The sequence below is a fragment of the Equus asinus genome, chromosome 21 (genome assembly GCF_041296235.1).
Source record: "Equus asinus isolate D_3611 breed Donkey chromosome 21, EquAss-T2T_v2, whole genome shotgun sequence".
NCBI lineage: Eukaryota > Metazoa > Chordata > Mammalia > Perissodactyla > Equidae > Equus > Equus asinus.
In genome coordinates this window covers 32,540,986-32,829,343 of record NC_091810.1, presented here as the reverse complement: position 1 = coordinate 32,829,343, position 288,358 = coordinate 32,540,986, and the positions used below count along the sequence as shown (strand labels likewise).

At 40.3% G+C, this 288,358-nt stretch overlaps 1 protein-coding gene across 3 annotated transcripts; it reads right to left on the bottom strand.

The window, feature by feature from the left end:
- Window positions 1-105,412: 105,412 nt before the first annotated feature.
- Window positions 105,413-253,702, bottom strand: TAFA4 (TAFA chemokine like family member 4). 3 transcript variants are annotated; one of them, XM_044755074.2, is made up of 6 exons: window positions 253,414-253,702; window positions 213,213-213,348; window positions 207,651-207,766; window positions 123,019-123,174; window positions 113,066-113,190; window positions 105,413-106,881 (listed from the first exon to the last, which is right to left on the bottom strand). In XM_044755074.2, exons 2-6 carry the CDS (start codon window positions 213,224-213,226, stop codon window positions 106,870-106,872), a joined length of 423 nt encoding a protein of 140 aa, XP_044611009.1. In that variant the 5' UTR covers window positions 213,227-213,348; window positions 253,414-253,702; the 3' UTR covers window positions 105,413-106,869. The 3 variants fall into 3 exon arrangements, with proteins under 3 accessions (XP_044611009.1, XP_070348670.1, XP_070348671.1); XM_070492569.1 differs by having other exon boundaries at window positions 105,506-106,881; window positions 253,405-253,685; XM_070492570.1 differs by lacking the exon at window positions 253,414-253,702 and adding an exon at window positions 219,125-219,308 and having other exon boundaries at window positions 105,506-106,881.
- Window positions 253,703-288,358: the final 34,656 nt, after the last annotated feature.

Below are 288,358 nucleotides of genomic sequence, written 5' to 3'. Positions count from 1 at the left end.
AGATCTGCTTTACCCAGTCTACCAATTTTAATGTTAATCTCATCCAAAAATGCCCTCACAGAAACACCCCGAAGTATGTTTGACAAAATATCTGGACACCCTATAGCCCAGTCAATTGACACATAAAATTAACTGTCACATTTTGCATGGGATGGAGAGCTATTGAAGGGTTTTGAGCAGTGAAATGACATCACCTTCTGTACATGTTAACTGTATCACTCGAGTTGGTGTGTCGGGGCAGACAGAGAGAGACCAGCTATGAGGCTATTTTGATATTCCAGGCGAGAGATAATGGTGGTTTGGACAAAGGAGGAAGCAGTGGAGGTGGTGAGAAATAATCAGATTGCGATTATTGTGAAAAATAATCAGACTGGTTTTTGACAGTAGCACTGTCTGAATTTTCTGATTATGTGATATCATTGTGGGAGAAAGATTATAGTAATGCAGACTCTAAGACTTTGTCCCGAGCAATTTAAAGGATCAAGTTGCCTCCAACTAACATAAGAAAGATGGTGAGAAGAGCTGGTTTGGGGGGGAAATTAGGAATTCAGTTTTGGATAGGTGATGTTAAATTGCTTATTAGATATCCAAGTGGCAAAGTAGATGCCATGGGCTGAATGTTTGCATCCCGCCTGCACCCCATGGCCCCCAAATTCCCACGTTGAAATTCTAACCGCTGAATGTGGTAGCATTAGGAGGTAGGGCCTCTGAGTGTTGCTTAGGTCATGAGGATGAGGCCCTCATGAATGGGTTTAGTGCTCTAATAAAAGGGACCCACAGAGACCCCTTGCCCCTTCCACCATGAGAGGACACAGCGAGAAGGCACCGGCTGTGACCCAGAAAGAGGGCTCTCACCAGAAAGCGACATTGCTGACACCTTGATCTTGGCCTTCCAGCCTCCAGAACTGTAAGAATTGCTGCTGTTTATAAGCAGCCCAGTCTCTAGTATTTTGTCACAGCAGCTGGAATGGGCTAAGACAATAGAGCAGGCGGTTGCCTATACTTGTTTAAAGTTCAAAGGGAGAGGTCCATCCTTTACCTAAATTCATATGACAATTCAAGAGACACAATTCAAAAATTCCAACATACAATATATCCCCTTTCCTCTTCTCTCCACACACTTGACACTCCTTGGAGCTCTCATTTGCCTACTGTCTACTTGACTCTCCACCCTCTGCAAATCCAGCCTTCCCTCTTCCCCATGGCTTCACTGTGGAGATTCACTGAAACTCTCACCGGGTCCCCCTCCTCCACCCATGCCCCTGTGGGTCTGCCCTTCTCTGCCCTTTGCCAGATCTGCATCCCCGGGTCTCCTGGCTGGGGAAGGAAAGAAGTGAATTACAAAGAGAGGGGATGAAGAGAGAATTTGCACTGGAAACTGTGATTGTCTTTGGGGGACTATGAGGATGGGTCAGATCTGTGGACAACCCTAAGACAAATAATAATAATGACAGTTTTGTGTGTTTGTAGGTATATCACTCATAAGTGACTAATTTTCTTTTTTTTTTTTTTTTTAAAGATTTTATTTTTTCCTTTTTCTCCCCAAAGCCCCCTGGTACATAGTTGTATATTCTTCGTTGTGGGTCCTTCTAGTTGTGGCATGTGGGACGCTGCCTCAGCGTGGTTTGATGAGCAGTGCCATGTCCGCGCCCAGGATTCGAACCAACGAAACACTGGGCCACCTACAGCGGAGCGCGCGAACTTAACCACTCAGCCACGGGGCCAGCCCCATAAGTGACTAATTTTCATTATTTCAATGCATATTTAAAAGAGTCATAGAATTTTAAGATTTTAGCAACTCTGGAAGTTTAAAGATCATATTGTCCCACCCTATCCTTTATTAACGAAGAAACCAAGACCAATAGCAGTGGACTGACTTTTCTGAGCTTTCACTTTTTCTCAGAAATGTATTCCTGTATTAATCACCATATCAGTATAATATGTTTACAGTGAAATTGATGGAACATCTACAACATTAGCATTATGAAAAGTGCTTTATATGCACTATTTCATTGAATTCTCATAACTCTATGAGGTAGCTAAAAGAGCCCCGTTTTACTAATGAGCTAAGAGAGATTAAGTGACTGGCCCTGGGTCACCCAGCTAGGCAGTGACCCAGCCAGGACTAGAAACTTATCCAAGTCCATTGCCTTTCCATGCACATTGTTGCCTTTCCATCATGAATCATCTTGTGTGTTGGGTTGCGGGTGAGGGGTAAGAATGACCACATTAGATGGTGATTTTTTCTCTCCCAATCTGCTTTAACCTGCTAAAGACACATTTGGTTGTGCCAGGATCATTGGCGTGCTTCATAAGCTCTAACCTTCTTTGAATGACCTGGCTTTGTCTTCAGCCGTAGTTTTGTCCTTTTATTCTTTTGTTTGCAGGAATTTGCATCTCTATAAGTGGGAATAGTGGGGGGACTATAGATGGATAAAGTAACCTTCCTATTCTAAAAAGAGAGAAAAAGAGCTCACATAAGGGGGAACATGCAAACTCTATCAGGCGAAAGTCTTATAACATGAAAGTCCATTACAAACATAAATTTGACGTGAACGACTGTTAGGAACTTGTGACACCCAAACACAAGGCAGTAATTGTTGCCCACTCTAAACTAACTATACTTAATCAAGATAAGGCACAAACAAGCCACCGATCTGCTCCTCTTACCACATACTGCCTTGTATTTTCCAGCCATATAATTTCTCCAGGGTGAATTCTAAAATATCCTCCTACAGAGGAGCATTGGAAAGGCATCTGATTTCCTCTTGCTACAGAGAATTTGCTAGAAGGGAAAAAGGAAAGGTAAGAGAGCTTTCTTCAGGGACACACACTTTTATTTTTAATTTAGCAGATGCTAAATTCATGTTCTCATTCATAGCTCCTTCTGTCTTATGTTCTCTACTTTAACAAGCTTTCCTCCTTTTGTCAAATATATCTCATTCTTCAAGGCACGCAGAAAAGCAAGAAAATTTGTGAAAATACAAAAGAATCTTTAATCAGAGTGACGTTTTCCTTTTGGTTGGAACAGTGTACATAGTGTCCATGGATTGTGTCTCCACCTTTCCTACATTTTACCTCAGGTGGTTTGGATAAAGAGTAGGCAGTAATTGTCAAGATGACACATTTTAACTTCTGGAAATAGACCAAGATTTCTCAACCTTGACATTGTTGACATTTTCAACCAGCTGATTCTTTGCTGTGGAGGGTATCCTGTACTTTGCAGGATGTTGAGCAGCATCCCTGGCCTCTACACACTAGATGCCAGTAGCACCCTCCCCCGACATGACAATCAAAAATGTTTCTGGAGAAATGGCTGATTCTACGACTGGGGATGGAATATGAGTCCGGATTGTATATACAAGACGAGCCTAGTGCATCTCGTAGTTTTTCATCAGAAAAAAAAGGGAAATTATCAAAACACACACATATAAAATCAATGATGGGGATATGTCAAAGGGACATAGGAGCCAAGCGAAGAGATCTCAGATGCCAAAGCTGGAACAATTTTGAGCAACAAAATAAAGTAGTATTGGATTATAATCCAAAGTATAAAATAAACATTCATGAGTACATATTGATATGAATAAATGATTGAATAGTTAAATAAATGAAGATAATATGCAGGTCTCCTCTGCAGACGAATTCCAAGTAATTTATGTAGTTGCTCCGCCCTCAAGGAGGTGCTGTGTAACTCCCCACTCCTTAAGTACAGGCTGCACATAGTGACTTCCTTCCAAAGAGGACAATATGGAAAGGGTGGATAAAGAGTAACTTTGCAGTAAAGAAACCTGAGAAACACTACTCAACCGGGTGATCAAGGTCAACATCAACGGTGCTAAGTCATGTTGACAGTGTGTACCCTTGATATCATGTGATGAGAATGACAGTTTACCTGTGTGGTCTTCTTTCCAAAACCCACAACCCCAGTCTAATCCTGAGAAAAAAATAGACAAATCTAAGTTGAGGGATGTTCTACAAAATATCTGACGAGTACTCCTCAAAACCATCAAGGTCATCAAAAACAAGAAAAGTCCAAGAAACTGTCACAGCCAAGAGGGGCCTATGGAGATGGCTGACCAAATGTAATGTGGTATCCTGGATGAGCTCCTGGAACAGAAATGGGACATCAGATAAAAGCAAATGAAATCTGAATAAAATATAGAATGTATTTAATAATAACATATTGATATTGGTTAATTAATTGTTACAAATGTACCATACTAATTATTAACATGAGAGATGTTATGAATGGGAGAAACTGGGTGTGAGGTGTATGGGAACTCTCTTACTATCTTCAAAATTTTTCTATAAATCTAAAATTATTCTAAAACAAAAATCAAATTTGAAAAAAAAATGTCTCCAGATATTGCCAAATGTCCCCTGGAAAGCAAAATCGTCCTCAGCTCAGAACCACTGCTGTAGAGTATCATATCTGGGTTGAAGTCCCACTTCTACCTCTTTCTAGTTGTGTGGTTTTGGGAAAATTCCTCTGAGCCTCTGGAAAATGGGGACAATGATAATACCTACCTCGGAAGTTTGGTGTGAGGATTAAGTGAGTCATGTAAAGGGCAGGCTGGTGCTTAATAAGCACTTGACAAATGTCAGCATTGACAACACTAACCACGATCATTATTATCATCAATTCACCTTGTATGAGCCATGCACTACTCACACACTCCTATTTGTTCCTAGCCCTTCAGGCTCCAGAAAAAAAAACTATTTTGAGGGCAATCTGGATTTAGACAAATCTCCCTTCTTGCCTTGAAGAACAGCATGTGCCTTTTAAAAATGACACACCCTCCCCTGAACCTGCAGCCTTTCTCAGGAAAAGCCCAAACAATGATAGACAGCAGTATTTCCTGCCCTGATACTGAGTCAGCCTGCTCAGATTCACTTTGGTTAGACTCATTTATTGAATCCCGGGGTGAGAAAGGCAGTGCGATGGCAGAAGTGGAAGATGCAGCCATCTGTCTGGCTGGGGAACAGGGAAGGGGAAGAGAGAAGAGCGCGGGCTCCATTTGCATGAGGAGCCAGCCCGCTACGCTGGATCTGTTTAGTGAATCACCCCTGGGGAACTTTTCAAACTGCCCAGACTATTCAATATTGGGGCCTTTCAGTCATCTAACCCCCCCCACCCCCCCACTTTATAGTGTCCTGGCCTCAAAACTAGTTAGATGGTATGACCTGTGCTGTTAGGAAGCTTAAGGCTAAAGCAAAAAGCAGAAAGCCAGGCAATTACATTTTTAAAAGGACACAGATTGAAGCAGGCTGAAGGCTACCCCTCCAGCCTCTCCTAACTGTGGCTAAAACGAAAAGTTCGGCACCAGACAGCCCTGCAGCTTTTCATTTGCATGTCGACGTGGAAAAATATGATCCTACAAGTCAGATTGACTGGGATTCAAATTCCTCCAGCCTCACTTTCCAGCTGGGTGACTTAGGGCCATGCCTCTGTGAACCTCTATTTCTTCCTCTATAAAATGAGAAGGATTGCGAGGAAGAAATGAAAGGATTTTTATAAAAGAAAACCGAAAGGACTAAAATGATAACCGTGGTCAGTGGGAAGATGATGATCCTGGATGAACTGATCCTGAAGAACGATACCTTCCTGGAGTTCAGGGACACAGGAACAACACGCTGTATCTCCTAAGGGATTCTCCCCACCCAAGGACCAGTGGGATACCTTATCCCATTTGAACTGATGTCAGAAGATGTTGATGTCGTAGAGTGGAATCTGTTCTACCGCTGAACCCCTGTGTTCAGTTACTGGGGAATAATTTGAAAGGCTAAGTGATGCGAATAGTTCAGTCCAAGCAGAGGATGTGCTAGAGAGCAGGCCAACTCCAAGAGTCGGGTGGGGATGGGGTGTAGGCCCCCCAACTCCAAGAGAGACAGATACATAGGGCTTCAGGAGTCAGCTCTATGCTGTTGCATTAATTAATCCTCAGCTTCTCACATGTGAAGTGATGGACTATAATTAGCTTTTGGGTGGTGAACATGATGTAATCTACACAGAATTTGAAATATATTATGATGTACATCTGAAAGCTATATAATGTTATAATCCAATGTTACTGCAATAAAATTAAAAAAAAAAAACTCCTCAGCTTCTTAGACCTTGACCCTTCTCTTGCACCTTGACCACTGAAATCCTGATTTGAGCCCATTTTCCAGGATTTGGCTTCATTCATTCAAGAAATTATTAAGTGCCTACTGCGTGCATAGGCACTGGAGATCCAGGAGTGAAAACAAGCAGGATGTCAGTTGGCATTCCTAAGGCGGGAAACAAATATTACACAAAGAAAGAAATGAACAAATGAAGGAATAATCAAGATAGCCTTGATGATGAGTTCCATAAAGAAAATAAATAGGTGTTGGGGGACAAAAAGTGACTAGATGTGAGGTAAACCCCAGTCAGGGCTGAGGAAAGCATCTCTGAGGAGGTGGCATTGGTGATGAGCATTAGAGGGAGAGAATGAGCCAAATACATGAAGATTTGTAGAGTTGTCCAGAAAGAGGTGATAACGTGAACTGAGGATATTCTTGATGGTTTCCTGCTTTTGCCTTTAGCATGCCTTACCCAGATCTGATCATCTAACTTCTTCCTACTTAGGAAAGTATTTTAGACTCTGCTCATAAGGGCCATTAGCTTATTTGTTCATTCACTCCCTTGTGCACCCAATTATTTATTAAGCACCTACTAGTCCCCGACACCAGGAACAAAACAGTGGAAAAAACAGACAAAAATTCCCAACCTCATGGAAATTAATTAAGAGTGTACACAGACGATCCTCAAAGTAGTTCAGTGCCTGAGACACCAAATAGCAGTATCTTGGGAGGATCCCTCAGAGCCCCTACCTCAGAAATATCTCATCTGTTTAGGGGGTCAGCCCATTGCTGGTGGATGGAACCTCAAAAGTCTATTGCAGATGAATGTTGGGAAAACATTAGACTTAAAGTCAGAAAGAACTTGGTTTCAAATCCTTGTGCTGCCACTGACCAGCTGTGAGATCTTGGTAAAGCCACTTAACCTCTCTGAGCCTTAGTCCTCTCATCTCTAAAACGACTAGATTTCATGAAACTTCGCTGTAATATGTAGCAGAGGGCCCAGCACATAGCAGACTCTCCATAAATGATTAAGGTGACATTTTGCCCCATTTTTGCACTCTTTTTGAATTAGTAAACTGTAGTTGTTTCCCTGAGAGAATAACACTTTGTAACCTACATCAGGAAGAAATGGAGGTGTTTGAATAAATCTAGTTTAATCTGATTTGTGTGAAGAGAATATCGTATCCCCATAAAATCCAAAGGAGGTATTTTGCCCAAAGTTACCCTTTTCACTTTCTAGATTAATACATTCATTCTCAACACGGTTCACCTAAGCAGCCCTTTTCCTGAGAGCTAGATTCTCCTGTTGTCTATGCGATAATGTTAGTTGAATAATTATCTAATATTTACTTGGCTGGCATGTAGAAAAAGGCTATTCTTCCCACACCTTGGATGGGGTCTGTAAAGGGTTATTGAAGAAGAATCCATGCAAATATCCTGAAAAATAACTGCCATGTCTTATCCTTTGCAGTAACCAGCTCATCTAGGAAAATGGAATTTATCAGTGTTGACTTATGCCTTACTCGCTATGCTTTACCAAATATGGAAACCAGAAACTACTGCATAATGTTACCCCACAGCATTAAACTACGCCTCAAAGCAGTTTAGCTCTGATTACAAAAGGAAACAGATGTTGCCACTTCCCATCTCTCACACAGCCTACACCTGCCCGGGCCCTCCATGGGCTGATGGGGGAGATCCTTGGGGGGTAATTAGCTAGCTGATGGGTTTCTTCATCACCTCCTGGAATTAGGATCAGCAGTAGAAATAGAGAGGTGTTATATGAAGGTCAATTTCTAGCCACACCATGCACCAGCCCGTAACTGGCAGCAGGGAGCAACACTGCTGATTTGTACCGAGGCCCTGGGAGTTACTCAGCTGTATTAAACTATTAGGAGGAAGAATGAAAATCGAAATAGATCGCATCCATTTGGGGCGGGCTGCTCAAAATGCGTTCACTGGGAGTGTTAAATTCAATATAGATGACAAGGTCGGATGAGATCCACTGCCCTGTTCCGAGCAGATTAACGTTCAGGTGCTCACCGCAGGATATTACTGCACACTTCATTAGATTATACTTCTAACCTGAAACAATAACTGTTCAATTCCAAACGACATGTGAGTCTTGAAGATCTTACCTCAGAGATACCTTAACCTTGGGACAGGGAGCTGAATGGGAATTGATTTGTCACCTTCTAAAACTTGCTAGAGCTAAGAGTGCACAAATTGACACTCAGATGACAAATTTTGAATTCTGCTGTGGTTGAAACTCAGCTAGAGACTTGAATAGTACTGTGTCTGGCCAAAATTGCTGCAGCCCCTTAAAATATTCCATTGGAATCACTCACAAATAGGACGCTGCCCTCGCTATGGAAAGTTGTTTACATTAAAATTATGTCTGCCTTGTAACCCTGCAGCCAAATTTGTCATCAACTAACTTTGGCCAAAATTCATTTTCACTGCGCCATTTTGGGGTCATGAAGTTTAACTTGACAAGTGAGACTATGACCACAAATTTTCAACCCTTTCAATTCTGTGTTTCAACGTCATCTTTTTGCTGCTTTGTTCTTACAGGCCGGGGGGTTATGTTCCTTGATCAATCTTGTGCTTTCATAAAGCGACAACATTTTACCCAGACATTATTTTTCACCTCCCTAACCCTCCAAGGTGTCACCTGTCTTCCAGACAAAAGGAATATTCTCATGATTACAAGCAGCACTCAATCTTGGCTTCAGACAGTGAATCCATTCATCCATTTAACAAATAGTAAATGGCTCCCTACCATGTGTCAGGCATTATTTTAGGCCCTGGGACTATAGTGATAACACTGAGGCAATCTTTGGAACCCACATATTACTGGGAGTGAGAGACAATAAAAAAGTAAACAAAAACACCTAATGTCAGATCGTAAATAAAGCAATAGGGTTAAAAAATAGGGCATATGATTAGACAGGGTGACTACTGAATGCCTTTCTAAGAGGTGGCATTTGTGCAGAGATCTGAAAAGATATGAGGGAAGAATATTTCAGACAGATGGAACAGCAAATTCAAGCCTCCAGGGGCAGGAACAAGCTTGGTTGGTTATAAAAACAAGAGGAGTCCAGTGTAAAAAAGATGAGGACTCAGGTAGGCAGGGGCCAGATCGTGTGGGATCTTCTCGGCCCAGGTCAGGAGTTTGGGTTTTATGTTCTGAGTAATGAAAAACCATCACAGGGCCTTAGTAAGAGAAGGACTCAATCATGTTCGAGCTTTTTAAAGGTTAAATTTTGGCTGATACGTAGTGAATAGATCCATAGCTTTTTGCTTAATAATAATAGCTTGATAAAATAGGTTTTGGTGATTAGATGGTTCTGAGTTCAAATCCCAGCTCTACTATTTACTAAGTTACCTTGGATAAGTTAATTAATTTCTTGCTTTAAACTTTTAATGGGCATAATAATACCTACCTTCTTAAGTAAGATCACATATACGTATGATACATAGTAAATCCACAATATATGATAAGGGTTATTTATTCACTGACTAATTCATTCATTTGTCTATTCAACAAATATGTGTTCAACCACCAATATTCTGTCTCTTTGAAGTCCAGCATGTAGCAATTTTTTATTAGCTTCATGTTATTCTTTATTATTTTTAGAGCTTTGATTTCCTGTCACCACTCCCCTCAACATTTTAATACAAGGAAGTTCCAAACTTGCCATTCCTCAGATATTTTTGTGCTTCCTCAAATCTCAGAGCCCTCCTGAGAATCTGGAACATCTCGCATATAAGCACATAGATCCTAGATTCCCATTCACTGGGTAAATTCTGAGCTTCTCTCCCTACAGCATTGGAAAAATAAGGTTTTGTGGTGCAAAGTTAGTGAATCTCAATCTTTAAAGTACCAGAAATTTTGGCCGCTTACATTAAAGCAATTAAGAGATTGAAAACAACAATAAATAAGTCTGTAATAACTACAGTACAATTCTGTTAAAGCAGGATAGTAGTTCATAGTGTTTACCAAAATGACCATCATTTTATCTTCTTTGTTGAGTGTCCTTCAACCCAACTCAGACTGTTTTAGAAGAACAGTTTACTTCCTTGACTAAGCTCCCTAACATACCCACATGGCAAAGTCCTTGAGTATTTTGAGAAACCCAAGCTTTTTTTCTTAATGCTGTCTTGATACCGTGATTAGCCTCTTCTTACTATCAGCAGGTTTTCTCTACTCTACTGGGCTGCCTAAGTCTCACTCAGCACAACCTCATATCTGATGGAAATCATTATAATAATAGGTACCCTCAGTTGTAACAAAAATTAATTGTACACATTGATCAAAATTTGAAGGCAAACATATGAAGGACTCATGGCACACTAGTAATTTTGTGACATTCCTTTTGAGAACCATTAAAACAAGGGCTGTCACTGGACTCCTGATTTTTATTTCAAACAGCAATAATTGCTCCTGGGATAATACCACATAGACTGTGATATTGGTACACAAACTCCCAGCCTAGCATTTGATCAAATTTCTGCAAACTCAAAGAGAGCTCTGATATTTCCTGAGAGCTGTCCATGTCCTAAGTCATTGTATCCAGACAGGTTTGTGACTTACGAACAGATTTCCCAGAATGATACTTCTTGCAAATTTCAGACTAATGAACACATTCCAAAGTTCTAATGCTTCGAGCATGAGAAAATAAAGTGTGAAGTTGAGAGGTTTCTGTGAACAGCGCTTCCAGCTGCTGCTTTGTTCTTCCAAGGAAAACTCTGACAGCATGTTCAACAAATGTTTCCTGAAGTGACCATAAACCAACATGTCAAATAATAATGCAAGGCAGAAATGCAGAGCTGCCGATTTTTAGCAGCCACATTGGTCACAATCCCTGTGTTTCGGTATCCATTTTGCTCTATTGTCAGACAATATCTCTTAAAAGTATCATTAAAGCATTCTTCCTTCTCCAGTCATCTTGAGAAGAACTTGATATAACGTGTTCTGTGGGTTATACTTCCTGAGAGTTGTTAGGAGTACTAGGAGCAAGGAAAAAACATTTACTGAGAAACTATTGTAACAAGTACTTCACCTGCATTATCTTATTATTTCTTCTCAATAATCCTATGAAGTAGACACCATTATTAGACTTGTTTTGTCAATGAAGACACTGAGGCATAGAGAGGTTAAGTAACTTGCTTCAGGTTATCAGTTATCTATCTTGTAGCTAGGAATTAGATCACAGAAACGAAGAAGGATTGGATTTTCCAGTTTGACTGGTGAAATTTTATTCCATGTTCACCTATGTGCCACATGTTACCTCTGGGCAAATCAACCATGGCCACTAAAGCTTGGATTTGGCAATGAAAGTAAAACTGAATAGAAAAAATCAACTCACTGCCTTGAGAAAAGGTGCTTACTTAATAGGCTGAAGGAGAACTTAACTCACCAAGCAGGGCTTGGTCCTTTTAGCCTACAAAACCCTTCCTCCCATGGTGTATCTGGACTTCTTCACCTGGAGTAGCATAAGTTACTGATCACAGTTCTTTAATCCTCTGTATTAGAATTATACATCCACACCTCTGCCATGGCCTCATGGTAGTCAGAATACATTTCCCAGCCTTTGACTTTGTACTTGGCCATGTGACCTGTTTTGACAATAGGAAGTTAGTGATGGTTATTCAAGCATAAACTTGAATTGTTCTTTCAGGTGGCTTGCCCTCTTGCATGAAAAGAGCATGCTCCACATAGCTCCTGACCTTTCAGCCTGGGCCGCAGAACAAACTGATCCCAACCCCAAGCCAGAGCCAAGCCCAGCTGACCCACAACTGAGGGCAGATATATCCAGATGGCCACACCCTAGATCCGCTACACAACTGACTGACCCAAGTGCATTAGAATAAATTATTGTTCTTTTTCAGTTTCTATGTGAATTCTTAGGCAGTGTCTCAGTATTCTCCTCCTGAACTTGCTGGGTCACCGAAGCACAGCATTAGCAAGAACTCCACTCCCAGTAAAGTTTTAAATCCTGTGCTGTTTACCCCAGTGATTCAAAGTGTACATCCATCAGTTGGCTCAAAGAGAAAGGCAAAGCATTAGTCAGTGTGTTAAGGTAGAAATTATGACTGATCAAAAATACCCTTGAAAAATGTCTATATTATCCCCAAAGTTCAGGTCCATGATTTTGTGTACACAACTCTGTAATTACATGCTTATCAAAATTTGAGAACCCCTGAAGGAAGAAACAAAAGAAAAGTCCTTATACGGACACTTGGACATTCAAACCCTTCAGCCTCTAACATAACTAGAAAATCCTTAGCAGTAAGTGAGACATGTGGAACCACTCCAAAATGCCCCTACTCATTCAGAATTTGTGCCATTTTCCATTGTCTCCCTAAGATGAGAAGATGATAGACGAGAACCTGGATGTGGGGAGCAGGTGGGACTGGGAAAGGTTAGGTCTAAATTCAGCTTGTAGATTAAATGCATGCATGCTCCATCTCCACCATAATTCCTATTTTACCTGTTAAACCCATAAAAACTTCAAACAATGAAGAAACAATTCTCTTTCATATTCCCCATGGCCCTGCATTATCTTCAGTGCTCCATCTCAGGTACTGTGCTGGGGGCTAGGAATATAGGCACAGTAAAAAGACACTTTGAGAGTCTTAGACTTCACCTCAACCTACAGAAGAATAGTACCTAGAAATCATATCCTCCTTCCCATGGAACAACCACCAAAATAAATTAATAAATAAAATATACTGTTCCTAAGGACATTTGAAATTGGGTCCCATGTGATCTGATGCTGTCAAAGTATGAGACTTTCATCTTTGGTATCAGAGGGACAATGCAGTGAATTTCTCATGAAGCCATACTTATTCTGTTTAAAGGACTGACATTTTACTGAGGTTATGTCTTCCCTACTTTTTAGGCATCCAAATGTCTTTCTTTAACAGAGGACTGGTGAGGACAGACAGTAGTGTGTGTCTGTGTCCATGTGTGCATGACTATGTGTGTTTTGTGTGCAAATGTGATGGATCTTTTTATGACCTACTTTGACGTGTAGAAAGTTGTGTTCAAAATTTATCTTGATCATTTATTCGTTTGAGAAATTCAAACACCTTGTGAGCTTCGCTTTAGATGATTAAATGGTCTGGGGCAAGTCATTTAGCCAAGGGAACCTGAGTGAACTTTCCAGTGGAAGCCACAATTCCCAGAAATAATCAGAATGAGGGAACAAATCTTCCAAAGAAAATGATAATTCCTCACGTTTGCAACCCTTTTATCTACTTTATCTCATCTGAACTTTCCAAAAGCTGGGAGGAAGGTAGGGCAGAAGTTATCACAGCTTTACTGATGAAGGAATGTAGGTCTCAGAGTGGTTAGGTCCTACTTCTGTGCCAGAATTAGAATTTGAAACCAGGCCTTCTCCTCCAAGTTCAAGGCTCTTTCTACTAGAGTGTAGTATTTACTCTAGCAAACTGCTGGGGCCAACCTTTTTTGTTGGCCAAGAAGGTGCTTCCCTTAATGATGTGAGTTTCTCCTACCTAAAATCATGTTGTTGTCTGGGATACAACTAATAAGAATTCCATTATTTGATTTTTTGAAATACACTCATCTCTGCCTGCCAGAATTCTGCCTTCCTTTCAAAGTACAGCTCAAATGCCACCTCCTCCAGGAGGCCTTTTAGGACTCCATCACTTCCATCCAAGCAGATAAAATTTATCTCTGCTTTAATGCAACCAGATAACCCCTGTTGAGCTGTGTGTTTTCCCTTTGGGCATGTATGCACCTGGTCTATATGCACCTGCTACTAGTCTGCAAACACTACCAGAACACTCTCTACCTTTAGTACCACTCCTCTTTCCTTTTGGCAACACCTCACGCTTCAGATTAGTTTTAGCTTTAAACTAGAAAAAAAAATCCACCCTCTCTCATTCACTTAGCAAAAAGGGGTCACTTTGTCAGCCCTGACTCCACTCCATCTTCACTCATATAAACCCTAGAAATCAAAGGAGCTAGAAAGATAAGGCCACCATTCAAAATTCATTGAGAGCCTTCTTGATACTCCATAGCATGATGGAATGGAAAGACCGTGGGCTATAGACTGAGATGGATTTGAATCCCAGTTCTCTATCAATCTAGTTATGTAACTTTAGGTAACTCACTTAACTCTCCATTTCCTCATCTGTGAAAATCTCACATGTTTTTCAGGGAAAAAGCCAGTCAATGTATATGGCAGACCTTGTATAGCACCTGACACACACTGGGCACTCAGTTAAGTGGTAGCTGCTTCGTTGTTATTGGTGTCGCTTCTATTTTTGCTGTTGCTCTTACTGAAAAAATATCTGGGACATATTACCCCCTAAGGAAACAGTAGCTCTTATCTACCATGCCCTTTTTAGTCACAGCCATCTTTGCCTTCTCTCCTTTCCAGCCCACTCCAGGAGGCCACCAGCAGGTTTCCTAGTGCAATATATAAATAGTAAATATTGGAACCAGAGTGTTAATTTAGCCTAGTCTTTGTTCCAGCCTTCCCACTGGCCTGCCTTCTAGATGGATGAACTGGACCAGAAATAAGAAGGCAATGTTCTTTCTTTATATCACATACCTAAGGGAATTTTTTCTTTAGTCTTTTGAGAACGTTGAACTCTACCTCAAGCTCAAAGTAATTCTCAATGAGAGAAATCGTTCATGGGAAACATGAGAAGTCTACTAAACATCAAAGCTAGACCAAACTGTAGCTGGTCCCCGCTACAACTCTTTCAAGAATGGGAAAGCAGCAGGTGAAAAGCTAGAGTGATGGGATAGGGGGTGGAGACCAGGGTACCAACCACCCTGGCATTTAAATAACATTGACAGGTCGAAATCAAACCAGCATTTCAAAGAAATTCCAACTAACACAAATACTCTGCAACAGAGGCAACTTTTCATACTTTAAACTACTTGTCATTCTCATATGAAACCTGCAGGTCCATATTAAGAGGCTGTTGCCTGGAAATTGGAAGTGTTAAAGATGATGAATAAAGGTACCTTACAGGGAAGGCTTTGAGCCAAAGCTGGCTTTTTTTTCCTGTTTAGTTTATCTTGTAGGCGTGTTAAGAATGCATTGCTGGCTCTTAAATGTAGCTTATTATTTGGCTGGTTATGCAGAAGGTGCTATTTTGGACTCCCTCTGAGTTCCTGGCTTTCTGATGGGAAGTTTAATAGCTCATTAAAAGACACGCCCACTCATTTGTTTCCCAGCCTGCTTTCTGCTGTTTTACTGTGTGCTGAGGAATTTGGAGATGTACCTTCATTTTAACAAATAATGCTAGATAAAGAGCCTTGCTCAGCCCACAACACAAGAAAGTTTTTTTTAATAATGTAAATTAAGTTCATAATGAATATATAAAATATGATTGAAACAGTGCTATACAGTTTCCAGGATTCTTTCACATGTCTGATTTCATTTAGTTTTTACAAGGTAGAAAAGTATTTGGCCATTGAAAAACAGCTTTTTATTTCCTACTAAGTGCTAGGCACTATGCTTAAATGCTGCAATTCTAGATAGCATCATTACTCTCTTCATTTTCAGATAAGGAACCTGGCTTCAGGAACATCAAATGACTTTACCAAGGTCACAAGCTAGTGAAGTATCAGGCCCTCTGATTCTAAATCCCATGTCGATTTACACAGAAGAAACTTATAGCTGAGTGGGGCCTTGGAGATTACACAATTTAACGTTTTTACTTTATACATTAGAAAAATAAGCATTCCACCCAAGGTTACAATTTACAAATAGTTGAATGGGAATGGGAACTCAAGTCCCGCAACACCTGGTACATTGTTCTTGCCCAAAACGATAATTTAAGATTTACTGGATATTTTTAGGTCATTTCTAAAACCCATGTTCTTTACTGGAGGACATGCTCTAAAATTCTTTCCCCAACTCAGAGCCCCTCAGAGGACCTGATCTGAGAATACAGAGGAAAACAAGGGAATTGATAATAATTAATAATATCAATGAACATTTATAGGAAGTACCATCTCATTATATCCCCATGTAGTTGTTAACGACCAGTGGATTTGATCCACCCAGGGGTGTGTGTAGTTAAACAACTTCTACGTGAAGAACTATTCACAAGGTCTTACCAGACTGCCTGGCACACAGAAGGCACTTCATCAACATTTTAGGGAGGAAGGTACAATGGATGGATGGAAGGAAAGAAAGAAGGGAGGAAAGAAGGAAGGAAAAAAAGGGAGGGAGGGAGGAGGAAAAGATGGAGGGAGGGGAGAGGCTAGGAATTTTTGTCTTTTTTATTCACTTTTGTTTCCCCAGTGCCCAGCATGTAAGAGATGCTTAGTAAATAATTATCAAATAAATTAATGAGATATTCTGACTGAACTAGTATCCAAATTGACTTCAGTTACTTTAGTCAGTATTGAAACTTCTTGAAGAAGATGATGAGCATGACCCAGCTGACAATTCATACTTATGCCTTTTGCCTTTCTTCTGTCTACAGTCATAGTCATCTTCTTAAAATGCACATTGGATTATGGAGTTTCCCACTGCATTTAGAAGAAAACGCAGATTCCACAAGAGTTTCTACAGTGTGCTGTAACATAAGCTCCCTCTGCCTATTTGTCCAGCCTCATCTTATTTTTCTCTTCCTCTCCCTCACAGCCATCTGACCACATGGGCCTCCTTTTAGTTCTGGAAAGTACCAAGTTCTTTCCTACCTCAGGGCCTCATAACATACTATTCTTTCTTCCTGGACTGGTCTTCTCATCTCCTTACCTAGCAAACCCCTCCTTATCCTTCAGAGTCTCAGGAGAAATGTCCCTTCCTCAGAGCAGCTCTCTCTGACCCCATTCTCAACGAGGTCCCTCTTTTTTCTTCTTTATAGCCCATCTAACCCTTCATCAATTTGCCATCGCATATTTATTTGTGTGATTGGCTATTTAATAAGCTTTATTGAAGGGGGGACTGTATTTATTATTTTCACCACTGTGGCCTGGCACCTGGTAGTGGCTTAATAAACATCTATTAGATGAAAACATTAATGGCCTACTAAATCCTTTAAAATCTCATGTTATTAATACATTAGTTCTGGCCTGCATTTAGATCTCTGGAAAGCAGGCACTTATCTCATTTATCTTTGTTACTCTGACAATACCTCACGTGGTCCCTGCCGTGAAGCAAATGTTCAGTAGTATTTATAGGAGAACCATCCCATAAAGGAAGAGAATTCAGTATTATTACTGATACCAAGAAACAGATATTCAACAGAGGCTGCTAACATCCTCAGTGCAATGAGAATAACTCTCTATCTTATCTCCCTGCCTGCCTTATTAAGCAGGCCAATGTGCCTCTGTAGCTTTGCTGAGTTTCCATTTGTGTTTAAAGTTGTGTTTGTGAATGTTATTTAATTCAAGTGTCATTAGTTTGAAAAAGCTCTTACTAGCCCCTCCACAGGAGTCTCCTAAAATATCGGCAACCTAACTGATGATGGCTTCCATGGAGACTAGAAGTCTTAAGAAACTTAAACAGAAATCATGGGAAGAAGAATAAAAGTGGCAGTGATACTCTTCTGGCCACCAGCCATCTTCCTCTGGATAGTAAGTACTTCATTACTGCAGTTTTAAAGCAAGAATTTCAAATGGAATAGTGGAATACAGGAACAGTGGTAACATCCTGAAGGTATCAGTGTAGTATTTGCACCAGGAGACTCTACCTACCTTCCCAATCATCCCTCCATACAAAAAGCTTGAGAGAGTTGTACACACAAGGGATAAAAGCAGAAGAAAGCAAAATACCAATTGACCGTTAGGTGGGTTGCTACCCTAACAGAGGACTGCACTCTCCGGCAAGCTGAGATGAAGCTTAGAGGTGTCCTTGTGTGTGGTCCACAGACCAACAGCATCTGCATCACCTGAAAACCTGTTAGAAATGCAGAATCTCTGTCCTTCCCCAAAAGCTACTGAATCAGCATCTATATTTTAACAAGATCCCTCCAATGATTGCAGGCACATTTATCTTGGAAGTTAGAAGAGAGGAAAGCAGCGACAGAGATGCATCCAACTGCTGTGTCCAATAAAATCCATGTGCCACCTTCCCCCCTCTAGTCAATGTCCCTGAGAGAGAGACCATTAGGCTGGCAGAACTTGAGATTTGCTCTTCCTGTGTGGCATATTCCATGTCATGGGAGTCAAGCAAAGTCCCAATCCCAGGCTGCCTCAGAAAGGCTTTCACAGGATTTTATAATCTCCAAAATGGTAACAAGTAACAAACTCGCTCCCGCCAAGTCCTTCAGCCAAAGACTGTAAATGCCCGTGTCTCTGTGACAGGATGAGGAGAGGTGGAGGCCTGTGAAAGTTCACCACTTAATATTCCAAAGATACAAGAATAAACTGCTTGGAACCCAATAACAAAACTCGAAAATAGAAATTCCTAGACAAGAAAACTTACCTGTATTCGCCTTTCACACCTATAACCTTGCTTACAGAGGGCTAACTGGTCTTCAGAACAGAAAGTATAATAAAGGAGAACATCAAACTCAGTTATCTGGGAGGGAAAGAAAAACAAGAAAACTCATTCGGCCATTGTCTGACCATTAAAAGAGATCTAGTTTTACAGACATGAGACAGATATTAGGGGAAGAATTCTAGATTTAGAATCTGCTTTAGTTCATTCAAAGTCTATTTTAAATTGACCTTTCTTAAAAGTTTTGATACTATACCTCAATACCATCTATATGACCTCTTAATTTGCGGTGATTCCATCCACTAGTAAATTTGCCCTAACGCATCCTAGAATCTGACCAATAAAATAAGTATTCTCTGGGCTGGCCTGGTGGTGTAGTGGTTGGGTTTGCATGCTCCGCTTTGGTGGCCGAGGGTTCGCAGGTTTGGATCCTGAGCGCGGATCTATATACCGCTTGACAAGGCACACTGTGACAGCATCCCACACAAAATAGAGAAAGATTGGCACAGATGTTAGCTCAGGGCCAATCTTCCTCACACACAAGAAAAGAATATTCCCTTTTCTTGAGAGGAGCAACAAAAAGGGTGATAAAGAAGGCTTATAAGCTCTGTATTAGATGCAGGGCTATCCTCATGCCAGTAGGCTTAAAGGGGAAAATGAGTTCCAAAGCCCATTGCGAAGCAGGGGATGTGTGTGTGTGGGGGGGGGGGGGGAGAAGAAAGAATTACACAAGAGACTGAGGGATAGGGAAATATCTCTTGATTTCAGACCCTTGAGAAATCCTTCAGAGTCCTCATCACAGCTTTAAATCTTCCCCAAGGAGAGGGCAAAATACTGCCTTTTAAATATATTTCCATAGAGTAGTAAACCTTCATCTCTTTCTCAGCGTATTTTTTTTCACTCCCACCTGAGCGAGGAGCTGCCCAGGGAAACATCTTCCCTCCTCCACAGGATCCTTACACTTAGATACATAAATTCCCATTATCCAAATTAGTATAGTTTCACTTTCTATTAAGGTTTTTGAGACAGGATCTTAAATGCTGACTTGAAACCATGAGGAGCAGTAACCACATTAAACGTGGAGTTGTTTTTCCTCTCAAATCACCTGTGAGATATTTAAACCCTAAAAAAACAAATTAATAGATAAGAAACTTTATGAATTTTAATCTCACAGTATTGTTAGTGCATAGGCAAATTCAGAATGACTTATTTAAAAGAAATCTGATTTGTGATAGATTTCAATATCCTCTGCCCACACAATCCCAGCGGCCTAATGGGCTGATTAGTCAGACGGTGCTGGGGCTTGCGGGATCAAGATCATCTTAATAAAAGCTATGGGTTCTTGTTACTTACCAGAAAAAAATTTAACTGTACTTATACAGTGATCAGACATAATATGTTCTTCTATGATTGCCAGAATCACCCTCCAAAGTAGGCAGAGAAAAACTGATTAATTTTGTTTACGAATGAGGAAATTGAGCTTAGTAAGATTAAGCGATTGCCCAGAGTGGCATATCGAGGATTATAACCCAGATCTCTTGACTCCTACGCCTTTGTTATTTCCATTCTACAAAGTTGCCTCATCCACTTCTAGAAGAAGAGCACTTCTCTGAATTCCATATCATGTGTGGATGTGAGCTGGACAGCCAAAACATTGCTCAGTTCATGTGAAGTTTTGCAATGGGTAAAGAATTCCAGCTTTGTAAAGTATCTTCTATATTTTGCCTGTACCCCCTTATTAGCAAGTGAGAGAGTTTTTAGAAGGGCATGCTCAGAGGTCAAAAGAGATGAGGCCAGTGGCCCACACGGCCAGGTTCTTAGTGGGCCTGGCTGCTCTCCAAGGTGCTGATCTAGGATGTTTGGCGATGTCTACAAAAGCAGCTCTGGCTCTTATTTCTTATGAAGCATGAGGTTGTAATCTATTTTCATGCAATAATTTTATAACCATGTTCTGGATGTCTACTATGCATTATAGCAATAAATCAGGAACAAACCTGGCTCCCAACGAAGTGTAAAAAGAGGCAAGTACCTAAGTTCCTGAGTAAATAGAGGATGGCTTCAAAGAAAGGAGGCATTTTATCTAGGTTCTGGAAAATAAGTAACATTTGGATTGAAAGCTGAAGCATCCTGTGTGAAAGAATAATGTCCATGAAGAGGCATGGAGATAAGAAATGTGAGAAATAGCCTTCAGCTGGAGAATTAAATAAAATATGATACATAGTCAAAGATACAGGTAAGAGTCGAATTTACCCAGGACACGTTTTGAAATTTTGAGCTTTCCAGTAATACCACTTTTGGTCAATGAGTTTTACAATGGGCTACTTTCTATGTAATGTTGTATTTCTTTAAGGTGCTATCAATTCAATCTTTTCATGCTGCCAGTGAAGTAGTGGGGTACAGAGACAAGGACTGGGGAAGAGAAAGACCCAGGTTCGCATCATGGCTCTGCTGCTTCTAACTTTTTAACTTTGGACAAGTTATCTAACTTCACTACAACTGTTTCCTAATTGGTAAAAAAAAAAAAAGATTACAATAATTTAATAAAGTTATATTAACCTTCTGATGCTTATCAATAAATTGGAACGATATTACCTTCATACTGAGAATTATGGTAGGTAATGTTCCTAATGCACCTTGCCACACATTGTCAATATTCAAAAAATGTAGGTATCTGAACTTCCTTGGATTCCAGAGCAACCTCCTATCTATGCCCCAGGATTTGATAGATTTGAATTTTCCCTTTGCATCCTATGTCCCTAATCATTTTATACACCATCATTTAATTATTTCAAAATTACTTTAGTTTACAGTGTACTTGAGTTCTGTTTAACCCATCAATTCGTTTTACCAGATTTATGCATTCTTTAATCCCAATATTCAAGAAAGCCTATACAAGGAATGTGTGGATGTGTATACAACAGGAAATGATAAACATGCAGCTGGTATCACAGCCCCTCCCTCTCTTCTCCTTCCCTGACCCCAAGATAGAAGACACTCCAGGTATATAAACCTCTGAGGTTCCTTCCTCTAGGGTTTGTTTGACTTAGGAAGAATGCTATGTTAATGGCACTTTCTGAACCAGTTACTTGGGGCCCCCATCTTTTCCATCCAGGGAGAACCAGAGAAGTAACATTGGTTCTTAGAGCCTTACTCTAGTGACTGGTTATAAAGGCAAAGATGCAGACACAATCTCTTCCAGAGCTCAGAAATTTTAGGGTGTCTCTCCCTACTTTCCATCAGAAAAGAATCCATTTTTCACAAGTCCCTCTCCCAAGGCAATTCTTCAGAATCTTGGGGGCTTATCTCTCGCTGAATTTCTTCTTCCTAAGATCAGGCAGCATACAGGGAAAATACTAATGCATCAACTATTTTATCTTAATTAGGGAGTTACATTTCATAAATCACAATACTCATCTGGCTGTTTCCTATTGACCAGTACAAAGTTGTAGACTGATTTGTAATATTGAGCTAAAATACACTTGTTATGTCTATACTGCATGTTAGCACCAAGTTGGTTTATTATTCCAGCTGTCAAGGTTAGATAATCACAACTTGAAGAATTATCTCCTACACATCTTCCACCTGTCTTAAGACTAGCATTCTTTTCAAGAGAGTTCTGCAAAGACAGTCCAGGTCCTAAGCTGGGGCAACAGTATTCACTGCCAAGGTGCATTTCTTTGTTCATGGAACCATTCAAGGTGTGGCACAAACTGCCACTCTATCATTCATTTAACAAATATGTATTGTGTGACTACTCTGTGTCAGGCACTGTTTTAGGATAGAGCAATAAAAAATATATGTATAAAAATCTTTTCATTCAGGGGAGCTTACAGCCACGCTGGAGAGAGAGATAAATATATCAATATCCATTATTATATTGGGTTAAGAATAAAGAAAAAATTAAATAAAGCAGTAAGTAGAAGTGGGAAGTGTTAAGGAGTGAGGCTGGGAGATGCAATTTTATATATGGTCATCGTGGAAGGTCAAATAGAGAGGGAAACATTTGAATAGGGACTTCAAGGAAGTGGAGATAAGCCATGCAGATATCCAGAGGAAAAACAGTACACGTAGAGGAGTTGGGAAATGCAAAATTCCTGAGGCAGGAGCAAGCTTGGTGAGTCTGAGAAACAGAGGAAGGACTGCTTGGCTGGGGAGGATGAGTGAATTGTAGAGTAAAAGAAGATAGATGAGGTTAGAGTGAGAGTTATGGATCAGATCATCTAGGGCTTGGGAAGTCATCACAGGGACTTTGAGTTCATCTCTGGGTGAGATGGATGCCACTGCAAAGTTTTGAGCAGAGGAGTGACACAATAGGTATTACATTTTAAGAGGTTCGCTCTGACTTCTGTATGTATATTTAGCACTTAGTTGAGGTCAGGTATTGGGGACACAAAGTTGAACAAAATCTGGTCCCTCCATTCAATTCACAGACTCTGCAGCAGCTGTTTTTATAGGTTGCTGTGAAAATGAGTAAACGTCTTGCTTAATTCAGTCCATGGGCAAGAACCATGGGTTGAAAGTGAGGCTTTAATTTTATTCCACTGCTGAGTCCCTCCACCGTTCCTATATATTGCCTTCTGTTTGCTTGGTGGCAAACACATTTTTCACAGTCTCATCCATTACTTCCCTAATCTGACTAATAACTCCTTTCTTATGGCTGAACCACGGCTGGTGTATATTCAGCTGAAAGTGTGTCATAGCTAGATACATTTAATCAGATTTCAAAAGCCAGTTTCTCTCTGTAGGGAAAAATGCAAATTATCCAAAGGAGCCCTATCACTATTTGCAACTGTGGCTTGCTTTGTTAAGAAGCAAGCATGTAAGAAGTGCTGAAATAATTTCCTCTCCTCACCCTCCAAATTGGCAGTTTATATATCATTGTACGTGAGTCCTGAGGCAGAATGAATGTTCCCAGACTAATCTTGGGGTAAATCATCTGGCACAAGAGCCCAAAACCAGCCTCCCTAATAACTTCCATGTCACAAAGTCACTCCTTACTCTTGCTGTGCCTGTGACATAGTTTACAATTCCCTCTTGCCAGGAGGGAAATAAATAGGTATGTTCGTCACACCTTGTGTATTAGTCAGCTTTTGCTGCATAACAAACTACCGCAAAGTCTCAGTGGCTCACAATATTCAGCAATTATCTCTTGTTCAAGTTTTGGCAGAGTGGCTGGTGTGCTCTGCTTCAAGCTGTGGGTTCAGTTCAAGTCTATTGAGACGCAGATTGGAGAACTGAGGCATGTTCTTCTCACTGTAGAAGTCAGAAGCTGCTAGAGTGTAATGACTTGAATGGTGGCCCCCAAATGACACGTCCATGTCCTAACCCCTTGAACCTGTGAATGTGACCTTTCTTGGAAACTCAGTCTTTGCTGATATAATTAAGGAAGTTGAGATAAGACCATTTGTAATTCAGATTTGGGCCCTAAATTCAAAGACCAAACATCCTTATAAGAGACAGAAAAGAAGAAGACACACATAGAGGAGAAGGCCATGTGAAGATGAGAGAAATTGGAGTGATGCAGCCACAAGTCAAGGAACACCTAGGGCCACAAGAAGTTGGAAGAGGCAAGGAAGGATTCTCCCGTAGAGACTTGAGAAAGAGTGCAGCTCTACTGCCACCATGATTTCAGACTTCTGGCCTCCAGAACAGTGAAAGAAAAAAATTCTTTTGTTTTAAGTCACTTGGTTTGTGGTAAGTTTTTACAGCAACCACAGAAAACTAGTACACAGAAAGATGAGGGGAAACATACAGAATCTTGTGGTATAGTCTTGGAATTCGCACTCCATAACATGTACCCACCTTCTGTTAGCCAACATAGTTCACCAGTTCAAACCCAACATCAAAAGGGCTGGAAATGTACTACTCCCATGGAGGTCAAGGAGGAGTGCAAGCAAGTGATTGTTTGCTGAATGATAATCTAAACTACCACACTTTGTTTCTTTGGTAGCATTTGCACACTAGATCTTCCTTCTAAACCCAGTGTTCCTGGAGACAACTCAGAACTTACTTGTGGATTGCTGGACAAAGCAAAAGGTGTTTCGGGATAAAAAAGACTGACAGAATCATAGAAAATGCAGTGGATCTGAGCTAGGTCCCCAAGGACCTAGGAAACAGTAAAGATCTCTGAGACTCAACTAGCCTCCCATCACTGCACAGGTTTCTAATACTGTAGATACAAAAGATACTCCACACAAATGCATATCCTTCTTATTACCTGTAGAGTTTGCCCTGAATCCTTATGGTCTCTGACCCTGATGCGTTGGACTCAGATATGCTAAGAGGCCTACTTTTTAACCTCTTTCCTTTCAACTCATCGTTTTTAGAGCAGGCCTTGGACCACCTGTATCAGAATTCCTTAATGTGCTTATTACCATGCAGGTTCTTGGATTTCACCTCTCACACACTGAATCAGATTCTCTGGGCATTTTAACACATATTGTAGAGAATTTTGATGTGCAGTAAAATGTAACCACTACTGTTTCTTTTCCCATTCTTACACTAAATTGCACTCATTAGCAGCCATGAGTGGTCCTCTATCCTCTGGGGACATGGGAGCCCCATCCTAAGCCTCCACGGTAGGAAATTTCTTTGAACTCTAGTGTTTTCTGTCTAAAGTTCATGAATATTTAGCCTTTTATTCCACAATATATTTGATCCATGAAGATGAATATTTTCCCCTAGTTTTTAGTTAAATTGACAATCATCTGCTATGTTGAGCCAGCAGCTTTGTGCATCCCTTACCAGGCCACCCCTTCTATTCCCCGATGTCTTCATCTTGATGCTGGATCTCTCTGGTGATGAGCAGAGGATGGGAGAGGGAAGGGGTTTATCGCACTCTCTTTTCTAAAGAAATCTAGATATGCTCATGCCAAAAGTATTTGGCATTCACAACCTCCTGTGAAGCCTTTTGCAGGCTCCCGTGTGAAGAAGCCTTCGTCCAACACTTACAGCAAAGTAGATAGATAATTCATTTCTATAATAAAAATAACAATAAGAGGGGCAACAACTAACGTTTTTCTGAGCACTTGCCGCATTCCAGGGATTGGGCTAAACTTCTTACCTGCCTTATCTCATCTTACTCTTGAACTGTGCTGAGGCTTATGTGGTATTATCGCCCCATTTTGCAGCTCAGAAACATGGACCTTTGAGATGCTGTGTAGAGATGCTGTGTGAGATGCAGTTCAATAACTCTATACCTCATTCTCACAGGCCACATGCTCGTTATGCTCAGAACTCCCAGAATTCTCCTAGCTGAGGACCAAGGTAAAATCCCCTGGCCTATTGTCAAACTGTGCAGGTCACCTGAATTTTCCCCCTGGCAGGAGGAGACTTTGGAGAAATAGACTCTTTGGCTTGGTCCTTGGGCATCCCATTTTTGTGTCTTACTTGTGCATTACTTACCTGTTCATTTTCCTTAAATTATTTACCCATTCATTATTTTCACACAAACTTGAGTCCCTGGAGTCCAGTGGGGAAGACCAACAGTATATAATATGGTGGTGGTGATAAAACAATGCGGAAAATTAGGCAGGATGAGGAAAGAGAGTGGTGGAGTTGGAGGTGCTATTTTAAATAATGTAGTCAGGGAAGTCCTTCTGATAAAGAGACATTTGAGCAGAGACTTGAAGAAAGTAAGGAAGGAGGCATGAGGATAATTAAGGGACATGGTTTCCAGCCATAAGGAAGAGCAAGTGCAAAGCAAGGACAAGGAGGTCGGTATGGAGATCTCAAGTGGAATGATTTGTGAGAGTGAGAGGCATAGCAGCTGGGATCTGAGAAGATGGGGAAGACGAGGAGTAGGACACAAGGGTCCTGTATAGACCATGGCAGGGATTCTAGATTTCACCTGTGAGGGGAAGCCCTTGGAGGGTAGAAGAAGGGGACAGACATGATATAGCTAACCTCTGACAAGAATCACTGAGATTGCAGCCTGGAGAATAGACCTCAGAGAGTGCAGGAGAAAACAGGGAAACCAGAACAGACAAGAGTTTAAACTTTCTGTGTCCCTTTGGCATCTGACCCCTCCTAGAAAAATGTTTTCAAATATTTGTAAAATACGTAGGCTTACAAAGGAAACAGTCCTACAAAATGAAACTAGAAAAATATTAAAAGAAAACGGCCATTGAGAAATATATATATCTCTTTATGAAGACATTAAATAACTGAATCTGGTGGTGAATCTACAACAATGTCAAAGACATGATAAATACAAAGACTATTTCAGGTATTTTCAACATCTTTAACATATGAAAATTTCTGTGATTTTTATCGGTAACAAGTCACAGATTCTACCCATAGTACTGTGATTTGCTATATAGAGACATAATTAAAGGAAATGCTCAATTTCAGATAAAGATTGGTGAAATGAAGATGTAGTTTTTTTCCATTGATGTTCAAGGACCTGAATTCTATGTATGGACCCAGGTTAAGAATTCATGAGTTAGGATGCTATTGTATTATAGCACGTAGGAGATGATGATGGCCTAGATTACAGTAGGCTTGGTGGGATTTGGGGAGCAATTAGGGAAACAAAGTCATCCTAATGTACAGTGGCTGCTTTTTTTAACCAAATTCCCATGGCATGGCCTGTCTGTCCAAATCCTATTCTTTCCTATTATTCATTGAGCATCTGTGGTTTTATGGTCACGAGCTAGGCACTTTGTTCTAAAAAAGGTAGGTGACTAGATAGATAGATAGATAGATAGATAGATAGATAGATAGAGTGGTGGTCCAGTGAGCTAACTGAGCACTGGGATAATATCTTCTTCTTCTCCCCATTATCTCCACAGTATCTAGAAAAGCTGTGAAACTGCTTTGAAGTAGGATTTAGACCTCACCTCCAGTCCTGGCTTTGTAACTTTTAAAAATTTATTTGCCCTTCCAATAAAACTGGAGCAGTGGAGTGCATCCTCAGTGAATACCTGTGCACAGACAACTAACAAAGTTTGATTATGTGTTGGCCAAGCCAGGTGCAGCAGCAAAGAGGGATGTAATAGTGCTGCCGTTGACTAGTGATGTTTGTCGTGGCCAGGAACACCACATTTCCCCCATCGTAATGATGGGCAGTTCAAGGTGTTCAGAAAAGGAGATGTTAGTAAATGTGTCCTTGAGAGAATTTAGGGGGTAGGTCTGACTGTGACAGAGGACAATGATCTCCATAAATGTGGAAAAGGTGGTGTGAGAGTGTGTTTGCCCAGAATTTTATTTGTATATTCACCTTGCCTTAAATCTTATATAAAAACATGTTGTATCATTCTCCTTGATAATAAACCATCTTGGTTTTATTTTTAGAAAAATATACACTTATTCCAACTCTTTTACTTCCAAACTTTGTGTGCCTAGGGATTTAAATGTGACTGGGGACAGGGCAATTTTCTTTGCTATCTATTGAGTCATTGGCAATTTTTGTTATAAAATGTCATTCTCTCCACCAAGTTTCCACTTGTTACAATTTAAAACGGGCAAGTGATCCCCAACCAGGGAGAGAAAAAAAGGCCAAGATCTATTGGAAAGGCTGACAAACCTTTAACAATACCATTGCTGCCAGACGTTAATACTGTATTTATGAATAATTCATCGATCACATGGCTTTGAATAGTTCTATCAAACTCCACTAGAAGAGGTGGCAAATTATTCTTCAAAACAATCATTTGTTTTCATCCATGAAAAATAGTATGCATTAATACCATGGCAAACAAGAATTGAGACTCCAGCCAGGCAACCTGTTAAAGAGTTTTTTAGATCAAAATCTGTAGTATACTCTGAAATTGCCTCTCTTGGGCCACCATTGCGTGGAGTCACTGTGCTTGTTAATTTTATTAATTCATAGGTTTGGCAATCAACTGCAGAAATGGTTCTGAAATTCTGCATCTGGCTCAATAAAATTTTTTCAAAAGTCTAGCAAAAACATAGCTGAATCAGGGTGTATAGAAAGTCAACCATTAACTCTATGAGACAAGCAGTTCTTTTATAGTACTTGATTTGGTGTATGAGTCTGATTTCTCATCTGACCATTACAGAAATAAAAATATAAGTACAGAAGTAAAAATATAAGCAATAAAAATATGAGAAAGAAAGACAGGAAGGAAGGAAAGAAGGAAGATAAATGTTGGATGCAGAAGAAGTGAAGGGAGAAAATGAACTATGTATCCTTGAAAAACTAGCATTAAGATTCAGCATGAAAAATATCTCAAAAGTTCATTTTAGTGACTCTATTGGTCTCACTTTCTAAACAAGCATGATGAGTGAAGTTAGAGCAAAGTCCTCAAAGATGAGATGAACAAAAAGATTTCCTCCTAGTCGTACCCAAACATCCACATAGTGAGACACCAAATCAGTGAGAGCACTCTATCGAGGCACCACTGAAGGATGCCAATTTAGCATCATGTGAATGAATTTAAAAAAGCTGAAAAGTAACTGGAACTAAACAGTCACTACTTTCTCTCCTGTGCACAACTCTACTAAAAATTCTAAGCCGGTTTTCTTTGAGTCAAAAGCCAGTGTCCCTTATTTCTCAGAATCCTAGTCATGTTGGAGCCAGTATCATATTGTACCTGGACCATCGGACTTAAATGAGAAAGACCCAGGCTATGATCTAGGCCAGCCACCATGTAACTTCAGATGAGTCACTGCCACTCTGGGCATCCATTTTGTTGTCCCAAAAATGAGGCAGCTGGAATACAGAATCTGCTGGGTGCATTTTAGGTTTGAGCACCAGCTAACGTGCAGAGGTTAAGAGCATGGGATTTGGCAGACAGGCCAAAGCTTCCACTTAAATAGCTTTGCCTGTGAAGTTCCTTAACTTTTTAAGTCTCAGTTTTCTTATCTGGAAAATGGGCTTAATAATAGTGTCCACTTAACAAGGAGAGAGTTTAGATAAAGCGCTCTGAAACATAATGTACAGTCAATAACTAATTGCTGATGCTCTTTGGGTTGTTTTGTAATAATGACTGGGGTTTTAACTTTTTAAACCAGAAGATTTTATGGGAGAGAAATAAAGTAGGAGGCAAGTCATGTGAAAGTGAGGCTGTGAAGTGGTGACCCCCGATCATGCTGTGTGGTGGTCCGTGTGGTGATCCATGTGATCTCAGGCCATCTTGGGCGATCATGGAATGAAGTTAAACCATATCATCAACTCCTATTTGTGATACTACTTTTTAAGTGTTTGGTAATGGCAGGCAGAGTGAAGTTGGGGGAAGAGCAGGAATGAAACAGAAAACGATATTATCACTTTTGATAGAAAGCTTTAAAAAAGTAGAGAATGGCTTAAAAGTTTTTCATTTGTTGAACTTTTTAAAATAAAACTTACTAATCAGGAGCAGGTCCACTCCACATGTTCCTTTCTCAGTTCTATATTCGTCTGTTTCTGAGGTCTTGACAAATTGTGAGGTGGCAGAATGAGGTGGCAGAATAGCCATAAATTCCACTGGAATGCGAATGCACTATGTGTGGGCTTCAGAGACCTGTGCTAAAGAGGAGGGCCCCCCCAGGCACTCTCATTACTGTTTCTTGACTTCACAAGACAACCTGAATGTCCTGGATGAGGAAACCAACCCCAGAAGAGAAGAGGACAGGCCAAGTTTCCTAATAGCAAGTTATAAAATATGAAATTGATTTCTTAGGCCCATGTGTTGTGGAATACTAAAGTCTGTGCCTTGAATTAAGGGTCTGTCATTTGTTCCATGAGGTGCTTCTGTTTTCAAGAGGAGCTTTATAGGGAAAATGAAATAGAGGTGAAACAGGAATGCAGGATTTTCTCAAAATGTGTTGCTTTGAAGAAAATTGGTTGTATTGTTTGAGCCTACATGGAATTGACTTCAGTGTACACAATAAGGTTTACTTCAAACACTGTGACAGATCTATCTGGTTTTTATGTAGGCTTAAATAACATATGTGCCTGAATATAAGGCAAGATATTTTCCTCAAAGTTCACCATTCAGGAAATAGGGAATCACCTTACATACAAGTCCTTACAAAGTTTCTCAATTACTTTATTTTGAACAACCAAGTATAATTTGGGGAAAACCTAGCCTGAAATACTGTCAATCAATTCTAATTTAAGATACTTGTAGAGGCCCCTGTACAGAATTCATTTCTTACATTTAATTTCTACTTGTCTTTATAAACAAGATTGAGTATTCATTTCTGGAGGTATGACCTTCACAATTGCAAAGCTTCAGTGTCAAAAACGGGCTTTTTAAAAATTTTCTTTAAAACAAAATAGAGTAGGTGGTGGCATTGGGGAGATCAAAACGTAATCACTGCAGAACCAGTGGGGAAAATAGTGTCCTAATGTTATGCAAAGAATGCTTGTAGCTTGGGGTAAAAAATCCAAAATTAGCAAAATGCCTGGATTCATAGTGGGCTGCACGTTAAACTAAGACATAAAGGTGATATGCTTTGGAAAATTGTTAGTTCACCAAAGTGATTCCAATGATGACAAAGACACTGAGTCAGAGATACACAACTCCAACTGTCAGTGCCTTCCTGATTTGTTCAGCAGTAGAGAGCTGCCTCATCCGACAGTACACCCTTCTGAGGGCAGCCCACATTCAGTGACTGATGAAGGAGGAGTATAAAGGCCTCACCCAATCTGGGACAACTCTAATGGCCCATATGCACTCCAGAGCTCTCCATGGGGTAAGCCAAGTCTTTGTTGGGACTGACTCCCAACAATACTTCTCCCTTTCCTCAATTCTGCTTCTCACCCTCTCTCTACCTTCCCATCAACAGATATTGATCCCTAATAAATATGCTCACCAAACTCCATCTCAACATTCACTTCCAGAGAACCCAACCTTCAACAGCAGATACGAGAGCACAGAGGGAGGAAAATTAAGAGTTCTGTTTTGGACGGGATATGTGCAAGGTATCTATTAGACAGCTAACGGGAGATGTCAAGGAAGCAGTTCTAAATATGAGCCTAGAGCTCAGGAGAAAGGTCAAGACTGGAGATACAAATTGAGAGGCAACAACTTATAGATGGTATTTAAAGCCATGGACAAGACAGGAGCTCTTAGCGAGCAAGTATAGATAGAGAAGAGAAGAGTTGCAAGGACTGAGCTCTAACATTCAGAGGTCAGAAAGAGGAGAATTGAACAAAGGAGAGTGAAAAGAAGAAGCCAGTGAAATAGAAGAGAAACCAGGTGAGTTTGGTGTACTGGAAACCCAGTAAAGAAAGAGTTTCAAAGAAGTGATTAGCCACATCAATGTGCTGAGAGGTCGAGTGAGATAAGCTCAGAGAGGCAATCATTAGATTTGGGAAGACAGAGTCATTGCCAACTTGACAAGAATGATTCGGTGGAATGGTCTGGATAAAAAGCCTGATTGGAGTGTTTTCAAGATATATTGGACATAAAGAAACGGAAAAAGGGAGTCTGAAGAATTCTTTAGTTTTGCTGTAAAGGAGAAGAGGAGAAATGGGGTTGTGGCTGGAGGGAGAAATAGGGTCGAGGGAAAGCATTTTAAGGAGGGAAATAATTTCAGTATGATTATAAGCTGATTAATATGTTCCTGTAGAGAGTGAAAACATAATGACACAAAAAGGAAAGAGGAAGATTACAGGAGGAAAGTCCTACAGTGGGTGAGAAGAAACGGCATCTAGTGCCTAGGTGGAGGGACCAGATATGAGAAGGGTCCGTTTATCCCATGTATCAGTAGGGAAAGAAAAGAAATGGGTACAGATACAGGTGGGTGGTAGATTCAGTGGTGGAAATATGAGGGAATTGTTTCCTGGGTGCTCCTATATTCTCAGTGAAATAAGAAGCAAGGTTGTCTTCTGGGAGCAGGAAAACAGATCTTGACTTTCCAACACCAAGAGCATAATCCTTTGGTCCTTTGTAGTCATCCCCCCACTCATTCCTCTCTGAACTTGTGGCTTTTGAAATGCTTGTGATTAGCCACTTCTCACTCTCCTTCCCTTTTCAAATAGCTGTATCCTCCTGATTCCATGTCAGCGTCTCCCTGATTCATTTTGTATTGTTCACTTTTTCAAATGAGCTCACCCTCACGGCAATGCAGCTTGACTCACAACTGGGCCATTTCTTCACACCTGAGTCAGTTTCCCTTCAATTCTCATGGCCCATTGATTTAGCTCCCTCTTCCATTCACTTGGGCAGGTTTTTGTCTTATAATTTTGTCAGGCTGCATTTGTCACTAACCAATGTGTGCTTCCCTGCTCAAATCCAAATCCTGCAGGTAAAAAAAGGAGTTGATTCCAAATGGGAATATTGAGAGATAGAAATAATTTGTTCAGCTCTTTGAATATGTCTGCTCCACTGAAGGTCATCGATAACCACTTCAGTTATCCTAAACTGCTTCAGTTCACTTCAGGGATCCTAAACTGCTTAAATTCTGAAATACTCTCAGCAGTAGAACGTGTATGCAATGACAAGTCCACAGTCATTTTCCATTGAACATTCATCCGGGGAATCCTCTGCGCAAGAAAAGATCCTGCCTTCACCATGGCAGACCTTAGGGCTACCCAGCGGCCTTCATGTACAAGGATAGCCCAGGCTCTGGGCTCAGACTTCCAGACTTTGAATCTTGGCTCCAACACTCCTCACCAGTTCTCTAAGTCATCTAACCCACTCTGTGCCTCAGTATCATCATCTCTCAAATGGGGAGAGAAATATTCCCTAATTTCATAGAGTTTTTCAGTCAATTAAATGAGTTATTGTGCCTAACGTTTTTGACACACCTGGAAAGAGAGCATTAAGTCAATAGGAGCTGCTAATTTTATGCCAAAAGCCCTGAGAAATGTTATAGAGATTAAGTCTTTAGCTTTGTTTAATTTCTTTTCTTGTTAAACTTCTTTGGCCATAAAACGCTTTTTTACCTAACACATATTTAAGTTTTATTCCACAGAATCCACTGTTGATGTGTGAATTTGTTTACTAGGGGTGTGGTAACAAAGTATCACAAACTGGGAGTGAAAACAACAGGAATTTATTCTCCTGTAGTTCGGGAAGCTAGAAGTCCAAATCTAGGTGTCATCATTTCTCTCTCTCCGAAGGCTCTGGAGGAGGAGGGTCCTTCCTTGTCTCTTCCTTTCCTCCAGTCATTGCCAGCAGTCCTGACGTTCCTCAGCTTGCAGCAGCATAACTCCATGCCCTGCGTCCATCTTCACACAGTCTTCTCCCCTGTGTCTCCTCTGGTCTTCAGATCTCTTTTTCTTATAAAGACACCAGTCGTTGGATTTAGGGCCGACCCTAATCCAGTATGACCTCATCTTAACGTGATTATGTCTGCAAAAACCTATTTCCAAATAAGATCATATTCACAGGCACCAGGGATTCAGGCTTAAATATATCTTTTGGGGGGGGACACAATTCAACATACAACAGTGTATATGAGACAAACACAGCCAATCATTCTTTACTTGGCACAAATCACCTCCCACCTACTGACTGTGATCTTACTCAACGTCTGACCGGTGACTGATGCCTCTCATGAACTGTCTGACTAGGTCTGGGGTGCAATAAGTATAGAAATGGAGCAGAAGCTTTTAGAAACTTCCATAGCAATTTGACATTGCCATGACATCCGAGCACATATTCACTGGACTTACCTTGTTTTAAAGGGAATAGTCTGGTTTGGATGTCGTCTAACTCACCTGGTGAGTCACAGATAGATTGGAACCTTTTAAAAACTTTGCTCACTACAGATCATTTGAGATGCACTGTGATGTTAACGACGGCCTGTGAACGGTCACAAATAGATCCCACTTTCCCTAATTATTTGCATAAGCCCCATTTACCTCTCCAACCTTTGGGTCCTAAACAAAGAACTACTATTATTTCTGCTAATTTTTCTAGTTAATTAAAAAACCTCCCTTTTCCTTTTGAAGAACACAACCTAAAATGAACTTCCAGGGAACAGAGTTTGTTCACTGTTTGCAAACACCTTTGTGATACTATGGACACGGCTGCTTTGTTTCAAGACACAAAATATATCAATTAGGAGCATTTTCAATGCCTTTGGTGACATGAAAGCAGTTGTTCTTCTAAATGTGAAATATGGAGTTCATTATGTTTCTTGGTTATTTCTGCCTACTGAACACATTTACTATGGAAAACACCATGTATTTTCCTGCACTTCCAATTTCAACTTCCAAATATTTGTGCATAACAGCAAAGATATTAACTCCTCAAGGAAACTGTCGCTTTGCAAAACGTCTTTTTACATAGAGAAAAACATACTGTTTAACTCATAGTGAGTTAGTCTGAGAAAAAAAGAAGGAGCAGCATCAAATTTTAGTGCTAGCTTGCCTTTTTAGGAATGGTTGTATGTTGAACTCAAGTTTGGATAACAATTTTTGTTTGCTTTGTTATTTTATTTCAGTTTTATTTGGCTTATTAATGAAAATAATGTTTTCATTACACATTGGCTACAACAAATATGCAGATCAAACTGTACAAAATGATATGTTATAAAAGATATACTCCACACCCCTAGCCACCGAACTCAAACTCCAGAGGCAGTCTGTTATCAGTTTTCTAGGAGTCCTTTCAGAGACAGCCTCTAGGCAAATATGCACGTATTCGTATGCAGATAACAGGCACGTATCCATAAAACCAAAACAAATGACAGCACACTGTGCCTACCATTCATTTCTACATGATCTGAGTTTGTCTTGGAGATAGTTTCATACCATGTGGTGGCACTCTTCTAAGACGACCCCCAGTGACCCCTTCTATTGTGTAGTCCCCTCCCACATTGAATAGGGCTAACCTATGTGCCAATAGGATACTGCGGAAATGAGGAAGTATCATTTCCAAGACTAGGTCATAAGAAGCATTGGAGTCTCCTCCTTACTCTTTCTCGGATCACTCTCTCTAGGGGAAGCCAACTGCCATATTGGGAGGGCACTCAAGTAGCCCTATGGAGAGGCAAGGAACTGAGGCCTCCTGCCAATAACTATGTGAGTGGGCCATTTTGGAAATAGATCTTCCAGTCCCAGTAAGGTTTTCAGATAATTGTAGCCCCAGTCAACATCTTATCCGCAAGTTCATAAGAGACTTTGGGTCAGAACCATCCAGCCAAGCTGCTCCCAAATTCCTGACCAACAGGTAATTTGAGATAATAAATGTTTGTTGCTTTAAGCCACCAAGTTTGGGGTAATTTTAGATAACCAGTGTGCACCATCCTGTGTCATTTTTGTTAATTATTGCAAAGACTAATAACAAAGAAATTATAATCCTAAAATACAATGACTTACATAAGAAGATTGTTTCTCTCCCATAAAATAGTTCAGAGAGTTCCCAGGCTGATAGGGAAGCTCTGCTCTATGCAGTCTTTGAGGAAGCCAGGCTCTTGCTGTCTTACTGTTCCACTATCCCCTAGGGTACTGTCATCATCTGTAAGATCAAAGCCAGGTTGCTTTCCCATCTATATCCCAGCTCACAGAAAGGAGAAAACAAGCAAGTGCAGAGCAAGCCATTTTTTTACAAAGAAAGTAAAATGAAAGATGCATCCATCTCATCTGGGGAACACTTCATCACATGGCCACTCCAGCTGCAAGGAAAGCTGGGAAATTCTTTACCTAACTAACCAGCCATATAGCCAGTAAAAAGTGGAAAATAGATTTTAGGAGGACCACCATTCTTCCCCAGCTTTGTAGTATGCCTTGTTTAGATGTACATAGTTTTATTTAGCCAATCACTGAATGAAGGCCACCAGATAACAGGGCTCCTTAGGCCATTGTAGCAAATTACTCTGAGAATGAAGAATCAAGGGGAGAAAAGTCGACATCACACTACAGCTGTGGGAAATCTATACAAAGTACTCGGGAAGTTCATAATTTGAATGCTTGTCGTCTTGGAGGTGAGAGAGAAAGTGACCTGCACCTGGGCACAAAAATGGGCTCGTATGCCTGGAGTGTAAAATGCATAAGTCGAAGCAACATGTGCCATAATTTCTTGATAAATATTCTTTTCACCCTAAATGTGTGAAGTGTGTAAATTCAGAGTCTGTCTATCTAAGATCATGGTTCTCAAAGTATGACCCTTAGAAAATACCATCAGCATCACCCACAAACTGAGAAATACATATTCTTAGCTCCCATTCCAGAACTACATGATCAGAGACTTTGCGGCTGGGGCCCAGCCATCTGTGTTTTAACAGACACTCCAGGGGAATTTGTTACTTGCTAAAATTTGAGAACCCCCATCTAAGACTGAAAGCAGCATGTGCCACTGACTAGCTATGGGACTTTTGGCAAGTAATCTAACTTCTTTACCTTCATTTCCGTATCTGGGAAATAAGGATAGTAATTGTATTCATCATTGTCATAATGAGTATTGAAAGAACTGAAATGTATAAAGTGCTTTAAAAATGCCTCATACATAGTGAGCACTCAAAAAAATACTAAATATTATTGTTGCTTTTGTTGTTATTTTTATTTTACTGACTTGTAATTTCACCAGTTTGTGGTCCAAAACGAGGTCATAACTTTTAATATGCAAATGAAATGACTCTGAGACACAATGCTTTCTACTGAATGTCTTCCTTTCCTCCTGGGGTTCTCCCCACTACAATCATGCCGAAGCCCCAAGATTGCTTTCTAAGGTCTGAAGGTCAGTGACCCCAGCAGTGGCCAAACAGGCTGCCTGAACACTTTATGTGTAGAAATGAATGAATAATAAGCCTGTAAGAATATCAGTCAGAAAGTCAAGTCCAGCAAAATGGCCAAACATCCCACAAAGTTTTTTTTTTTATTTTGAGCTCTCACTTTAATCAAGCAATGTGTTAGGTGCTGGAGAATCAGGGATGATGTCAAGAATTCCCAGTACTGGGCTGGGTCAGCCTAACAGACCTAGAAACTAGGTGAGTTAGGGGACAGGAGTGCTCTGACCTTCTGTGAGAGGGCACCAGGCTTGGCTGACAAAGCATCAAGCACCCACACCAGAAAAGCTGTGTATACATACACGCTTTCACATTACCTCCATCTACTCTCATTTCACTACACACGCGATGTTTAGTCTCAGCTGTTTGTTTCCTCGCCTGATGCCTTTTACAGTAAAGACGCCATCACCTGTTTAACTCAGGTGTCTCCTCAACAGAACTATAGGCCCTTGCTGGCCTGAGCTGTCCCCACCAGGGCCGCCCGCCTGCCGAAAGGCTGATCTCTGATACAATGAACAGAGAAGGCAGAATATAATCCTTCCTTCTGCCCAAAGGACTGTCTAAAGTAAAGCATTTTTCCTCCTTGCTCTGACAGTGGATTTGAGGTCTGTGGACCCTCTTGAACTGCATAAGCATGCCTATTGCCTAAATAATTACCTGGAATTGAGCAAGGGGTCCCCTTCATACCCGGTCATTGTCAGGACTGTGGCTACTGCTTCACGACTTTGAGATTTTTTTGTAGGCTTAAAGATTGGTCACGTTGCTGGTTTTTAAGGTCTCTTTCTTTTTCTTTTTTAAATTGAGATATAATATTGTATTAGTTTTAAGTATACAATATAATGATTTGATATATGTATATATTGCAAAATAATTATCACAATAAGTTTAATTAACATCCGTCATTGCACATAGTTACAATTTTTTTCTTTTTTCCTGTGATGAGAACTTTTAGGATATACTGTCTTAGCCACTTTCAAATATACAATGCAGTATATTATTTTTTTAAAGATTGGCACCTGAGCTAACATCTATTGTCAATCTTCTTTTTTTTTCCTTCTTCTTCTTCTCCCCAAAGCCCCCCGGGGACATAGTTGTATATTCTAGTTGTGGGTCCTTCTGGTTGTGCTATGTGGGATGCCACCTCAGCATGGCTTGATGAGTGGTGCTAGGTCCACACCCAGGATCTGAACTGGCAAAAGCCTGAGCCACCAAAGCGGAGCACATGAACTTAACCACTCGGCAACAGGGCCAGCCCCTATGATGCAGTTTTATTAACTATAGTCACCATGCTGTACATTACATCTTCTGGACTTACTTATATTATAACCAGAAGTTCATACCTTTGGATCATAAGGGCTCTTTCTTTCTTAGTGCTATGGAGCCTTGTAAGCAGGAAGAGATAAAATTTATTTTGAGCACATGATATCCACTTAATAAGTGAGAAGAATGGAGCAGACCCTCCCTGTAGCACAGCTATTACTCTGAGAGGAGTCAGCGTGTCACCTAAAAGAATTCGTATTCAAAATAACCTGTATGGAAAGGGCCAGCTCTGGCCTCAGCAGCACTGGCTTTATCAAAGGATCTCATCACGTTATAAAATTGAGAATATGTTGTTTCTCTCTCCAATATCTATCCCCGCTCCACTCTACCAAAAATCAGGTCCCGATTTTCCTTTGAAGAATTTATCCCTCAGCCTTTCTCAGCCGTATATTTCAGGTGGGGTTCACCTCACACCTTTATTTCCAATCAGAGTCTCTGATTGGCCTAAGTGAACCCTCCTCTCCAAGGGATTGTCTCAAGGATGAGCACATGACCAGATCAGAGCCGATAAGATACAGGAAACATTTTTGAGGAAGAGGGGGTATTTCCAGGGGAGAGCAACCCTTGCTTTCTCAGCCCCTATACAGTGAGGCATGGGGAAATGGAATTAGCATTGCTACAGAAATACTGCTGCCTTTAGAGAGAGGGAGGAGCTGCTAAAGGCAAGTGCAAAGCCCAAAGATGAAGGAAATCTGCAGATGGCAAACTAGAGGAGAGCCATTTGGGTGCTGGCAACATTGTGTGTACTTTTGAATGAAGCCTCACCTGAAATATACCACAGTCTCTAGACCTGTGGTTTCCAATGTGTGGTCCCTAGACTAACAGAATCAGCATTAGCTGGGAAGTTGTCAGAAATGCAAACTGTTGGGTGCCCACTCCAGACTTCCTGAATCAGAACTCTGTCTGTGGGGCCCAATAATCTACATTTTAAAAAGCCCTCTGGGGGATTCGAATGCACGCTGAAGTTTGAGAAGCACTCCTGTTGACTAAAACTGTGAGCTGATAGAAAATAAGCTGATATAAATCAAGTACAATTATTCTAGAGTTTCAATACCGCAAGCCAAGCTATACCTTTCTTAGTAAAGCTGGTCTGAATTTTGTTTTTACATTCCTCATCCCAGCTTTAATCTTTTTGTTCTAATACTTGGAAAAACAGATGAGTTGCCTTAGTTAGAATCCTTCCTTACATTTCTAAAACATATTGACTTATATAATGATATCTGTTCCTCAGGATGTCTCTATGAATGACAAAGAGACTGAGCAAGGATGTTTTGCACACAAACTGCTCATTGTAGGGATGAGAAAACAAAAGTGCCATCCCTTAAACCACCTGGCTGGCTGAAATTCTTCTGATCTGGTTCTTTCCACCATGCTTAGCTGCCTGTGTGTCTGAGTAATTAGACCAGCAAGTGATAGAGTCAGGCCAACCTGGGTTTGAATCCTGACTCTGTTACATGGGAGCATTCAAGCTTTTGTGTCTCCATTTCCTCATCTGTGAAATGGTGAAAACAGTTCTACTTTCTTTAGATAGCTGGTGGGAGGATTCCGTGAGAATTAGTATAGAGAGGGCCAAGCACGTGGTGAATGCTCAACAAATGACGTGCACTAAGAATAATGTTGTCAAATCCATCATTGCTACCCGCACTGGCTACCTGCAGTGGCTACCACGCAGGGGCTAGCATTGCAGACTGCACTAAATGGAGGAGTGTTATCTAGGAGAAGCAGCATCTCGGTTGTGCATTAAGTAATCCAGCCCACTGATTTCCAGGAACCCTCTGAATTCCCTCAGCCAATCCCCCTAACTAAAGTGGCTCCAATCAGCATTATGATGTAATCTCTCACTTCAGCTGCACCTCAGAAGAATGCATTCCTAAACCACATCTTCTCCTTTAAGGCCTTCTTTCTTCTTGAGGGAGTGAGGCTGCTGCTGATTAGAAGTTGTTTAAATTCCCATCAAAACAATTAAAAGGTTTAGTCATTCTTACTAAAGAACTAGTCAGCTTGCATCAGTGGGTGTCTCACTCATTTCCATGGATGCTTAATTCATGGCTGTTCCACACTGAGAGCGCCAGTTTATTAAGGATTTTCAACTTCCTACCTTCTCTGGGCCATCCAGATGGTGTGCTGCCCTGCAAGGGGAGGGACCACATTAAACCCAGTAATATTTTTATAATCTCATTTATCTTGCCTGGCTCTAGATAATTTCATTGACTTTTCAGCATGGCCATGACTTAAGTGACACACCAGGGACATTTTCATGACGAGATCTTAGATGGAGCAGAATCTTTTAGCCAAATGAATAAAACAGGTCTTTGTTTAATCCTGCCTGGGTTCAAATCCAAGTTTTGCCGCTTAATATCCATGTGCCTTTGAACAAGATATTTAGCCATTTGGTGCCCCAGTTTATCCATTTTTGAAATGGGAATAATGGAACCTACATATAGGATAATGATTAAGTAAGTTAACATTTATAAAACCCTTGGATAAGTAAAAGTGAATAATATTAATCAATAATAATATTTGCTGTTTACTAAGAACTTACTTTGTGCCAGATTTTATGCTAAGCACTATACCTTTAACAGCTAAATTTATCCCAACCATAGTCAAAGAAGTATAGTGGTATACAAATGATAGTAATATAAAAGATAGTAATAATAAATGATAATGATATTATTAATAATAATAATGGCAGCAATAATAATAATGTATGCACTAGGCATGATAGTACTATATCTAATCTCACAAAATGTTGACACAAAACATTGACACAAAACATTAGACTACATCTAATCTCACAAAATGTTGTTAGCGAGGTTCTATTATAGTCTCCATTCTGCAGTTGAGTAAACTGAGACACAGAAAGGGCAAGTATCTTGCCCAAAGCCACACAACTCATAAGTGGTAGAGTTGGAATTCAAATTCCATTCTCCCTGATTCCAGATCCCAAGCTCTCAATTGCCCACCAACTTGAAACCACATAAATATTGCATCATAAAATGAAGATGTCAATGTTCAAATTTCCTAGAAGCATGAGATGGATCCAAAATGTCAATACCATTTTTTTCTCTAGGCAAAATAATACCAAATGGGAGATGCATAAATGGAATGGAGAGTTGTAAAAGCTCCCAACTGGCTGTTTGGCCAGCCCTGTGTGCTCCATGAAAATGAGGGATTGTTTCCAAAGTGAAAAATGACTCCATTAGTAACACATTTTAAAAACTGTACAGTCAGCGCCTTCCAGAAGATACTCAGTTGGGTAATAATAATTTTTTTAAAAGTGAAGGCTTTTATAGCATCCAATTATGTGACAAGTGAGTTACATTTAAAGGTATTGAAAAAAGTTATTCCAAATGTGAACTGAGAAGTGTGAGCAATTGTAATTGGTCCACATATTAAGCTCTTTCCAGGCCCATAAGGGAGGTGAAGATGCCATAAAAGATAAGCAAGTGACCTCACTTGAACTTGGTAAGTCCTCATGTAAGCAGTGTGTCTAGTCAGGAGAGACAGAGTGAGGATTATAGCCTTCGCTCACCTACCACTGGAGATGTGCCTGCTCCTTTCTAAAGTCTTTCCCAACATTTTTTCTGGTCCTTACTAAAGTGTTTTAGTTGGGACCCTTATTTACTCCATTTTACAAGTGAGGAAACAGACTTGGAGTTCAAGGTCCTACTGCCTGATAAAGGGCCAAACTAGGGTTCATCCTGAGGCCTGTGTAGTTGAGAACCAGTGCGCTTTCCACCATGTCACTCTGCCTTTCTAAAAAGAGACTTCAAGAGAAATTCTAGGATTTGAAGGCTCAATTACAGGGGAAGTAACTTTTGATTTTTTTTTTTTTTTTGGACAATGTCACATTTAGGTAGAGATGTAATTTTTTTTTAAAGGTGGGGACAAATTGAAGCTTTTCTATTACGGAAATACCTAAGAAAAGACAGGGTAATGAGAAGGATTAGACAAATTCCTTCTGGGTGCTAAGTTCAAGAGAAGCATTTGTGTATTTATCTTTATATCCTAGTGTTTTGTACCAAGCTGATGTACAGTACATGTTCCATAAATGTTCACTCCATTGGCTTCAATTTTGTTCTTCAAGTTCCTAAACCCCTCAAGTGGAGCCAAATACATTTTAAGCTTCCTGAACCCTGGGAGATGTCTGGCATTTTTTTTTTAATGCCCACTTTTGCCCTCCAAAACACAATGATAATCATGTAGGTGTTCAAATCAGTGCAATTAATACAGACCCCACAGGGAAATCTATTTTGGTGATCTTCAAGTTCAGCATCTGCATTTTGGGAGCCATGAAGGACTGAGCTGGACCTTGATGCTAATGTAGACCAAAATAGTGGCTATATTCTTGGAAATTTTCATCAAGCAGGATTAAGAGAATAAAGACTACTAGAGATTCAAATTTTAAAAATAAGACTTTATTGCAAATCTATATACATAAAGAAAAAATGATGGAAGCCAAAAAAGTGGTTTGACATTTTCTTGGAATCTTGAAATTATAATTATTGTTGTATTTACTCTTATATGAAAATAGCTTAGTAGCTTGAGCAAGGGACCAGAAACTTAAGAGAATTGTCTTTTTTTGGGTTAGGGATGTTGTTTTGTTTTTCTACAACTGCTTTTTATTTTTCTGTGGTCAGAGTAACAGAGGGGAGTTTGGGCAGAGGTTTCTCAGACATCAGGGATAGACTATAGATTTTTCTAGTCAAGGAAGGGGATTATGGTAAGCAAAATAATGGTTCCCCAAAGATATCCATGTGCTAATCCCCAAAACCTGTGAATATGGTACCTTTATATGGCAAAAGGGATTTTACAGATGTGCTTAATTAAGGGTCTTGAGACGGGACCATTTTTCTGGATCATCCAGGTGGCTCATTGTAAGCACTAGGATCCTTCTAAGGCAGAGGCAGGGTGTTACAGAGAGTCAGAGAAGGAGATGTGACCTTGGAGCTGAGGTCAGAGTGATGGAATTGCTCACCTTGAAGATGGAAGAGAGCCACAAGCCAAAGCATGCAAGCGGTCTCTAGAAGTTGAGAAAAGCAAGGAACAGAGTCTCCCCTAGAGCCTGCAGAAGGGACAGAGTGAGACTTCCGACCTCCTGAAGTATAACGTGATACATTTATATTGTTTAAACCACCTAGTTCGTGGTAATTTATTACAGCGGCCGCAGGAAACTAATACGAGGACTAAGGTCCTCATCAGCAACCTCTGCCAAAGAAAGCGGCACTTCCTGTTGTGAGTTTAGGAAAACATTCTACCCGAATAAAAGCCCAAGTGTCATCTTTGGCTCCTTATGTTTTACCTTAGGGTTTCTCAACCTCAGCACTGTTAACAGTTTGGCCAGATAATTCCTTGTTGTGGGGCTGTCCTGTGCATTGTAGGATGCTTAGCAGCATCCCTGGCCTCTACCCAATAGATGCCAGTGGTACCCCTTCCCCTCAGTCATGACAATAAAAAATGTCTCCAGACATTGCCAAATGGTGGAGGAAGGGTGTCAAAATTGTCCCCAGACTGAGAACCACTGCTCTGGCTTGATCATATGCTCCTTGACTATAAAATTCCTGATGACAGTGAGCAAGCCATCTTTCTCCCATGATTCTAATTCATAAATTAGCCAAATCCTGAGACACACAAAATATGGGGCAGTCAGAGTCATTTTGCTGCTCAATTACAAGGCAAAAAATTTTGCCTCTAGACTAGATGGAATAATCTCATGACTTGTACCAAGAGATCAGACAGGATTTATTTATGGATGAGACTCAGCTGATAACCCAAGGCAAGTGATTAATCTACTCAGCCCAGCCAGCTAACACCTTTAGTCTATTACTCTCGGTAGATGCCAAATAATGTGTTTTTATTAAATTGAGTGGGGTGGCTTTGTGCTCCTCCTCTTTATCTGGAGAAGTTAATTGGGAATCCAACTCATGATTACCTCTCATTCAAAAATCCCAAAATGTACTGGGATGAAATGTGATAAAGCCTGAGTAAAGGAGAGGATGAGCTCTGTGCCTCCTCTGGCTCCAAGATGTGGGCATTACTGGACATGGAAGCAATAGCAACCTCTATAAAGCCAGTTCTCCCTTCTCTGAGTTAACATGCCTGCCGAAGGATGCCTGAATTCATACAAGAAAGAGAGACTGACTCCAGCTCATTTTCCAAGAGAAATTCCCATTGTGGCATAGATAGGTTTGACAAAGAGAGAGAAGGCAGGCAGGCATGGCTGGAAAAAGTATAAGGGAATAAATGACCCTGATTTAAGATCAGCAAGGATGGAAGGGTAGGATGATGTCATAGACTGAATGTTTGTCTATGTTCATATGGACCAAAATTCATATGTTGAAGCCCTAACTCCAAATGTGATGGTATTTGGCGATGGGGCCTTCGGGAGGGAATTAGGTTTAGGTGAGGTCATGAGAATGTGGGCCTCATGATGGGCTTAGGGTCCTTGGAAGTAGAAGAACAGACCAGAGCTGTCTTTCTCTGCTACATGCAAGGACACAGCAAGAAGGAGGCTGTCTGCAAGCCAGGAAAAGAGCCCTCACCAGGAGCCCAACCAGGCTGGCACCCTGATCTTGGACTCCCCAGCTTCCAGAACTGTAAGAAAAAAGTGTTCATTGTTTAAGCCATGCAGTCTGTGGTATTTTGTTATAGAAGTCTAAGCTAACTAATAGACCAGCAACCACACCACAGAAATTTTAGTAAGTGCAAGAGAGATATCAACACATTTGAGTCTCCAGAGTGACCCCCACCATAACCACCAAACATGAGACCGCTGGCCTATTAATTAGGTTCTTGAATTATGTAAACCTTAAAATAATGTGCTAGGCTGAAGACAAGAACTAGATTTTCACTAGCTGTATGATCATGGACAGGTCTCTCTGCTGCTTTACCTTTTTGGTTTCCATATTAAAGTGGGGAATAATAACACCTGCCTTGAAAGAGCATCATAAGAAGAGAATGAAATCAAATATATGAAAGGGCTAGGTGTGATAGGCATTTGGTAAAGGTATGTCAGCTCCCCTCCCATCCAGCCTCAACCTGGTCAATTTAAAACAGGTCAAACTTAAACGAGCCAAGTTTAGCTAACCTGTAATTGTGAATATGTGAGGATATCTGAACATTTATGCCTGATCTGGATAATTACCAACTCTCCTGCATTCAAGTATGAAGGGCAGTCCTTGTAGGCATCTCCTCATGGTAAATGTCTGAAAACACTGGTTTTGTAAATCCATCGTCTAGCCCCCATTCTTCTGGTAATTGCACCTTGGTTCTCCTTTGAGATGTCACCTCTTTTTCACTCTATGGGTTCCAATGGGCGTTGACAACACCCTGTCCCATACACACACACACAGACACACACACACACACAAAGTCTGACTCCCACACACATACAAAGTCTGACTCCAGGAAATAACCCTTCCTTGGTTCTGGCCAGTGAGTTTATTAACCATTATCCAAACCAGACCAGAGTAAACCAATCTCAGGAATACTGTTAGAACTATTAGAAAGGGGGAAGATCTGTTTCTGCTGGGATTGCTGGTTGTGAGTATAGTATAAGCCTGGAGTTGTCAGGGGCCACCAGGATGAGAGGACCTGTATGAAACTAAAAGTTATTACAGAAGAAAGCAGAGCTGAGAGACGGAGAGAGACTGATGACAACAGGTCCTATATCCAGCTGTTCCTGAAGTTAGTGGGTCCCTTGATTTCCCAGGGACTTGAGTCAGTTTATGTTTAAGCAGAATGAATTAGGCATCTCTTGCTCCCTACAGAAAGACTCCTGATGAGTATATCTTTACACAAGTATTTCAGGATTTCACCTTGGGATGAAATTACCTGTGTTTGTGAATTAGTTTTCCCAGCCAAACAGAGATTCTGTAGCTGCTGTGCAAACGCTGTTGGAACTGCCCCAGGGCTGATTTGTTGGGAATGTGTACTGATGGCCAAGCTGCCGCCACCACTTTTGTATGCCTAGGAGGCTGACTACAGCCACTGTCTCAGTAATAGTTGAAAAGAAGTTTCACTGTCAGCCAAGCAACACTCCAGTCCTCTTGAAACTATTAAAGCTAAGCCATCCCTTTCTCTTTTTTTAATTTTTGTTTTTATAGCAGTAACATTGGATTATAACATTATACAACTTTCAGATGTACGTCATACTATATTTCAAATGCTGTGTAGATTGCATCATGTTCACCACCCGAAGACTAATTACAATCTATTACCACACACACCTGCCTAACTGCTCCTTTCACCCTCCCCCCTCCCCCTTCCCCTATGGCAACCGTCAATCCAATCTCTGTTGCTATGTGTTTGTTTGTCATTGCTTTTATCTTCTACTTATGAGTGAGATCATATGGTATTTGACTTTCTCCCTCTGACTTATTTCACTTAGCATAGTACCCTCAAGGTCCATCCATGTTGTCACAAATGGCCAGATTTCATCCTAGGTGCCCATCAAGGGACGAATGGATAAAGAAGATGTGGTATATATATACACAATGGAATACTACTCAGCCATAAGAAAAGTCATCCCTTTCTAATAGACGAGGAGAATACTCTTTCCTTCCATGTGACACTGAGTAAGGGATATAGGGAAAACCTAATTTTATCCAGCTACGAAGCTTCCAATGTTACTTGCTGCCTAAAGTCTCCCAAATACAAAACATTAAGGGCTACTTTTCTCCCTTCAACCCCAACCATGTTCTCTTCCAGAAGGTCCAGCCAGCACGTTTATCAAAATAGCATGAGGTTTTTTTAATCACGGAGGTAAAAGAGAGAGGTAAGAATAGGTAAGTAAAGAAATCAAGGGAAGCTGAAGTCTAAGTGTAAGGTCCGAATAATGTGCTGTCACAATTTCTGGTAAATGTGACAACAGCACATTCAGAAAGGAGAGTTGCTAATGACAGTTTTCATTTCACTCACAGATTTTTCCAGATGTGAAAAATGTAAATTTCTCTTGTTACTTACCTGCCAAAAACTTTGAAAGACACGTTCATAGGAATAACGAATCACTTGGAAGCTAACCCAGTCCATGATGAGTGCAGATATTTAGGAAGTAGCAATATCTGGGTACGATTGACATGCCAAGCTAGGCTTTTTTGTCTGTAATCAATGTCCACTTTTCTGTGAGCAAGCATCCTTCTCTATGAATTACATACAGTGAATCCTACTGTGCCATTTTGGCAGTATTTCTTACTTATGCACAACTTTTGTTCATTTCTCTACATTTCAAGTCAAAAAGTATGTCCTGAGTGCCTATCATTTGAAAAGGTCTAGACTGGAAGAAGGAAAGAATTTAAAGATGGGTAAGGCTAAGATTCGTTAATAATTATCTGCTTAAATAAATCCATTAACATTATTATTGTCACTTTTATACCAGTAGGAACACAAAGAAAAGAGTTTTGAATGCTACTTTTTGAAATGAACATATAAAGTGGATTCAATAATTAGATATGCTCTTTTCCCTTAACACTGGCTAGTCTTGAAATCATTAACCTGGTAAGGAATCTGCTATGGGCCTAGAAACAAGAGACGATAGTTTCTAAGTGCGCTGGATCCCTCTCTCTCTAGATCCCTTTCTGCTTTTTCTAGAGCCTCCTCCAAAGGCTTCAAAGCTAACTCTGTTCCTTTCTCCAAGCTAAAAGGAAATGCAGAACTGAGGCCTCCATCAGTCTATGTCTCTTGAAATGTATATGTCCCAAGTTCAAAAAAGACAACCGTGAACAGACTAGAATACCTTTGTGTCTCATGTCCAAATCCCCAGAGAATCTGATGGCCCAAATTCAGCCAAGTGGCCACCTCCGGTCCGATCACCTCATCCTAAGGGGTGACACCATGAAATACAAATATTGTCATTAATAACTGCAGCGTTATTTTGGAAGTAACTCAGAATCACAGATGATAGCTTTTTAAAAACTATATCTGTCATTCCAAATTCAAACCAAGTCCCCTCTCCCTTCTCTGCTACATTCCCTTGCCCCATCATTAGCTAATTACAGCTTTGGAGCCTGCCCTTTGAATTCTAGCCTGGAGAAAGATTGTTTCCCTTTAAGTGGAGCTCAGCCAGGATTCGCTTTTTTCCAGTGCAAATTTCATACAAACAGGCCCTGAAACTTAAAAGGAATCTTTAAACCCCATTAAATAACACAGTTCCTTAGCAGGAATATCTCTTGGGAAGGGATGTCTTCTATTCAAATGCCGTGTTATGACAAGCATGACAGACTTGATGGGGATCTGTTCTGACTCATGACATCGCTTAAATTAGGTTAGGTGGAATGTGTGTAGGCATTCTGAGAAAAGCTCCTCGGGGCCCCAGCCCTATTATTTTTGTTAATAGCTCTGAATTATGACTGTCTTCTCCTAGGGACGATAAACCCTGTTTCCACACTGGGTACATCGTGGAATGTGTGTAATACATGATTCCTTACCGGCAAAGCCAGTTGGCCTGCACGCATTAGATACTAATTTATTACTGTTGTATTTCTTTTCTCTCTTCTTCTACTAGCCCAGAGTTGGCTTGCCTTACCACCCAAACTTTAATTTCTTGCAAATGTTACCAGGGCCCCTCCTGTTTCCAATTTAACCTTCACCAAAGAGAAGAGTCCTGGGATGTCTTCTAATCCCCACTGTATGCCTCAAACTTGATTTACAGTCCACATTTCTTTGAGGGTAAAGGCTCAACTTGCATGTGATCATTATTGGTTATTATCAGAGATATAAAAAATTGGCTCTTCAATCTGATTTAGTGTATCCTATCAATTTTCAGCTGTAAGATAAATCTACGTCCTTACTTTATATTCAAGGGAATTTGAGGCAGGACTTAACCAGTTGCAAATCATTAGGACTCAGTTTCTCTCTGTCTCTTGGTTCTGCTTTCCTATTAGGCAGTCTTGTATAGGCACAAGGCAGCTGCAGTATCAGATCTTCCCAGCTTCAAGCCAGCAGAAGGCAAGATCCAGTTTTCCAATAGATCCAACAAAAATCCCAGAATTTCTATCACCTAGTTTCAGTCACTGTAGTCAAGAAAATAAGATGCCCTGATTAGCCAAGCCCAGTTCATCAGTCTTCCCTTGGAACCAGGGTGTGGGGTGGACTCTATTTGAATTACAGGAAGCGATGTAAGAGTTGAGGTGGTTCTCCAAAGGAAAATAAAGATGCTGCCACGAGAAGAAAGGGGAGTGGACGCTAGGCAGCATAAACACAAAGTCCATTTTAGATCTATATTAGTCATCTTCGGCTGCCATAAGAGAATACCACAGACTGGGGTGGCTTAAACAACAGAAATTTCTTTTTATTTTCTCACCATTCTGAAGGCTGGAAGTCCAAGATCAAGGTGCTTCGCAGGGTTGGTTTCTGATGAGGCCTCTACTTCTGGCTTGCAGACGGCCATTTTCTCCCTGTGTCCTCACATGGCCTTTTCTCTGTGCATACACAGTCCTGAGGTCTCTTCCTTTTCTTATAAGGGCACCGGTCCTATTGGATTAGATCCCCACCCTTATAACCTCATTTAATCTTACTTACCTTCTTAAAGACCCTATCTTCAAATGCAGCCACAATGGGGGTTAGGGCATTGACATATGATATTTGAGGGGGACACAATTCAGCTTATAACGCAGTCCAAACAGAATGAATAGGTGAAATAATCAAGATCATACAATCAAAACAGGGCTGAGATGGAAGTCAGTATAATCAGTTCTAAAACAATGTTCTTTTTGCGTTATTACCTTTGGCTCCCTCTATTTATCTTTGCCAAGCTTCTTGTTTAGAGCTAGGGATCAGAAGTTGTCCAAGTGAAGAAGAGCCCAAGATACGGACCTAGCTTAGTCCAAGGTCAACCTCACCCCTATTTACATTTTGGCCCAGATAATTACTGATTCTTGGGAGCTGTCCTGTGCTCTGTAGCATATTTAGCAGCACCCCTGGCCTCTACTCACTAGATGCCAGTAGCACACCTTCCACCCTACTCCCCTGCCTCAGTTTCAGCAACTCAAAATGTCTCCAGACATTGCCAGATATGCCCTGGGCAGCAAAATCACCCCTGGTTCAGAATCATTGGCCTAGTCAAGTTGTTTTTGTGGCCTGCCTCTCCCTGGTTTACTACCAAATAGTCATTCAGAATTCTGTAGTTCTGGCTCCTTAACCTTCTTAGAAGCATCACTATAAGGAGTCACTCTGCATAGGAATCAACTAGATTCTCAGGGCCCACCTCCAGAGACTGGAATTAAGTAGTCATGTGAGAAGTGAAAGAATTTGTATTTTTTATAAGTACTTTGAGACCCAGTTCCACACAGTACTATTGGTCATGTTGCCACTAGTTCCTTCATTCAACATCTATTTACTGAGCATGTACTGTGCCAAGAATTGTTCTAAAAGCTGGAATACAAACATCACTGCCTCCAAGGAGCTTTCGTTCTAGTGGAGGAAACAGGCAATAAACATAATAAATAATTAAATTATACAGTATAATAAAATGTGGTAAGTGATATGGGAAAAAATCAAACCTAATTGGGGGGATGGTAGATGGGGAGTCCCAGGAGTGGAGATAAAGAACATTTGTAAATAGAGTGGACAGGGTGACCTCCATGAGAGGGTAACATTTGAGCAGGCACCTGGAGGAAGTGAAGGAGTATGCCAGCATGCCACTGAGGGAAGAGCATACCAGAGAGTGAACTGGCAGTTCAAAGGCCTAAGGTGGGTGTGTGCCTGACTTCTTCAAGGAATACCAAGGAGATGACATGGCTGGGCAGAGTGAGCAAGAGGAAGAGCAGGAGGGGATGAGGGGCAAGAGTTAATGGGGAAAGGGGACTATCACACAGAACCTTGTGTAACGTTATGAGGACGTCATACAATGAGAAGCCACGAACATGTTTCGAGCAGAGATGTGACATGATTTGGCTTATGTCCTGTTGCTGGGCTTAAAATAGTGCATGAGAGGCAAAGATGGGAAAGGGGAGACTAGTGAGGAGGTTATTAGAAGTGGCTACAAGGAATTCACTGGTGACATTACCGAGAGTGTTCTGGATGAAAGCCTGGAAATATTGGTTGAGTAAGTTCAGGAGAAAATGAAAACCGTTAGCAAAAACAATTCTTAGAGGAGGTTTGCTAAAGGACAGTAGAAAAATGAAGCTCTAGGAGGAAGGAGAAATGGACTCAAGGGAGACTATTTTAAGGTGGGAATGACGTCACTGGTTTTACACAGCTGGGAACAATCTAGCAGAGAGCAGAATTGATGATGTAAGAGGGAGAGAGGGATGAACTGCAGGAGCTGTGTTTTTGAGCAGGAGAGAGAGGGTGGGCTCTTGTGCACAAGGAAAGGTCTTGCTTTGGAGAGGAGCCTGGCTGCTTACCAATAGCGACAAGAAGGAAGGCTGAGCAAACGGAAAGGTGAGTCCATGTGGAGGTGGGGGTTTGTGGAAGTTCTCTTGTTATTGCTTTAATTTTCTCAAAGAAGGAAACTGCAAGGTCATCAGCTGAGAGTGAGGAGCAGAAGGCGATGTTAGCATTTTGACATGGGTGGAGGAGTCAGGAGGCAACTAGGAGAATAAACCAATGTGGTACTCATGCTAGGCAGCATGGCTTAACACTACAAGGTGGGTCAAGAAATGAGAAAATGATCATGTCACTGTCTTCTGTGTGTGTGCTGGGAAAAGGGGGAACAGGATAACATCTCCAGCACTGGACATTGTTTTAAGGAATGTGTTCAGGACAGACTAAGGAATTCACGGAGTCTTGGCAGCCTAAGAAAATGGTGGAGAGGGTAAATCCTGGAAGGCAGAATTGGAATTAGGAGGTACCTGAAAAAACAGTCTTGCTCTATTGTTTGGTCTAAGCGTGACATGGCCTTGGGCTAGTTGTTAATCCTCGGTAAATAAGATTTTCCTCCTCGCCTTCACACGACCAGGATTCTCTAGGGGGAAACTGTGAGAAGGTATTTGAAAGCCATTGAACCTCTTTGGAGAACAGCTGCTGTAAATCACCAAGTGCTGTTCTAGCGTTAATACCAACAGGATTGGGGAAAAGTGTCCTTGAAAGTGAGGATGCTTGTAATCTAGTGGTCAATATATGTTGAATAATAGATAGGTGACTATCCCTTCAGCAAATAAAATTAGATGGAGATGCATTTTTCCAAAGTTATAATTTTCAGAAGAAGATCAAGCCAGCAACTCCTCACTATCCTTGCATAATTGAAGGCCCAACAGGATCAATTAGGCTCATCTGTTGACTCATCCTATTAAAATGCCTCCAGGCCTCTAGGAAAAGATGAGCCCCAAATGCACCGTACTCAAAGACAAAACTGAAGGATGAAAATAGATCAGCAAATCAAATTGGGTCTGAAAGGCAAGACTGGAGAATGGAAGGACTTAATTTGAAAATCATATAAAACTTACGCTGGGGGGCGCTGTATCTCTCTATGCGTTCACTTATGTGTTTTTTTAAAAAAGTGGTTTTGTTACCTCACACTTTATAATGTAGGTGTCCAAATAAGCATTGCTTCCTTCAAAGTCGCCTTTGAACCTTAGCGCTTATTCTAGAGATGTTCTTACGAGCTGCTGTCAGATCATATGGGGCATCCTTTTGCACCTGCCAGCCTTAGTACATCTCCTTCGGGGGGATTTTGTCTTTAACAAGAAGCTACCAGTTGTTCAGAATCAAAGCTAACAAATAACATGGCTGATCAGATAGGAAATTTGGGTTTTTAAAAAGCGGTCTGGGGCCGGCCCCATGGCTGAGTGGTTAAGTTCACACACTCTGCTTCGGCGGCCCAGGGTTCAGATCCTGGGCACGGACCCTCATTAGGCCGTGTTGAGGCGGCATCCCACATGCCACAACTGGAAGGACCAACAACTAAAATGTACAACTATGTACTGGGGGGATTTGGGGAGAAAAAAGCAGAAAAAAAAATAAAGAGGTTCTATTTTTTAATATGGTATGTAAATTAAATCTATAAACAATTTGCAGAGTTGAGATGAGATGGAAAGTTGTCACTAGAATATAATTGTAGTCTCCTACATCCTGATTTTCCCCTACTTAGAAATAGCTTTATCATTTTTTCTGATTATTTAAAATTTATACAGACAAAAATAAAGATCAAGCTTAACCACACTGCCAAGAGGTACCTATGATTTATATTTTTGTGTATATCTTTTTAAAATTTTCCTTGTCCATATAGAGTTTGAAATGAGGAACTTTCTTTTGTAAATGCAATTATTATGATAATTTATCTTTTCCTTTATGTAAAATGAGCATCATTCTGTGTCAAGCGTGGAATGAGACGTCATTTTTAATGGCTGCAGCATATTGTGTTGTAGAGTTTTCATGATTTATTTAACCAGCCCTCTCCTGGTAAGTACTTAAGTGGTATCCAATTTTTTGCTATTATAAACAATGCTAGGGACATTTCTGTCATTTATAATTCTGTTATTTACAAAAAGGCCTAAACTTGTTCTTCTTAATTTCTAATCCTCCCTTAGGCTTTCTTCTTAAGGAAGCATGGTTTTGAAGGGTATCTAACTTAGGGGTCTCCCTAGTCATCAATTGTTTGAATCCCAAAGTTCATATATAAATGGTCTACTTTATGGCCAGCCTTGGTGAGGACCCTAGGAATCCTGATCTCAACATTGTCCTATTGGCCAGGAGAGGACAAATTCAGTTATCACCTGTTGGCTTGAGTCACGGCTCTAGCCAGCTGTCCCCATGGGAACCATTTGAACATTCAGTTATATGTCACCATGTAATGCCATGCTGCTCTGGGCTCACGTAACACGCTAATACCGTTAGTGTGAGAAGGAAGAGAGGGGAACAGCTTGTACATTATCTAACCCATCCTCTGCATTCTGTAAACAAGATGACCAAGTTCCAGGAAGGTGAAGTTATCTGGCCAGGAGATCCAGAGTCACACCTCGAGTGGACTGCGTGGGGCTGCATTCAGCGAGTGCACTAGTTCAACTCTAAGCCTCAATTTTGGAAAATGGAGTCATAATACCTATCTCATAGGATTGTCTGAAGTCCATGGAGTATGGTGAGTTCTCACTACAGTTATTTTCCAGCAGTAGTGGACAGTAATGGTAAGAGTAATAGAGCTGTTACTGTTGTCATCGTCCGTGTTTCTATTGCAGCTGCGCAGTAGTAATAGTGCTCGTTGGGATGGCATAGGAATAGCAGGAGAAGAGCAGAAGATTGCAGCGCTAATGGTCGTTCTTGAAGTAGAGGTGGTGTGATTTTGCGGCCTTGTGGCTGTTGTCAATGTTGCAGTTGCTGCTGACATCGTTGCGACAGCAGTAGCTGCTGTGGTGGTAGAATTTGGGCAGAACTCAGGCTAGATTCCCTACTGAGGACTTCTTTCATTTTACCTATCTTACTAAAGTTCCCAATTCGTTACTTTGTGCCCCAAGAAAAGGCAGAATTCTGTCTGAGATACATACCCATGTGTGCTTCTATGAGGATATTAATCCTCATTTTTTCCTCTGATACAGAAGAGCACAAAGTGACACCTACTTGTAGTTCAATCACAACCTCTGTTGTCAGTTGCCCCTGACCCCAGGGAAACCCAAATGTTTGTTTGGAGCTATAGGAGTGGCCATGTTTAAAGAATGAAGTAAAAATGATGTTTCTGACACTAATCTTTTTGATTTGCTTTCTTGACAAAGTGAGTTTCTTTTGTGAAGTGTGTGTGGCTTTAAATTTTCAAAGAGGAGGAGGGAGAAAAAAATGTGTCTATATACAGGCAGTCAATTATAATTCTCATTAATATAACAAGTGGATCACATCCGAGGTTACATTTTCAAGTCTTATGTATGGATTTATTCATTGACTCCCCACTGACTTAATAGGAATCACACTGATAAATTACAACACATAATATTTTTTAAATTAAGGGCCAGACGTCCGCTAGGGATGCTCAAAATCAAATCCATTTTTTTTCTTATGACATACTCAGATAACCATTCTGAAGGAGAAAATAATTATCTAATCTTACAAGGCTCGCAGAACTACCATCCAACCCTTTCGTTTGGAAAGGTCAAGTCTGAGCTTCCTCCAATTCATCTGCAGTGATTCAACATCCAAAATGGCTTTAGGCAATGGTACCAGTGTTTGTTTAATGCTTATTATGTGCCACTCATTGTGCTAGGGGTTTTCGCTGACGCTGTTGCATCCACCTAGGATGGTGGTTTTAAGCTGGACATGATTTGGCCCCCAGGAGATATATGGTAAGGTCTGGTGACATTTTTGGTTGTCACAACTGGAGGGAGTGCTGTTGGCATCTAGTGGGTAGAGGTCAGGGATGCTGCTAATCATCCTACCACACTCAGGATGGACCCCACAACAAAGAATTATCTGGCCCAAAATGTCAGTAGAACTAGGTTTAGGAAACTCCGATTTGGGTTAGCATTCCTCTTCATTCAACTGCTCATTCCTTCAGTCACTCATCAAATGTTTATTGAGCAGCTACTATGTGTCATGCTCTGTACTAGCCACTGAGGGTATCCTGAAGTAGTCTTCCCAATAAGAAATTTGGAGTATATACACTGTTTTTCAAAAAGTAGCTCAGGCACCATCTGTGTTATAAATACTTGGAGAACTTCCAAAAAGCAACTTCCTGAGGCCTACCCTGCAGCTCCTGAACTAGACTCTCTCAGGATAAGGTGCAAGAAAATGCATTCATTTTTTTCCCATTTTAAAATTGAAAAAAAAGATTTAACTATTGAAAATGCAACACACAGATTGCATGCCATATAAATATTTTTAATGATATAGTGAAATTTAAACCAATGATATGAGTTTTTTGAAATTTTTAAAACCAACTAAATAGACAAAATAAATCTAATTGATTTTCATTCCACCAAGCTTTCTAGATGTTAGATTATTTAACATGCACAACGCTTTTGAGTAAACCTTGCTCATATTAATACCAATTTCAGATAAGCAGTGCTGAGATCCAGTTATCTAAGGAACTGACATCCAGAAAAGCTGAGGAACTTGTACAGGGTCACATGGCTAGGATGTGGCAGAGTCAGGACTCGACCCCCACAGAGACTGCAGTATTCGAACTTCCCACCACAAATTTGTCCCACCAATTCCCCTGGTCCCTTCCCTTCTCTCCACGATCCAGCTGTCCACAGTGATGGCATCTCCTCTGGCTCTCAACAACAACCTGTCCAGAAACTCCTCCCCAGCCTGGTGCCCACTGCCCAAGATGAACATCCCAGAGTCAGGATCTTTATCCGGACAATAGATTCCCAATCCATTTGTCGTTAAGTGGAGATGAATTAATATTTCTAAATGATTATAAGAGGAGCAATTGTTCCTATTCACAATTCCTGACTATCTTCTAAAGAGAGTGTACCCAAGAAGGGCTCGCAGCCAGAGGAGGCACATAAGTAGCTGAGAGAGTGCCCCAAACTGTGCTTCTAATATATTTCCCGGACCATTCTCATACTCACAAAGTCTGCGGCTCACTTTTCCAGGAGGAGAGAGGAACACGTAACCAGGTAAATTATGGTGTAACCAGCCAAATGTTAAAATAAATAGATAAATAAAATGCCTATCTAAATCCTATTTAGCTTCAAAGCTCAGTTCCTTGCAGTCTATGACATATTTTTTGGCAGCCCCAGAACATAATGCTCTTCTAAAACATTCATAAAACATAATTGTTCTTAATTGTTTCTGAGTGTAAGGTTTTTCCTTTTCTATCCAAATGAAATCCCTTTGAGGATCATGATTTTGTATTCCCCGGAGTGACCAGTCTAGTCTTCTGAAGGCTCAGTCAGCCAGTAATTGTGAGCCAATTGACTGTTAATTGGAATAAGTTCTCTGCTTCTGTCAAGGTACAAAGGAGAAAAAAATCAAGGTAGAATCTAGTTGAAACAACAAAAAAATTATTTTACAAACACCAAGATAAATAGTGAGTTGGTGTCTATCTAAAACATGAGTCCATGTGGCCCAATCCCCTCCAGGCGATTAGCCCAATTCTAGTATTTAAGAAGTCCTTTCACTAGGGTGGATTTTTCTTCTTCTGAGGGTTTGCCAAAGCGAAAATAGCAGAATCAATCACCAATTTCTTCAATAGACTTATTACCAATTCACCCATCTTGTTCTCACCTGTCATAGTGAAGATCCCAGCTCCTCAGGGTCCCCCTCTCTGTCACTGTATCCTGTGGTCCAACAACGAATCTTCCTGAGAAGCGGAGGAGATCTGCCCTCTAGGGGACACATTAGTGCCTACCCGACGTAACTCCAGTCAGTTTCTTTGTGCAAGTCGATTTGAGAGAATTGGCTCTGGTGCTCAAAATGGCTCCTGATCGCCCAGAGCTACCTTCTCCCAACCTTCTACAATGGGTTGGTCTGGGAGCTGGCAATGCAGTCTCTTCTTCACTTACCTTTAAGTGAGGGAGTGGTGGTGAATTTAACTACAAGGGGAGCATTAGAGATGGGCAACCTCTAACGTTGACTGCAGCCCTTGCAGGTTTTGCTGACATGACAGTCAGTATAGAAACTAAGGAGGTGCCATGAGTTTGAGGTCAAAGAACAGAGACCACAGGGGAACACATGCATGACCTGAGACCCTGCTCCATCATCCCTTGGTATTTATCAGAGATATCATACTAATTACAGATCCAATTATTATTTGAGGCAAACACTCCATTCTGAGCCTTCAGGACAGCTAATGCCAAGGCTCATATTTCGATATAGGTGAGTTTATTATTTTAGCCATCTGCAAGGCCTATCTCATGTAGGAGATAGTGTAGATACCAAAATGATCGTCTGCCACCCTATAGAAAAATCTTTGCCAAGAAAAGAAAACACCTTGTGTTAAGAGAGAGTTGTGCAAGTCCTTGTGGCCTCTTCCTGTCTGGTCCTGCTCTGACACAGGAGAAAAGAATTGAGTTGTTTAGCGTTGCCACCGTGATTTGCACCAATCAATTTCACCTTAATAGATCAATTTCGGTTTTCCCACAAACACTTCAAATAGGCGATTAGGCAATGGTTCTATGATCTGATCCATACGGGGAGCTAATTCATTTAATGCAGCCCTAGAATGAATTTTGGAAGGTAGAATATAAATACTAGTCATATCAGAAGAGGACATATATCACAAGAAAAACAAAATTTTTGTAACTGTGTATGGTGACGGATGTTAACTAGACTCATTGTGGTGATCATTTGCAATCATTATGTTGTACACCTGAAGCTAATGTTATATGTCAATTATACTTCAGTAAAAAAGAGGACATGTAAGATATCATTTTAGAATAATTCAATATTTTGCGATATTTTAGTTTTTTATCTATTGCAATAAGCAACTCCAAATCAACTCTCAAACTATAATAAAACAGCTCCTTCCACCACCATCAACCAACCCCTCACCCCTTACCCCTGGCCCAGTGCACATATATAAGATTTGAGCACACAGTGTGCAGATTCAATGCAAATTAAACAATTATGTGTGTGGTACAGATGCAAATAAAGACTCTAACCAGTTACCAATTTCCATTTTATGAACTGCCTACAGCTACAGTTCTCAGACCTGATGAGAAATTCAGACACTAATATACTTTTTCTCATAGTAATGAGGCAAAAAATGAGAAGTGATTCAAAAGGCAAGCTTTTATTACAAATTTCTTTCCAACAGTTTGGTCAGATTTAGAAATGTTTTATTAAAGATATGCAGCCAGAGTCTTTGAAAGGGTGGATAATTTTCCAAACCAAATATATGCTACTATTTTGCCTACCTTGTCCACCGTGGTACCCAAATACCAATGCTTTTGTGGGTACATGGCTGGTGAATCCAATGGAAATGACAAACTGAGAAAATTATTCCGTTTGGTATTTCGTTATTGATAGTGATCTGTAGAATCAAATACGTGAGTGATGTTGGGAGTAATTCTTTAGGTGGCTAAAATAAATATTAACTCAGGTTAACAAGTTAGGAGGGGATATGACGTATGACCCATCAGGGCAAAGCCACAAAAGAGAAATTAACTTGGACCTTGTCTAGGGCCTCTAGACATGGTCACAAAGTAGAAGTTTTGCTAGAAATAAGATAATGCTTTTTTAAAAATATAGTCCTTTAAGGCAAACTTTGGGCTTTGTTGACACATTTATTTCCATTTTCCAAACACTGGCCAGATTGCTGTGTTGCTATAGTGGCTAAAACCTTGTTTGAAACTAACGGGGAGACATATGTACCTTCTTGAGCTTCCTTCTAGGCCACTAAGAGCTCAAGCTGAGGTAAGCAAGCCACAGGAGAAGGGCTTAGGACTGGCTCCTGGTCTTTCAACACAGCAAGGAGAATTGAACTAACCATTTCTCTCAAGCTTCTAACGAAAAAATCCCTCACTTCATCTTTGACCTCCTGATATTTCTCAATTTTAGAATATTTCCTTATTTGCTGTTTATCCTCATGAGGTTCCAAGCAATCACTGAGTAACTGTCACACGAGAGAAGATGAAACCTTGGAAATTACCATCGAGGGGCTAAAATATAAGAATGGTATTTCTGAGCAAAATGTGCAAAACTCGAGTACAGATGGAACATTACTTTTTATGCATTGAGATGTCAAGCAAATCAGGACCAAGTGAAAGGAGATGTCTTTGAAATAACAGTATTTGTGATTTATTCTCGTCGCCTATATTTCAAGCTAATTATCTTTGTTTGAGATGAAAAACTGAAAAGACTTAATCTGTTTTTGAAGTTCAGCCCTATCAAATTAGGCAGAATATATATGTCGCTTCATGCTCATGGAACTAGGATCCAGCAATTATTTAAAAATTAATAAAAACTGCCTTTGTAGTATTTCACTTTTTGACAAACTTCATTTACTGATTCCTTAGAGGCTTATAATTGTTCGAACTGTCTAAGGAACCAGCTTTGCGCACCGCCAAACTAGTCGCCTGAATTTAAGATCAGAAAAGGAAAATTGGGACTTTATTTTAAAGGCATCGTTTTTAGGTAAAATGTGTAATGTATGCAAAATGTCTTGCATATGTAGATAGTCATTAAGGCATTAAATGGTAGTGGCTAAAAGTTGAGCTCTGGAATAAGTTAGACATGAGATATAATTGAAGCTCTGTGCTTCTACTTACTGTTCGAGCAAGTTCCTTATCCTCTCCAGGCTGTTCTCTGATCAGTAAAATGGAAATAATAAAACCTCTCTCATGAGGTTGTTGTCGGTGATATTTAAGTGCCTGCCATACAAATAAGCGTTTATTAGCTTTGTTCTCTTATTTCAAGAATATTTTCTTTCTGATAAAGACGGAGAGGAAAACTAAATTACTGAACACCTAACTTTCAGACTATGTAATGTGTAATATAAATCTGTTTATTCCATATGTACCTGTAAAGTAGGAGTTATGGCCCTCTTTGCAGATGAGAACAATGAAAAGCAGAGTGATCAATTCCCTGACGGCCCAAGGTCTAACAGCTACCCTGTGGTCAAATTGGGATTTGAGCTAAATTTGTTGGCCACGAAACCCCCAGGACTGTGCATTGATGTGTGATCAGCGGCTCTTTCTGGGGTATCTGGAAAGTAGACAGTGACAGAGTTTGAGGAAACTAGAGCCCAGAAAGGCTATTTAACTTTCACAGGGCCACCCAGTGACATGACCGAGACTGAGGCCAGCCTTCTCATTCCCGCTGTGGGGGGTCTCAAGTCTCCTAGGCCAGGTCTGGAGCTTGCAATTCTCTTACTGCAGGATTTTTCAGGTCCAGATGCCTCAGAATAAGCACCTCTTCTCATTTATTTAAGCCTACTCATGCATTTAATTGACATTCTTAAAATTAGGATTGATCTTTACTCTTTAAATATAAACGCCACTTCTCTAAGTGATGCTTCCTTCTATATGAACTCAGTTTAGCAGCTCTCTGTATGTTTTTAAAATATCTGTCAGAAGTTTGCATCTATGGAGATTAAAACTCCTTCTATCAAAGAGTGATCTCCTTGAAAAGCACTAGAATTGGAAGCGGGGTTGTCTGAAGATCCGTCCCTGGATTTTTTACCTACCATCATTTCAGAAGCACCTTCTCTTTGGCCTCAAGAGTCTGAAAAAGGAAGCCCCATCCAGACATCCTCTTTGTTTATTGCCGTTTTTACAGATGTTTTAAATGTATAACTCTCTGTGTCAGTCTATTTTACAGTTATGCACTAGACACACCTTTAGGACACACTTGGAAGAAAAACCAGTGTCAGCTAACAAAATCCCTTAATCCTGGCTTCTACTGAATTTTTCCTATTGGACATTTTCACTGATAACGAACCATGAGTGAATGTTTAAGATCATTTCCATCATTCGTGATTGGTAAAAATCTCTATATGCTCAACTCAGTAAATCTGCTGGAAAAACAACAGTGCACGATACACAGTCTACTGTAACTACCAGTGGGAGGAGAAATGTAAATATTCATCTCTATGGTTGGATTAAATCTGTTGTGTAGTCACAGGTGTTTAGAAAACTTCTGGAAAATGACTGACATTTTCTTTATCTTAAGGCATAACGTGAATTCTTCTTTCTTCCTCCCTGCCCCCAAACTAATGGTTACTTTTAACATAAAAAATTTATTATTATGAATTTTCAATATTGAAAATGAAAAAATATCTGGCTCTATCTAGATGAGTCCTTAAGCTTACTTGTATATCTTCTCTTTACCTGCTGCCAAGTTTTAACAATATATCTTAGATCTTAAACACAATTCATTTTTAAAGTATTATAAATCTCTTTCAAGATCTATTTTTAGGGGCTGGCCCAGTGGCACAGTTTGCATGTTCCACTTTAGCGGCCCAGGGTTCGCCAATTCAGATCCCGGGTGTGGACATGGCACCCGCTTGGCAAGCCATGCTGTGGTAGGCGCCCCACAAATAAAGTGGTGGAAGATGGGCATGGATGTTAGCTTAGGGCCAGTCTTCCTCAGCAAAAAGAGGAGGATTGGCAGCAGATGTTAGCTCAGGGCTAATCTTCCTCAAAAAGAAAAAAGATCTATTTTTAATTTTGCATTATTTTGTGACCACATTAGCAATAGTTATGTAGAATTATTGTTTTATTTATTTCAGCGCTAACTGTTCTGATTCCATAACTATTTGATTTTGAAGTTTTACATATACGTAAATTTTATATACATAGCTAAATTTAAATGTGTCTATACATGTAAAATTTATGTATATGTGTAATTGTTTTCAGGAAGGATATATGTGGTATACTTTCTGAGCTGAAAAATGTCTAAGACCATCTTGCTGATGTCTTCAGGGATGAAAAATTGTTCAGCCAGAAGTAGATTTCTTGAATTAAGTGTTTTTCTCAAATATTGCTGGTGATTCTCTTATTTTCCAGGTTTAGTGTTATAGATTCTACGTGTGGCTGGAGTTTTGTTCCTTTGTAAGTCACATTATTTCTGGTTATTTATAAGATGTTTTTTAAAAATACATACAGTTCAAAAGATGTCACAGGATAAGTCTAGACATTTATCTCTTTTCATTAACTTTTCTTCAGGCCTTTCTTAAAGACAGAGGAATTGCCAGCTGGTGTCTTTGTTACTCATTCTGCTCCAACTATTCTGTTGTCCATCAGGGATTCCTCGTACCTATTTCTTCATGTTTCCAACCTTTTCTCCCATTACTTTTACCTGTTTGTTTTGCCTGAATTCTGTATGTATTTAACAAGATTACTGTATATTGCAGTAATTGATTTCCTAGGATATTTAATCATCTGTTCACTTTCTTCCTGTTTAATGCATTTTTATATAAAATAATCTTTATAAATGCTACTTATTTCATTAAATAATAATCAGAAAATACAAGAATAAAGGAAACACTCAAAACAGTGCGCGTAGAGATCATTGCTGTTATTGGTCTTTATTTTTCCCAACTCCAACTATTTCTTATGTTTGAGAACTGTCCCCTTTCAGACTGAGTATACATGTGTAATCAGGTGTGTAACATTCGTGTTCTTTCATGAGTGTGCTCATACTGCTTGTTTACCTACTTTTCTCACTTAACATGGAAAGGAAAAATTTCTCTGATAACGCATATGTGAAATTAGTTCATCATTGTTAATAGCTTCATATTAATCTAATTATATAAATGCTCCACAATTTAATTATCCATTGTCTAATTGATAGACGTTTATGACTTTTACAGATTTTTACTATTATTTACGTGTCGTAGTGTATATCATTTTACATATGGGTTTTATTGGAACACAGCCACACCCATTCATATACTTATTATCTATGAATGCCTTTGTGCTACATTGGCAGGGTTGAATACTTGCGACAGAAACTAGTTTTCCCATGAAGCCTAAAAGATTTGCTGGTTTTTTACAGAAAAAGTTTTCTGACTCCTGTTTTAGCCTATTCATATACATATTAGATTAATAAAATTACCAGTTCAACCCTTCTTACTTTAATGTAAACAGGACAATGACAGTGTCAAGTCTTTGAATACTTTGCTGAATTCCCTTGGTAATATTTTCTTTAGGCTGTTTAAGTCTTGAATGAGATTGGTCCATCAGTTGTTGGTACTATTGTCTGTCAGGTTTTGGAATCACTATTGTGTTACTTTGGTAAAAATAAATTGAGAAGGTTTCCATCTGTATTAGTCAGCTTGGGCTGCCGTAGCAAAACACCATCAACTGGGTGGCAAAAACAACAGAAATTTATGACTTACAGTTGTGGAGGCCAAGATCAAAGTGCAGACTGATGAGGATTCTGGTGAGAGATTCTTTCTGGCTTGTAGATGGCCAGCTTCTTGCTGTGTTTTCACATCTCTGGGAAAGAGAGCAAGAGAGAGCGCTCGGGTGTTTCTTCTTGTAAGACCACCAATCCTATCAGATTAGGGCCCAACTCTAATGGTTTCACTTAACCTTACTTAGCTCCCACAGGACCTATCCCCAAATACAGTCAGATTGGAGGTCAGGGTTTCAGCGTATGCATTTAGGATGGACAATATTTAGTCCATAGCACCATTTTTTTCTGTGTTCTGAAAAATATCAATAATTTTATAGACTCACCAACAAAATATTTTTCTCCTGCTTCCTTGCAGGACGTACCCTTTTCCACTTACTTTGTGGATGTGCTGATTTTGAGTCAATTTTGTTAAAGGATATTTCTTTAAATAATCATCCATTTAACCTAGATTTTTAAATAGACATGAATTTTACACTGCATTTTCTCATAATTTAAAAATCTCTTCCAGATATGGCTGTTAGCTCTTTCTCCTTCCAAAGTTGTCTTTTCTTTTTTTTTTAATTCAAACTAGTGAAAATCTGATATATTTTATTGGTCCTTTTACATATCCAGCTCTTACAGATTTCTCTCAAGTCCCCTGTTTTGCTTTCTAATTGATTAATTTCTGATTTATTTTAATTCTTTCAAACTTCCTGTTGGTTACTTTATTGTTCTTTTTATATTGAACTGAATGTTTATTTGATGCTGTTTTCTTCTTCTCGGTGGAACTATTGAAGACTAGGATTTTTTTTCTTTTGAGGTTTTTTTTTTTCCTGCATCCTGTATGCTTTAATAAGTATAAGTCTCACTGGTAATACCTTCCAAAGGTCTGTAATCACTGTTGATTTCCTCTTTGACCTAAGAATCAATGTAAGGTTTAGTTTCCAATTGGCTAAGTTTTTACTATGTTATAGAACTTAGGTGCACCTTGTACCACTTCTACTTCAGGAACATTTTTTAGATTTCCTATTGGCTTTTTTATTCCGGTACCCCTCTTTTTCTCTGGGCAGACTCAAGAGGCAGGTCTATACGGGGCACCAAGATGATGAGTTTCCCCATCCCTCAGTCCAAGTACCTTCCTGCAGTGCTGGCTATGAGTAGAGTCATGACATATTGGCTTTACGGCTACTTAATTTTTTGTCTCTACTTGTCACTGAGGGATACAGGTATATGAAATACCCAGAAATACTGAGGCATATAGTCTCAATAGAATCTGTCTATAATCTCAATTTCTTTCTCTGTATGCAGCCCAAAGGCCTCCCCAACTCATCCCAAGTGTGGCATTACATAAGTTACTTCACCTTTAATTACTGGCAACAATTATTGTAGGTAATAAGACTCTGATTTATGCTGATTTTGATTTCTTTTCTACCTAACTTGCCTATAACTTTTCTTATTATGGCATCATTATCATAAAATATGGGCCATTTCAAAGGCAACTGAGAATGGAATATGCACTCTTTAGTCTTTGGTGAAACTCTCTTGCTCTCTCTAGTTGGTCAAACGCCAGCTGTGCTCCTGGCTTCTCTCTCTTTCCCATCATTGAAAATATTTGGCAGTTCTCACAGTCTTATCTCCCTGTTTTCTCTCCTTCTCCATGAGGTCTCATCTTTTTTTTTAATTTGCCACTAATTTTAAATTAAGCTTTCTATTTTGGGATAATTATAGATTCACAAGCAGTTGTAAGAAATGATACAGACAGGTCCTGTATACCCTTTACTCAGTTTCTCTCAATGTTAACATCTTGCCAATTCATTTTTTTTCTACTAAGAATTATCCTTATTCCAAAAGAACAACAAACTTATTTTGATCAATATTTCACTCATAACATTATCTTTTCTATGTTTCTCAAATTTTATATTCCCTTAAGTCTGTTTTTACATTAATATTAGCTATTTTTTCTCTCAAAACTAGTGAAAAGTTACGTAATTTTAATTTAAAATTTTCATTGAGATAATTGTAGATTCACATGCAGGTGTAAAGATGAATACAGAGATCTCAGGTATCTCTCAGCCATTTTCTCCTAATTGTAATATTTTACAAAATTATAGTATAATATCACGACCAGAATATTGACCTTGATACAATCCACTGGTCTTATTCAGATTTCCCTAGTTTTGCATGTACATATTTGTGTGTGTGTGTGTATATTTCTATGCAATTTTATCAAATGCATAGGTTTGTGTATGCACCGTGGCAGTCCAGATAATGAACACTTCCAACATCACAAGGATCACTCAGGTTGCCCTTTTATGACAATATCTACCTCCGTCTCCACTCCATTCCCCACCATCCCTAACTCCAGGAAACCTCTAACCTGTTCTCCAATTCTAAAATTTGTCATTATACTATATTATATAAATGGCGTCATACAGTATATGACATTTGGGGATTGGCTTTTTTGCTCAACATAATTCAATCCAATTGTTGCATGTATCAACAGTTTGTTCCTTTTTATTGTTGATTTGTATTCCATTGTGTTTTTGTACCACAGCTCGTTGAAGTCACCTGGGCCGTTTCCAGTTTGGGGCTATTGTGAGAAAAGCGATATAATCATGTATATGTTTTTGTGTGAACCTAAGTTTTATTTCTCTGGGATAAATTTCCAAGTGTGCAATGGCTTGGTCATATGATAACTACACGTTTGGTTTTATAAGAAATTGCCTAAATGTTTCCATCTTACAATCTCACCAGCATGCATGACTGTTTCCTTTTCTCTGCATCCTCACCAACATTTGGTATGATTATTTTTGATTTTATCCATTCTCATAGGCATGTAGCAACAGCTCATTGTGGTTTTAATCTGCATTTCCCTGGTGGCTTATGGTGTTGAACACATCTTTTCATGTGCTTATTTGCCACCTGTATATCCTCTTTAGTGAAATGTCTCTTTATGTCTTTTGCCCATTTTCTAATTAGTGTCTTTGTTACTGTTGAGTTTTGAGAGGTGTTTTCATATTCTAAATTATACCTTTGTCATATATATGATTTGCAAATATTTTCTTCTGGTTCGTAGCTTGTCTTTTTTATCCTTTTCACATGAGCTTTCACACAGCAAAAGTTTTAAATTTTGATGAAGTCCGTCCAACTATCTGTTTTTCCTTTTATGAAACATACTTTGGGTTCAAGTCTAAGAACTCTGCATAGCCCTATATCCCAATATTTTTCTCCTATTTTGTTCCTAAAAGTTTTGTAGTTTTACATTTAAGTCTGTAATCCATCTTGAGTTAATTTTTACATAAGATGTGAGTTTTAAATTGAGGTTCATTTTTTGCCTATGGATGTCCCATTGCTCCAGCACTCTTTGGCCTTCCTCCCTTGAATTGTTTTTGCTCCTATTTCAAAAACCAGTTGGCTCTGTATGAGACTATTTTGAGCTTCTCTTTTCTGTTTCAGTGATCTATGTGTCCACCTCTCAGTGAAACCATGCTGCTTTCCTTATTGTCACTATATAGTGAGCCTTAATATCAGAGTGATTCCTCCTACTTTATGCTTCTTTTTCAGAATTATTTAACTCTGCTAGTTTCTTTACCTTTCTGGATAAATTTTAGAATAGTGTTATCTGTATCTACAAAAAACCTTGCGAGGATTTTGATTGGAATTGCATTAAACCTATAGATCAATTTGGAGAGAAGTGATATCTTTACTATGTTGAGTGTCCTGATCCGTTAATATGGTGTGTCTCTATGTTTATTTAGCTCTGCTTTAATTTCTTTTATCCACATTTTGTAATTTTCAGTATACAAATTCTGTGCATGTTTTATTAAATTTACACCTAAGTATTTCTTTTTTTCTTCTTTGCTTCTTTCTTTTTTGTGATTTTTAATGGTATCGTAGTTTTAATTTCATTTTCTGCATGTTCGTTTTTAGTATATAGAAATGCAACTGGTTTTTTTTTTTTGGAGGGGGGAGTGAGGAAAATTGGCTCTAAGCTAACATCTGTGCCAATCTTCCTCTCTTTTGTATGTGGGATGCTGCCACAGCATGGCTTGATGAGCAGTGTGCAGGTTCATGCCTGAGATCTGAACCCATGAATCCTGGGCCACTGAAGCAGAGCATGCAAACTTAACCACTACACCACCAGGCCAGCCCCTGCAACTGATTTTTGTATATTGATCTTGTATACTGTAGCCTTGCTGAACCCAGTTATTAATTATAGCAGAGGGGTGCGGTTTGGGGTAGGTTTTTGGGTTTTCTACATAGACAATCATATCTTCTATGATAGGGTTAATTTTACTTCTTCCTTTCCAATATGTATGCCTTTTCTTTCTTTTTCTTGCCTTATTGCAATGGCTGGAATTCCAGTACTATGTTGAATACGGGTGGTGATAGCAGATATCCTTGCTTTATTCCCGATATTAGAAAGACAAGGGGTACAGAATTGTGATGTTAGTTGTAGGATTTTTTGTTGTTGTTTTTGTAGATCTACTTTATCAAATTAAGGTAATTCCTTTCTATATCTTACTTGCTGAGAGTTTTTATCATGAATGGTGTTGGGTTTGTCAGATGTTTTTTTCTACATCAATTGATATGATTATATGAGTTTTCTTCTTTGGCTTGTCAATATGGTGGATTGTATCAATTGATTTTTAAATGTCAAACCGTCCTTACATACTTGAAGCAAATCTAATTTAGTTGTGATATATAATTATTTTTACAAGATGCTGAGTTCATTTTAATATTTTCTTGGGGATTTTTGCATCTAAGTTCTTGAGAAATATTGGTCTGTGTTTTTCTACCTTTGTACTGTCTTTGTCTGGATTTGCTATCAGGATAATACGGGCATTATGAGTGTTCTCTCCTCTTCTATTTTCTGGAGGAGACTGTAAAATTGTTAATTCCTTAAATCTCTGGATAAATTCTCTAGAGAAACAATCAATGTCTGGGAATTTTATTTGGGAGAGTTATTTAATTACAAATACAATTTGTTTAGTGGTTATACAGCTATTCAAAACATCTATTTCATCTTGGTTGAGCTTGGGAAGTTTGGTTTTTCAGAAATTGAGCAATTTCTTCTAAGTTGTCAAATTCATGAGCATAAAATGTTTCATAGTATTCCTTTATTATCTTTTAGACAACCACAGGATCTGCAGTGATATCTCCTATTTCATTTCAGATATTCTTCTTCTGTCATCTCTCCTTTTATCTTTGTTAGTCTCACTAGAGGCTTATCAATTATATTGATTGTTTTTCAGAGAGCCAGCTTTTTCTTACGTTGACTTATCTCTATTATTTTTCTATTTTCAATTTCATTCATTTCTTTTCTTCTGCTTGCTTTGAGTTTGACTCTTCTTTTTCTAGTTTTTTGAGGTACGAAGTTAGATTATTGCTGTGAGAACTTTCCTCACTTATTATATAAGCATTTAGTGTTATAAATTTCCCTCTTAGCACTGCTTTAGCTGTATCACACACATTTTCATATGTCATATTTTCATATTCATTCAGTTCTATGTAATTTTTGACTTCCTTTAAGACTTCCTCTTTGATCCACAGATTATTTAAGAAGCATGTTGATTAATTTCCACATGTTTAGAGATTTTACTCTTATCATTCTGTTAATGATTTCTGGTGTGATCCCATTATGATCAGAGAGCACACTCTGTACGATTTTAACTTTTTTAAATTGGTAAAGGTTTGTTTGTGGCTCAGGACATGGTCTATCTTAGTGAATGCTCCATGACACTTGAAAAAATATCTGTTCTGCTGATGTTTGGTGGAGTGTTCTATTTATGTGATCATCCTGTTGGTTGACTGTGTTGTCCAAATCTATATCCTTGCTGATTTTTTGTCTAGTTGCTGAGAAGGAAGTGTTGAAGTCTCTAACTATAATATGAATTTTTCCCTCTCCTTTAGCACTATCAGCTTTTGCTTCAGATATTTCGAGGCTCTGTTATCTGGTGTGTACACATTTAGGGTCATTATATCATCCCAGTGGGTTAATCTTTTTATCACTTTGCTATATCCTTCTTTCTCTCTAGTAATTTTCCTTACTCTAAGGTCTACACTGTCAGATATTAATAAAGCCACACTTTTTGTTACCTTTGCATGTTATATCTTTTTCCATCCCTTTACTTTGAACCTACCTATGTCACTTAATTTGAAGTGGGTTTCTTTTAAACAGCATAGACTTGAATCATGTATTTTTTAAATGCCCTCTGACTTTCTGGTTTTTTATTGGTATATTTAGACCATTTACATTTAAGGTAATTATTGATACGGTAGCACTTAAGTCTGCCATTCTGTTACTCATTTTATATTTGTCTCCTCTGACTTTTATTCCTGTGTTTCTCTTTTCTTGCCTTCCTATGCTTTACTTGAACTTGTGTTAGAATTTCATCTTGATTTACTTATTATGTTTTTTAGTGTGTAGTTTTGTGTATTTTTTGTAGTGGTTGTGCTTAGTATTACAATTTACACATATGAGTTATCAAAGTCTATTGGTATGAACGTTTTACCACTTCAAGTGAATTGTGGAAACCTTGCTTTCACTTAGGTCCTTTTACTGTCCTATTTTTAATTATCATTGTTGTGAGTATCAGAGAGTGTCATAATTTCTGTGTCAGCCTTCAAATGTGATTTATATAACTCATGAGGAAAACAATAGTCTAATGCATGCACCTTTATTTCTGCTTTTCCCTTTGTTACTCTTCCTTCCTAACTCTCTAAGATTCTTCTTTTAATTTCTTTTCTGTTTGAAGAATTTCCCTTAGCCAGTCTTTAAAGGCACTTATTGTGATAGAATCTTCCTTGCTTGTGGGGGATGGAGAGTGCTTCCCAAGTTGAATACTAGTCGTGGCTGAATTCCTCTTGCCAGCCTGCCTGATATCTCTTGCTGAGGAAGGGAGTCTCCAGCCCAGTGCAGAAGAAAAGCAATTCCCCTGGGCACTTATTGTTGATAGGGATCCCAAAACATCTACCTTACCAGTGGTGTTGGGATCTCCTATGTCGTCAGGGGGGACTCCCTCTTGATCCAGAGACAATGAGCCTACCTGGCTTCCTTCTGTTACTAGTATGGGAGTCACACAAAGATTCAGTGCTTCCAATGCCAGGAACAGACACCACAATTTGCACCACTGACCTAATTAGTGGCAGACTCTGGGAGCTACTAGGTCTATAGCCCTGCTGCCACCACCTCTCACATTAGAGTTTCTGCACTGTTTTGGCTTCATCATGTGACTAATTTCTAATTCAAGATGAGAAGGGTGTGGATAGGGAGTTCATATGCTAGGCCAAACCTGGGTCATATATCCATTCCCTAGCTGTGGGTGAGAATGTTCTATAGTGGGAAAGAAGCTCTGTTTTACCAGGTAAAGGAATTTCCCAAACTGAGGAAGGGGGTTCAGTCATTCATGGGCAAAATGATTAACAGTTGTCTGCTACAATTTGCTCTGAAATATACTACTTGGGTAAAAATCATTCTTTGAGTTGTCTTTAAACAACTGTGTTGAAGTAAATGCTTACATACAATACACTGTACACATTTTAAGTGTAACGTTGATAATATTTGACAACTGCATAATCCATGTAACCACTACCACAATAAAGATATAAACTATTAAGTATATTTACAGTGTTGTGTAACCATCACCACTATCTATATGCAGAACTTTCTCATCATCCCAAACAGAAACTCTGTACCTCTCAAACAATAACTCCCCATTCCCCCCCCACTAGACCCGCGTATCCTTTATTATAATTTGTCTCTTTGAATTTGCTTCTCCTAAGTACCTGACACAAATGGAATCATACAATATTTGTCCTTTTGTATCTAGTTTATCTCACTGAGCATAATGTTTTCAAGGCTCATCCAGGTTGTAATGTATATCACAATTTCATTCCTTTTTTAAGGTTAAATAATATTCCATAGAATGGATTTACCGCATCTTGTTTATCCACTTGTTCATTGATGGACGTTTGGGTCATTTTTTGGCTGTTTTAATAAAAAATGCTGCTGTGAACATGGATGTACAAACATCTGTTCAAGTCACTGGTTTCAGTTCTTTTGGGGATATACCTGAGAGTGGAATAGCTGGATTATAAGGTAATTTTATGTTAATAGAATAGAATGTTTAACTTTCTGCAGAACTACCAAACTATTTTCTGCAGCAGCTGCACCACTTTACCTTCCCACTAGCAATGCACAAGGGTTCCAATTTCTCTACATCTGCACCAACACCTATTTTCCAATTTTTTATTAATAGCCTAAATGGGTGTGAAGTGGTATCTCATCATGATTTTGACTTACACTTCCCTAATGATTAATGATGTTGAGCATATTAACATGTGCTTATTGGCTATTTGCATATCTTCTTTGGAGATATATCTACCAATGTCCTTTGCCAATTTTTAAATTGAGTTATTTGGTTGTTTTGTTGTTGAGTTGTAGGAGTTCTTTATATATTCTGGATATTAATCCCTTATCAGATATGATTTGTAAGTATTTTGTCCTATTCTTTGGGTTGCCTTTTCACTTTCTCAATAGTGTTCTTTGATACACAGAAGCGTTTAATTTTGGTGAAATCCAGTCTATCTATTTGTTCTTTTATTGTTATTTGTTTATCTACTTGTGCTTTTGATGTCATATCCCCAAAATCAGTGCCAAATGTGATGTCGTGAAGATTCTCCCCTATATTTTCTTCTAAGAGTTTCATAGTTCTAGCTGTTATGTTTAGGTCTTTTTTTCATTTTGAGTTAATTTTTGTATATGGTGTAAGGTAAGGGTCCAGCTTTATTCTTTGGCATGTGGATATCCAGCTTTCCCAGCAGCATTTGTTGAAAAGACTGTCCTTTCTCCACTGAATGGTATTGGCATCTTTGTCAAAAATTAATTGACCATACATATGAGGGTTTATTTATGGGCTTTCTATTCTCTTCCATTCGTTCCTATGTTTGTCCTTATGCCAGGACCATTCAGTTTTTGATTATATAGCTTTGTAGTAAGTTTTGAAATCAGGAAATGTGAGTCTTCCAACTCTGTGCTTAGCAAGATTATTTTGACTATTTGGAGTCTCTTGAGATTCTATATGAATTTTAGGATAGGTTTTTCCTTTTCTGCAAAAAAAATCTCCATTGTGGTTTTGATAGAGATTGCATTGAATTGATAGATTGCTTTGGATAGTTTTGTCATCTTAGCAATATTATGTCTTCCAAACCATGAACATAGGATGTCTTCCCATTTATTTATGTCTTCTTTAATTTCTTTCAGCAATGTTTTATAGTTTTCAGTGTACATCTTTCATCTTCTTGGTTAAATTTATTCCTAAGTATTTTATTCTTTTTGATGCTATTGTAAAGGAATTGTTTTCTTTACATCTTATTTGGACTGTTCATTTCTAGTGTATGGAAATGCACCTGATTTTGTTTTGATTTTTGTGTGTTTATTTTTGTATCCTGCAAATTTTCTGGATTCATTTATTGATTCCATCAGCTTTGGGATTTTCTATATATAAAATCATATCATCTGGGAGCAGAGATAATTCTACTTTTTCTTTTCTAATTTGGATGTTTTTTCTTTTCATATATTTTTTTTTTTTTTGGGCAAATTGCTCTGGCTAGAACTTGCTGTTCTATGTTGATTAGAAATGGCAAAATCGGGCATCGTTGTCTAGTTCCTGATGTTAGAGGAAAAGCTTTCAGTCTTTCACCATTGAATACGGTGTTAGCTGTGGGTTTTTCATATATGACCTTTATAATGTTGAGGAAGTTTTCTTTTAGTCCTAGTTTACTGAGTGTTTTTGTCATGAAAAGGTGTTAAATTTTGTCAAATGTTTTTTCTGCATCAATTGGGATCATGATGTGTTGGTTTTTTTCTTCATTCTGTTAATGTATATTACATTGATCAGTTTTTGTATGTTGAACTATCCTCATATTCCAGGAATAAATCCCACTTTTAATATGCTGCTGAACTCAGTTTGCCAGTATTTGTTTAAGAACTTTTACATTACTATTCATTAGGGATATTGCTCTGTAGTTGTTTGGATTTTTTTCTTGTAGTGTCTTTGTCTGTTATTGGTATCAGGGTAGTGATGGCCTCATAGAATAAGTCAGGAAGTGTTTCCTTCTCTTCAGTTTTTTGGAAGAGTTTGAGAAGGATTGGTGTTAATTCTTTTTAATTGTTTGTAGAATTCAACAGTGAAGCCATTTGGTCCTGGGCTTTTCTTTTTGGGGAAGTTTTTGATTACTGATTCAATCTCATTACTAGATATAGTTATATTCGGATTTTCTATTTCTTCATGAGTCGATTTTAGCAGACTGTGTCTTTCTAGGAATTGATCCATTTCAGCTAGGTTATCCAATTTGCTGGTACACAATTGTTCATAGTATTCTCTTATAATCCTTTGTATTTCTATAAAATCAGTAGTAATATCCCCACTTTAATTTCTGATTTTGGTAATTAGAGTATTCTCTCTTTTTCTCTTAGTCCATCTAGGTAAAGATTTGTCAATTTTGTTGATCTTTTCAAAGAATCAACTCTTAGTTTCTTTGATTTGTCTCCATTGTTTTTATTTTCTCTATTTTGTTTATTTCTGTTCCTATCTTTAGTATTTCCTTCCTTCTACTAGCTTCAGGTTTAGCTTGCTTTTCTTTTTCTAGTTCCTTAAGGTGTAAAGTTAGGTTATTGATTTGAGATCTTCTTTTTTAAAGTATGCATTTACAGCTATAAATTCCCCTCTCAGCACTGCTTTGCTGCATTCCATTAGTTTTGGTATGTGTTTTCATTTTCACTTAATCTTCAGAGTTAAAGGGCATAGTTTACATGCTCTGCCTAATTCTATGACTTGTCAATTTTCCTTTCAATTTTGGCCTGTTAATTTCTTACTATTCAGTTTCTCTTTGTTGTTTTTAAAAGGATTATTTTCTGATTTATTCAACATTTTTTATTGTTTTTCATAGAAGAATTTGTCTGGAAAAGCTGGCCTTTTATTACCAGAAATTGGAGTTCCTAGTAGTTTTTCCATTTTGGAGGGCCAAAATATCTCAAAGATTGTCTCAGAGGAATCTGTGGCTCTTTTATTTCCTTCTCATACTCCATCAGAACCTTGATTGTGCTAGTTTCAGGACATTTATGTTGGATTCACTGTTTCATATGTTCATTTTACTCCTTTTTATATTTGCATTTCCTGAGAAATTATAAGTGAAGACTATAATTGTTTTCTTGATTCTGAGCATAATAACTCTTGAAATTTTTTTAAAAGAATGAAGAAAAAGTGCCTATATCTCTTCAGCCTAAAGATAACTGCAGTGAATGTATTCATGCATTCCCTGCCAACAGTTTTCTTACGCAAATAGAGGGATGGGATGACCAAATTGACTATGTGTATTCTGCACGGTTTGGTATGGTAGCCACTGGCCACCCATGGCTGTTGGGCTTTGAAATGTGGGTACTCTTTTATGAGATGTGCTTTAAGTGGAAGATATACTCCAGATTCAGAAGATTTATTATTTTAAAAACTGTTAAATATCTCATAATTTTCATGTTGATTACATGTTGAAATGATATTTTGGCTATATTGGATTAAATTTTTAAAATTATTAAAATTAACTTCACTCATTTCACTTTTTTAATTAAACATGGCTTCTAGCACATTTAAAATTACTTATGCGACTCTCATCTGTGTCTCTCATAATATGTCTGATAGAGCTGATATGTACTGCTTTATATTCTTTTTCCACTTAACATTACAGCATAGGCACTTTTGCCTGAGTATCATTTTTAATAGCAATTCAATATCTCATCATTTAGGAATGTTATATTTATACTGTAGCATACAGAAACTTTTTTTTTTTTTTTACATTTTGTGATACTTAGTTTTTCTTGCTCTGGCAATTATATTGTACTCTTCAGTTACTCAGCAAACATTTAATAACTACCTGTTCCTTATTCATTTGCTCCTTTCTTCATTCCTTCCATTTTTTCTTCCTTTTTTCTTCTTATATTCATTTGCCAAATATTGTTGACGTCCCTGATAGGCAGTATAACGTAATGATTAAGAGTAATTGCCCCTGGGGCCAGACTACATGGGTTGTAATCCTAGTCCTGTCACTTAGCAGCTGAATTACTTTAGGAGATTTACTTAACTTCTCTGGTATCAGGTTTCTCAATTATAACAAGATTATAGTTGTAGTTACTTCATATATTGTTGTGAGTATTAAATAAGATATAATTAATTTTATGATCACATTTTGAACAATACCTAGCACATTTTAAGTTCCATGTAAGTATAAGTTATTATTATCAATGTCTGTCATCTCATAACAGCCTAGCAGGGAAGACAGGCACTAGAAAATTACTATAATCACGCTAAGTGTTACAAAAGGACAATCTCGGAGAGATGCACCAATGAATTCATTGCCCTCAAGCAGTTCGTAGTCCGTTAGGGGAGAAAGACATGAAAATAAGTAACCCTAATACCATGGGATAGATGCCAATAGAAGTTATATTCAAAATGGCACAGCACAGATGAAGAATGGACTCAGTGCCCCTGGTGGTTTATAGAGGCAGTATCTTCTGAGCTGAGTCTGGAGGGATCACTTCTGTTTTTATCCCCAGTCGTTTAATCATGGGTATAGATTCGTGGAAGTCATTAACATCAGTCAGCAAAATAAAACGCCTTACAGTTTCACAAGTTTATTAGCAGTTGATTTGGACTAACTGGCTGCATTTTAAAAAGAGCAAACTCCATCAGCATTTTCATATACTGATACTTGGAATGGAGGCAACACAGATATTTCAGGAAATAGGGGATTATCTTTCACAATAGACGTATAAAGAGAGTGCCAATTTAGTGTAGGGATTATTTTCTTCTATTGTAGATGCTTAACTATCAAGCAAAATACCAAATATTTTAACAATAAGACAGTCCACAATTTTATCAAGTAAAGTAACAAAGCTTTCCCTTACCATGAAAAAGAACTAATGACTTCAACTGTGAGCACAAGAGAGCTGTTAGGAGTTTGAGAATAAATTTAACTTGGGTAGAAAATGTTCTTGCTTTTAGAATGGGAAAGAACAATGTAATGATTGAATTTGATAGAATTACTACTTTCTCAGTTGAATTATCCAGTCTAAGTATAATGTGCAGGTGACTTTGTGTGTTTCTAGCTCTTTTTCAGTGATAAGTATACTTTAAAACAACCTTTATTCGAGCCTTGGATATGCTAAATTAACAGTCAATTTACCTGGCAAAAACAGCTTGACTAAATGCTTGTCTTTGTACTGGAGAAAATACATCAGTGAACTGGAGAGCTTCCTTAAAGTCATTCGCCCATCTTTGTCCTCTTTTCACACCATGTCTTTCTAATTAGTAGCCAACTCTTAAACAAATAAAAGGAATGCCTAATAATGAAAGGTATAAAGATTTTGATTGGAAGCTTGTAGTACAGTGTATCTTTAACGTTGTTTTGTCATTCACTTAATGCTGATGAGAATTTCATTTATTTTTCTTCACCTTTTCATTGGAAAGTCAAGATGTTTGTAAATCCAGATTAATGACGACAGCAGTTAACTACACCTGCTCATAAATCTATTTGTGTTAGTATATTTTGACAGGTGGAATGTATTGTAATCTAACTCCCACTGTACACATTTCTCCTTCCTTTCCAATTTATAACAATCCCAAAAAGGATGCAGTAAAGGACATACTTATGCTGTAATATGTTTTTGTGTTTTCACTTATTTTGTAGATTCATTTCCAATTGAGTTATACCGTCAGCTTTGCCATGATGTATCATTATAACTTCTTTGTGTTTGGATATGTATTTCTAACTGCATGAAAATGTTCTGATTAATGTAGGCTGATGTTTCAAAATTAAAATCCTATGTTCTTTGTGAGTATTTAATACACTAAAGACATTTTTAACACAATTGCTGCTTGGGATAGATACAAATTTAACGCAGTGCTGAGTGATGAAATACAATTTACATGTATATAATTTACGAAACTATCCCCAAGGGATCTTGTGTCAATTTGATGTCTCTCTCATCCTCAGGTAACTGAAACAGAAAGGTCTGGTCCAGTTGTTCTCAACAGGGGTGACTTTTTTCCCGAGGGGACATTTGGTAATATTCGGAGATACCGAAGTGATCACAACTAAAGGGTGGGAATGACTGGCATCCAGTGGGTAGAGAGGCCAGGGATGCTGCTAAAAATTCTAGAACGCCCAGGACAGCCCCTACACTCTAACAAAGAATTGTTTGTCCCAAACTATCAATAGTGCCAAGGATGAGAAACCCTAGTCTAGTCTGAAGAATTTAAAATCTTTTCATTTACTTTAAATATGGACATCCTTATTCCTCTAGCTATTAACCTTTGTCAGAGCTACCCAAGCAACATCTCAGCTACATATCTGATGTTGTATACCTCTCTGGCTTGATCTAAATTAGCAAGAGTCCTGAGAAATTGAGGTGGCCATCTGTACCTTCACTGGTACACACACGCTGGCACACACTCCCTCCCTCTCGCTCGCTCGCTCTCTCTCTTTCTCTCTTTCTCTCTCTCTCTCTCACTCACTCACTCACTTTGTGAACCCCAACATAGAACCCGTCTCTCTCACCTACATCCAGGCAGCCCAAAAGTTGCTGTAATTATTCTGACTTACTGGCAGCACGCCCCTGCCATGTTGGTTCATTGTGGCTGTTGAATGAACTCAATGAGAGAAGCGATGGGGACTAGGAGACGTTAAATGGCACCACTGTGAGTAGTCCCCTGCCTTCCAAGCTGGCTGTGATTCTTGCCAAGCCTAAGCTCTTGCGTGCTCTGGCTTTGCACACCCTTTTCAATGTGGTTCCTGTGGAGATGAGTGGACATACATTTCCTTTCAAGAGGTCTGCTTTTTTCTGGCCTGCCATTCTCAATGGCTTATAGGACAGAGAAAATAATACTGAACCCTACAGATTCAGTTAATTCTGTGTTTCAGAGACTGTCTGCACACTGGCAGACACGTCTTCCTTTACATATATGAGTATCTTTTTGTGAAAAGTACCAAGGGACCTGGTGAGGTTTTACATTCTGGGTGTCTAGAGAGAAAAATTTCTAGAAGAAAGGAGGAGATATCATATGGCTGCCTTTACTCACTCAAACACTTTAATTTCTGCTCCTGGGTGTCAATCACTCAACATGTAACTACCAAGTATTTACAGCATGCAAAACATTCACGTGGAACTGTTAATAGAAGGGCGAAAAAAACTCTCGTTCTCTGAATTCCTCAAAAAAATTGGGGGATAGGTGAAATGATCTTACACAAGAGTAAACTCAAGGAAGGGTGGGATTCATAACCAACTGAAGTAATGACATGGATGGTAAAGGTCAAGAGGGACAGTAATACATGACAATCTTGCGTTCACTCCCCACTCCCGTGTTCAAGGCAGACATAACGTGAGTCATGTCCCTCTTCGCTGCTGTACCCTGATGTGGACTCAAATATTTTCAACATAGCAATGCAGGCGGCCATAACCACTCAGTGGGAGATGGTATCTCAGATGAACTCCATTTACCATCCTTGGACTGTGGACTTGAAGAAGTCACAGTAGTTTGATTTCAATGGCGAGAAGGGTCTTTCAGTCCTGGCAGTGACACCGCTAAAATCACAGTGATAGGAAAGTGTTTGGAGAAGATTTCATAAGCATGTGAGCAGGAATCTGGGGCCTCATTAAAATAAAGGGAGCAGTCAGAGAAGCTGCTGGTTTGTGGGAAAAGATAAGAATGTGCTTTTAGAATTATGTGCCTCCACTTCTTTTTCTCTATATTCTGGAATTCCCTCTCCATTTCATCTTCTCACTTATTCACCTTTTCCACCTTTCCTTTTCTCCTATTTTTCTTGCCTTCTCTTTCTGACATCACCCATCCCTAATACTAAGACTGCTGAAAAGAGGAGTATAAGAAGAAAAAGGCCTCTCTTTGTCTTACTGAAGTAGTTTCATAAGTTATTACCAATTTCAGCATTCTGCAAACATAATTTTTTACTAGCTTGAATGATTTCAGGTCTCAGATCATTGATAATAATTTTAATGATGGTAAATATTCATAGCTAACATGTACTGGGTACATCCCATATCCTAGATATACACGCGTAGCTTCATTTCATCTTTAGAACAACTCTTTGAGGCTAGATACCATTAATACCACCTTATGCAAAAGAAACTTAGTTATGTAACTTGACCCAAAATCACCCAGCTAGGAAACCGTGGAGCTGCTTGGATCCAAAGTCCATGCTATTAATAATAATGCTATTCATCCTAGTAGAGAAAGGTAATTAAAATAAATGATTTGGAGGATGAGAAATACAGATGTATTTAAGGAATACAGTGAGAAAGTAAAATTTGCTGTGTTTGTGTATGGTGTTATGTGGAAACATAAGTCTGCAGTTTCTTATTTTTGTCCTCCTCAGAGTTCAAAAAGAAAAAAAAAACTATAAATCTGCTGGAAGAAGGAAACACTCAGGTTCCTGAACAGATCGGTGTGGGAAAGACCTGACTGACAATTAGGAGATGAACGATCATTTGGGGAGAAGCGAGCTTACTTAGCTGCAGAGTCTATTATGTATTTGGGTACATTATTGTTTCTGAGTAACTCTTTGTTCCAGACTGATCCACTTGGCATGGGTACCCCGCCGCCCATTTGTTTTCTTCCAAAGGCTTTGAAAAACATGTTCGTCTGCTGTTGCATCATAGTTGCAGCTCATTAAATGCCTCCTGCAGGAGACAAGCGCATACCTTGGTTTCCCTCTGTGCAAGAATGAGCATGTAGATAAAGCAAAGTCATTCGACACCTTCCCCAGCAATCATGGAGTCTTTAGTAGATATTACTTGGCGAGCTTTTCTTAGTCACTGCTGATGCACACACTGTCACAGTCTGAATTACTCTGTGAGTCCTTCTGATGTCTGAAAGCCGGCCAGCCTTACTGTTAGGGTTTACTCTGTCAACTGGACAGCTACGTTACCAAGTCTAATTACACACATTGAAAAAAAAACGAAAATGTCCTCATATCAAGCTGGAAATAGAAGTCAAGGTATAACAGAAAAGAGAGGCTTTTAATTAAATCATGTCAGTTACCTTTGCCGCCAGCTCATAGTTTAATTCAAGTACTCTCATTGTGAGAGCATTGGGTCAAGAATCCTTCCTCAGGAGTCCTGGGGAATATGATCATTCTTGTCCAGCCCCAGCCAGATTCTGTTTGGAGGCCATTCCCATTGCTTTAATTAGGGGGAAAAAATTAATGTTGTAAATTCATAGCCTGTCACTCTTAATTTCTGCACAATCCATCACACTCTGAGCCTGTGTGTGGCAGCTCTTTTTAATAAAGGATTTTGCAGAGCACCTGCTGTGACTGAAACACTTTATCATCTTTGCCAGCTCCAGGAGTTCTAGCATTATGTCATGTTTGACTCCAAAAAATATTATTATAAGCCCTGGAATTAGAAACCCAACAACGGAACTGGCTGATTTCAATTGACCATGAAGCTATCGTATTTTGAGAAATAAAACTTTGTAAGTTTTCATTTTAATCAAAAACTGTAACAGGACCAGAGGTGCTTGTCTGAAACGAATAGTTTCCACATTTCTGGATCCTGTCGGATAATGGCTCTCTCATCCATGAATTAATTATAAAACTAGAAATACTCGAAGAATATCAAATTGTATCCCCACACTTTCTTTTAATGACAACTTTATGTTTCATCAACTCGGAGCTTAAAGGATGGAAGTGAAGAGCATTCAAGAGCCAATTTTTAAAGCATCTCACCAGCTGCAGCACCGGGAAGATCATCAAGGGTTTGTTAGGTGCCAGCATCGTCCTAGTGTAAACCGGCTTATTGAAGAGTCTCAAGTTATGGGGATAACTTTTAGGGAAAAACTTTTTCCTAATAATAGGCTTCAAGGAGCATATGTAAAACCTCCTCCACTCTTTCCCAGCTGACTAACAGCTCCCTTAATAACTCAGCCCAGCTCCACAAGTTTTAGGTGTTTTCTACTTAGTTGAATGGTTTCTTTGGGATTTGTGTTGAGAATCAGTCCTGGCTGTTTTTAAACGTCATTCTGATCCTTTTTCCTCTTTGCCCCATTAGTGTTCAGTCCTGAGTCTTACCAACATTAAGAGAGAGTCTCCTGTCTCCAACCTTTTCCAGACCTATAGGAGGAGGAGTTCTGTCACTCACTAGCTTTAAAAGCGACTTTCCTGGAGGACTGTCTCTCGACTCCAAGGAGAGGAAGGACGTGCCCCCACACACCCCTGGCGAGGAGTAGAGACAATAGCTCATCTTGTTGGATTTCTCTTATAAATGGGCGATAAAGTTGAGTGGAGGAGGAGGGGCTCGTTCTTCTGCAATGGCGCCCCTAAGCAAGTACTGCAGGGAGTTAGCTGCCCTCTTCACTCTGACTTTAATGCACAGTCAACTTCCAGATTCTTCTTCAGCTGCAGGCCTTAGCCACAATTCTGGGATAATAAGGACAGCCTCCTGAGTACCAAGCATCATCCACATTCTTTACATATGCTCTTCTCGGCAGATGAATAATAACGTTCTGAAGTAGGCTTGGTATCTCCATTTGGAAGATGAGGTGGTTTAGGAAGGTAGCATACTATAGTATCTGTCCTATGGTGGTTAAAGGGGCAAAGCAGTGTCACACATGGATTCAAATTGTAGGCTCTGTAAATTATAACTTCTCAATAGATCTAGGAGCCAGATGTGGGTTGGGGGTCTACCATTAACCCTCTCCTCACTTTCTAGGCACCAATTCTTAGCCTTGGCTTCTTTACTTCTCTGTGGACCTCTCTCTTATCTGAAGTGTCCTCATATAAACCCTACAGCTCTCGGAGATCTTCTTAATTTCCCAGATCCAAGCCTTTGGTTATGTGGCTCACTTCCCTTGAAAGTTCTTCCTTCCCCCTTCTTCATCAATCCCCCAGAAGAAATTCAATTATTAAAGGATTAATCATATGTTTATTTAATGACTACATTTATCAGTTAGGATAGGCTGGATTTTGCTGCAGTAACAAACAAATCTGCAATATAAGTGGCTGATAACAACACAGACTATTTCATACTCATACAATATGTTTATTAGAGTCAGCTGGTGGTTTTGCTCCATGGCATTCTCACTCAGAAACAGAGTCTCCAGCATCTATAGCAGCTCTGTAACAGATCTTTCTGTGAAGAAGGAAATGGTTTATATCCGCACTGCCCAAAATAGGATCTAATAGTCACAGGTGGCAATTGAGTACTTGAAATGTGGCCAATGTGACTGAGGAACTGAATTTTCACTTTTTCTTTCCTTTTTTTTTTTTTGGTGAGGAAGATTTGCCATGAGTTAACATCCATTGCCATTCCTCCTCTTTGTTTGGCTTGAGGAAGATTAGCCCTGAGCTAACATCTGTGTCAATCTTCTTCTATTTTTGTATGCTCTGTTTTTTGTATGTGGCATGCCTCCACAGCTGGCTGATGAGTGGAGTAGGTCCATACGCAGGATCTGAACCTGCAAACCCGGGCCACTGAAGCAGAGCACATGCAACTTTAACCACTTGGCTGTGGGGTTGGCCCCGAACTTTTATTTAATTTTAATTAATTTAAATTTCAATGGCCAGAATTGGCCAGTAGCTACTGTATTGTAGAGTATACGTCCAGATCATCACGTGCAGCTAGAGGAAAATGAAACTTGGACACTTATACACTGGTCCTTAAAAACTTCTACAGAGGAGTAATAATAGCCATGCTGTCTCACATTTAATACGCCAAAGTAAATCCTATGTCCACATCTAGATTCTAGGGGTCAGACACAACTGTCCCATCTTGTCCTTGAAGGAGGAGAAATGAAAGCATCAGCGAGTAGCACTAATGAATTACGCACCACCACTGCTTGGTGTTCTGGATATCCAGTGATAAATGAAATAGACGTGTGTCTGGCCCTCATGGAGCTTAGAATCTAATGAGGAGGGAGGATGGACTATTAAAAACACACACCCTCCTAAGCCAAGCTTTAAATATGATTAAGAGACTGGGCGTTTGAGGGAGACTGGCTTGGGTTCAAATCCTGGCTCTGCCTTGAGTAAGTTTCTGACATTTCTCTGCTTATGTTTCCTCATCTGTAAAACAGGGATGATTACTTTGAATGAAATTATACTATATTTACAAAGTATTTTATCACATTTCCAACAATAAATTGTAATTATTATTAATTTAGACTATATGATTCTGTGTTCTTAGAACACAGTTTACTTTATATAATAATCTTTTTCTTCATGCAAAAGAAATAAAAATAAATAAAAATGAAAACCCACAAATATACAGGTTATCTAGGGTAAATATTCTGTACCGTTGGGGACAGAATAACTGACATAAAGGCTTGTAATTTAGATAGAGAAGTAGAAAAGACTTCTATTAAAAAGTAGCCTGAATGATGAGTATGAAGCGGTGCGGAGGTGGGTAAGAGTATTTCAGACAAAGGGAAGAGCATGTGTGAAGGCCTTGGATTTGCAAAGTGCTTGATGATATCTTGTAGGAAGTGAGGAAAGGCCTGGGAGGTTGGAGTGTAGGCCCAAGGAGGAGAATGCACAGTGAATGCAGGCAGAGCAGGGCCATGTCATACACAGATTTGTGGGAGGAGTTTACAGTAGACTCTGGTCAAAAGGAGCCTTTAAAGAGCTTTGTGCAGGAAACACATAATCTGTGTAGTTTGGAAAGGTCACTCTGGCTGTGGTTTGGGGAATGGGCTTGGAGAGGGACAAGAGAGAAGCAGGAAAGCTCCTTCTGATGGTTAATGTTGTGTGTCAAGCTGACTAGGGTAAGTGATGCCCAGATAGCTGGTAAAACACTATTTCTGGGTGTGCCTGTGAGGGTGTTTCCAGGAGAGATTAGCACTCGAATTGGGAGTCTGAATAAAGATCGCCCTCACCAAAGTGGGTGGGCATCGCCCAATCTGATGAGGACCTGAATAGAACAAAAAAGTGGAGGAAGGGTAGATTTGCTCTCTGTTTGAGCTGAGACATCCATCTTCTCCTGCCCTGGGACATCAGTAACCTGGTTCTCAGGCTTTCATACTTGGACTGAATTGTACCACCAGCTTTCCTGGTTCTCTAGCTTGCAGACAGCAAATTGTGGGACTTCTTGGCCTTCATTGTCATGTGAGTCAATTCTTATAATAAATATACATGTATACACACATATATGGAGATATACATATCCCATCAGTTCTGTTTCTCTAGAGAACCCTGATTAAGACACTCCTTCTCCAGGAAGAATTCTGTATTAGTTATCGGTTGCTGCATAACAAAAAATGTGCAAAGTTAGTGGCTTTAATCATCATTCACTTATGATCTCACAGTTTCAGTGGTTCAGGAGTCTCAGTAGGGTTTAGCTGGGTCTTCTACTCAGGGTTCATAGGGCTGCAATCCAAGTGTTGTCCAAGCTGCATTCTTTTCTGGATTTCAGGATCCTCTGCCAAACTCATGTGGTTGTTGCCAGAATTCAGTTCCTTGTGGTTGTAGGACTAAAGTCCCTGTTTTCTTAAAAGATGTCAGCTGGGGGTTATTCTCATTGTTTGCAGATCCTTACTACATGATCCTCTCACAACATTCCAGCTCACTTCTTCAAGGCCAGCAGGAGAATCAGTCACAGTTGAGTCACTTACCTGATTAAGTCAGGCTCACCCAGGAAATCTCTCTTTTGATTAACTCAAAACCAATTGAATTAGGGTCTTAATCTGAAAAATCCCTTCACCTTTGACATATAACCTGATCACAGGAGTGATATCCCATTATATTCACAGATGCTGTCCGCACCCAGAGAGGGCATTATATAAGGTGTGTGCACCGGGGTCAGGAATCTCAGGCGGGCCATCTTAGAATTCTGCCCACCACAACTTTATTCATTTTCCAAGCTCACATAGCATTTGGCCTTCCAGAACCTCCCACAGCAGTTACTGTCTATACTCCAGGGAAAAAAGGGCAAGAAGTAGGCAGCTATTGCCCCCCAAGAACCAATTCATTCATATGGATCATAAGAAGCCATAGTCTACCTTTCTGTTTTTTTTTTTTTTTTTTGGAGGAAGATTAGATCTGAGCTAACATCTGCTGCCAATCCTCCTCTTTTTGCTGAGGAAGACTGGCCCTGAGCTAACATCCATGCCCATCTTCCTCTACTTTATATGTGGGACGCCTGCCACAGCATGGCTTGACAAGTGGTGCGTATGTCCACACCTGGGATCCGAACCAGCGAACCCCGGGCCACCAAAGTGGAACATGCAAACTTAACTGCTGCACCACTGGGCTGGCCCCATAGTCTACAATTTTTGGCAACTTAATTTGATGATCTATTCAGCTCTAAGAGCCTAATTAAGGCTGTCCAGATTCACAAGAGACTGGTCAGTAAGCCAGAATGACATCACTATTGTTTGGCACAAAATATAACTGCCAGACAGAGTGGAAGAGTTGTGTTGGCTGAGGAAACTGCAGAAAGTATTTAAAGAAAGTTTGGAATCGGAGAAAGAAGGTTCAGTATGGTCAAGTCACTTAACTGCTTAGAGCCTCAGTTTCTTCATCTTTAAAATGAGGATCATTTAAATCACTCTACAGCGTTATTTGTGAGGAATAAATGAGATAATATATGTCAAACTCTCATCATGGGGCCTGGTACCAGTTAAGCTTGCAACAACCAGTAGCTGCTATTATCCTCCTTATCCTCCTCACCAGGCTCAACCAAAGCCAGGTAAATATTTGTTGCTGTAATACAGTTGAAGGCAGGCAGCTTGGGAAGCTGGCCAGGTTTTATCCCAGGAGGGGCTCCAGAGCTGAAGCAAACAAGCTCACCAGTGTGTCACTAAGCCACTCTGGGCCATCATTTCCAAGTCTGTTAAACTGAGATAACCTCCCCCTCCGTGTCCTCTCACTGAGGAAGTTTGTGGCAGCAATTCAAGATTCTTAAAAGAAATGTGCCCTGGGATAATCATATAGCAATAAATACCTTACATCCATGTCTCTTTTTTCCTCCCATAGCTTATAGGTATTCTTGCTGCTCTGACTAACATGTCTTGATAACAGAACCTTCCTGAGCAGTCTATCATTCCATTACTTTATAGCTGGGATTTGATTGTTTATTCATTTGGACTCTGCTACAGATTTCTTCATACCACTGAACAGCAAGCAATCAATTAGCACTCAATTTTCCTGTTGTCAAACCTGTGTGTTGGAATGGGCACAGTTTCCCTGCCCTGAACCTCTGAAACCTCAGGAGCGTTCCTGGAATCTTGAAGACTCAATACTTGCCAAATATTTTCTAACACATAGTTTCATGCATTCTCAACTAAATACGATACATCTTAGGATGCTCTTTTGTAATTGATTTGCAAGGATTTACTCTGAACAGAGATGCGACTCATTCGAACCCACACATGAGAATGTTTGGGTTTGAAATGAGAATATTATGTTGTCTCAGATTCGCTTTATGTCAAATGTCAATATTCAAGCTTCCAATAACATAGACATGGCTGGTAAAGAAAATGGAAATTATTTTCATATCCATGTTTCAGAACTGAAGACAGTAAAGAAGGAAGAATTGTTTCCTGCAAATAAATTCATCACAAGTTGTTAGATTAGAATCTCTGTAACACGAGTAAAGTTCACTAAATCAAATTACTTGCTGGAATTATGCAAAGGAAATAGCCCAAAAGGACACGGAGAATAATATTGATAAAAGAACCCTGTTAATAAATCACACTACCAAAAAACATTTATCTAGACCGGAGGTTGGTAAATATGGTCTGGCCCACTGTCTGTTTTTGTAAATAAACTTTTCCTGGAATACAGTCACACTCATTTTCTATCAGGTTGTCTATGGCTGTTTTCTCACTACAACTGCAGGGCTGAGTAGTTGTAACAGAGACAATATGGCCTGCAGGAACCTAAAATATCATTTGGCCCTTTACTGAAAAAGTTTTCTGGCCCCTGATCTAGAATATTAGTTATTAAATTACCTTTTTAAGGACAGTTATATATAAAATACACTTGGAATAGTTCTATACCTACATTTAAGTTACAACAGAGTCAACTAAGATAGTGTGTCAAGAGGAGACGGGTGCACCTAAAAACAGAGTCCAAAAATACATGAAGCAAAAGCTAACAAAACTGAAGGAAGAAATATACAACTTAACAATAATACTTGGAGACTTCATTACTCTACTTTCAATGATGGATAGAACAACTAGACAGAAGATGAACAAGAAAACAGACTGGAACAACACTATGAACCAACTAAGATAAGACACATCCATAGAACACTTCGTCCAATAAGAGCAGAATATTCGTTCTTCTCAAGTGCGTGTGAAACCTTCTCCAGTATAGACCATACGTTAGGCAATAAAATAAGTCTTAAAAATTTTAAAGGAATTGAAACAATACAAAATATGTTCTCCAATCACAATGGAATGAAATTAGAAGTCATTAACAGAAGGAAATTTGGGGAATTCACAAATGTGCGGATATTAAGCAGCATACTCCTAAATAACCAAGAGGCCAAAAAGGAAATCACAAGGAAAATTAGAAAATACATTGAGATGAATGGAAACGAAAATAGAGCATACCAAAACTTGTGGGATGCAACTAACACAGTGCTAAGAGGGAAATTTATAGCTGTAAACACCTATATTAAAAAAGAAAGATCTCAATTTAATAACCTAATCTTACACTTAAGATGCTGGGGGGGGGGTGGGGGAAGAGCAAAGTAAGCTCAACACAATCAGAAGGAAGGAAATAATAAAGATTATAGCCAAAATAAGTGAAATAGAGAGTAGAAGAAAATATAGACAAAATCAATCAAACCAAAAGTAGATTCTTTGATAAGGTCAACAAAATGGACAAATCTTTAGCTAGTCTGGCCAAGGAAAAAAAAGACTCAAGTTATTAAAGTCACAAATAAAAGAAGGGCCATTATTATGAACTTTACAGAAATAAAATATTACTATAACAGAATACTATAAACAATTATATGCTAATATATTTATCTACATGAAATGGAAAAAGTCCTAGAAAGAAACACACTCCTGGAACTAACTCAAGAAGAAATAGAAAATAGACTTGAATAGACCTATAACAAGTAAGGAGATTGAATTAGTATTCAAAAACATTCCACAATAAAAAGCCAAGGAGAAAATGACTTCACTGGTGAATTCTATCAAATGTTTAAAGAATAATTCACACTGAAACTTCTCAAACTCTTCCCCAAAGAAGAAAAGACAGGAACACTTCCCAGTTCATTCTGTGAGATCGGAATTACCCTGATACCAAAGCTAGATAAAGACAACAAAAGAAATTAAAACTGCAGACCAAAATCTATTATAAATATAGATGTAAAAGTCCTTTACAAAACATTAGCAAAGCATATCCAGCAATATATTAAAAAGACTGTATACCATGACCAAGCGGGATCTATGCCAGGAAGGCAAGGTTGGTTTAACATACAGGAAGCAATGTAATTCACCATATTAATAGAATGAAGGCAAAAAACACATGATCATCTCAATCAACATAGCAAAACCATTTGATAAACTCCAACATCCTTTCATGGAGGAAAAAAAATAAACTAGAAACAGAATAAAACTTCCTCAACCAGGCTAAGAATATGTATGAAAATCCACAGCTAATCTCATACTCAATGGTGAAACACTGAAAGCTTTTTCCCTAAGATCAGGAACAAGATATAGATTCTACTCTTGCTACTTCTATTGAACACTGTCCTGGCTGTTCTAGCCAGAGCAATTAGGCAAGAAAATAAAATAAAAGCCATCCATATTGGAAAGAAAGAAGTAAAACTATCTCTGTTTGCAGGTAACATGATCTTGAATAATGAAAATCCTAAGGAATCCACAAGAAAAGTATTATAGCTAATAAACAAATTCAACAAGTTTGGAGGATGCAAAATAAATATTCAAAAATAAATTGTATTTCTGTCCTTTGCCATGAACAATCAAAAAAATGAAATTAAGATAATTCCACTTACAACAGCATCAAAATGAATAAACGCTTAGGAATAAATTTAACGAAAAAGTGTAAGATTTTTACACTGAAAACTACAAAAAATTACCGTAAAAAATTCTAAAAGACCTAAATAAGTAAAAAATTATTCCATGTTCATGCTTTAGGAGACTTAGTATTGTTAAAATGGTAAAGTTCCCCAAATTGATAGAGATTGTATTGAATCTATATATCAAAATCCCAGCTGAATATTTTACAGAAATTTATAAGCTGATCCAAAAATTCATAAGGAAATGTAAGAGACCTAGAATAACCAAAACAATCTTGAAAAAGAAGAACAAAATTGTAAGACACATTCGTAAATTTCACAACTTACTACAAATCAAGACAATGTAGTACTGGCATATGGATAGACAAAAAGATCAATGAAGTAAAATTGAGGGACCAGAAAAAAACATATTTATAGTCAACTGATTTTCAACAAGTGTGACTGAACAGTTCAATGGGGGAAATAACTTTTTCAAAAAACAGTGCTGAGACAACTGGATATCTATATGCAAAAACAATGAAGTTGGACCTCTACTCTGGTAGGCTGAATAATGTGCCCCAAAGGTATCAGGTCCTATTCTCTGGAATCTGTAAATGTTACCTTTTTTGGAAAAAGGGTCTTTGCAGATGTGACTAGATTAAGCATTTTGAGATATGCAGATTATTCTGGATTATAGGGTGCTCCCAAAATGCAATCACAAGGATCCTTATCAAATAAAGGCAGAGGGAGACTTGACATAGTCAGAAGGGTAGAAGTGTGTGACTGTGGTGGTAGATATTGGAGTGATACAGTCACAAACCAAGAAATACTAGAAGGTGAAAGAGGTGAGAAACGGATTTTCTCATTGAGCCTCTAGCAGGAGCACAACCCAGCTGACCCAGCTTAATTCTGGCCCAGTAAAACTGATTGCAGACATCTGGGTTCAAGAACGATTAGAGAATAAATTTCTGTTGTGGTAAGCCACCAGCAACACAACAAGTTGTGATAACTTGTTACAGTAGTCATAAGAAACTAATATGCCTACCTCGTATCATATACAAAAATCAACTCAAAACGGATTAAAGGCCAAAATGCAAGAATGAAAATTATATAAAACATAAATTTTGGTGACTTTTGATTAGGTAATGCTTTCTTAGATATGACATCTAAAGCACAAGTGGCAAAAAAAAAATTGAACTTCATCAAAATTAAAAATGTTGTGCATCAAAGGACACTGTGACGACAATGACAACCCACAAAAAGAGAGGAAATACTTGCAAATCATATATCTGATAAAAATCTAATATCCAGAATATATAAAGAGCTCTTACATCAACAATAAAATGACAACCAAATTTAAAAATGGGCAAAGTATTCAAATGTTTCTCCAAAGAAAACATACAAATGGCAAATAAGTACATAAAAAGATACTCACATCATTAGTCATTAGGGAAGTGCAAATAAAACCGCTAGATGATAGTGAGTGTTACACTCACTAGGATGGCTATAACCAAAAACATGGAAAGTGAGAATGTAGAGAAATTGGAACCCTCATACATTACTGGTGAAAAAATAATGCAGCCACTTTGGAAAACACTTTGGCAATGCCTCAAAGTTAAAAATAGAGTTACCATATGACCTAGCAGCTCCACTGCTAGATATGTACCCAAGAGAATTGAAAACATATGTCCACACAAAAGCTTGCACACAAATGTTCAAAGAAGCGTTATTCATAATAGTTGAAAACTAGAAACAATCCAAATATCCATCAACTGAATTTTAAAAAGCTTGTATATCCATACAATGGAATATTAATCAGCCATCAAAAAGAACGAAGTGTTAACATATGCTACAACATGGATGAACCTTGAAAATTACACTAATTGAAAGAACCCCAAGACAAAGGACCACATATTGTATGATTCCATATATATGAAATGTTCCGAATAGACAAAGCTACAGGGACAGAAATTATATTAGTGAGGGGTTGTGGGGAGGAAGGAATATGGAGTGACTGTTAATGGGTGTAGGGTTTCATTCTGGCATAACAAAAATGTTTTGGAATTAGATAGTGGTGGTGGTTATAGAACTTTGTAATATACTAAAACCCTCCTGAATTGTACACTTTAAAAGGGTAAAATTTGTGCTATATGAAATATATCTCAATAGAAAAGAAAACAAGCAAATAAAATAGCTGGAGTAGGTTGTTCATCATTGGACTCAAAGCCTCACTAACCATTTAGTCCAAGACAGAACAATTCTCTAGAATTTACCATCTTCTCCCCTTTCTCCTAAACATTTTTCTTCTTGGCAACCCACCAGGTTAAAATCCTGTGGGAGACTTCCACTTTTGGGAAGATGGAATATACATACCTTTCCCTATTCCTCCCAATAAATACAGATAAAAACTCTGGAAAAAATAGAAGTCTGAAAGGTAGAAAGAAGAAGGCAGACTAGCTAGGGAGGTTGGGATCCAGGGAACAACACAGTGGTGCGTTCCCTGGGTTTTCTCTCTGCCTCGTACATATCTCAGACTAGGTGCTGGAGAAACCAGTAACCTGGAAACACCAAGAGGTGTGGAGAAGGACATCTCAAAGCCCACGTGGCTTCACTAGAGAAGTCTACCAAACATTGAAAGAAGAATTAACACCAACTCTAAACAATCTCTCCCAGGAAACGGAAGAGGAGGGAGCACTTCTCAATTCACTTTATGAACCTAGTATTATTCTAATACCGAACCAGACACAGGCAATACAAAAAAGGGAAGGCACTCACGGCAGCCCTCATGAATGTAAACACAGGAATTCTTAACAAAACATTTACAAGTAGAATTCAGTAATATATGAAAAGAAATATACACCATGGCCAAGTGGGGTGTATTCTAAGGATAGAAGGTTATCACAATATTTAAATATCAATTGATATAATTCACCCTCTTAAAGGATTAAAGAAGAAACATGACAAGATCATATCGGTCAATACAAAAAAGCATTTGATAACACTCAACACCTATTTGTGATTTAAAAAAAATCTCAGAAAAATAGGAATAGAGGTAAACTCCCTCAAATAGGGCACCTACAAAAATACCCACAGCTAGTACAGTGAAGGACTAAATGCTTGCTCCCTGAGATCTGGAACAAAGCAAGGATGACCACTCTCACCACTCTTATTCAACGTGGTACTGGAAGTTTTAACCAGTACAATAAGGAAAAAAAAGAAATGGCACACATATCAGAAAAGGAAGAAATAAAACTGCCCCTTTTTGCAGATGGCATGATGTTCTACATAGACAATCCCAAAGAATCTGCCAAAAAAAAAAAATCTGCCCAGAACTTAGAAGTGAGTTCAGTAAAGTCTCAGGATACATGATCAACATAGGAAAATCAACTGTATTTCTATATACTACCAATGAACATTTGGAAAACAAAATGAAAAATACAATACTATTTACAACTTCTCCGAAAACATAAAATACTGGTTAGGACTTATATGCTGAAAACCAAACAGTGCTAACAAAAGAAATCAAAGAAGATGTAAATAAATGGAGAGATATTCCATGCTCATGGATTGGAAGACTCCAATTAGTAAAGACCAATTCTCCTAAAATTAATATACAGGTTTAACACAATCGTATTTTTGTAGACGTAGGCAAGACTACTCTAGAATTTATATGGAAAAGCAACAGAACTAGAATAGCTAAAAATAAGAATAAAATAGAAGAAATCACTCTGTCAATTTCAATATTTACCATATAGTAATCATGACTGTGTCTATCCCTCCACCCAATATACGTAGATAAATGGAACAGTATAGAGTCCAGAAATAGACTCACCCAAGTATGGCCAACTGATTATTGACAATGGTGCAAAAGCAGTTCAACAGAGGAAGGGTAGCCTTTTCAACAGATGGTGCTGGAGAAATTGGACATCCATAAGCAAAAATGAACCTTGACTTAAACTTCATGTATTATAGAAAAATTAACTCAAAATGGATCATAGATTTAAATGTAAACTGTAAAACTATAAAACAGAAGACAACATGGGAGAAAATCTTCAGGATGTAGGGCTCAATGAAATATCATTAGACATGACATAAAAAGTGTGATCTATCAAAGAAAAAAATTAATAAATTGGATCCCATGAAAGTTTAAAACTTTTATTCTGTGAAAGATCCAGGTAAGACAAGCAAGGGGCCAGCCTGGTTGGCACAGCAGTTAAGTTCGCATGCTCCGCTTCTGCAGCCCAGGGTTCACCAGTTCAGATTGTGGGCACTGACCTACGCACTGCTTATCAAGCCATGCTGTGGCAGGCATCCCACATATGAAGCAGAGGAAGAAGGGAACAGATGTTAGCTCAGGGCCAATCTTCCTCAAAAAAAAGAAAGAAAGAAAGAAAATAACCAAGAGACTGAGAGAAAATATTTGAAAACCACGTCTGTCAAAGGATTCATATCTAGAATATATAAAGAACTCTCACAACTCAACGTTAAAAACAAGCACTAGTAAAGTCCTGGTAAGGATGTGAGTGATAGATCACATACATTGCTAGTAGAATGTAAAATGGTGTAGCCACTCTCAAAAAAATGTTTGCAATTTCTCAAAAGAAAAAAATACACATTCACTTACCATATGACCCAGTGACTGAACTCCTGGGCATTTGTCCCAGAGAAATGAAAACCTAATGTTTGCACAAAAGTTATATATGACTGTTCATAGCAACTTTATTTGTAATAGCCAAAAACTGGAAACAATCAAATTATGCCTTAATAGGTGAATGGCTAAACAAACTGTGGTCCATCCATACCATGGAATACTACTCAGCAATAAAAAAGAACAAACTCTTGGCACATGCAATTTGGAGTGGTCTCAAGGGCATTATGCTGAATTTTTATAGAGATGAAAGATCAGCGGTTGTCAAGGGTTAGGAATGGGGGATGGCAGGGGTGGTGGTGTGACTAAAAAGGATAATATGAGGGAGATCTTTGTGGTGATGGAGCAGTTTTACATCTAAAACTATACACACACAATGTACCAATGTCAAATTTCTGATTTTGATATTGTGCTATAATTACATAGGATGGAATCAGTGGGTAATCTGAGTGAAATGTACAAGGGACCCATCTCTGCTCTCTTTGCAACTCCTATAATTAGTTCGAAATAAAAAGTTAAAAAATAAACCCAAGGGGAATCTGTTTACCCTGATGGGGCTTGATTGTCAACATGCCATTTTACTAACAACTTTCAGCATTATTTGAAGAGTCAAGTTTCCTGCGAATGACCTGTCTACCCTTCAAGATATCTCAGATTCTAATGGACAAATTAGCTACTCGTCTCCTTCAGTGTCTTGGGGCTGTCTGGACAACTAAATTTCAGATACAATTGGAGGAGGAAAACTGCAGGGAAATTGAAGCTGATATGCTGTAGTATCTTAACCTCCCATTAGGTGAGCACAGAATTATTCTGAATGACTGAATCAATGTACCTGTTGAATTCGTCAGATGTATAAAGGCATCTCTAGCAACTGATCTGTACCACGCCACAGATATTCCAAAGATCAGAAGAAAACAAAGGTAAAGGAAATATTTTTTGTTTCTTTATCCTTCCTGTTTTTTTTAACTGTGAACCAAAGAGTTACTACGGCTTTTACATGTCAGTTGAAAAACTAAAACAGGGCTCAAGCAGTTCATATGATCAAATGTCTAACTGTATCATTAGGCACTTTCATGAACAAATGCTTTGCTCTGATTTAGTAAATCAACAACCACTAGGGTCTCTCCATGGGGATGCCATAAAACAGAGCTTGGTTTTATAATTTGTCCTTCTGCCGTCTATATTTTATTCCAAACACAGTCATTAGAACTGATTTGATATTTCTCCTGATAAGACAATACTTACTATCTTTCTGACAAGGAGAAATTTTCAGATGGAAACTTAAGATAAAGGGAATTTTCCTTCATTAGAGAAAGATTGTGAGAAAGTAGAATGAGGATATTAATTGAAAAATATAAATGGCTTTAAGGCGCCATTAGAGATGCAATGAAGATATGCCTCTTTGTCTCTCCTGCCTTGATTTCGTCATTGCTTCTCTGGCCCATTGCATGAAGTAGTGGCCCAGCTCTAAGGGATACCTTTCTTTCACCCAAAGAAACCTTGGTCAAACCAAGGAAATCCTGTGTTGGGCAGTGAGATCAGAAGGCAATCGGTCATCATTGGCATAGCAGCAACACAGAAGAGATTTCCCCCAGGCCCTGCCCACTCCTGCTTTAGCCGTGAAAAACAACCTCCTTCTATCTAATAGCATCCTGTTGGCTCCTGTTTTCTGCTGAGACAGCATCTTGGCAATTGGGATGATGTTCCATTAAACTCCAAGACATGTACTTCCTCATTCGAGCAGTCTTGCTGACTATACTTAACATAATGTCTTTTTACTAAAATCAATTAGTGTCTTATCAAATTTTTAGTTAAGTAATTCCCATTTAAATTTATTTACTTTCTAAGAACTCAAATTCCCAGTTCTGGACAGTCTTATGCAATTACAAAATTAATTATAGCATTAGGCTCCAAATCTTTCTCCTTTTGATTTCAATTATCGCCACCCTGATATGGCTTTATTTTTACAGTGTCTTCTCTGGGGGTTTTTGCTGAAACTTTAAAGCCTTGAGAATGAGTTGTGTTTCCTGACCTTACTATGTACTAACATTTACTCTCAAACTACAAGCCTCTGAGAAAGACTAGGGAGCTACATGACAAGAGGTGTGAATCTCAGCTCTGACACTTATTATTTGTGAGTCTTCGGGGTAACTTTTCAATTTTCCTAAGACTGTCTTTCATCAGGAAAATACTGGCAAACTACTACACTGTGCCTTCCACATAGTGGGTGCTCAATAAATATCAGTTGCCTTTCTGTCTCTAGCGATTTCTGCACCATGGAGCCAAAGATGCCTCCAGCTTGCATAAAAACCTAGAGTGTAGGGGATCAGGCAGAAAGGTAATAGATGAATTCTGATGGCTACACCAATCTCTTTCGAAAATTCTGATACACGACATCTCTAGGTTGGCGAGACTTATATTTGAGAGATCAAGTTGAAGAGTGATCATCTCACAGTCTTGACAGTCAAACAGAATGTCATTTCTAGATATGTGGATTGTCTTCCCTGCCTTTAAATAATAACTCAGTTTAAGTTAGAACTAGTTAAGGGAATATGTGAAGGGAGCTCAGGTAGAGATTAAATATATTACTGAACCTGTCTCAAAAAAGCACAGAGTAAAAACGGAAGTTAAAACCACACATTGTCCTCCCTTTTAACAATGTATATATGAGAGCTATATGTGTGTTTTAATAAAATTGGATTATATTACTTCCAATATAAATCAATACCATTATAATGAGATACCATAACATTTTTAGCCACCTCCCCCTTTTTAATAACTTTTTATTTTGAAATAGTTTAAGGCTCATGGGAAATTATAAAAATAGGAAAGTTTGTGTACCTTTTACCCAGATTCTTCCAACAATAATATCTTACGTAACTGTGATACGTTGTCAAAGCCAGAAAATCTGTATTGGTACAGTAAGTCCTGATTAATCATGGGTTCTGTATTTGTGGATTTGTCTACTTACTAAAGTTTGTTAGTAACCTCAAAATCAATTCTCAAAGTGCTTTCCCGGTCATTTGGACGTGTCCTGCACAGCCTTGTGAAAAATCTGAGTCACCGAGCACAAATGTGCCCAGCTGAGGTTGAACACAGGGACGCCCTCTGCCTTCTTCTTTCAGCTCTCATACTGTAAGCAAGTGTCCTTTATGTGGTCTATTTAGAACCACATTTCCTTGCATTTTTGTGCTTTTTCTTGGTCATTCCACTCTTTAAGATGACCCCTAAGCATAGTGCTGAAGTGCTGGCTAGTGCTTCTAAGCACAAAAAAGCTGTGATATGCCTTCTGGAGAAAATACACGTGTTAAATAAGCTTTGTTCCAGCATGAGTTATAGTGCTATTGGCCATGAGTTCAATGTTAATCAGTCAACATTAATATATTAAATAATATGTTTTTAAACAGAAACATACATAAAAAAAGGTAACGTACTGATCAGTTAATGAAAATATTGTGACCAAAGGCTCACAGGATCATATCCCTGTATTTCCCATAGGAGCAGTGATTTGATATTCATTCATTCAGTGTTCGTGGTGTCTTTATAGATCGTCACTGCCGTGAATAACGAGAATGACCCGTACAATGCTGGTGAGGATGTGAAGTCACTGGATCTCTCATACATTGCTAGTGGGAATGTAGAATAGTACCACGACTCTGAAAAAGTTCTGCAACTTTCTATCATACAACCCAGTAATTGTACTCCTGGGTTTTCATCCAAGAGAAGTAAAAAACTTATGTTCTCACATGTACCCTTGAATTTGTAGGTTTGTCTTTTGCCAAATTTGGGAAGTTCTCAGCCATTTTTCTTTGAGTATTTTTTTGAGCTCCATATTCTTTCTCACCCCCTTCTCAGACTCTGAGGACAGGAACGTTAGATCTCTTGTTATTGTATCACAAGTCCCTGAGGCTCAGTTTATTTTATTTCAGTCTATTTCCTCTCTGTTGTTCAGATTGATGATTTCTCTTCGTCTGTCTTGAAGTTCACTGATTCTCTCCTATCCCATTTCAATTCTGCTATGAAACCCATCCAGTGAGGGTTTTCTTTATTTTTGTTAACGTGTTTTTCAGTTCTAAAATTTCTATTTGATTCTTCTCTATGTCTTCTATTTCATTGTGGAGAGAGTCTATTTTTTAATTTGTTTCAAGAGTGTTCATAATTGCCTGTTGGAGCATTTTTATGACAGTTACTTGGAAATCCTTGTCTAAAAATTGCAACATCTGTGTCATCTTAGTGTTGGCAGCTGTTAATCACATTTTCTCATTTGAGTTGAAATTTTCCTGTTTCTTGATACGATGAGTCATTCTGGACTGTATCCTGGATATTTTGAATATTATGTAATCAGACTCTGGTTCTTATTTAAATTTTATATTTTGGCAGCTAGTCAACCTATTAGGTTCAAAATGCATGTCCTGGCTCACTCTTGTGGGTCGTGGTTCAAATGTCAATTTATAAAGCCTCTGCAGTGCTATTCTCTTCCACTCCACTCGTGTGTTAGCTAGATGATAGGAGTCTACACTACAGTATCCTCAGTGGAAGCTGGGAGATGGGAAGGAGGAAGACATGGATCATTACAGCAGGGTGGAGACAGAAGACAGGGTTTTACACACTAACACACCTGGCGGAGGGTCACCTTGTTCTTGCAGAGGAGATGGCATCAAAATTCTGCCCACAGGCTCCACAGGGCAGGGGTTCCTGCTTGTTACTGTTGTGGTGGGGTGGGGGCAGAACTCAGAGTTCTGCTCACAGGGGAGGAGCCTTGCCTCATTACTTTGGGTGGGAAACATGGAACTCAGAGTTCTGCCCACAGGCTCTGAGGAAGGGGTGCTGCCTCATTACTGTAGGGGATATGGATGACAGGGCTCTGCCCATAAGCTACACAGGGGAGGAGCACACCTCCTTGCTATTGCAAGAGGGTGGTAGAAGTCCAAGTTCATCCACTGGCCCTGCAGGGGAAGGACAGAGTCCACACTGTGAGAGAGGGGGCTGGATGACAGAGTGCCACCTGCAGACTCCCCTGCTGGAGCACCCACTGGGTAACACGTGACTGCAGATGGGTTTCATGGTGTTCACTCAAGGACAGGCAGAAATGGTTAAAGGCTTTACACTGTTGGGTTGCCCTTTTCCCAGTCCTTTGCATGAAAGAAAGGACTGTTTCTTGTCTGCACCCTTTGGCATTTCTGAGTTGCAGGCTTCTCCAACACCTCAGCTGGGGTACACAGGACACAAGAAAAAAACCTAGGACCTCACTGCTGGGTTGTTCCTTGAGTCCCAAAGGCCCTAGCCGTCCTCCTTTCCTCCATCTTTGAGTCCTGTGCTAGGTGACTTATGTGTTTAATCCAGGGATTTTTGTTGTGATTAGCAGGAGTAAAATGAAATGCACCTTGCCCAGAACCAGAAGTACAGCCCCTTTCGATGGTTATTTAGGATTTCTGACTTTTTGCTCTTATGAATAATTCTGTGAATCGTATTCTTGTTCATGCCACTTGGCCTCTTAATTCATTAAATTCCTATAAGTAGAAATCTTGAGTCAAGAAGTATTACACTGCTAAGGATCTTGATATGCAATATGTACACTGTAACACCACATCCCTGTAACTGTTAAATATTCTTTTTTTTCTTTTGGTGAGGAAGATTGTCCCTAACATCTGTGCCAATCCTCCTCTATTTTGTATGTGGGACACCACCACACTATGGCTTGATGAGTGGTGTGTAGGTTCACACCCAGGATCCAACCCCTAGAAACCCCAGCTGCCAAAGCGGAGCATGTGAACTTAACCACAATGCCACCAGGCTGGCCCCTCTTTTTTTTTTTTTTTAATATTGGCCAAAGTGATACATAAAAGACTGTTCAGTCTCAACTATTCATGAAAAACTGCAAACCACTGGTCTTTTTGTATTTCTTCTTTTATGAATTATTATACCTTTCATTTACTTTTCTATAGAGGTGTTCATCTTTTGTTTGCTGGTTTGTAAAATCTTTGTATATATGGATATTAATATTTTTTCCACTGTATAAGCTGTAAATAGGATTCCCAGTTGGACCGTTAGTTTGCTTTATGTGCTTTTGCCATGCACAGGTTTTGCTTTTTATGTCGTCAAATCCATCAATTTTTACAAATACTTTCCCGTTGAGTAGATCTGCCTTGCAGGCCCTACTCTGAGGAGGCACAGACCTCTCCCACCTTTGGACTTCTTTTTGCATTTGAGATGTCAGGAGGGATATATCTCTAAGCCATAAGAAGATGAATGGAAAAAAAAATGGGGAAGAGCTTCTACACTAGTCTTTTGTCTAATCGGAAATGAAATGAGTCCTCCAAACACACACTCAAATCTCTTTCTACTTGGCTCGCTGTACCACAGCCCAAGTGCCTCCATCACCAAATCAGAGCCATCTGCACTGATTTACCACAGGCAAAGTGCCTTTCCCTGGAGAATGTCAAACACAGCATCTTTGAAACATCTCCCCTATTCCACTCCTCGTCTGCGCTCTAGTAGCGAATCAGGAAAGACAGTGATTGAAATAGCATATGGCATCATCAAATACCAATTTTTCTGACTTTGACAGTTTCAAGAGCTGTCGCTAACTTTTTCTCAAGCTGAGACTTCGTGGTTTTATTCCACTTCCTTTACTGTGCCATTAAGAATCAGTCTCAGTCCTCTGTCAGATATATAGCGCTCATAAATATTTAAATATTCCAAAGGATTGTCCTGATTCCTATTTCAACCCACGCCCCCACAGAGCTGACCTAAGCATTCCGCTCTATTGATTTGTGCGTGAGGGAGTGTTTAAGGGAGAAACTATGGATTATTTTTTATGTTTTCTTTTCAGTTATTGCAATGCTAAAATAGCAAGGGCATGATTTTATTTTCTGTGATGTCTGTGAATGGTCTATAAAACAGTGAATGTTGAATTTAATAGGTGTAACAGAGCAAGGGTGGAGATGCAATTCAAAAAGAGGGCAGGGAAGTTCAGAGGCCCAAACTGAACTACAGAGAGTAGATTTCGGATTGGAAATAGAGAACCCAAGTTCATTTGCTTGCTTCCATTCCTTGATCATTAGTTATAGTTATTCAATTAACAATTCAGTGTCATGAACTATCTTGATAACTCCTCATTAAGAGAATCAAAGCTGATAATTAAAGGATGGGTCAGAGACCTATCCATAGAGAGAGCAAAGGCCCAATTGGACAACATAAAAGAAGCATCATTTCACATTCCCGACATGTCAGCAGGCTCTGAATACTGATAGCTTCCAACGGGAGAGAAAAGGGCTAAACTATGAGGCTGAAGAGCCTGGCTTTGTTCACAGCCCCAAATCAATACCACGGAGACTGTCCAACATGCTTCAGTAACTGTTCATCAATTATTTACGGGGCTTTTTTGTTCAAAGTTTCTGTTTACAAGATTACGTCGTAACTTGAAATGATTGTTTCCTTTCACATGGCTGCTGGATGGGGCTTGAGTTTTTTGCAAGATGAAGTTGAAAGAACAGGTGTGGGGATATGTGTGTCGGGGTGGGGGGAGGGTGTGCGCACGCGCTGCCATCTGTCATCGCAGGCTGCAGATTCAAATCAGGATTCCTGTGTATACATCTTTCTTCCCAATGGTGCTCCAACTTCTACCAGATAGGTATTAGAGGCCCAAGATATTTACTTGTCCATGAAGACAGCACAGGCATTTTCAACATTCTGCCAAACTGACAGCCAAGGTCACGGGCAAGCAATGCTCCTTGAGTTGTTTTCCGAGTTTGTCCTTGCTCTGCTTTCTCAAAGTTCTTAGTGAGACTTGGAAACAAGGAATTAAACACTTTAAGGTCTGGTCTATCTGGTCCCAATTTTCTGTCAGCAGTGTCCACTTAAACCTCACGCCCCAGCTTTGAGGCGAGGGCCTGCTGTTTGGTTCTCCTTTTGCACAAGGTGAGATGACTTGGATCACTAAGTGCTCATACAAGAGGTGTAACTTTATCAAGAGCTTAGTATTTCCTAACCACCATGCTAAGAGTTTTTTGATATAAAATTCTTCCCAAAAAACTCCTGTGGGGTGTCTATATCATTATCCCTATTTTATAGATAAACTGAAACTTAGAGCATAGAAAGCTTTGAAAGATAAGAGGCAGAGCCGATATTCAAACTCCGATTTGTGCGCCTCCAGCACCTGAACTCTTTGCCACTATCTTACAGTATTCCAATGAACTCATAAAAACATCATCCTCTTCCATTGTGTACAACAGGAATTGGCAAACTTTTCTGTAAAGGATCAAAGAGTAAATATTCTAGGCTTTGTGGGCCATGTGGGCTCTGGCAACTAATCTACTTCGCTGTTGTAGTGCAAAGCCAGAGACGTTACATAAACAAATGACATGGCTGTGTTCCAACACACTTTATTTACAAAACCAGGCAGGCTGGCTTTGACCTACAGGCCACAGTTTGCCAACCCCTAGTGTAGAAGAATCCATGTTTTAGGTAAAACTCTCAATAATTCTTTGCCTATTTCAGGGAGACCCTAAATGGTGAAATTAGGCATCAGACTAGCAATGGATTCGTCCTTGGTCAGTGGGTCCCTAAAAGCCCCAAATAAAGACTTCTGTAAAAAAGCATTTTCCAATCCTGGGGAAATTATCTGTGAAATAGGCATTTTGGTGAGGTGGTTTCCACTGACGTTTGCAGGAGTCAATTCCTAACCTTGTGCATCAACAAATTCTTTCCTCCCAAAATTCCATAGTATGGGCAAAAACTCCAATGAGGGAGCTGACCAAGGACTCATGGTGTTGGGCTGGAGAGCGCCCACCCACCGAAGCGGATGCTACCTCCTCTCTATCCAATAGTGTTGATGTGGGAGAATACGGGCTCAGTTGCTGCATCATTTTCTTCAAGAAACCTTGGAAATCCATGTAATACATGCTGGGACTACAGCTGCCCTCAGGTAGCCTCTGACCAAAGATGACGTGGAGAAGGGCTGGTGCTCTGCCAATGCTCACTGTGGGATATATAACCTTATAGTTGCTTATAGTCTCAGTCCAACCATTGAGCACTTCATTATTTTTTCATATTATCCTAGAACTTTTAAATAAAGAATACAGTTACTCTTTTAAACTCAAGTAGAAATTCAATTGTGAATATTTTACCAACTCTAAAATATTAGCAGTATGATGTTTTTCATCAGTGTATTGGCACATTATGAGATAGTGGCAAAGAGTGCAGGCGCTGGACATGAACAAATATGATTTTTTTTTAAAGATTTTATTTTTTTCCTTTTTCTCCCCAAAGCCCCCTGGTATATAGTTGTATGTTCTTCGTTGTGGGTCCTTCTAGTTGTGGCATGTGGGACACTGCCTCAGCATGGTCTGATGAGCAGTGCCATGTCTGCGCCCAGGATTCGAATCAATGAAAGACTGGGACGCCTGCAGCGGAGCGCATGAACTTAACCACTCGGCCACGGGGCCAGCCCCTGAACAAATATGATCTTGATAAAGCAGGTAATAACAGACGTTACTTAAAATATACTCAAAGAAAAATAAATCTACAGTTTCTTATCTCTTTTCATGACTTCTCATTGTATAATTTCCAGTAGTAACTAGCTGTGAGTTTAGGCAAGTTTAATTTTATTGCGTCCTAAATTCTCCTCTATAAAATGGGAATATTCATAACTACTTCCCAGGTTGAGTAGAAAAATGGATTTTTGTGTATAGGGATGGAGAATTTCCCCCAACAACTCATGGGCGGTCTTGGGAAGGTTCCCTCAGTGTTTGTTGAATTTAATGTATGAACAGAGTTCCAAAGGCAGGTGCTAAAAAGGTGTGTGTATGGTTTGAAGCAGCAAATAGGGACCCAAGGAAGAGCTCTAAAATCTAGGGGGTGGCTGGTTTCTTTGGAGAGACTCGGGCTGAGCCACAGCCCCACCTGAGCAGCTCCATGTTCTAAGACATAAGAACTGAAGGTCTCGGGTGTTGAGACAGCACGTGTCACAATTAGAGGGCCTAATGCTGAGATGACTGATATCTTCTCTTGATAGCTTTGCTTTAAATTCTGTAAAAATAGAGAAAAGTCTCCTATCTACTTTCCTACAGGAAACGAAAGGAATGATAACATTAAAATGCTTCTCAAAGAAAGCCCCATTTCAGGGCTAACTTTTGAACTAGGTAAAAAGTACACTTTGAAGCAATAATGGATGAAATGGCAGTGTTGATACCTGCCATTTTCCCAAATGGACTATTTATTCCCTGGAAGTAGTTTACACCCTAGAAATATACACCAAGGTGAAGCAGTGTCATTTTAACTTGATCTTACTTGGGGTATAAGATCAGATGTGTGGCTAAAAAACTAAGACATTGTTTCATGTACCATAAAATCTTATTTTTTTTAACTCTCTCTTCTTACAACGTAAGGTCTTACACTAAAGGCAGCAGAGTATGCGTAAATCATCATCAGTGTGCCTAAACTTAACTAAATCTCCCTAGATTTTAAATTCTCTTTAATGCTACATAGATTTCGGAGAGGAAATAAAGTGGCGATCTAGCTACAGGCACCAAGTTTGCCGTACGGTAAACATCTGCAAAGTTAGATGTTATTTTTAAAAAAGTTATTTTGCACAGTTCACATTTAAAATTTGCAAGCTTAGGATGTTAACACAAAGTCTTAAGGTAGAAAATAATCACAAAGACTTATGCTATCAGCAGAATCAATTTTTTACTTAATATGAGAGTAACAACTCTGGTAAGTATGTAATCAGTCAAACGAAAACTAAATTTAGCAAACAAATGAATATTGCCAATTTCCATTCCTTCTGCAAGAATAAAATCAAATAGATGTAACTGTTACTGCTATAAACAATGTTATAGTATTATTTTCCCCTATAATTGCAAAAAGACAGGGATAATTTAACAATGCAGAAAGTATGTTTTTGGTATTTCTTAATATATAAAATCTATCCCATAATATTACAGTAGTATGTTTTTTAATCAGATTATGCATTTAAAATCTGGGTCAGTTGCTTTTCATCTGTAATACGTTTCTGCATGACAGCATCCGAGAATATGTGGAGACATGTCTGCTGCAAAATCATTAAACCAAGAAAAAAGTGACTCAGGTTTTACTTATATTTAAAGAAATAAGATGACTAACACGTAAGTAGGGAAAGAGCTAAGAATAAGTCATTTACAGTTTAAAAATTCTACATTTAAAGACTCCTGTCTAGGAGTTAACAAAATATTTTAACTGACATAAACTGGATCTAAGTAATCATTCTCGATCTAAACAGAGACTGTTTTATATTTTAAATGATTTACCTCTATGACTACACATAAGCCATAAAAATCCCAACAGGTTTTGTTTCTTTTGTGAATATGTCATGATAGAGCTTTGGTTATAAAATACTGCGGTTGATACGCTTCCTTAGCACTCAGTAAAATGGTGCCCCAACGTTAAAAATGCTCCCATTTTCATGAACTTGACAATGGAACTTAAAATGCAAAAATTCTAAATGAAAAGCAAAAATACAAATGCACACATAAGAAGTCCTTCTCTTCCAGGTTTATAAAATAAATTTTCATCACCAGTTAATCAGAGTTCATTGATCTACATCTGCAAAAACATTTTGTTATTCAGACCCCTTTCAAACCACTTTAACGCAAGGGCTAAAGAAACAGTTCAAAAGAGGAACAGAATGAGGAGCCTGTGAAATATGTCTTTGTTCAGGCAGAAAAAAGCTGAAGAGCAAATATTTCTTCAGTGGCGACCTATTTGGAAGTCTCTGGTTTTGTCTTCCGGGGTTTCTTGGAGGTACGTTCCTTGGGAATCCACATAGTGTGTCAACTGTGTGGCAGGTGAATGGTTATAATTCAATGTAATGAAATCATAAAGCAGAGACGGCTGGCACAGTTAACTGAGTGCCACTCCTCACAGCACACACACGCAAATGGGATGTTGCTGAAATCCAGGACAATTTCGCACAACCTGGCCAGGACTGTCATTCAATCAAGAGAGCTCTGCATCCTGTCGCTTCTCCAGGTTGAAGTGCATCTCTCTCTTTGCTACCGTGTTACCTAAAACAAATTAAACAAGTGAGCATTCAACATCCCATATCTACCAAACCCAATCTTTCCTGCTACTGGACCCGTACATCCCTCTCTGTGTCATCTGTACAGCGTTTAGCATTTTGCACCTTTATCTGTACCCAGCCTCACCAAATCAGCTGTTCAAATCAACTTCTTTACATTTCTTGCTTTTAGGCTGCAAAGAAAACATGCACAAAGGCTTCCACAACACAGTATTCTGCACCCTAGCTTTATAATTTGTGGGGTTATAAAAATCACATCAGATTAGGCACATTCATTGCCCATCAAGTTAACTCATGCATGCTGAGCATGCTTTGTTAATGGCTCTAAAATTTTTCAAATGAATGCTGATTAAAATCAGTGTATGTCAAGATCAAAATGTTGCCTTTGTTACTTTCTTCATGTGGTTAACTTTCACTTTAAAAACTAGGTTATTTTATAAAACTGCCATATTTAGTAAAAACATACATCTATTAAGAAGTGCGGTTGTTTTTTCCATTTTTAAACACCCAGGCTCATTATTTATGATCTAAGAAAACATCTGCAATTTTTATCGTTTGATTTAGTCGTGTAAGAAATTTTACAGTTTAATTAACATACAGCTAGAAAAAGAAAAGCGTGGGGGCTGGCCCCGTGGCCGAGTGGTTAAGTTCGCGTGCTCCGCTGCAGGCGGCCCAGTGTTTCGTCAGTTCGAATCCTGGGCGCAGACATGGCACTGCTCATCAAACCACGCTGAGGCAGCGTCCCACATGCCACAACTAGAAGGACCCACAACTAAGAATACGCAACTATGTACCTGGGGGCTTTGGGGAGAAAAAGGAAAAAAATAAAATCTTTAAAAAAAAAAAAAAAAAAGAGGAGGATTGGCAGTAGTTAGCTCAGGGCTAATCTTCCTCAAAAGAAAAAAGATTTAAAAAAAAAAAAAAAAGAAAAAGAAAAGCGTAAGACTTTAACATGTCTACACCACGAAAATATTTTCAAAGTGAATTATATTATTTGACAGCATAACCATCATGGCTGAGCTTCTGACCCAATCAGGTATTTATTCAAACCTCAGATTTGCTCTTAACTGACCTGTGGCCTTTATTTATGCATTCTACAATTACTCTTTGGTTTGCTAGGATATCTCCAGCATAAACAAAAGAAAAACTCTGGCCTCGTGGAGTTTCGCTAGAGTAGAGATTGACACACTTTTTCCGTAAAACACCAAACAGTAAATATTTTCCATTTTGCAGGCCATACAGCCATGGTCCCAACTCCTCAACTCTGCCTTCATACCATGCAAGCAGCCAACGACAAGACAGTACGTAAACTAATGAGCATTGCTGTGTTCTTTAATAGAGGATTGTTGGGGAAGGAGATATCTGAGGAGAAACCTGAAGGAAAGGAGGGAACCCTGACTATCTAGGGGAAGAATTGTCCAGAGAGGCGTCAACGCGAGGGGCCCTTTCTCTCACTGAGGCACAAAGATGAGATGAGGCATGCATGGCCACTCCGAGGTCTTTGGCTTGAGTAACCAAACAATGGAGTTGGTCATTTTCTGAGATGGAGAGGACTGTCTCTCTCTGCCTTAGTTTCTTTATCTGTTAAACGGAAATAATAGCACATGGCTCCTTCAGTTAGAGTGAATGAAATATGTGAAATGAAGTACGTGGCCTGGTGCCTGCCATGGGGTTAGTGCTCAGGAAATAGTGGCTATTGTCATGTTAGCTCTCTCTGGACCTATCATGCATGCATCCTATAGAAGCTAACAGTGTTTACAGCCAACTATCAACCTACATGTAGGATGTAATTCTCAAAAGCATCTCATTTGAGGAAGTTCCTTGTCCATGCCCAGCTCGTTTTGCACTGAAAGTTGAATGATAAGATGCTTTCAGATTTACTTTCCCTTAAAATGTTTATTTTGCTGATTGATATGGAAAGCTCATTGTTATTTGGAAATTTTTGTGGATAAAAGGTTGCTAACAGGTCAATATTAGCTCCACTCTCATGTGACAGGGTACCCTGAATATTTCAAGCTCCAGCTGTAGGGATCAGGAAAGGCCAGACATCAGGGTAAAGAGCAATCTCAGCTAGATCTTGAAAGACAAGTGGAATTGTAGAAGAGAGAGGAGATGAAGAGGAAGGCAATGAGGGATGGAGATACATGGCCCTTCCCAAGATGCTTATACTGTGTATTTTCTATCAGTTACCAGTGAGGACCCACTGATGGTCTCTCACCAGGGCAGAATCTGGGCAAGCAGTTTGCCCTGGTGGCAGAGAAAGCAGAGTATAAGCCAGTTAAAGGCAAGAACAGAGAGCAGGTGGGGAGCTAAGTTAAACCAGTGGTTCCTGCATCCTGCTTGTCTTCAGAATTACCCTAAGAACAACATTCTAAAAGTATGGTTTTCTAATCCCCATCGCAGACTGACTTTACCAGAATATCCTAGAAGTGAGGCTCAAAACAGTGTGTTTTTAACAAGTTCCCATGATGATTTTTCTGTAGCCACTGACACCATTAAATTACTATAGCATTGAGTCGCAAGAGGATGAGGATGACCCATGGCAGTAGCCCAACAGACAGAGAGCCATTTGAGGAAGATACTGGAAGGACCTGGTCATCTTAGATCTTAAGGATGAGGGAGGTAGTGAAAAGAAAGCCTGTTATTTAAATTCTCAACTCTTACCTTTAGCTTTGCAATATGAAATATCATAAACATTTAGACACTTAATAGAAACTTTGAAGAACAAAATGAAGACAGACAATCAGGTAGGATGCTTGCAAAGAGCTACTGAAAAAAATACTCTATTCAACCTCAGCACTATGGACATTTGGGGCCAGATAACTCTTTGTTGTGGGGGCTGTCCTGTGCATTTTAGGATGGTTAGCAGCATCCCTGGCCTCTACCCACTAGATGCGTGTACAACCCTCCTCCCTAATGTGTGACAACTAAAAATGTCCCCAGATATTGCCAAATATCCCCTGCAGAGCAAAACTGCCTCTGGTTGAGAACTACCGCTCTAAAGACATAGCTCTTCACCCTTAGTAGATGTTTTAAAAATAAGAACATCAAAAAATCTAAAAGTTCACAAAATTCAATGTTATTTACTTCTATCTGCAAACAACAAAAAGCCCTAGCAAATGGCTGGCTTTGGTGCTAAGAAGACACTGTACGCTTGTTAGGAGCCTTAATACTGAAAACTCAGAGAAGAATTATCTAGCACAGAGTATGCAGTAAGACTCAGAATTAAATTAAGAAAAAGAAAGTTGAGGCAAGATGACAAAGTTATATTTTCCCACAAAAAGTAGTAGCTGCACCCTCTCTGGGGATACTGAACATTATGCAGGCAGAAAAAACTCCATGCCAACCTTTTCTCCTCGGGAAAGACAAAATGACTGGTTAGGGAACTGTCCCCGCTCATTTTCATATCTTCATCTAGGACTATTAATATCTCAAATTGACTGCTAGCTCTTTTCATATTTGCATTTAAATGGAAAATAAAATTCTGACATAGGTGGCGTACTGCAGACACTCTTACTCCCCAGTCTTTCTGTGTTTTGATGCTGCTCTGTGTGAACTGTCAAGGAAAATGGAATCTGTTTTGTTATATAGTTAACACCCCTCTAGGGAAGCATATAGGCCCTCCATCTCACCTGTGGGGTAAGGTCAGTGTCGATTTTGAGAAAAAGATAGAGCTCCCGTGGGCACCAAGCCCTTCATGGAAGCCAGTCACAGCTCCACAAATGAATTTACTCTATGTGCATAAGATCCATAAAAGATATAAAATGTTTTATGCAGTTCAAGTCACACGGCCTTGGATTAAGAAAGGAAACAAAGTTTTATGACTTTGAGATTATTCTCAAGTGGCGTATCATTTTTAAAAAAGCAGCTAAGTATCATGATGGCTTAGGGACCTGTATTATGTTTCTACAACTTTTCAAAGTGCTAAATGAAATGTCACTACCGTTGAGGATTTTGCTAGAGCAAACTTCTATTCCCAGCACACAGAGCAAAAATGCCCCTGAAGGTTTGCTTCCTGCAAATGCCCTCTCTAACTGCACATAAATAGAGAAGCAGCAGCTCCAGCAAGAGATTACTTAGACACATTCTTTTCTGGAACACAGTTGGCTGGTGCTCATGGTCTTGTTTTATATTTATATGTAAGAATCAATAAAAATATAATCTTCCAAAAAGTTATTTCTTAGTCTGCAAGAAATACGATGAAAGAAAAATCTGCTCATTGATGGATGTAAGACCCTAGTTCACTGGCGACTATGAGATTTGTATTTAGGAAGGGAATGGTGGCTGAAAGGGGCCATGGAGAAAGGATAGTGGAACTATCTTAAGGCAGGGTTTGCTTGGCAAGCACACTTGAGTTTATACAGATTGGAAGTTTATTGGGAGCGGCTTAGAAGAGGAGCTGGTAGAAATGATGAGAGTGTGAACTTCCTCCCTCCACCACTAAATGACCCCAGGAACTTCTACTGCCCTGGATCTAAAAGCATGTCTCAGGTCATTAAGCCTCATCATCTCGAGATCACTCATAAGAACAAGTTAGTTGATAATTGTAATTAATGTTGAAAATAGTCTTGATTGTGAACTTATGATTTTTAACAAGATAATAAGGAACGAATCAACTGTCTTACTATACTATTGATAATTTGGGGTATGATAATGTCAGCTGAAATTTACATTTAATTTAAAATTTATTATAAAATTTTACTTTATAGTATTTTATGTTTTAGATTTAATATCTTTCATTATATTAATGGCATTATATTTAAATATATATTTTATAAAGTCTTGTTTATTATAATAGCTCATACACACACACAGGAGGAGAACTCACTTGCTTTTGACCTCAGTGGCTGAAGATGAATGAGAACTCTAAGTGTCAGCAATTCAAAATACTCATAAAGGGGGAAATGTAAGCAAGATGAGAAGCCATTCAAGAACTGTTATACCTCCTAAGGGGGCAAGGCTCAGATAACAACCAGAACTAAAGAGTCATTCCATTCCGGTGTGTCTAACACTAACAATCCCAGAACGACCTGTTTTATTGATTTCCATTCAAGAAATAGTTACTGAGACAATAGCTGGCTCTGGGACTATCAGGGTAAGCAAAACAGACAAGGGCCCTGACTTCACAGCTCTCCACCAAGACAGAAAGCACTAGGTATTAAGCCAATAGTATACCACTCCAGGTAAAATGTAACCACAGTACACACTCAGAGATACAGGGGACATGAAGCCAATCAGTGAAGGATTCCCTGAAGAAATAATGGTTAAATAGAAAAGAAAGGAGGGAAGCACAGTCCTTTGCAACTGCAAAGGCACCACAGTAAGAGGTACAATGGAAGCCGGAGCAGAAAGAAAGAATGAAAGGGGGCTGGCTTGCGAGGTTATTGATTAAGGGCCAGAGGCAGGGGCTAGTGGACCACAGAGCCAGGAGAAGCCATTGAAAGATATGGGGGTGGACTAGCTTAGAAGATTTGCATTTCACAAAAATTACTGTAGTCATCGTGTGGAGAACAGACTAGAAGGAAGCAAGAGAGGATGTGAGGCAGCAACTCAGGAGTCCAGATGAGACACAATGTGGACGTGACGGGGGTTGTAAGTATGGTGATGCAGATTCACGGAGGGATCTGGGAGAAACAATCCCAAGGACAAAATAATAGATTGGACATGGGGAGATAAGGAAGAAGTTAGATTTCTGGCTCAAGAATGGGGTAGACAATGGTGCCCTTCGGAGACAGGGAGAACTGGAAAGAAGACCATCTGGGGAGGAAACTGTTGACTTGTAAGACTTGTATTAGAGTCTTCAACCATTAAATCTCCTTACAGGCAGTAGGTATTTCTACTTCAGCAAATCATGTGTGTGTGGATCCTTGCCACGCTTTTTTGATACACTGGCCTGTCAGCTCTGAAACCTTTACTTTAGAAGGCGCTGCAATGAATTTAGCAGCCCTGCCTAAAATAAGGAATTCACCCACCAAATCACTGCTCTGTGAAATATGACATAAAGGGTGACATTGGGAAAAGGGCTTTTCAAAGACCAAAGTCACAGGGTGGCACTGTCCAAGCAGGTTCATCAACATAAAACCATGTTGTCCTCTTGATGGCAGTAGGGAACGCCATAGCTAACAATGTGCTGAAGTTGTAAATGATAGTAGTGTTTTGTCTATACTTGCCTTTGTCGTTTTGACTTTATTGCCACTGCTACAGGACCACCCTGAGTAATCTGGCAGCACTTTACAATCCTCTCCTTCCAAACAAGGATTCATGTGACACCACCATTTCTGAATCACGATGGAAGCTGGAAAAGAAAGGCCAAAAAATGTTTGTTACACTGTTTCTTCCTCCAAATATGGACAACATAAAGCTCAATACAGATTAGGACACTGACTGCAAAGACTGCTAATAAGAATTATTTCACCACAAGTAAATTTAAAGAATGCAACCAGCCACATGCTCTGTAACACATTCTTTGGCTGTTGGGTAACTAATTGTAATACAGTTAGTGAGACTGCTTACTTTGCAGTGGGCCTGCCTGGATTTGAATGTGGCTGTGATACTTTCTTTTTCAGTGACCTTGGACTGAGTATTTAACACCTCTCAGCCTCAGCTTCTTCATCTGTAGAATGGGGATAAAAACAGAACCTCACCCCAGGATGTCACGAGGATAAGCTAACCCATGTGAAAGTCCTGGCTGACTTTGGGCCAGTCACTATGTTGTCAGAAAATGTTAGCTATTATTGTGGTCATTACCTTTAGTTCTTGGTTACAATGGTGGATATTGATATTGCAAAGTTGTTATATTTGACACTCTTTGTCATCAGTAGCAAAGACTAAAAGCAGTAAACATTTCCATCATACACAGTGCTCATCCTGCCATTCCAGTCAATTACTAGGTGTGAAGTGAAGACGGTGGGGGGGGGGACGACTTGGTATTCCCTCAAATGCTGACACCCTACACTAGTTCAGTCACCTGTGAATTCACTTTCCCCCTTACCTTACCATCCCTGCCAATAAAATGATTCATGTTTCAAGCCTGTGAAGCAGCAACTAGCACCCCAGTTCTCTGGGTTCGGAGGCAGATGAAGAGAAGTGAAGGAAACACCATCAACTTGGCTGTTTATTCCCACAGATTCCAAGAACAAAAAGGACTGTGACTGATTTTTAAAGGTGAGCCCAGCCAACGGGCTGGCCCAGGGTAAAGCTCTGGGGTCAGAGGAAGTGTGTGTGTATGGCAGGGGGTGGGGGGGCGCGTAGTTTAGCCCTGTTTTTCTTGTTGAAACAGCAACACTTTGATAGAAAACATCCCCCAGTGGAGGTGACAAACTACTACCACCTGACTCAATAGTTCAAACAAATCTTTCTAAATGCTAATAGCTACTTTTTCTTGAGGGCCGGGTACCCTACTAATTGTCTTCCCTGCATTTTCTAATTTCCATCTCACTGCAACTTTGAGGTTAAAAATTGTTATCTTCCTGTATTTTACAGAGAAGAGAAAGCTGAGGCCCAGAGGTACTGAGTGACTTGCTCAAAATTCCAGTTTGCAAGCAGTCGAGCAGCATCATGAATGGAGGCAGCCTGACACGCTGGAGCCCACCTCCAACCCTTAAATACGAACCCCTCCCTCACACCAGAGATCTCCACTAGAAACAACTCCTTGTATAGAAGCAGCGACCAAAGTAGGTAACACAGCAAGCCAGTACGTTCAAAACTCTGCCAGGAGAAAATACGATGTGGCATGATGAGGGCACAAGACGGGTTCATTATCGGCTAAAGTGGCCAGACATTGTGTCTTCTCGACATGCAGCCACCATTCCTGATTCTAGCCAATACTGATCGAGGATAACCATTTGCTATTCAAATCAGAAGGTGACAACACTGAGGAAGGGATATAGCTAAACGGGTTATTTATTTTGTCAGAGACTGCCACTGAACTGGAGTGGAGAGACTCACTGGGGAAAAGACTGAGATGGTTATATTCTTCTCAGCCCCAAATATCACAACAATCTCACCTTAAAACTGTATGGAGTTTTGTCATTTTCAAAGCACCCACTGTTCCTCTTTTAATTGTCCCAACAACGTTCAGAAGCAGCTAGGGGAGCCAGATGGTTCCAGAAACAAAAACCAGAGCTTTCCACAAAGTTAGTAAAAGCGAAGGAGGAGGTACTGCAATTTACATCTCTGTACTCTCTATCCAGCAGCCTTTCTACTACACAATTTACAATAATAGTTTAGATGAATAAGTGCTACATCGAGTATGACCATATTCATACCGCTGGCCAGTCCTTCATTACTTTCTGAATATCTTAGGTTGTTCCCAAGTGGATTTAAAGATAAATAAGAGATGGTTCCCAAACCTCAATTTAAAATACCATCTGCAGGACTGGAAAAGTTATATAAATGTTGACAGAGCTTAGATATATTTACACAGAGTTAAAGCTGAATTTAAAATACTTTTTTTATCTTTAAAAGTCTTCCTTAGACACACTTTCTTCCACTCAGCAGTGGGAGCCTATGTCCTCTTGAGAGGTGTCAGAGCTACATGGAAGATTCAAAAGAAGCCTTGAGAGATGCCTAGTGATCCATCCAAGTGAAGGTAGGAGGGGCAGTGGGACAGTGAATGGTCCATCTAGAAGCCAGTACACCCGTGTGGCTGAAGTGAGGGGTCAGCAAGGAAGCACTGGATGCTCAGCTGAGGAGGATGGTTTGGGAGGCAACCTTTAAGGGCTCTCAAGGTCAACTCAAGATTAGACTTGATTCTCTTGGCAGTGGGGAGCCATGGAAGGTTTGTGAACAAGGCAGTGCAATCAGCCAGGGAAAGCTGTGGGCCTAGAAGAGTTAGCTTGGCAGAGGATGATGAAAGAATTTGGGACAGAGAGGAGTCTGAAAGAGAAGGCAAATTCAAGTGTGACTGAGAAATCTGAGAACAAATTCCCTGCAGAGGAAATCGACTGAACCAGATTATCTCAACATCACAGCAGAGAAATGTTGGTACTTCCTTACTGGACTCATGGGGGACCCAAGATAATTCTGATGCCAAAATCTAGAAAAGGACCTGGAGGGAAAAAAAATGGATGGATTCAGGCATATGTCACAGGAAAATATGCAAATTCCTAACTACAGAAAAAAATTAAATATTATTTGCCTAGTATTTTATTTAAGTATTGAAATAAATTTAAATAAATAAAAGAAGGAAGAATATCTGATCAAGTGCTTGTAAAATTATTTACCAGTCTTCTTTCATTTAATTAGACAATACAGGGATTGTAATTACTCTTTGGGAGGTGAACATGATGTAATCTACACAGAATTCGAAATATATTATGACGTACACCTCAAAGTTATATAATGTTATCTGTTACTGCAATAAAAAAATTAAAGAAAAATAAAATATGGAGTGATACCTCTAAAGATGGATTCAAAATAGACTCCTTAAAATAGCAAGTTTTTACATTACAAATATCTGAAATATTCCTATCTGCAAAAAAAAAAATCATTTTTATATCTTCTAGAAGAATACATTGAGTGAGGCGCCTCAATAAGTAGATACACTATCCATGATGGAGTTTCTTTGTGAGAGATTTAACAGCAAAAACAAGAGACATAATAACAGCCATGACAGTAGCCAAAATAAGTCTCAAAGTTCAAGATTGACGAAGGAACTTACAGCTAAGATGAGAACCAAGCCCGGGTTTGACCTGACAGTGAACGCGGTGATTAAACAGCCAGGAAGTTTAAGCTTTGTGTATGCTGAGCCAGGCTGAGTGGGACAAAGGACTCAGAAGGAGGATTCTATTAAAACAACTCTTGAGAACATCTGCCCACTTAACTGAGCCTCATCTCCACAGGAAAATACATTTGTAGGAGGCATATATATTTTTTTCTGTTACAAAATACCATAATACACTTTAAATGAGAAAGTGTCTTACCACTTCTATTTTTAAAATAAAATTCTTTAAAAAGCCCCACGCCTTCCTGACTTACAAAAACACAAAATATGCCTATCTTCAGGCTGCCATCTTATAATGAATTCTTAGTTTTACGCAGAAATGAAGAAAAAAAAGAGATCATGAAGCCATAGTTTTCTGGTAGCGACTAGTACTTTCTATAATGTTTTCTAGGTGAAAATAGATGACTAATTAGCTATTTTGGTGCATTTTCTTTACTCTCTGTTGTACAAAATAAATGGAGGTTTTTTGCTATCCCTGTCCCACATAAATATCACCCCACTAAATAAAACACAATATGTATTTATATAGCTATTTAGATAAACCCACTTTCAAATAAGACTAACAAAGGACAAGCTCACTTCTCAAGAGCTGGTCTCTCATTTGTTGACTGACTTTAGTGGTGTTTACACAGAGTGAAAGCTTTTCTAAAGAAAAGTGTGTTTTTATACCAAAAATATGGACAGTAAGATGAAGAATATATCTTCCCAGAATATATATCATCTAGAAAATGGGAACGGTCACAAGAATATGCTGTGAGATATTAATATATTTTAGCTTTAGCTATTTTGCTCTTACCACCATTATTTCAAGGCACTCACTGTGTTCTGTAAAAATTAAGCCATTTATTAACTTTTAAGATAGATGGTGGAAAGCCCTGCCAATTTGTATTTCTTGTTATTTTAAGAAAAGAGTCCATTCTGACCTGACCCAGGTAACAAGCACAAAGGCAGGAGTTGGAGCACTCTGATTTTTTGTTTTTAAGGGAGGCTTTTACTTGTTCACACATTTCACAAATAACACAGTGTTGCTATTTCCACAAAGTACACGGAGGTACTGAGTGCAGCAGTGGACGGATTTATATAGACTGATCTTTTGTGATCTGAGTTTTTCCTCTCAGCGAAATACTACCTCACACAAGTACATCTGCGTATGTGGGGACCTCTGAGGCAGCGTTTCTCGATCTTGACACTAGTGACATTTCGGGCTGGATAATTCTTTACTGTAGGAGTCTATCTAGTGCCTTGTAAGATATTTTGCAGCATCCTTGGCCTCTAGCTGCTAGATGACAGCAGCACTCTCTGCCCCAGTGTAACGACCAAAAGTGTCTCCAGACATTATCCAGTGTCCCCATGGGGGCAAAATCAACCTGGTTGAGAAACACTGATTTATGGTTCTACAGACATACTCAGCCCAGAATAAGAGGCTGTGGTAATCCATCAGACCTCATCAAAGCTGTGCTTTGTAAAAATAATCCTAATCCATGGTAAACCCCATGCCAGCACTATCCCATGTCTTCCTTCCTGGCCCCTGTGTGGGCAATTCCACAAGTCTAAAATTTGCACACATGCACGGGCTCTCTCTCTCTCTCTCTCATACGCACACACACAAATCCTGGCTAATCCTGGACCAGCCATGAAACCTGTGCTGACAAGGCGACCTATCAAATTCAGGGGTCACATTTTTCCTTCTCAGAAATCTTAGCGTATTTTATATGAACTTTGTTCAGAGCACTTCATATCCTTTCTTATTGGCACACTCGGCTTCATCCACTCTCCTAGAATACAAATTCCCAGAAGGCAGGAATTAAATCCTAAAATTTGATTTCACCTGAGGCCTCTACTATCAAGGGCTCTGTTTACATCTCCAGCCTTGTCTTCTACCATTTCCGAGCCAGACTCAGCAGACTCAGCTACTCCCAGGTCCCAGGCTTGTCCCACTCATGCTTATATGCTTTACGCTGCTCCACTCCCTAGTTCCGTCCTACCTGGTAAAGTCAGACCCATTGCTTCTCAGGGGCACCATCCCTGATGGCTTTCTCCACTGTCTCCTGGAGTCCTTCATTTACTAGAGTTTAACTGTCTATCTTTCCTAGTAAACTGTGGGCTCCTTGAAAGCAGGACCTGAGCCTAATCATCCTCCTCCCTCCCAGCATCTAGGACATGCCAAGCATAAAAGTGCTAAATTAAAGCTTGATGAATGAAACAACAAAAGCAAGGTGCATGTCCTTCCAACTCAAGTGCTTTTGTAAAGCACACTCGCTGTCATTCACCTGACTGCCACCGAGAAGAGTCAGAAAGCTGCTGCATCTTTTTGGTGGCACAGAGAACAGAGCCAGTAAGACAACCTTGTGAAAGCACATCTTAAAGACAGACCTGTGTCTCATCACATAGTCCACAAAGCCACGAAAGTTGTCTGCAGCGCAAACAGCAACTCTCTTCTGACATCTCAGAAAAACAGAAGAAATTCGGGCATCACCAAAAGAAAAAAAAAGAATAGCTTTACAAAGTAACCGCCTCCCATGCCCGAGATTTTGTCTTATTAATCTTTGGTAAAGAGGATGTTTAGAAAGCATTGGCTTTGACAAAATAAATTAAGCTTTATTGTATTACACATTTATCTCATTTTATCATAAAACCATTCAGCATTATCTCTATAGAGCTGTATTGTGATAAATGTGTAGAATACAGTTCCCACCACCAAACAGCCTTGTATGTGCCAGAACAATATTCAAAAGGAAGAATTCTTACCAGCTAAACAGTTGTTTGTTTTAGGACTCAAGTAACCATAGCCTATCCTATCTACCAAATCCCAAATGTGTATGAAAGATACATTTCAATAATCCAGGGGGATTTCATAAGTTAATTATAACAAAAAAAAGCTTGTTGAGGGGGGGAACAGCTAATTTTTCTTCCTGTTTAACTAATGAAAGCTATGATTCTATGGAAAAGCAGTGAAAACACCAGATAATCATCTGTGGTGTGAATTAACAAAATGCATAAGGATATTCCAATTTCTAGGCCAACATTAATTACTGCCCCACTCCAACATCTTCTTGTCTTTGTTTTAATTTAAATGTAAATTCCAGTGAATTTTATATTTTAGATCTTCTCTATTCTTATTGACAAATAAGATAAGAGGAACAGAAGAGCAGAGACTAGGCCTTCCCATGTGCCAATTAGCAGCATGCTACTGCATAATTATTACGGGATAAAGATTAAGCAGGTAAACCTAAAAAGCCCTAATGGAGACATATTCAGATAAGGAATAAAAGAACATCGGGATATGAAAACAGACATAAATCCTAACCAGAGCCTAAACTACAACTTTCTAGACCTTCCTCAGTGACTTTGATCCAATAAACAGTCATTGAACACTGACTGTTTGCCAGGCAATGCTAGGTGCAGGGGACACAAATATGAAAACACAGTCACAATTGCATCTTTCAGAGGGTTAGCATTCTCTGCACACAAATGTTGTACCAAAGTTATATATTTACATAAAGTTTATCCTGCGCTGTCCAATAGAGAAGGTTCTAGTTACAAGTTCCCATTTAAATTTAAATTCACCGTCGTCACATGTCAAATGCTCAACTGCCACTGGTGGCTAGTGGCTATCGACCATATTGGACCCATACACATCATCACATACAGCGACAGACATATATAGAAAGAATATTTGCATCATCACAGAACATTCTACTGCACAGACTCTGCTCAGACACCAAATCATTCATCACCATCACTTGCTGATCCAATGACACGAGGGAAATCATTTAGTTAGACTGCAAGTCTGTTTGCTTTGCCATAGACACAATCAAAATGTCCTTCAGTAGAGGAATGGCTAAATAAATTATGACCCATCCATACAATGGAATGCTGTGGAGCAATTAAAAAACAACCTAATATTGATAGGAGTAAAGCAGGTGGGATTAAGAAATATCCAATGTGATACCATTTGTGTATAACACACATTCTACCACATTTTCTACAGATTTAAATACACAAATATACAGAAAAATATATTGACCAAAGAGAAAATGTAGTTATTACCCCCAGGGTGGTAACCAAAGGGGATTCTGCCTGTATACAAAACAAGCTAATTTAGGGTAAGGTATTAATACTTCCTTTACTAAGAGAAAGATGCTAATAGTAATCTCTACCCTATTCATACTTGCCAAGTACCAATAAAAGTGCTCTGAGTATTGTAAAACATTATTTAGATATATAAGATTTTTTATAGCCAAAGATTCTGGGCTAGACAAAGCATAAATATAGTTTATATTATGATTTCTAAGTTCCTGCAGAAGTCTGAAGTCTACAGAGACAAGCAAACACAGTGGTTACCTTTAGAAAACAATCGGCGATTAGTGAAGGTGAATTAATTCTCCACTGTGCTAAAACTCACTAATCCTCCAGTCAGTGAGAGGAGGTGTAAAAAGAGACCCAATTCCTGTCCTCAAGCAACTTGCGGACTAAAAAGAAGGCACATATTCCACAAGTTTTTACAACAAAATAGGGATGCATGTCATGAACTGGAAGTACGGGGAGATACAAGAACATACAAAAGATGTGAAAGGAAAGTAGGAATTAAGTAGACAAAATGTGTGTTGCGAGGAAGAGGGCAATTCAGGCAAAGGGTATAGACAAGTGAAGCACAAAGATGAAAGGGAAGGGAAGGACCCCAGGTTGGATGGAGTGGAGTAGATGAAAGAGAGAAGTGAGACAGTCATATTACGCAGGGCTTCATAAGCCATGGTGAAGAATTTAGATTTTATTTTACAGACAGTGGGAAGTCATTAAAGTGTGGTTTTAAGAATGAGAGTGACATGATCAGTTCTGTTTTTGTAGGAGGATCATTCTGGCTACGGGGTGGAAAACGGAAGACTAGGAGTAGTAGTAAGCTCAGCCAGATGTAATGTCTGCTCCTAGAAGTGGAGGTAACAGTGGGGTAGAGATAAGTGGACTGATTTGAGAGACAGTAAGGGAGCAGAATGGCTATGATTAGGATTCAGTTGATGGAGAAAATAATATACTAAACTGCCCAAGAGGAGGAGGAGAGGAACTTAGCAAATTTCTTTTAAATGCCATTTTTTTTCATGTTAAAGATCTTCATATTCTTTTATAGGTCCATGATCCTTTATCTATAACCCCCAAATCTACAAAGCTCTGAAAATAGAAAGGATTTCTGTAAGATGGCAGCCAAACCTAGCTTAGTTAACATGAGGTTCTTCTTGCTTTATCTCATTCTGCATGAATATTCACTTATTTCACTATAGAAATATTAATATCTGTGATTATGGGTACCACTGGAGAAGACATGGAGAAGACTGGAGAAGGTTTGTTAGGTAACAGATGGTATGTACACTATGTTACCTTTGTAAAATCTGATAAAATCTGAATTCCGCAACACATCTGGCCCCCACGGTTTCTGATAAGGAATTGTAAATGGGCAATTTTCCCCTTTCACTTCCTGGCTTTAAAGGTGGCTGAGATCAGCCTGTGACAACACCATTCGTAATCGTACAACCCACCAATCAGTGTCTGTGTTTGGTAGGGTAGGTGGGATGTGGGTAAGTCAGCTATCATTTTTGATTCTGCAATAAGATCTGGAGTTAAGAATGTGTGTGTGTGTTCTAACTGTTGACCTTTAGACATGCATCAGATAAGACTGGAAGTGCTCAATTTCAGGGAGGTTTCACACCACTGTAGAGACACTGCTACAAGGCTTAACCTCATGTATCTGTTCCCCTGGGGACTAATACTGGTTTCTAACAAGGTGTCTGCTAGAAGGAGCCGGGCATCAAAAGGAATCAATCCCAGTCCTCCATCCACAACCATCAACAGTCATTCATTTTTTTTTTTTTTTTTAACTATTGGCATAGTACTCTGCTGGAAGATTGGGAAACAACAAATGAATGATACATGATCCCAAACTATTCTCAGAGAAGTTGCTCCAAAGAAGATGTTTTATAAATGTTTGTTAAAATAATAAACTAGGAAAGAAGAGATTTTTAATCTATAACATTAAACATGAAGTGAGACAACCAGGCTGCTGTTTTTGGAGTATAGAATTTGAGAGCAGGAATAAGAGCATCTCTAGGGAGGAAACTGCTTTGATGGGGGAGATCTGGAGATACAGCGGGGCCAAAAGAAATCAAAGCACATCTTCCTGATTTTCTGGGAATGGAACTCCCCACTGCTACTTCTTGGGAGACATCACTAATAACTCACCTTACTCATTAAGAAATTTGTGGAGTTATATTTATGTTCACTTTTGGAATGACGCTGCCCTAGAAGGAAACTACTTTTCTTTGCATTGCAAAGATAGTAAAGTAGGGAAGTTCTTGGTAGTTCTATGTCCTTTTGCAATATTGGAGGAACTGATCAGAAAGGTCTTACCTTCAACACAAGACGGCTGAGCCCGAGTTGTGCCAGCAACCTGTCCAGGGAAGCAAGAACACTTGACGGTTTGTGATCGCTCTTCTATGCGGTTCTTGTTACAGCACCGGTGCACAGCGACTACCTCACAGGTCCCTTGCTTGATTTGGTGGTGACCTGGTAAGTAATGGGGGAGAAAAAGAGATGCAGTGCTGTTAGGAGAAAATGAAACCACGAAGAATGTGAAGGACCATGACTACATTTTCCAACTTCCTGTGCTATGCTTGTGAATCTATGTCATTTTTTATTTTGATGTAGTTTCAAATTTACATAAAGGTGGCAAGAATAAGGGAAAAAACTCCTATGAACCAATAGTAGAAAGAAATTTGGTCCTCAAGATCTTCATGGTTATGTTACATTACCTACATGGCAAAAGAGATTTTGCAGATGTAATTAAGATTACTAATTGGTTGATTTTTAAAAAGGGAGATTATCCTGGGTCATCCAAGTGAGGCTAATGTGATGCATGAGCCCTTAGAAGGAGAAGTAAGAGATTCAAAGCTTGAGAAGGACTCAAAGCACCATTGCTGGCTTGAAGACGGAGGGAGCCAAAAGACAAGGAAATGGAGACCTTAGTCCTTCAACCACAAGGAACTGATTTCTCCCATTAACCTGAAAGCACGTGGAAGCAGATTCTTCCCCAGAGTCTCCATAAAGGAATGCAATCTTGCTGATACCTTGATTTAATCCAGCCACACTGGGCCAGACTTATGACCTACAGAAACATGCTGCTGAATTTATGGAAATTTGTCGCAGCAGCAATAGCAACCTAATACAAGACCTTTTCCAGATTCAGTAACTGTTAGCATGTGACCCCATCTGCCTTATCGTTCATTGTCTTTCATATCTTTTTCTGAGCCATTTTACAGGAAGTTGCAGACATGATACCCTTCTAGCCCTAAATACTTCAGTGTGTATTTCCTAAACAAAGATTCTCTTACAAATCAGAAAATTTGACATTGATACAATACTATTACATAACCTGCAGACTATTGTCAAATTTTGCCAATTGTCCCAATAATGTCCTTTATAGCCATTTATTCCCCTGTTCAGGATCCAACTGAGGGGCCTACATTACATTCAGTTGTCCCATTTCTTTAGCCTTCTTTAAGCAGAAACTATTCTTCAGTCCTTATCTTTCCTAACCTTGACATTTTTAAGGAATCCATACCAGTTATTTTCTAGAATGTCCCTCAATTTGATTTTGCCTGACGTTTCCTCTTGATTAGATTCAGGTAATACATTTTTAGTAGAATACCCCAGAGTGACACTATGTTCTTCTCAGTGCATCATATCAGGAGGGACATGATGTCATTTGTCCCATTATTGGTGCTATTACCTTTAATCACATGGTTAAGGTGGTGTCTGCCAGCTTTCGGGATTTGTAAAGGTACTATTTTTCCCTTTGTAATTAACAAGCATTTTAAGGGGAGATATGGTGAGACTATGTAAATATCCTATTCTTCACCAAACTTTTACCCACTAGTTTTAGCATCCATTGATGATTTCCACCAGAATCAATTATTACGATGGTTGCAAAACTGATTCTATATTAATGTTCAAATTCTCTCAAATAGAGACTGCAGGAGATCTTTCAAACTGACAGCTGTGTCATTTTGACATATCCCCGTTATTCTCTGAGATCTTGCTAATTTTCTGGCTCAGAAGATGTGCTAGTCTCACCTCATATTTTCTCTGCCCTCATCATTTTTCTCCAAGGAGCCCAGATTGTTTTTAGTGGGGCATCAGATTTAGAAACCAAGATCCTGGCACATAGGCTTACTCATTGCTGCTAGGGAGTGATTTGGGCTGAAAGGGTAGACAGATCTAGGAAGTGTGTGTCTATGTACAGCATATAACTTCACATTGCTATCTCCAATTCCAACTTAGTACCATAGGTTCTTGCTACTTTTTCCACAATTCTTTTTTTTTTTTTTGAGGAAGATTAGCACTGAGCTAACATCTGCTGCCTATCCTCCTCTTTTTGCTGAGGAAGACTGGCCCTGAGCTAACATCCGTGCCCATCTTCCTCTACTTTATATGTGGGACGCCTACCACAGCATGGCTTGCCAAGTGGTGCCATGTCCCGCACCCAGGATCCGAACCAGTGAACCCCAGGCCACCGAAGTGGAACATGCACACTTAACCGCTGAGCCACTGGGCCGCCCCTCTCCACAATTCTATATTGTTATCTCCCATCACCAATAACGAGAAATCTAACTTCCATAGTCCTGTAACAAACAGACAGTAGTTGAAGTTTAATTTGCATTGGAATCCATTTTATCAGTTAGGAGTCTTTCGTTATAACAACAAAAACTCATCTGAGCTAACTTAATCCAAGGAGAACTTATTGGAAGATTATCAGGAGATTGCAGATCCAAGAGAGAATTCAGGTTAATGGTAAGTGGAGCCATTCTCATGGCTGGCCCTGAGTGAATAATTTTACTCTATGAGTCTGTTATTCTGCTCAACATTATATCAGTTGTGGCAGGCACCCTCTAAGATGGTCCCCAATCATCCCTGCCTTCTAGTATCCACACCTTTGTGCACATGGTACCAGGGTTGGTCTTTATGACCAATAGCATGCAGCTGAAATGACAGTATGTCACTCCTAGGATTAGGTGGCCACTCTCTCTGTGCCTCTCAGATCACTCACCTGGGGAAGCCATGGAATGAGTGGCCCTTTCGAGAGGCCCATGTGGTGAGGAACTGAAGTTTCCTGCCAACAGAACGATAAATGAGCTGATAAGCAGAATCCCTCCCACACTGGACCAGAGTTGGACTGTGTGCCAATAGCATACAGCAGCAGAAGTGATGGTTTGTCACTCCCACAGTTAGGTTATAAAAGACAGTGGTGCACTCGCTTGCTCAGCACTCACTCTGGGGGAAACTAGGTTGGGTACAGCTCCTATGGAGAGGGCCCTGTGGCCAGGAACTAAGTCTACTGCCATCAGTCACATGAGTGAGTTTAGAAGTAGATCTTACAGCCCTAGTCAAATCTTCAGAGACTACAACCTCAGCCAACAGCTTAACTGCAATCTAATAACCCTGAGGCAGGACCACCCTGATGCTCAGAGACTGTGTGAAATAATGTATGTTGATTGTTTTAAGCTTCTAAGATTTGGGCTGATTTGTTACACAGCAATAGATAACTAATACACCAACTCTGGCTATACCAGGATGGAGAGACTTACATTTGCTCTGATAAAAAACAACGTAAACAAGATTGCAGAGGCAATGTTTAGAAATTATTAATGAGAGACAACCTTTTCAAGTGTTCTGGAGCACTCTCATGATTTTCAGGTACACCATTTACATATAAATTGTTCCACGAATTACAAGCAATCTCATCTACTCATTAAAACAGGTTTCCCCAAGGATTCCCATGGGTTAGTGTTTTGCTTGATGCACATGTTTCCCATAACAAAACCAGTTTAAAAACATTCCATAATTCAGATTTTTAATCCATAAAGATAGGCCTTCCACATAATAACCTCTATATTATTCTGAATTTTTCCTGGCCCTCCCCTCTCATACTATCTTAAATGTCGGTGGAAGCAAAATTCAATTACTGGCAAGAACAAATACTAAGGCAAAGTTTCATTTGTAAAACACATAAAAGCAGAACCAGTACCCAGAGAATCAAACCACCAGCAGGAGAGAAAGTTTTCCATCTACTACGGAAGCATAAATATGAAAGAAGCAATTAAAACTCTAAACCTAATTAAATGTTCACAACAAGAATGTTGATTTCCCAAAGGTAGCTGAATACAACTGTAAAAAATATATATATAAATAAAAATAGCAATTACAATGTCAGTAAAGTAGCATGGGAATTTAGCGTTGAGAAAGCAGAAAAATAAGGACTGGGAAGTGTTCATGGGGAGATCCTTTCTCTGGTTTCCAAACGCAAATAAGCACCTTCAGGTCAAACATTCCTTGATGACTAATGACTAGCCATGTGAGGGAAGCAGGGTGAATTCATCCTCGGTCCTCTCTCAGTGCCTGCCCTCTGTGTTGGCCATTGTCTCAGTTGGTTTGGCTGCCATAACAAAGCACCAAGACTGGGTGGCTTAAACAACAGACATTTATTTCTCACAGATCCGGAGGCTAGAAGTCCAAGAGCAAGGTGCTGGCCAATTCAGTGAGAGTGCTCTTCCTGGCATGTGACAGCTGCCTTCTCACTGTGTCCTCACATGGCAGAGAGAGAGCTCTCTGATGTCTCTTCCTTGTTTTCAGATGGACACCTGCCAGCCTTATCAGATTAAGGCCCCATCTTTATGACCTCCTTTATCACCTCCTCACAGATCTTGTCTCCAAATACAGTCACATTTGGGGGTTAGGGCTCCAACATATGAATTTAGGGGGTGGGGAAGAGACACAATCTAGAACAGCCATCATCATGCCTTAATTAGATTTTAAATAACCCGAGAGAGTCTATAAAGAAGGCAGCTTTAAACCTCATTAAGAAAATGAAAGAAATATGCTTTAGTAACTTCTTAGAATAGTCAAGAAGTCATCTGGACGTTCATTAGTATTATAGTTTGCTTAGAATTTTGTTGCTATTTAGATAACCATTCACAAATGCAAATAGATTTTTTTTCTATTCAAACTTGTCCCTGAATAATCAGCTTGCCTGGTCTAGGATTTTATTCATTTATTTAGCACTGACTATGGTACTTCATTGATTTGAGGATCCATACTTTTTTCAGCTTTTAATATATCAGTAGGTGTCACAACTGATAGCGTCTTCCCATTATAATTGGCATTGCTTTTCTTTCTTAGAAATACACAAAATAGAAGTGTATCTCACAATTGATGCCATTTTAGACTTGATAAAATATGGCAGCTTATAGGCACAGTTCTAAACTCCTTACAAATATTATCCAATCTTATAAAAACACTATGAAGTAGATACTATTTTTATTCCTATTTTACATTTAACAAAATCTGCAAAAATTAATTTGTCCAGGGTCACACAACTAGACACTTTGAGTAAATTCACTTAAAACAAAGGTGCATTTTTCCTCTTAAATAGTGGGCAACATTTTATTTGGGGATCCATCTTGTAAACTAAAGCTAAATACACATACATAAGACCCATGCAATAACTGTGAGGTTGTAGCTGAAACTTCTCATATGGGGTTTACTTTAGAGTTTCAAGGTGTCAACTGGAATAGGTGAAACGGAATTCTCCAGAAGTGGAGCTGCTGCCCTCTGGAGAGAAACTGGCCAAAGAGAAAACAAAACACTCTCCCCTTCGTGCTGTCTGTTAATGCTTGTCAGTTGCTGGGCCATTTCCCTTCTGGTTTTGTCTCAGGAGGAAGATAGGAGAGTATTTCGTTCTATAAATGTAACCAACACTTAGATACAGTGTACTATGTGCCACATGCTGTTCTCAGTGCTCTTGGAGACATATTTTCTAAGTGGGGAAACTTGAAACTCTTCCTTGATTCCTTTCCACACTGCTGAACTTGCAAACGGGTTGCATATTTTCTTTTCAAAAAAGGTGACTTAAAATATTGGCAGGACTGTAAAATGTAAGATGCCTCGTTCCCTGCTCACCAAAATAGTTACTGTAGAAAGCATTAAAAGCGTTATGATAATCCTTACAACAAAAATTGATTGCTTTGGGATTGCTATAGAGGATGGATTAACTTTATCTGGAGAGTAAACTGCTTAAATGCATATCTTTCTTTTCTTATTAAATATACTTTTAAGAGAAGTTGCGAACAACAGAGAAAATACCCATTTGTCCCAGTGCAGTCAGGGCCTTTCCACTATAAAAGGGATAAAATACAAAACCACATCTGCAACAGAAGTTCTTCAGTTGAAATTACTTGAAAGCTGATAGACAGAAGGCATCAGATTAGGGTGACTTCCTTCATGTGATTATTTCTCTTAGATCCTTTTCCTTTTGTTCAAATCCTTTTTCCCCTTCCTCCTCCTGCCCAGCACGAGAAAATACACCCTCAAAGGGAAGCCTTACTCTCCACTGATCTTCTTAGAAGGCATTTATTTGATTTGAGTGTAGTTTTCTATGGCATTCTCAGCCTTTCTCTCCGTGGGAGCAGAACAGAGGAAAGAGAAGGCTGAAAACAAGATTTCATGAAATGAAAGCAGAAAGTGAGGCCATGGATGGACACTGCCTTTGGCAAACACACCCAGTATTCCCAGTTGTGGTTCCCTTACAATTCTCAACTTTCTTCCCCTTTCCATGCCCCAATTTGGTTTTTAGTCACAAAGAGAGATGTCAAGTAAAGGAGTTAAGACGATGGTACCCATGGGACCATCAGCTGGACAAACTTGGTAACTTAGCTGTGGAAACAAGTATCTCTGAGCCCCTCCCATGTACCAGACCCCCTGCCGGGTTGAGGATGGAGCCATAAAGAAGAGACACACCTCTGGACTCAAAAAGTAGAGATACCAAATGGAAATATCTGACAATTCTCTGAAGGTGGAAATGGACTTCTCCTTACCTGCTGGGGACAAAGGAGAGGACACTGGACTGGAGTCAGAATTGCTGAGCTGGAATGCCAGCTTCCAGGCTTGGGGAGTTTGAGTCTTTCAATATCACTTTTCTCATATAGAAGTAGTATATTTTCTACCTCCCATGATGGTTATAAAGTTTAAATTAAAGTGCTTAATGAATATAGTACACTATTGGAAACACCATATATGTTGAATAAGTGACTTTTGTTTACATATTTATTCAGTAAATATTCGTTGAGCATTTACTCTGTGCTAGGCACACGGAAACATAATACTGAGCAAAAAAGGCCAAAAAAATCCTCTTGATCAAGGACCTTTCATATTTAGTGATGACAGAAACACAAAGCAGGCAAGATGCACCTGAAAATAGAGAGGGCCGAAGAATCGAACATTTGAGTGAGAAATGAAAGCAGGTGAGGGAACAACCCTTACAGACGTCTGAGGAGAAGAGGCCCTCATAACTGGAGCTATGTGAGAGAAGGGACGATTAATAAGAGATGATGCCAGAAAGATAATGGAGGGTGAACGAGCAGATTACATGGGACCTCAAGGGTCACTGTGGGGTCATCGTGGGATGGGAAGCCCCTGGAAATCCTGAACTTAGAATGAGCCCATCTGACATCTATTTTTAAAGGATGTTCAGAACAGTCTAAAGAGGAGCAAGGATGGAAGCAGGGACACAACTCCTGTCATGGTAATCCAGGGAGAGGTGATGATGGCTTGGACCAAGGTCACAGCAGTGGACATGGTAAGAGAAGGTTTGATTCTGAATATATTTAGAAGGTAGAGGTGACAGGATCTATTGATTAAACGTAAGATGTGAGAGGAAGAGAGAGAGGTCACTGCTGACTCCAAAGTTGCTGCCTTGAACAACGAGAAGGATGGGGTTGTCTCTTAGGTAAATGAGGAAAAACTAGGAGCTCGGTTAAGTTTTAGATGCTGATTAGATACCTAACTGAGGAGGTCAAATAGGCAGTTAGACATTTGAGTCTGGAGTTCAAGAGAGAAGTCCAGTTTTAAGATGGACATCTGCTCATCACTGGAATATGTGGATGTTATTTAAAATCATGAGACTAGATAAAATCCCCAAGGGAATAACCGTAGCCCGAGGATAAAGAAAAGAATGACTTCAATGTTAAGAGTTTGGAAGAAGAGCAGCAGTGGGCGGTGACCTAAAAAGAGAACCAAGAGTGAGTGCATAGTGTTCTGGGAACCCAGTGGACAAAGGTACCAAGAATGAGGGAGTAATTCTGTTAAATGCTGCTATGAATTCAAGTAAGATGAGGACCACTGGATGGTGCCATGTTAAGGTCATTGGTGGCCTTAACAAGAAAAGTATCAGTAGAAAAATGGAGGTAAGTCATGACTGGAATGAGTTTCACGGACAGCAGAAAGTGAGAAATTGGAAACAATAAGTATAGCTGGAAATTGTGTTATAAAGAGCAGGAGAGGAATGAGAAGAAACTGAGTGCTTTTGTAGACATTTATGATCATATAGCAAAAGGCAATTATAAAATGAAGGATATATTACACAATGTTACAATTGTTTTTCTTTTTTTTTTTGGTGAGGAAGATTCACCCTGAACTAACATCTGTGCCAATCTTCCTGTATTTTGTACATGGGATGCCTCCACAGTGTGGCTGATGAGTGGAGTAGGTCTGTGCCTGGGATGTGAACCTGTGAACCCGGGCCATGGAAGCGGAGTGCACAGAACTTTAACCACTTGGCCACTGGGCCAGCCCCTATACTATATTACAATTTTTTTCCCTGAAAAGCCATGCAGCAAAATCGAATCTAGGAATTACATCCTACCTATCTTTTCCTTTCTCCTGTGTTCCCAACTTAAAGAAAACTGCCCATCTGCCTAAATCACTCTGTCTCTGTGAGAATAACTACTATTGTTCTATTCTAATAGACGTTACAAATAAAAATTTTCAACAACTGATTGAAAGTCAAAACAAGAATATGTTCCAATCCAACACACCCTCTTACCTTAAGTTTTTAAGATATCTAAGAATTTCCTATGCTCAGTAGTCGTAATTAGTCTTAAAATTTTTTTTCTTCCCTCACTACTCAAAACAATGCCTATTCTAAGGCCTTTCCCTCCACATTTTTCTTACTCAGAAGTCTGCTACCTATTTGCCATTCTTTACTAAGCGCACCCTCAATTAGAAGATACAGATCTTGAGAGGATAAGCACCATGGAATAAATGCTCTGAGAGGAGCATCATTAAGTGAAACTTGATCTTTTGAATGCATGACATCAATGAATATGAATAGACACAAACACACACACAAAATAGCTTCCACTTTAACAGTAATATAAAAGCAGGCCTGAATTAATAACATACAATTTCAAATGTTACATCAAGATATCACCTACTTTTTAGTGGGCCAAATCTTCCCATATTTCAGAAGTATTCCATCAAACTGTTCTGGACTGAATTGTGTTCCCCCAAATTCATAGTTTGAAGCCCTAAACCCCAATGTGACTATATTTGGAGATAGGGCCTTTAGCAAGGCAATTAAGGTTAAATGAGGTCTTAAGGGCAGGGCCCTGATCCAATAGGACTGGTGTCCTTATAAGAAGAGGAAGAGACCGCAGAGAGTTCCCTCTCTCCACACTCACAGAGAGAGGGCTGTCTGCGAGCCAGGAAGAGAGCCCTCACCAGAAACCGAATTTGCTGGCACCCTGATCTTGGACGTCTAGCTTCTAGAACTGTGAGAAGATAAATTTCTGTTGTTTAAGCCCCCCAGTCTGTGGCATGTTGTTATGGCAGACCGAGTTGACTGTCACTTATTAATTCTAACTTCCCAGGCTGAAAAAAGTTGACATGCTTCACATCAGGATGTCACTCCGGAAACGTGATCAGGCAAAACAAATCTTTTGAGATCACTTGCGTTTCTGAGAAAGCCTCTTTCCATGTGTGCCTGTGTGTGTGTGCTGTAAATTGGCTTTTTAAGCCCAATTCATTACAGAGCACTGGGAAATGCCACTGATAAGACATGATTTAGGGCCGGCCCCATGGCCAAGTGGTTAAGTTTGCGTGCTCTGCTTCGGCGGCCCAGGGTTTCGCCAGTTTGGATCCTGGGTGCGGATATGGCACCACTCATCAGGCCATGCTGAGGCGGCATCCCACATGCCACAACCAGAAGGACCCACAACTGAAATATACAACTGAAATATACAACTATGTACTTGGGGGGATTGGGGGAGAAAAAAAAAAGACATGATCTCTGTCCTCAACTGCTGGTAGTTTGGACCCCGTCAGCCTTCGTTTACAGCAATGTAGAGTACTACAATGCCAAATTGTATTGGAAAATGGTCTTGTTCTTGGGAAATATATGTAATTTGACACTTACTTTCAAACAATTCAGAAAAAAAACTAGCTAGATAGGCAGACAGGTATTTAATTGCTAGTTCTAATATGATAGGATGTAACAGGTGGTAAATCTAGTAAGGGATATAAAGATGTTCATTGCACTTTTCTTTCACCTTTCTTTAGACTTGAAAAGTTTCCAAATAAGAAGTTGGGAGGAAAAGCTAACATTAAAAGAAATAATTAGAAGCCATTATAGATGTAACGACCCCGGCCGGGCTCCTCTGCTTAAGTAGCTACTCTGCCCTCTCTACTTCTGTGAGGTTTACAACAAATGACTTCACTTCTCTTTGCCTTGGTGTCCACATCTGCAAAATAATAAACCTTCAGAGGACAGACGTGAGAGGACAAATGGTAATACAGGGAAAGTGGTAAGAATGGTGCATGGTGTATAGTAAGTGCTCAATGAATACCAGTAGTAGTACTAATAATTAAAAATAAGTATGATCACAACTATAATTACTGCTAATATTATTACAGACTTCTTAACTATTAAACTAGAAAGACCTAGGAAAAAATGCAAGGAATTGGATTCCATTCTTTTTTCTTTAATTATACTTCTCAGAATGAGTAAAAAGCAAATCCCTTCTAGGAGCAAAAAATTGACATTGCAATGGTCCCTTAGCCAACTGATATTCTTTGAATTTGAGATTAGAGATAGCCAGCAATCCTTGTTTTAATTTTTTCCCTCCTGCCACATGAATCCTTTTATTTCCCCACAAGTATTAATCCATTGCCTCCTTAAACCCTGAGCTCTCCCATCAGAAACCAGTTGATGCCAAATTTAGGGCATCTCCAACAATGCAAGTCATGACTTCCATCCCTATTGCAATGGACTATACTAGATACTCCCGTTTCTGTGTTATTGGCTTCTGGTTTTACTATTGCCTACTACTTTTAAAGGTTTCAAATTCAGCAGGATCCCTGGGGGACAGGGAATCAAATGAAGTGGCTCCCCATGCTCAGTGCATCAGACTGAGCACCTTTCTTCTGAAAGGGAAACATAATTGCAAAGCCATAGAAGAGACTGCGAAAAGCCTCTCCATTTGGAGGTAACTGATGGAGCAGAGAACTGACATTATGCTTCACTGGCACCTCCCCTCTCAGCTCCAGTCAGCCTCCCCCGCTTCCAAGCACTCCTACAAATCAGGGGCACAGCTAAGTGGAACGTTTATCAAAAGCAAAGAAGACAGAAGGAGAAGTGGAATTGCTGTGTTCAGTTTCAAAAAACCTGTTACAAAACTATACAGATACTAAAGTTAGAATAAAGCCAAATGGGGAGTTAAAAGATAAAAATAAACAAAAGGACTTGTTTTAATCCATGCAAGTCCTTTTCAATATCTGTATCTGTGATTTTAACAAGATTTCATAGGCAGTTGAATAGATTTCTTATTTGTTCTTCTACTAAATTTGTATGCAGAACCATCTCAGTGGACAAAAATAAATAAATCTATGTGCATATAATGTAGAAATTGGTGATAAGCTTCCATTTGTACACTTAAAATATAAAAAGAATATATGTATTTTTAACATTTTTCCCTTAGGAAATTTTGTTCTATTTTACTTCTAACTAAAATAGACTCCAGCAATATACTGCATAATGTTTTTTTATCATAAGCTAAACAATATTTTAGATGCTATTTAAACTCTCTCATAAACATTATTTTTGTTGACACACTGTACATGTCATTAAGTATCTAAGCCCAGAATTAAAATATCAGAATGCTACCCTGACATGGCACCATGGACCTCTCCTTAATGGCACTTAGCTGAACCAGTTTTCAACGGATGTTTTAATTTTTTAATTCCAGGTAAAGATGGTAAAATACCCACCTATGCTGATCTTCTCTCCTTCCTGAGACCCTACGAAGACTACAGTAAAGGAAGACAAAAGACCCAACTCCCAAGAGCAAAGAATATAAGTGGAGGTATCAGCAGTTGGGAGATACTTAACGGTGTTTTGGAAAATGGAAAGCAGGTGGATCAGGAGTGACTGATTAGACAGGCAGAAGAGGGAAGATGAGACCATGAACCTCATGAACCTCAATAGGTCCTTCAAGCACGAGGCCGAAAGCAGGAGGCCTGGCCGACCATCAGTGGAAGCAATTCCACTGATCACCAAGTCCTATCCATGTTAAGAGATTCCACGCTTCCATAAGGAGGTCCAACATTTGGAGAAAGTCTCCAGTATGAAAAAGACCAAAATCAACAAACAGAAAAAAAGCAACTGGAGGACAGACAGTTAATGCAAGGAATAGACAAGGACCTAAGATTACTAATAGTAGGAGGATGACTCCAAAAGAAGAGGAGGATGGAAGGAGGAGATGATTAACACTATGTGTGAGGGATTCTAAGTGTTTATTAATTTTTAACATATATAATATTTAACAAACACATATATATCCTTATTAGCTTTATTTGTAATTATATATGAAATCTCATGGTTATAGAATATATATATTCTCATTAAATCTTTGGCAGTAGGTATGATAAGGGAAGAACACAAAGTTTCACAAGGTCATTCATCAAATATTCAAAAAAACACATCTCAAATCCAGGTAATCTGAGACTGCAAAGTGCTATGATAACAAAATCAATCAAACAACATAAAAGTGCTCTTGAGAATTTTTTAATAGCTGAAATCAATAATTTTTCCAAATAAAATCTCTCATAAAATTCAAAAAACAAAGATAAAGAGATGGAAATTATGATAGCAAACAGAAAACACTTAGAGAACCAATCCAGATGGCCCAATATCCTATTCTAGAGATAGAGAACAACAACAATGAAAAACAGAGTGAGGATATCATCAAAGAAACGATACATGTTCAAGAACAGAAGGATCTGAATCCAGTTAGTGCCCGAAAACACAGAATGAAGAGCAGCCTTGCACCAAGACACAGCCTTATGAAATTTAACTTCTCAGAATAACAACAATGACAAAACCAAAAAATAGAGTCAGAGCTTTGAGAAGCCGGGGGGGGGGGGGGGGGGGATATTAACACGTGAAAAAGGAATAAAACAATTTTACTAGATTTCTCAAAAGCAATACTGCATGCTAAAAACCAATGAAGTCATGTATTCAAAATTCTAAAGGAAAAGATTGTGACACCGAACAAAACTATCAAAAACCTGTGAGCCAAAAAATATTTCAGATGTTGTCTCAAAACTTTTATTTTCATGAAGCCAATCATTTAGGAATTTATTGGAGGACATGCTGTAGCAAAATAAAGGAGTAAAGTTAGAAAGAGAGAGACAAGGGAAAAGAAGGAATTCAATCCAAAACATTGGTGAAACAAAAGCTACGGGGTCAGTTTTTCAGCTAGCCAGAATAGAAGAAGCAGCCAGAGAAGATCTTAGCAAAAAAGGGAATCTGACAAAGAAGCATAACGTTAAAAACATTTATACATGCAAATAAATAAAGAAGTTAGAAAAAATAAAACTGACCAAGATAAAGATTACCTTTCCTTCCTATCATAACAGAAATTTAATATATAAGATCTAAAATTAATGAATCAGTAAGTCACAGTATATGTATATCAAAATATGGTGTTAATAGGAAATCTAACATATGAAAACAGAAAAACAGTAATTATACCCAGAGAGTGGAACTAGGGATATAGAGAGGTGAGCCAGTTGATTTTTCAAATATATACCAGTATAACTTTGATAAATTTAATTGTCTATTTTGGAATCCTAACCAGACAGAGGATTTCCAAGGCACAGAATCTTACATTCACAGCTAAGTCCTTACATACTTACATACATAGACACACACACATACCTATGTATATGCATACACACATAAGAATTGACTCCTTTACATTTGATAACTATTTCTAAAGTTTTCTATTTTTAGTAAGTTTTTTCCATAATGCTAAGGTTATTTTCAAGTAAAAAAATATTATATCTCTATGTGCTGCATTTTTCACATTTACTTAAGTGGCCGCACACCCACATGCACACACAATTCCTTACAAAACTACTACTAAGAACTTTTGTTAAAACCTCCAAGACACAGTGATGTCAGCCTCATCATGGAGCGAGCTCCTCCCTTAGACTCTCCCTCCTAAGATACAATAAAAAGGACATTCATAAACCAACAGAGGACATTCACACAACACAAAAGTCATCTGAGAGACCCATACAGCTATACATCTGAAGGTGGAGGTGCTGGATCCCCTGGGAGGAAGTGAAAGCAGGTAAGGGGATCTTCTCTCCCTCTCTGGCAGCATCCTAGGGTGTGGGATGGTATGCAGCTTTGAGGGAGGGGAGGGGCAGCTATCCACAGGAATGCCTTCACCCTCCAAGTTCCCTCACTGCCCACACAAAGGAAGCTATGCTACTGCAGGGGTGTCTTCATCAAGCCAGCAACCCAGGAGGGCAGACAGTGAAGGCAGATTGAGAATATCCTCAGGAGGGCACATGCAAAAGAATGCACCCCCCCACCCACCCCTACACACCAACTCAGCCAGTTGACCAAAGAAAGGGACCCTGCAAGAGGACCCATACATATGTTAGTAAAGCAGCAGCTGTGAGTGCCCAATCTCAGATGGGCCTGGTCACCATAGATTCCAAAGGATAGGCACAGAGGCCATGGATCATGGTGGGCTCAGGACACATAGCTGCTGACACCCCTCCCTCCCTAGTGGTGGCAGGTGAAATCTGCAACCAGATACTATCACTATGTGACAGCACAAACCCACTCCATCAAATAGAATGAAGAAATATATTTAAAAAGACTATGAAAGACAAAGAGGAGCAGTACATAACGATCAAAGGGACATTCCACCAAGAAGACATACTTAGAAATATACATGCACCCAACGCAGGAACACCAAAGTACACAAAGTAACTATTAACAAATCTAAAAGGAGATATTAACAGCAACACAATAATAGTAGGGGAACTTAACACTCCCCTAACATCAATGGATAGATCATCCAGACAGAAAGTCAACATGGAAACAGTGGCCTTAAAGGAAACACTAGACCAGATGGACTTAATAGATATATACAGAACACTCCATTCAAAAACAGCAGAATACGCACTCTTCTCAAGTGCACTTGGAATAGTCTCAAGGGTAGACCATATGTTGGGAAACAAGATAAGCCTCAATAAACTTCAGAATACTGAAATCATATCAAGCATCTTTTCCAATCATAATGCTATGAAACTAGAAATCAACTACAAGAGAAACCTGGGAAAGTGACAAATATATGGAGACTAAACAACATGCTACTGAACAACCAACGGAACATTGAAGAAATTAAAGGAGAAATCAAAATACATCTGGAAGCAAATGAAAATGAAAATACACCATATCAACTCATGTGATGCAGCAAAAGCAGTCCTAAGAGGGAAATTCATAGCAATACAGGCCCACCTTAACAAATAAGAAAGATCTCAAATATGCAGTCTTAAACTATACTTAACAGAATTAGAAAAAGAAGAACAAATAAAGCCCAAATTCAGCAGGAGGAGGGAAATAATAAAATCAACTTGAAATAAAAAAAAAAAACCATAGAAAGGATCAATAAACATAAGAACTGGTTCTTTGAGAAGATAAACAAAATTGATAAACCCTTAGCCAGACTCTCTAAGAAAAAAAGAGAGAAGGCTCAAATAAATAAAATTAGAAATGAAAGAGGAGAAATTACAGTGGATACCACAGAAATACAAAAGATTATAAGAGAATATTATGAAAAACTATATGCCAACAAATTGGACAATCCAGAAGAAATGGATAAAGTCTTAGAATCATACAACCTCCCAAAACTGAATCAAGAAGAAATATAGAATCTGAATAGACCAGTCACAAGTAAAAATATTGAAATGGTAATCAAAACCTCCCAAAAAATAGAAGTCCAGGACCAGATGGCTTCTCTGGAGAATTCTACCAAACATTCTAAGAAAATTTAATACCTATCTTCTCAAACTATTCCAAAAAGTTGAAGAAGACAGAACACTTCCTAACACATTTTATGAGGCCAACATCACCTTGATACCAAAGCCAGACAAAGACAACACAAAGAAGGAAAATTAGGGGCCAATATCATTGATGAACATAGATGCAAAAATCCTCAACAAAATATTGGCAAACTAAATACAGCAATACATTAAAAGGATCGTACACCATGATCAAACGGGATGTATACCAAAGATGCAGGGATGGTTCAATATCAGCAAATCGATCCATATGATACACCACATCAACAAAAGGAGGAATAAAAACCACAATCACCTCAATAGATGCAGAGAAAGCATTTGAAAAGATCCAACACCCATTTACGATAAAAACTCTCAATAAAATGGATATAGAAGGAAAGTACCTCAACATAATAAAGTCTATATATGACAAACCCACAGCCAACATCATACTCAATGGGGAAAAAACTGAAAGCCATCCCTCTGAGAACAGGAACAAGACAAGGGTGCCCACTCTTACCACTCTTATTCAGTGTAGTCCTGAAGGTTTTGGCCAGAGCAATAAGGCAAGGAAAAGAAACATAAGGTATCCAAATAGGCAATGAAGAAGTGAAACTCTTGCTGTTTGCAAATGATGTGATTTTATATATAGAAAACCCTAAAGAATCCATTGGAAAACTATTAGAAACAATCAAGAACTACAGCAAAGTTTCAGGGTACAAAATAAACTTACAGAAATCAGTTGCATTTCTATACTCTAATAGTGAACTAACAGAAAGAGAACTCAAGAATACAATCCCATTTACAACTGCAACAAAAAGAACAAAATATCTAGGAATAAATTTAACCAAGGTGAAAAAAGAATAGTTTTTATACAGACATAAAGTATCTGGAGGAAGAAACCAAACAGAAATGGACCTTGCTTCTTCATCTTGGAGATGAACTGGAATGGTCGCACTAGGCCTAGCGGAGACATTGGAAAGGCTAGCAGTAAAAACAGGGATCCCCTTGCCAAGCTCCAGGCCTAGGAGAGGTGGCAATACTTGGAAAGGAAGCCTCTGGAAGGAGGAGATCACTCCTAGAAATACCTGCTAAGCTCAATCAGCAACAAAACACTAGAATTCACAAACTATGCCAAACAGTCACAGTATGTTGTTAGCACTACAGAAATCTTTTGTTCTGTCGCAAGGATTAGGTAGGTGGTAATTACCACATACTTCGTTAGGAGACTATACTTTATTGAATATTTAAAACACATTATCTCATTTGAAATAGCTCTTGAACTGGAAGAAAAGAAAGGTAAGACCATAAACACAGAGGCATTGCTTGTGGAGTTGGAAAACTCTCTCCATGCTCTGTACTTGGAAGCAACAACATCAGAAAGAAAACCAAGACAACGTGATGAAATGCAATAACAGTAAACGTTAAGCGGGCAACCTGAATCCCGCCTTCCACCCCTTAAGAGCACATATGTGAGAAACAGTAAAGAAAAGATGAAATAATCAACAAATGGTATGGGGTCAACTTGATAGCCACTTGGAAAGCAATAAATCTGAATTAATATATAATGCTATACACCAATATACACTGTGGATGTATATACAGTGGATGAAAAAATGGAACATAAAATAATAAAACATAAATGCATTATGAGGAAATGAGAGATTTTTTTTCATTTTATGTAAAGAAGCCCTTTCTAATGAAAACATAAAACTCAGAGGCATAACGGAGAAATATTATATATATGACTGTGTGAAAAGGAAATTATGTGGCAAAAACACAAAAATAAACAAAGTTGAACACAGGAGGGGGCTCCACTTGTGCTCAGGATATAGAAAACTGCAAAAGAAAGCCACTCCTACCACAACAAACAAAAAGCCAGATCATCTACAGTCATAACTTTTTTGAGCCCATCAGAGAGTCACAAAGAATTCGGATGAACTGAATTCCAAAGGATGGCAAGTACGTTTGAGGATGTGAACTATTTGACTTTTGTCAGAAGAAGGGGGAAAGGTGGCTGCCATAAAAGCAGGTAAGAAGAGAACAACTGAAATTTTAAGCTTTTCTTAAAGGCCAAATGTGAGCAGGGAGCCCCAGACATAAGAGGAATTGACACTCCCTCTCCACTGGGTGCTCATGAGAAAGACTGGGGACAGAGTAGAAGAAAGAGAGACTCCTTAGGTGGTATGGGTGTGAGACTGGTGCTCAGCTGTCCCTGGGGAACAACACATGACTCATTGTCCCAGAACCTTCCCTCATACTACGCAAAAGGTATCTGCAGCCTCAGACAAAGGCTGGTGAACATTGTCAAGGGGACAGAAAACCTGAGTGCTCCTGCCCACACTGCCACTAGACAAAAGCCATTGACCACTGGAGGCAAAATAGGAAAACTCACTCATTCCCAGGATCCTATAATGATAAAAAGCAGAGGTCTGCGGGCCACTGGTGAGAGAGAGGGGAGAAGGCCAGGAAACCTGCTCCCACCCAAACTCCCTCCCCGCTGTAGATACAAGGGAAAGTTCTGCTGCCCAGGGAGGGTAGAGAAGGAGCAAGAGCATTGAGAAAGCCCCACCCTTGAAGCTTAGGCGTACAGGGCTTTCCTAAGACTCATGCTGAAGTAGAAGAGCCATAAACATCCTTGCTTCCCACAAGACTTGCACTGAGTAATGAGAAATATCAGTCTACCGATGGGGAGAGGACCAAAGCAGGGACGGAGACTGTCTCCATACAGGTCCCACAGTAAGCACAAGATAGCAACGGGATGGGAAGGGATGGGAAGTTCGTGGGGCACTGAGGGTAATGAGAGCAACATCAAACAACAAATCCAGCTCAACTACAGACTGGACTGACTTGAATCATGGCCTGATGGAAGAAGAGATGGGTCTATTCTGGTCCGAAATAACATTTATCTCAGCTTCCTGTTCTCTACACATCTTGCATTCAATAAAATATTATGAGACACATACAAGAAGTCAAGAAAAAATGATCCAGAAGACAAAGGAGCAACATCTTTAAAGTACTGAAAGAAAAAGAAAACGATGAAATTTCTAGAAGAAAACATAGGCAGTACACTCTATGACATTGGTCTGAGCAGCATATTTTCAAGTCCCATGTCTGACTGGGCAAGGGAAACAAAAGAAAAAATGAACAAATGGGACTACATCAAACTAAAAACCTTCTGCACAACAAAGGAAACCATCAACAAAACAAAAAGACAAACTAACAACTGCGAGAAGATATTTGCAAACCATATATCAGATAAGGGGTTAATATCCAAAATATACAAAGAACTCATACAGCTCAACAACAAAAAAACCAACAATCCAATTAGAAAATGGGCAAAAGATCTGAACAGAGATTTCTCCAAAGAAGATATACGGATGGCCAACAGGCATATGAAAAGATGCTCAACATCATTAGCTATCAAGGAAATGCAAATCAAAACTACAATGAGGTATCACCTCACTCTGGTCAGAATGGCTATAATTAACAAGACAGGAAACAACAAGTGTTGGAGAGGATGTAGAGAGATGGGAACCCTTGTTCACTGCTGCTGGGAGTGCAAACTGGTGCAGCCACTATGGAAAGCAGTATGGAGTATCCTCAGAAAATTAAGGATAGATCTACCATATGATCCAGCTATCCCACTGCTGGGTATTTATCCAAAGAACTTGAAAACACAAAAGCATAAAGATACTTGCACCCCTACATTCACTGCGGCATTATACACAATAGCCAAGACTTGGAAGCAACCTAGGTGCCCATCAAGGGATGAATGGATAAAGAAGATGTGGTATTTATACACGATGGACTGCTACTCAGCCATAAGAAATGATGAAATCTGGCCATTTGTGACAACATGGATGGACCTGAGGGTATTATGCTGAGTGAACTAAGTCAGAGGGAGAAAGTCAAAGACCATATGATCTCAGTCATAAGTAGAAGAGAAAAACGACAAAAAAAAAAAACAAAAACACATAGCATTGGAGATTGGACTGGTGGTTACCATTGGGGAAGGGGGGAGGGGGGGAGGGCAAAAGGGGTGATTAGGGTCACATGTGAGGGGATGCACTATAATTAGTGTTCAGGTGGTGAACATGATGTAATGTATACAGAATTCAAAATATGATGTACATCGGAAAAAAATAAAAATTAAAATGAATAAATAAATAAATAAATTCAATAATAAAAAAAAGAAATACATGAAGCAAAAGTGATGGAATTAAAAGGAAAAATAGATAATTCTCAATTTATGCTTGGAGATTTTTACCCCCTTCTCTCAGCAACTAATAGAACAAGACAAAATCAACAAAAACAGAGAAAATCAGAATAACATATCAACTAACTTGGCAATATTTAGAGATCAGTACACCCAACAACAGAATATACATCATTTTCGGCACATAGAGTAAGTTTATCAGAATAGACCATATTGTGTGCCATATAAGTCTCAATGAATTTAAAACTATTAAAATCATAAAAAGTATGATCCTGAACACAATTAAATTGGAAACCAGTAATAATGCAATAACCAAGAAAACTGTTAGAAATTAAGCAACATACTACCAAATAATCACTGAGTCAAAGAAGAAATCACGAATGAAATTAGAATATAGTTCAACCTGAATGATAATAAAAAAAGAAGGCAAAACAAAAACTTTCTCAGACAAACAAAAGCTAAGAGAAATCAATGCCTGCAGATCAACACAACAAGGAATAATAAAAGAATTTCTTCAGGCAGAAAGAATATGACGCTAGATGGAAATCCATCTTTATATATATTATATATATATTTATACATATATATATCTGCTGTATATAAATATATAAAGAAATAAAGTATGTTTGAAGTGGTAGAAATGTAGGTAAACATAAAAGACACTTTTCTTACTTTTCATCTCTTTAAATTATAACTGTCTAAAGCAAAAATGGCAATATATTAAAGAATTTAAAGCATAACACAAGGATAGAGAGATGAAATGGAAGCACACTACTGAAAGGCTCTTACACTATATGCAAAGTGGCATATTATTTGAAGGTAGACTTTGAGAAGTTAAAGTTACACATGTTAAACCCCAGAGCAGTGCTCTCCAAGGAAACATTCTATGATGGAAATGTCCCATATCTGTACCACCTAGTATGGTAACCTCTAGCCACATGTGAATAATGCATACTTGAAATATGACTATGGATTATGAAAGGATATGAAGGATACGAAATTTTAATTATATTTAACTTTAATTAAAAATTTAAATTTAAAGAGTCTTACACAGATAGTGTCTACCATATTGGACAGTATAGGCCAAAAAAAGTTGTAAAAAAAAAAAAGGGGGTAGAACAAAGAGGCTTAGATAATTACTAATAATGGAGGGAAAAACAGAATTGTGAAAAATACTCCAATTCAAAAGAAGGCAGGAAAAGAGAAGAAATAAAATATGAAAGTAGAAAACAAATAGTAATATGATGGATTTAAAGACAAGCATATTCATAATTATGTTCAATAGAAATTATCTAAATACACCAATTAAAAGGCAAGACTGTTGGAATGGATAAACAACAAGACCCAACTGTTCTCTTTCTACTAGAAACTCACTTTAAATATACAGATATAGATGGTTAAAAGCAAAAGGATAAAAAACAATATGATGTAAACACTAATGAAAGGAAAGCTGGAGTGACAATATGAACATTAAAGTAAATTTCAGAAAAAGGAATATTACAGGAAGAAAAAGTGGAACTCCATGATCGTAAAAGAGTCAATATACATCTAGGGGACATAATAATCCTAAACATCTATGCATCTAATACAAGAGTTTCAAAGTACACAAAGCAACAACTCATGGAACTAAAAGAAGAGAGAGAAAACTATACAATTATAATTGGAGGCTTCAAAACTCTACTTTTACTAATTAATAAAGCAGTAAACAAATAATTAGCAACTGAATAACATTTATGAAACAACTCTACCCAACATTATTCGAATACACATTTTTTTTAGTGCACATGGAACATTCACCAGAGAGATTATATTCTAGGCCATAAAAAAAAAACTCTAAAAACTTAAAAGGACAGAAATCATACAAAGTGTGTTCTCCAACCACAAAGGAATTAAACTAGAAATAAATAACAGAAAGACATTTGGAAAAATCCCAACTATTGGAATGAAAAAACATATTTCTAAATAATCCATGGGTCAAATAAGAAATCACAAGAGTAATTCAAAAATTCTTTGAATGAAAAGAAAATGAAAACTCAAAAATTTGTGGGACACAGCTAACTCAGTGTTAAAAGGAAATTTATAGAATTAGATACTTGCATTAAGAAAGAAGAAAGGTCTGAAGTCTAAAATTTAAGATTTCACATTAAGAAAGGAGGCCAGCTCAGTGGCATAGTAGTTAAGTTTGCACACTCTGCTTCAGTGGCCTGGGGTTTGCTGGTTTGGATTCCAGGTGCAGACCTACACATCGCTTATCAAGCCATGCCGTGGCAGGCGTCCCACATATAAAACAGAGGAAGATGGGCACAGATGTTAGCTCAGAGCCAATCTCCCTCAGCAAAAAGAGCAGGATTGGTGGCAAATGTTAGCTCAGGGCTAATCTTCCTAAAAAAACAAACAAAAAACGGAAAGCAAATTAACCCCAAAGTGAGCCACAGGAACAAAATAACAATAAGAGCACATAGGAAAAAAAGGCCAAGTAAGATGCTAAATCTCCCCAGAATGACAAAGAACAAAAGACAAAAATTACATAATACTAATATCAATAACAAAAAAGGAAACCACTACAGATCCTACTGACATTAAAAGGATAGGGGATATTATGAACAAGTTTATGCCAATGAATTTGATAATTCATTAGAAGAATTCCCTGAAAAACACAAACTACCAAAGATAAATCAAAAGATATAGGTAACCTGAGTACTTAATACCTAATACAGCGATTGAAAATTTAGTTTAAAACCTTCCCACAAAGAAAACTAGATGTCTAGATGATTTCACTGCTGATTTTTTCCAAACATTTAAGGAAGAATTAATACTAATTCTGCATAAACCCTTCCAGGAGATAGAGGAGGAGGGCACATTTACGATCTAATTTTATGTGGCCAGCAGTAACCTGATATCAAAACCAAACAAAAATATTACAGGCAAAGAAAATTACTGATCACTATCTCTCATAAACATAGATGTGAAAGTCCTTTTAAAAACAAGCAAATCAAAAGAGCTAAAACTCCAAAACTTTCAGAACAGAGAGGCAATCTTCATGACCTCAGATTCTCAGATTATATATATGACACCAAAAGTACAAGCAACAAAACAAAAATAGATAAACTGAACTTTATCAGAATTAAAAACTTCTCATCGAAAGACCACTGTTTAAAAAATGAAATTACAGGACACAGATTGAGAAAAATAATTTGTAAAATAAAGAACTCTTTGAGCCAGCCCTGATAGCCCAGTGGTTAAGGTTCAGCCTTTTCACTGCTTCGGCGGCCCAGGGTTCACCTCCCGGTTGCAGAACCACACCACCCATCTGTCAGTTGCCATGCTGTGGTGGTGGCTCACATAGAAGAAATAGAAGAACTTACAGCTAGGATGTACAACTAGGTACTGGGGCTTTGGGGAGAAGAAAAAAACAAGAGGGAGATTGGCAACAGATGTTAGCTCAGGGCGAATCTTTCCCCGAAAAAAAAAAAAAAAAACAGATGAACTCTTACAACTCAATAATAAGACAAAATAATAAACACCTTCCGCCTCCTCAAAATAGGCACAAGATCTGAAGCGACACTTCATTAAAGGAAATATATGAATGGACAATCAGCACTTGAAAGCACGTGCAACATCAACAGTTATCAGAGGAAGGCAGATTAAAATCATGATGAGATCCACTGGGTACCTACTAGAATGGCTGAAATCATAAAACAGGACAAAAGCAACTGCTGGTGAGAAGGCAGATCAACTAGAATTCTCATACATTGTTGGTGGAAATGCAAAATGGTATTGCCACCTTGGGCAGCAAGTTTGCAGGTTATTACAAAGTTAACCTTACAATTATCACACAACCCAGAAATCTGATTCCTAGGTATTTATCCAAGAGAAACAAAAACATATTTTCTACACAAAACTTCTATGTGAATTATAAGCTGTTATAGCAGCTTTTTTTCCTAATAGTCAAAAACTGGAAACATCCTAAATGTCCATCACCAGGTGAATGGCTAAGCAAACTGTGGTATATCCATACAATGGAATTCTACTCAACAATAAAAATGAATGACTCACACACACAACACAGATCATTCTTAAATGCATTATGCTAACCCAAAGCAGCCAGACACAGAAGGCTACATACTATGTGATTCCATTTACATGTCAATCTAGAAACAGTGAAATTATAAGGACAGAAACCAGCTGAGCGGTTGCCAGGCGCTTGGTAATAAGGAACAGGGTAGAATGCAAATGTGCCCAAGGAAACTTTTGGGGATGATGGAAATTTTCTGTATCTTCATTGTGATGATTACATTTACTGTATACATTTATCAAAACTCATCAAACCGTACACCTAAAAGGGGTGATGTGTATATGTAAATTACACCTTAATAAACTTGACTTTCAAAAAAGTGCAGGCTGAGAGACGCTCTGTAATTGATCCTAAAATCCAGTAATTACATCCCAATAACAAACCAAAACGAAGCCAGGCAGTCTCAGAATGAGATAAACACAGACAAAGGAGCTGCACGCAGCTTGGGATCTTCCTCAGTGGGACCAAAGCCTAAAGGGAAGAGGCCCGTTATCACCTCCCAGGAGTGAACTTAGAGAAACAAGAAAAGGACCCTTGCAAGCACTGAGGATTTTCCTTCTTAAAGAAAATGGAAAGGGGGAGGTGATACAAACAAGTGGATGGGATCTGTCTGTTTCAGAGCTTCCCACCTTAAAATTTTTGACACCTCAAATAAGTCCAGAATTTGCAAGATAAAATAGACCTTGAAAAACAATGATCTCACACACAGACACACACACACACACAGAAAAGATGGAAAGAACACATACCAAAATAACAAAAGTAGTTGTCACTAAATAAAAGGATTATGAGGACTTTAATTTTCTTCTTTATGCTCTTCAGATTTTCCAAAATTTAATCTTACAATGACCCTGTTTACTCTTTTTTAATGAAAAAAAGGTCAAAACACAAATGATAAATTAGGGATAATATTTGCAATAGGACAGAAGGAGCTATGTTCTTCAATACATAAAGAGTTATTAAAATCAATAAGAAAAGATCATTGAGAATCCAAAGAATCATGAATAAACAGAGGATGGCAAATGAAATACAAATTGCTTATAACCATATGAAAAAATGCTCAACCTGATAATTTTTAAAATGCAAATTAAAACAACTCAGGCAATAAAAACAGCTTTATGACTTAAAGTATTAGAGCAGTTGTGAGGCAAAGCACAATCTTTTGTGTAAATTGCTATATTGTATAAATATTGTCATGAAATATTAGGACACTTTTAGAAATATGCATCAAAATTTTAAATGCACATACTCAACAACTCAGCAATTCACCTTGTAGGAATTTGCATATTTGTCTATTGTCTTAGAACAGGCATATTTGCAGTATATAGTACACAAAGATCACATACAAGGCTGTTTACAACAGTATTCTTTCATAGTACCAAAAAATTAGAAACAACCTAAATGTCCATCAATAGGGGACAGGTTAAAATCCCCACATGTATGAGGGAGAACTGCAGGACTTGATATCATATATGTTTCATTTATACCTATACAATTAAATAAATAAAACAAATGGCAGGACAGTATGCAGTATTCTCCTCTTCTGTTTAAAAGTAACAAGTAGATACAAGTTTAAATGTGCATGGAAAACTACTGGAAAAAACACAAGAAAATTATTAACTATGGTTACCACTAGGTAGGGAAACTTTGGTATATCCTTTGTGCTGTTTCAAATTTTACCATGTACATGTATTAGCTTTTAGAACCATTTAACCTTGACTAATAACATCCTATACCTTGGTTTTCTTCTTTGTAAAATGCTAATAATACCTGTCCAGCTCATCTCAGAAGGTAATTGTGAACACTAAATAAGAAAATACAGATGAAAATGATTTGTAAGCTTTATAGAGTGATGCATAAACTGCATAAAAGTTAGGTATTATTGCTAATCGTGATTTTTTTAAGCTATAGGAAATCATTTTATGACCCAGGATTTACAACGAATAGGTCTGAGGAAAATTTAATTTAGGGGGAAAAGATAAATGAGAAATCTTTTATGAGATAAATGAGATAAATAAAGGCTAAGAACATTGCTACAAAATGTATTAGTGCTGGCGGGCTTTTGTCTTGTTTTGCCTTTAAGGTCAGAAATGAAAAAAACAAAGAGCCAAGAAAAATACACAGAAGCTCATACAGAAGCAGATTTTTTTTTCACATTTCTGCGCTAAATTAAAATTTAATCCTATGTAATATTTTTGAGGTCCTTAAAAATGAAGATAAAAACCTCACATGAAGTTCCACAGGAGCATCATAATTAAAAAAGAGTCAGTTGAGGCCAAGGTGATCCAAAGAGAAATATGTTCCCTCCATGCTGAGTGAATTTTAAACAGGTGTTTGCAGGTATCAATAAAGCTAATGTTAAGGGGAAATAGAAAAACAATGAGACCTCAGAGTATTCAGTGGAGACTGAAATTGCAACAAACTAACCCCCTACACTCACTATTAAAAGCTCATTAACTCCCAGCTGTTCATCCATTAGGCTGAGAGGAAGAAAAAGCGCATGCCCTCGCTGTCACATATTTATACCAGAGGTTTTCATCTCCTAAAAAGGAGAGGAAAGATAAGGGGAAGATAACAATCATAATTATATCATCAGGCTGTGGAGAAAGCTGTGCTAAGTATAATAAACCTCTCAGGCAATAAAGTCAGATGAATGTCCAATGTGTGCCACGTAAAGAGGAAAGAAGGGCAGAGGGTGGTTGCCCAGCGGCATCATGGGACTTGTCCTTGAGCCACTTGCAAACCAAAGCCCCACGACTCACTCCACTAGGTCACATCCAAATACACTACAAGCAGCAACATCAGCAAATATAACATTCTTCACCAAATTATTCACTGTGGTACACAGTCCTTGACTACAACATTAAATTAAACAAAAGAGGATATAATGAACACAGTCGGATTTAAAGTAATCTGTGCACATACTGTTTTCTTTCAAGAGCAATGGAAAGGAGCTACTTGTGTGAAAAAGCACCTAGGCCAGTGCTCAAAAACTGGCAACTTGCAGGCTGATTTCAGCCCACAGATGTTGTGTTTGTCACAGGGCTCTTAAAAAAAATTTATTTTTATTTTTTAATTTTAATCAAAAGATGTTAACTAGATGATCTATCTCCAGCTTGTCTGGCAAAATTGGAAGACTGCAATGATAGACCTACATTTGTATATTTCAACATGAGACAAGATTCGTCTTAAGTATTTGAATTCTTTGACCCCTATTACAGCCCCAGAAGAGTGAAAACTCAAATACAGTTCACCCTACGTAATTTTCTTGCTGTGGTGTGTAACACATGGCTACTCTTTCCCACCTCTTTTTCACAGCGGCTTCTCTACCAGCCTGGCCTCACCCATCTGGCCACATGGCTGCATTCCTTACCACCCTCACTACTCTGGCTACACTGGCCTCCTTGCTGCTCCTCAAACATGCCAGTCACCTTCTGCTTGAAGACATCTGCACTTGTTCTTGCCTCATCTGGAACATTTGTCCCCCAGATATCATCAGGGCTGGTCCTTCACCTGATTCTTTACTCCAGCGTTCTCTTCTCAGAGAGGTCATCCTTGACTACCCAATTTAAAAGTCCATCTCTGACCCCTGGTTTATTTTTCCCCATAGAACTCATGACATCTGACACACCATGCTTTATCTGTTTATTAATCATATATCTCCCACACACATAAGGTTAGCCTTGAGAAGGCAAAGATTTTATTCTGTTTTGTTTATTGTTCTATCATCAATTATCTGATGAATATCAGTGGAGAAGAAAAGCACACACTCCACACATACCCACACACATCAATGAAACCATGGTAACCTCAGACCTCTAAAATAAGAGTACAGTTTATCGGTAATGGACTTGCCCTAAAAGAAATTCTGAAGGATACTCTTCAGGCTGAAGGGCAATCATATCAGAGGGAAATGTGCAATGTCACCAATGAAGGAAGAACAACAGAAATGGTGAATATAGCCTATTTTTCTCGTCTTAAAATTTTAAAAATATGTATGACCATTAAAAGCAAAAATTATAACATTATCTGGTTGGGGTTTCAATATATGTAAAGGTAATACATTTGGTAATTATAACATAATGGAAGGAGGATGAAGGAACCTAATGCTGTAAGGCTTCTACATTTTGCTCCATGTGCCAAAATATTAACCCTAAAGTAAACTGTGAAACATTAGATATGTACGTTTTAAGCCCTAGAGCAACCACTAAAAAATAATACAAATATATATAGCTCAAAAGCCAACAGATAAATTAAAAATTATTCACATAACCCAAAGAAAGCAAGAAAGGGAAACAAAGGAAAAGTAGAGGTGATGAACAGAAAACAAACAACAAAATGGTAAACCTAAGTTCAAACATATCAATAATTACATTAAATGTAAATGATCTAAACATACTAACTAAAAGAAAAGAGATTATTGGATTGTATAAAATGAGAATAGTCATACTATAACAAAATAAGAAGAACATACCTTCATATGTTGAGGAATAGAACCATTGCTGAGTATACTCAAGTGACTTGCATTACACAGTAAATTCTCAGGTGGAAGGTCAGTGTTAACCTTCACACGGACCTGGGAATCCCCTGAATTAATGGTGCAAATGAACTCAAATCAGACATGAGAGCAGAGGCATCACTGCCAGGAACAAACCATTACAATGCCACAATAATAAAGCAAAATGCTGCAATCATTGGATCTGCAAACTGGGAGCAAAGTGGGGACAGCATGAACCAGATGCAGTAAAAATGTTAAGGGAACTCTCCTGCCTTTTGTACCACCTTGGCACTAATGAAGGAAGGAAGCAAGCCTCAGACACCCTACTTTGGTAATTTTTGGCTCTCTGGCATCCATGCCCACTTCCTAATAGCATACTGACTTTCTTTCGAAGTATTTATGGCAACCCCCAATGTGTGGTGGCTTAGTAGGAGGAGAAGACAGATGTGTATGAATGGAGACTCTATAAGACATGTGACCAAAATTGGAAGGAACATGGTAAAGAACTAAAACAAGGTCATTGTGCTGGACTCACCTCCTTACTATAGATTATTGATCTCAGACCACATGGTCCACACAATGGCTGCACCCTAACCACCTGACTACACATGGCCCAGTGGTTCTCCTCTGTTCAGTGGAGGTGTTGTGGGTTGAATTGTGCCCCACCACAAAAAAGTTATATTGAAGTCCTAACCCCCAGTACCTGTGAATGTAACCTTGTTTGGAAATAAGGTCTTTGCAGATGTAATCAAGTTAAGATGAGGTCTAACCTAATATGACTGGTATCCTCATAAGAAGAGGAAAATGCTACATGAAGACAGAGACACACAGTGTGTGATGATGGAGGCAGAGACTGAAGTGCAGCCGCAGCAAGCCAAAGAACATCTGGGGCTACCAGAAGCTGGAAAAAGGAAGGAAGGATCCTCCCCTAGAGCCTTCAGGGAGAGCATGGCCCTGTCAGCACCTTGATTTCAGACGTCTATCTTCCAGAACTGTGAGAGGATAAATTTCTGTTGGTTTAATCCAGTTTGTGGTTCTTCGTTACAGCAGTCCTCGGAAACTCCTACAGCAGAAACAATATTTCTCTTTGGAACATGCCATCATTTGTTTTTCCATCAGAAGGACCAGATACCCAAAAGATAAACCATACCCTGCCTCACTGCCTCATATGAAGCAGAGATCTCAGGCTTAAAAGATTATAAAGTAAATGAGAGAAGTAGCCATATAACCTAATTGAGCACAGAAACAAATGGGAGCCCAGTCTCTGTGGAGGTGCAGCAGCAGCTTCTCAACTCTAGATATGACAATCGTTTGTTAGAAACTAGAAATGAGGAATATTTTTTTGGTGAGGAATATTGGCTAACATCTGTGCCAATCTTCTATTTTGTCTGTGGGATGCTGTCACAGCGTGGTTTGATGAGCAGTGTGTAGCTCCACACCTGGGATCCAAACCCACAAAGCCAAGGCCACTGAAGTGGAGCACGTGAACATAACCACTACACCACCAGGCCTGCCTCTGGAAATTAGGATTTTGACATAATAATCTCAGACAGTGAAATGCTGTCCAGGGGGAACAAAGCACATATTTGGGCCAAACAGGGCCACCACCTTACAATCCCTCCTGTCAATCACATGCCTGCACCCCCAGGCAGAGATTCAGATTCTTACAAAACCCTGAGACTGGCAGATAAGTGACAGTACTTTTAATATTTAAAAGCCTACCAAAGGATTTCACTAGCTGTCTGGATTTTCTGAAGTTATTAAGCAACCTTAATTTTTCTTAGAAACATGCCATCAACATCCATTCTTGCAAGCTCATCTCACTCATAAAATGAAATGTGAGGCTGATAACATGTTATTAAATAGTACTTATCAAGGATAAGAGGTAACGGGCAAAAAAACTCAACTCATCATCATCAGCAGAGGGAAATTATCAATTATTAATCTTATTTCTAATTTTTGGTTAAGAACGTTAGCTATGCTTACATATATGGACTCATCCACTGACAATCACTTTGTCTCTCAATGAGTCAAGGAAACTTTTTAGAAGAAACAAAACTGAAATCTCAAATTTGGTGGCATATATTCCGATTTCATAGTCTGGCATATGGCTTGGGCATTGGGATTTTTAAAATCTCCCCGGCTGATCCCAGCATGGAGCAAAGTTTGCAAACCTCTACAATAGACAATAGAATGAAGGACTTTTTCTAACACTAAGATAACACTAGGATAACATTCTCTATTTAAAATTCAAAATACGAGGCACTCATACTCCAAAAATAATCTCCTCAAAGCTTTCAAAGTTTCAGAAAAAAAATCAGATTGATTTATGGTGTCTCTTGCCCTGATTTTGGTTGACGAAAATCTTCTAGGTTCCTAAATTGGTTCAAAGTTGCCCATGTCATTTTGTAATTATTGTTCTTCGCACGGCAATAATTTTCATCTAAGATGTTTTCAAATTAACTAGATTAAAAGAAGGCCACTTACTATGAACAAAATGTGTTCTGAAGATAGATACAACTTTGTTTCCATTCCTAATGAAATTCAGACCTTTCATCTTAAATTCAGGCAGAATCTCAAACACTAAAATGAAATGAGTTTGATACTTTCATATTTCTATTAAATTGATGGCCATCTACACGCAGGTAAGAAGCCTTTTCATTCTCTTCATTATCCCTGTACAGCTGCACTATTGCCTACGTGAGATCAAGGGGTTATATTGTCTCTTAATAGTGAGATTACATTTTTCCTATGTTTCTGCTTCTGTTATTCTCAAGTTTGCAAAGTATCTCAACTTTGGCAGGCAAATACAGGCAGTTAACAGCTCTCTGATTTCAGGGAAGTAGAAACTGACTTATCCAAATCGCACATTGGCAGACAGACCTTCAAATGTGATCATCTGATTCTATTAGAAAGAGATGGTTAACTTGCATGACCCCAACACTCATTAAGCAGAAAAGGAAACTGGCCTATTGTTTTTAAATTCCACTAGGCGGACTGCATAATTAAGAGAATATAGGGCCAATAACCGCACTCAAATGATCACTGCTCTCCTGAAAAACGCCCTCTGTTTTAATTGCTTGCTTGTAATTCATTTCAGGGTTTGGTTTTGCAGCAAGCTGTTTCAGATAAGCAGTCTTATTTGGTGGTTCATAGCCAGGCAGCCCAAGTCAGAAATCCAACTGCCACTTCTGCAATGATTAGTCATAAAGCTAAATGGCAAAAATGGCATTTTAATTTTGAGCTTATATTTGAGCAAGAGAACATTAAAAACATTTAGCATGAACGAAGGCTCTCTTCTGTAACAGTTAGCTGAACTTCAATGGAGAGTAACAATTACAATCTTTCGCAAAGGGAATGAGTGAGACTTTGAGCCGGTTCTCCAAAAAAGGGGAGCTGCCATTTTTACTGCTGTGCGTGAGTTATGGATTTTAAAAATTGCATCACGCCTGCAAGTTTAATTCACTCTGTAACCATGAATCAAATGTGGGCACATAAAGAGGGATTCCAAATCAGATAAAGTGAAATTCAGAAAATGCCATCCCTTTACCTGCCGATCTATACAGTAACTCAAGATGTAGCATTACTGTGTTTAATGGTGTAATCAAAAACTACGTCAAGACACTGGAATTGAGAAGCTGCTTCACTTACACCCCATCCCTGATGACTCATTTAAAAGTGGGCAGGTTGTCAGAATCAAGGAGACAGAAACACCTTTTATTCCCTGGGGAGCTGCTAGGACCCTGACCTGTGCAACCCCTTATTTTTCCAAATTCCTCTCTTTGGAATAAAAGATGTTCTTGAAAATTCTGGTATCTTTTACCAAGCTTTGGTGGACATATATGATGATTTATTTTGCCATAGAGGAGAATATTGAATTCATGTTATAATAAATCACTGTCCACGAACACAAGCTAAGCAAAGATGACACCAAACCAATTAATTTGTGTTATTCTTTTCCCTCTACTTACCCCTTCCTGGAGAGCTAATCATTAACACGGGGACGTCTGTTTTCTACCCTGGCTGTTTTCATTCCTTTCCTTGTAATTGTAAAAGCCATAGGGTATATAAAGATCGCTATATTTTAATCATGTTAAATATTAATGCTGCATTATTACAAAGTAACCCAAGATGACTTTAAAGATCCTCACTCTCAATTAAATAAAAATAACAGGGACAGCTCTGGCCTTCAGATGACACTCTTCTTCCCTCCATCCCATTGACCCCTGGTCTGCTCTCCTATCTCCTTAACAGTTCCACATCACTTCTTCCCACTTTCCACAGCTCCCTCCTTTCCTCACATTTCTTGCAAAATTCCACACTACGTGTTGATCCCACTTGTGAACAGCTTAGGCCTACCTGCAGAGGTCAGCGCAGGCAACTGACAGCCAAAAAGATATCTGTGTCAATCATTCGGAGTGGGAGGGCTTATATACACTCCACACCTCATAAAGCATGATGTATGTAACCCGATTATTGAATGTGACCCAACGATTCTGAATCTCTTCATTATCATTTTTAGTAACACCACTGGGGCAAAGAGTGGTAGGAAGTGACCCCATCAAAAAGACAAAGGGAATTAAAAAACATAGCCATTGCAGAACCAAGTGTAGATACAGATGAAAAGACATACTCTACCAAAAATTATAAAGCCTAAACTAAGCCTTTGCTTTTGAATCATGTTTATGTTTCAATAGCAAAATCACAATTAATTTTGAAAAATTAAATTCATAGTGCTATAACTACTTTATAGCACTTAAAAACGTATTTGGATTTTCATAGTGATTTGGACGAGAACTGCAGGTAACTGAAAGAATAAGTATATAGCATTTTTCTGGCAGAAGTGTTTCTGGGTTATGGACTTTACTGAGGAATTAGAGCAAGGAACTGGAGGAAGTGGACTTAGAGTAGAGGCTGGTGTTCTAACGCGCTCTCGCATCTCTTATTTAGAGAATAAAGTCAGATACATGAGTCCATGAACTACAAAATAAATTCCGAGGTCTCCCTCTTTCAACATATAGGTATTTGAAGCCTATTGTGCATCAGATGCTGTACAAGCACCAGGGAGATAGCTCTGAGCACCCAAGACCTGGTCCTCATCCCCATGGAGCGTACAGTCTTTTCTACCCCGTTCATTGGACAGATCTCAGAGAAACAGTGGACAGCACAACATTGTATATCATTAGATTACAAACCACTTGACCTATCCAAATACACACACAAAGGACTGAGGCCAAAGAGTGAGGTCTCAACATACAAGATTATCAAATGCATCACGGCCAAAAGAATCAGGCTGTGTAGATTTTACTTTTCAGGTAGGACTTTCTGAAACATGGAAGCCTTTGAGCAAGGTTTCGTTGGAAAGAAATGAAGAACATGGAATAATATTCTGTGTGTGGACAAAATTGGTGCTGTGACTCAGTCAAACTGAGGCAGGTGGCAAAATTGAGAAGAGGATGATTTTACTTACTTGGATAACAAATATATTGTCCAAGGTGTTGGACAATAGTTTCTTGTACTTCCTGATGCTATCCTATGTTTATATTCCGGTTGGGAGCAGATTATATGCACACACAAGTTCACTAAATATTCTTACTTCTCCCTCACTTCCCACATTTAGTCAGTCACCAACAGTCCTGACAATATTATCTCCTAACTTTCTCATTCATCCATCATCATCATGGTGGATTGCAAAACTGGCTACAAATTCTTCCCCTCCTTTTATCTATGCCCTTGCAATGGGACTTTGTAGCTTCTCCCATCAAGAGGTGGAGTCTTTTCTACACCTGAATCAAGGTTGGACTTACGACTTGCTTTGGTTAATGGGACATTAGCAAATGTTTGAAAAGTGCTTGCCCATTGGGATTTCCCTTCTTGCTGCTCTTTTTACCCGGTCACCACGTGAACAAGCCCAGTCACCCCATTACCCAGAGAACAGCCAGTCAACCTCAGACATGTAAATGGAACCCTCCTGATCAGTCAGCCCCTAGCTGACCTGTTAAGTGACCACAGACATACAAGCAAGCCCAATCAAACTCAGCTGAGCTTGGCACAAACCAAGAGGACTACCCAGAAGACCTGCAAACTAAACAAATGGCTATTGTTTTAAGCCACATATTTCGAAACAAAAGCTTATACATCCACTTACTCATCTCCTTCCTCCGACACCATAATTTCTCACCTACGCTATTACAACAGTCCTCTCTTATATCCATGGTTTTGCTTTCCACAGTTTCAGTTACCCACAGTCAACTATGGTCCGAAAATATTAAATGGAAAATTCCAGAAATAAACAATTCATAAGCTTTAACTTTCACGCTGTTCTGAGTAGTGCGGTGAAATCTTTCACCACCCTCTCCATCCCTCCTGGGACAAGAATCATCCCTTTGTCCAGCGTATCCACCTTGTATATGCTACCCGCCCATTAGTCACTTAGCAGCTGTCACATTGATCAGATCAACTGTTGTGGACTCACAGTGCTTGTGTTCAAGTAACCCTTATTTTACTTAATAATGGCCCCAAAACACAAAAGTAGTGATTCTGGCAATTCAGATATGACAAAGAGAAGCCGTAAAGTGCTTTCTTTAAGTGAAAAGGTGAAAGTTCTCGACTTAATAAGGAAAGAAAAGAATCGTGTGAAAAAAATCATATGCTGAGATTCCTAAGATCTATGGTAACTTTTAGTACAGTATACTGTTATAATTGTTCTATTTTATTATTAGTTACTGCCAATCTCTTACTGTGCCTAATTTATAAATTAAACTTTATCATAGGTATGTATGTATAGGAAAAAACTTAGTATATATTTCAATATTATCCACAATTTAAGGCATCTACTGGGGGGAGGGGGGAGGGTCTCAGAACGTATGCCCCAAGGATAAGGAGGGAGTACTGTACATCTTCCATCTTGCCCTCTCCAATCCACTCTCCACAATGAAGCCAGAATGATCTTTGACATTATATATACATATATATTTGATGAACATATTCACTGGTGTGTGGTAAATGCTTAACAACATCTCAAGGGCAGAAAGAGTGATTTATGGTATTTGCCAATTTCCATGGTGTAAATAGTCCCACCATGGCAGATTTCAGGGTTTAACAACTTCCTTGCAAAAGTCCTGAAAAATGAACAATCAGCTTTCACAAGCCAGTATATAGCCCACGCGGCACAACACCCATTCCTCCCTCCTTAAAACCTTTAATGGTTTCCCATTAAACTCAGGATAAAATCCAAAGTACTTGCCATATCCTATAGGGCCAGATTCTGCTTCTCCTTCCTTCTCAAGCTCTACAAACTGAAGTCATTTCCTTTAATGGTAATTCTTAAAGCATGGGCTTGGAAACATTGGCATAAGAATTGCATGGAACACTAGTTAAACAGTGGGATAAAAAAGCACCATCCTGGAGATCACAAGTCAGAATTTCCTGGGAGTAGAGTCCAGAAATTACAATTCTTACCCACCTGAACAGATTTACATGCAATGGAAGTCACCAACTAAACATACGAGCACTTCAGACAGCAGAATTTTATTTTGCCCATGCAGTGTTTTTAAATTTTTGATCAACTGCCAAAATTTTTAAACTGGCAAGTATGAAATGAGAGACTCTTAAAAAATCATAAAATCTAGCATCCTGGATTGGAGCTGAGAAGACAAAGCCACCTGAAATGGGTTTTAGCCTTTCGATTCACATCTCCTGCCACCATGCATGTGTTGTCCTAATTCTGGCCCACTTCTTTAGATTATCCATCCTCCTAGACGCAGGAGTTTGAGACCCCTGGTGTCTAAAATTTCCTGGGCCTTTCTACTTCCTCCAATATACAATATTCCATTCCCTTTACCCTAAACTATCCCCATCTGTGCCTAGGTAATTCCAGGATTCAAGTTAAATAATACCTCCTCGTGGAAACCCTCTTGGAACCCCCAGACTAAATGTTCCTGTTAAACTCTCCTATCACCTCTATTTGTAACACTCATTACACCCACAATTACCTGGGGAATGCCAGTCTCCCCCTCTACATTATAAGTCCCTCAGAGGACATGATCAACCTTTCTGGGCTCAGCACACAAGCTCTGAGAGGATGAAAGGATAGATGCCACAGATAATCAAATAAATTAGAGATCCCTTTGAGCAGGGATTACTGCAGGAAGGACTCAGGGGAGAGGTAAAAATTTTACCTTGACATTAAAGAATAGATGCGGATACTAATGACAGAGGGCAGACAGTATTCTAGATGGAGACGGTTTCAACAGTTGTTAGTTTTCAGGCCACCCAGCATCCAATACCCTCAATGCTAGTAACAGCCTGATTTTCCTTTAGTAAAAGGCCCTTCCCCATTCTCAGGCTTTTGGTTCAGATGGAGTCACACCTTCCAGCTCCAGTTACAGATCCTATGACCCAGACCTAAGATATCAACACCCTGCATTTGCCCCAAGTTACAATTATTGGTTGAGTGATGAGTTCATGTCTCAAGCCCACCCTGTCAAGCAGGCCCTGTTAGAGCTAACCTAGTCTTCTACCCAAATGATAGGTTTATCACTCTATCCCTTTACACTGAAACTCAAAAGAATGTAAGACTTTAGCTACTGCTGCATCTTGCATCACATAGAACCCAAAAATAAAAATAAAGTCCAGAGGGGGCCAGCCCAGTGATGGAGTGGTTAAGTTCACGTGCTCTGCTTCAGCAGCCCAGGGTTCACGGGTTCAGATCCCAGGCATGGACCCACATACTGCTCATCAAGCCATGCTGTGGCAGCATCCCATATACAGAATAGAGGAAGACTGGCACAGATGTTAGCTAAGGGACAATCTTCCTCAGCAAAAAGAGGATGATTGGCAACAGATGTTAGCTCAGGGCCAATCATCCTCACCACACACACACACACACCCAAAAAAAAAAAAGAAATCAGAGGCAAAAGAGAGAGAAAAACTGAATCCTGGAGCTATTGTTTGAAGCTCAATCAGCTATCACCAGAGCAAGCTCTGCCTTCATAAGAGCCACCATATTCTCCTTTAGCTTGAGACAAATTCGATGAGTTTCTGCCATGTAGAAAGAGACCTAAGTAAAATAAGGACCTATATGAGCAAATTTATAGAAGCCCAGACTAAGTTCCTCAGATCCAAAATAAACTGCATGATTGTAGCAGAGTGTATAGGTCACTGTTAGGGAATGAGGCTGAAAAAGGAAAATTGGTCAAATGGTAGAGAAACAATGCCTGAGTATAGGGTTCAGATATCTTACTACTTCCAAAAAGAATATAGGAGGCTACCCAATATTTAACAAAATCTACATACAGAATAAAATCATAAACTGTCTTTTTCAGAGAAGCAAAACTAGTAAAATTAAGTTATACAAAATAAAACAGGACCAAGGAAAATAATAAAATAAGCACAAGTTTCCAAGTGGCTATTGTAATTAAATTTAAATACATCCCTGAGCTTGCTGGTAATCAGGGTGAAAAATAAACTGCCATCTGTTTTACTGCAGTCCTTGTTTGTTTGATTTCAAAAGAAAGACACATGTTGAAAATACTTTACTCTCTAGGCAACAGGGGACCATGGAAGGGTTTGGGAGCAGAGAAGTGGTAGGAACATGGTAGATGGAATAAAACCACCTCCCCTCCTGCCCCCAAAATGTCCCCATCCCAATTCCCAGAAGCTGTGAATACATTACCTTCCATGGGTAAAGGGACTTTGTAGGTGTAGCTAAGTTAAAGATCTTGAAATACAGAGATTGTTCTGGATTACCTGAGTGGGCACAATGTAATCATAAGGGTCCTCATAAGGAGGATGCAGGAGGCTTCGAGTCAGAGAGAAGGCAATGGGACAAGGAAAGCAGAGAGAGAAAAGGCAAAGCAATGAGAGGCCATATGCCAAGGAATGAGGGCAGCCTCTAGAAGCTGGAAAGGGCAAAGAAATGGATTCTTCCCTGGACCTTCCAGAAGGAACCAGCCCTGCCGACACCTTGATCCTAGGGCTTCTCATCTCCAGAACTGTAAAATGATAAATTTGTGTTGTTTTCAGCAATTAGGCTTGTGGTATAAGGCCAATTTTCTTATAGACGCTCTATCCTAGTGTCACAGAATCAAACTTTTCAAAACAGATGGAAACATGGAGTGGATCTTATCCAGCCCCTCAATTTTGCTTATATGAAAAAATTGAGCCACAGAGTGACTAAGCAACCTGCCCCCAAAAAGAAAGTGTGGGTTCTCTGCCATCCAGTTCACACTCGCCTCTGACAGGTTTGCTCCATGCTTGCTTCTCAGCTTTCTAGGGCCTGGCACCAGGATGAGGAGGCTGCTTCTGAAGAATTTCATTAAGGTGTGTTAGAAAGCTTGATGCAGCTTAAAGGGAGAAAGAAAAGCAAGTTTTTCTGCCACATGCATATTCCACAAATTTAATGAGAACCGAAGCACACGAAGAAATGAGTTGCATCATCATTAACGAGATGTGGAATTGAAACTAAGGCTAAGGAGAGGGCAAAGCTGTGAAATCAAAATGATAGGACATTAGCTTTGTCACCACAGCTGTGGGTATATGGCAAGCCTCCAAGGGTAAAAGAGCTGATGCCACCCCTTCGACAGTTGCAAAGCTAATTGGGCCTTCAAGTGTCGAATGGCCACAGTCGCCTGGTATAGAAGGGTCCACCATTAACTTGCTCGGCCACTCACTCCCTCAAAACCCCAGGACAGCCAGACCTGTTCTGGATTTAAGTTCCAGGAAAGGTCACCCACCATGCCAGGGTCGTTAGCTTTATTTTTATGAAGACAGGAGATTTAATAAATATTGTTTTCTTTTACTGTCATTGGCATGTAGATTTCCAAGTGAAACTGACACCCATGTCTTCCTTGGCCAAAATATTAGGAAGAATGACTGTTTTGCTGACGCATCCCTATTTTATTCTATCTTTGCCTAAATGACCATCACCCTGAAGCTATGAATGAGCTCTGGAATCCCTGTGAATTTTGCTGCAAACTTTGCAGGAAATGTACAGGTCCAGGAAGGGAACCGCTCATACCCATTTACCACTGATGGCCGTTCAGTGGCTTATGTGAAAAACCGAGTTGAAGAAGCTTCTTAGTCCTTAAAGCTTCTCCACCCACAGCACAAACTGTGGTGGTGTTTGCTTACTACACATATCTGTTGACTACAACATGAATGTGGCCCAGCGAGGCATTTTTTTTTACCTCCCACATATCTATCACAGCAATTCATTTAGGCAAAGTGTCATCACCATAATGTAGGTCAGATGTTGGCACACTTTTTCTTAAAAGACCAAATAGCAAATATTTTAGACTTTGAGGGCCAAGCAGCAGAATCAAGACTATGATATCAATGCCTAAATAATCATTTAAAATGCGACCATTTAAAAATGTAAAGATTACTCTTAGATGTTCATGGGCCCTACAAAAAGATGCAATGGGGTAGATTTAGCCATGGGCCATACTTTGCCAATCTGTGGTCTAGATAATTAAGAAAATCTATTCACAGGTAGAAAGAAAAATCTATAATTTGAATTCTTACCTAGTCCCCTAATCATTCAAATTCTTTACACAAAATTACATGTAGTTTTTTTCCCAAAGTCCAGAAATCTATAGTGTAATAGGTATAACATGTAAACAAGCCACTGGGATCGTCAGGGTTTTTTGCAGGTAAAATGCAATTAAGGAATATTGATACACACCTATGTTCACCAGGTTTTTCAAAATAACAGAATGGAGATTACATTATATTTTTACTCTGGCACAAAATGATAATAATGATATAAAGCAATAGAGAAAACTATTCTAATTAATATCACCAGTTAGCTAACTTTTATATGCAGTGTCGCCATGTCTAATTGACATTTTATAAGTGCTATGTGCTTCTAAGTGTTCCATTTTGATTCACACCAATCTGTTAGCATCATACATGAACTAGAAGAAAATATGGAGCCTTCTGCTTCAAGTATCCTAATTTACATGCTAAATCAGAAGGTCATAATGAATCTTTGTCAGGTTGAGAGCCCTGTACTTTGGCCCAGAAATAAAAGGCAGCTCTTTTTTTTTTTTGGTGGCAGGAAGGATAATTCTAAAAACAAAACGAGCAAGTAACAACTCAACGTGAGCTTAGAACAACAAAATCTAGCGGGTCGGAAGATAAATACTGTGAAAAGTGCTTTGGTATGATAATTACGGCTTTGTTTAAGTTGAAAATTGTTCTTCATTCTGATGGCAGTGGAGTAGCAGATGGCCTGAAGTTATCATAAATATGTAAGCCCAAGAAGTACTCTGCATTGAACAGCAGCCAAGACACAACAGTGTTGAACAACACAGGGCACAGAGAGAACCGTCTGACACATATAGAAGGATGAGAATCCCTCCCCCACACAGTAAGATTTCTAAGTATAGTAGAACATCTGAGACATCACCTGGCTTTTCCACGCAGCTGTAAAGCATATAGTAACCCCATCTTTTAAAAGTTATATGGCAAAGAAGTTAGCCTTTCTTTCAATTAAATTACCACATTTTCACAATACAGAGCTTGAAATAGAACTTCAAGTGCTTTCTTCTTTGGAAACTTGCTGTCAAAAAGCCAAGCTTACTATTAAGATGAAGAGCTGTACAATGCAAGGGAGAACTCTAATGGGATGGTTTGCTTTAGCTTAAGTATAACTTTCCACCCTTCTCTAGGCACTGTGACTTTTCTTTCCTTGTTCCCTTTCTACCTAATTGAGTACCTGAAATGCCATCCAGAGAGATCTTTATTGAAAATTCCCTTCATTGATGAATTACAAGGTAGCTCATTTTGTATCCACTGATGCCACAGTCATAATATTTTGTAGTTAGCAGGCTTCAATAAACAAATACATGTGAGATCCATCCATCTATTTATAAATGCCTATTATGTCCTGTGCTAGACAACCAGAAATACAGAGATGAATAATTTAGAGAGAACAATACTCCCCTCCCTGTGTTTCTACAGAATTGGTTTGAAATTATGGCCTTCTCACACTCTCTCTTCCAAATAGGAGGAGGAATTGATTTGATTGGTGAAATGATGAGCATCCAACATCCACTGGTCCATAATTCTGTCCTGGACAAGTTTGATTTATTCACAACTGCTGTGTTGACATGGACTTCTTGCACTCAAGGGGTATGACAAAGGCAATGATCCACCATGATGTTTCATGTGGCTTGCTGGGTAACTGTTCCACCACATATGAGTCTCAAGGAAGAAACCCAGAGTGGGGAGGAAAGCATCAAAAAATCCATCTGGGCTGGAGGTCTGAGTCTCATGCTCTAATCCAGTTTTATTAGAGGTAAAGCTGATGTTTTGATTTTCCTCTGCCTCCTGTGTCTGTTTTCCAATAGGTTCAGTAAGTGGGAAGAAAGAGGATATGATTCATTGCACCTCTCAAGCCCCAACAAATAAAACTCCTGCCCTCAAGAAGCTCAGAGCCTTCCAGGATCTTTACTTCTCATTGTTTTTGTAAACATTATATATAATTAAACTATGAGTAGAAAACAGGTCCAGCCCACTTTCCCAAGAAACATCATGAATTGAATCCAACCCTTTAAGGAAATGACAAATCTATACTTCAAAGGCACCTAAGAACACGGTCTTTACATAAAAGGTCATTAGTTACATATAAAATATTACAGAATCATTAGAAAATAACTCAAAAACAACAAATTGAATACAGAGTGTCTTGAATTTGGGTGACTTTAAGCACCTCATAACATTTTGAACATTGTGACTTAGGCATTATAGTTTATGCCCTGGTGACCAGGAGGCAGAGAAAAACAGTTTCACTGAAGTCTGTGACATGGTATTTTCATTCTAAGTAAGGAGAAAAATAGTTTTCCTCAAATTCACTAGTGGGTAGAAGACACTTCTCCTGGTTTCCACACATTATAATTGTCTCCTTTAAAAACTGTTGAAAGCAACAAACAAGAAAAATGTTTTAATTCAAGTGACATTTCTAAGGAAGAACAAATAACCTCTATCCATTTAATTTACCATTCTATGTTATATAACAACACCATGTATTACATACTTTGTTGTTAAGCTTTTTATAATAAAAGCTTAATATCCAAAACTTGGCCAAAATATATAAGATATTAATGACCACAAATGTCACCAATATTCATTCATTACTTATATACTGAGTGTTAACATGGACCAGAAACTATTCTAGGAGCTGAGAATAGGAGAGTGAACCAATTAAAGTCTCTGCACTCGATGCACTTCCACTCTAGCGATGGACAAGGAGAGCCAAGCACATCAGACACATCAGTCATGATGCCTGCTTACTTGCTCTCTCTGCTCGTGTTCAATTCTCCATGACCTTGCCTTCACGTGCTACAGCTGACTGGTCTAGGGCAGCTAATCCATAGGCTGGCTGATTACTGAGACCCTTGCCCTGATGTTAAAAACAAAAAAGCCCCCAAGTTAGGTTTATCTTCTAACTCTTTGACCTGACCTAGGGACTACAAGAGACAAAGGCAGTTAGCAATGGCCACTGAAGCTGACGGTTCATGATGTCTGTCTCTCTCTGGAGAGGATAGTGAGGGCTTGTTAAGGCAAATGAAAATTGATGTTATGACACAGCAGAAATAGGGAGCAAGCAGAAGCAATGATGAAGAGCAGTAATTCCCAACTGTGGGCCGGACTGCCCACAAGTAGCCATTTTGGAAACATATGGGGCATTTCAGGTTGTCCCAAGAATTGGGTGGACAATGATAGCTGATACCTTGCAGTGCTCCTGATGTTCTGCACCATGAAGAATCGTCCTGAGGTCTGCGTGAGTTTTAATGCCCTGCAGGACAATCATGGAGATGTAAACCTGTTTCTAATTATCAGGCCTTAGAGCCTGACTCGACTTTGCATATAAAGGTGGAATGCACTACCACTAAATCTAGGGAGGATTGTTTTGTTTTGTCCAGAGTTTTATAAGAGATGCTCACTATTTCAGGTGGACCTATCACCTACACAAGACTGCTTTGTACTACGTTCTCCAACCTAACATGCCTCTGCCAATTTGCATCTGAAGCTTTTGCATTGTCGGAGACTCCACACAGAGCTGAAGTATCTGGTAATGTCATTGTGTCCTCTAATGTTGTTACGGCTGAGCACTTACATATTGAACTACAAATTATCTTATTACTTCTTTTTTGTTTCTCCTTTATAACAGAATAAGACATTATATTGGAGGGTACTTTTAATTATAGGTATAAATAGATAATATTATTTGTGAATTTTTCTTAGAACAACAAAGGAAGTGCTGCAAAATATTTATTTGGAAAAAGGGAGTTGTCTGATGGGGTTGAAAAACACTGAGGTGGGAAAAAAAAAAGGGGGGGTTAGGAAACCAGAACAGAAAAGAAGGAACTTACAGGAGAAGTGGAATATCACAGGACAGAACCATGAGCAAGCCTCTAAAAAGGCCCTTCCACTGACAGCTTCCAGCAGGTCCTGGGCCCTCAACCCTCCCATGTAGGCCAGGCCATTAGAAACACCTCTTGTCCCCTGTCTCATGACTCCTCTATCCAACCTGTTGCCATAACAATTGTCCTAACATGCAGCATTACTAACGTCTTCATCTTATTCAAAGCTTTCCAAAATTCCAAGTTGCCTTAAAGTGTTCACAATCTAGACCCAACCTACCTCCCCTAAATAATTCATTGCCTGCCCAGGCCGTCTAAATAAGCCACCCTAATCTACTCTTTTCCCTAAATAGATCACAAGCAGTCTCAAATCCCATCTTCACAGCTTTGGCCTCTGATTTCCCTATGACAAAGCCCATTGTCATCTAATTCTAAACTCTGCATTTCCCCTTATAGTTCAATTCAAATCCCATATGCACAGCCCTAAGTGATGAGTTCTTCCTCTAAAAACCTAGAGGGAGCAATTAGGTGTGGCACAGCAGTCAGAATAGGGTAAATTACACTACTATAACAAACAGCCCCAAAATCTCAGTGGCTATATTATAACAAGGGTTTACTTCTCACTTATGTCAAATGTCCAGTACAGATCAACAATGCTTCTGGCTCCATATCGTCTTCATTCTAGGACACAAATTAAGGGAGCAGCCTTTATCTGAAACATTGATGCCCATCACCCACAGAAGGAAAAGACAACATAGGAACCCCAACAAACTCTTAACCTTTTACCCAGGAGGTACATATGTCACTCCACTCAGATTTCATTGGCCAAACATGATGTCAATGACGCAGGAAAGGAAGGGGCAACAAATATTTTCAAATACTATTAAAATCTACAATAATTGAACCAACTTGCACAGTTAGTGATCACTTCCTAAGAATACCCTCTCAAGTTTCACGGTCAGCAACAAGCCATTTATAGGTATTCTACACTAATATGATGAGTACAGTGGATTTAAACATTTTAAGGTACAAGTCAAAACCCTGAAACCACAGTAGATCAGTATGAATCAGAAAAAATAGTCTCTTTTGAATTGCCAGTTTTCAAATTTAGTTAACCAATGCAATGAACTCCAGTACAACAAAGTAACATGGACACGAGTTCAAAGTTCCCTATAACAGTGTGGGGCTTAGAGTTATTTGTCTAGAAATACCATTCGTTGCTAGTATATTTGGTTCATTTTTGTTTTGCAATATACAAATTTGAAGTCATGAGGTCTGAAACATTATTAAAGTCTCACTTTATGTACAAAATTAGAAACAACTTAAACGCTCTACAATTAAACAAAATGTGAAGAATTTCCTTTCAAAGTTGGAGCCCTGGGAATTATAAAGTGTTTATGCTACACCACATCATGGTGCCAATTTAGCTGGTATGCAGATACCCACAGACTGTTAGTATTGTGGACACTGATTCTCCAAAACTATGTTACTATTGTGCTGTTGTTTTAATAATCAATACTTACAAATTAAAATCTTTTATAAAATTCTGCAATAATGTCATCCATACATTCACTGATGCTGAAAAACATGGTCAAAATCCATAACTTTTGAAAGCACCAAAATCTACCATGCTGTTAATTTAGGTATCAATTCAGAGCTATGAGATAATGCTAAAGAAATAAACAAATCAAAGCAACAGTAAGATATGATGGTTGTAGATTTATGAGCCATGAAGACAACCCCATTTGATTTTTTTTTCCCGGAGAAAACAACTCCTAGATGATGTGCATTATGAATTAGGTGAGTTCTTCAGGTACCACCCCCCACAATCCACGTCACAGTCACCCTGAATTTTGAACCTTGTCACAAAGAGTGGAGCCATGAGGGCACAATCCTAATAACTATATTTCATTCAGGTGTTTTACCCGTATGTAACTTTTTATCCAAAAGAAAAATGAGAACATATTGACATGTTTAAACCATGTAAGTATCCAGCAGCTCTCTCCTATTTAAAGACCTGGCTGTCAAATCCATCACTTACAAAGATATTTACGAGTGCTTCTCCAGTGAATCTGCGATGGAAACCGCCTGTAGAAAAGCTCTACTGGTATTAATTTTGCAGTCCTATTGAGCCTCATGTTAACAAAATAAAAATGTATTATGCTCGCTTTTTTTTACATGGCAGGTGTGGACAGCTTTGAAAAGCTACTTATTTACTTGGGGCTGCCATAGCTGTCTTTCTAAATTACCCAGTGAAAACAAATATTGACTTTTTTGAAAAAATGTAATCAAAACAGTGAATAGTATACAAAATGTTATTGAGTCAAACCAATTTAACAAACATTTGCATGCCTACTATGTGCAAAGCAATGTGCCAGATTTAAGCCTAAAAATGCTTACCAAATACAATATTTGATATGCTATCTAATAAGCTACTCTCCTATGAACTCCGATTGAAACTTAGTTGTGTATATGGCTCAGTGACAATGGTCGGCACAATTTACCAGTCCTTCTTACTCATTCTTGGTCAAGAAAATTTTTCTAACCACTGTTACTTATCCAAAATTACCTCTAAGAGGCAAGTTCACATAAATTCTTCTAACGCTATTCACTCTTCTCATTTTGTTTTAATGCTTTGCTAATATGGAATTAATTTCACTCTCTCTACCCTACCCTACTCTCAGATTGTTGCATTACCAGCTCTTCTCTCCTGGGAAGTTAGCTTTACAAATAATGCTCCAAACCATGAGGACTAAATAAACTCAGTCAGGTTCACAGGAATGGTCTGGACTTTTCCAAATGAAGCCAAGTAGTCATTTCCTCATCCTAACAGACCTATGGCCCCTTCAACCCCCAAGGATTTACAGAATACATACAGTGACTCTTAAAGTAAGTATTAAGATCTTCACCATACTTCCCTGTGGTCTTTTCACAAGGCCCCTCCCAGGGATTCACCCCTGAGGTCCTCGGTCCCCAGAGGGTCCACAGTCAGAACGGGGGGGCAGGCAAGGAGGTGGAGTGTGAACTCGGATGGGTCTTCCACTAGAACTGAAATCTAACAGTTCCTTCAGTGATGGATACAGGCAATGAAACGCAATAGTATCAGCAGTACCTGCGATTTTGTCACCAAAAGAAATCACAAGTATTTCCAGCTCACATTTCAGTTGTTGTAGATGTGTTGAAATAACATTTATGCTCGTTACTACTTCAAAATTACAGGAGTTCTTAGGCCTGCCACAAGATCCTTTTAAAGGCATTACTGAAGTTCAAATAGCACTTTAACGCACTCTTCTTAAATATCTGGTAACTGTTGTTTCAATATAATAGATTTCCTTTGTTGTGGTACTGATTTTATTTTATGAATTGAAAACATAACTATGGGAATGGTCCACAGGCTTTACAGAATGCCAAAGGGGTCCTTGGCTCAGAAAAAGAACCCCAGCGGTGTGGTGCAGGCATCAGGGCCAGGAGCAGTGAGGGAGCTAAGCCTAGAGAGGATTAGTGGCTGCTCTAAGTCATTCAAAAAGTAACAACAACGACAAGAATACAGATCATTTTTGAACACTCACTGTATTTGTTTCCTATTACTGCTGTAACAAATTACCAGAAATTTGCTGGCTTAAAACAACACAAACATTATCTTACTGTTATGGATGTTGGAAGTCCAAAATGGGTCTAACTGGGTTAAGGGCCGTGTTCCTTCTGGAGGTGCTGGAGGAGAAGCCATTTCCTTGCCTTTTCCAGATTCTACCAGCTGCCCTCATTGCTTGGCTCATGGACCCATTCTCCATCTTCACAGGCAGCAATCACATCACTTCAACCTCTGCTTCTGTCATCACATCTCCTTCTCTGAGTCTGACCCTCCTGTCTTCCTCTTTCACTCATAAGGACCCTTGTGATTACACTGGCCCACCTGGATCCTCCAGGACATCTTCCCATCTCAAGATCCTTAATTTAATCACATCTGCAAAGTCCCTTTTGCCTCATAAGGACAACACATGCCCAGGTTACAGAGATTAGCATATGGACGTCTTTGGGGAACCATTATTCTGCCTACCATCCAAACATATTTCCAATCATGCTTTATATGGCAAAACAATCAAATGAGTTTGAAAATATCATCTTCAGTGTAATAGATGAAAATTCTGAGGTTTTAGGTTCAGAGTTCAAGGTCACACAGCCAGAGAGGCGCAGAAACAGGATTCAGTCCTCTCAGCTACCAGACTGTAATAACAGCTATTTACTATGTATCAGATGCTTTATCGTCCAGCGTTCACCTATCCTTTAGCCACCAGACTTGCTGTCCTACACTCTCTAAACCCACTCTCATTGGCTCTTGGATGCAGAGTTTAATGCTGTCTTTCAAGGCTTTTGGGGGCCCAGTGCCTTCACTGGCATGCCCCCAGTCAGTCCCTGAATTTTATTTTTATTTATCTAACATCAACCTTATCTTAATGAATATACTTCAGAGTAGGGGGAAAGCAAAAAGGAGAGGCTCCCTTAGCAGGTTCTTTATCCTTCAATAATCCTGGTTCCCATAACTCATAAAAATGAAAATGCAACCTTTGAAGGGAATGCCTTTCGATATCTGTGAGGCTTTCTACGGCGTGTATCAGGTCAATTCAATGACCATTTCTGCTCTTCTGTGCAAGACTTTATCTTGGATTCTACTGGGGACACAGAGAGGTGTGCGTCCTTGCTCTCAAACAGCTTACAACCTAAGGGATGTGAGAGGGAATAAATACAAATCAACTGGTGCGAACATAACTATTAGGGAAGCGCACTGTCAGTGACCCAGGCTGGAGGTCAACATCATGAAGAGGCTTTTAGTAAGGGAAGAAATCAAGCCAGCAGGACCTTCAGAACAGGCAGGGAGCTCTGCAGGGAGCTCTGCAGAACAAAGAGGGCTTTGAAGGCTGAGAGAAGGCTGTCGGGAGGAACAGAGCACAGAGGCTGGAAATCACGGCACAGCACAGGGAAGAATTTTATTTGGGCTGAAGAGAGGAGTGAGATAAGGAGAACAGACACTAGACCTGGAACTGGAAGGCCTAAGGTTGAGGAGCCAACTCTGCCACTACCTGTATAACCACAAATTCTTGATTATGCCAAGTTTTCTTGTCTATAAAAAGGGACAATCAGAAGGCTAAGTCAGAGGGATGTCATGCAAAATAAATACAGTCATGCATCATTTAATGATGGGGATACGTCCTGAGAAATGCGTCATTAGGGGATTTTTATCGTCGTGCAAACATCATAGAGTGCACTTACACAAACCTAGACGGTAGAACCTACTACACACCTAGGCTATAAGTGCTGATCTTATGGGATCACCAGCGTATATGCGGTCAATCATTGACTGAAACGTTGCTATGTGGTGCATAACTGTAAAATAATGTAAGTGAGCCTGCATAAGTGTTCATCTGAATTTGAGGGCAGGATCACAGTGGGGGAGCATTACCTGGAAAGAAAGGGGAAGAGGAGATATAGTATATAGTATTATCAATAATCTGAGGAGGCTCGAGAATAATGAAAAGCCATATTCCTTCTGAAGACTCATTACTTTTCTACTCCAACCTCTTTCTTACTCAGTAATATTATGAGAGCAACCAGACATGAGAAAAAAAATAACAAGTTCTGTATTATTTCAGAAGATTTCCATTTTAAAGGAAGTTACCTATTCCTCAAAAGACCAGAGAATAGTCACAGATTCAGCAAATGTACACAGAGTCTAGAATTTTCCATGCTGGAAACCTGTCTTTGTATGAAATATAGCACCCAAATTTATAGTAGCATATCTGTGTAAAGAGTTCCAATAAAACCACAGATGTCAAGGTTATTTTGAATACCTAAGTCATCAGGCTCTTGGGAATAAAAGTGAAAATAAGAAGTTTTCACGAGCCAGCCCCATGGCCAAGTGGTTAAGTTTGCGCCCTCCACTTCGGCAGCCCAGGGTTCACCAGTTCGGATCCTGGGCATGGACCTATGCACCACTCATCAAGCCATGCTGTGGTGGTATCGCACACTGAAGAACTAGAATGACCTACAACTAGCATGCACAACTAGGTACTGGAGCTTTGGAGAGAAAAAAAAAAAAGAGGAAGATTGGCAACAGATGTTAGCTCAGGGCCAATCTTCCTCATCCAAAAGTATTAAAAAAAAAAAAAAAGAAGAAAAGAAGACATTTTCCTAAAACTAAGTCCAATAAAAATGAATAGTCCAGTCTTTTGGTTTATTTAAATTGTATGTAAATATTTAATTTCATTGAAAGAACTATTTTTCTTAATTCTTTTGTGACTTTGAGTAAAAGTTTTCCTTAACTGACATCTGTAACTGCCCCTGAGGCAGAAAGGGTTAATAATCACTGGAAAAGGCTTGCCAACAAACTGTGACCTGGAGGTGAGAAGGCCGGTTAGCCAAAGACGGGTAAGATCTCCAGTGGGAGGCAACCTAAGCCAGGCACGGTTGCCCAGGGGCACAGATGGAGACACGATATCGGGAGCAGGAGGGGCCATTGCCTAGGAGGCCTTGCATGCTCTGAGATAAACATATACGAGCACAGCAATAACATGATAATATCAAAACAGAGGCCAAGGAAGGGCTCCTTGAGAAATCACTAAGAATTCCTAGCATTCGCTAATTACATTGTCCAGAACACCTGTGTATGTTTAACAGCTGTAAGCTATGTATATATTGAAACGCTGGTTATAATAAACTCAGAGTGGTCATCAGCCCTCTCCGCATGTATCCTGGTGTGTACATTGGATCGTGACACTGACAACATCCACTCTTAACATCCACAATGACAACATCCACGATAACAAAAAACAAACACTTTCATGTCTATAGTTTAAAAAAAAAAAATAAATGATCACCCCTTTCACAGTTTATTTCCTTAATAAAACATAACAGAGGAATAAAAGACTAGTGTCAAATGCACACCAAGGTCTTCCCATTCTGAGCTATACAATCTTAGGTAAGGTGGCATCTTTAAGCTTGAGTTGTCTCATCTGTAAAATGGTGGTAAAAATGTGAAGATTACATGAAACAATTAGTGTAAAGTCTTTATGCTCACTTAGATGGGTGGGGAGACATGTATTGCCAACTCCTAATAGTCCATTACTAGAGTTAATGCTCACCCTGGCTTCTCTCTCCAAACCCAGGAACCCCTCTCTGGAGGAAGAGGAATGACTTAGGCAATTGGGTGACTGGCGAGTGTAGGGAGAAGGAAGCAAGCATTCAAATGTCCATCTGTGGCAGCTCTTTCAGGATCTGCGTACGTGAGCAAAAGCTGACATTCTGATCTGCTCGGTTCCATGAAGTGAGGGACCCACTCCTGAAAAACTCCGTTTCAACCATGCGTGGTAGATAAGCCCTCTGATTCAAGAGTAAAGTATGGGCACCATACTTCTTCACCACCGTATATCCAGGTGCCTTCTTGACATCATTTGAGTAGATAATAAGCATTTCGATCCAACATACCCCAAATCAAACTCCTGATTTCCACTTCCAACCCTCACATACCTGTTCCTTCCATGCACTTCCTCATCTCAGAAACAGCAACTCCTTCCTTCTGGTTGCTCAAGCCTAAATATTTGCATCATCCTTGAACTCTCTCTTTCTCCTATAATCTACATTCCTTCGGTCAGCAAAATTGTGTTGGCCCCATTTCATGACATTCTCAGAGCCTACTCAGTTCTTGCCCCTCTACTGCTACTACCCACAGCCAAGCCACCTTTGTCTCTTGCCAGGAGTTATTTCAATAGCCTCCTGACTGGTCTCCCTACTTCTGCTCTTACCCTCCCACAACTCAACACACCAACCAGAGCGATTCTTTTAAAGGATAAGTCAGATAATGTCTCCCTCTGCTCAAAACCCTCCAAGATCTTGCATCTCACTCAGGGTAGAAACCAAAGTCTTCACAAAGGCCTATGAGGCCCAGTACTATGTGCATCCCCACCCACGGGCGGGAAGGGCAGGACTCACTCCACTCAACTCTCTGGCCTTACCACCCACTCCTTTCCCTCCTCTCTCACAGCCTTTGCATTTGCTGTGCCCTCCACCTGGAACACTTGCTCCCAGTTGTCCTCAGGTCTTTATCTAAATGCCACCACCCAGTAAAGCCTTCTCTGTTGTCCTATTTGAAACAGCTACCTGCCCCACACCCACTGGACTCCCTCAATCCCTCCACTGTGTTATTTTTCTCCTTAGAACTCATTACCATCTCACGTTTCCTTTGTTCTGTTTGTTCATTGTCTATCTCCACTCACTAGCATTAAAAGCTCTTTGAGGGTAAAGACTTTGTTTCCCCAGAATGACAACACTTGATACACAAATATTTGTTGAATGAATGAATGAGGTAGAGGTACCCAATAGAAACCAATGTATTTCTTCCCTGCCAGCTGGCTTCTAGGCATGATAATAATAAGTATTATGAATAAATAAACCCTGAAACTGTAAAGTCGTGATTTCTCCATCTCAGGTAAACTAGTCAAGTCCGCTGCTCAAGGGCAGCACAGAGAGGAATTTTTGTGAGAAATTTCACTAAAGCCCTGATGTCGTGCGGCAGTCTTACCTAGGTACAAAGGTGGCTTGTGGGTGACATAATTAGGTCACTGGGGACAAGAATGCTTAGGAATGATAAAGAAATCTATATGACTTCTCAAGTCAGTCTCCCTGTAGCTCAGCAGCCGTGCTTCCCTCTTGCCTCCTCAGGATCAAAAGCCAGACTCTCAGCCATTCAGTAGCATCACAACTTTAGAAAATTCCTTTTCAGGACAGCCATTTCATTTGTCTTCTTCAGAGACCCCTCTCTAAAATTATTTGTGATGCTTTACACACCTACCAAATTGCCCTTCCCTTTGTGTCAGAAGAACCACATGCAAACTACAGAACGTTTTCTAAGACTATGCAATGTTACCAAGAAGCCCATTCCAGCAAGGTCTGTGGACTTCATTTTTTAAGTCTTATTCAGTGTTCTAAAATGAGATACTACAGAGAAGAAAGAAGAAAAGAGTGTATTACTCCCTGTCAGTGCCCCCATTTCTTCTGATTGGAGGTATGAGATATTAATTTTGTCTTGGAGGAACTCCCCATCACAAGAAGACAGGGGTTTTGTCTGAGATTTCTTGCCCCAGAAAGAATCCTTGATTCCTCCCTTCACCAGGATGGTTTGTCCAAATATAACTTTATTCCTGATGCTGAGAAGGGAGTGAAGCCTCAAAATTAAGAGGGGGTAATATCTGTCTGAAGCCACAAGGTAACGATTTAGGTCCCTGCAAATGGTACTTACCAAACTTGAGTGAACTGCTGAGTCTGAAGGAGCCTGTGTATAGAAAAATCTGGTTCCTTGGACTTACGCTGAGGTTCACTAACTGTATCATTGGTTGTGTTACTTTACCTTTGAAATCTCTTCCTAAAAACACTAATATTAGAGGTGGGGAATCACGAAATAGCCGTCAGTTCAGTAAACATTTATTGAGCACCTGCTGTGTCCCAGGCACTCTTCCAGGCAGGGAGGCTATAGAGCGAACAAAACATCCAAACTCCCGTCCTCATGGAGGTTACATTCTGGTAGTCTTTTAAAAGAGAAGTTATTTCCAAAGCAAGATTCATTGCTAATGTGGAACCGACTTTGTACAGGAGAAAAAACACTCAGATTGGAGTAGAGTTCAGAGTTCAAGTCTCGACTCTGCCATTTGGTATCTGTGCATCCTTGAGAAAGTTTCTTAACCTTCCAGATTTTTAGTTTTGTGTATTATACCAGGATGCAAATGAATGAAAGAAAACATCTAGCAAATCACCTGCCATAAGGAAGGAGCTGGATAAATCTGAAGAACACTGATACTAGGTATGATTCTCTAACCCAGGGTTGGCAATATGGGACAAATCTGACTGGTCACCTACTTTGGCAAATAAAGTTTTACTGGGACACAGCCATACCCATTCATTTATGTATAATCTAAGGCTGCTTTACACACTACAACGGCAAAGCTAAGTAACTGCAACAGAGGCTATATGGCCCACAAAGCCTAGTACTTTTACTGTCTGACCCTCTAGAGAAAAAATTTGCCAACTCCTACTCTAGTCCTGTGTTATGCTAAATGAGGTCCAAGAACAGGCATCATCAGCATCACCCAGTAGCCTGTTCAAAATGCAGAATCTAAAGCCCCACTCCAGACCTGAATCAAAATTTACATTTTTAACAGGATCCCCAAGTGTGATTCTTACGACATGCGAGCCTGGACAAGATCGCATTGGCGTGTGTCCATGAAGACATGAGCATTCCTACTTTACACTGATAGGGTAAATTTCCACCTTCCCCCTCCGACCACTCTAGCCAATAGCTGAATTCAGAACAATGATTTCCCAATTTAGCGAACACCAGAATCATATTGGAAGCTTGTTAGAAACAAACTCCTGGGGCCTCCTCCAGTCATTCCGATTCAGTGAGTCTGAGGTGGGGGTCAAAGAATCCACATTTTTAAAACAAGTACCCACTTCGGTGGAGATTCAGACACAAGTGACTCTGGGACGTCACTTTGGAAACACCACTTACAAAGAGTACACTTTTATATCCTATAGAGTTGGGGCAAAAATCAAGAAGTATCATTGGTGTCCCTTGCTATCTTTTGGATACTGAAAATACCACCAGGAGATTTGTCAGCAATAGTTTATCAGAAAGTAATGACTCACAGTGTCTCCATGGCTATATATGGGTTAAATGCTGCAACTCTGGGCTACAATCACTGTTTTCACTGACAAGAGTCCATTTTCATGTCTCCATGACCCTATTCAAGAACTTTGATTGAACAGCAGATGTTGACGAGGCATCATTCTAGGTAGAGCAAGATCCAAAATTGAGTGACCTCAGTAATAGTCACTCATTGTACAAATATCTGCCGAGGACCTGCCCCCAGCCAGCCACTGTGCAGGTCAGGGGTCAGCAGAGGTTTTCTCCAAAGGGCCAAATAGTAAATCTTTTGGGCTTTGTGAGCCACATATAGTCTCTGTCACCTATTATTCCTTCAGGTTTTTTAATCCCTTTTTTAACCCTTTAAAAGTGAAAAATTATTCTTGGTTCTCAGGCAGTACAAAGGCAAGGGATGGGCCAGCGTTGGCCTGTGGGCTGTTGCTTACTGGTCCCTATTCTAAGTGATGGAACTACAGCAGTGAAAACAGCAGACAAAAGTGACTGTTCTCATGGCGATTACACTATAGCAGAGGGACACATACAATAAACAAGTAAATAAAGTAAAATGTAGATAGCAATTAAGTTCCATGAAGACAAATAATAAAGGGATAAAGAGTAAGAGCAGAAGGCTTTTCATAAAGGATGGCCACGGAGGACACATTTAAGCAGAGACCTGAATAAGTGAGGAAGTGAGCACTCCTCTTTCAGATATTACAAGACTGGCTCAAGCGAAATTATCATCATGGGGAATAAGGTTAACACCATCAGAGAACACTGGAAACAATGTCCGAAACGCACAAACAAAAGTAGTTCACAATCAAATGGGCTTCAGGCCACAAACAGTAATAGTGAAGGCAGGCAGTGAAAGTTCTGCTACAGCATATAAAGGAAAATGCTTCAAACAGGTCCTGGAAAAGCCAGCACCAGCCCAAGCTTCATTAACACCCAGACGTGATTCACAATCTTTTCATATTGAGAAATGGTCCCCTGCCTCTTACAAAATCATTCTAATTCCTCCTTTCCCTGACATATGGCCTGCCGCTCTGCTTTCCAACCTCACGTTCATCCATTAGAGGTGTTAACTTTGGGATCAATTGATCCTCACTAGAGAAGTTTGCTGCAAAGGATGTGCCTGGTCTTTGAGGGTACCACTAGGGGAAAAATCTAAAGGCAGCAACTCAGTAAGATGGCTAGAAGTTTCAGAAGTCAGTATAAACCATCAGCTCCAGTAGTCACAGAGCCGCTGGGATGGGAAGACAACGGGAGAGATCCTTGATGGGTCACCACAAAAATAAAGCACTGGCCACAGATTTAATATACAGGCAGAAAGCTTGAGAAAGAAACGTATTTTCTTAGACTCTCCTCTTTGCCTCCCCTGGATTCTGGTAGAAGCTGTGATATGATACTGTCTTTTCTCCAAAGTTTCCTTAGGCTACAGTCTCAAGAAAAGACGGAGACTATGAAACAGAAGGACCCTGTGGCCAGCATGGGCCACATCAGTAAACTCTCCCTGGCTAGAAGTCAAGGTCTTGTGACTTACTGGTTTTAGAGAAACCATTTGTAAGGCTAGGTAAGTATTCTCTCCAAGAAACGCTCAAGAGATACAACACACATAGCTTCAAAAAATAAATGAAAACTCAAATTCTGTTTCCTTCAATACCCAAAGACAGAAGCTGAGAAGCTGGCTGATGACATTCACACACACCCAATACAGTGATGGAGAAGGGAAAACAGAGCCCTGGCCCTTCCTCATGTGGGAAAACTACAGTTTCACAATTGGTTTGGCAGCAAACATTCTTCCTGCACGAGGAGCCTTTCATGGTTTGCCCCTGATGCCACCCTGCTCGCTCAACACCAAGCTTATTGCCCCAACAATGGCTAGACGGACCAAAACTGCTACCCTTGCTTCAGTTACTATTATTTCCTAAAATGTTGAACTAAGTGGGGTTTCTTTCTAATCCTGGACTTGCCCTGGCTCACATTCCCCACCCCTGTTGTCAAGACAATAACACTGTCATCAGTGCAAATATCTAACACCATTCAAAGGCTTCCATCCTTCCTTTACAAGTCTAAATAGAAAGTGATCTGAAAGAATAAAATACACACACAACTAAAAAAAAAAGAACTCACAAAACTTTTAATTTGCATTAAGTCTCTGTGGTTCCACAATTATCTGGCATTGTTCTTGGCTTTCCTCCCTGACAGCACAAGGCCAGCAGCCTCCAAGTTAAATCACAAGCTGTGACTAGCACCCTACACAATTCAAGCCCATCACCTCCAATTGATTTGCTAGAAGGGTCTGAAAGGAACTGAGCTTCTCAAAGGCCACCAGTTCCAAATTAGTGGATCTGAGCACAGGAAGGTGTGAGATCACTTGGTCATAAAACCCACGTTAATTTCCCAGGTGTACGGCATGTTTTGGAAACATCTGCCACCTTTGTATGCAGTTCCTGCTTTGAATTTGTCCTCAAAAGGTTAAGTAAAACACTCACAGAATTCATTCATCAAACACTTTTAAGTCCCTACGTTGTGCCAAGAATTAATGTTAGAAATTGCTCTAGAAAAGATAAATACTACAGCTGCTAATAGTTATCACTTTTAAAGCACTATGTCTACTTTATATGCAATAATGTATTACATCTTCACAACTCTACTAAAAGGTAGATGCTATTATTCTCCCCCTTTTATATTTGGGGAAACTGAGGCACAGAAAGATTAAGTAACTGACCTTAGTTTCTACAATTATTAAATGGAAGAACCAAGATTTGAACACAAGAAATTCAGCTCCAGTGCCGATGTCATTAACTCCTACACTATATCACCTTGTGACACCTGTGGAAACCCTTCTTCCCCATATTTAAGGGGAACACACACAAAGTTAACCTGTCCAGCATTTTCGGAGGACCTACCCTACATATGGCTCTAATGCTAGACATGGGATGAGAGAAAATGAATCAGTGTCTTCTCTCTGCTTTCACTCATGTATCAGACAAAAGAAACAATGGTCTCCCTCATATTTTTGAGACCTTTAAGTACAAGAGGTAACTGGAGTTTCCTGTGACCTACAGGCCTTTTCTCTAGGAGCAGCTATCTCAAATCCATAAGGTAGAAACTTTCAGCAGCCTTTTCATCCTACTGCAGCCTTTTCATCCTACAGCCTTTCCACAGACCATGGTTGGTCAACTGAGCTGGGTAGCAATGGTACCATGACCTAGGATTAAAGGTAAAAATGGACAGGCATATTGAATTGCATGACTTCTCCATCCCCTCAACAGTCCCCCTGCCCTTTTAACGTCTCCCACATCCAGTGGCAGTGGCTCAGGCAATAATTTCTACTGCCACCTCCAGAGGAAATGAGGCCTGCACTACACCACTCCCTACCCCAAGATGAGACCCCTACCCCCTCTGCCACTTTCTCAGGCATGACCGTCTTGGGGCATATGCACAGCTCATAGTGCACAGAAAGTGCCAGACTGTCTCCTTTCCACCTCATTAGCTCATCCAACAAAAATCAACCTGATTCATTGGATCAGTTTGCCAAGGAGAATGCCAATTTAAAAAAAAACACAACCTATGAAGGAAAATAAAAGCAGTCCTCTCCCTTAAACAGATTTCCTACCTCTAATATAAGCTCTCCTTCCAGGGAAATGAAGCAATGAAAACTCCTGCTGATAAATATAATGCATATATAGTTTTTCCATTATGTATCTTCCTTTAACTATTATAACAGGATTCTGCTTAAAAACCCATATTTCCTTCTTCTCAGATCTCTTAAATTTTGCAGTCAATACGTTGAGCTAGAAGGTGGTGGTATCTCATGGCAAATTAAAGATGGCCACAAATGCTGTGATGCTCCTCTGAGGGAGAGGTGGGGCCTGTGTCCCCTTCCTTTGAATAGAAATTTTCTCCCTGACAGCTTTGAAGAACAGAATATGGCAGAAATGACACATGACACTATGCCAGTTTTGGGGTCCAGGCCTCAAGAGTCTGACAGTTTCCACTCCTCGGCTTTTGGAAAGCTTGTCCTTGAGCCCTGAGCCACCATTAAAAGTACAATAAACCAGGGGCCAACCCCATGGCACAGTGGTTAAGTTTGGCCTGCAGCCTGGGTTAGCAGATTCAGATCCCAGGCACAGACCTACACCACTCATCAGCCATGCTGAGGTGACAACCCGCATACAAAGTAGAGGAAGACCAGCACGGATGTTAGCTCAGGGAAAATCTTCCTCAGCCAAAAAAAAAAAAAAAAAAGTACAATAATCCTGCTGGGGAGACCACGTGGAGAGGCCTTGAGTCTACAAGCAAAGGGACCCAGCTGAGCTCAGCCTTCCAGCTGTCCACCCAAGTGGCATAAAGGTGAGTGAAGCCACCCTGAATTCTTTGGACTAGCCCAGATGTCATCTGAATACCACCAAGCATGCCAGTCCACGTAGAGAATCACCCCTAACCATGTGTGCCCAAATTCCTGACCTGCAATCATGACATATAACAAAATGTTGTTTTAAGTCACTAAGTTTTGGAGTCGTTTCTTACATAACATTAAATAGCTGAAACACCAGTCCTTCCACAAAGCCCCAACTTTCATTCACATTGTCCCACTCGGCCTCTTCTCTCTTAAAGGATCCACTATTGAACAGCTCATTCACCAGCCCTCGACAGGTTCATTTCATCGCATGCCATCTCCATCCTTCAGTCTTTCTAGAGGGTGTTCGGCTTGCTGGTTGCCATTTACCATCGGGCTGCAAAACTGCAATAGGAAACAACCAGAATCTATGTCCTCCTCTTCAGATCCCATCTGACCTGCTCAGGGCTCCGAGACCTTCAAATAAATGCAACTCATTTATTCTACACAGTTAGGGGTAGGCTAGAAATCAAGTTACCTGATTTCAAAACTCACTGATATGGTCATAGTACATTTGGAAGATGGAAGGAAGGCAAGACTAGAGGATCAACAACCTGGAGGAGAGATAAATGGGGTTGGACTCTGGGATGGTGGCAACAGAAATGGGGGGAAACAGTCTCAGGAGATAGTATTAAGATTGTATCTATAAGACAGGGGTGAGCAAACTTCAGCATGCCTCAGAATGACCAAGAGTCCATCCTAAAAATGTAGATTCTTAGGCTCAGACCAAGAGACTAATTCAATATGTCTGATTGGGAGCCCAGGAAGGAATGTGTGTTTTAACAGCTTCCCGGTGACTCTGATACAAGCCACACACCACTCTTTGAAAATCCTTACCTGAGGTCCTAGCACCTGATGAGTGAGAAAGATGAAAAGAAATGATGAGTCAGCACTGACTCCTGAGTCTCAAGACTGAGTAAGGCCAAGATAGAAATAGGGAGATCAAGAGGAGCTGGTTTAGAGGGAGCTGTCTCAGCCAGATAATACTAGGAGGAACCAGGCATCTGAAGAGGACTGACTAACTGAATTCATGAGTTTGAGAGGATAAACTGACCCCAGCCCCTTCCTTCTGCTTCTTTGGGGCTTGCATTCCCACAGGACACTTGTATTTGTTCAGTTCTAAGCCATGTGAAGGCTACTCCTGTGCAATGGGCCCGTGGTTGTCCAACTCTGCCAGTGGCAGGGTCTAGAAGCCCGTCTAACTCCAGGGAGAGGCACTGGTAAGCTCCTTTGGCTACAGACCTGAAGGCACATTCTCCAACCAGCTGTAACCATGCCCAAAGCAAAGTGCTCACCTCCGCTTGCCTGACTCAGTGGCTCGCTTTCAACCAGTTCAGACCTAGAGTATCGGGTGTAGTTCACCAGGCCTCCCCAAACTCCAATTAGAAGTTTTGAATTGAATTGGGCGAGCTTCAGCTTCAGCATAAAAGTCAATACACACCCATGATCAATTTCTTTTCAGATTTACTAATCCTGAATCCTTAGTCATTGAAATTCATTAACAAAATTCCCAAACATTATTATACCGCCCTCAATTTAGCATTGTCATCTAGTAAAAAAGAAAGCAAACCAGGAAGACTGAGCCCCTTGATTCCTGTGAGCCCTGGGGAAAAAAAAGAAAAACTCCCTCATCTCATATTCATGATCAGACAAGATAATCCTTTTGGATCTAAAAACCCTATGCGTTTCCCAACAGTGTTCGGAAATAATTCCTCCTTAATAAACTCTTCTCCCTTCAAAGGACAACTAAGGTTCTTAAACAAGAAATGCGAACCTTCAGTTGTAATTCACTTGAATCTTTTGCAAGAACGTGGTAATAATGTACAGAGCACTGTGCTTTCAGAGAAAGTAAATTATACTTTAATTTACGATGTCAAATAGATATAAAGCTGGAGTGTCACGATGTTTGTATATCTATTAGCCTTAATTATTATTATTAACGACTACAGAGTTAAGGGAAAAAAACATTTTTCCCCCTCCTAGTGTTCTAAAAATAGACATGAGTCAGTTGCGTTTTTAATACAGGAAAATGTGACTCCATAATATGCATCTTCCTTCTATTGCCTTCAGGTCTACTTTAAGTAATACTGTAAATGCATGATTTACCATTTATTATTACTTTTTCCTGGAATGCCCACCTTTCCTCCTCGCTGCCTACTGGAAGAGACTTTTCTCCAAATCCAGGTAAGGCCCATCTCCCCTTTGAGGTGGAGTCGGGCTGAGGGAGGGGCTGGGCCATGACCTCTGCTTCCTGGATCACTCCCTTTGCCAATTCCTGTCCTATGTCTAATTTATACAACAGCAGTAGCACCCCTCTACATTTTCCTCTAGTCTCTTACCATCTGTTTTCCATGAGATAGCCTGTAATTAATTATTCACTTCAATGCAGTAAATATTTATTGAATGCTTACTATAAGCAAAGGCGGTGGGTGGTTAATGGATGGAAGAAAGCCCCAGTCTAGCTCTCCTACATACTACCAGCATGACGCTGTGCCTCAGTTTCCACATCTATACAAATAAAGCTAACAGTATGACCTACCTCAAGGGCTATTTAAATAAATTAATACTTGCAAAGCTTTGGAACAGGGCCTGGAGAGTAGCAAGCCTCAAGAAATGTTGGCTGTTACTGTTATGACTATTGCTAAGCAAATTCCAGGGCTCAGGAAATACAGAAATAAATAGGGCATGGTGACTGTTTCCTATTTGAGAACCCAGTCACTGATTTAAGGAATATCTACTGAGCATTTCCTGTGTGCTAGGCACCGGTCAGGGGATGTAACTGTGAGAACTCTCTTTCAATGAGAGAGAAAAACAGTAAACACTAGAAAAATAAATGAAAATATAACAGGATGTCAGATAATTATGAGTCCCATAAAGAATTATAAAGCAGGGTAAAGGCAGAGAGAGTGATGTGGTGGGAGAGGAGATGCCTGACGAGATGGCACTTAAGAAAAGTCCCCAATGAAACGGAAAGTGAACATGAAGGAGGGTTCAAGGCAGAGGGAACCCAAGCCTGAGATGAGAATGTTCTGAGGAACGGCAAGGAGGCCAGCGTGGCTGGAACAAAGTGAGCGAGGAGAATGGCAGCAGATGATGTCAGGGGTGTGGCCAGGGACTTAGAGGTCCCGGAAAGGACCAGGGGCTTTATTCTAAGGGTCATGGGAAGCCACTAAAGGGTTTTACAAGCAAGGGAGTGACAGGATCTGCTCCATGGAGAATATACTAGAATCATACACATTTTCATTAATCGTCAAAATGCTGTGTGTTCACTAGTTGCTCTTGTGAGTTCTCTGAGCTCCTCATGGGCAGGCACCACATCTTCCAATGCGTGGCATCTCATACATCTTCATGGAGTGAGGCACAGATACATGATTAAAGGCTTCCTGTGTGAATGAATGACCCTTGCCTCTCTCTGGACTCCTTCACTATGTTCTCTCCGGTTTTGCTTGTTTGTGGGGTTTTGGTTTGTTTCTTTTCCTAACCAACTTTCAAAGAAAGTTGAACAACAATTTCACCTTCACAAAAGTCCACTTTCCAACAACCTCAAGCTTCTGGAACACAGCCTTGAAAAACAGAACAAGAAGCATTCTCCAACCAGGTTAGCCCTCCAAAAGTCAAGCAGAACCGCCCAGCACAAAATCTCTGCATTTTACTTACAACTACCCGGACACACACCAGTTCACTCTTAGTTAACATACAATCCTAACAGCCTTGGTCCTGAACCCACAGAGGAATAAAAGTCCTCAGAGGCCACAACACTGACAACGATAAATAACACATGACTATATGAAAACTAAGTAAGAAAAGAATCTGTCACAACAGAACGGTGTGGATGCTACTGCAAAACTCAAATTTAGATGTTTCTGAAATAGCTGATGCCAAAGAGTTAGATTATATTCTGTATCTTTTAATTTACGAAAAAAGGAAACTAAAATGTAGAGTAGACGGAGTTCTAGGCAAAATGGTTAAAATCAGCGAAGTCTTGTTATATGATAGGAACAGCTTGAGTCACTCTTGTGCTTTATAATGGGAAGACATTCTGATTTCTATAATGAAGCCCAACAAATTACTAACATAAACTGACAAGTAGGGGAAAAAAAGCTGCAAAACAATATCTAGAGTAGATGTCACTTATGTTCAAAAAGGGACAGAGAGGTTTTATATGTACATAGACATGTACATAAGTTCATTGAAAAAGACTGAGTGGATAAGCGGACACTGTGAATGCCAACCCAACATCCCTTTACCCCATCTTCCTATCAGAAATAGGATTTTTTTTCCCCAAAATGGTCATGTGACAATGTTCTGCCCAATGAATGTAAGCATATTTCACTGGCATGGCTACCAGGAAAGCTATTATTTCCCTGACAAAAGGGACCAGAATCAGCTGCCATACGCCTGTTTTCCTTTGCCCTTTCCTGTTTTTCCTGCCTGGAATGCAGACACGATATCTTGCCACCACGGGAATAAAAGTCACAAACTAAAAATGGTGAGGCAGAAAGGGAGAAGTCTGAGTCTTTGAACAGTTGTACCAGCTCTGGCCTGCCCCTCCCTTCCCCTGCCTCACTCCTTGTTAGCAGGGAAAAAAAAATAAGCTGATTTGGCTAAGTTTAGTTGATTACACGCAGATGAGCACAATCCTGACTGATTAATACACTAAATTGAAAGCTGTGGTTACCCTGAGGAGAAAACTGGGTAGGGGGACCTTCGGAGAAGAGGACGGCAGGTCTAAGGCAGCTTTATCTTTTTGAATGATTGAAAATATTTGTCATCTTTTAATTCAAAAATAGAGGCTCATTCTGAGCGTCCAAGTCTGACCCGGGACAGAGGAATAAGACAGCCTCCATGCTTGCCTTACACAACATCCCTCTCCCACGATTAAATGTTCCCAAGCACGCCTAGCTTGTCCAACTATTCCCTCTTGGAACGTTCTCCCAGAGTCTTATGGAAACTTCTCTTGACCTATATTTTCAACCCATTAGGCAGCCTCTTGAGGTAGCAGATTTTGCAGCCTCCATATGTAGCAGTGACCTTCACACGGTTTTTAAATTAACTCATAAGAGAAGCACTCAGGCAGGAACCCCGAGCTGGAAAACAGATATTATGGTTCCACTTTCACTCCCAGCACCAATCGGTCCTGGGAAAGTCACTCAACCCAAGATATCTTTTTCAGCATTCATATGGATGGAAAAGTAATAATTATCCTTCACTCATTCTCAGGGACGGGCAGCTCTGAGAACTACAACACAGAAACGAAACACATCACTGGGGAAGCACTGTGGTGGGGAGGGGAAAGAGAAGGGCTCTGGAGAGAAACTGGTGCAATTCCAGCCCCAGCTCCACCTCCTGCTGGCTGTGTGACCTTGGGCAAGTCACTAAACAGGTCTGAGCCTCAGTGCAAATAAGATGGGATAACACCACAGACCTCCAGGATTGGGGAGGAAGTCAAACGACATACGCACAGGGAAGAGGATTGGCCCACTGCCTGTTAACGACATATTACTAGTAATTAAAATCAGCATCATGTAAATAACATTCTTCTTCAATTAAACTTAATTTCCCTGAGCATCTTGTTATCAGCTTCCATGCACCTGTTATACACTCCGAGCGTGGCAACCAGACTCCCTTTCACAACGGCATTCAATGATTTCTTCCAATTCGTCCACTGTTAAAATGTTGCCACGGAGCCATTTCTGAAAACTCAGATATACTGGTGGCGCAATTGTTAAATAATACAGCACATCTAAAGGACAAAGTCCCTCTTAATAAAGGAACATCGTGGCCTGTCAATTGGCCAAGCACATTAAGCATACACAGAGCGTCGCAGGGATGGAAGAAAAATGCCTGCACCCTAAGGTATGGAACCAATTTGAAAAATAAGATAAACAAGAAACCATGTTGGATGTTAGCTAATGAGAACCCATGAATGGCAACCTTTAATCACTCAGATAATGCTTTTAATTGCCATCAAAATTATTTCAAATCATTGAAATGAAAAATGGCTTTACATACTATGATTGCTTTACTAATTTACCACTTAGAAATAATTTATATAGAAGTACATTGTAAAATGTAAATACATATACATTTACTTATATGTATAACTATAGTTATATATACAAACTATAGTACATATTTTTATATACATACACACACTATAGTTAAATGTTATTAATTTTCCTTGAGTGTTATAGCTCCAGAGACAAAAACCACTCAGAAATAGCACTTAGTTTTAGCGCTAAATAGCTCTGGAAGCCAATAACCTTTTTAAAAAAAAGCAGGGGGTGGGGAAAAGCCAAATTAGCTGAAGACATACAATATATGAAACGCTGATTCTAGTCAGGAGAGGATGTAATGACTAGAGCAGGCCAATTTATCTCCATCTCGTTCCATCATGCACTAACTTAAATCTGATTTCTGATTCTCCATCTGCTTATCCAACACCAACCACCAAAAGACACGGCCTCCAACCAGTGGGACGGGCTTCTCCTCCCTCTGTTGACCGCCAGATCCCGCTCCCTTGGGTCAGCACAGCATCATCTCCAACTCCGCAGGTGGAGCACGGAGCACCCCTTAAAGCCATCCACTTCACGGGTAAGGAACGAGGCTCACCCCAATGAGCAGGATGCTCCATGGAAATGCTCAGCATCCTTTACACACGTACCATCCCCTCAAGTCTCGCCACTTGGAAGGGTATCAAGAACAGGATAATGTCCATCAGCTTTCACAATTTCCTTTTCACAGTTATCAATGTTAGAATGGAGTTAATAATACCATCAACCTAGCATACCTGCCATTTTAAGGAACACCTGCGTGAAGCAACACTATTACTTCTTGCCTTTCTCAGCTGACAGGAAAAGGAAGAGAAATTATCCTTTTATTTACCAATGAAATTTTCTTTTTCAACCAAATTGTATATAAAAATATTTGATGGGTTGGTATGAACTCGACACTATTCTAAGTGGGGTGTGTGTGTTTGTCTTTTAGAGATGCACATCCACACAGATGCAGATGGAATCCACACAGCAACCTTATGAAACGGATACAACTGCTGTCCTATTTAACTGAGGAAACTGGTGTTCAGAGAGGTTAAGTAATCTGCTCAAGGTCACACAGCTAATCTGGAAGAAATCAGCACTCGTTTCCAGGCAAATTTAACTCAGGAGCCCCAACTCTTAACTACTGTGCTATAAAGTGACAAAGACGCTTGAAACTTGAAATAAAATCTTTCAGTTATTTTTATCTTCCTTCTGGAACATGTGAGTTAAGGCTCTCAAACTCAATTGCTTATACTGCAGGGCCAAGAGAGTCAACATAAGTGAGGGAAGCAGGTGACACAGAGAATGAGAAATGCCCTGTCTACTGAGGGCAGCCTGCAGTCAGCTACAGCAAACTATTGCAGCACAGAAATAAAAACCCAGAATTACCCTAAATTTGGATTTTTGTATGGAATCTTGTGATTTTCAAACATGAAACCAATTTTAAAAACACTTTTTAGGGGCCGGCCCCATGGCTGAGTAACTAAAGTTAGGTGCACTCTGCTTCGGCAGCCCAGATTCCCAGGTTTGGATCCCGCATGCAGACCTACTCCACTCGTCAGCCATGCTGTGGAGGCGTCCCACATACAAAGTAGAGGAAGACTGGCACAGATGTTAGCTCAGGGCCACTCTTCCTCACCAAAAAAAAGGATTAAAAAAACCCCACTTTTTAAACATAATCTGGGCCCAACAAAACCCATCTGTGGGCCTAAATTACCTGTGGGCCACCACTTTAAGACCTCTGCTTCAATACATACCTTAACCAAACTTTTGGTGGAAAAGAGTATATCAAATCACTGATAATAAATAATTGGTACTATTCACATTTCATGGCAAATATCTGTTTGAGCAGCTCTGAAAAACTTGAACCCCTCCTCTCTGAGACACTTATCTCAAACTGTTTCTTAATTCATGTCTTCTTGCAGCAAAGTTTTTCTTTGGTCAGGTAGAAAATGACCTTGCTGGTTCTATTTATTATTTAACAGAACTCAGTCTCAAAATCCCTGTCATAATCCACAATAAAATAGAGAGAGCAAAACTTAATCGGCTGTAAATGTACAGTAGTTAGCATTCACTGCAAAATGCTAATAATATTTCGAGAATGCCATTTCTCTTCCTGGCCTTTTGACCAAGTTGGTTAATGGACTGAGACTCAGGAAATAATGGAAATAATTTAGGCAGAGAACTTCCCAAGCATGCATCAACCTTGAATTGCACTGCATCCGAGCAGGGAAAGTAGGACCAAGACAGTGGCCCATAAACAGTTCTGGCAAGGGGAGCTCACCAACCGGTGTGGATGGACATGTGTGACTCTAGCAAAAGAAGAATCGAATATTTCAACCACAGGGGCAAATACCCACCACATAGGCATGCCTAGCATCAGGTTTTCTTAGAATACTCCAAAATTAAAACTGTATGTCTAATAGGGATGTAGAATGCTTGAATCCTGTAGTTGTAAAGAATTTTCTAAAAGATAATCCAAGTCCACAAGCACTTATTTAGCACTTGGGTCCCTGACCCGATATGCTAATCCCATGTTAATCATTGGGCTGTGACCCTGAAACTGATCAAGCGAAGCGCGGAAAGTATTTTCCAAAATCTTTGTCTTTCGATTCCTTCCTTTCAAAGAAGACCTCTCCCAAACAGCTTCTAGGAGTGTAAAGGAGAAGCGCCACTGTGGCTAGCCAGCTGCTAGAATTCTCTAATGTGAAATAGGGACTCCCTTCCCCCACAACAACGCCTCCTGTCCATCAGTATATCCCAGGAAGATTCCCAAAAAGACCCACACAGGGCCATTTACATGGATCATCACCGATGCATTTTTGTTGTTGCTGCTTGTTTTTGCTTTGGGATAGTGGAGAGCTGGAGCAAGCCGAGAGTCTTAAAGAACGAAGAAGTTGCCTGCGGTGGGGGTTCAGTATGGAATACTCTGCAGCCAGTGGAATCTCGGGGCATCCATTATTCCCCATCAGGGACTAATAGGAAGATCTTTCTCACTTGTACTCTGAAAAGCTGAGATGACGGGCCCTGGGGAATTTTACTTTAGGAGAGAAAATAACCTATTATATTCAATATTCATTCAGGTTTTTTTTTTTTTAATCATATCGTGCCAGGTACCTTGTGAAACAAAAGTAAGATACCTGTGCCTATCCTTTAGGAACTCTTGACTTGGAAAGAGACAGACACAAATCATTTCCACACCCAATGATAAAGGCCACAGATGATGTTCATACTCATGCAATGAAAGCTCCAAAGGTGCTGGCTCCCCGACAGGATGCTGGGAGACAGAAGGACTTGCAGCTCAACTTGCCATGGAGGGGAGTGAGCCTGCCTCCCCATGGCCCAGCGCTGCACCCTCAGTGAAAATACCACCACCCTGGAAGTTTCCAGGTATTCACTTACTCCTCTCTCCACAAATGGGGAGAAAGTGACATCAGAATTCACCTGAAAATCAAGCCATTTGTGACCTGTCATTGGATTCCCACCTGCTGGAAATGCAGATTGAGAAGACAAATACAAGTAATGGAGATTCAATTTACTGGACACACGACAGGGGGAGGCTGCAACGAAAACTTTCCTAATGTCCTAAATGGGTCCCACGGCAGTTCCATGTCCCAACACTGCAGACTGATGCTAGTGATTCCACTTCTGCCTGTTGCTGACCAGCTTGTCCTCTGTTCCCTTTCCCAGCGTCCCCGGGATAAGCTTCTTTGTTGACACCTGAGGCCGAGGCAGAGCAGCTTCCCACGTGGCAATCAAACCACCTCCCGGTGGGGAAATAATCTCTGATGATGCCACTGGACGCCTGTGCTACCAGCAACCCTCAGTAAGTTAGGGGGCTGGTTAAGAAGGGCAGGAAGGCCAAGACGTAGCTGCACACATTCCCAGCAATTCTTCACCTTTTTATGCCATGCTGAAACCTATGAACTCCCTCTCAGAACAAATATTATAAATGCATAAAATAAAATTCATAGGATTACAAAGGAAATCAGTTATATTAAAATACTCTAAGAACCCAAGCAATCTGTAAATATCACCTATGGCATGTGCACGTGTGTGTGTGTGTAGACAGGTAGCTGTTAGTCAAAAGAGACATATAGCAGCATGTGGAACAGATGACAGTCCTTACAAGGATGTTTGTTGTTACCCTAATTACCCAGTTTATTAACACATTCCTGAGAGTTTCTGAGCTGGCACATAGAACAGGATACTCAGACTCTGCCTTTCAGGAGGGCCTGAACTACAAATATATTCTAACAGTGATACACATCACTCTATCTACCACCCATGCCGCCTTCTGAGCCACCAGCGGCACTGATCGAGCAGGGTGAGCAACGCTGTCAGGGGCCCAGTAGCAGAGTTGAGTCATTTAGTCACCTCGGGCTGGAACCACCTGAACAAACTGGCATCTCAGCTGTGCTGAAACCCACTAGCCACAACTGTGGCCAATTTGTTACATCATGGCCTCACATCTCAAAGCTTGAAGGAACCTGAGCAGAAGATCATTTAGTTGGAGGTCCCCCAGTTAAAATGAGTAAAAACACATTTTACTAGGAAGAATAAAGTTCACAGTGTATTTCCATCAGAGAGTGGTTGCATTCTTGTACTCTGATTACGAAAATGCACGCATGACACAGCATTAATAGGAAGTCAAAGCCCTTCAAATCAGTTTCTATTTTCTCCATCAAAATGCGATCGATACATGCTCGAAAAATGAGATATATACAGATGAGGGACATCTATCCAATGTAGTCAATTATTGGTACCAGGATGGATTGGGGACTCGTAAAACTCTGTCTCACATTGTGAACTTAAAAATTCTGAGCTCTACAGCTGTAGAAACTGAGGCCAAGAGATTACACCATTTATCATGGTCTACGCAACTAGTTATTGCCCAAGTCTGGAAGAAAAGCTGGTCTCCTGGCTTCCAGGTTTGCATTTTTCTCATTTTTTAGTGCTCCACAGATGTGATCTGTTGGAAATATTCCTATCAGAAAAGTTGTATTGTTTAAATTATTGCACACTTTTATTTTAATTCACTAATTCAGACTAACTAGTGTGGGAATATCAATCTGGCTTATTAAAATGCTTAAGTCATTTAAAAATAAATCTATGATTTTATTATTTTCAAGTACTCTCAGCAACTTCACCTAGGCAACAAAAGGGGAATTTATAATGAGCAATAATTTTTTTACCTAGTAAAAATGCATTAAGTGCATCATACACAAAAATTCATTCAAAATGGAACACAGGCTAAGTGTAAAGCCCAAAATTAAAACATTTCATACAAAACAACCTCTGTGACCTTGCGTTAGGGGTAAATATTTCTAAGACATCAAAACCACAATGCATAAAACAACAAATTGGTAAACTGGACTTCACCAAAACAAAAAACTTTTGCTCTTCAAAAGATACTGTTAAAAGAATGAATAGACTGGAAGAAAATACTTGCAATTCATTTATCTGATGAAGGAATTGTATCAAGAATATATAAAGAAATCTCAAAATTCAATATTAAGAAAACAACCCAATTTTTAAAAAATGGGCAAATGATTTTTTTTTTATTGCCATTTTGTCACTTTTTTTTTTCTGGGTGTTTTAGTAGTTCTTCTTTGTTCCTTTCTTTTTCTCTTGCTCTCTTCCCTTGTAGTTTGATGGCTATCTTTAGTAATATGTTTGATTTCTTTTGTCATACTTTTTTTCTTGCTTGTTACAGGTTTCTGGTTTGTGGTTACCATGAGGATCCTATTTAATACTCTATGCATATAACGGTCTATATTGAGTTGATAGACTCTTTAGCTTGACCTTTTTCTAAAAGCTCTACTTTTTCACTCCCCTCCTCTCACATTATATGTTTTTGCAATCATATACAGTCTCTTGTTTAGTGTGTGTCCATCCATTGCCCTCTTATCATTGAAATAGGTGATTTTAGTACATTTGTCTTTTAACCTTCATATCATCTTCACAGGTAGTTGATCTGCCACCTTTACTATATTTTTACCTTACAAGTGATTTTATTGCCTGGTTTTTTGTTGTCATTGTTTTGTTTTTTTGATAACTTTTTTTATCTCCATTTCTGGTCATTGCTTTCCTACTTAAATAAGTCCCTTCAGCATTTCTTGCAGAACTGGTTTCTTGGTGATAAACTCCTTTAATTTTTGCTTGTCTGGGAAGCTCTTTATCTCTCCTTCCAATCTGAATGACAGCCTTGATGGATAGAGTATTCTTGGCTCTAGGTTTTTTCCTTTTAGCACTTTAAATACGTTGTACCATTCTCTTCTCACCTGTAGGGTCTCAGCTGAGAAGTCCGCTGATAGCCTGATGGGCTCCCCTTTATATGTCACTTGTGGCCTTTCTCTTGCTGCTTTTAGAATTCTCTCTTTGTCTTTAATTTTGAACATTTTGATTATAATATGTCTTGGTGTGGGCTTCTTTGGGTTTATCTCGTTTGGAGCTCTCTGTACTTCCTGAACTTGGATGTCTGTCTCCTTCCTCAGGTGAGGAAAATTTTCCTCTATTATTTGGACAAATAAATTTTCTGCCCCTTTGTCTCTCTCTTCTCCTTCTGGGACACCTATAATCCGAATGTTAGCATGCTTGATATTGTCCCAGAGTTCCCTTACACTGTTCTCATTCTGTCTAATTCTTTTTTCTCTTTTCTGTTCTGCTTGCGTGATGTCCTCTAGTCTTTCGTCTAGCTCGCTGATCCGTTCTTCTGCTTCCTCTACTCTGCTATTGAGTCCCTCTAGTAAATTTCTCATTTCCAGTATTGTATTCTTCATTTCTGATTGGCTTTCTTTTATATCTTCCAGCTCTTTGCTGATGTGCTCACTGTGTTCATCCATTCTTCTCCCCATATCTGTGAGCATCCTCATGGTATTTTGTTTGAACTCTTTGTCGAGTAGGTCACTTGTTTCTGTTTCATTTAGTCCTTTTTCTGGGGTTTTGTCCTGTTCCCTTGCTTGGAAAATATTCCTTTGCCTCCTCATTATGCCTCTTTCTCTGTTATCATTTCTATGGATTAGGTGAGTTGGCTATGTCTCCTGATCTTGGAGAAGTGGCCTTATGTATGTATGAGATGCCTTATGAGGCCCAGCAGTGTGCTTCCCTCTCCTCACCAGTCCATAAGAACCAGGAGTGACTCCTTTGTGGGCTACTTGTGTCCTTCTGCTGTGGCAGGGTTGCTCCCACTGCAGGTACCCAGGGAGTCTCATCTTTCCTTCCCTGGCCAGCTGTTTGTAAATCTGGTTTGGGGAGCCTCAGCACTGTTGGCTACAAAGTCTATCAGCACACTCCTACTGCAGTTTTCCTCTTAATTGGGCTGGTACCCAGCGTAGTTTGTTGCTAGGCTCAGGGGCTTACAGTTGCTATAGGCCTCAGGCCTACAAGGCTGTTGTCAGTTCTCTTAGGAGTGCAGCTGAGTGTGGGCAAGTGATTTGAACAGACACTTCCCACAGATACACAGAACAGCAAATGAAAAGATATGCAATGTCAGTGGTCATTAATAAAATGCAAATTAAAACCACCATACGATATCACTACACACCTACAGAAATGGCTAAAATTAGAAACACCGATCATACCAAGTGCTGACAAGAACATGAAGGGACTGGGATTGTCCTTGCTGGTGAGAGTGTGAGCTGGTACAACCACTTTGGAAAACAATTTTACAGTTTCTTAAAAATCAAACATACATCTACATATGAACCAGTCACTCTGCTCCCGGTATTTACTTAAGAGAAATGAAAGACTATGTCCACACAAGCACTTGTACCAAATGTTCATAACACTTCTATTGGTAACAGCCCAAACCAGAAACACCCCAAATGTCTGTCCACAGGTGAATGGACAAACGGTGTATGACACACTACTCAGCATTTAAAAGAAATGTGCTACCAACACACACAACACCATGGAGGAGCCATAAAATAACTATGCAGAAAGAAAGCAGACAAAAAAAGAGTACATACGGTATGATTCCACTCAAATACAAGTCTACAAAATTCAAACTCCTCTATAATGACAAAAACATCAGTGGTCGCCTTAGGATGATGGGAGAAGGGGCACGAGGGACCAATTACAAACGGCAGAAGGGAACTTCCAGGGGCGATGGGTATATTCAGTATTTTGATCATGGTGATGGTTTCACAGGCATGTATATATGTTAAAACATCAAATTATACACTTTTAAATATTTGCAGTTTACTGTATGTCAGTTACATCTCAATAAAGCTGTTAAAAAAAACAAAATTAAAATAAATGCGTTAAGTTCCAAACATAATACCAAACCCTTTATATGAACTATTTCATTTAAACCTCATGAAAACACTTTGAGACAGGGGCTGTTGTTACACCTGTTTCCAGGAAAAAGAAACTGAGGCTCAGAGAGATTGAATAAATAATAACTCACACAGCAAGGACTTTACACAACAAAGACACAAGCATTTTTCTTTCATGTTGAATAAATGCTTCCAAAAGCACTCGACAATTTTTTTAAGATAACTTAAACAGCTCCCAGGCAAATATATTTACACTATTTGTTTGCTTAGCAAATCTCTTTTCATAGACCACACATGGGTAAATGTCAGCCCTAACATTTCAGGATCATCACAAATTCTAAAATTAATAGGGTTCAGATAAAGGTTTCCGTGACTTAGAGAAACAATCCAGGTTCTGACGTGTCACACACCCAAGAGTCGCAAGTCAGGCTCATGGGAAAATAGATTCAAGATCAGCACGACACAGGCGACAAGCACAGGCTGATAACCTTGCTCCCACCTGGAGACATGAACACATTAATTTTTCTTCAGGAGAAGACACACACACACACTCACACTCACACACTCACAGCCCTGGCAACCAAAATGCTGAGCTGGCCATTCTGCAGATGTTTCAAATTTCTAGATGGTGCCCTAAATGTACACTACCTAGAGAAATAGTAAATGCTGACTGCTGCTCTCTCACTTTACTTTTATTTCCTTTCAGATATAACTGACCAGCAAGAGCTCAAACACATGTAACATCCCCAGTTAGAAAACACCACCTTCAACTGGTTGACACGTCTCTCAAAATCCATAAATGACCACAGGACATTTGGGGAGGGGGTGGCAGAGCACACAGCAGCGTGTTCACGTCTCAGGCTCAAAGCAAAGCTCCTCCCGAAAGAAGTGCCCTCCAGCATCCCTTGCAAATGCTTTCCTACAAAGTCTGTACCTCTGTTTGATTTGGGGGAAGACGACACACATCTTAACTTTGCACTCCTTCATTCATGACCAAGTTCAAGTTGTCCAAGTCCCCCACACCTCTGGATTGCTGGTATTTCTTTCCAGCCCGTCAGCGGGGTGCTATGCAACATCAGTGACCAACAACAGAAAAATGACCTGCCTCTAACCATACTGTGGACTTACTCATTTATTTCATTTCATGCCCATATTTTTTTCCCTGAAACAAAGTTCTCTGCTGTTTCCTTTTGTGGCTCCAGGATCCCATGACTCTCTCCACAACAGGTAAGAAGCAGGAAAAGAGAGCCCCATTGGAGATGCGCACCCCCTTCAGACCCTCCTAGTTCTGTTTAAATTGGGTACCATTCTTGTCTGCTTTCAGATATTCCCTAAAACACAACCACTGATGGCACACAGCATCGGCGGTGGAACTGTTTTTAACTACTGTACACACAGCCTTCTCACAATCAGTTAATCCTTTTTAACGGGTTTTTACTATTATTTCCAGAATGCTATTCTGAGATCACCACATGGGCCAAAATACCGCAGGCATCCACGCAATGCCCAGGAAAACACACCACCTCATTTTTCTTCCCACCCCATCTCTACCTCTCTTGATTGATTTTACCAATGATTTTATTTTCCTTATGTGGGACAAAAGATTCTGATTTCCTTGTAGAGCACTGACAGGCAGGTGAGACAGTGACCTGTGACTTTCTAAACCCCAAATCATAGGCTTTGTTTAGATGAGTTTAAGTACATAGCTTGAAAGAAGAAAGAGAAACTTTCTTCTCAAAGTCAAGGAGAATCTTTTTCCTAACTACCCAGAGAAGTCTTCAGCCTGTTCTGCCTTAAAGGCTCTAAAAGAGGCTGGAGAAAGATGGTGCACAAGCTCATTTAAGGATCTGAGATTCCTTCCTCCCCTGTCAGGGAAACAACTCCCCCTTCTCACAAAAAAGGATGCGAAGCAGGCTCCTCGGTCAGATATTTTGCAAAGCTGACCTTGCCGATGGCACTGGGACTTGAACTTGCAGCCGAGGAGATGAGAAGGGGCGAATATTAATGTCTCATAGAATCTGTTCCTTTCTCTTCTTATTAAATGCCAAGATTATGATGAGCCCATCAAGATGGCACTGGAGAAAAATAATGTAGGGTACGAAGGAGGTCAATGGAATTCCTCACGCGAGAGGCTTTTAGCCTCCAGGAATGGCCATGCCAGGGCAACATGACTAAGTATTTCCATGATCCTTCCAAAGAGGTGGAATGGAGGTCACGGCTACAGGGAGAAAGTACGCCTCTCCTCAGCCCAGCCCAGCAAAGCGAGGCTGAAACAGAGACTCGCCACCACTCGCATCAAACTGCAGCTTGACAAGAGCTAGTGTCGGATTTCCGATCTCTTTTTCTTCTGAATCAGTGGTTCTCATCTTTGGCTGCAGGTCTGAATAGTCTCCAGTGCAGCTGTTACATAACACAGTTGCCTGGGCTCCACGCTGCAAGATCCAGATGCAACCCAGCTGTGCTGGGACCTCTGCTTTTTTAGTGTGAAAGCTCCCTGCAGTGAGAATCAAGTACGTATCCTCATAGAGATGCCTTTTCAATCACTACCAAAACACAGGCTTAATGGCCATTCCACATCCTTTTTTAATAATAATAATAAAAAAGCCGATATTCCTGGGGGTTGTCTAAATAGAAATATATGCACACAGTTAATGAAGTAACCATTCATTGGGAGTGGGGCAGGAAGGAGGAAGACAGGGACAATTATGGGAGAAACCATATTAAAGTTATATCATCAGGGCCAGCCCCAGTGGCCTAGTGGTTAAGTTTGGCACACTCTGCTCCGGCAGCCCAGGTTTGGGTCCCTGGCGTGGACCTACACCACTTGTCAGTGGCCATGCTATGTCAGCAACTCACATACAAAATAGGGGAAGACTGGCCACAGATGTTAGCTCAGGGCGAATCTTCCTCAGCAAAAAAAAAAAAAAATTGTATCATCGGATTTTACTTCAGTGGGTAAATACTGTTACGGGTCAAAAGAAGCTTCACAGGGAGCAACTTTAAAACTTAATGGCTAAAGTAATCACACACACACACACACACACTCTCTGTTTCAAATTATTTCATCATTTCTCTCTCCTCAAAAATAGGCTCTTGCAAACAACGATCACACAGACAGTTCATTAGAAACAGAACCATCTTCCCCAATCTTTATGACTGGAGGCTACAAACCCCACTTGCATGGCACTTTCCTTACACTTAGAAGTAGTCATTTAGGAAAAAAAAGAAATAAAATATAAAAAGAAACTAAGTGAAATAAAGGGAGATAAAACATCATGCCCTATGACTGGTCCATGAAAATACGAATAATTCATAATTCTAATCGTTCAGAAAGTAATGTGACGACCCAATTCGTTAGCTTGTGCTGTTTGTTACAGTGGCCTCTAGCCACATGTGGCCATTGAGCACTTGAAACGTGCCTATGGCCACACACTGAAACAATATTTTGGATATATAAAGTTAAATAAAATATATTAGTAAAACTAACTTCACTTGAGTCCTTACTTTTTTTTTTTTTTGGTGAGGAAGATTCTCCCCAAGCTAACATCCATTGCCAAACTTCCTCTTTTTTCTCTTGAGTAAGATTAGCCCTGAGCTAACATCCCTGCCAATCTTCCTCTATTTTGTGTGTGGGATGCCTCTACAGCACAGCCGATGAGTGGAATAGACCCATGCCAAGGATCCGAACCCACAAATCCAGCCTGCCGAAGTGGAGTGCGTGGAATTTTAACCACTCAGCCACGAAGCCGGCCCCTTTCTACTTTTTAATGTGGTTACAGAACATTTAAAGTTATAGATGTGGCTCTCAGTATATTTCTACTGGACAGCGCAGCGAGTCCTGCTTCTTGCTATTTAACTCTTCTAAGCCTTGCCTGCCCCCTAGTGTTGGAACTCAGGCAATGCAGGCAAATCATTTTTCATCTGAGTACAATTCATTTTAGTCTGCAAAGTAAAAATGGCAGCTTCCACATGCAGCTTCATTATTTGTAGTTTTCACAAATAACACATCGCATTTAAGCCTCACAAAAAACTCCTATGGCAGAAGTTATATTCCCCACCCCACTGTTATCTTTGAAAGAAAAGGTTTCTAATGGAAAATCAGGCCTGAAGTAGTTCTTCTAGTCAAACGTATCTGTGGGATTCCTACAAAATGTCAGCTATCATAGGGGACAGAGACATGGGCCCAAACTTAGAAGAAAAACTACTCTTCAAACAATTTATCCTGAGTTAAAGATAACACATGGCACGAAAACATACAATCACATTCGCATTTTGCGTTATCATTTATAACAGAGAAAACAGCCTAAATTTCCGTAAATTCAAGCAGTACAAAATCTATACAAAACAGAATACACTCAAAAAGAAAAGGCACATCTCAAACACGGCTAACGTTTATTGGGCACTTACTGGGCAAACACAATTCTTACCACTTTCTAGCTTCTAACTCATGCCTCATTACCATTACTATCCTAGGAAGATTATTTTTATCTTTTCTTATCCCCACCACCCAGAAGAGACGGAGTCCCAAAGAGGTTTGGTAAGTAGCCCAACTGTGAAAGGAGAAGTGAAGCAAACCTGATGCTCCTGCTGCCTACTGTGCCGTGAGGAATAAAATCCTTTGTCTCTGACCCAGGGGTCTCACGTCATCTCCCAGCCTCCAGGAAACTGTGACCAGCTGGCCTGTTGCTTGCAAGTAGGGAGAAATCTCAGGTTCCAAGAGATTTCAGACTCACACTGCTTGACACCCACCCAGCTCCTGATCAGTGAGGTGTCCCCCTGTACCGAAGACTGCCTGAAGGCCAGGAGGTAAAAGGGCTCGCAGCAACCCCTGGGCCGCTCTGTTCCCAGCTTGTTGAAGCCTTGTTTGTTAGAAATCCCTCCTCTCTTTCTTAACGTTGAGCTGAAACCTGCCTTTATAAAGCAACTCTCTTCATTACAGTCAGCTGTTTAGAACAATGAAAAACAAATCTTTTTCTCTAGCATGCGATGAAGCTTCAACCCCTTAAGGCATTGATCATCTCTCCCTACATATACCCATAGTCTTCAACCATTCCTTGAATATGAAAGTTTCCAGAATCCTCATTCCGGATGCCTCTAAATATGAAAATAGCTACCATTTTTGGGGCGTTTACTATGTGCTAATCCCTTCACTTACTTTTTCTTATTTAGTCATCCCAATAACCCCATAAGGTAGGCAGGTATATCACTCCATTTTTACCGATGATGCAGGTTCACAGAGGGTAAGTGGTCTGGACGAGGTCACACAGCCAGGATGTGCAGAACCAGGATTATGTTTGACTCCAGAGCCCCAACTCATGATTCTCATTACTGCCTCATGCTCAAGTGCATTGTAGAGTTTCAGGACCTTTACATCTGGACAGAATACACTAAATAGGAGGCTTTGCACTGAAATAGATTGTATTAAATAGCAGCTAGCACCAAAACATCTGGTGGAATTGAAACACCCCAAACCAGCTCATACTTAAAGCTCTCTGGGAGATTAAAATGAAGTTATAAACAGGCAGCACCCAAACTCCCAACTCTCTGAGACACCTCAGAAAAATAGCTATGATTCTGTCTTCAAAAAGGAAAATTTATATTTTTTTGAAGTGTCCAAATATTTCCGGGGATAAATCTCAAGGATGTAGGGTGCTTTGTATCCCAAACTCATCATGTCTACATCGGATGAAACTTTCATAAAGATCCCTAAACAATCAATTCCACAAGAGTCAAGTGTCTGAAACTGCCAGCATCTTTCCACTTCGTTACGTTTGCTGCCCTCTTGTGGGGAAATGATGCTGCTTACAGGACAAAAAAAAAAAAAGAAAGAAAGGAACAAAAGGACAAATTGCTAGTTGAAGAAATGATAGAGTTAATTCTGCCTTCCTTTTAAAAGAAACTGACCTACCAGCGGCCCCTTCACCTTCTCTACGACTTGAGGCTACAGAAGTCCAAGTGGTCTCCCACTCAATCATTACATGAGGAGAATTTTAAAAACAACGAAGGTGGTCTTTAGTGTTTTCTCATTCCTTAAAAAAATACTACCTCTGGACTCTTGGGGAAGTTTATCACTGCAATTTGCCTTAAAGAAGGATTCCCACCACCCGTCCTGTGAAAACTTAGGTGGGTTTTTATTTTGTTTTGTTTTTCAATACTAGAACTAAAATGAAACTTCAATCCACACCTAACACCCAATCTCCCCAAAGTGGGGGTGAACCCCCACTTCTTCCCCTCTGTCTTATCGTAGAGGGGTGGGGTGGAGATGGGGTTGTAAATATCTCCTTGTTTATACACAACCATCAACAAGCCACTCCCCTAACACACGCCCTTAAAAGCATCCAATAAACTTCGAACTAGCATTTCCTAGGGCTGCAGTCCCTTTAATTGGCCAGCACTAACCACACAGCCCTTGGGACAGTGTCAGGAGCCCTTCTGGACACTCACACACAGGCTTCTGCAGTTAACTCTCTGCAGCTCGCTCTGCTTAGGTACACCCATCGTGGAGTGAAAGTCTGACCGGAGTTTCTCAGCATCTCAGCACACAGCCTCCAGCTGGTTCTGACCTTTGAGTTTTCCATCAGCTGAGAGCTATTCTGGGAAGACAACTCCACAGGCCATCGCAAGGGTCATGAACTTTCTTCTCCTGAAGGTCGTGAGAGAAAGTTCACAGCACTCCTCATCCCCCTTCCCATCCCACTCACACAGACACACACTCACTCACACACACACATACACACACACACAGAGCCTGGAATACACAGCTCACTGGAATGAGAGTGGTGGAAGGAGGAGCATGAGGCAACAAGAAAAGGGAAGGTCAAAGTGTCCTCAATTTACAAAGAGCTTTTACGAATCAACAAGGAAACAATCAATAGAGTCAAGAGAAAAATGGGTACGGGATAAAATAGCTCAAAGAAAAACAAAACAGTCCACCAGCACATTAAAAGAGTCGTTAGTCAAAAAGAGATGCAAGTGAAAACAATCAGACAACTGTTTTCATGACTATGTTGCAAAAAATTAAAACTTGATGGCACCCAGAGTTGACGAGGGAATGGGGAAAGGGCTATTATCATCTATTACCATTGATGGAAGCATATAAGTGCAAATGTATTGGAGGGCGCTGTGGCGCTCTTAAAACATTAATGCACCGTGTCAGAGGCTGCTCATCAAAATTCACATTCTCTCCTTCAACCTGGGCCCCCCACTACAGCGTTCCCAGCCACCTGCGGCAGGTGTGGCCATGGCCTAAGCCCCAGCCAATGGCAGGACGACACAAGTGAGGCAGCCCACATCCTGGCCCCACTCATGAGCGCCTCCCAGATGGCCGCTCCATGCTCATTTCCCCTCCAGCGGGCTGGAATGAGACCTCTCCGGAACAACTTTGCAAGCCACAGGCTGAATGACAGAGCTTCCATCTACCATGGATCCAAAAAGAATGCAGTAGAGGAGGATCATCTGGCTGACATATTTACTCACCCAGGACTCTTGAGCAAGAAATAAAACTTCTTTTGTTTGAGCCATTGTGCATATCTGGTCTATTTGCTACAGCAATTAGCCTACTCTCTCTAATACATTCATAAGCACTTTGAGGATCTAACTACAAGGAATTCACCTGAAGTCAGGATACACATATTTGTATAAGTAAGCCAACATGCTAAATCCACCAAAACTGGGAGTGAGCAAATAATTTATGGTACATCCATACAATAGATGACTACACAGTGTTACCGAGAGTGACACATCTCTGTAAGTATTCAAATGAAAAGACCTCTAAACTCTATTGTTAAATGGAAAAAAATATCAAAATGGGGTGTAGAGTGACACATACGTATGTACACACACATACTGGTATATACATTCTTTTCTTCTAGAAGAATAGTGTGTGATGGTTAATTTTATGTGTCCATTTGACTGGGACATTAGATGCCCAGATATCTGATTAAACACTATTTCTGGGTGTGGCCGTGGAGGTGTTTCCAGAAGAGAACAGCATTTGAATCGGAGGACTGAGTGAAGCAGGTGGCCCTCCCCAACGCGGCTGGGCCCCATCGATCCCTTGAGGACTTGAATAGAACAGAACAGCAGAAGAAGGCTGGATTTGTTCTTTGCCTGACTGTTGAGCTGGGACATCAATCTTCTGCCCTCTGTGCTCCTGGTTCTCAGGCCTTCAGACTGACTGGAATCTACACCATCAGCTCTCCCGCTCTCAGGCCTCGGACCTACACCACTGGCCTTCCCAGGTCTCCAGCTTACAGACTGCAAATCATGAGACTTCTCAGCCTCCATAGGTGTGTGAGCCAATACCCTATAATAAATAAATATCTATCTATCTATCTATCTCCTCTTGGTTCTGTGGGGGATCAGAATTGGCCACCTCAAAATGTCTCTCTTTGGTTTCATTATTTTTAAGGACAAAAGACTGACGGAAACTTTGACCTTCTCCCTAACTGCCTAAAAGAATTCAACATAGAAAGCCTGTCGCAGGACAGACATAGATAACTCTGGATATTGGTAGACTGGGAGGGTCCTTGCTAAGCCCATTTTTATCAAAGTTCTATCTCTGGGGTCACAGTGTTTATAGATGGCCCAGCAAACACTTGTTTATCAAACACATGCTTTTCTATCTCCACGTAAATTGCCTACCTCCCCTTTGAAGTCCCAAACCACTACCCTCAACATCCTCTATTGTCTTTAGCTGAAGATGGTATTTAAGGTGGTGGCTTTGGCCATTTTGGTGAGTTGCTCAGTTTTCCTGCGTTTCTCCCATGTATGCATGTTATTAAACTTTGTTTGATTTTCTCCTGTTATTCTGACTCATGTCAATTTAATTCTTAGACCAGACAGAGGGACCTAGAAGGAAGAAGACAAGCTCTTCCTCCCCTTCAGTTCTGTTTCTCTGGAGAACCCTGATTAACACAATAGTCAACAAAAAGTTAAGAGGATATCTTTTTTTTTTCTTAAATTTTTTTTCTATTGAGTCAATGATAGGTTACAATCTTGTGAAATTTCAGTTGTACATTAATGTTTGTCATTCGTGTTGTAGGTGCACCACTTCACCCTTTGTGCCCACCCCCCACCCCACCTTTCCCCTGGTATCCACCAAACTGTTCTTAGTCCACACTTTTAAATTAAGAGGATATCTTTCACGCTTATCTCTATTGTTTGGAATTTTTACCATCAGCAGAAAACTATCTTATTGATCATATAGTGACAAATGGACAATTAATCAGCATATTAATAAACATTCATTTAGCATCCACTATACTCCAGGCATCAGGGACACAGCTTAAGAAACCTGTAGGTGAGTAAGACTTCACAGTAGAATTCAGAAGCCCATACTCTCAACAGGTACACTGTCAGCAGAAGGCCAGAAAGTCTACTGTGGAGGTCCTTGCTGTTAGACAAAGGGGACTTTGTGAAGATGTTCTCCAGGCAGCATGCAGCCTCAGCGAGAGAACAGAGCCCCCTGTAGGCAGGAACTAGTCCTGATTCCTTTGATGGTTGTTAAGATGAGGGGTGACGGGGTCTTAAATTCCAAAGATGAAAGCTGGAGGAACCCCCAAAAGCCAAAGAGAAATGAAAAACCAGAGGACAAGTGTGAGAATCCAAATAAAATCACCTAGAAATTCTGAGATGAAAATTTCATTTTTTTAGCAGGATTTGCCAAAGCTGTGCTCACCATCCCTGTTACTGTCAAATCTTTGCTTATATGAAGATACTGTCCACATTTCTTATGTATACAATTCTAATTTTAATTTAGATTTATCCCCATGGTTCTACCTTTTCCAAATGCAAAGGGTTACGGTATGGAATGAGGATTGTCGCACAGACAAAAAACTGAAGGTTCCATCGCGTCCTCTGTTTCCTTCAAGTTCTAATCACTTTTCAACACAATCCCTCAAACCTAGTTCTTGGAAATCCGGAAATCTGTTGATAACCCACCCAACCGAAACGCTTTCCCTGATTGCTATCCTGACTCAACCTGCACCCAAGAAAAAAGACGTGTATGAAACACATAAGACTAATGACTTCAAACACTCCATCCTCAAGAACAAGCTCATCCACACACGCACAGCACAAGAACTAACTAGCCGTGGGCGCTTCACAGCAGCCAAATGGTATTGATTTTATGCTGATTCATTAAAATTTCAATCATTATTTTTCTCGTCTTCTTGAAACTGTCACTTGAGGATGGAAAACTGAGTCGTGAGAGATTTTAAAAATCATTTTAAGCCTAAAATTATGTCTTAACCTTAAAATATCAGAATAACTCAGTGGAAAGCAGGACCTGCTGGAGGACTGAGAGGAAAGACAGCCAATAAACTTCTCCACATATAAGATGTTTGGGAAACAGACTTTACGATTCTCACACACACACGGTTTAGGGTTGAAGCTTCACTCTCTCCCTAAAAAGTCAAAGCATGCCCAGCACTGCCACCCTTCCAATTACCGAAGCAGAGACGGTAAATTAATTGTTTGGTACAAGTCTGCTGACAAATATGAATTATTCAGGAAAACACAATTCACTGGGGACTTTCCAAGTCTGTGTCACTTTAAATTTAGATATAACAAGGAAAGGGAGAGAGAAACACACACCCACCCAGAGACGCTTGATTATTTTAATCTTTCTTCAGAAATAGGCAAAGTTATGGACAAGGGCTTACTAGAAATGATCAGAGTGATTCTCTAAAACTTTAGACAGATTCCATTTTAGGCCCCATGCAAAAATTACCACTGCTTTTTTTTCTTTTCTTTCCTTTCTTTCTTCTTTTTTTAATCATTCACCATCTTTTCTCCACGTACCTTAAAAGGGTCTTAAATTATCTGAAAGCTCCCTGAAAGCTATAGCCCTGTAAATGTTAATGTAAGTTTATCAGTAAAGATGTTCTGCCTTCAAAGGAAGCTGGAGGAGTTATATACACAAAGTGCTGCTGGTTTTCCGAGATTCCTTGAAAACAACACTACAAAAATGGAAGTGCACTCAGGAAAAGAAAAGAAAAAAGAAAAACCTGGAGAACACCTTTAAAAACATCGGAACAACACTCTTTAAGCATCAAACAGTTGACCTGCTTTACTCTGCTGTATTTCATGCTTCCTCTGGTTATTTACACACCATCAAAAGCTCTTGTCAATTACCTGTGTCTAACATGAGGACTCTGACGTTTGAAAGGGTTTTATTAACTGATCTCAGCGGCGCATAATGAGCTTAAAGGGGCTTACCTGCGTGTCCCCGGAGGTGCTGGCTCGAGGCAGACATCAGCTTACAGCACACCATTAACACGTAGGCCAGAAAGAGCCAGTGCGCCAGCAACACTGACTTAGCACAGACTTTCATCCTGGAGAGAGAGCAGGACGGAAGTCAGTGAGGGCTGGGTGAGGCGAAGCTCACGAGGCAAACACGATCCTGGGAAGGTGGCAGAAAGCAGCGGGAGATGCTTGGTGCTGGACTTCTCCCCCAAGGAAACTGCGGGCCAATCAAACCTTATTTGTACTGTGCGTTACCCAATTTTCAATAAACACCTTTTATAATTAAGACTTTCCCAATTTAGCAACATGCCTCGGTGAGAAGTCTATTTATGAACCCCCAGGGCGTAGCTTGAGTTGCCCTGATAGAACATGGGGGTTATATACTATTGTATATCACGAAATTAAAAAGCTACACACTTAGAGCTGAATTCTGAAAGAAACCACAGAAATTCTCACATCCAGCCCAAGAGCTTTCTCCTGGTTTCTCTGACTGTACATTAAGGCTCTCTAGCCTGAAAGACTGGCTTCGCAGTTTATGAAACCAACCTCAAAGTTTGGTGGGAATACAGGCAAGTACAGGTGAATATAAAATAAACAGCTTTATATGGAGGTCAACAGATAAAGGGATGAAGAAGTCGTGGTGTGTGTATATATACACAATGGAACATCATTCAGCCATGAGAAAGAAGGAAAGCCTGCTGTTTGCAACAATTTGCATGCAACTTGAGGGCCTTATGCTAAGTGAAATACGTCAGACAGAGAAAGACAAATCAGGATATGATATCACTTCTATGTGGAATCTAAGAAAGATAAACTCAGAAAAACAGAGAGTAGAGTGGTGGTTAGCAGGGTTTAAGGGGTGGGGGCAATCGGAAGAGGTTGGTCAAAGGGTACAAACTTCCGGCTATAAGATGAACAAGTTTGGAGATCTCCAGTACAGCATGGTGATTATAGCTAATAATACCATATTTAATAATACCGTATCGTGTACTTGAATGTTGCTAAGATTTTAAATGTTCTCAGCTCAAAAAAGAAATGGTAATTATGTGACCGTATAGAAGTGGTCGCCAATACCATGATGGTAATCATTTTGCAGTTTATAAATGTATCAGATCAACACGTTGTACACCTTAAACTTACACAATGTTATGTGCCAATTGTATCTCAATAAAGCTGGAAAATAAATCCATAAACTTAACTTGATATGGATGGACAATATCCAAATAGTTGCTCAAAGACAATTCAGTTCCCAAATGTGGTTGGGTGGTCTATTCTAAAACAAACGAAAAAGAATAAATAAAAGGAAAATACCAAAATGCATTGCCCCCTAATTTTCTGATATTATAGGGAAATTAGACAGAATTTGATTAACTTTTTTGTTTGCTTTTTTCTAATTAATTTTTTCAAGCAAAAGTCAGAGCACTCGGCAATGGAAACTCCAGTGACATTAGGTTCTGCCTTGCAAGTGTCTCATGGTGTCTATAATATGACCCACCACAGTGGATCAGAGGAGCCCCCTTTTTATATACACAGGATGTATAAACATACCCACGGGCAGATAATAAAGACACGGCCCGTGGGGTTGGATTCCTGTTCTGGTAAGACTAAAGGCAAAGCTCCCGAGGATGTCCTGGAACGAAGGGTCTAACAGCCCACAGCTGCCAGTCCAGCAGCGCCTCAGAAAGAGCCCTGAATCCACGCCTGAGGGAAAGCACAGCCTCAGGGACCGAGTGCCCACATCACTCTCCTGGGAGCAGGCTCTGCCACCGGCCCTCTCTCTCAGCCTCTCACAATTTAGTCAAATAGATCTTGTTGAAAAGGTATCATATTGCTTATTGATTTAAGACTCAATCTGCCCTTGAAGCAGCCAGGCCAAGCAAGGCTCTAAGATCACCTTTGAAGAACAGGGTTTTAAAAAGGACACAAAGGGGCTGGCCCAGTGGCGCAGCAGTTAAGTGTGCACGTTCCACTTCAGCGGTCTGGGGTTCACTGGTTTGGATACCTGGGGCAGACATGGCACCACTTGGCAAGCCATGCTGTGGCAGGCATCCCACATAGAAAGTAGAGGAAGATAGGCACGGATGTTAGCCCAGGGCCAGTCTTCCTCAGCAAAACGAGGAGGATTAGCAGCAGACGTTAGCTCAGGACTAATCTTCCCCCCCCAAAAAAAGGGGGGGACACAAAGCATTAGCTTCCTTTTGCCTTTCACCTTGGAAATCCCGAGCATTCTAAACTCACACAGAAGCATCAGAAACATTGGGTCTCTCATCGGTCTCCCCCCCATCGGCACACTCATGGGACATAGAAACCCTAGAAGCAGTTCAAAAGTGGCAAAGAAAATATGCGGGGCCTACGTGAACGGAGGTGCTATTATTTAATTCTGTCGTCATTTTAGGGAATTGATTATTAATTTATCACTTATTAGGGAAAGCACAAAGTTTCCAAATTCCACATTTGCTGAATTTTTGAATGAGGTGCTCTGTCCCACCTGTAGCGTTTCAAAATTCCAGTTGTTAACTCCAGCATCAGTGACTGATCTAACTGTTACAAAGCCTTCTCTCTCCTACCCAAGGGCCAAAAATTCAAATACCTAGAAGGGAATGAGCAGGCTGGCTGGCCAACGGCACTGGTGACAAGCAGGGATCGTGGAGACCTGTCTGGGGCAGCTGCTCCCAGCCCAGCCTGTGACCGCAGTGCAGAAATGTGAGCCCAGGGATGCGAGGAGGAGCTTTTCAAGAGAAACTGAATTCTGAGATGCAATCTGCCCGCTTTATACATTGGCAACTAATTCCATTTGTTTTGCTTTGCAGGCTGGATCAGGCACCCTGGCCTCCAATTTGCAGCAATTAGTGGCCCAAAAAGGGGGAATTTTAAGGAATCAGATAAACGGAGTATCAGTTTTCTATTGCTGTGTAACAAACTGCCAAACAGTTTAAAACAACATGAATGTATTATGTCATGGTTTTTGTAAGTCAGAAGTCTGGCACATTCTAGCTGGGTCCTCTGCTCCGGGACTCACAAGGCTGAAATCACATCTGGGTGTGTCCCCATCTAGAGGCTCAACTCGGGGAAGACTGCGTCTGAGCACTCTCAGATTGCTGACAGAATCCATCTCCTTGGGTCTGTATGATCGAGGTCCCTGGGTTCTTGCCGTCAGCCAGGAACTGCTCTCAACTCCAAGAGGTGGCATTCAGATCTTGGCCACACGGCCCCTCCACAGGCCCCTTCAGGCTGAATCTCTTCTTCCAGAAAAGGCCCAGTCCCTTGCTAGAGTTCACCTAAATAGGTCAGTCCTACCCAGGATAATCTCCCTTTTGATTAACTCAACATCAGTGTATTTGGGACCTTAACTACATCTACAAAATCCTTCAACTCTGCCATATAACCATAACCTGATCATAATCACAAACCTGCCCACACTCAAGGGGAGGAGCTAACACAGGTCGTGTACATGAGAGGGCGCAAATCTTAGGGGCCATCCTAGAATTCAGTCTACCAAAAAGGGGAAAACAATCCATTCACAAAACTTTATCCCCATATTTCATTTACAAAGGTCAACTGGGTCCCTGCCCAGTCCACGTATCCACCATCTGCTGTCTGAGACATGAGCAAACTGAGACCCTTGAGTATAAGCTGATCTCTCTCGTTAAAACCATCTGACACAACCTGGTTGTGAAATCCACCTCTTTGTTCTTAATCAAATTTCCAGCTGCCCAGGCCTCCTATTGGCTTCTTAACTCTTCTGTCTTCCCCTGGGCATCGTTAAACACTTGTTACTGCTTAGTGGGTTGGCTCCCCTGGCCTCTAAGCACAACGTTCCATCCAATGTAGAGTCTCTAAATTCAGACCAGGTCTTCCAGGTGAGCTATAATCTGTCACCTACAGTACGAGTGAAATTCAGTTCCCATCTGTTGATCGGTCCCTGCATCGCCTAAACTTGTCTGGATGGATTTTACCAAATTTGGAGAGTAAATCTGAGATTATCTGAGTCCCAAAGGTTGGGTTCCCCAGGAAGCCAATTCTGACATGAAATTGGTGAGCAGGAGGTTAATTAAGGATTGCTCTCAGGACACTGCCTAGGGGAGGGGAGAGGAGGGAAGAAGGCAGGAGAAAGGAGGAAAAGGCCTCAGAAAACTCTATGGAGAGTTCCAAAGCTGAGATGCCTCTTCTCAGTGGTCCCACTGAGCCACTGAGATTTGAGGACAATTCAGAGAAGCTGTAGGCCACCTTCTGCAGTACTCCCAACAGGTGAGGGAATAAATCCTTCATTCCTGAATGCAGATCTGGGCAGAGCATCATAGTGTCCATTACTGTCCATCTTCAAATAGAAGATTCCATGGTATATGCATAATTTGTGGGAGTCATCCTCAAGAGAGGACCCATCCTTGGAGGTATAAAAAGCCCTTGCCATGCTCATTAAAATGTCATGGGAAGAGGTTTCAAGTATGAACCCTATCCCAGCCTGGGCCTGTTTTGCCCTCGGATCCATTCTTTCCCCTTCCCCTGAGTGACCCCTGTAGGCTGCATCTCCCAGGCTCCTGAATCAGCTGGCTCCTGGCTGGGTTTAACCAATAGGAGTCACTGGCTAGAGCCTGGAGGGTGGAAGAGAAAGGCAGGGTATCTCTCCCCAACCTCTCTGGTCTTGGGCAGGATCTGTGAAGTGGCCATTTATCCTCCATGGTGCCAGTTCCTACCAGAAAGGCCAACTATGGTTCCTGCTCCCACTGAGGGTCCCTTCCCTTAGGTGCTGGCAAACACCACTTCCTTCCCTTGTCCCACCAGCCCCGAGACAGTAGCAGCTTCCTGCTGGTGCTAATCTCTGGGCTGCCTCCATATCTTCTGCTTGACTTCTCTGACTCTCCCATCACATGTGTAACCAGTTGCCTGAATTCACTTCCTTCCGTTTCACATTATCAGAATGGTTTCTTTTTTTTCCTGGTTGAATCCCAACAACAAAACCCTTAAGCAAAAGTCTTCACGGCAGCCATTCCAAATCTCAGGCAATGATCCCTGATGCATCTTCTTCTTACGTGGACAATTCTACGTACCAGGTTCCTGAGTGAATAGCAACAAGTTCCCAGTGCCCAAACAAGTAATTAGTTAACAATAGCTATGATTGCCCCGAGATACGCCTGGGGATGAGGGGATGACTGGGCAGTTACCTGGCAATAATTCTTTATTTCATTCAATAATCCAGACCCCAGTAAAAGGATTTCTGACCTATGACCATCTACTATGATACTTCAAGTTCAATTTCTTCTACACTGAACATTTTTGTCCAAACGTAAAAAAAATTGGTGTAACTTGAAAATCTCACCTTTCACCCTACCGAATAGCCAAACCATTGCCTTACAAACTGAAATAATTTCGAAGATGAGAGCTAAAATTTAAAAAACTATGATTCCCAAATTCCCAAAAATTTAATGTTAAAGTAAGCTTTTATAAAGGATCATCAACTCCAGGGTACTCAGTTTTGCTAAATTCTTAATGCATCGTAAAGACATCATCTCTGGGTATGTGTTAAAATCATTTTACCTTGGAGACTTCATAAGATTTGGTTCCAGTCAAACACAATTATTCCAGGATGTATTTCAGAGCGACTGCAAATTCCCATTTGTAGCTAGGACCAACCATTTCTGCAGTTGCAAAAAATTATCTTAGCTTGGAAGACCTATTTAAAAAACAGAAAAGACAGGAAGCCATTAGCATTTTAATGTTGAAATAATACCGATTTCCAGTAGCAAAATGATGTTTTTTTACAATGACATCTGCAGTTTCAGGCGAGTGGTAGACAGCCAAACACATCCACACTTGTAAAGTGTCCTAATGAATGGGGAGGAAAAAAAAATACAGAATTCTATACTCATTAACTAGCCAGATATCAGTTAACAGAATATGGTTTTAAAGTAGACAATCCCTCAGCAACAAAGGCATTCAAAATTTGACAGAGGATCTCAAACCATTCATGATGCAAAATTTCACTCTCCCATTTCGTTAACCATGGGATGAAAACAGAAATCGGAGATGATCCATTGCCAAGAGTTCCACAACTTGCCCAAGCTCACAGAGCAATGGAAAAGCCAGCATGAAGATGTGAATTCCTGGCTTTGTGTGATACAAAGCTGAAGATGATGCTAAACAATCCGCAAGGATGCTTTTTGAAAAATGTTAATGGGAGGCAGAAGGCAAAAGTCTTTCCAACATAAAACACCATACCAAAATACAAAGAACACTTGTAAATACCTTGATTGACACTCAACACGCTCCCCTAATGCATATACCTAAAAAGACTTTTCTACTCAGAGAAAATATTTTTACAAGAAGGCCTCATATGACTCCAAACCAAAGAAATCTCGAGAAAAAAAGAAACATGAAACTACAGCATTTTCAACATGGCTAAGTTGAATACATCCTTCCCAGTGATGGAGATCAGAGCGAAATAATGATTTGCATTAACAAATATTAAAGTTGCAAATATGATATAAAAATGATCCTTACAATACTATTTAATTACTTTAGAATCCTGGTGAAGCCATTATAAATCCACTGCAAAGCACAAGTGAGAAACTCTTTAGATGCCCCTGAAGATAGTTACACGTTTGCCTAGAGAACACTTTGGGCGATAGACCCACCCCCTTGGGGCTATAGGAGAGAGAGAGTGGGCCTTGAGTGATTAGTTCAACGGGGGGAAGTGGCTTTGAATAACTGTATAAGTATAAAGTATTCGGGAAAAAAAACACTGGAAAATTTTCATCCCCAGATTCTCCAACTTTATTAAGTATGTTTGTCCTGATGCCCACCCAAGGGCACAATGTGACCTTCTGTTATTGGGAAGAAATACACAGTATAATTTATCAGAACCCATCATAATGAACTCCCGACATATTGGAAACCAAAATGATCTTTCCTAGCTAATATTTATCCTGTTTTCTTCACACAAAAGGAACCACTAGGGATTCTTTTTTCAATTCATTAAAAAATGGATCCATCAGTGAAAAGAAATGTGATCTAACAGTTCGTACACCAGACAAGGAGCCAGGAGTCTAATTGTAGGCTGAGGAGCAACTCAGTCAGATTTTCCTACAGTGTACCCAAGGCACTTGCTCAAAAGGACCAAACCTTTCTTGCCACTTCCAAACTTTAGTAAATTCAGGACCATCAATAATTTTGTGCATGGCACCAAAAGCATTTACTTCATTTCATTTCTGTCTCTGTTGTTTCCCAACGAAAGCACAGTCCTTTCTATCAGTCTGCTTCAAAAATCACTTGTTTTTAAAGAGTCTCAGTGTTTCCAATGATGAAAAATACTGCCCATATCTAGACTAAAATAAAATGTTTAATAGCGTCCAGTCCTTCTCAGAAAGAAGAAAAAAGACTCAGCAGTTGAATGCTGACCTGCATTTTCCATCTTTCACCTTATGTATTGGTATTATGTGAAGACAGTCACTCTTTGATGACAAAAGAGCAGAATACCTGTTTATGTTTCCTGGTTCCAAGAAACTTTGAGGTTCCCAGACCAGAGGAGAACATTCTGCAGATGTTTAATTTATTTCTGTGGTACACCAGAAAGAATTCTGCCTACACTTGACTTCTTATCAAGGAAATAGCGAGGCTCTGCCTTTCTTTTCTCTTGATAGAGTTGCCTTCACCATTAGTGGGGTGAATTATTCTTTAGGATTATAGTTATTTAATTGTTGTAGGTAAGCACCCTTGGAATCTCTCTCATGTCAGTTTTGTACACTCACTCACTGCACACATGTCAATCTGTATGGCATCAAGCTCTCCTCATCTTCTCGCTCTAAAAGTCTACAGTGATGAAATATCACAGTTTCTTTTAAAATGGAAAGATACGATGACCTTAAACCCAGATCTAATCATGAGAAAAAAGTCAGACTAACTCAAATTTGAGGGACATTCTGCAACATGATTGCTCTGAATTCTCAAAAAGTGTCAAGGTCATGAAAGACTGAAAAAAAACATCTGAGGAATTGTTCCCAATAAAGGAGAGACACGCAGCAACTAAATGCAATTGTGATCCTACACTGGATCTTGGACCAGAAAAAATCCACACATACAGAGTCATTCTCAGAATGAACTACATACACACACAAACATACACACACCTATGCACAAACATACATACGTATACACACAGCTATAAAGGATATCATTGGGACAATTAACAATTTCTAATATGGCCTGTAGACTAAATTACTATGTTGTATCAACATTAAATTTCCTAATATTGATCATTACACTGTAGTTAAGAAAGAGAAAGTCCTTGTTATTAAAAACTACACCCTAGGGGCTGGCCCCGTGCCTGAGTGGTTAAGTTCACACACTCCGCCTTGGTGGCCCGGGGTTTGCTGGTTCGGATCCTGGGTGGAGACCTACACACCGCTCATGAAGCCATGGTGTGGCAGCATCCCATGTAGAGGAACTAGAATGACCTACAACTAGGATACACAACTATGCACTGGGGCTTTGGGGGGAAAAAAAGAAGGGGGCAGTTTGGCGACAGATGTTAGCTCAGGGCCAATCTCCTCAAAAAAAAAAAAATCCTCAAGAAAGTGTATGGATGGATATTAAATATTTTTTTAAAAATACACCCTGAAAGGGGCTGGCCCCGTGGCCGAGTGGTTAAGTTTGCGCGCTCCGCTGCAGGCGGCCCAGTGGTTCGTTGGTTCGAATCCTGGGCGCGAACATGGCACTGCTCATCAAACCACGCTGAGGCGGTGTCCCACATGCCACAACTAGAAGGACCCACAATGAAGAATATACAACTATGTACCGGGGGGCTTTGGGGAGAAAAAGGAAAAAAAATAAAATCTTAAAAAAAAAAATACACCCTGAAACATTTAAGAAAAAAGGGGCGTCTCCAACTTATTTTCAAATGATTCTGAGAAAAAAAAATAGAAAGGAGGGAAGGAGAAAGGAAGAGGAGAAAAGAAGAATGAATGAATGAACGGATGAATGAATGAACACAAAAACAAATGGGCAAATGTAAGCAATTGGTGAACCTGGGTAAAAGGTATATGAGAGTTCTTTATCAACTTTTCATTAAGTGGGAAATGATATCAAAATAAGATATTAAATGTTTACTTATTCAGTTTATCAGATATACTACAACAATTTAGAGGTCATTACCAATCCTAAACAATGAGGAGAGTGGATAGTTGGAACATTCTGGTTAATTCCACTTTCTCGGCATTCACCCAAGCCCCCAAAAAAGGCCTATTTGTTTTTATTTAAAAAGCACTTACATAGTACCCACCACGGGCCAGGCACTGTGTTAAGCACTTTAAAACATTAACTCACTTAAAAATAGGATTTATTTATATCCTGATATACAGATGAGGAAAGTAAGGCATGGAAAGGCTAAGTGACTTGCCCAAGGTCACTCAGCTAAAATAGCTAAGCCAGGATTCAAATTTAAGCCATCTGGCACCAAGGTATCTACTGTTTCAATGCCTGTAAAATTATTTCCAAAAAGTATTAGTCCCTTTCCATGCTTCAGTAAATACACTGAAAATAAATCTATCTTTCTTTAGGAATTCAAAACATTGATCATCAACCTGACAATGAAAATTCTGTCTATGGACAAATGTGTACAGGCAATTAGACTCAATCTGCTAGCAGACCCTGGCTTGGAGCCTAAGGAGTTTTATATTAACCCCTAAATAAATTTTGCCTCATCTCTGAAAAGCTGGTGAAAACCAGTGACCCTGATTTGCTGCAGATTTATTAAAGGCTTATGTCATTCTCCAAATTAAGACCAAACATGCAAGAATTCTAAAGACCTTGAGCGCATAAGCAGCCATTCTCCAAACAGATGGAAAACAACCGCGCGCAGATGAGAACGCCTCTCAAACATTCCAGTGAAGACACAGCAGAGGCAGAAGGTAACGCAGGAAGTCTAAATTACTGCTCCTGATGTCTCCGAAGGAATTCCGCATCGAAACAAAACCCAAAAGAAATGGATTTTTGTCTGTGCATCCACTCAGACTCATTTCCTGACAAACTGCAATTCAGAAGGATTTCTTTGCAACAATACAACAAGGCAGAATCTGGCTTCATAACAAGACGAACAGTCCTCGTGCTGTTAAACAGCGGGGCCCTTTCCTGCCCGCCTGCTCGCAGGGGAGGCTTCGAAGCTCCATCTTGCATCACTTCCAGAGTGGGCACATTTCAATAATTAGCTATCTCCACACTCACCCTCAGTCCATCCTACCTCCCGGGGTGGGATCTACTGTAATGGCCTTGTGCCCTCGGTTCCCAGTCCGTTGGGTACAGGGCACATGTAGGAATAATCCTTCCAGCTAATGACATAAGAGGTGACACCCTTAAGAGCTCAGATGTTGTGGTAATCATTTTTCCACACTAATTTGTACTCAATCAAGACAGAAGATGATAGAAGTGAGAAATGTCTCATAAATTAGCAACTTGGGTTTGGGGAGTCAAAAAGGACTTTATGAGTGGAAAGGGGGTAAAAAGGTGGCCCCACCGAGTCATGTCTTGTCTGATAACCAACGGAAAATGCAAAATGGAAGTTGCCTACGTAAAATAATTCAGCATTTCTTCCGCCAGAAATTAGAAAAGATGTTCCCCTTTCCAGTCGCTTAAAAAACAGCTGCACTGAACCGTCTTCTGGAAATTTTCAAACGGCTTCTTCACAAAAGCGTGCAAAACCAAATGTAAACTCTCTCAACAAATTTATTTGGAAACAAGACAAGCATTAATGATCTTCTTACATTTAAGAGGGTGCTGATGAAAGTAAATGTATTTAATCGGTTATCAATGCTTACGTGAATGTATTTCAAGCACTGATATGTGGCTGATGCCTCCACGGAGCTATCATTTATAATTATCACACGATGCATGGAATTACTTCGTAATTTAGAGCATGTTCACCATCATATGTTAAAGTGGGCACGTTTTTCTGCCAAAATGTGGTATATACATGTCATAAATTGCTTTTTTATTGCTTGCTTAAAAACATCTATGAAGAATTTACTACTGAACCATTGTAAATGAGCCATTAAAGACAATAACTGTATCTATCAAATATTAAAGGATTTTATAAATAGCATTTTAATTCCCAGTGTTACCAATACCATCTCGTCTAAATTAAGCGGTAGAGAGTTCTTTACAAGAGCTCTTCTAGTCAGAGATGGTTTAAATAAATAGACGTGCTTTTCTAAGGTTCACACTCTGTCATTTTAAGAACTGAGAAATTCCTTAAAACCACACAAGATCCTTAATGGCGGTGACACAATCCTTTCTAATGGAAGTAAGGGTAAACAGGGCCTTTTCTCAATGAAGAAAAACTCTAGCCTTCCAGCGACCACGAAGAGTACAAGAGCAATCATCACTAGGTAACAAGAGTTCGTTGAGGGCCGGCATACAGAAAACAAACTGGCAAATTACACGAAATAAAACACACTCACCAAATTCGGGGACACCCAGCATGACTCCACAGCTCGTCATCCAAGTGAAACTGCCCAGGCCTCGGGCTGAACAAATGAGAGCGTTAATGGCAATTTAGCCATAAATCTCTCAAGGCCCAATTATCCTTACTGCAGAGGGTTTATTTCTTTTAATTAGACCAGTTTTTAATTGGAAATTTTCCCCTCATTTCTCATTTTTCAAGAAATCAAAACAGAGTGTCCAAGGATTTTACTAACATAATAAATAACCAACATAATATTTTGGAGGCCACCCACAAGTTGCCAAGCACTTGACCTTTTAGCGAGAAAGTTTTTATGTGATATGATCTAACTTCTACAGAAAGAAGATTCATAAAAATAAAGTAAGCTGTACAGAAATATCGACAACAGCATCTCTAGGACTTTAATCGTCACAATGAGGGGTGGGGGCGCCTGTTCACTTAAAACCAGAATGTAAACCTCTTGAGGGGAGGGACGGTATCTGATTTCCCTTCTACTCTAATCTCTAACATAACGCCCCTCACATCATGGGTATTAAACATGTTTTGAAAAATCAATGAATAAATCTAAGTCTCTAGTTTCACTTCCAAATGAACAGCCATTGAACCTCTATGTTCTCCAAATGCCTCACCTGTAAACTAAGATAATTCAACCAGACAACCACCAAGGAGCTTTCCAGCTGTAACAATGGCTCACAGAGCATTTTAGGAAAATTACAGTATGATTCAGCCATTGATAACATACAGCTCATGGACACGTAGACACAGTAAATTCAGCTGCAGCAGGATTACAGAGAAAGACAATGCCCATTCCTGACAATATTGGCCATTTTAATCCATTAGTGGGATAAACGTTTCTTAAAAGCTTAAGCTAAACCTTTATTAAATTTTCAACCTTAAAATCATCTTTTGTTTGACAACAGTGCCCTCTTGTGGCAAAAAAAAGGAAGTCCTTTCACAGGGCTAACAACTGATTTATATATTTTTATTATAATAAGTATATGTTTTAATTTTTTAATAAAGCCATGTTTATGAAAATAATATAAACTGTTTCTAAATAAAAATAAGATAGTATATAATTTAAATAACAATATCACACTAAATGGCATTACAAAAAAGTTAAATCAAAATATATTAATAGCTTCTAAATGCAATGGTAATTATTTATATGGAATATTACATATAAGAAACACAAAAGTTCAATGGGATTCAGTATTTGTTGAATGTTCCTGTTACTTCTATAACACAAGACCATGCTACAATCTATCTGAGCTCCCGGGCTATTTAAAGATGCCCCAAACACTCAGCTTGTATGTACTGAAAGCATACTGGGTACTGGCTCTGTATGGGACATACTGGGGGAAATGAAGAACAACACCAATTCCCATCCATCCAGGAGTGACAAACTAATTGGAAAAGATAAACATACATTGTCTTTTGGAATAATAAAAATAAAGACTTTAGGGGCCCGCCTGGTGGAGTAGTGGTTAAGTTCATGTGCTCAACTTCCATGGCCCAGGTTCATGGGTTCGAATCCCAGGCACAAATCTATACACCGCTCATCAAGCCATGCAGTGGTGGCATCCCACATACAAAACAGAGGAATAGTGACACAGACGTTATCTCAGCAACAATCTTCCTCAAGCAAAAAGAGGAAGACTGGCAACAGATGTTAGCTTAGGGCCAATCTTCCTCACCAAAAAAAATAAAAATAAAAATAAATAAAGACTTACTGTAGAAGAGTAAGCCCAACGAGGACCACTATAATCCAGGAAAACTTCCTGGAAGAGGCAATAACACAGAGCAGTAAAAGGATAAAGGAGTGTTTAGAGAAAGGAATAAAGGGGTGTTTGACAATTTTTAAATTTTTGTTTGTTTATTGTTGATGAGGGCGGAAGATCTGTATCGGTGGGTGGGTTTGTTTTGTTTTGTTCCAATTTGGCAGAGGAGGTGGAAGGGCCACTAAAGGAAACCACAGAACTCCTGAAGAAAGGAGGGTGGGAGAGGAGGTAGGTAAGGGGGCTGACGGCCTGTGGAAGTCATACAGAAGAGCTGAGCGTAATCTCCCAGGTTCTGGCTCCGTGTTCAGGGGGTCATCTCAGCACGATTCCTTCAACAAGCATTTTTTGATCAACTCTTCTGCACCAGGCCCTGTGCTGGGTGCTGGCACAGAGGATGGATAAAGTGCCGGGTGTCCCGAGGCTTAGACTCTAGCCGGGGAGACAGACAAACAGGTAAACAGGCATGAAGGAGATAACTGTGGATTGAGATAAGTATTACAGAGAAACCAGAAGTGGATGGTGTGACAGAGCCTGGCGGGGCCTGGAGGAAAAGAGGCTGCCTGGACTGCATGTTCAGGGAAGGGCTCTCTGAGGTGACTCTGACACGATGGTGAGCGACACAATGTGGACTTCCGGAAAGTGGATCCCAGGTAGAGAAACAGCTCAGGCCTGCAGGAGCCTACAGCCAAAATGAGGCTGGTGTGGTCAGGAGCAGGGAGGCAGTCCCAGGAGCTGGAGGGAAGAGAACAAGGCAAAGAGAGGGGAGGTGATGTCGGAGAGGTCCCAGGGGCGGATCACGACGGGAGCCTGCAGATCCTAGTGTGGAGCTGGGATTGTATTCCAAACGGGATGCAAGTTTCAAGCAAGAGAGAAATCGGCGATAGTTTAGGTTTTCAAAAGAGCCCTCCAGCTGCTGGGTGGAGAATGCACTCTAGGGGGCTGGAGTAGAAACTGAGAGACTACTGCAGGGGTCCAAGCAAGAGACGGTGATGGCTTGAAGCAGGTGACAGAAGAGCCAAAGCAAAATTGATGTTCCAAAGCTTAAAACAGTGCCTAGCATACAACAGGTTCTTAATAAACATCTGTAAATGATGAACATGGTGAATGAAACATTGTTAATGAATGAACATGCACTTAAGTGCGTGAGTGAGCAAATCCCATTTCTCAATCTCTCATTTGTCCCATCATTAATTCTCTTTAGGGCTGGTGTCTCTGTCTTTAAGGAATGTGTAACAAAATTACTAACTGCCTTATCTGTGCCCTCAAGAGAAGGAAAACTGGCAAAACATTTTACCAGCTGCTTGTTTGGCACAGACTAAGGTCTCAACCTAGAAGTACAAGAGAATGAATTTGCTCAGCCGTCTCAAGAGTAGAGCACTGATGAAGTCAGACCTCTTTAAGAAGACGTCTTCTCACATACGCCACTGGGTACCTCAGACACTCCATGTGGAGGCAAACTAATGCACTTACTTGCTAGGTTCAAGTCTCAGGTCTTGGTACCAAGAATATCTGTTTTATCTTACAGACATTGTACATCCTAAAATTGACTGTTTTTCACTCTACACTTTGGCTACTAGGAAGCTCAGAGTCAAATTTATAGTCCATCTTCAGTGAATAGGACCTTTCATCATGCATTTTACACACTAACCTTATACTTAGTTATCCTTATTTTCCCTTCATCTCTTATTTCACTGCCTATTTTTAAATATTCTCCCAAATCTGTTTTGATGGGGACAAATATAAACACATGAATACATAAACAAGACACCATACACTTTAACAGGTCCAAGGTTCAGCTTGTCCTAACTGTGTCTTCATCCACTCTCCTTTTGTCTACCCGTCCTACTTGCCAGAGCAAAACTCAAAATTTCCACCCTGACGTGGTTACCTCAGGATAAAGCATTATTTCCAAATAATAAAATGAAAATCTTAGCAAGACTATGCAACATAGGAACTAAGAGGCAAAGGATCGCATTGGGATTCATTGATGGATTTCCTGAGAGATTGCAAGGTGTGAGGGAATGGGGCAAAAGACCAGTAGGGTTTGGTTTAAGGTAAATAAGAATGTGATGAACAAGGTCTAGTGCATGCAGTACAGGGAAGCGAACGCAGTCAGGGGACCCGGAGGAGCACAAAGTGAAAAGGGGATGAGATGGGAAGGGACCCCAGGGACACACATTTTACAGCTTCAACAAAGATCCGTCCTGGCCAGCAATGATTCATCACCAATGCTTTCATCTGAAATTAAGATCATGTTATGTGTGACCCAAGAACACAGAAAAATGTTCACAGGCCCTGGAACACACTCAAACCATATGATTGCATCTTGTTTAAGTCAAAAAAAAGAAAATCACAGAACCTGATATTGAGATAATAATTTAAGGGATGGATATTCTGGGCCAAACACTGGACCATAATCTCATCTCATTTAAACCTTGGAACAACCTGATAAGGCAGTTTTGTTTTGTTTTGTTTAAAATCTCTATTTAACAGGGGAGAAAATAAGCAATTCCACTCCCCCAAGAGCACAAAACAAGTAAGTGGGGGACTCAGGATTCCAAACTAGGCTGGGAGATTCCACCCTCTGGGGGGAGAAGGATAAAGTAAAATAGAAAAAGTCTGGGGAAACCAGGGAGGGGGCTGGAGGTAGTAAGCGTCAGCCACGACTGAAGACTGGAGCACGCACAATACAGTAAGGCCAACTCAGAACGTCCCCCAGTTCACGGATGGAGTTGTCAAAAAAGATGGAGTCTTCCCAAAACTGGCCATAGTTGAGTAGGGAATCCATCATATAAATGCCAGCCACAAACCTACTTTTTCATATGCAAACATTATGAAATTTCCAGCAAATATTTCAATGAAAATTTACCATCCAAATCGAGATGAGCTCTAAGTGTAAAAGACACACTAGATCTTAAAGAAGTCTTACTACAAAAAAAGAACTACCTTGTTAATAATTTTTAATATTAATTTCATGTTGAAATGACAGTATTTTAGATATAGTGAGTTAAATAAAATATATTATGAAAGTTAAGAACAAAGTTCAGGCTTATGGGTATAACCAGAAAGTGTTATCTGCAGACAATAGACTCTGGATTATTTTTTTGTTCATCTGGAAAAACCTTCTGGCATTCACAGCAGTTGTCTTAAGCTCTTCCTATGGTTTGCCATCACTGACTCAGATAAAGGCCTGTGAGGCCACTCCTCTCATTCAGGATCTAAGAAACAGCTCATATTTATAATGTATTACAACTAGAACCTGAGTTGTAAGAAATTTCTATGTTGAGTCCACATTTTCACACAAGAATTCACTAATCACACTTCATTCGGGCATCAGGGAAACATTCTGGCAGCAAGTATGCCCACAGAGGAAATACGAGGTCAGGATCCCACAGTTCCAACACACAAGAGATGCACCACACGCTTTAGGAGACCTCTAAAGCAGAAAAACACAGGGGGCTAGGGAGAATGACCTCTCTTTCTAGTCATGAGTTTATGCCCTCAAGGTAATAAATGCACTATTCATCCCCTGAAGGAAGAAATGCATGTAAAAACTAAGATTATCATAATTTGCAGCATAACGTAAAAATTAATACATGAAATGCAGATTTATCTTTGTGACCTACAGGACCTTTAACCTTTAAATAAAATAATAAATTCACCTGAAAACCCATTAATTATATTCAATTCCAAAGTACCTTTGGTAACTGGGGCCAGAGGGAGTAGAATCAAGAAAATTCCAATATTATGCAGCTCTTTCTTCCAGTCCTTGACAGCCTTCCCGCCACAGGGCCTTTGCACACGCCATTCCCTTTGTTTAGAGCCAGACACATTCTTCTGCTCTTCTCCACCTAGTTAATTTCTACTCAATCTTCATATCTCAGGACAACCATCACCTCCTCAGGGAAGCACTCTCTCAATTACTAAGTATAATCTCTAAATTTTAGTCTTTTCCTCCTGATTCTTGAGAATTGCATTGTTACACGCACGCGGGTCTTTCCCTTAAGACTTGAAGCTCTGTGAGGGCAAAGGTCAGACGTCTTCTCTCAGCATGACATCTCACCTCTAGCCCTTAGCAAAGGACCTAGCACAGAGCCTGGCATGTAACACGCATTCAGCAAACATTGGTTCAAGCAATAACTGAATGTGGAAAACCTAGGCTTAACCAGGATGTCCAATTTCCTTTCCCTAACAAATCTGGGTTTTCAATCACGGTTTACACCTTGCGGCAAAATTTTTAACTGGAGACACTTTCTTAGATGTGGACCCAACTCACAGCTACTGCGCTCGCTGAGAACATCCCACCCCCGTCAAACCTCATAGGAGAGGCAGGGCAGCATGGCTTGCTGTGTGGTTCAACCACCCACGGCTAATTCGAGCCAAGCCAAGTGAAGTTTCCTCTGCCTGGAACTTAGAATTGAGACTAAGAGACACCTAGTCCTTGTGGAAAAAGCTGTTGAAGGAGGGAGATACAAATGTGGGAGTTGCGGGATGGCATCTTTCTCCCATCACACGCGGGGGGAGGAAAGAAGGCCGGTCTGCACAGAGATGAGATTGACTCAGATGTGCAAAGAGCAGAAACGAGACAGACGAATGTGATGTAGACCCTGAAAGTTGTTCTATTTTTAGCCTTTCCTTGGCCTGCCTTCATCCCTTCCCTTGGGTTCCATGAGAACTTCTATAACGTTCTTAAAAATAATAATTTTCATCTGTGTTTGGCCTAGCTCAAGTGACTTTTCACTTGAATCCGAACACAATGATCCCATTTCATAGATAGGGAAACTGAGCCCCCAGAAATTTCCTTCCCCAGGTTACAACGCTAATTGGGAGTACAGCTGAGCTTCACACCCAGGCTTCGGACACAAGAGCGACTCTGTCTGCACTGTCCAATTGGTGGCTCGTAGCCACAGGTGGACATTTAAATTTAAATTAACTTAAATGCAGTAAAATTTAAAACTGAGTTCATCAGTGGCACCAGCCGCATTTCAAGTGCTCAACAGCTCCATGTGGGGAATGGTGTTGTACTCAACAGCACAGCTATCTCCACCATCGCAGAAAGGTCTGTTGGACAGCGCTGGATCCCTGAAGGATCATTCTGCATTTGTAAAACCTCATTTGTAAAACCTAAAATGAACCGCAAAAGCTCACTTCAGCCGATACACTAAAATGCAGTGGAACACACCAGAACACCAGTCAGTGCTGAAATCCCAAAGTTTGGGTTCTCATCACTCCTGCTTCATAGCCTTTCCATGGGCAAATCATTGGCTCTCTCTGAATCGCAAGTTCTTCATCTCGGAAATGGGTTTTAAAATAGCTGCCTGGGTCACTGTGGAGTTCAAATGAGACACGGTACAGGGAAGGGCTCTGAAAACTGCACCTGTGTTAATGAGTTGTTATAATAAAAAGCAGCAGCAGCTCACGACCACTTCTAGCGCCCTTAGAAACGCCAGGTTCTGCGTTAAGAGTTTTCTATGCATTCAGTTATTTAACCCTCCCCACGCACTTTGAGATAGATGCTATCATTATCCCCATTTACAGAGGAAATTTGGACACAGGGAAGCAATATGACTTGCCCAAGGTCAGCTACCAAGTGGCAGAACTGGAAAATGAACCCAAGTTCCAGAGTCTGCCTTCCTAACCACTGGGAAACACTGCCTTTCCAAAATCTAAAAACAGGCATTCACCCCTCCCCTCTCTTTTACCCCACCACCATTTTTTTCAGCCAATACCTGTATTACTCACTTTACATATTCACACTGTAGTCATAATCTTGTCCCTGGGGCTTTCTCTTCCAAAATTTTTACCTTGCATGTATATTTTTGAATACAGGTACGAGAACCTTCCTGGGCATGAAAACACCAGATGTCCAAACAAAAAGCAGGCTTGTTCACTCTACAACACGACGCAAAGTAGAAACCAGCACACACATCCTGCTTGAGAAAACCAGACAAACCAAGTTAGTAAAATCACTTTCCAAAGTATCTTCAATCTAATAAGTAATTTCAGACATCGTTGCTTCTCCCAATCGATGGCCATTTCTATAATAGATGAAAGGAACCAAAAAAAAAAGCAGAGACAGGAATCCTGAGCGATAACATCCCTGTATCATCACTCTCGTCATTAACACTTATCTGACCTGTGACGCGGGCAGGCACAGTGCTGGGCAACACCTTCCATCAACCCACATCTGCTGAGCATCTCTCGTGAGGCAGATGTTGGAGTAAAGGGTCATCAGTCACCTAGCAAACAGCAGCTTCCGCCCGGGCCCTAAACCAATGGCCAATCCCTGAGAAGAGGGATTCTGAATCTGGGGGCCTTCAATGGAATTCAGGGGCCCATAAACTCGGATGGGGGAAAAAATAGCATCTTTATTCTCACTAACCTCTATTTGAAATTCATCATTTCTTTCCATTAGGCATGTCGGCAACAAACCACAGGGGTATTCAGCAATTCCTACAACTTGATCACAAATAGAAACCAGAGGTACTTTCGAGTCCTCTTACAGTTGTTGCAGATACCTCAAAATGTGTGTCCGTCACAGCCTCATAATTATATAGTTAATGGATTAGCCTGTAGATCGTGTTGTTTAATGCATTAATACAGAAGCCCAGGTTCTATATCACAGATGGCTTTAATGTTTTGATCACTACGTTTTGGTATAGTTGGCTTCCTTGGAAGTGCTATGAATTTTGTCTTACGTGTTTAAAACAGAGACACGATGTACTGGCTTCACCAAACCTCCAAAGGGACTCGTGGCACAGAAGAGCTTAAAGAATCTACACCCTAGGAGTTGGCAGAACCCTATCTTCCATGGGAATATCACAGCTGCCTTCCCCTCTTCCCTCCCTCCCACCCTACGTTAGCTGAACCTCTCACCCATCAATTCTGCCAGTCCTGGCAGGAAGTTTGAAAGGAAACGGAGAGATGACGCAATGACTTCTGTGTAAAGCATAAACCAGTCACAAAAGCACCAGGTAACAGTTGCAGAATGCTTTTTGGAAAGTTAAAAAAAACAACAACAACAATTTGCCCTGTATAGAAAGCTCCACCATTTCAAGTACTTTTTGCAACCACCATTTGTAATGTATTCCAACTTGCAAGAGTAGAAATGGCCTCATTATCCCCACAGAGGTCCTTCAGAAATTCTATTTCAAAGCAGGCACCTCTGAAAGGTAGCCCGCAATCTAAAAGCCAGCGCTATAAATACTCACAGCCTGCAAAAGCCACAGTGAGCTGGAGGCCATGACTGTGTCTTCAAGAAAGAAAGTGAGCGAGCTGGAGGCCAGCAGAAGGCTCAGCGAACAGCCCTAAGAAAAGGGAGACGAGGTTTCAAAGATCTTCAGGATAACTGGTGACCAAAGTCCAAGGGCAAAGAGACCCCTGTCATCCGGAAGGAGATAAAAAGTACACAAGCAGGCAAACATTAATGAAGAGGTTCATAAAAGTTTCCCAATTTATATTGCAAGTGTCTATGCAGGCTCTGACAAAGGGCAGGCAAGAACAAAGTGAAGTGATCAATGTGAATGGGGTCTTAGGGTGGGTTCTCCCCAAAGCACAGCCTGAGACAAAGATGTAAGACGACAGTGCATGACTGAGGTCGCTGATGTGAGCAGTGGCAGCTGGATTCCAGGGCTTCTCAAGAAGCACAGAAAATGGCTCCCAGAACCGTCCCCAAGAGGACAAGACGTGAAAGCACCTATCTACCAGTTTTCCATCAGGGACATTAACTCCCAGGTTCTTCTGGGCTGCCTTTGCTGTACACCCTTGCGTCGGAGAGGGCCCTGTGAGGAAGGCGGAAAGACGCTTGGGGAATGCTAGGACAGAACTCCTCCCAGCTGGTATCTCCTCTCAGATGCACCTCTGAACTTGCTCCGACAGTCCTTTGCCGCTGTGGGGGGCTGAGGGATATGACACGAGGTCCCAGAGGAATCTGCTACCCAGGGAAAATGTAGAATGCGAGCTTTTTCCTTCTAGAGTAGCTTCCTTTGCAGCATTGAGTTTTAAAATTCATTCACTCACCAAACATTTCTGAGCCCCAACTATGCACTAGGCACCACCTCAGGCACTGGGACACAGTGATGAACAGGACAGGCGAGGTCTCTGCCCTCATACACCCTGTATTCTAATAGCAGCCATTGGAAAAAATGAGTATTCTAGATGTTGATAAAAAGAGATGACAGGAGAAAGAGTGATGAGCAAAGGGGAGAGGGCAGAGAGGATAATTTAGCAAAGGTAGTCCCGAATTGCTTTGAGTTGGAGCCTGAATGATGCGAAGGAGCCAGCCGTGGGACATGTGGATGAGGAGCTTTTAATCAGGGAACAGCACGTCCAAAGGCCCTGAGGTGCACAGAAGCCAGCCAGAGCACTAGTCAGTGCAATCTCCCACAGGGTGGATGGAGGGGAGCATTTATCATAACAAAGTTCTCATTGGTCAGGGAGTGAGCATACCGTGGAAATTCGTTTTCAGATGGTGACGAGTTCTATACAATATAGATAATCCTCTCGACTTTCAACCAAACCAATGTATTTCTTTTCTTTCCTGTTCTTTTCTTTTCTCAGCACACTTTCATCCACAGATCCCTAAACTTGGAGTTTCACGGTGTTAACTGGGCTTGAACCAAAGCAAAGATCCCAAATTGCCTGTGGTCCCAGGGCATTTCGGAAAGGAAAAAACAAACCATAAGTAATTTCACATCTGAAGAAGAGAAGGTAAGGGACAAGTGGAAACAGGTAGACATGAGGTGAAATAATGTTCTGTATACACAGCAGGCCAGATAAGGAAGCAGGATGTGGACTGGTCACTCCTCAAAGGACAAGTGTCCTTCCTCAAGACGGCAAAGCCAGCTCTGCTCTCTGTTCCTTCCTCACGTCCTGCGCGATGATCCATTGATTGACGTAATGACAATCAGGTATGGATTTCATCTGTCCCTTCCTGGGCACTAGAAATGAAGATCTCGCCAGCTGACTGCCCTTTAATTTCAATTATTTGGGGCCTATTAGCCTTGCGAGGCTCCGTATGCAAATAATAATTGCTGCTATTCGAGAGCTTTTATTTAGCAATAACCATGTGCCAAATATGATGCTGAAAACTTGCTATATACAGTAACTCACTGGAGTCTCACAACAGCCTTCTGAGGGAGGGACCTCCTTAGAGGAAATTCAAACATAGCAAAGTTAACAATTTGGCCAAGGTCACAGAGCTGATAAGCGAGGAAGCTGGGATTTGAACCAGCAAGGGTCTGACTCCAGAGTCTGACTTCTCTTAAGCACCAGCTCTGGGGCTTTGTTAAATCCGTGTTAACCGCACAGCGGACTTTCCGTGGTGATGGAGTTTTGAAGGTGTTGAAAGCCCGCTGAAGAAGAGACCCTGTATCTTGTACAGAACTCCCTGCCATCTGAAAACCAGTTTCCACAGAATATTACACCCATCATGAAAGGGTCTCAAAAAACTGATTTTAACCGAGAGAGAAAAGAAGGCGAGGGAGAGAAGGTTTAGAGAAATTGATCCTCCACTAATACCCAAAGTAGTCAAAGAAATTAATGCTCATTGTCCGAACAGAAGGTGGAGGCAAAGATATGCACCAGCTGTCATTCTCAATATAATAGCTCTCTATCTAGCTGGCTCCTTTAAAGTCATCTGCTTTGGAGAATGCCTCGATCCTCAAATGAAAAATCTTCCAACTTCTGATACAAGTGTCAGGAAAGCAAAAGGCTGGAATGAGCTGAGCCCAGCAGAAAACGTGCAGAACTACAAAAGGGCTATTTTTGTTATGCTCAGGGCAAGGAGAACAACAAGAAGACGGAGGTCTCCGGCTTGGAGAGAGTGGTGTGATGTTAACGGGTGACAGCAAGTGGAATTACTCACCCACCAGTCTGCATCTGTGTTCTGTCAAGAGGGATGAGACGCTTTCCATAAAGGGTGAGAGGGAACTGAGGTCCCAAATAGGTGGTGCGGTTGTCAGAGTGCCTGCCCTCTCTAAATGAGTCCGAGGTCCTGGCCCCGATGAATTAAACCCCATGCTACTGGTGGCATGAGGTGTGAGGTGGCAAAAGCCTCATTGGCAAACTCTGAGAAATCCGAGAGAACAGGAGTTGTAGCAGCAAATGAAAAGGAATGAAAATAGAGGCTCCGCCAATCAGAAGTCACTAAGTATACGCCAATTTCACAAAAAATTCTTACAATGCCATTATCAACACTGGGGGGCAGGGAGCAGCAATGCCTACTTGGAATCAGCATGGATTCACTGAGAATAATGTACACCAGGCAATGCTCACTCCCTTTGTTCATACTCACTGAAGTTGACAATGAAGAGACTGTTATAGTCATAAAATCTGGAGTTCAGCAAGATAGTCTAAGTTTTTCATAAAATTTCAATGCAAAAATATAAGGAAATATAGGGTACACATAATGACAATAAGTAAGCTGAAGGACCCACTAAAAGTTTTCCTCTCAAAGTGCTGATTAATTACATCTATGTCAATTTAGAGGACAGTCTCTAGTGGTGTGCCACAGGGCTCTATCCAAGCCCCATCCTGTTCATATTATCAATAATTTGGATGCCACTGTTGCCAGCATTCCACTCAAATTTGGGATGACCTGAAGCTAGGAAGGAGAACAATGATTCTGAAATGTTGGAAGCAAAATTGAAAAAATGTCAATAAAGCAACCACTCCATGAAAGTGAACAAAATATAATTCTCTAGAGATAAATGCAAAATATTAAGCTTGGGTCTAAAAACATAAATGGACAAGTACAGGACAAAAGAAACACTGCTCTCCGGTAGCACACAGGAAGATGGCTTGTAAATATCTTAATTGACTTTGAATTTAAAGTAAGGAATACAATATGGCTGTTAAAATGTTACTTTGATCTTATGTTTCATTAATAAACGTATATTACTTAAAACAAGAGAAGGGATAGTTTGGTTATACTCTGAATTAGTTAGACCAAAATGGAAGATATTATATTATTCAGTTCAATTTAAGGATGATACAGACAAACCAGGTTTCACTCAGCATCCATGGCCAGGATGCTGGCCCAGCCCTGCCCCATAGCACTTCCTGCCATAATGAAATGTTCTCTATCTCCAGTGCAGTAGTCACTCCCACACATGGCTACTCAGCTCTTGACATGTGGCTAGTATGGCTGAAGAACTGAATTTCTAGTTTGATTTAATTCTAATCAATTTAAATGTATGTAGCTGCTTATGGCTCATGGCTACTGTATTGGGCTGCACAACTCTAGACAAAGCCATATGCCAAACGGTAACTGGGAAGATAGCAACCCTGCAAAAAAGACTCAGGGGGACAAAATGACAACAGTATTTAATGTCTGAAGTGCTGTCTAGTGGAAAATGGATTAGAAATATTCTTTGGAGCCCACTGGGCAGAACTAGGACTTAGAGAAATTACAGTAAGATAAAATTCATGGCCATGTAGAAATAAGTGCTTAATAATTATGACAATGTCAGTTCTAAAGGGCAGGACCCACAGCCACTGTACTCACCACCCAGCACCTAGCACAGCGCCTGGCACCAAGGAGGCCCCCAGGAAATACTTCTATTGCATAAGTAAATGAATGAATCAATCAACGAAATAGAAGGCCGTTCACTAGAATACAAGTGCCTCAAAAGACAACGAATTCCCCCACTCTGGCGGCGGGGGGGGGAGGTCCCACACGAGCCGGCTCACCCCTTGCCAGGGATACTGTGAAAGATTCAGGCATCCACCAAAAGGCTGCTGGACTAGATGGCCTTTAAGGTCCTTCCAGATCTGCAAAAGCTTTGTGTCTACCATCAGATGGGAATGGATTCAAATCCTGACACTCACTCTTCGTGTGACTATATTAGATATCTATTGCTGCAGAACAGATTGCTACGAACTTGGCAACTACAAACAGCACACAACTAATATTTCACAGCTTCTGTGGGCCAGGAACCTAGGCGTGGCTTAGCAGGGTGCCCTGCGCAGGATCTCATGAAGCTGCAATCAGGGTGTCAGCCAGGGCTGGGTTTTCATGTGGAGGCTCGACTGGGGAAGAATCCACTTCCCCTCTCTCACGGGTGTTGGCAACATTCAGTTCCTCATCCTTGTGGTTGCAGGACTGAGAGCTTCAGGGATTTTTGCTGGCTCTCAGGCAGAGCTGCTCTCAGCTCCTAGGGGTCACCTGCATCTCCTCACCACATGGGCTTTTCCAACATGCCCACTTACATCTCCAGGCCATCAAAGAGACTCTCTACAGCAAGCCTGCTAGCAAGCAGAGTTTACATAACGTAACACAATCACAGTCGTGACATCCCATCACCTTTGCTGTATTCTACTGGTTAAAAGCAAATCAGATCCCACCCACACTCAAGGGAAGTCAATTACACAAAGGTGTGAATGCTAGGAGGCAAGGATCGGGCAGGGCCACCCTAGTGTCCGTATGTGACGGTGACTTTACCACGTCACTCAGCACTCTCGAGCTTCTCCTCCATAAAAATGAGGCCACTAATAGCACAACGGAGTCATTATAGGCACATTTAATATACAGACTCACTTGAGAATGTAACCAGGGTCAGGTTTGTCTCCACAATAGCATTTAAATCTCACAACAACAAATCTAGTAGGATAGATTTAGGTGAAAGAGGCTTAAGATTAGACGAGAAGCAAGCCAACCCTTTAAGCCAGAGAAATACTTCAGAATTCTCAACCATCACCCATCTACAGAACTTTGATAGTTATAAGCAGAATTCATTCAACATTCATTTATTCAACAAATTTGAATGCCCAGACTTTTGCATGTAGACATTCCTTTTGTTCCTTCCTATGAACTAGCTCAGTGATTCTCAAACTTTAGGGATAAACACTCTTTTTGTTGTTGTTGTTGTTAAAGATTTTATTTTTCCCTTTTTCTCCCCAAAGCCCCCCAGTACACAGCTGTATATTTTCAGTTGTGGGTCCTTCTAGTTGTGGTATGTGGGATGCCGCCTTAGCGTGGCTTGATAAGCGGTGCTATGTTCGTGCCCTGGATCCAAACCGGCAAAACCCTGGACCGCCGGAGCAGAGCATGAGAACTTAACCACTCGGCCACGGGGCCGGCCCCAGGGATAAGAACTCTTCCACATGGTTGCACATAAAAATATTTTAGGGGATTTTTCAGGGAGTAATTCTAGCTATATATGATTTTTCTTTTACACACTTAATTCAGCATCAAATCCACGTGCAATCAAGATTCCATTGTCCCAACCTCATAGGTTTATCCTAATAAAACATCAATGACACAATGCTCAGTACTTGTTTGATAAATATCAATTCTTACCTCCTATGAAATTACTAAGCATGTAAAAAAAATCTGAAAGATTTTGCCTGAAATATTTGCTCATTTTAATTTCACATTCCCAAAAAGAGGGTCAAACTCTGTATCTTTCTCTTCCACTGTATTTACATTTCAATAACTATAGCCCCAAAACATGGTAAGGGCACTGTTCACATTCTGAGCAGCCTGCTGCTGAAAGCAGAGACACTGCTGATGCTGGAGAGGAGAGCAATTATGCCAAGCCAATCGATAAAATGAACTGTAAAGATTAATCCTCCATAATCCATTTTATTTTCCTATAGAAGACTGCATTGGAGATTTCTTACTGCTCTCCCCCATGTCTCTATCCTCTTCTCATAAGACAAAGACAAAATATCAACAATTAAAAGGTGCTGTCCAATCAGAGCCCAGTGTTCTTTTTTAAAAAATATTTACATTTTGGATGAAGAGGGTAAGAGAAAGGGGACACCAACGGGGACATTATGTGTCAGGCACCATGCTGGACAAGGTCCCCAGGCTAGCTCATTTATACCTCACATCTGCCCTAGGTGATGAGAATGATCAACTCTGTTTTACAAATGGAGACACAGAAGCTGTGAGAGAGGTTAAACGGTTTGCCCAAAGCCACACACACACACGTACACACACACACACCCTCCAAACTGAAACTGGAAGCTAGACCCTCAGAGGAGAACCCCTTAATAAAGAGCATGTCTCCAGCATAGCAGAATCCCCCAGACATTTGTTCAAGAAATACTTGAAAATCTATCCGCTGGACACCACCGGCTACTACATGGCTTATAAATAAACAAGAGAACCAATGAACGTGGAGTCACAAAAAGACAAGTTCACTTGTAGTTTTAGGGTAGCGGGTAGGGGACAGGGAGGGAAGATGGCTTAGTTTACGGCAGTATGTCAGAAAAGGTTAAACAGAAAAATAAAATGCCACACAGCCTCCGGGGGAGGGCATGCGTATGTTGGGATGTACGTATCACCAGGTGGGGCTGCCTTGGCTCAAAATCCTTATTAGCAATAACACGTTTCTCACCCACGCAGAGGGCTCTCCTGCCCACATCTTCAGACCAAGCGCTGTGAAATCATTTCAATTCTCCGCACCTCACCTCCGAGGCCTCACTCCCCTCCCGTAAGCCCCCTTGGATCAATGTTTCATCCGCTACGTTCGAGCGAACCACTGATCCCTCTCCTTCATTCTTTGGGTCTAGGCTCACGGAGTATTTCCCGCACCTTTATTCCATTATTTCCATTCTATTATTTTCCCCATTGTCTGTTTCCCACTTCCCAAGACATTAAAGAAAAGCCCACTCCGAAAGGGTATGTGAGCCAATTTCCTTTTCTACAACTGCTGTGGCCCCTTTAAGCATAAAACATCAGGAAAGACCTACAAACCAAAATCCCCCTTCCACTTTTACCAGTCCCACCGACTCTGGGTCTTTTTATTTGCCTGCAGATAGTACAGCAAAAGAAGGGGGGGGGGGGCGATGATTAAAAGACAGCCGCAGCTCAAGGACACCACCAAAATGTTAGATACCTGACTTAACTACTGGCCACTAATTAAATGCAAAATAGTAGCATTAATGCCGAACGGGATGAGCTACACTATCTTGGGCTTTTCTTTTTTTTCTGCACAACGAACACCCCTGCTTTCCCCCACCCCCACCCTGCTGCATTTTCGGGGTGTTTGGGACCAGATGAGCAAGGAAGCAGCAAGCTGTTAATTACCTCTCACTCATCTGCGTGTGCCGCTGCATTCAGAGAGAATTAATCATGGGTTTAGCTGAAAACCGCGAGGACCAAGGTGCTGTTGGCTCCCATCCAAGGGCTCCAGGATTCATGGCTGTTTTTTGAAGCCCCAAGAGATCAAACTCAGCTTTTCTTCTGTTATAGCCTGAAAATGGGAAAGCCCTAAGAATACTCTCTCTGGGCTTCAGAAAACCACTGGAGATTAACAAAGTCAGAGAAGACTCTGGGTTCCCTGATGTTTTCCTCTGGGTGGATGTTGAACCACCTGTGGATCTCACTTTGGGGCTTCAAGCTATTTATCCAGATTCCCAAAACAGGGTGCCCGCTGGGAAAGATGTGACTGAAGGCAGTGGGGTAAGGAACCCTGCCCCAAAATACTTCCCCAGCCAGACTATTAGAGATCAACTCTTGAGGTTACTAAGGATTTGTCTGGCCTAGGGGAATTAACAGGGGACACTTCAGCTGCTCAGTCATTCATTTAAACGGCCCTACTGACACTCATTTTGAATAACAACCACCAAAATATATCTAATTTTAATAACAACCATCAAAATTATATCTAATGAAAACTTCCTGAAACATACATTTCCTATCAATTCTCACCTGATATTTTCTCTGTTTACTGATGAAGACACCTGAAAGGGCAGACATTATTTGCCCAGGGCGGCACAGCGAGTGAGAACTAAAGCCAAGATTTAAATCTAGGCAAATGACTCCAGAGTGCAGTTTTCTAAAGGTCACCCAGTTCTGCCACTTTCATACCTGGTGGCCCAGCGGGGTTGCAAAAGAAAGCCGGCCATCAGAGAACAGAACGGAAAGCACAGGGGAGGCAGCCCCAGCCATTGAGGCAGCAAAGAGCCGGGGAAGAAGGGAAAAGATGCACTGAAAGGGACAGAGAAAGGCTGACAAAGACGAAGCTTATTTTATATAGCAGAATGGCTACAAGCAGGGCCTTTGGAGCCAGACCGCCTGGGTTCAAATTCCAGCTGAGGTCGTGAGCTGCTGGCATTCAGTTTACAGCGCTGTTCCTCACTCACCCTCTCTCGGGCATGAGGTCCTACAGAATGGCAACCATTTGGAGAAATCAATGTTTGAATGTTTGAAATGAACATGAATTGAATGTTGAATGTTTGAAAAACATTCTCAATTAGAGACAGAGAGAGACAGAAAGAGATTCAAGCTCTATACACTACTAGCTGTGTGACCCTGGCAAGACGCTTCATCACTCTGTTCCTCAGTTTCCTCATCTGTAAAATGAGGACAGTAATCCTACTCACCCTAATTAAACGGGCTAATGTATTCAAAGGATGTGGAATAGTACTTTGCACGTGATAAGCGCTATATAAGTGTTAACTATGTTTTATTTTTATTGTTTAACAATTCTGGCAAGAAAGAGCTCTGGCTCAAACACTCAGTCTGAAAAAAGCAAGGATGTGCAACAGAAACAAGTATGTATGTCTACCAAAAACATGTATGAGAATGTTCATAGCAGCCTAATACGCATTAGCCAAAACCTAGAAAATACTCAAACGTTCCACACTAGAATGGATAAGAGTGGCCTATTAATACAATGGAATACTACACAGCAATGAAGAAGAATGACCACTACATGCAGTAGCAGACTTGATGCTGACCAAAAAACTTAGACAGCAAAGAATACATATGTATGTTTCCATTTACATAAAGCTATAGAAGAGGGAAAACTATGCTGTGCTGGCAGAGGGAAACTAATGGTCACCAGAGAAGGGCAGTATGACTAGGAAGGGGAAGAAGCAATCCATCTGGGTGCTGGCAATTCTGCATCCTCTCTGAGGATCGGTTTCATGGGTTTGTACATATGTGCAAATTCACTAAGCTCTCATGGTTAAGATTTGGTCACTTTCTTATAAGTTACACCCCAATTTTTACAAGTTAACAAAAGGTGCAGCTGGCCTGGTGGCATAGTGGTTAAGTTCACGAGCTCTGCTTTGGCAGCCCAGGATTCAAGGGTTCAGATCCCAGACATGGACCTACACACTGCTTGTTAAACCACGCTGTGGTGGCGTCCCACATACAAAATACAGGAAGACTGGCACAGATGTTAGCTCAGGGCTAATCTTCCTCATCAAGAAAAAAATAATTAACAAAAGGTACCGAGTCAGTATGGTACACGTAATTTTACATACAAAGATAAATTTTTTCCATTTTAGTAATTAATGGTTTTAAAGATTATTTAAGTAGTGATGCATTTAGCCTGTATTTGATTAATCAGAACATCAAACTCATTATTTCACAGATATTGTTTAAGATGAGACTGAATAGAAATCTATTTCAAGAAAAATATGGTAAAAAAAAAAAACATGAAGGCAGTGTGCAAATGACTGAAATCTGGAAATCACTAGACTATGGAGCAGCACAGCCTCAGCTAAGGAGGGAAGTCAAATGGGCCTTTATCTTAGTCCAGGGGTAGACAAATTATGCCCAAGGACCAACTCCGGCCCACTGTCTGTTGTTTAGAACCTATAAACTAAGAATGGTTTTTACATTTTTAAATGGTTGGAGGAAATCAAAAAGATATTTCTTGACACGTGAAAATTACATAAAATTCAAATTCCAGTGTCCACAAATGGCGTGCTACTGGATCCTAGCCCTGCTTATTCATTTACACATTGTCTCTGGCTCTTTTCCCACTACAACAGCAGAGTGGAGTAGTTCTAACAAAGACCATGTGGCCCACAAAGCCTAAAATATTTACTACTTGGCCACTGACAGAAAAACTTTGCTGATCACAGCTCTAAAAATAACTTCCATCTTTGTCACTGATGCTGCCCCATAAAGTCAAACACTACTCCTCCAGTCCTTTCTCACTGAGGAGCCGTTCTCAAAAACCAACCACGTTTAGTTCCTTGGCTCCAAATTCTGACTTTATGAAGCTCACGGTGTGTCCAGGCTCTGAGTTCTGACCCAATGGTAACTAGAGCCTAACCGAAGATCCTCACCACAAAAAACAACACAACCACAAACCATCACAAGCAAACATTATGAGTTTCTTGTATCACATTGTAACACCGTCCATTTTTTTCTGGAATGTTTACTGTGCACCCCCACCCCGGTTAGTTCTTGCTTAAAAACCAATCAACTGCAGAGTCCTCTTCCGTGTTCAAGCCATTAGTGTATCTTTAAAGTATAAACATTTAAGGCTGTTGTTGGGAATGTACCAACAGAAAATAACTGGGGTACGATTTGGCTGATAAGAAAGTTTAACTGTCAAAAGGTGATGGAAGACGAATTTTCCCACCTCTCCCCCTTATGCAAAATGGGCATTTGAGAAATAGAGGAAGAAAGAAACTTAGAGGAAGTTCTATCCATGTTCAATAAACATTGAATTGATCAAGATATGCTGAATTTATCTGCTCATCTTCTTAGATTTTAAGTGACTACTTCTCTATCTGCAAAAGCAATCACTGTTTTTGACAGACAAGTTCAAATCTACCCAGGTGAATGTGTACTTTTGGAAACAGAGTAAATACCTTGCAAATATAAGAAATTCTTTGTTGTGAAATGCTGTTTAAGGAAAGGTGTGAGGTTCCTAGCGGCTCTGTCTAATGTTAATCATTGATGAAATACTGTGGTTCAGAGCTCAACAAGTGGAGCCATTTCAGGCAGTAAATATACATTTCCTGTCAAAACACATCAAATGGATAAGACTTCAATTTATTTGAGAATGAGTTGTAACTAACTTCAATACTGGCAATTTGGAGAATTCTCTGATGGCTTTTAATAACCTTGACAGCTTTCTTCACTTGTCCCCAAACCACACAGTACTGCCGTCTGACTCCCTGGAGAAACGGTTCTTAGTATCTCTCTGTGTCATAGTCATCCCTTCAGTTCCAAATCTGTTGTTTAGTTTACTTTCCCACACTCAGGTTTTCCAGAACTAAAGCTATGTCTACACATACCTCAAAAAAGCATTCTGGATTTACAAATGATAAATCCTTCGAACACATTATGAACTCATTAAAGACTGGATTCTAACCTTGTCACTGCATTCTACCTGTATCATTTCACCGCACTGCATGGAACAATGACACAGAAAATAAAGGCTTGAACACAAAATGGCTTGCTCTTTTACAAAAACTCCCCAGAAATACCACCCAACACTTCTCCATATATCTCACCTGGCCACCCTGGTACCAGAAAGGTTATAAAACAGTCCCGATTCTGTACAGCAAGTACCAGGCTAGAAATCAAGGTTCTGTTACAAAGAATGGGGGAAGGACAGATACTATGCAAGCAACCAGCATCTCTTCCACAACCCTGTATGGTATATATCCAGTTTATTTAGGTGGACCATCAATGATTAAATAAATGAAAGAGATGTAGATTCTCCAACACGGCACCTTTCATCACTTCGAGGAACCTCCCAAAAGATTCCACTCCAACATCCTGGAAGGCAACATTCACCACTAGATGTATTTCCTCTCAGACTGGCCATTTCTTCTCAGATTGGTCAGTATTGCATACTCCCTCATCATGTTTACATAATAACAGATTTCAGATGTAAATGGTACCTCAACTGCACTTATTATGAGGCTAAGATGTTCTGTGCTTTGAGGTTTTGTTTTCTGTGAAATTTAATCATAAAACCACGGATGTTTCAGTTCGCTGTTGCTCTGAGTAGGTAAGGGACGTATGGACTCGAGATAACATGTGAGACTTACAGGATGAGAAGGAGCCAGCCAAAAAGGAAATGAAGAAAAATAGAGGATGCTCGTTCCAGTCGAAGGAACATCAAGTACAGAGCCACTGAAGGAGAAATGAGGTTAGTGCATTCTAGGAAAAGAGAGATGGCCAGTGTGGTTACAGGACAGTAAGCAAGGGGGAGAGGTCTCAGATGACATCAGAGAGAAAATAAGACACTGGCAACCATCATCTTTTGACCTGACTTCTAATACACCTCCTACTTTTCCTACAGCAAACCCATCTTCAACATGGGAATCTTATCTATCCATGTCTGTCTCCACCATCCCCACTCAATCTACTTCAAAGACTGTCTTTCAAGAACAGAAAGAGAAGGTATTTTTTTTAATAGCAGAGTATGCCTAACTTTAAAACATATATGAAATTCCAGAATTATACAATTCCATTTGCTTTCAAAGCAAATTTTCCACAAACTTCCTTCAACCAGTGCTTTCAAATTATACCTCAACTTGTGTATTTTTAACAATAAGATGTAAATATAAATACACGGGCTCCTATTTCTTATCCATCTAAAGTAAACCGTCAAAACACCCCTCTGCAAGAAGACTTCCAACCCCCGCCCTGGTATTTACACGTAGTAGGCCCTCCATTTCACTGGGTGCTTGGCCTGTAATTTGGAAGGTCCACTGCTTCACACAGGGAGAGGAAAAGAAAAACATTTTTTTTTAATATCTTGGCATCCATCAACCGGCATTTTCAAGGGCAAGAAAACTGCAGCGCCCAAGGAGCTGTCTGAGGTGCTTAAGGTTAATGGCTGTATTTACATAGCCATCAATTCACCTTACAAAGAAGTGCCCCAATAGGACTGCGCAGCTCCCATCAGGCAGCCCAGCCAGGGCAGAGCAGACAGGAGTCTCTCTAATCCAGGGAAGGAAAATGCCCGATAAATCTTAACGACACCATCTTGTTTTCATGACATTATTTATCTATCTATTTTCAGTGAAAGAGTCTTGGGCCTCTTATTGAACAAAACAGATCACACTTTCATCTCTCAATGAGTCACTTTCTAAAAACATTTTGGGACTGAAGAACAACCGTAGCTGTACCTCCTATGACAGTGTATTCCTTCCACCTGCACTGTGCAAAATGGTAGCCACTACACACGTGGCTATTTAAATGTAAAGCTAAATTAATTAAAACTAAATAAAATTTAAAATTCAGTTCCTTGATCACAACAGCCACATTTCAAGTGCTTAAGTCACATGTGGCTTAGTGGCTGCCGTAGTGGACGGCACAGATTTTAGAACATTTCCCTCATCTCAGAAAATTCTACTGGAACTTATAAGACTGTTTATCTATCAGGTCCAGGGCCTGACCTGTTCTGGAGTTTATATATCTTAATTCCAAGAGAACATAATGATGAAAGAGACTTTCTGCACTCCCCACATGTTCCAGAGGCATGGTTGAGCGGCTTGAGGTTCTAAAACACACCCTCTGACCTGGCGATTCCTCTTCTACTCCAGAAGAAGACTAGCACATGGTTAAAACAGACATGTAATTATGAGAGAGAGTTAAACAGTAAATCCTGCTTCTCAGTGTCAGGTATGAATACGTTCAAGAATGTTCTCATAATACTCTCCATAATGGAAAAAAATGGAAAAATCTGAATGCCCACCTGTAGAGAACAGCTAAATAAAATATAATACATTCATAAAGGAACATTAATGGCTGTTAAAGAAATGGACAAGTGCTATCTATGTATCAACATGGACAGATCTCAAAGACAATGATAAGTCAACAATGCAAATTACTGAACCAGCATATACATAGCATGTTACTCTTTAAGTGAAAAACTTCAAATGCAATACTATATATTTAGTAAGCATACATAATTTACATGACATAAATAGTAAAGGTTAATATACTTTGATGTTTTCACAGTATACTTTTTAAATAAAGTTAAATGCTAGATATGCTTCCTACCTCTGCTGAGCATTAAGCATTGACCAATCAATATCACACGGTCAGAGAGAGTCTACTAGGATATCATCAGTCCATTCCTCCTCCTCATGTTTGGATTTCTTTGAGACATAATGTATATTAAATATTTTAAATACGTGCAGAAGGATATAAGCCAAACTCTTAACAGTATTTGGGGAAGAAGGGATAGAAATGCGTTGAAGGGATGGTTAAAGGTGATCTACACTCTTTTTATGTTACTCTAATTTTCTCTTACTTTTTTACAACTTGCATGTTACCAGTGGGGCTTCCACCCAGTCACTGTGACCCTGTATTATGACTCATGGCATCACTGTCCATGTGATACAAAGCTAGCTGGCAGAGAGCACCGTCCACACGCACCAGGTTCGACAGTGAATCAAATGACATGTTTTTTCTGAAGTGAACATTTGTACTTTAAAAATAATTAGGGCAATTTTCTTGTTTGGATGCTTCTGCTGTTTAGTCTTCCTTGTAAGCTATCTCTGTCGTGCCCTAGTCTGCCACTACAACTTGGAAGCCTCATCTTCTAACTGTCTGGAGTTGAGTGCTAGAGGGGGACAAAGGGCAAAATGGCAGGCAGCCAGGGAGGAGAGCTGTAGCATCTTGACAGTTGGGCAGAGATGACCAAAGTGAAAACCTGCCGAAGGGACAACAGTGACTGATGGGTCCCAAGGAAATGTTAGTACGAACCTAGTCATACGCAGCATGCCGCAGCCTTCGAGAAAGCACCACAGTTCCGCAAACCAGCCATGTAATTAAAACACAGCTCTGGAGACAGAGGAGGTTAAACGACTCTGACCCAGCCCATCCACTCTTCTTAGGGGTTGCCAATTCTTACCTTCCTGCCAACACACACACATTTCTATAAGTCATACTATCTCTAAAAAATCTTTCAAAACCCCAATTTTTAAAAATAAGTAAGGATAAATAAAAATAGAGTTCTTTACATTTGTTTTTCATTCAGAAGAGATTTTGGTTTGCAAACTTTAAATCTTTTTAATAGTGCAAGACAAAGTAAAATCCACTGAAAGCTTTTCATTTAAGCAAACACAGAAGATAATTTATTCCTCCAAGTGGCAGGAGAACGCAACAAGCCAGGCATCTGTGCAAAAACTGTCCAAACCCCCCCAAGTCCTATAACTCTATCCACAACTCCATGTTCCGGGCCTGACTAAATCTTCAATTATTCCCAGAACGGATGAAATCTTAAATCCACATCAGCTTTTAACATCTGCTGAGTCTTAACTCTACAGGAACAAAAACGAAATTCCTGTATGTCACCTGTCAATAGGATTACAATTTAAATCAGACTCAAAAGTATATGGAAACAGAAGCCACATTTTTTTTCCTGGTCAATATAGACATCAGCCAGATGACAGAAGTAGGCAATATGCTGGTTATATGCTTTGCGCATCAAAACTGCCCCAACATCCATTTAAACAATTATACAATTCTTATTTTTCAAGTTCTCAACTACAGAAAACGCATCTTACGCTCTAAAAGAAACTTAGGGACATTACACAAAATCAATTTCTCATAATATAACACTGATCCCACCAACATCTAATTTGTATTTTGGGCTCAGTAATTTAACTCAATCTTCAGAATTATACTATTTAGACAAGCTTATCAATGTATTACAAAATGAGCAACCCACAACCTAATCAAAATGACCTTGTTTTACAAAAATCTCCATATTACAATTTTTTAACTCTGAAAGATGAACTTTATGAAGTGTTGAGCAAAGTGTGGCCCCAGGCTTGGCAGCATCAGTGGTCTGTGGGAGCTTGTGGGACATGCAGATCCTCAGGCTCCATCCCAGACTTACTGAACCAGCAGCTCTGGGGGTGGGGCCTGGGAATTTGTGTTTTAACAAAGCCCTCCAGGTAATTCTCATGTACTGATCAAAGTGATAATATTAAGAATTGCAATGATAGGGGAATTGAGGGACAAGCATACCATAGAAGATTAATAATGCAAAATAGATTGCATAGGATTTGCATAGGACCAAAAAAAATGCAATCAGCAAAAATCCTACATTCACCTCCCCTCACTACTTACTTCTAAGTAAATGAGGACCATGAACCTTGTATATGAATGTGGTCAACTGCTTGTAAGTTCATGTCTATTGATGCTATGGTTCAGAAATATTTGCACATCAAATCAGAATCTAAGTTTACACTTGGGATCCTGAGTCTTTTGTAAATGTGAAGAGAGTAAACTTGGAATCAAAATGTCTTCAAGAAGCAGAGTTTTCTAGGAATCTTGCCAGTCCTTTCTCTCAGGGTGACCTTAAGTTTCAGACTTGAAGAGTATTCTCCTTTCCTGATTAATACTTCCGTAGGATCATTAGTGTACTTTGTTGGAGAACACACCAGGACAAGCTGACTTCTCCCCTGCTTTTAAGAACACTGGAGCTTGCTGCTCCATCGTAAAAGGGTGACCCAATATGCCAGGCCAGGATGAACGGCAGAGCTTCCTGTTACTCTCTGCTCCCCCTACTCACCCCTGACGAATGTGGGGCTGATGTGTTGCAAACACTGCCATTTTCCTTTTAAATAGCACAGAAACCTTGCAAATGCATTACACACATCTAACTTAGGATTCCAGAAGGAACCCCCCCAGAGAGAGACTTACTTCTAGGCCTTTAGAAGCAAATTAGAACACCCTGTGAGACACCTACTTGTGCAAATGTTCAAGTGTATTTAAACGTCTTTGCACTTGCTTGTGCTCATCACTTCAAGCAGAGCCGCTTCCATGTGTAACCACAATAATGAATAAACACGGGGTGTTTATAAAGGACTCGGCACCACAGAACTGATCAATTGTTAATTCTATAAAGAGACTAAATGTACTTCTTCTGCAGTAACTCCATTAAGCTGTGTTTTTGGTGGGAAAGATGCCCATGTCCTCTGCTCACTGTCTCTGTAAAGTAAAAATACAGTCATCACTCAGATCCTACCTAAGGCTTTTCTTGGTCTCAATTATGTCCTCATACTGTCTCAACCCACCACCACCTCCACCTCCAATGAGAGGCAAAAACTGGCACGGCATTTTAAAAACCATGGGCTGCATGGTCATTAATGGACAGAGGATCTGAGGTAGCACTAATAGTAACAGCCAAAATAACCACAGTATATATTTACTGGCCTATTATTATGATGATAAAATACCAATTTCACAATGAGTATTTGACCCACGGGAACTCCATGTCTCAATTAAATTCCTCAGTGTGGCAGGATGAGGACTTTTACAGCTTCTCCTCGGAATAAATATGTTGGTTATTTGTCTCTTATCCCCCACCACACTTGGGCCAAATGCATGAGGAGTTCAGTCCATCTTTCTTGCATTGAAAGAACGAATGATCTAGTAAGAGCTTTGGCTGTACCCTGCTGCTTGGGTTCAAACTGTGGCTGTTCCACAAGCTGCCTGTGTGGCTCCATCCCAAAGTGCCTCACATTCCTCATGCCCAGAAGGGGGGTGATGACCGCATCTACCTTGCAGGGCTTGAGGGAAGATTAAATGAGATAGTGCGTAAAAATGCTCAGTGCAGTAAAATGATACAGCCTCTACGGAAAATAGGATGGCAGTTCCTCAAAAAGCGAAAACTAGAACTACCATACCATCCAGCAATTCTACTTCTGAGTACAGACCCAAAAGACTCGAAAGCAGACACTCAAAGATATTTGTATAACCCTGGGCATAGCAGCGTTATTCACAATAGCCAAAAGGTGAAGGCAACCCAAGTATCCATTGACAGACGAATGGATAAACAAAATGTGACATACACATACAATGGAATATTACCCAGCCTTAAAAAGGAAGGAAACTCTGACATGCACTACAACACTGAACCTTGAAGAGGACAGAGTGTGAAGAAGATGCAAGTCTTATCCTGGGACAACTGGGCCCATGGCAACTAATAAGCTAAGTGAAATAAGCCAGTCACAAAAGGACCAGTATTGTATGATTCCACTTATTGAGGTACCTAGAGCATTTAAGTTCCTAGAGACAGAAAGTAGAAGGGTGGTTGCCTGGGGCCGGAGGGAGGAGGAAAGGGAGCTGTTGTTTAATGGATACAGAGCTTCAGTTTTGAAGATGAAAAGAGTTCTGTGGATGGATGGAGTGGATTGTGGCGTATCAACGTGAATGGACTTCACGCCACTGAACTATACACTTAAAAATGGTTACGTAGGTAAACTTTGTTATTTGTATTTTACCACAATTTTTAAAAAATTCTTAGCATGGTATCCAGCAACATCCTTACTCAACAAACGATGGCTATTGTTGCTACTATAAATTTTTTGTAAGGTCAACAAAGCAAATGTTTAACAAACATTCCCTGGTGCAAAAAATGGCAAATACCCACAGAAAACTCTAGTGAAAGAGACATGTGCTATTTAACATCCAATTCTATTTAAATGTCTCCTTATCACTTCCACCCACCCCCACCCACTATGGTACTAGGAGGCCTTACTGGGGATATTTAAATGTTAACCAGTTAGCTTCCAAATCTCCTCAGCTGCGCATCAGCCCCTAGGCTTTGAAGTGGGTGGAAATTCAGCACAGAAAGACAACCAGATTGGTACCCAGGGACAGACTCATAGCCAACCCCTAGCTTGCTTAACGGAGCTCTGGGTCCTGAGCGGACCTCACAGTCTGCAAAGAGCAGGACAGAGTGCGAAGAAGATGCAAGTCTTATGGGAGAACTGGGCCCATGGTAACCAATTTTATGGCTCTTTTGATTTGTGTCCGTGGATGTGGATGTGTGTGTCTGTGTGTGTGTGTGTGTTGAGAAGGAATTAATCCAAAAATATAGACGAAGAAAGCTGCGTGTCTCCGACATGAAGCCGGGTTGCATAATCAGTTCTGAAAGCAGAGAAAAGGTAACAGATGTTTACATTACAATCTGGCTGCTTCTGGAATTGCTGCCAAATGATTTAAATAGTAACGAAGATTGCAGGCCCCGGAGGTTTGTTGCCCCCACTGATACACGCAGAGAATTCACCCCAATATCTTCTTTGGGTGGCCTTAATTAAACATCCCACTATACGAAATATTTTTAGCTTTCAAACTACTTAAAATCCTAAACTGTACACCAATAAAGAAGGTAGAACTGAAGGACTTATTCCAATAACAACATGATGAAACTTGCTCTCTTTGGCAAAGAGAAATGCATTAAAAAGAAACTCAAAATTCCTTTTAACTTTTGGTGTTTTATGACTAATATTAAGGTACATTTTTTAATAGAATAACATACAGCCATGAAAAAAATGACATAGTTCTTTCACTGATTTCTCCTCCTTCCCAGAATGGCTCCAGTGCATATCAGAGTCTCATATGAATGCACATAAAATGGTCACCACTGCACAGGAGGTCTCCATAATCAAGCAGATTTCACCTGACCACAGGGATGTCAGCCTGCTTCCCCAGCCATGGGTTCACCAAAGGCCCTCCAGTGGTCCTTTGCCAAGTACACAACAAAGGACACAGATTATATGATGTATGATCCCATTTATCTAAAATGATTTGGTCTGAGCGTGTATATGTGGATAAAAGCAGAAGGGAAGAACTGGAAATATATTTACTGAAATATGAAAAGGAATTGTCTTGATGGCAGAATTAGGTTCGTTTTTCACTTTCCTTTTTATACTCTTCTATAGTGTTTTAATTTTCTGCCCCAAACACGTATTATCTTTATAAATTAAAAAAAGAGAAAAGAAATCTTCAAAACAGAAGCTTAGAGTGATTAAAAGAATCTTAGCTGATGCATTTAGAGACCTGGGTTCCTGGCCAGACATAGAGATGGGACACTAGGTAACCCAACCTATTTCATGACTCTGAACTCAAAAGGTTGCACGAGAGCAGGGTTTCTCAACCACAGCACTTGTGAAATTTTGAGTCAGATCATTATTTTGCGGGGGCTGTCCTGTGCATTACAAGGTGTTTAGCAGCATCCCTAGCCTCTACCCACTAGAGACCCAACCAATCCAGCCCCAAGTTGTAACCACCCAAAATGTCTCCAGACATTGCCCAGTGCACCCTGGGGAGCAAACCCCCGCGCTGAGAACCACTGCACTAGATGATCTTTAAGTTTCTTCCTCGCTGGAAACTTTCTTTGATTATTTTAGAAGCAGTATCTAAAGTCTGAGGCTTTAAGCCCAATGATTCATAGGAGGTACCTATGGTATACCAAGGACTCGCCAATATTTTCATAATTCATTAAGCAAGGAATGACATGAAAATGAATAAAGAAAGAAAACCATGAATTTTCAGAGAAACTCTAAGCATATGGCATAGATTTGAAACTAGGAGAATCCAAGCAGACTCAATGGCCATTAAAAAAACTAATAATAATAACTCTAGCTGTTGACAATGCCATGTTTAGTTAAGAAAATTGAAACACCGCAGAAATGTTCAATTGGTTTCTAATTTGGAATGAACTCATAGTATTAACAAAGCCAAAACAGAGTATTTTGTGTGCAATGCCATATTTTTATTTAAAGAAAATTCTAGTGTTTTATTTTTATACTATAAGAAATATAAGGATATCTTCATATCTTTCTAAAAGTGTTATATCACTCTTCTGCAGTAATAATGCTACAAAAAAATCTCATACAAGGAAACAAGTTATTCATATCTTTACTTCCTTTTTATCTTTCTAAATACAGCAACTTCTTTTTATTTGCCATCTTATTAACAAGAACTCCCTAATATCTGACACTATGATACTTCTGAATTAAAATTATGTATGCTCATGCCAATGACCTGCTACTGTAAGATCCTGACATCTTTTGAATTAAAAAGTGACTAAAAGAAGATTCAACATGGTTTCAGATTCATGACTCTTTGAAAATCCGTAGTTCACCCACACAGAGAAAGCTATCTATTAACCAGAATGTGTCATTAGCATCAACAGTCTACACCTGGCACATACCAAGTAGTCAACAAATGTAAGATCCCATTCTCATTATCCTCAACCGTGCCATAAAATAGGGTTGTATTCCAAGTTATTGGTTTGGTTTTACAGCAACTAAAAATCACAAAGTATGAAAGAGGAGACTATCACACAATTAATATTCTGAGTTCTGCTTCACAAGTAAATCTTAAATCATCACCTAAAACTCTCATCATTCTTTTAACATCCGAGTCTTTCCATGTGTTCAGATAGGTCCAAACTGAGTCACTACCCAATCCTCTTCCACAGCCAGCTCCCCTTTCAATGCCTCCTTTGTAACTGCAGATACTGCAACAGCTACTAGGAAGTGACTGAAGCTAGCTGGTGCATACAGTTGTCACATCCTCGAGCTGGGTTCAACTAGCGTAACGTTCTAACAGACTAAGCCTTGATAGCGAAAGAAGTGGAGTGGTCCTCCTCTGGAGAGAGGGCTGAAATGAAGGGTCCCACCACATCCCAATAGCCATTCCCGGTAGATCTTTATTGGAAAGGACACTGGGCTAGGAGTCAGAACCCAGAGGTTTTAATCTCAGTTCTTTTTATACCAGAGTGGTTCAAGTCATACCACCCTTGATCTTCCAGAAAACTGAACTCTGAGATACTTTGCACATTTAAAATTCTGCAAGCCTTTGAGACCTTCTTTAAACCAGATTGCTCAATTAAATTTATGTTTAAAAAAACACAAGAGCCCTTTTAACTGACTTTATGGGGGGAAATGGATTTAACTTGAATGGTGACTGTAAAAGAGGAAGAATTACCTTTATTTTTTCAACAGATATCAAACAGATGGGAAACCAAAGTTAATTTTATCTTGTGAGAGATGAGTTCCCGGAGATCACAAACGCAAGGTGCAACTCCATATAATGGCTGAAGCCGATGTCTATAAGTAAGGACTGCCTAGGACCGAAGTGAGTTTTTTCTAATCACATTTTCAAAAGGAATAATTTTGAAGTGATCAATGTGGCCAAGATCACTTCACCAATCCCTTTGTGGACATCTTCCTACTGCCAGCCTGAATCTTCTTACCATCTTAGAATAAAGCACATTGAATGATCCCCCAATCATCTATGACTGGCTTCAGGACTTGAAATCATTTTGCTAATCCTAGTAGATTTACATCCAACAGCTGAGGAAACACACACGTACACAAATTAGTCCACCACCCAGATATTCCATCTATCTCGAGGACAAAAAAAATCAAAAGGTTAGTTCATTTACTATGACGTCTCTCCATATATATCAGAAATAGAACCAGAATGCAGGGGGAAACACTCACAAAGAGGAAGAAGTCATAAAAGGAAAAATGGACTTATGCAAATTCTAAGGAGATCTATAAAACTGCAATCTGAGAATTTTATTATTAAGCTAAGCTTCTTAGTATAGAAATCCCCAAAACTCTCCAACTGGGCAGCTAATTGAGAGTTAGGAAGAGCCAAAAAGACTTCCCCCTTTTTCTCATTCATCACAGGCAATATAGAAACCCTCACTCAATATGATAATATGACTTTTGTCAATGCATGTTCAAATCAGATAGAGGATTGGCTGGTGATGACGTCATACCCACGGGTTAATTCCCAGTGAATGCAGTTTTAACATCATATGCATCAACACATCATTTACATAACAAAGTATTATATTATGTGTAACAAAAAATGAGCTGTGCAGATAAAAGCAGCTATTAGAGAAAGGCTATGTGCCACTGAAAAGGAGGTGGGGGGACAAAGCAAAGACTTTTTTTTTAATCTAAATGGAACTAGGTCACCAAACAATACACATCTCTAAAAAAAGCAAAAAATGAATATTGAAATTCAAGTGCTCTAGAACAAACATTCTAGTATTAGAAATATGGAAAGGCTGCCTCCAATAGAAAATATTCAGTATTCAAAAAAAATTAAAGTCATTCAAAAATAATCGAATTGGCAGCCACTGCTTTCCTGGGAAGGGCAACTTTCTTATCTCTTAACAGGGAAAACTGGCCAAGTCAAATCGTGACTTAAAACCTTCTAACAAATTTTCAAGTGTCAAAGGGTAGGTAAGATGGTACAGAGGGAAGAGAGCAAAGTCATGCAAAGCAGAACAATGACACAGAAGAACTGAGGAAGGGAACGTTGAAATAGGGCTTTCAGCTGTGAGAATATTGATCAAGAAACATCCGCACCTACGAAGAAAGCTTTCTGCACAAACGAGCAATGCCAGCTCACAGGGTCAGTCTGGGAGGACATAAGTCATCATTAGTCATGATGATTCTGAAAACTGCTCTCACGTTGCCTTATTAAGAGCCGTATTTCCAATCCAAAGGAAGTGTTGGGCTTGCGAACTGATTTATGACTACAAACTTGGCAGAAATGCTTCTCACTGTAAAACCCACAGCGAGCTGTTGAAGAATTCTTCAAGTCATACATCTGCTCTCAAATGACTGAGTGGAAAACACAGATTATACTGTGAAACGGATGTTCCTAAATTATTTTAGCCATTTTTTTCTTTACATCAGGCCCTGCCTGAACTCGGCTCAGACACACAGAGAAATTGCCTTCACCTCCTCACCCTTGGAGAGTGGTCTGGAGGGGGCCAGCGTGATCAGAAAGCTAAGCCATCAACATGGGCAAGTTTGGGTGTCTGAGTCTGCCGGTGGGGGCTTCGGGTTCTTGTGGACAATCCCTGTACCAAGGCTATTAGAGAAAGAACCAGACCAAGGCTTCGAACACGCCCGTCCGACACAACGGGATCACTTACGGCACAGTACATCAACCTTGCTCGTCTTGGAGGGACCGCCATTGAAAAGTTAAAGGGGAAAGAGTATAGGAACACGAACGCTTCACGGGGGCGCTGGGGAGACAGGACGACACGCTCCTTAAATCCTGGTGGGGGGTGGGCACCTGGGTAGGTCTCGGCAAGTCCATGAACCTGTGCATATACATTTTGCTAGGGAGTTGATTCACAGCTTGGCTAACGCTTTCAGAGGGGTCCCTGGAGCCCCCAAACGTTGAATGATACTGATTTAGGAGCTAAGAGGAAAAACGCACCGGTGGCACCGTGTCTGGCTTGGGCTGCCTCCCTAGGTGCGGGATATCAGGCTTTCCACTTCCCATCCTCCCCAAGAATGAGCTCATGGTTTAGGATAAAAGATGATACCCTCCTCCAGGAGTGGACTGACACGGCAAATGAGGCAAGAGAAGGTTTGAAAGAGGGGAAGAAATGTAGGAACGCCGGCGTGGTAGAAAACCCGAGATGCCTAATTCGGGAAGAGACAGAACTTCCAGACCCACTCCGTTCTCCACTTGGGCGGGAAGCTTTGCGCTCCCAGCTGGAAGACGATTCCCAGACGCACGCGGCGTTTTTCTAGCAAGATCCCTGCAACCAGGGATTCAGGTGTCGGCTAACCTGCTCCCTTCCGCCAGCTCCTACAAGGATTCCCGCTCAGACCGGAGGGATGAAGCTCCAAAGCCGGCTTCTCCAAAACTACAGCTCACGGCGAGTTCGCCCTCCCCCTCCTCATGCCAATCCATCAAGTGGCCTCTTTCGCATCCACGGCAGACACGGACTCCGAAGTTGGAAGTGGCCGCTGCCCCTCCCCAGCCACACATCCTCACTTCGGAGCGCCGATTCCAACTTCGGGGTGCACGCCAACTACCGCACAGGAGGTCACCCCCGCACACCAGAGGGCGGGATGAGGGGGGCTACCCCAAGCCAAGTCAAGTCGGCATCAGCCCGAGAGGCAGCTGCTGCCTACAAGACAGAGACTGTGAACGGGATCCAAAGCCACCCCAACCCCATCTTCCACCCCTCTCCTTTCCCCTTCCAACCTGTCTTACTCGACTAGAGCCGGCAGCCAAGTCGGACCGGTGCTTCCAGGGCGAGGCACCGATCTCCCCACCGGAGCCGGAGGACGCTCACTGTGCCGCCTCCCCGCGGTCGCCCCGGGAGCGGCCCATCATCTCCACAGACTCTCTGTGAAAGTAAGTTCCAAGTCACTCCAAAGACACGCCAGAAACTGCCGCGGGAGAAGCAGCATCTGCGGGAGCGGCGGCGGCGACTCTACTCCTGCGATCCGGGCGCGTGCGCCCCGTCCAAGGCGGCGCGCAGCTAGCAGCGCCGAGCGGAGCCTGGAGACCTAGCCGGCCGGGGGGAGGGGGGCGGGAGGGCCGGGACGCGCTGATTGGCCAGGAGGACCGGCTGCCCCTGTCCCCGCCCAGCCCGGTGGTCCACGTGGGCCAGCCCTCTCCCCGCCCCGCACCCCTGCTCGATCGGCCCGCCCCCGCCGCCCGGTTCCCGGCGTCTCTCCCGTGCGCCGCGCTGTGGCCGCCGCTCCGCAGGTGCTGGGGAAAGGTATTCTTTCTGAATACCTGAGAGCCACGCTGAGCGCCGCATAAAGGAGTGGAACTTGGGGCTGACTCAGTCGACAGCAATCCCCACACACGGTGGATCCATCCGAGGACCCAAAGCACTTTGCAAAAGGGCTTCCTTAGCCGCCCTGCGCGTAGCCGATGCATAACTAATCCAGCTTCTTATGTACCTTGCTTACACGGGAGAGGAGGAAAATCCGCACGCTTGTCAATACCTGATTACTTTCTTATTTTGAAATTTATAAAAGTATTGCAAAAAGTTCTTTAACTTGCACCCCATGTCAAACCCTCTTCGCCTCTCCCTTCCCCAAGTGAAGCAACTCTAATAATCGCGACACAAATAGTATTCATTTCACAGAGACTGCCTCACCTGATCTCCATTTCATAGAGAAGAAAACGAAGGCGTAGCGCGGTTAAATAACCTACTGAAGGTTACAGTTAATCGGTGGTAACTGGTGGGTGCAATTTGAACCCTGGAAGTTTGGTTGCAGAATTCATGTTCTTTGATATTCAAAGTGTGGTCGAGAAGAGCAGCCCCTGAGGACTTGTTAGGAATGCAGACTTTCAGACCCCACCGGGGAATCAGAATCTTCATTTTAACAAGATCCGCAGGTGGTTAGTATATGCAGAAAGCTAGAGATGCGTTGCCCTATCCCACTGTGGTGTGCACTGTCATTGGTTTGCCTTATAATCTTCCGGTCCTTTTACTCTGCATTGATATAAAAGTATGCGTCATCCTGCCAGCTGCACTCCAAAGTATATTTGCCCTTGTCTGAACCTACTGCTTGAACTAATCTATGGCAGGCCTCCTGTCTCTGTTCCCCATACCTTTGTTCTGTACACGGGTACCCCGTTCTGTATTATTTTGTGTAGCATTTAACATTTTCAATCCTTTGCTCTTTTGTTATCAAAATTAGGGCTCTGCAGCCAAAGATAGTTGTGTTACCAAGTTGTCACTAGTCTAAGAGGGAGCCAAGCATCCGAGACAGGGCCTGGATCATTGAGGTGCACCTCAGTGCTGAGATTCTCTGGGAGGACCACGGCAGATCAAAGGAAAACCTGAAACTGCGTGCCAGGAGATGCCAGAGCACTTCCCTGGCACCATTCGTTCACTCAGTGAAATTGAGGGCCACCTCTGTGTCAAGCACTGTAGCAGGCGCTGGTACATACAGAAGTAAAGCAGTAAAAATTCCTGCTCCCATGGAGCTGGACTTCCAGAGAGGAAAGACAGGCAATTAACATATAAATTAATGAAGTACAGAGTATGATGGAAGGTGTGTTACAGAGAGAAATGAAGTGCAGAAAGGGACATGAGAGCTGGGAGGTTGTGATTTTAACTGTCGCGGTCAGGCCAGTTCTCACCGACAAGGTAACAGTTCAACAAAGACAGAAGAGCTGAGGGAGCAAGCTATTTAGAAGAACGCCACATTCATCCGTTCACCAAATATTTATTGGTTCAACACTGTGTCAGCCATGGTTCTGGCATGGGTCTCTGTGTTTCCTTAAGCCCTGCTATTTTACGTATCTCCAAGTTTCCCTGGACTGAAGTTTTCTTGTCCTGGTGGGGCAAAAAAATGTAAGCCATTTTGTGTGGCTCAACCTAAGACCGTATTCTCCCATCCTGGATGTTCTGTATCACTAGGGGTTTAACCGTGTCCCCCAAATTCATATGTTGGCATCCTAATCCCCATTACCTTGGAATGTGACCTTATTTGGAGAGAGGGTCTTTACAGAGGTAATCAAGTTAAAATGAGGTCATTGGGGGGGGCCCTAATCCAATGTGACTAGTGTCCTTATAAAAAGGGGAAATTTGGAGACACACAAAGAGAGAACACCATGTGACGATGAAGGCAGAGATTGGGGTGATGCTCCTGTAAGGCAAGGAACGCCAAAGACTGCCAACAAACCACTAGAAGAGAAGAGAGACCTGCAATAGATTCTCTCTCAGCCCTCAGGAAGAACCAACCTTACTAATTTCTTGATCTCAGATCTCCAGCCTCCAGATCCATGAGACAGTAAATTTCTGTTGTTCAGGCCGCCCAGTTTGTGGTACTTTGTTACAGCAGCCCTAGCAAATTAATAAAAGTATGTTGCTAAGGTAAAATGGTACAGTGAAGTGACTCATCCACAAATTTCCAACAACCTGATGTCTTTTTTTTGGTGAGGAAGATTGGTCCTGAGCTAATATCTATTGCCAATCTTCCTCTTTTTGCTTGAGGAAGATTGTCTCTGAGCCAAGATCAGTGCTAATCTTCCTCTGCTTTGTATGTAGGACGTGCCACAGCATGGCTTGATGAGCAGTGTGTAGGTCCACGCCTGGATCTGAACCTACAAACCCTGGGCCACCAAAGCAGAGAGCGCAAACTTAACCACTACACCACCATGCTGGCCCTGGGCCTGATGTCTTTTGTGCAATAGCAAGAAGCCAAAATGATCTGATGAACTGAGATTTACTAACTAAATGACCACACGAAAAGACAAAGTATGAAGAGAAAAAAAAGGTTAAATGAGCCCCAATTATTCAATTATTTCTTCATCAACTATTTATCAAATGCCTGCTATGTGCCAGACTCTGGGATATGGTGACAAACAAATGCAGACGTGGCTGTTACTCTCATGTGAATTGTGTGTATTATTATGGGGAGAGTTGAACAGTAAACAAATCAACAAATATATGGACAAGGTATTTTCAAAGCAGAATAAGTGCTTAAAAGAAAATAAAAGAAGGCTAGAAGATTAAAAGAATGGGGAATGGATTTAATTTAGATTGGCTGCCCAGGGAAAGGTTCTATGAGGTGGTGACATTTGAGCCAAGACCTTTATGACAAAAAGCCATCCAAGCAAAGATCTGGCAAAAATTGCTCCAGGCAGATAACAATTCCTCTTGTAAGAAAATATCCCTGCCATTCATTCTGTAACACCCTTCCTTTCTCTCTTGCCACCCATTTTGCATCCTTTGAGGTTGTGCAAAATCAATCAACGTCTGTTTCATAAAAACGGGGTCAAATTTATCTTCTTATGTAAAAACCTGTGAAGGTCATGCCAATAGGGTTTTGCACACATACACACACACACACACTCACTCATAAAACACCCCTTGACGTGCCTCTGTATTTGTAGGTAATGATGCCATGTGACTTGAACGTTGTGTTTATTTTCCTCATTTGTATAACCTCCAGAACACTACCAGGCATGTCTTGGTGCTTAATCAATATGCTGATGACTGACCGTTCCTGCAAAGGAACATTCCAACTCTTCTAGGCCTATTTATAAAACCCTCTTATAATCAACTGAAGCTTCAGCTTTAAAATTTTGCAATGTTCATGTATTTTGAATGCAATTTTTACTTAGGAGACTAATAAGAAGAATAGTTAACATTAATTCGGAGCTTGTGCGCGGCTCACTATGTTAAGTGCTTCCCATAGATTATTATCCTCATAATCCTACAAGGAAAATTCTCTTATTTCTAACATCCACTTCACAGATGAGAAAAGTGGGCTCAGAAGAGGTTAAGTAATATGCCCATGGTTGAGCCCACTATTAAATGGCAGACTTACGCCCTGAGCCAGTCTCTTTAACTGCGAGGCATATGCTAGGGTGGGCGAGCAGAGCAAAAAGCATTTGTCTATTCTTTTGCATTTGTCTTTGAAATTTTCAAAGCACTGTTTTCTAACTTTTTTTTATTTACCCCAGCCCTCTAGCTTTCAAGCTCACTTTTCTAGACAGATATTTGCTCTGCTTTCCCTTGCTTCAAACTGGGAACTGCAAGAACTTTGATAAATGAAACAACGGATGTATTTTCTGTTTTCAGCCTATCTGTTTTGCAGCATCCTCTGAGGAAATGTGAGTCAAGCTTCTTAGAGCTCAGCCTACTTTGACATATGTCCATAGCTCATATCCTGACAGCTTCCCCAACACAAAGGGGGTCCCTCCCCTCACTCAAATGGTAGAGAACATCATGCCCCCTGCCAGACCAAATGCTGTGCGCGATGCTCGGTGCCAGCTCTCACCCTTTTACACAGATACTAATAGATGCCTCTGCCTGAGAGTGAACAACTGAAAGAGGCTCCAGCCGGCCTTTGTGAATCACTTTCTATTCTCGTGGCTTCCCCACAGTCCTGGTCAGGGAGAAAGCCGGGGAACTTGCAATGGTGAAAAGATGTGAGGCATCTCTCGCTGGATCCCGGATTCCCCCGCCTCACTTAGGAAGTGGGCAGCCGTTTTAGCTGTGAAATGACTTCCTGCCTGAGATGGCTTGGTCAGGCTTTCTTTAAACTTCTGGAACTCAGACGAGGTGTCTGGCCATTCGCTTTGGAAGGCTCAGGTGGGTTTCGCTATCCTTCCCTTTGCTGACCACAACTGCTTCAATAATTTATACCCTGGAAAAGAACAGTACTTCAGGGCAAATTAGCATTAGAAGGATTTGTGAGACCACAGTGGGAGGGCATTTTTAGAGATCACACAAGAGCTGTTGCATGGCACAATAGGAGCCAGTTCCAAGCAGGACCAGCCTCAGGTAGAATCATGAAAGAAATAATGCTCCTTTAGGTACCCTTTCTTCTTCCCATTCGTTCCAGCCAACATCTCCCAATTTGGGCATATCGCCCCCAGCTACACAGAAGACTACCATGGGCCTAGCCTGGCTCTGTTGTTAAGCTTGTCTTCCCTTTCTAACTCTGCAGCTCTGAGGAGCAGCCACTCACATGCCATTGAATGATGACGTGTACTGAGAATCTTTTCCTTCCCCATTCGCCAACTCAGCTTCCTCTGAAAAGACTCAGTCTAGATGAGGATAGTGGCAAAAAGAGGAAGATCGTTGAGTATCTCTGGAACTTGGGTTCTTAGCATGCAGAGTTTGTATCATGCACATTGATATCATGGCTAACTAACGGTGGAAACAGTAAGCACACTTCCAGTCCTTGCCTCTCTGAACTTTTCTGGACTTCTAGGCAAAGTTTTGGAGAAAGCAGAAGAATAAGTATTGAGTTTTATTCCAACTTTCTTTTCATCAGCCCTATTTTAATATAGGCAACAAAAAACACATGCTGCTTGACTTTTATTTTTGGACTTGAGTTTTTTGCCTCTACCTTGAAACAACATTTATTTGTTGTTTGTTATTATTTGGTAAAAGGTCATGAATGTTAAAGTAGGATTTAAGAGGCTTCACTTGGATATCTGACATTTGGAATATTCTTGATCAGGGACTTACCCACCAGGAAAGCCAAATCTATCAGTTGACCTCAAATCCCATGGATTTCAAGTAAGTTGCAGTACTAAACATTTGCCTGCCTCCCAAACATCCCCTTTTGAGAAAGCAGACTAGCCAGAACCCTCGATGGCAAGTGTAGAAACTCAACACAAACTGACAGAGGCAAAAAGTGGCAGCTATCTGCTTACATACCTGAGATGCTCCAGAAGTGTAATTGGATACTGGTACTCAAGGGAGGGCATGGTTGTGTATGTATGTCTTCCCCATCTCTTGGGTGTTTTTGGTTTTGGTTTTGGTTTTGGTGTTTTTTGGTATGGCTTGGCCTTGTTCTTTCTTACTAAGAGAAGGCTTTTTCCAAAAGGCAGGAAAGATGTCCTTCAACAGCTCCAAGACTTATATTTCCAGCCAGGTGACCCTAAATGCAACAAGAATTCTCCTCTGCCTTCAAATTAAAGAAATCTGGCCCAAGTTATTTCACAAGCTCATCCCCACATCCAGGTAGGGCAGCAGAGGTGACCAGTAGTCCCACCATAATCACGCAGTTATAAATTCCTCCACAAGAAGGAGTGTTGGACAATGATAACTAACATCCATTGCAGGAGTCTGCCCCACCCACTGCTTTGATTAACTAACCCATATGCCAACAGCTAATTAGATTAGTCTGGGTTTATAAGCCAAGAAATGTCCATCCGTCTAATACTTCTGACTTGTGTGGCCTGACTAGAAAAGTGGCATGAGCTAATCAGACTTTTCCCCTTGGAATTTGAAAATGGGAGCCCAAGAGACTGAGCCATTTAGTTGGGATAGTTGAACTAAATGACATGACAGACAATTATGGGCAATGTGCAATTAAAGTTATGAAGAAGCCAGCCTAGAGAAACTGGAGATCAGAACACCGAGAAACACTGACTCTGAGACCACGTTACCTCTGAAAGAGAGTTCAGGGAGTGCCTGACTCAGTTTATTGGGAGTTTATTGGGAGTTCCAGTGCCTGGAAGTTTTGTGATATGAGTAGGGTATCTAGGTAAGAAATGGCCAGCACATTTAGTACTTTTACTCACATTATCTCATTTCCTCATTGTAATAACTCTATTAGAAAGTCTTTCTTCTCTCCATTTTACAGATGTAGAGCTGAGGTTCAGAGAACCTAGCTGATCTTGCTTCTTTTTTTATTATTTTGGGGGTTTTTTGGTTTGTTGCTTTTTTGGGGGGGAAGATTAGCTCTGAGCTATTATCTGCTGCCAATCCTCCTCTTTTTGCTGAGGAAGATTGGCTCTGAGCTAACATCCATGCCCATCTTCCTCTACTTTATATTCAGGATGCCTGCCACAGCATGGTTGATAAGCGGTGCATAGGTCCACGCCTGGGATCAGAACCAGCAAACACAGGGCCACCAAACCAGAGCGCACCAACTTAACCACTATGCCACCAGGCTGGCCCGTATTTGATCTTTCCTAATGTGATTTTTCAAGCTGAAAAGTATCTAAGTTGAGATTGCTTTCCCCTACTACAAGTTGCCTCAGAACCTTGAGTAGCAGAGAAAGATCTGGGCTGGAGATGTGGATTTGGAAATCATCTGCTTAGACTCTTAGAGATACTCATTAAAGCCATGGAAGGGAACAAGGCTGCCAAGGGAAGGATCATAGCCAGGGGATAACTGATAGCCCTCATCTCTTGGACACTCATGCTATCGAGGGTCTGCACACTATAGACTCTGTCAGCAAAAGAGAGGTGGAGGTGGAACTGGTGCAGATAACAGTGATCATGCTTCTGTGTGCTTTAAGATGAAAGGGACTTCAGATAGTTTATTTTCCAAGACTTGGTAATTTTCCTGCCATGCTTATGTTGCATCATCCTCACATTGTTTCCTGTCTGAAAAATTCAAGAGAATTGTCCTTCTAAATGTGAATTTCTAAACAAATTTCGCAAATTAGCATAGGTTTTAGGGCCAGGCTGAAGAGAATGGGGTGGCGAATATCAAGGACTGGGCATCAGGTTGAATATGGCAATCTCCACAGGGACATTTTCACCCAGTCTTTATAAACAAGGTTCCACGTTGAGTTGATTTTGCCCCTGGAGAATTCAGAACATTCTAACATTGTAACAAGGTTTTAACAGCAACAAATAAAAAGTAAAGTATGATTCATCATGTCAGCACTTTATTTTGTAAGGTTAATTAGCACACGCCGACATAAACTTTAAGAAATAAACAAATGTGCTGAGATGATTTTTAAAATATTGCCTTGTACTTCCTTTTACTCCATGTCACTGCTTTCCATCCTTACCCGTAACAAAATTGAGCAGCTAAACGGTGTGCTTACAACCCTAGGGAAAATTATACCAAAGCAAAACTCGGAGAACAAAGAGACAAAGCCATGGCTTATGAGTTTCAAAATAGGCCGCTGAAACCCAGGCCAGAGATAAGAGTTTTGAAAGGGTTTCTCAGTCCCAGAAGCCAGGTTTTTGAATATCAAAAAGCCACAGCGTACCCTGAACAATAGAGTGGGGAAAAATAGCCTCCTCTCTAGCATTCAGACAAGGTACAGATTCCACGGCCTGGATGGAAGAGAAGATAGCTTGAAAAGAAGAAAGGTGGGCGTGAGCCTTACCTACAGAGACCACTGTGGACAGCTCTCTCCGTGTGAGACCAACAACAAAAGTCTGACCTAGGATGGAAATGCATAGGGCTTCTCAACCTTGGCATTATTGACACTTTGGCTGGATAATTCTTTGTCGTTGGGGCTGTGCTGTGCGCTGCAGGATGTTTAGCAGCATCCCTGGCCACTACCCACTAGATGCCAGTAGTGCCTCCAATTTGTGACACCCAAAAAGTAACTCCAGACATTGCCAAACATCCACTGGGGGGCAGGGGAGGAGGGCAAAATTGCCTCCAACTGAGAACCAATGAGATAGAGTGAAAGAGAGACAGAGAATGTTAGGCACATATACACACATGTATCGTTCTAATAAAAAAGTTATACTATATGTTCTTTATACAGAAAACTTTAAAAACAAAAAATCACCACCCAAAGTAAAAAATCATCTATATTCTAGCCACTCAGAAATAATCCTTAATGTTTTATTTACACACAATTTTTCCTCTCTATATATTTTATTTCCACAAAACCCAAAAGTAGGGTCATACAACTATATGTTATACTGTTTTGTAATCTGCGTTTTTTTTACTTCCCAACACATCATGGATTTACATAGAGGTATAGCGTTCTTAACATAGCCGTGACATAAACTCATTAGCCAGTCCCCTGTTGCTGGACATTCCAGTGTTTCACCATCATTGGTAATGTTCTGATGAACATCTTCATATATACCTTTGATTGTTTCTTTAGGATAAATTCCTGAGAAACTTTTTTAACAGATAAAACTGATATTTGGGGGTTATATCTATAATATTTACTATCTCACTGGTTTAAGTCATAGTTTGCTGACTTAAAATATACCCTTTATTTTTCCAGTGCCTTTACCTTTCCACAATGCTTTCCATTTTGCCAACTATGCAGGGCAGCTACCAACTGTCCCTTTTTTACTGGTGAGAAAACTGACATCCATGGAAGTTAAATGACTTGCTCACAACAGCAACATGATTCTTTAGCTACAGAGGACTAAAACACGTCTTAGCTGAGTCCAGGGCTTTTTGCTACTAGTGCTCACATTGGTAGCTGCCAAAATTGAAATAATCCAAAGATTAGTATGTCCCCTGCTCATGGATGATAGGCAAATTGTGAGCACCAGGATGTTAGGATAGTTCTTGGTTATGAGTTTTTGTCTCTAAGTACAATTTTGTGTAGATTTCAGAGGTCCCAAAACATAGTCAAGGCTATGAGACTTTGGATGACTGAATCCATCGCCTCGTGTGCGAAATTCCACAACAAATCTCGCCTCCAAATGCTGACTTAGAGGGATAATATTTAAAGACGCTAATTCCAACATCTACTTCTTTCTTATCCCTGAAGGCATATTAAGTTGGTACAGTCTGTTTTTACTTCCAGTTACACTCTGACGCAGACTTATTACTGATTAATTTCTTATTGAGGAAAAACAACCCCATCATAAGTATTTTAGATAATGACATCTAAGTATTTTATATGGCTTTCGGTCTGAACAGTTAGAATAGAGAGTGCATGCAATGTTCATTACCTCTTAGTGCTGGCATTCTTTTTCATGTTTTGATTCACAAAAAAAGGAAAAAAGAAAGAAAATGCTACCCACTGCTTAGCTATTTTTTAGGTTTAATGAAATTAAATAAATTCTGAGGGGGAAAAGAGTACAGCTTAATAATGTTTTAAGTGGTTTGCAGAAACATTCTTTCTACCATGGGCACAATTTTAAACCAAAGCCAACTTCTGCAGCGCTATTGAAGGCTAATGAATGCCTTAATAATATGCAGAGGAAAAGAGCGATGAGTTGATTAGATACAGAAATATCCTAGACCTCTGAAATATAGTCAGGAAAACAACTCAATTGTACTCAGAGACAGAACTCATAAGGAAGAATTATCCAAACATCCCAGAGATCCATTTCACTACCCATTAATAATAAGTGATCTTCTTGGCAGCATGTGTTGGGGTAATTGACGCTCACTGATTTGAGCGCTCGACTTTAAAGCTCCAGATAAGCCTTGAACCAATTTCTCTTGGTTCTAATAATACCTAGAAAATGAGGACAATTTAGAACATCCTATAACTTTTCTATTTATTTCCTAGAACTCGGTTGATGTCAATCCTCCCTCCAATTAATTAAAATTCTTTTGCAGGTTCGTACTTCTTTTTAACGAAATATCTGACAGATTCATCTAGAGATTTTATTTTACTTTTCCTGATTGCCTATTAGTCTTTGGAACTGTTCTGTATGTGCATTTCTCTCTCTGTGTCAGATTACCTTCAAACATACGTGCTTTCTAATAGTTAGACATCTAATTGTGTAAGGGTACATCACATAAATCTGAAATAAACGGAGTTTCTTAGACTCTCCTAAATTCTAAGATGGTTGTTACTTGAACCTTGGAGTCCTGAGCAAAGGGATAGATTAAATGTGACACTGTGTAAAGAAGGCAGATCTCAAATAGCAGGGGCCATGTGAACACATACACCATTGGGAGCTCTCTAAGAACGTGAAGAACCAACGGACAGGAAAACACAGGCAGAGCAACAATAAAAAGGAATGATGTACTGACACATGCTACAACATGGATGAACCTTGAGAATATTGTTTCATTTTATTATTAAATGAAAGAAGACAGTCACAAAAGACTACATATTGTATGATTTCATTTACCTGAAATGTCAAAAAAAGGCAAATCCAGAGAGAGAAAGCAGACTAGCAGCCAGGGGCTGGGGAAAGGGGAAACAGAGTGACTGCTAAGTGGGTATAGGGTTTCTTTCCGGGGTGATGAAATTGTTCTAAAATTAAGTAGTGGTGATGATTGCACAACTCTGTCAATACTAAAACCACTAAACTGTACACTTTAAATAGGTGAATTTTATGGTATGTGAATTATGTCTCAATAAAGTGTTCAAAAAAAAAAACAACAGGCAGAAATAGAAAAAAAGGAGTCAGAAGAAAAGAACCGGGAGACTGAGAGGTGCGGAAGCTACAGCCAAGAAGAGAAGCCTCTTTCCTTATTGGAAAAATCTAAGTTGAATGATAAAGTTTCCAGGCAATTTTGATGAGACTAATTGCAAAGTATTTAAAAAGCAAGATAAAATCATCGCTGGACCTCTGCTCAGCTCAACCAGGTAGATTCAACAAATATTGCACCTACCATGCACTAGCCACCTAAAATGTAAAGAAATTGCTGCCTTTTAGAGTCATAAACTTCTAACTAGAAAATAAAATATTTTTTTAAATAAAAGAAGAGGGGCCAGCCTGGTGGCGTAGTGCTTAAGTTTGCATGTTCTGCTTTGGTGGCCCGGGGTTCATGGGTTCAGATCCCAGGCATGGATCTAGCATCACTCATCAAGCCATGCTGTGGTGTGTCCCACTCACAAAATAGAGGAAGATTGGCACAGGTGTTAGCTCAGGGCCAATCTTCCTCACCAAAAAAAGAATAATAAATAAAAATAAAAGAAGAGAGTATAAATGTTAATAATGACTTTGGGGGGGTGATAGAATTATGAGTATTTTCTTTTTTCCAGTGGTCTAGAATACAATTACTTTTTATATGATAAAGAAAGGGAAATTACTTTTTTTAAAAAAAGGAGAGAGTATTAGAGAAAAATACAGTGAGTGCTCTATTAATGCTAAGGAAGCGCAGAGGAAGGAGAAAGGAGTTGGGCCCGAGGAAGGTCAGAGAAAGTTTGACAGGCAATCATTTGATATTAGCCCCAAGAGATGGGAATCTTGGGATGGAAAAGGTCTGAGGATGTTCCTCCATTCCTCATTTCTGCTTTGAAGGACATGAGAAAGGCTGAATCCTTCAGAGCTTAGAGGGTGCCTCAAGACTCACCAGCCCCTGCCCGGTACCCCAGGCCCACTCAGGGAGACTGAGGGGCTGTAGGCTCTGGGCCAAGGAAATATCATCCACTCCCCTACCACCCACCCACCTCCACCCACCATTAGGACTTCCCTTTTGTTTCAATAAGGGCAGGAAGAATGTTAACGAATAGGAATCATTAGGAAGAAATTAGCTTCTGGCTTTGGGCCAGCAAGTGCCACTTCAGACTCTTGCTTTGTTGCCAAAGCACATAGAACAGTAAGACAATTGCTCCATCGGATTGCCGCAGCAGTAAACACAGAGAGCTTTGCTGTTAATGCACACGCAGTGTGTAGCAACAGGTAGAGGGAAACCTCTCTCGCTTCCATTATTCTGCAGGAGAGATGATTGCCTTTTCAAAAGTGATGCACAGAGTTCATTTATTATTACGGGCCGTGTTCATCGCCGCAATTCTGATCTCATCCTCCTTTGCTATTCTTGCATTTATTCTAGGCTTCTCTGATGGAACAAAAAAAGATGGCAAAAACCACTCAGGCTCAAACCCAGGCTCTGAATGCAACAGGGGGAGGAAGCCTATTATGAGGAAAGGGCACGGGCTTTGGGTTTGAATCCTAGCTCAACTGAGTCATCAGCTAATTGACTTTGGGGAAGTTACTCTAGCTGTCTGGTGCTTCAGATCCTCCTCTGCAAAGCGGGCAGAGTATTAATACTGCTCTCATTGGGTGGTTGTGAGGACCATTTGAAACAAGATACAAACCCCTGACACCATCGATATTGAACAAATTTGAGCTCATTTTCGTTAGTTCTCTTAAAGGAAGACACTCTATAGCAGCACCCGAAAAGTTGAGAGATAGTGCCTATGAATCCTATCATTTTTCTTCCTCGTTTCATTTCGCTAACGAATAGATATTTATGTACATGTAAATATATACAACATACATATGTGTATGTATACATATACATATTTACATAGCATCTACTTTATTGAAACTGTTTTGGTTGCAAGTGACAGAAATTCAATTTGACTGGCTTAGAACCCCTCCAAAAACTTAGGGACTATGTACTGATTCACATATATGACAACTCCAGGGGCAGTTTATCCAGGCACAGTTGTATCTTGATACCCAAATAACGCCGTCACGAATTTGTCTCTCTTCATGTTTTAATCTTTGCTTTTCTCTGGGTGGTTAAATAAATTAATATACCTAAAGCACTTAGAATAGCAGTTAGCTCCTAAGAAGCACTAAATAAATATTTGCTACTGTTATTTCATTTAATCCTCCCTAGCATCCTATGAAGCCTGTACCACCATTATCCTGCTTTTACAGATAAAGAAACTGAGGCACAGGGAGGTCATATAGCTATTCAATAACCGAGCTGGACCAGACAGTCTGAATCAATAGTCCTTCTTGACCACTTCTCCCAACTATCCCCTCTTTGGGATAGAAAGGGAAATTGAGCCCTGATTGTGAAGTGATAAGAACTCTAAAAGACACACACTTTCAAATTAAAGCAAATGAACAAGAAAGGTTGGGTCACTTGCCACTTGATGAGGTCCTATCCTTGCAAATCTGTTTTTTTCTTTTGAAGCAGAAAATAAGTTCCTCCTTCTCTAATTCATGCCTAGGTCCTATTAATCGTACACAAAGGCAGGAGTTACACCCACTTAGAAATCCTAGAGACAAGGAATGGTTGGAATATGAGTCTTATTGCTGGTTCTTCTCGTTGACATCCCCAATCTGTTTTCTGCTCTTGTCTGCCCTGCTCTGTGCCCTACAAGGCTGACCTATGTGGAGTGAACCTCTGGGCTACCTTCGCCTCTGGCTTCTGTTCGAGTCTGGCCAACAGTCACCTGCCCTTGTCAATTCAGGCCCAAAGGCACTGACAGTTCCCACAGATGCTAGTCCTACCACTCCTTGTGCGTTTTCTTAGCCCGAACCACATCTCTGCAAAGAGCCCCTTGGCTTCATTCTCTTCAGTTAAAATCTTTGAGTTTGCCATCAGTTTCCAGGTCCACATGATGACTTTTGCGGGCCCTCAACATTTCTACCTTTGTGAGCTCCTTCCTCTGTAAAAAAAAACTATTAAAAATTATATTTTATGATTGCCTTGGTATAAAGATGAATGTAATCCAGGGCATATTATATACAGCTTTTCCTTCTGATTTTAAAAGAAATTAAAACATTTTCATGAGCTCCTTAAAGTCTGATGGGCCCTATGCACTGTGTCTGCTCTGCCTAATAGAGGAGTTGGCCCTAGTTTTTTTCTGCCGGGACTCTGACAGTTGCGGTCTCTTCTCCCAAACCTGACAGACAGAAAATGGACCGAAGCTCCAGGGAAGGTGGGCTGCTATCAAGGAGAAATCATGATCCTCAGGTCAGGTTTCCCAAACAGGCTGTTTCCATTACAGTGAATGCAGTGTCCTTGTCCCTAAGCAGATCCCATTTCCAAGTCACAGCTACGATGACAAGATAATAACTGAAAAAAATGGAGTATCTAGTGTTGAATTAATGCCTGATTCATTTACTTCTCACCACATTCCAGTGGCTGATGACACAGCAATCATACACTTCATTAATAATCCTTGATGTCGCCTATGTAAATATATCACTCTCCAGCTGGGAAAGAGAAAACATTTTCTATTTGTTCTCAGAAAGATCACAGGTTTGCTCCCGCTATTGAAAAGCAAGGTTGGAGTTTGTTTCGTTTTATTTTGTTTTGTTTTTAAACGAGAAATGAGAATTTTTTAATGTTGAATACCGCCTTTAATTGACAATTCGTGAAATAGGGATGATATGAAAGTTTCTACTTGGGATCTGTTTGTTCAGCCGGCTCTCAGTCTGTGACCACTTCGTAGGCTAAGCGGAAAGAAATGGACAATGTCACATTATGCTAGGAAGAGACAAAGCTGGATGGCAGAAGTATTTTTAAATCTAAAAGAAGCAGTTATTGATTTTCTGTTGGAGGTAAACACCTCATACTTTACACAAATCTGGGACCAATGCCACTTCACATTCTTTCTTTGCCTTTTTTAAATCTTCGGTCCTAATTTCAAGTTAATGCCAGATTTAAATCTCTAAGCCTCTGGTTCTTCTTGCATCCCCTTGCCGGTAGGTTCTTTGACAGACTGGAGGGGTGAGGAGGTCCCGCAAGGGACAGGGGAAGCTGGGAATTTGCCACTTAGCACCCTAAATATCAGCCATAAAACTGATGAACTGTGGCAACTGAATTGTCTAAGTTCATTCCAAATTATGTCTTGGTAAAGTTCATCTTTGTTTTCAATTATCATCCTGGAATCACGAATGTTGAATCTAAGGTACAGCTTCTCAGCTCTCTGAATCTTGTTTGCATCCTTCTTACCGTTAAGCCCCCGATACGTAATGGCCCACTTTACTGGATACCTGGGGCAACGCATCCTCTCTTGGGGAAAAAAAAAAAATTCATTTTTTTAAGGAATTAAATCTGAAAAGGTCTCTGAAAAAATTGCCCTGATTCAATGAATCCAAATTTTGACATGTTGCTGACGAAAGTGTTCTTAATTATATCCCCTTTAACTATTCATAACCCAGTTATAAGTTCACATTTATTTTATATCTTTTTTTCTTCATTCTCTTATGACTATATAACATTCACCCTGACAAGTTTATAAAGACTATTGAGGTTGATACTTGCCGGTCTTAGTAGAAATTAATCAAAATCCATCTGTTCCCTTCTCAGCCTGGACAATTTCATTACAACTAAACCAAGGATTACAGGATTCTTACATCTTCTTTTTTTTTGCAACACAGTTCAGTTGATTTAGAAACAATGATTAAAGCTGCTTACTTTAAGGAAGATTGTTTCCAATCTTCCCTTCTTGCAAGGCAGAGAAAGATGAAAGCGTCTTGATCCTGAAATATTTATATCTAAGACTGGAAATCTGTATCGGAGGCATGATGAACGATTGGAACCAAAGACTTTTTATTTTAAAGTTATATTTCATATCTTTACACCTCACTCTCCTCACAAGCTGGAGGAAAGAAGCACTAAATACACTCACGGCCCCCATCCTAGGTAGATTTTCCACCTCTATTTAATTGTAAATCCAATGTGGCATAGTATACAGACTCAAAGATAAAGATTGCCTTTCTGACACTGACTATTTATAGAGATAAATATCAGCTATCCTCATATGGACTTAGAATGACTGCTTTCAAAGGAATGCAGAACACAAATTAGAAGGGATGAATTTAAGCCTCTTGCAAGGAGATACCTTGATCTGGGATTCAAGAAATCTAAAGAATTAGAAGTGATTACTAGGGAGTAATTCTGGGTTTACCCAGGCTCAGACAGGTGCTATAATTAACTATTCTCATTCTTTTTTTTTTTAATCTGATTTCCATACTTTTCCCCCTCCAGTGCCCTTTTAATTGAGGTAAAATGCTCAGATCTTAAGTATCCAGTTGGATGAGCTTTGACAAATGTATGCACTCATAGAACCATCACTCCAATCAAGATCTAGAACATTCCATACTCTTAATTTTTGTGTGTGGCTGTTTTAAAAACTGAGAATTATTACAGCCCTCTGCCACTAGGAATGAACTTCCCTCTGAATTCCAAAAAGAATAAAATAAAACCAAAGACCTGTGAGCTGGTTTCCTATGGAGCCAAATGCTGTTTGAAACCAGTCCATGTCCAGGGCCTTTTAACAACATAACAAAAAAAGAAACTGATCTTGACCAGCAGGCAGAGGGGATGGCGTCATGGCCCAAACATCAGATTAGAAACACAATGATTCCCTGGGACTGGATGCTAAATGCTGGCAGACGAAGCAGGCTTTCATCTTCTGAGATGGATACATTGAATGAAGCAAGGCCAATTCTGGGCCAGACTGTCGGATGAGATTCTTTTTTTTTTTTAAGTTCCTAGCTGTTCTCCATAGACATTAAAACTTCAATTACAGCAGACCTAGAAACTGTCCTTCTGTCCTTGACGTTTCCTCCTTCAGCACTAGTTCCTCTTAACAGGAAAACAGTTCTCCAGTGACACTCCCAGCCCTCAGGACGCTGCATCCAGGGTGCTTCCTTGTACGGCAGGAATCCCGCAGGGTAAATGGAGAATTATAAACACTTACCCTTAGAAATCTTAAGGGAATATACATACAGCCTAAGGAGTGCAAAACGCTCTTCTCTTCCTTCAGTAATTGCTGCTCAGGGACCTAAGTACAAAGATAAAGGACAATCTGGTGTAGAGTATAATAAAAAGAGCTGAATTATGGGGAATTGTTTCTGCTGGTCTGTTTTTAAAACTAGGAGTTCTGTACTGGCAAGTTCTATTGTCACCATATTGTGGTACCAAAGTGGAGTCAAGGAACTCTGAATCCAGACGGAGTTCAAATCCTAGTTCTGCCATATATCTGATACGTGACTTTGAACAAACTTCTTGCTTCTCTGTGCTTCCATCCCACCCCTGTAAAATGAGGACGGCAATAGTTGCTAGCTCAGGGATCAGCGAACTTTTCCTGTAAAGGGTCAGATGCCAAATACTTTAGGCTTTGGGGGCCACGCGGTCTCCGTCACAACAGCTCAACTCTGGTGTTGGAGCGTGAAAGCAGCCATCAACACTGTGTAAACTAATGGGCATGGCTGTATCCCAATAAAACTTTACTTACGGACACTGAAATTTGAATCTCATATAATTTTTTATGAGACTTTATTTTTTTAGAGCAGTTTTAGGTTTACCGCAACATCTAGAGGGAAGTACAGAGATTTCCCATGTACCCCCTGCCCGCATACATGCATAGCCTCCCCCATTACCAACATCACTCACCAGAATGGTGCATTTTTTTTTACCAAGGATGAACCTACATTGACGCATTATAATCATTCAGTGTCTCTACGTTACCTTAGGGTTCACACTTGGTGTTGAACATTGTATGGGTTTGGACAAACGTATAATGACATGTAGCCATCATTATAGGACCATACTGAGTATTTCCACCAGCCCCAAAATCCTGTGTGTTCTACCTGTTCATCCCTCCCTCCTAATCCTCGAATGACTGATCTTTTTATTGTCTCCATAGTTTGCCTTTTCCAAAATGTTACATAGTTGGAATCATACAGTATGTAGCCTTTTCAGATTGACTTCTTTCAGTTAGGACTATGCATTTAAGCTTCCTCCAGGCCTTTTCATGGCATGGCTCATTTCCTTTTAGCAATAATATTCTATTATCTGGATGCACCACAGTTTATTTATCCATTCACCTACTGAAGGACATCTTGGGGGCTTCCAAGTTTTGGCAGTTATGAATAAAGCTGCTATAAACATCCTTGTGCAGATTTTTGTGTGAACATAAGTTTTCAGCTCCTTTGTATAAATACCAAGGGGCACTATTGCTGGATCATATGACAAAAGTATGTTTAGTTTTGTAAGAAATACCCAAACTGTCTTTCAAAGTGGCTGTTGCATTTTGCATTCCCACCAACAATGCATTCCTATTGATCCATATCCTTGTCAGCATTTGGTGTTGTCCGTGTTCTAGATTTTGGTCATTCTAATAAGCATGGAGTGGTATCTCATTGTTGTTTTAATTTGCATTTCCCAGATGACGTATGATGTGGAGCATCTTTTCATATGCTTATTTGACATCTGTACATCTTCTTTGGTGAGGTGTCTGTTAAAGTCTTTGGTCCATTTTCTAATTGGGTTATTGGTTTTCTTAATTGAGTTTTAAGAGTTCTTTGTATCTTTTGGATAACAGTCCTTGATCAGATGTGTCTTTTGCTGAACCTCATATCATTTTCAGGTGTCAAGAAATATTCCTCTTCTGTTGATATTTTTCCAGCCACTTAAAAAATGTAAACAATATTCTTAGCTCATAGGCTGTATAAAATGGGCAGCGGCCAAATTTGGCCCATGGGCCATAGTTTGCCAACTCCTGAATTAGCTCATAGAGTTGAGTACTAACACATGTAAACTCTTAGACCAGTGCCTGGCATATCATAAGCACCACTTCCGTGTTATGATTTATTATTATTATCTAGTGGAACGTGATGAATGCTACACACTCCAAGGGTCTGGTATCAGTACTATTTCCCAGAAAGTTGACCTTACGGGCTTCTAGTATTGAGAAAAAGAGATGGAGTTCCTAAGAGAGAAAATGATCTTAGTGTCTTCCTCCCATATCTAAGAAAGATATAGTGAACCCTGTCGCTGGATATGGATCCAACATACAGAGAGCACGATTGTATAGATCCCATCATTTGGGGAATGATTTTTTAAAGCCATTGCTGTCCATTTTTGCACATTAAATCCCACAAAGAGATTTATTTACAACATTAAATCATTTCTTTGCTGCCTAGCTACGTTTTTAACTATTAAAATATTCATCACACACTCTAAGAACCTAATGCCCAGTGTTTTATGACCTTTAAAAGGATGGCTTCTTTAAAAAATCACCTTCAAGTGTGGATGTCAGTTTCTGAGCAGGTCTAATGAAGAGCAGCCCGTTGTCCAACAGCAAGGAGATAAACAAGAGATCATTGCCCTGGAAAATAACACCAGAAATGGGCTGATTAAGCAGAAATGTATGTGATGTGTAGAGCTGTGGGCTGGAGAGGTAGGGATGGGAAGTGGGGAGGAGTTTGGGACAAAATTTCTTTGCTCCCTAGTGTAAGAAACACATTCTATTGTCCACCACAATGGTTCTCAACAGGAGGCAATTTGGGCCCCTGAGAGACATCTGGCAATGTGTGTAGACATTTTTGATTGTCACAGCTGAGTTGCAGGGTGGGAGTTGCATCTAGCGGGTAGAGGCCAGAGATGCTGCTAAATATCCTACGATGCACAGCATAGTCCCCCACAACAAAGAATTATCTGGGCCAAAATCGTCAATGGTGCCAAGGTTGAGAAATCCTGGTCGACAGGAACCACTCCAGCTGACCACTATCTCACATCGGACTTTATTTTGCTTTCTCTTTGAATTGGCTAATACAGGCATGTGTCAAACAACTAAAGATAGACCCTGGAAAACATCCCTCCCAGTGTTTCTATTAAGGATCACAATTCAGTTTGAACTCTCTATCCACCCACTTTTTCAAAGGCATCATGATGGAAAAATTGCAAGATTGGTGTTCATTTAAATTACACAAATTAATTCAATTACCCTGAAGAAAACTGGTACCAGATCACCAGATTGCTGAGCAACTGATGTTAATTTGGTAATTCAATTTACTAAAGAGGTAATGTGACAAATGTTTAAAAGCTAGTCAGCTGTAGCTAGCACCAAGCCATCCAAGGAAGTCTGTACCCGCTGTGTGTAAAATTGGATCCAATTCCACTCCTTGTTCTCGACCAAAATGAATCTGCTCAATTTCCTTAAGTAAATAAAGCCCTTTTTAGACCAAAACAAGGTGAAAGAACAGGTGAAAATAAACTTTCATCTTTCTATAAAGAATCAAAATACTAAATAGGCAGGGAGAACTGATAAAAAGCTTCCAGATCAATTTATGGAAAGTCAAAGCAATTCTGATTGATCCTAATGTAACTGAAAATTATAAGTACACTAATCAACGTTGCATATTTAACACTATTTTTAAATTTTGTAACATCAGTTTAAAATATTCTTTTTTACAATAAAATTCTATTTCAACTGTATTTCTAGAGTGCTCTGCAATTCTCTTTAAATGCATCTATATTTGCAGAGTGCTTTATAATTTATGAAGTTCATTCACATATATCATCTCACTTGAGCCCTAAAATAATTCTGGGAAGCAATGGCAGGTATTATCATTCTCTGTTTACAGAGATGAAAACACAAGTTTCAGCCCCATGTATAGGTCCCTTTGGCTTAACAGGACACTCAACTGATGACACCAAGTTTTACAAAGTTGGGTTAGGAGGGAGTGTCGCACAGACAAATCTTTCAGATCTCTATTGCCAAACAAACAACTCAAAACTCAGCAACTTAAAACAACAAACATTTCATTGTATCTCACAATTTAGTGGGATAGGAATTCAAGCAGAGCTCAGCTGAGCAATTCTCCTGCTCCATGTGATGCTGACTGGGATTTTGGATCACAGAGGTCACTCTGTGGTCTTCAGCTGTGTCTGGTTTGGAGGATCCAGGACAGCCTCACTCACATGTACCTTGGTGGGACAGCCGGAAGGCTGGGCTCAGCTGGGTCCCTCTCCCTCTGCTTGCCATCTCAGGGCCTCTCCACATGGTCTTCCCGGTAGGGTAATCAGACTTCTGAATTGGCCGCCAAGAGCAAGCACTCTGAGAGACAGAATAGGAAGCTGCTAGTCTTTCAATGTGGGGGCCCAGACGCTGGCACAGGGTTACTTCCAGCATATTTGGTTGATCACAATAGTCTTGGAGACCACCCAGATTTAAGAAGAGAGGGGAAGAAAGGGGCAGGAATAGACCCCACCACTGGATGGGAGAGATGTCAAAGAATGTGTGGTTATCTTTAATCTGCCACAGATCTTGAGAATCTCTTCCAACTTAAATATTGAAAGGCGGCCCCATGACTCTGACACTTTCCCTTATATTGGGAGCCATTATATGAGGGCAAACTAATCATATTGGGGGGAAGTGCAAACCTGAGAGGGCTGATGTAAGCAGGGCTCAGCACTTGCATGTTTAGAGCCTGTGTTCTCTGTTGCTTGACTGCTGAATTTGATCCTATCCACTCCCATGGCTTCAAGCAGCATTTCTATGCCAGTGACATCTATTCTCCGAGACTCCTGCAACCACCAGGCACTTCCACTTGGATACCTCACAGCCACCTCCAACTCAACACATCCAAAATGAACTCTATCTTTCCTCCAAAAGCTGCCACTCTCCCTGCCTTCGCTATTACAGCAAGCAATCCAATCATCTACCTTGTTTTCCAAATCTGCATCCTGAGTATCATCCTTGACTTCTCCTTCACCTTCATCTTCTGCATTAAATTGATAACCAAGGCCTGTGGATCCTAACTCCTAACATTCACCGGCTTCCCTCCATCCTCACTGCCGCTGTCCTAGGTCATAGACTTCTACACTCCTCTCCTACTTCCTCTGCCTCCTCTCTTGCTTCCATACAACCCAGAGTGACCTTTCTAAAATCCAAATATGATCATGTCACTTCCAATTTCAGTTGGGAGGCACACTGTTGAGAATAAAATCCAAACTCATTAATGTGATTTGTAAATTTTGTTCTTGCGTGATTTGATTTGAAGACACCAAATGCCCTCCTGCCCCAACATGCTTCTCTCCCTGGCATTGCCAGTAAAATGACCATATTATCCATTCCTTCCAGTAAAAGCATCTGAAGTCTCTGTTAATTGCAAATGGTATCTAAGAGAAGTAGCCCCAATTAACACCTTATCAGCCATTAACCCCCTTACTAGGGCTTATTCATCAAAGTGTCTCTGTGGCTATTTGATCCTTTGGGGGTGGATCATAGGATAGATAAGTCTTGAAAAAAAAACAAGGGTTGTCTAAGTTAGTGGCTGGAGCCATTTCTGATGCCTAACAATTAAAATAATTTTCTGATGTACATAAAATATTTGAGCATCTGGAGAGTTTCTGTATTGTGAAATTATCTTGTATGCCACTTTTGGATGAAGAAATTAGATAGTGACTAATATTAGTAAAAAGTAAAAAAAGTGTCTAAAGAGTGAAACAGTGGCGATAGCCACTTTAGATCCAAAATTTCAAAATCAACTGGGGAATCATCTAACCGTCTTCATTTGATAAGATTAGCATAGCTAGAACACCAATCAAATCCCAAAAAAACAAATTCCAATGGAAGACTTATATGCATTGGTCATATATAACTTTGCAATATCAATCATTTCTGGAAATTAGGGAATCAACAGGAAAGACTTAAAAATTGTTTCCATATATAGCTCAACTCCTCCATTGTCATAGTATGTATTACTATGATAGGATTTGACCTTTAATAGAATTTAACATTTTTGAAACTCAAGTTCTCTGTCTCTTCCTTATCAATCTTCCACTGATGTTCCACTTCTCCAAGTTCCTATCCTGTTTCCAAGAAATGGAGCACAGACGTGTGGCCACTACCATCAGAATGCCCACACCCTCACCCTCCCACAGGCCTGGGCTCCTGGCTATTTCTGCTGATCTTCCTTCATCTATCTCCTGCTTCACTCATTTTTTTCTGACACACCTGCCACATTTTCCATCTTCTTTCCTAGCAGGCTCTTAAGCTCCTGCGTCTTATCTCTCAGCTTTCCAAAGCTCCCACATGTCATTTGCTTATAAAGTCTGAATTCTAGTGATGATAATGGCGATGATGTTAGCATTTTTCATCGCTTTGATGTTATGTTCTCTATCTCCTGTAATCCTCACAATAACGCTACAACATCTAAGTATTATTAGTATCTCTTTTATAGAACAGGAAACTGGGGCTCAGAGAAGTCAAGTAATTTTGCTGAGGTTGTACAATTAATCCATATTTTACGAAGACATTCAGAAAATTAAATTGATTAGGCCAATCACTCAAAATCACGTTTTTATACACTAAAATATTTCTGAGTAAAATGATATGATCTCTAAGATTTGCTTCAAAATAATCCAGGGCAAGAGAGGGTGAGGTGTAGATGACACACGAGTGGCCATAAATTGATGAGTGTTGTAAGTGGGTGATGGATACATGGGTGTTCATTGTACTATTCACTCTACTTTTGTGTATATTTGAAATTTACCAAATAAAAAAGTGGGTTTTTTGTAATGTAATCTTTTTCATACAATTACAAACAACCTAAGCCTACTGGTAAGGATAGCCATTCAATGTTTGTAGAGAATTTCAAAATATTCCAGTATGTATCCAGGCCTGTAAATGCCTAATACGGGGATAAGAGGCAAGCCCTCCAGCCTTAAATACGAATATCTCATCTTTGTCACGCAAGTTTATTTTTTTCCTGGTCCTCTGTAATATGCATTGCATACTTGTCTTAGTGGAAGAAACAATTACCCAGGCACTGTGTCCAACCACATGGTATTATCTTTTAATTAACCTGTGTAGCCTTTTTAACTTAACCTAGTTTGAGAAGTGACAACCACTTGGGCTGTCTAAATAATGCTCGCCACTGCTCCCTTACCGGATCTATTCAATCAAAACAACAGGTCCCAATGTGTGGTCCAGCTCTCCAGAGCTGGTTATACTTTCCATTAAGCCATGATCCTTGTCACGAACATCAATGTTGCAACTTGTCTTGCTAACTGGAGTGCTTAGAATTGTTTCAGTATATGAAACACAGATTGATCCAATATGCCCTCTTCTCTCAGTGTTTCTGTGTAAAAGCAATCCTGCAACGCTGCTTTAAAACCCTTCTGCCAACTTATAATAAACAAATCTCTCAACATGTGCCATGTATATGAATTTATCCTAAGGAAGTAGTTGCACAGATGCACAAAAATGTGTGTGCAAGGATGTTCAAGGCATGGTGCTTTTTCTTTAATAATATTAAGTAGTTAGAAAGAGTCTAACTGTCCAGTAATATGAGATTGGCTTAATCAAATTTTCCACAGATATTAAAAATGTTGATGTAAATACCTTTATGGTAACGAGGAGGTGTCTATTAAATCCTGTTAGTAAACAGCAGGTTACCCAGAAATATGCAGAGTATGAATATATATATAGCCTAGCCTGAAAAAAGTTATAAGACATATGCATGTGTATAAAATTTGTGTGTATGTGTTAGAGGGAGTGTTGGGGGTGTACACACAGCCTAGAATGGTAAATACTATGGTTTCCTTCAGGTGATTTTTTTCCCTATCTGTGTTTTCATATATTTCTACAATGAACAAGAAATAGCTACATAAAAAATAAAAAAGAAACAAAAATAACACATAAAACCTTTTCTGTCTAAATGTGTTCCAAGTTTTCAGATAAAAGGAAAATGAAATAACCTGGAGAAGATGTAAAAAACCTTTTGGGAGTATTGTTTCAATAAAGAAAAGCCTTTCGTTATTAATTATTGAATAGAAATGATGGAAAAGGTAATGGGGAATGGAGCAGAGAGGAGAGCGAAGAGTTACTCTGCAATTGGTAACAAGATCCCAACTGGAGGCTGGGAGCTGACTAAGATGTCGCCCCCAAACCGGTGAAATATTGTAGCCCGTTTTCTGTTTTTTGGAGAGCCAGAGCTTTTTGGAACTCCTACAATATGCCAGGCGTTATTCTCTGACCCTTACAGCAACCCCTCAAGGTAGGTCTTCTTAAAGGGAGCCCAAGGGCTTCAATGCCTTGCCCAAGGTCATAGCTGGTAGCCTTGAGCTGATATTATGAACTCAGATGTGCCCTTTACCACCAAGCTTCAGGAACTCTCCATTACAAAGAGAAGAGGGACCCATGAAACCTAAGAGAGAGGCATTGTCGCTGTTAGGTTGGCAACCAAGACAGGACCTTGGTAGTGTCTGGGTAGAATCCTCTGCAGAGGAATAGGGTCAAGCTGAGTTGTGCAGCGGCAGCAAAAGGGCTTTTTTAGGAAGCAGAAGTGAGCCTTCATGACTGTAAATTATTCAGGCTAGATGTTTCCAATGAGCAGTTTAGCTTCAGGCCAATATTAACTTCCATTCCTGTTACTATCAGATGAATTGCATTTTGTTGCTTTTTCTAAATACACTTCAAATCAGGAAACCTATAATTCAGCAGTTAGGCATTAAAGCAGCAGCGGATCTGCACCTGTGTTATCTGAGACTCATCTATGAAATAACACAAAAATCCAGGGTTGGGGTTTTTTTTTGGATATGATAAACAGAGCATTAATAATAAGTCACTAAGATATTGTTTCTAAGTTGAAAAATGTCTAAATTAAAAAATTCTTTAGATGACCAAAGAAATCAAGGCAAGTAAACAAAAGAGGATTGAAGGAATATGCATAAATTTGCATTTTAAATAATGGATCTATAGAGTACATAGACAATACTGTTGTAAAAACTGTCATTTCACGATTAAACAAACCATAACATATAGAAATACTGTGTATGTTAACATGTTCATGTACGAAGATAAGATGGCCTCAAAGGGGAGTTATAGTATCTGACAAATTTCAGATACTAAACCACTAAAAAGCCATATTTCCTATGTACTTCAGAGACTCTACAGATGTGCATATAGAAGTGTGTATGTCCGTATATATATAATAGTCTTCATTTTTCATTGTTCCCCATGATCTCATGCCTTTACATGCGGCTAATACCAAGTACTGTTCTACAGCTGATCAATAAAACACAGTTTACATCAAATGACCAGAGAGTTGTCCATTTTTAAAAATCCCAGCCTCTCTCGTTGATTGCTGACTTCAAAGACATGCATTAAGATTATTAAGCAAGTAATGATTGATTTATTACATAACATTAAGAAATGTTTTCTTTGAAGCACAAATTAAAAGGTCACAGATGCCCAGATTTTCTTCAGGTTGATGGTTAAAAATGCAGAATAGATCATATCGCTGGCTGTGAAGGACACATGAAGGGGATCTGAAGTAACTCTCCTTTCCAGGCAATATTTTAATGAAATGCTTAATATTCTGCAGTGGATTAATGAGGTTGTTCTCTATTTTCAAACAATGGGTGAACAATTAACACCCAATCCTGAGAACAAATTGGTGTCGCTGTTATTTTCTGACAGTATTTAAAATGACCATTGCTGTAGCAACGGGGCATTATTTAGCAGGACAGAAAATAACCATTTACATCAAGCAATTCGGCAGAGATATTCAAAAAAAAAAAGACTGTATGTGGCAGCTGCTGTTCCTAGAAATAAAGCTGACATTTTCGGATGAAAGCAATTTGACCAGCTGAAACCCAAACCTGCGTTGTGCCATGTTCCGAAGTCACCCAAAACACATGCCAACGTGCTAAATACACCCCATAAAACCAGCGAGCTGTGCAGTTTCTCACCCTGGTTTCAAAACACTCAGAGAAGAGATGGGTACAGATCTTTGAAGAGGTCAGACTTGAGACTGAATAGAATTAATTAGCCACATGAGTATAAGGAAAACCATACATCAAGTGTGGGAAAAGTAATCTACATATGGAGATTAACTGGGAGAAATTGATCTTTCAACCAAGCTCAAAGTCCAATCCAAGACTGCCCTAGACACCTGCATGTCCTAAATAATCAGGAACTGTATTGCTCAGCAAACTGCATCACAGTGCAAACAGAGTAATAAATTGCCTCATATTATCCCTGCGCATTGTTATGGAAAGTGAGGATGAAATTTCAGTGTCATTCTACAGGTGGCCAATGAGAATAAACTATTTTTCACACCCATGAGTCATATAAAATCAGGGAGTTTTTCTTATACTTTTGTGAGTTGTAATTGTATGTTTTACCTCAATATCTTCCCCGAGGAACATTCTTTCTAATTCTACTTCTCATAGCTCTAGTCTTTTCTTCCCAGGTTGCATATTTTGCTTGCTATTTTAGATATCTTCTACAATTTAGTCCTGCCCTCTCCCCCCACAAAAGAAGAATCGATATGGCCAAATTGATGGGACGAAATGACAGATTTAAAGAATAATTCATTATACTATCAAGATCTTGGCATGCCAATTGCTGAAAGACTATTCTGAGCTGTCACTTCTAAAGCACGTATTTTTTCATTGACCGACATGCCAAGCGCTTGATGGAATAATGAATTGTTCCCATTGACGTCACCACTGCACACAATCCTTGGGCTCCTTGCAATGTTTTTCAGGGTGATGAATAACGTTGCAGCTCTTTCCATGGTGTGTAAAACTAGGAGGGTGAGGTCAGGTTCAGGGACTTGCTAAGAAAGGGATGGGGGTATCGGCGCGGAGGGAAGAAGGGGGTGAGGGTTCTTGGGAGTTCTTTGTTGCTACTGCATTCAACTCAGAGACTCATCTCCTTTGCCTCAGAGACAAGAAAGGCAAAAGAAGGCAACCGGATCAAAGCCATGGGGACATTAGCACGAGTCACATACACATTCCCAAGTTATGCTCTGCTCCTCGGGTATCACCATCCAGCCCTGTATCTCTCGGGTGGGCCAACTCTAAAACTTTCTAGCCAAGGGAATGCCTTCTGAAACCCTAAAGACCCGCCGAGCAAACTTGCCAGGAGCTCCTCATAATATTAAGGACCAGATTGACAAAATGCTGAACACCAACGAAGGTCCATCCACAGAGGCGTTAATTACTAAGAGGCATTAATTACTAAGAGGCATTAGGCACTTCCCACTCATGTAGAGAACTTTTTCTCTGTGTTTAAAAGGCAGGCTTGGACCTTCATTGAGACAAATCTCTAGTTTCCAGTCGGGGGCCTTCTCTTCCATGTGCCCCTGAGCAATGAGCATCAGTAAGAACATCTGCCTCGAGAATTCTCCTCCCTCCACCCAACAGCAATTTATTTTATTTCTTTTCTCAAGAAAAAAAGACAGCTTTGGTTTCCCCACTCCTGATAGTCATTTTCTTACTTATAATTGAAAACTTTAGGCTATGCAAGGATTTCTTTAAGTCTCAGCGTATCCCTAAAACGTTTAGCAAATGAATGAATTCCCCTCTCTGCTTCAGGATTCACAACAAACACATTTTGTAAAAAGACTTTAGGAAAAGGCCCAGGAGAACCACCCTTCCAGCGGAGCCACACAGGGCTACCTCACATAAATGCACTGTGGGTTTACATATGTGCATATATTTGCATATATCCACATATCATTTGCTATTGAATCATAGACGTAGAGCAGAAGCATTGTTCAGCTGTCGGCTCCAAACACCTCACTTCCGGCTGAGAGTGCCCAGCCCAGGAGAAGGAAGGCTGGCACGCACGCCTTTTTGATGGGTGAGGTTCTCAGGTGATGTTGACAAACCCATTCCTTGGGAAGAAAGTTCAAGTGCCACAGCCCTGGAGTCTCTGTGACTTTCATCTGGGGGTGCGTCTTTTGCCATCTGGCATGTCCCTGGCCTTCTCCCTGAGGTTTTCTACCTCTCAGGTCAGCCCATCGCTGGACCAAGCATCCGGGCTTGCAGACCTCTGTGGCCACTGTCCTTGGGGCATTTGGGGTTAAAGTTGTCACCTACACAAGGTTTCTCTGGTATCCACGGGCACATAACCCTGGCTGCCTGTGAGTCTGTGTCTTCTTCCTCCTCATCGGCCTACTTGTCTCCCTGCTCTCCTGCCTGTTTATTCAGCCCCCACTGTGTGCCGGATATTGTGTTACCTTACATTTCCCTGGAAGTAACCCTCCCTGACGCCTCCACACCCCAGTCGGGAGCGTTTCCCTCGGTTACAGCGTGTTCCTTCCCTTTGGGGCACTAACCTCAGTTTGTATACCCTCACTTGCGCGATTATCTGACTAACATCAGGCTCCTCTATTCCTCACCACTGTTTTCCCAGCAAAGTGGGCTGTAGATAGAATGACCACATAAATCCTCACAACAACCTTGAGAGTGTTTCCCTTCATAGCCCCATTTACGGATGAGAAAACTGAGGCTCCGAGAGTCTAAGTGGCTTGCTTAGGTCACTGGGGCAGCAGGTGGCAGCGTGGGGCCTGTTAGAGGCCGGGGCCAGTTAGGTGCCAGAGCCTGTGACCTTCACCACTTGACCCCACCACCTCTCATCACAGCTCTGCAAAGACCCTCGAATTTCTTGTAAGGCTTCATGTGCATGCACTTGCCAATGTCAATACCCTACAGAAGACCCTCAGTGGGTCTCAGGAAGTCTCAGTGGGTGAAGTGATGTCATCCACAGGCTACTACGGGTTCTCTTCCCCGGGACAGCCACAGCCCAACAGAGCAAGTCCAAAACCTCCTACAGTGTCTCAGCGCCATGGGTGATCACTTGGAACAGGATGCTGTTCACTAGGAACCAACCAAGCAAGACCTTTCTGCAGGATTCCTGGCCCATGGGCGCTATTTACTTTCACCAAGAAATCAGACTTTTAAATGCTAATATTGGAAGAAGGAGGAGAAGCAGAAGCGGTAGCAACAAAAAGACAAAGAAAAGCAGACTGTAACACCTTTCTCAGCTGTTTGCCCTCTTCACTAGTTTAAAAGCAAAGCCGTAAAAGAATGGGTGCCTTTTCCCGGCATATTACTTTTATCCCCTTGTCCTCCAGATTTATTGCTTGCACCAAGTAGCAGCCATCATAAAACTCTTCTTTTCAATAGACTGCTATTTGAATTGCAAAAGCAAGACTATCCAAGAACATTTAATCTAGTAAAAAGTAAATATGATCATATTAAGAGCGATTTCTGAAAGGTGATTATTTGCATAGAGATACCAGGCAGGCCGAACCAAAATTCCATCTTGGCTCCGTGTTTCAGTTTGGTGATGGTCCTATGAGATGCTCCATCATCACATCTTACTTTTAATTTTACAGAAAAGCAGATGTAGTGACATGCTTATAAACTGGAGGAAGAAAAAAAACCAGATCCTGTCTCTACAAGGTGAACCATAAACCCTTCTAAAAGCATCTTGTGTAAATTCTCTCCCTGGAAGCTGTTGAATATCCCCCGCATTTTTGAAAAATGATACATAGACAAAGCTATTTCTCCAGAGGACTTACATTTTTCTCTCAGTGCAGAATTGCTCGTATATGAATCCGTGCTGGCTTTACTCCCCACTTCCCGCCTGCCTTGAGAGTTTGGAGGCTTGCTCCAGTACGACGTGCACGTATTTCCTTAGCTTTTCCATTTTCCTCCTGCTGTCTCCTTTTTTGCGGGCTCGCCAATGTCCTGGCCTCTCCCTGCCTCGCCTTGGGTCTGTTCAATATGTGTCTAGTGCTTCCCTCATTTGGCTCTTGTCTCTGGCTTGATTGACATGTCCGGACCACTTTCACTGCGGGTGTTCTTCTGGGACTAGCCACAGTCACCTTTGACTGCATCTCCTATTCGCTGATTCCTCATCCAATTGCCTCTGATCAAACTGGCCTGATTCCTCTGGCACCTTTATTTAACACCGTGCCCAGCTTAGATTTCCACCGAAGACAATAGGCACTTCAACTAAATTGTGTCCTTGTGACTTATTTTCCAGATTTTTCGGGAAACTACAATTACTTTCTACCTACACCTGTCCTGCTGATTGAATGACCTCAACTTGAAAGGCTGCGACATGTTGGGGTAGCTGGATCGCATTATACTGGGAGTAAGAAGACCAGGGTCCAAGTCTTTCAACTCCCGTTAGCTTCCGTCTCCATGGTGTAGGAGACAGCAATTGGTGGAGTGCTGGCATGCTGTATGAGTTAGGTCCTTTGAGACTGTATGGAAGAGATCATCCGATTCACGACCTGAATGCACAAGTGGCCTCACGCATAACTGAAAAGTAACTCATAACTGTGCTTGATACAAGACAAGCACCAGCAGCTCAGATCTGGTGTCTTAGTACCAGGGACTTGGCACCCTCTTTGCGTCTCACATCCCAATTGTCCCCTGTAGAAGGTATCTGAGTGGGTTACTTATTTACCCTTTATCTTATCGCCTTCTGATTGGACAGACTTTGGCTCAGCTACTGATCGCTAGTCCAATCAGCTGTGACCAGGTAGCACAGTTGATTTAACTCACAAACAAGGTGCATCTGCCCAGAGCGACCTCTTGCTGAAAGCACTGTGTAGTACCTCTTTCTCCTGAGGGGCGCTGTGCACAGCAAATGCTATGGCAGCCTGCCTGGAGGAGGATGCTTGCAACACCGATCTTCACGCTCCTTGAGAAAAAAGCCAGTGGTCAAATAAACTTGGAAAGAGCACGTATTACATCGTCCCATTTAGCACTTCACAACGCACATTGGTATATGAAAGGTGCAGAGAAGCCCTGGAATGAACAACTCTTTTAACCTGGCTTGAGGCAGCATCTCCCAAGTACGTGAACTGTTTTTTGTGTAGCATCTTATTGATGCCCAGGGGAGGATACTTTGACAAATGCTGATGTAAACCTCGTGAACTGTCTAGTGCCACCAGCTTTATCACTGCCTCCTGGACCAGCAGCTCCCGACTCCTGTGCATCGGAACCACCTGCACACATCTGACTAAACAGAGTCAGCCAACCGAACCCCTAGAGATTCTGATCTACTTGGTCCGGGGAGAGGCCTAGAGATCAGAATTTAAATGTACTCTGTGAACTAGAGCCTTAAATAATACTAATTCTATGTCACTGTATAATAATAACGTTTACTGAACACGTGCTATTTGCCAGGTACTAAACAAGCGTGACTTAATTTTCTTATTTCATCCTTAAATCTACCCTGCCTACTAGTTATTACCACTAATTTACAAGTGAGAAAATTGAAGCTCCATGAGGATGGGCAACAAGCCCGTCACACAGCATAGCAGCTGCAAGGCTGAAAAGACTTCTATATTCATGTTCTTTGGTCTACGCAGCATGTCTCTGCAAGAAACCCTCCTCCAGGTCTGGAAGGGCAGTCAACAAACCATGGTGGAATGAAGAAATACCATGAAGGACCTCCAAGGTCCCTTTCAGCAAAAACATCCCCAAATTCTGTGACTCAAAGTTGTGAAGCATAAATGACACCAAACACTTTGAGAATTGCTTTAGGTCCTACCCATTAAACACTCGATAGTAGCACTCTTTTATTTATGCTGAAAAGCACTCCTTACTTAACGTTGCACAGTTCTTGGGCATCTAGCTCTCAGCGAACTCCTCTGCTTGCAGTTGGTTCCTCTGAAACTAGATGATAACAGCAACTGTGTATGCGATAACCAATACGGCCAATGTAAGAAAGAAATTAGCTCCTAAAGAGAACTGAAGAGCTAATGCACTATCTACAGATCATAAAATAGAGCTCGGGTCCCAAGCAAATTCCTTTGCACATCAGTGAATGTGCATCTACTCAACAGCCTCTGTCACCGGGAATCATCTTCCTGGGGCCAAACACTCCTCGCACGAGATGATCAGGAGATATTACAAGGGTTCAGTTATTGGCTGCAGCTAAGAAATTCCACACTGAAGGCTGAAAACTGTCCATGATAATTTTCCCACTTTCCCTCAAATCACGAATGAAAAAATCCATCACACACAGAAGCAAGACTTTATTCCTGGTGCTCAGGTGTCTAGAATCTACAATAAGCTTCTTACACCAGGCTTCAGGCGGCCGAGAGGCCATTTGAAAGGGCTTGCCTGCCACCTCGTGGTCAAAATGTGCATTACTGTCCCAAGCAAGGGCCCACACAACCTGCACGCTATGACAAGACTGCTTATGACATCTTTTGACATGCCCCAATAAGCTAAAAGAGGAGAAAGGTATTAGAGTATCTGGCGATAGCCCTTGGTTGGGAAGAGGTTATTTTCAACAACTGGTTTCTCTAAGGCAATCATACCTGAGCTGATTTGCTCATAAGCTCCTAGTTTAGAAAAAGCGGGAATTTGCCAAATTCTCTCTGCTTTGACTGTTTCAAAGAAAACTACTATTTCCTCCATTCCCTATTTCCCAAACTGATTTTTCTCTCTCCCTCCTCCCACCCTTCCTTCCTTTCTTCCCTTCCTCCCTCCCTGCCTCCTTCCTTTCCTTCCTTCTCTCCTTCCCTCCTTCCTTCTGTGTAAACCTCCCTATTTAAATTCCTTCACAAAGAAAGCTCTATAGCCAATCTTTCTCTTACTTACTAGCTGTGTGGCTTTGGGCAAATTCCTTAACCTCTCTTCTCTCTATTTAAACATCTATAAAAATGGTTTTTACATTTTTAAAAGATTCTCAGGGAGAAGGGTGACGACAAACACATAATAATGTACAACAGAGAACACACATGGCCCGCAAAGCCACTCTAGCCCTGTACGATATGAAGTACACGGCATCGTAAGTATTCTTTAAAACAAATAAAATCTGAAACTAACGAAGCCTTTAGACCTACCTTTCAGTTGGCAGGAAGTAGGGAGAGTGGAACAAGCTAAACGGCACCACCCTCGCCCCGTAATGGGGCCACCAAGAAGCCCTGCAGTCCTCCAGTGCTGGGAATGTTGGCTGCTGGTGGCTCACAGCCGAGCTCCTCTCCAGGAACCGCCCTCGGCTGAAGGGAGCTGCCCTCCAAAGCTACGCCCCTCTATGGGGCTGGCCCACATTTGATGATTCTTTGACATGAGGGTCTCTTGGCTCATTTGGGGACCTCTCTGAAGGACTACCCAGCTCTACAGCTCCCTTATTGAGGCCTCGCCTGCTACTGCTTTGCAGTTCAATTTCTCCCTCCACCCAAGCCTAGACCCCTCATTTCTTCACAGGCATTAATCAGGAGCCCCTTCCCCCATAAGCCACCTGCATACAAATCTCCATCTTAGACTCTGTTTTCTAGAGAACACGACCTAAGTCAGGCATCTACAGCCTATTCCCAACATAATAGCTACAGTTACCCTCTTTGAAATAAGTTAGATCATTACTCCATTTTGAGATCCCTTCAATGACTCCCATCAGAATCAAAAGACAAGAGCCTTGCCATCTGGACCCCAGTACCATCACCTTTTTGACTTCATCTCCTACTCCTCTGCCCCTTGATCATTCTAGCTGCACTGGCTTCCTTGCTGTTTGTCAAACATGCCACACATGCTCCTGCCTCAGGGCCTTTGCACGTACTCTTCTGGCTTCCTGGATTGCTCTTTGCCCAGTCATCTATACTGCTTCCTCCCTGGTCTACTTCAAATCTTGACTCAAATGTCACCTCAGTGTGGACTTCCCTGACCCTCTACTTAAGTGTGCTGTACTCCACCTTACCCCAGACCTCCATATCCCTTGTTCCTGCCTTAGTTTTCCCCATCGCATGTATCAGCATCTGGCATACAGTATATTTTATTTATTTATG

What these genes read in the sequence shown, in the direction of transcription:
- TAFA4 (XM_044755074.2), bottom strand. An exon ending in GCACCTCCGGGGACACGCAG is followed by an intron (nt 123,175 to 207,650) that starts GTAAGCCCCTTT and finishes ATTACTTACCAG; the next exon opens with GTCACCACCAAATCAAGCAA. An exon ending in TCAGCCGTCTTGTGTTGAAG is followed by an intron (nt 113,191 to 123,018) that starts GTAAGACCTTTC and finishes TTTCTTTTCCAG; the next exon opens with CTTCCATCGTGATTCAGAAA.